Source organism: Drosophila kikkawai, chromosome 3R, assembly GCF_030179895.1.
Source record: "Drosophila kikkawai strain 14028-0561.14 chromosome 3R, DkikHiC1v2, whole genome shotgun sequence".
Taxonomy (NCBI): domain Eukaryota; kingdom Metazoa; phylum Arthropoda; class Insecta; order Diptera; family Drosophilidae; genus Drosophila; species Drosophila kikkawai.
The window spans coordinates 18284481-18528273 of record NC_091731.1 but is presented as its reverse complement, the minus strand read 5'-3'; the positions used below and the strand labels follow the sequence as shown (position 1 = coordinate 18528273).

General features: G+C 42.7%; 37 protein-coding genes, 2 long non-coding RNA genes and 2 other non-coding genes across 86 annotated transcripts; 21 read left to right on the top strand and 20 right to left on the bottom strand.

The window, feature by feature from the left end:
• Positions 1-1359: 1359 nt before the first annotated feature.
• On the bottom strand, positions 1360-2966 carry Sec13 (secretory 13). The gene is made up of 2 exons (XM_017176347.2): positions 2577-2966; positions 1360-2234 (listed from the first exon to the last, which is right to left on the bottom strand). Exons 1-2 carry the CDS (start codon positions 2861-2863, stop codon positions 1448-1450), a joined length of 1074 nt encoding a protein of 357 aa, XP_017031836.1. The 5' UTR covers positions 2864-2966; the 3' UTR covers positions 1360-1447.
• Positions 2967-3732: 766 nt separating this feature from the next.
• Positions 3733-25306, bottom strand: sim (single-minded). 4 transcript variants are annotated; one of them, XM_017176334.3, is made up of 8 exons: positions 25065-25306; positions 9129-9323; positions 7887-8056; positions 7387-7488; positions 7039-7230; positions 6568-6767; positions 5675-5781; positions 3733-5603 (listed from the first exon to the last, which is right to left on the bottom strand). In XM_017176334.3, the coding sequence occupies exons 2-8, from the start codon at positions 9301-9303 to the stop codon at positions 4306-4308; spliced, it is 2244 nt and encodes a 747-aa protein (XP_017031823.1). In that variant the 5' UTR covers positions 9304-9323; positions 25065-25306; the 3' UTR covers positions 3733-4305. The 4 variants fall into 4 exon arrangements, with proteins under 4 accessions (XP_017031823.1, XP_070143167.1, XP_070143168.1 ...); XM_070287066.1 differs by lacking the exon at positions 25065-25306 and adding an exon at positions 20427-20638; XM_070287067.1 differs by lacking the exon at positions 25065-25306 and adding an exon at positions 8164-8481 and having other exon boundaries at positions 9129-9262.
• Positions 25307-26575: 1269 nt separating this feature from the next.
• pic (DNA damage-binding protein pic) lies at positions 26576-30834 on the bottom strand. Its single transcript, XM_017176282.2, has 6 exons — positions 30656-30834; positions 30114-30525; positions 28767-30046; positions 27503-28697; positions 27046-27442; positions 26576-26974 (listed from the first exon to the last, which is right to left on the bottom strand). The coding sequence occupies exons 1-6, from the start codon at positions 30714-30716 to the stop codon at positions 26894-26896; spliced, it is 3426 nt and encodes a 1141-aa protein (XP_017031771.1). The 5' UTR covers positions 30717-30834; the 3' UTR covers positions 26576-26893.
• Positions 30835-31336: 502 nt separating this feature from the next.
• On the top strand, positions 31337-34576 carry LOC108081217 (gametogenetin-binding protein 2-like). Its single transcript, XM_017176295.2, has 4 exons — positions 31337-31694; positions 32092-32658; positions 32844-34073; positions 34202-34576. The coding sequence occupies exons 1-4, from the start codon at positions 31599-31601 to the stop codon at positions 34460-34462; spliced, it is 2154 nt and encodes a 717-aa protein (XP_017031784.1). The 5' UTR covers positions 31337-31598; the 3' UTR covers positions 34463-34576.
• On the bottom strand, positions 34519-35697 carry MED27 (mediator complex subunit 27). Its single transcript, XM_017176306.2, has 3 exons — positions 35453-35697; positions 35126-35392; positions 34519-35061 (listed from the first exon to the last, which is right to left on the bottom strand). Exons 1-3 carry the CDS (start codon positions 35620-35622, stop codon positions 34617-34619), a joined length of 882 nt encoding a protein of 293 aa, XP_017031795.1. The 5' UTR covers positions 35623-35697; the 3' UTR covers positions 34519-34616.
• Positions 35698-36086: 389 nt separating this feature from the next.
• elm (calcineurin like EF-hand protein 1 elm) lies at positions 36087-38015 on the top strand. Its single transcript, XM_017176269.2, has 2 exons — positions 36087-36240; positions 37073-38015. Exons 1-2 carry the CDS (start codon positions 36174-36176, stop codon positions 37573-37575), a joined length of 570 nt encoding a protein of 189 aa, XP_017031758.1. The 5' UTR covers positions 36087-36173; the 3' UTR covers positions 37576-38015.
• Sec23 (transport protein Sec23) lies at positions 38007-41578 on the bottom strand. 2 transcript variants are annotated; one of them, XM_017176248.3, is made up of 7 exons: positions 41419-41578; positions 40991-41292; positions 39685-40934; positions 39467-39620; positions 38856-39404; positions 38652-38672; positions 38007-38236 (listed from the first exon to the last, which is right to left on the bottom strand). In XM_017176248.3, the coding sequence occupies exons 2-7, from the start codon at positions 41267-41269 to the stop codon at positions 38147-38149; spliced, it is 2343 nt and encodes a 780-aa protein (XP_017031737.1). In that variant the 5' UTR covers positions 41270-41292; positions 41419-41578; the 3' UTR covers positions 38007-38146. The 2 variants fall into 2 exon arrangements, with proteins under 2 accessions (XP_017031737.1, XP_070142710.1); XM_070286609.1 differs by lacking the exon at positions 38652-38672 and having other exon boundaries at positions 41419-41577.
• A 380-nt stretch (positions 41579-41958) lies between these two features.
• Positions 41959-50899, top strand: MTA1-like (metastasis associated 1-like). Of its 4 annotated transcripts, none has more exons than XM_017176206.3 (13): positions 41959-42169; positions 43331-43492; positions 45331-45438; positions 46034-46326; positions 46525-46845; positions 46904-47092; positions 47158-47436; positions 47495-47760; positions 47830-48080; positions 48162-48518; positions 48701-48828; positions 48896-49011; positions 49076-50899. In XM_017176206.3, the coding sequence occupies exons 1-13, from the start codon at positions 42142-42144 to the stop codon at positions 49209-49211; spliced, it is 2634 nt and encodes an 877-aa protein (XP_017031695.1). In that variant the 5' UTR covers positions 41959-42141; the 3' UTR covers positions 49212-50899. The 4 variants fall into 4 exon arrangements, with proteins under 4 accessions (XP_017031695.1, XP_017031713.1, XP_017031686.1 ...); XM_017176197.3 differs by lacking the exon at positions 41959-42169 and adding an exon at positions 42276-42369; XM_017176224.3 differs by lacking the exon at positions 45331-45438 and having other exon boundaries at positions 41960-42169.
• Positions 50900-50901: 2 nt separating this feature from the next.
• On the bottom strand, positions 50902-56974 carry LOC108081176 (3-oxoacyl-[acyl-carrier-protein] synthase, mitochondrial). Its single transcript, XM_070286611.1, has 2 exons — positions 56910-56974; positions 50902-52377 (listed from the first exon to the last, which is right to left on the bottom strand). Exon 2 carries the CDS (start codon positions 52292-52294, stop codon positions 50966-50968), a length of 1329 nt encoding a protein of 442 aa, XP_070142712.1. The 5' UTR covers positions 52295-52377; positions 56910-56974; the 3' UTR covers positions 50902-50965.
• Positions 52889-56169, top strand: LOC108080754 (probable cytochrome P450 6d5). Of its 2 annotated transcripts, XM_070286610.1 has the most exons (7): positions 52889-52989; positions 53051-53067; positions 54199-54845; positions 54950-55102; positions 55162-55589; positions 55642-55890; positions 55951-56169. In XM_070286610.1, the coding sequence occupies exons 3-7, from the start codon at positions 54316-54318 to the stop codon at positions 56112-56114; spliced, it is 1524 nt and encodes a 507-aa protein (XP_070142711.1). In that variant the 5' UTR covers positions 52889-52989; positions 53051-53067; positions 54199-54315; the 3' UTR covers positions 56115-56169. The 2 variants fall into 2 exon arrangements, with proteins under 2 accessions (XP_070142711.1, XP_017031097.1); XM_017175608.3 differs by having other exon boundaries at positions 52899-53067.
• Positions 56829-59949, top strand: LOC108080802 (methanethiol oxidase). The gene is made up of 6 exons (XM_017175693.3): positions 56829-56960; positions 57050-57213; positions 57713-58182; positions 58238-58730; positions 58786-58911; positions 58972-59949. Exons 1-6 carry the CDS (start codon positions 56948-56950, stop codon positions 59164-59166), a joined length of 1461 nt encoding a protein of 486 aa, XP_017031182.1. The 5' UTR covers positions 56829-56947; the 3' UTR covers positions 59167-59949.
• On the bottom strand, positions 59196-61421 carry Hsc70-2 (Heat shock protein 70 cognate 2). The gene is made up of 2 exons (XM_017175692.2): positions 61096-61421; positions 59196-61023 (listed from the first exon to the last, which is right to left on the bottom strand). The coding sequence occupies exons 1-2, from the start codon at positions 61267-61269 to the stop codon at positions 59290-59292; spliced, it is 1908 nt and encodes a 635-aa protein (XP_017031181.1). The 5' UTR covers positions 61270-61421; the 3' UTR covers positions 59196-59289.
• Positions 61422-61578: 157 nt separating this feature from the next.
• Positions 61579-62006, bottom strand: LOC108080807 (small lysine-rich protein 1). The gene is made up of 2 exons (XM_017175700.3): positions 61809-62006; positions 61579-61747 (listed from the first exon to the last, which is right to left on the bottom strand). Exons 1-2 carry the CDS (start codon positions 62004-62006, stop codon positions 61679-61681), a joined length of 267 nt encoding a protein of 88 aa, XP_017031189.1. The 3' UTR covers positions 61579-61678.
• A 496-nt stretch (positions 62007-62502) lies between these two features.
• Positions 62503-64774, top strand: LOC108080804 (clotting factor G beta subunit). Of its 4 annotated transcripts, XM_041774545.2 has the most exons (7): positions 62506-62823; positions 62911-63223; positions 63440-63549; positions 63855-64272; positions 64335-64464; positions 64521-64567; positions 64715-64774. In XM_041774545.2, exons 1-7 carry the CDS (start codon positions 62684-62686, stop codon positions 64757-64759), a joined length of 1203 nt encoding a protein of 400 aa, XP_041630479.1. In that variant the 5' UTR covers positions 62506-62683; the 3' UTR covers positions 64760-64774. The 4 variants fall into 4 exon arrangements, with proteins under 4 accessions (XP_017031186.1, XP_041630479.1, XP_017031187.1 ...); XM_017175697.3 differs by having other exon boundaries at positions 62503-63223; XM_041774546.2 differs by lacking the exon at positions 64715-64774 and having other exon boundaries at positions 62546-62823; positions 64521-64675.
• Positions 64775-65256: 482 nt separating this feature from the next.
• On the top strand, positions 65257-67027 carry snk (snake). 4 transcript variants are annotated; one of them, XM_070286636.1, is made up of 4 exons: positions 65257-65575; positions 65673-66027; positions 66082-66346; positions 66402-67027. In XM_070286636.1, the coding sequence occupies exons 2-4, from the start codon at positions 65703-65705 to the stop codon at positions 66985-66987; spliced, it is 1176 nt and encodes a 391-aa protein (XP_070142737.1). In that variant the 5' UTR covers positions 65257-65575; positions 65673-65702; the 3' UTR covers positions 66988-67027. The 4 variants fall into 4 exon arrangements, with proteins under 4 accessions (XP_070142737.1, XP_017031184.1, XP_017031183.1 ...); XM_017175695.2 differs by having other exon boundaries at positions 65641-66027; positions 66082-66307; XM_017175694.3 differs by having other exon boundaries at positions 65259-65575; positions 65641-66027.
• LOC108080806 (trypsin) lies at positions 67021-69154 on the bottom strand. Its single transcript, XM_017175699.3, has 6 exons — positions 68812-69154; positions 68575-68750; positions 68362-68504; positions 68062-68297; positions 67732-67889; positions 67021-67437 (listed from the first exon to the last, which is right to left on the bottom strand). Exons 1-6 carry the CDS (start codon positions 69152-69154, stop codon positions 67261-67263), a joined length of 1233 nt encoding a protein of 410 aa, XP_017031188.1. The 3' UTR covers positions 67021-67260.
• Positions 68403-69319, top strand: LOC138928784 (uncharacterized). The gene is made up of 2 exons (XR_011445140.1): positions 68403-68530; positions 68599-69319. It is a non-coding gene; the product is annotated as an uncharacterized lncRNA (long non-coding RNA).
• An 83-nt stretch (positions 69320-69402) lies between these two features.
• On the bottom strand, positions 69403-75046 carry ry (xanthine dehydrogenase rosy). Its single transcript, XM_017175691.3, has 5 exons — positions 74802-75046; positions 71036-73636; positions 69834-70979; positions 69594-69761; positions 69403-69533 (listed from the first exon to the last, which is right to left on the bottom strand). The coding sequence occupies exons 1-5, from the start codon at positions 74853-74855 to the stop codon at positions 69483-69485; spliced, it is 4020 nt and encodes a 1339-aa protein (XP_017031180.1). The 5' UTR covers positions 74856-75046; the 3' UTR covers positions 69403-69482.
• A 430-nt stretch (positions 75047-75476) lies between these two features.
• l(3)87Df (lethal (3) 87Df) lies at positions 75477-76190 on the bottom strand. Its single transcript, XM_017175615.3, has 3 exons — positions 76063-76190; positions 75792-75979; positions 75477-75733 (listed from the first exon to the last, which is right to left on the bottom strand). The coding sequence occupies exons 1-3, from the start codon at positions 76090-76092 to the stop codon at positions 75619-75621; spliced, it is 333 nt and encodes a 110-aa protein (XP_017031104.1). The 5' UTR covers positions 76093-76190; the 3' UTR covers positions 75477-75618.
• Positions 76191-76595: 405 nt separating this feature from the next.
• On the top strand, positions 76596-80987 carry LOC108080790 (traB domain-containing protein). Of its 2 annotated transcripts, none has more exons than XM_017175664.3 (5): positions 76596-76798; positions 77045-77341; positions 78338-79050; positions 79116-79235; positions 79301-80987. In XM_017175664.3, exons 2-5 carry the CDS (start codon positions 77200-77202, stop codon positions 79964-79966), a joined length of 1641 nt encoding a protein of 546 aa, XP_017031153.1. In that variant the 5' UTR covers positions 76596-76798; positions 77045-77199; the 3' UTR covers positions 79967-80987. The 2 variants fall into 2 exon arrangements, with proteins under 2 accessions (XP_017031153.1, XP_017031154.1); XM_017175665.3 differs by lacking the exon at positions 76596-76798 and adding an exon at positions 76866-77002 and having other exon boundaries at positions 77070-77341.
• LOC138928778 (uncharacterized) lies at positions 77354-78288 on the top strand. The gene has a single exon (XM_070286581.1). It carries the CDS (start codon positions 77438-77440, stop codon positions 78212-78214), a length of 777 nt encoding a protein of 258 aa, XP_070142682.1. The 5' UTR covers positions 77354-77437; the 3' UTR covers positions 78215-78288.
• Positions 80988-81829: 842 nt separating the features above from the next.
• Positions 81830-95934, bottom strand: CtBP (C-terminal binding protein). Of its 10 annotated transcripts, none has more exons than XM_017175666.3 (8): positions 95798-95934; positions 88093-88564; positions 87719-88024; positions 87393-87653; positions 87080-87220; positions 86756-86978; positions 82976-83307; positions 81830-82702 (listed from the first exon to the last, which is right to left on the bottom strand). In XM_017175666.3, exons 2-8 carry the CDS (start codon positions 88285-88287, stop codon positions 82613-82615), a joined length of 1548 nt encoding a protein of 515 aa, XP_017031155.1. In that variant the 5' UTR covers positions 88288-88564; positions 95798-95934; the 3' UTR covers positions 81830-82612. The 10 variants fall into 10 exon arrangements, with proteins under 10 accessions (XP_017031155.1, XP_017031159.1, XP_017031160.1 ...); XM_017175670.3 differs by having other exon boundaries at positions 82991-83307; XM_017175671.3 differs by having other exon boundaries at positions 82976-83283.
• A 282-nt stretch (positions 95935-96216) lies between these two features.
• Positions 96217-98980, top strand: LOC108080793 (protein MEMO1). Its single transcript, XM_017175679.3, has 6 exons — positions 96217-96417; positions 97760-97841; positions 97905-97973; positions 98037-98149; positions 98212-98323; positions 98396-98980. Exons 1-6 carry the CDS (start codon positions 96369-96371, stop codon positions 98856-98858), a joined length of 888 nt encoding a protein of 295 aa, XP_017031168.1. The 5' UTR covers positions 96217-96368; the 3' UTR covers positions 98859-98980.
• On the bottom strand, positions 96451-97618 carry LOC108080792 (uncharacterized). Its single transcript, XM_017175678.3, has 2 exons — positions 97418-97618; positions 96451-97365 (listed from the first exon to the last, which is right to left on the bottom strand). The coding sequence occupies exons 1-2, from the start codon at positions 97498-97500 to the stop codon at positions 96549-96551; spliced, it is 900 nt and encodes a 299-aa protein (XP_017031167.1). The 5' UTR covers positions 97501-97618; the 3' UTR covers positions 96451-96548.
• Positions 98981-99242: 262 nt separating the features above from the next.
• LOC108080789 (uncharacterized) lies at positions 99243-110811 on the bottom strand. Of its 2 annotated transcripts, none has more exons than XM_017175661.3 (15): positions 109811-110811; positions 108956-109039; positions 108703-108893; positions 108432-108593; positions 108228-108373; positions 107404-107986; positions 106518-107327; positions 106423-106449; positions 105710-105790; positions 105501-105643; positions 102983-105442; positions 102126-102926; positions 101057-101985; positions 99864-100062; positions 99243-99805 (listed from the first exon to the last, which is right to left on the bottom strand). In XM_017175661.3, exons 1-15 carry the CDS (start codon positions 110399-110401, stop codon positions 99438-99440), a joined length of 7575 nt encoding a protein of 2524 aa, XP_017031150.1. In that variant the 5' UTR covers positions 110402-110811; the 3' UTR covers positions 99243-99437. The 2 variants fall into 2 exon arrangements, with proteins under 2 accessions (XP_017031150.1, XP_017031151.1); XM_017175662.3 differs by having other exon boundaries at positions 108703-108881.
• A 1230-nt stretch (positions 110812-112041) lies between these two features.
• Positions 112042-114268, top strand: LOC108080811 (L-dopachrome tautomerase yellow-f2-like). Its single transcript, XM_017175713.3, has 4 exons — positions 112042-112307; positions 112787-113182; positions 113242-113897; positions 113999-114268. Exons 1-4 carry the CDS (start codon positions 112130-112132, stop codon positions 114137-114139), a joined length of 1371 nt encoding a protein of 456 aa, XP_017031202.1. The 5' UTR covers positions 112042-112129; the 3' UTR covers positions 114140-114268.
• LOC108080810 (uncharacterized) lies at positions 114137-120031 on the bottom strand. The gene is made up of 8 exons (XM_017175712.3): positions 119572-120031; positions 119293-119513; positions 118654-119216; positions 118542-118593; positions 115606-117048; positions 115404-115545; positions 115175-115333; positions 114137-115118 (listed from the first exon to the last, which is right to left on the bottom strand). The coding sequence occupies exons 1-8, from the start codon at positions 119746-119748 to the stop codon at positions 114903-114905; spliced, it is 2973 nt and encodes a 990-aa protein (XP_017031201.1). The 5' UTR covers positions 119749-120031; the 3' UTR covers positions 114137-114902.
• Positions 117435-118646, top strand: LOC138929036 (uncharacterized). The gene has a single exon (XM_070287571.1). It carries the CDS (start codon positions 117536-117538, stop codon positions 118550-118552), a length of 1017 nt encoding a protein of 338 aa, XP_070143672.1. The 5' UTR covers positions 117435-117535; the 3' UTR covers positions 118553-118646.
• Positions 120032-120194: 163 nt separating the features above from the next.
• On the top strand, positions 120195-121411 carry Vps24 (vacuolar protein sorting 24). Its single transcript, XM_017175732.3, has 3 exons — positions 120195-120353; positions 120475-120715; positions 120770-121411. The coding sequence occupies exons 1-3, from the start codon at positions 120309-120311 to the stop codon at positions 121168-121170; spliced, it is 687 nt and encodes a 228-aa protein (XP_017031221.1). The 5' UTR covers positions 120195-120308; the 3' UTR covers positions 121171-121411.
• On the bottom strand, positions 121290-123048 carry MP1 (Melanization Protease 1). Its single transcript, XM_017175731.3, has 4 exons — positions 122879-123048; positions 122527-122690; positions 122252-122450; positions 121290-122183 (listed from the first exon to the last, which is right to left on the bottom strand). The coding sequence occupies exons 1-4, from the start codon at positions 122946-122948 to the stop codon at positions 121459-121461; spliced, it is 1158 nt and encodes a 385-aa protein (XP_017031220.1). The 5' UTR covers positions 122949-123048; the 3' UTR covers positions 121290-121458.
• A 5033-nt stretch (positions 123049-128081) lies between these two features.
• Positions 128082-153744, bottom strand: cpx (synaptic transmission protein complexin). 15 transcript variants are annotated; one of them, XM_070286513.1, is made up of 8 exons: positions 153516-153618; positions 150714-150898; positions 148761-148938; positions 144860-144871; positions 136050-136216; positions 135652-135784; positions 132320-133564; positions 128082-128099 (listed from the first exon to the last, which is right to left on the bottom strand). In XM_070286513.1, the coding sequence occupies exons 3-7, from the start codon at positions 148813-148815 to the stop codon at positions 133491-133493; spliced, it is 441 nt and encodes a 146-aa protein (XP_070142614.1). In that variant the 5' UTR covers positions 148816-148938; positions 150714-150898; positions 153516-153618; the 3' UTR covers positions 128082-128099; positions 132320-133490. The 15 variants fall into 15 exon arrangements, with proteins under 15 accessions (XP_070142614.1, XP_070142607.1, XP_070142605.1 ...); XM_070286506.1 differs by lacking the exons at positions 128082-128099; positions 153516-153618 and adding exons at positions 129135-130913; positions 153653-153744; XM_070286504.1 differs by lacking the exon at positions 128082-128099 and adding an exon at positions 129135-130913.
• On the top strand, positions 136525-138878 carry Nepl11 (Neprilysin-like 11). The gene is made up of 2 exons (XM_017175652.3): positions 136525-137645; positions 137727-138878. The coding sequence occupies exons 1-2, from the start codon at positions 136748-136750 to the stop codon at positions 138620-138622; spliced, it is 1794 nt and encodes a 597-aa protein (XP_017031141.1). The 5' UTR covers positions 136525-136747; the 3' UTR covers positions 138623-138878.
• A 4206-nt stretch (positions 153745-157950) lies between the features above and the next one.
• Positions 157951-159269, top strand: LOC108080786 (uncharacterized). The gene is made up of 4 exons (XM_017175653.3): positions 157951-158092; positions 158188-158240; positions 158511-158699; positions 158762-159269. The coding sequence occupies exons 1-4, from the start codon at positions 158050-158052 to the stop codon at positions 159230-159232; spliced, it is 756 nt and encodes a 251-aa protein (XP_017031142.1). The 5' UTR covers positions 157951-158049; the 3' UTR covers positions 159233-159269.
• Positions 158382-158453, top strand: TRNAG-UCC (transfer RNA glycine (anticodon UCC)). The gene has a single exon. It is a non-coding gene; the product is annotated as a tRNA-Gly (tRNA).
• A 575-nt stretch (positions 159270-159844) lies between the features above and the next one.
• On the top strand, positions 159845-217004 carry cno (adherens junction formation factor afadin). 7 transcript variants are annotated; one of them, XM_017175649.2, is made up of 20 exons: positions 159845-160271; positions 175585-175820; positions 175888-175996; positions 176055-176248; positions 176312-176830; positions 177230-177311; positions 201572-201924; positions 203740-203861; positions 204806-204860; positions 204924-205177; positions 205471-205677; positions 206571-207036; positions 207112-207636; positions 207694-207944; positions 208007-208125; positions 211776-212030; positions 212190-212433; positions 213213-215286; positions 215346-215470; positions 215534-217004. In XM_017175649.2, the coding sequence occupies exons 2-20, from the start codon at positions 175716-175718 to the stop codon at positions 215724-215726; spliced, it is 6252 nt and encodes a 2083-aa protein (XP_017031138.1). In that variant the 5' UTR covers positions 159845-160271; positions 175585-175715; the 3' UTR covers positions 215727-217004. The 7 variants fall into 7 exon arrangements, with proteins under 7 accessions (XP_017031138.1, XP_070142311.1, XP_070142312.1 ...); XM_070286209.1 differs by lacking the exon at positions 159845-160271 and adding an exon at positions 161010-161025; XM_070286210.1 differs by lacking the exons at positions 204806-204860; positions 204924-205177.
• LOC121501947 (U4atac minor spliceosomal RNA) lies at positions 185486-185609 on the top strand. The gene has a single exon (XR_005990751.1). It is a non-coding gene; the product is annotated as a U4atac minor spliceosomal RNA (small nuclear RNA).
• LOC108080784 (nardilysin-like) lies at positions 190529-193902 on the top strand. The gene is made up of 2 exons (XM_017175651.3): positions 190529-190696; positions 190760-193902. Exon 2 carries the CDS (start codon positions 190761-190763, stop codon positions 193878-193880), a length of 3120 nt encoding a protein of 1039 aa, XP_017031140.1. The 5' UTR covers positions 190529-190696; position 190760; the 3' UTR covers positions 193881-193902.
• On the top strand, positions 194010-197340 carry LOC108080744 (nardilysin-like). The gene is made up of 2 exons (XM_017175600.3): positions 194010-194151; positions 194215-197340. The coding sequence occupies exon 2, from the start codon at positions 194216-194218 to the stop codon at positions 197333-197335; it is 3120 nt and encodes a 1039-aa protein (XP_017031089.1). The 5' UTR covers positions 194010-194151; position 194215; the 3' UTR covers positions 197336-197340.
• On the bottom strand, positions 204850-205475 carry LOC138928705 (uncharacterized). The gene is made up of 2 exons (XR_011445072.1): positions 205299-205475; positions 204850-205211 (listed from the first exon to the last, which is right to left on the bottom strand). It is a non-coding gene; the product is annotated as an uncharacterized lncRNA (long non-coding RNA).
• Positions 217005-219798: 2794 nt separating the features above from the next.
• dpr16 (defective proboscis extension response 16) lies at positions 219799-238309 on the bottom strand. The gene is made up of 6 exons (XM_017175739.3): positions 238016-238309; positions 222036-222565; positions 221261-221645; positions 220512-220738; positions 220343-220448; positions 219799-220246 (listed from the first exon to the last, which is right to left on the bottom strand). Exons 1-6 carry the CDS (start codon positions 238179-238181, stop codon positions 220128-220130), a joined length of 1533 nt encoding a protein of 510 aa, XP_017031228.1. The 5' UTR covers positions 238182-238309; the 3' UTR covers positions 219799-220127.
• LOC108080836 (uncharacterized) lies at positions 228751-230318 on the bottom strand. Its single transcript, XM_017175740.2, has one exon. It carries the CDS (start codon positions 230106-230108, stop codon positions 228774-228776), a length of 1335 nt encoding a protein of 444 aa, XP_017031229.1. The 5' UTR covers positions 230109-230318; the 3' UTR covers positions 228751-228773.
• Positions 238310-243793: the final 5484 nt, after the last annotated feature.

The following is a 243793-nucleotide window of genomic DNA, read 5'->3' as shown; positions in this document are numbered from 1 at the left end:
CGTTTTTGTGCTCCTCAAGAGCAGTGAACCTGTCTTGGGAGTCCGGCCCAGACGGCTTGAGTGACATTCCTTAATTGGAATTCAAATTAAAAACTGCCTGAATTTAATCGCGTTTTCACTTGTTGTATTATTAAAATGCAATTTTACCGGACCCGGATTTGCTTGGGCGGCGTTGGGTCCCGCTACGATTTCCCTGCCGGACATGCAAACTTCAATTGTTTGTCATTACGGCAAATCTCGGAGTAAATGCCTGACCTTTCGCCTCACTGCCATAAAGAAGCCATTCGACTTGGGTTTTTAAATTATTGGGTTTTTTTTAAATTATTAATGAGTCAGTTGGGGAAAAAGAAGTCCGTAATTAAAATGATTTACAGGGCCATATCGCAATATTGTGTGTTTGCCAAGGAACCTTACTATTATTTTATAATTAAAATAATAAGAAGTGTATACCCTGCCAGGGTATAGAAACAATGCAAGGCTGTTGTAAATTTCTACCAAAATTTAATACCTGAAAACAAAGACTTGAAAGTTGGTCTTGAATAAAGTAAGTTTAGTATAATCTTATATTATCTAATCGATAAATAATCCTGGCAGCTACATGCACTCCTCGGGCAGGCAGTCAAGTGCTTCGAAATGAAAAACTTCTGAAAACCGTGTGAAGCGAGATAATCCGTTTAAGGAGCTTCAACATGCAGTGCAGTGCCACCTAGTAGTTCCACCTTCCATTTTGGGCATTAGCTCCAGCTAAATGTTTATTTGTTTGTTTCGCGTTTTATCGCGGCACGTGTCCCGAATTTACCCGAAATGGGTAACTTCCGTTCTCATGAATGAAAAATTACTTACCACGTCTAAACACTAGGCACTTCTTTGTGGTTGGACCGATTGCTTTCATGGATTTTCAATTTTCGCACCTCCACTAGGGCTCCGAAGCATGGAACTACGCCTAATCTATGACTAATTATCAGAGCGACTTAAACGTAGACGCAAGTCAATGTACCATAAAAGGAGGTTAATTCTATGCAATTTCGCAAGGAGTCCGTGATTACTTTTCCTTCAAGCAGACGTATTAATTACAAAGCGTAGTACATTAGGGCCCTCGAACTCTCGAACTCTAAGCCTGCGTAATGCTAATTATAAGAAATTAGAGTGAGCCAATCAAATCCTTTCTAGAATTGCAAATCACTGCTGAAAACGCAGCTTAATATTAAACGAAGTTTTATTATAATTATTATAATACTTTCGACATTTACAAATTTTAATTGCTGTTTAAAAAATTATCTTGCCTTTTAATTAACCTTTTAAAAGCTTTCTAAAAAGCATAACGCATCGAAAGCATCATAAAAACATAGTAAAACAAACTATAGGGGAACATTACATTGTATATTTTATAGGTATTTGTAAGATAACATTTGACCACGACTTGCGCTTGAAATACATACACTCTCTCTCAGTTGGAGAGCTGTGAGTTGGAGAGGTTCGAGCTGTGTTCCGAGTCAGAAGAGGGGCCCGGATGGGAAGGCGCCTGCTGCTGATGCGACTGTTGCTGTTGTGTCTGTTGCTGGGAGTGGGAATGGGGATGGTGTGACGACTGCTTAGACTGGATGGCAGTTCCAGACTCGTAGTTGATGCGTATCCATTGGCCCTCGGTGTTCTCTTTCCACAGCGTGACATTGTTATCGCCCCCAGTGACCGCCAGAATGTTTCCGGTAGTAGACCAGGAGACGCTCCACACAGCATCGTCGAATGTGTGCAGCACACTCGAAGTCCACTGTGTCAGATCTGCGTTGCTGCTCCACACGATCACGTGACGATCCTGGGAGGCTGTGGCGATCTGCGACCTATGCAGACCGATCGATGGTGCCCAGGCCACATCGCGCACCCAATCGGAATGGGCCTCCAGGCGCTGCTCCTCCACCCAGCGATCGTTCTCTTCGCGCCAGATCTTCACCAGGTTATCGCATCCACCGCTCACCAGACGCTTGACGGCCGTCGAGCGCGTGGTGACGCGCTGGTCGAATGCCGGATCCGGAGCTTGGGCCGGGCACCAGGAAATGGCATTGACACCAATGGTATGAGCATTTGGAATCTTCTTGGCGTCCCACACACCGTAGTCTGTGTTGCAGGTGAGCACCGAAATGGAGCCATCCGAACTGGCGCAGGCCAGCACCAAGCCGTATTCAGATGGCCCGAAATCCACAGAGTTCACCGAAGAGTCGTGGTTGCTGTATTCGTAGCTGAAATGTGGCAAGCGCAAAGATTAGATGTGTGGCAGCCATTGAATGATAACAGCTAGAATATACATATGTCCGACATCTGTCTGTTTATGCAAGTGTGGGTGAGTGTTTGTCGTACCCTTTGCCAGAGTATGCTTAGCTGATAAACATGGAAAGTTGTGTCAATAAAAGAACTAAATACTGATATAAAAGTTCAGAGTTGGTGAAATCTATCGAAGCAATTTTCTAGATTGGGAAATTTCATGAATACTCTAAGCATCGAAGTAGTGGGTATCCAGCAGTCGTTGCAACCCAGCCCGTCTGTGTGGGCGAGGCTGTTGTTGTGTGCGTGCATTTACTCACAGCTTGGTCCAATCCCGGGGCGTTGTGGACTTCCAGACGATCACCTTGCGGTCGTAGGAGCATGAGGCCAGGATGTTGCCGAACTTGGGATGGGCCCATGCCACCTGCCACACTGGTCCCTGGTGGCCTTTGAGCTCCGCCAGCGCCTTGTTGTTCTTGCGCGAGTGGAAGATCCGGACGCTGCCGTCCGAGGAGCAGGTGGCCAGCAGCAGGCCGTAGAAGTCCAGGGCAGCGTGATGGACCATGTCCTCATGCTCGGTGTCGATTTCCTGCAGCAGGCTCACCATTTTGCTACAAATTCGCTAGTCCAGTCGCCAGATAAATTAAATAAATGCAAGTCGTGTTTTTTTTCCGGCGCTTGACGTGGAACTAGAGCTGGGTTGACACGATAGTATCGATATATCGAATATTTGAGCTATCGAGTATTAGGTCTCAAGGCTGCCAGACTGTTATAAAAGACGAAGACATAGGGTGCCTAGGGTCGAACTGCTTACTTTACACTGGGAAAATAAAACGTAGATTTAAAAAACCAAAAATAAAAATTAGTTTATCTTTTCTTCAAGTTCAGAGAGTCTTATTCTCCAAGTTTGAGCAAATCTGTGAAGAGAAAATACTTGAAATTTTTGAAAAATTAGTTCAATTGATTTAATTTGGCTTACTCTCTTGGTTTTCTGCTACAATCAGAGCAATTATCCTTTGTTGCAAGTTTAGGAACAACAAAATATTTAAGATATTTAAGATATAATATTAATTTTTAATATTTACATTTAGTTTGACTTAATTTTTAGAATGCATAATTAATTAATTTATTAAACGACTTATCAGTACGACTTTTTTCACAAACTAATAATTAAAAAACTAATTGTAGGCAGTAAGTTTTAGTTTAAAACTAGAGCAAAGAAATATAATATTTTAAACTGATGTATTATTAATCCCCTATAAACTAACAACGAATACAAAATAATTGTTTTCATTGCTTAGATGTGATCGGAGTGGAAACACTCCGATCGAATGATCTAATTGCAAAATTCAAGGTATATGGTAAAGCCTTCGGCTTCCCGAAGTTTAAAAAATTATATTACCATTAGCCAGCCCAAGGCGCCTCGAATAAAATTAGACTCTATTGATTATTGTTCACCCACATAATAATTTATTTATTCAAATTAGAAAAATTTGCGATAATAGTTAATGTTACATTTACAATTATTTACTTGACTTATGAAGATCATATTCTGCATAGTGGAGCTTCACTATTTACAAATCATTTGCATTTTTTGTATATACATAGACATAGTTATAGATCGTATATGCATTCACGATCTGGGGATCATGTGTATAATTATGTATAGGCTTTAAATATAAGTATGTGCAATTGAATTAAAGTTAGTTTTTTATGAACATTTTACAGTTAATTCTTAGGGCTAAGATCTATCATAGAATTTGTATTTGCTCGCTGCGTTTTGTTAACAAGGATATTTCCGTTTTTCGATCAATTTTCTGCCGGTATCGTAAGCAGAGAGGGAAAACTTTTTAATAAATAAGAAAAACCGCGAAACAGAAAGATAGAGCTGCAGATTTGTTGGCTCAGCCACATATTACATTTGGAACTCGCCGACTCGAGGGGTGTCCGGCGGAAGGGCGGGGCGGGGCAGTCGACGCGTTTGCTGGCTTGCTCGATTGTTTTAGAAACAACAACAACAACAGTAACAACAACAAAAGCAGGCTGCTGCTAATGTACAAAATCGTTGGGTATGTAGTGCTGCGGCTCCACAATTACGCTGGTGTAATGGGGCGTGGCCACCACCGCCGCCGCCGCAGCAGCGGCATTAACACTCTTAAAGCTCTCTGCAAAATCACTGACCACCCTCTGCTGCTGCTGCTGCTGTTGCTGATGCGGCATGGCATACTGTTGCTGCTGGTATTGCTGCTGATGCGTCTGCAATCGCTGCTGTTGGTGCAGATGCTGTTGCTCCATCAGATGCTGCTGCTGTTGTTGCTGCTGCTGCTGCTGTTGCTGCTGCTGCTGCTGATGCTGCTGCGAACTATTGTCCGAAAAGTAGCTCAGCTCGAATGTGTGGCTCAGATCGCTGTAGGTCGTCTGCGACGGCGAGGTGCCATTCACAATCGAGGCATTTCCGGTGGACAGCTGCCGCTCGCTCTCCGAGCTGCTGGAGCAACTATTCGAGTTGGCCGAGAAGGGGCGTATCATCGAGGTAGCAACATCCACTGTGGCATCGTAGTCGTAGTAATAGTGATTATTATTGTTGTAGTACAGGTTGCCCGTGGTGGTGTCCGGATATTGCATTTCCGTGGAGTAGACACCCGAGGACGAGGCCGAGGCGCTGGAGCCGCCGCCTGCACTGGAGGCAGTGCCGCCGCCCACACTGCTGGTCGAGCTGACCACAAGGTCATTGAGCGGCGGATAGAGCTGGGTGTAGCTCAGGCTGTCGTGATCCATGCTGGCGGATTGCTGCTGTAGCTGGTGGTGGTGCCAGGCGCCATTGTTATTATTATTACTGCTATTGTTGGTCGCCGAGGGCACGGGAGTGACGGCATTGGGCGGCTGTAACGGCAGCTCTGGCTCAAAGTAGGGATCCAGTTTGGGACTGGCACTTAGGGCCAGGCTAACGGGCGTTCCCGGACCCACTCCCTGGCCGCCAGTGCCCACCGCGCACTGTGACTGCTGCTGCTGCCCCACAACCACCACAACTGCTGGCTGCTGCTGGGGAACCGCCTGTGCCGCCGCCGCCGCTGCCGCTTGGGCCGCCTGGGCCTGTGCCGCCGCAGCTGCCGCCGCTTGGGCCGCCGGCGAAATGGGCTCCCGCTTGACCACTCCGGTCTGAATCTCGTTCAGCACCAAGTCTTTCACCTCTCGTTCGCTCAGCACATAGTTGACGCTCACGATGAACACCTCACGGGAGGACCGCGAGTTGTGCACCAAGGTGGCATACGACTGCACCCACACCCAGCCTCCGCCCTTGGTCAGGAAGCGATAGTATTTGGTGGTAACTTGTCCTTTGTACAGCACTGAAGAGGAAATGGAAAAAGGAGCAGGTTAGACTCGAAGTGTTAAGTTTTAATTGGTAAAATGTTCTTACGGATTTGATGGGAGCAGCGCATGGCCATGATGTCCGCGGCGTGGATGTACTGATACAGTGTCTTCTCGATGAGGTCCTGTGGCTCATATCCGGTTAGCTGCGATACACTGTAAGCAAATAAACAATCGGCATGAGTGAGATGAGTAAGGACACCAGTTTTTTGCTATGCAAACAGTGAGTGGTCATTGGTGTTGCCCTCGCTATTGGTTTTGGTTTGTTTTATTTTATTTGGCCGGGTTCACTTTTGTCAACGCCAATTCAATTATGCAGAAACAACAAAAAACGGCGCAATGGGGCTGCTTTCCCTAATACTTTTGGGGTTGTTCGGCGCGAAGGGCGCCAGAGTGGGACGGCTATAGGCTATAGCATCATAAGGGTAATTGAGTGACAATAATGTCAGACAAAGTGGGCTGGTTTTTTGGTCCGTACCGAGTCCTTTTCCCTTCGACACCCTCGCACACACACACACACACACAAAGCACAGACAAAAGAAAATCAAGCTCAAGAGGGAAATGATTTGTTTTCCTTTTAGTCATGTCGCACCGTCTTGCTTACATTTCCTTTTTTCATATTCTTTTCTTCATTCTCTTTTTTGTTTTAAGTACTTTGAAAGCATTATCTTTTTGGGGGCGGTTGCTGGTGTTTTTTTTTATCGTGGTGTAAAAAAGGAATTCGGCGGCCCTTTTAAATATTTGCCTAGTGTCGGATGTACGACAAATAGGAAGGGGATTCTTGGAGGGTATTTCTGATACAAGTTAGAAAAACTCTGGTTCCCTTATTGTAACATTTTTGTAAGCTTCAACAATCCTTCCTTTCTGCTTTCCTTTAAACTTTTTAAGATGGTCATCTATTTTCATAAATATTTAAAATGAATTTCGTAAAACTCCACTTACCGTGCATCAAAAAATATGAGCTTCATGTCCAGCTTGGCCCGGAACATGAACATATTCTGGTGCAGCTTGATTTCTGTGATGGCAGATGAAGGCAGCGAGTGTCCGACGGCGACCAGGCCAAGATTCTGAATAAGGCTGCCCTGACCGTCCCCACAATCGGGATAGATTCGAGCCTTCAGATAGCCGGAGCAGTGTATCACCTAAAAAAAAAAGAGTTATTAGTACTTAAAATAAATACTATATATAATAAATAACTTCTACTAATACTAAGGGCTATGAAAATAGTTTGAATGTTTTAAAACTAAAACTTAATTGCAAAAAACTTCTCTAAATAAATGAAAATGCTAGTTTAAAATCAAACAAGAGCCTTTTAAAGTCATAGGATTATAGTTAGTCTAGATCACTTAGCAAAGATACCCAAATTGGTAATTTCGATATTAGTTATCCTATTTTTAAATGTAGGTGTCTTACCTTAAAACCGGATGTCGTGAGGCCGGCATTCCTTTTGGCCAGCACGCACTTCATGCGCAGGAAGAAGGTCTTCTCGATTTCTATGGTGTGCGAGCCACGATCGTGGCCGTAAGCGGATGGATGCTGAACGCCATTTGGACTGCCTATGGGCGTGTGCGTCTGGGCGAGCTGTAGGGAGTTGAGAAAGGCAGCCTGTGGCGTGAGTAGTGTGACACAGTGTGTGGGAAAGAGACCAGAGTCCAGCGACAAAGAGAGAGAGAGCGAGAGCAAGAGGAAAAGGGCCAACATTTAAAATGTGCCACAGTTTTTCTTTTTGTTTTATTTTGTCTTATAATAGTCTATACTCACTGGATGCTGGTTGATGTGTGGATGCAGCGACAAAATGGCATTCATCTCGTCCTGATCGTAGTTGTGTATATACTCGAATATCGAGTTGCCCGTCAGCTCGACCTAGTAAAACAATTATGATATGGTTAGATAATAAAGACAAAATATAGCTATATCCTTTAAATAAGCCTCAATAGCCAAGTCCATCTAGCCTTAAAATGGAAAATTTTTAAGAGAAAGTCTTTTAATATTTATTATTTTTCTACAAAAAGATACTATTTTCATGAGTAAATTAATTATAAAAAGAAGCAGACATTTTCTTTTGTTGATAACGAGTGCCAATTAGTTGGCAAATGTAAATGAATCGCCTTATTGAGGCTTCTTGAACACTTGGAGTCTTGCAACCGCACCATTGACTTGCAAATGCAAGTGGCGGTGATACAAAAAGGCAACGTGGCAGGTGGCAGTAGGAAATTTATGCGCATAAATCAGGACACAAGAACCGACGACGACGCACTCACCTGACTAAGGCCCAAATGCACGGAGGCCGTTTCCGAGATGTACATGATTTTGCCATCCGGAGCCACCACGAAGATGAAGCCGTCCAGGGTTTGCAGCAGGTGTGAGCCCAGCTCCTTGATTGTAGCGCCGCGTTGCATGGCGGGCGATGAGCCCCAGGCTTCTCCAAGACCTGCAAGAAATGAATTCATTATTTCAATATAAAATTTCAGCAAGCTTTGCATTGTCAGTAAATCAAATTGGAATTTAATAATACAATTTCACCACAAATTAACCCACAATAGTGATTTGACTTGGCTTCGACTTTGAGTCGGATCCGCATCCTTAATTCGCAAAATTCCCACCAGCAGCAAACACACGACCGTCCGCCCGCCCTACTTGTCACTGCTGACGTCTAAATATTATTCCCAATTAAAGTCATCGAGCGCCTTAGGTGGCCCATTCACAGCCCACTAGCAGTAACCACCCACTTCCACTTCCACTTCCACTGCCTCTGCTACAGCCTCCCTCTTCCACTTCCTTTTCCTTTTCCTCTGCCAAGTATTGTCCATGTATTGTCATGAGTATATAGCCAGCACTTCCTTCGTTGTTTGTTGCCTATTATTAAAATAATTATTTCAATAAAGGGGGAAAAAGAAAAGCACAAAACGGCCCGCAACAATGGGAAGCGACAGCCACACCACCCATCCCAACCCACTCGAGCAAACCCTCTTCGTCAGCAGAAAATCTCAGCGGCGCACACTCACGTGGGGAAAGCGGCCACGAGAGAGAAGGGAGAGAGACTTCCAGCCGGCTCTCTCGTCGCTCGTTGCTTTTTGAGTGGAACAACAGCCGCCATTATGTTTTAGCCACCTCCTACCCCACCGCCCACTCTCCGGCCCACTGTGTATATCCTTCTGTTTATTGCCTACCCATTGTTGAGTGGTTTTCCCCGGGATGTCCTCGCAAACGTATGCTTTAGCCAAACACTGCCGTTTAAACTTGAAAGCTTCAACAGAAATAGGAGTTAAAAAAAAAAACAACAAAAGGGACATGTCCTGCTGCGAGGATACGTCGAGGTTGGATTATAATGAGCGTGGCGGTCGCGTGGCTGTCAAACATTCCGCATCATTTGCCATAGCCGCAAGGCGTAATTCACACGACAGAGATGAAAAGCCAAGACCGGCGACAAATTGAGCGGCAATCAAGTGAGTTTTCCGGCCAGCATCCGGGAAATTCCGAACGGAATTGCAGTGCGAACTTACCGTCGGGAAAGACCTGGCGCATTTTCAAATACGATGTGGTCAGCCGGATGACGGAGGCCTTGTCCAGTTGCGAAGTAATCGCCGCTGGCAGCGGCAGTAATTTGGCCAATTCACAGAACTCGGTGTTTTCCTTTTCACGTCGCGTGCGTGCCGCATTTTTGCTTTTCTCCTTCATGGCACACGTTTTGGCTATATCTGTAAAAGATCAAAAACATATATAGTTAGTACTAGGGCCAGGACTATGTCATTAAAAAATATCTAGGAACCGACCATGCAATCTACTCTCGTAACAATCCTTGCGCACTCGGCGATGGTTGGTCATGTTTTCAGTTTATATTTTTATGTGTTTCGTTTCTAAAATCCTAGTTCAACAGTCGTCCTGTGAGCTGTAGGTCATATCCCTGCAATCACCTGTTTGCAACTGAGATTATTCCTTCCCAGCCAAGCAGTTTTAACAGTTTCCGAGCGCAGATCCTGCAAAGGATCCCGCTGTTCCTACCTGATCTAAGGAAAACATGCTATTGGCTGAGCCGAGCTCTACCTGTCAAGGCAATTGACCTTTCGCAATGCCACTAATTCGGCCAGATCCTCCAGAGAGAATGGCAAACGTTGCTGCCATCTCACTCGACCTGACTTTTGCATTCAACAGGTTGACTCTGGCCCACCACAGGAGTTGACTTTTATCTACACAGTATATATTATTCGTTTATGTGTCTCTGTATAAGCACATAAAACACAAATGATGTCCCACACAGACACGCACACACACAGAAGGAGAGGCTAGGAGGTTAGGACTCTCTTTATATACCATACATTTCGGATGACCCACAGTCAGCATCTTGCCATTGATAGTTTTCGAACGTGATTTTGGCGCATTTTGCCAAAATCCGAATCATGCGAGCTCCTGCTGCTCCTCGCTTCCCATTGAGTCGCTTTCCCTAGCCAGTTTAAAGAACTTTGTTGCACTACAAGGAATTTGCACGTAATTACAGGCTTATTGACATAGGTCACGTAGTTTAAATTTAGCTTATAATGTATATATCTTCCTTTTAAATTGGCCACATTGAAGGTTGGTGTTTCCCAGGACAAAGCGTTTCCAGGAAAGAAATTTATCCTTTAGATGCTCAACTTCCGGAATTCAGTAAATCTTTGTGGTTAATTAAAATAAATACTTGAAATACTATCAAACTATTCACTAAGAAATATGCTATTTTTTATTGGTAAGCATAAAGTCCGATCAGCTTAGACCTGATTTCATAAATCTTTATTTTTTTCTGCCGCATCCCAAAATGAAACATTTGTCAAAAGGCAGAGATTGAGGGAATCGCCGGCATCCGCTACACTTTCGCAGGAGCAACAGATTTGCTCAACGATCATAATCCTAAAGAATATGCCGCGCTAAGCCGCAACGCAAATGTGGCAACATGCGCGTCTGAAGTGAGGTCGTCCCCTTTTCTATAGGAAGAACAAGACCAGGAAAAATAGGGAAAAACGGATAGGCGTTTCCATTTAGGCCGCGATTATTATAAATGACTCGGACAGGAGTTAACCGGTGGGGGTTGAGGCTGAGCATGTGGTGGAAAATATTCTGTAATAGGATAGTTTATGGACACTAAGTGGGTCAAAATCATTCAAGATATTTGCTTTTTCCGGAATGAACATTTCAAAGTTTCTTATAGACATGAATCTAGGAGAATTTAATGATAAATCACTCATTTTCATTATGGAAATTATCATAAAAAAAAATAATAAAGGTTATTATTATAATTAAACTATTAATATAAAATAATAAATTATAAATAAAATAAAGAGCAGTGAAAGTAGTTTGAACTAAATGCCAGACTTACATATTTCAGAAAATATAGATTGTTGAAAATGAATCATTTCGCAAATTGCCACTGGATAAGGGGAACTTAGCATACCAGAGCTGGAGAGTGAAACACGAGCAACTCATGGCTCTCTTCCCGGAAAGTGAATAAAACTCAAACTCATGCTTCGAATAGCAAATCAATGAACCGGATCTCAGACCAAATCCCTACCTCCGCCCGCCAACTTGACCTTAATCTTGTAGCAGGCAAACACAACGGCAAAATATAAAGACAAATGGGTAAAAGTTTAAAAATAAAGTCAACACAAATCTTCACACTGAACTTGAACTACAGCGATGAGCGCAGGGAGTGACCCGGAGGAAGGCACTGCGTAGGGACAGCAGGTTGGAAGTTTCCCACGCTGCGGACAGCAGTGGGAACTGAAGAGTCCATAAAGCCATTAACAAGAGACTGGACGCTGGGCCGATGCTAATGTGGGTGTTGCGGGTCCGGCGCTGTGCTTCCTTCTACCGATCCCAGGTCGGATCCTCTCATGCGGCGAGTGCTGCCGCTACATATTTTCCCATAAGGACCACGACGAGCCACAGGTATGCTAAAACTGTATATACTCGATTTCCGGCTCGGTTCTCACGCTAGAGCCCAAGGATCCGGGAATTTCCAATCGGCCAATTGATAACCAGACGGGGAAAAACGGCAAAAAAGCAGCACATGTCCTGGAAGTGTGAGAAACTTCCTGATAGTCAGGTATATGTACGTACATGGCACCGCACAGAGATTCCCAGGCCACCTTCGGAGGTGGCCTATCAGGTGGGAAGCCGTGGAAAGCGGAAAACTCGCCATACGCTTTAAATGTGCGTAACATATGCCAGGGCCAAAACGATAAGAGTTCTCTCTGCGTTGGCTTCAGCCAAAAATAATCAACCACGCGAAGAAAAATAGTTAACATAAAATAGATTAAATTGGCAAAAAAAATACAGACAAATTTAGGAATTAGCCTGTTTTATTTTTTATGATTTTCTAGTGAGCCTAATTACTTTTCATTATTAATCTGATATATAGACAATATATAACTTCATATTCAGTCAGAAATGTATTTGACCATTAATTAAAATTTGTTTCAATACGTTTTTTAATTTAAAAACATTATCCCTGTCGAATCCCTACATTTTCCTTGATCCTTTTTTCGCTTAGTGCACTTTATGTACCCAACTCCCCACACTCGTGGTCCTTTTCCTCGCTTCCCGTGTGTTTTTCCAACGCACATGAAGTTTTTATCTTGAAACAACAGTCGACGTCGCGACACTGAAGGGGCAGCCTCCCTCGAAATGGGTCGCAAATTTTAATGCTCAGCTCGCGCTTAATTTTCGGATTATAACCCGTAAAGCAAACAGCGGCTAAGGACACCACCAGGACCAACCGTATCCGCATCCGGATCCGGACTCTTGCCTCCGTACATTAACCCAATTTCAATATGCTTTTTGATTTGTTTGCGCGGCACTTTAACATTATCAAACAAAAGTTTGTACAATTCGGGGGGTGTGTTCCCTGTGTGTGTGTGGTGTGTGTTGGGTGTGCGAGGGTGTTGGGCGTACGTTTTTAATTGCCTGCAATAACAAGTAACGACGGCCATAACAACAACACCACCAGAAGCAGCACCAGCTCTGCAATCTCAGAAACGAGAGAACCCAGCTTTGCCTTTGTTTTTGGTTGCCCAAATCCGCTAATTGCGCACAGTTGTCGTTGTTTTTGCTGCCGTTAAGACTACGCTTTTGGCCCTTTTACGGCCCCTTAAATTATGCAAAGAACTGCCTATTGATTAGCATAATGGTTTATGAGCAAAGAATTAAGCAAGGATTGCTTTTAGGGAGCCAAGAGATTGGAGGGAAATCGCAATGGCTTCCTGGAAATTAAATTGGCTGCTAAAGCAACAATCGTTGTCTAGCTAACAATTATGATTTAATTGTAACAAATTAGGTTTACAAATCATTTTTAAAGATTTTCCGATTAAATTTAGTCGGATTTTTATAACAATTTAAGACTATTAAATAAAATATTCCCCTGTTTTAAAATCTTGTATGACTTTTTCTATAATATCTTGGTTTTTAGGATATAGAGGCGTTTTTAATTAATTTTTTATTTAATTATTGAAAATTTGGGAAAAGGTATTTTGCTAATTTAGTATTTATTCAAATACCCCCAAGCGTTTTAATATTATAATTTAATTTTGCTTTGCAACTTCTGACTGACATTTATACTATCCTGCAAGGCAAAACTCCAAGCTTCGTATCCCTTAATTCAATTTGAATGCTTACATAAGCTTACATATGAAAATATAACCACATAAACTAATAATTATTAATCAAATAATGGTGCATTTTGCCACTACAAACAGTAAAAAAACGATTTGTAAATTTAATCCTGAATTCCACCGCAATGGAAGATGAGAATTCACTGCATTTATTTAATATTAATCCCCCCAATTATTTAGCGGGCAGTTTTTATGAAACAAAAGTAAAACACCCGCCTGTGCAGAACTCAGGACTCGTGGCTATGTGGGAGCAACTAAGTGAATGCAAACAACATAAAACACATTCGATCCGTCTGACCAAACCCATAATCGTAATAATAATCAACCAACACATCATAATCACAGTATTCATTACACTATATTTTCAAAAATAATTATGCATGTATTTTATTTGTATTTGTTCAACAAACATAGCCAGAGCTCCCCGTTCACAGCTTCCAGCTCGGCATTAAATGGGGGAAAACTGGGAGCATGAGGGGCCGGTGGTGGCAGCAAACAGCCAGAGCAAATACGCAAAGCGATGAGGCGTTCAAAATGCGAAAGTAAACTTTCAAATGAAAAAAAAAAGAAGAACAAAACAATAATACCAACAAATGCAAGGGGAACAACAAATACGGCAATACGGCAGCAGCGAAATGTGTACCAGGAGCAACAACAATACAATGGCAGAAGGCAGCCAAGCTATAAATACGGAAAATCTCGGAAATATCACGTAAAATCGATCAACAATACAAACTTGCAGCCAAATGGTCCCCGGCCTCCATAGGCCATAGAACAATATAATGCCAATACCCGTTCCAGGCCGCTTTCACGTACCCTTGCCTCTCCTCCTGTGGAAAACCATCCGCCGCTTCCAAGGGCCTCGGCCACAGCCAAATCGATAATCATATTTCGATAGCCAGCCAACCGACCAGCAGCAGCAACAGCAACAACAACCCTTCCCCCTGCCAATGCACACACATATCCGACCTCACCTACGCGTAAATACCCAAACACCTCCATTATCACTTACAGCTCGGCGAGGTGCCAGGACTTGACCGAGCCGCGTTCCATTGTTGTCATTGTTGGCCCGTTGTCGGTACGTGATGTTCGCCATAAATTTGAATTTGATTTCTAAAACAGCAGCGGACTGTTGGACTTGGGAACTCCAACAGCTACCAGCCACCAGCAGTCAGCGGCTACCAGTGCTGATGGTGGACACTGATCAAATATTCACGTGGCACCTAGCAAATAGACCAACCTAGGACTGTCATGTAAACATGTTACACATGCCTGATTCTGCTCCACAAAATACAGAAAAGAGTATGGAAGTTTAGTAGTTTGGTAACTAGGTATTTATGGGCTTTTTTTAATTTATAATTTGTGTCCTTTAATTGTTTTATATTACGCAAGGCTGTGTAGTATTATAGAATCAGTGCAAATACTCTTATAACAATAACAGAAATAATTATACATTGGATTAGTAGAAAAAATAACTCATTTTGAGGAAAAATTCATAAATTTCAAAAATTATAAATGTATTCAATACTGATAATCATAAAATATCAGAAAATATGTTATAAATTGCTTAATTTATGTCTTAAATAAGACACGACTAAGAAAAATCCTAATCTAAAAGCAAAGTAAAGTTTTGCACCTAAAATTTCCAACTACAAATTCAATGACAAACATGACAAACAACCAAGCAAACTTTTGAGGTTTAATCAGCCATCAAAAACAGTGCTAATGAGGATTTTTGGCCAAAAACATATAACATGTGTATACTAAAAACCCGATGTTTATCTTTGGACAGGATCTTTGTGTGTGAAGATTTGATTTATTTGGATCAGAATTAATATAAATATGAATTTCCAATGTTTAAATATATCTCGTTCAAAGTCAGTTATTACTTTTGAATTTAAACTTAAAAAAAAACCAAGTCCAATTACCAATTCAAGTTATTGATAAATACAATATAAATTGCATATTGAAATTACTGAGAAGCCAATCGTTTCGTATTCCCATAACAGTTGACGATACCATTTTCTCAATGCAATAAAACTGCAAAAAGACGAACGGAAGAAACAACAAACACAGGGGCAACTACAACAACGAACACGGTGGCTCAGTCTTACGCTTTGGTGTAAAATGAAACAAAAGTACGAGAACGGTTGGAGAAAAATCAATACAAAGTCACGTTTTAGGGAAAATCACGTTTCATTAGATACCTATGGGTGTGCACATACATACATACAAAGGCGACGGCAGCAGATATGTACATACATATATAGAAATGTATATTTATGGACAAGGTATTAACATTCCATTGCAGCTATAATTCCGTTGTAAGTAAGCAAAAACTAGAATTTAAATTTACGAAATATAACAACCTTCCGAAAGTCAAATGTGTATGCTAAGCAATGGCGGACATTTTGAATGTCTCTGTTCGGAAAAATACATAAACATAAAGAGAACGAAGATGGAAGTGTGGATGTAACAGCCACAGACTCACCTTGAAATTTACGGCTCTTTTCACTTTCCCATAAAGCCTGACACTTCTGTCCAAAAATAGTCCAACACCCCATTTTTGGGGGATGATCATACGTGAAGGCTATGAAGTTTCCTCCCCCAAATGGAATCCCACAAGAAGAGCAGCCCTAAAGACTTTCTAATTCTGGGATAATTAGTTGGTTTCCCCAAAATGGTGTTAAAACCTCGTGGATTTTCAAATTTCAGTGAGGACTTAAGTCACATTATGGAAGGATTCACTTGGGAATGATTTGTAGCCATGAGAAAATGGTGTTGAATAAAATAAAATTTATAATAAAGGAAAATTGTGAAGTTGAAATGGTAAAAGGTAAAATGGAATGAAACCACTTGGTTTATATGTATTTCGAGTTTACTTTAAACTATAAATTTACTTTTGTATTTCAATTTTGTCCGAAGTTTACAACGCAGCGAATGAATAATTTCCTAACCAATAAAGAATTCTTGAAGAACATCATCAGCTTAATAAATTAATAACTAATAAAAAAAACATGTTCATAATGGCTGGATTTCCAAATCAACCGATCGAATCGACATAATTGCAAACTGGAATATTGCGTTAACTTAGGATTTCCTATGTTTAGGTTCCATTCTTAATTTGTATTTTAAAAAGGAAATAAGTGATTCCAATAGAAGCTGTAAATTGAATTGATTCTGAAATTTAATCATTAAATTTTTGTAGCACAAATCATTATGCAGTCCATTAGGGACATTTCAAGGTAAGTCATATGCAGTTGGAAAAAACAAGAAATTCCACATTAGCTTTGCCCCAAAATGGCTACACTATCAAAGTTGACGTGTTCGTTTGAACAGCGCAGCAAAATTACAGCATTAAGCGGATTTCCTCACTAGAAGTCAAACACGCACACACATACACATCACCGACATGTTATAGCATCCATGCGAACACCCAAGATAAACACTCACCGATGCTGGAGGAGAAAGAGGAACCAGAACAAACACCCCCAAAGACAAACCCTGCCTGCAATCCGTCGTTTACATACATACATATGTTATGTATGTACATAAGTGCATTCATAAAAAAACCTTTACGAGACAAAAGAATTCAGAAAGCATCAAATCCTAGACGAGACCAGAAAAACGGGAAACGAGCACAGGAAGCAATTCATAGCACACGGCACTCACACAAGCAAACAGACGCACTTGGGAAACAACAATAAGAGCTCGAAGAAAATGGTGTCTCGGGGCCCATTCCCATTTTTCAGGTAACTGTTGAAAGACATTAGGACCGAGGCACAGTGGTGCATTTGTTTTGGAATACTAGACCAAAATAGACAAGGCAAAGGTCGCTGACACTTAAGTGGAAGGAAAGCGGGACAGAGAAGTCGATATTATGATTGGAAGAAACTGTTTTTCTAAAGGGGCTTGCAAAGCATATCATTAATAAATAAAGGAACCCATTTATATACCAAAATAGATTTCCCGGAACAAAATAACGATATAGCAAAGAAAGAAAGTCCCAACAGCAGATTACAGCATCCCTAAATCATTGCATACTTTTGAGACATTCGTCTCTTGTCTAAAAAAAACGATTCTATTTAACTCCCGAAAAAGCTTGTCAGAGATTGAATTTGTATTTCTAAGACCCTTTTTTTAAACAACTAATTAAGTAAATTAACATCAATGCTATGCACACTTAGCCATAAGCGTGATATTAAATAACATCATAAAAAGGAATCATAGGGAATATATAGTATATCATAAATCATAGGAAATATCTATGTTTTAAAAAACCTCTGGAAGCTAAACAATATTTGGTTACAATTTTTAAAATATGGCTGTCATTATTCCTTATTTTATACTCCTTCCCGTCAATCATTTTAAGCAGACGTTTTTAACTCATCATAGAATAAATTTCCGTGGATTGTTTTTTTCTAATTTTAAATCATTTAAAAAGTGTAAATTGTTGAATTATTTTGTAAATATTATTAAATTTATGAGGACAAAATAAGTCGTTCATAATAGATTTACATAAACCTGAACTCTGAACCTTTTTATTTTAAGGTTTTCAATAGAACGAACAATGTAAAAAATCACCTCATTTTTGGCACTGAAAGAGTTAAACATAAAATGGAGATATTGCAGATAAAGATATCTATAAATCAGTTTATAAATTATTATAAATATTTAGATTCTCGAGGTATATCCATATAAAAATATTGTAAAGAGGTTCAATATTTTTACGTGTCAAAAACATTGATGACGATACTATGATATTGCTGTTTAAAGTGCTACAAATGAGTTTAACTAGTTATTTGTTTATTTTAGAAACACATATTGTCACCGAATCCTACTCCGAACCTCAAGATCCGTGCTAAACGTTGAAGTTTAGAGGTTTGCTCTAGCAAGTCAAGAGCTTCTAATGGAATAAAAACATTAAAATGTTAAAATAGACAACAGTATCTCCTATAAAAATAACTCCAGGGATAAAAAATCTGTGAAATTTGGACAAAAAGCCACTGTGCCTGGTTCATTCACCGACCGTTGCATTACGGCTGCGCTGCTTTTGTGGCTGTTTCTGTTTCGGTTGCTCAGTGTAACAGCACCGCCCGAGGAGGTGGGGGTAAAAACTGGTTTTCCGACTCGCACACTCGCACAATCACTCACACAGAACAGCCACCCTCTCCGGCAAACAACAACAGTGCGCAACGAGAGCGGAAGAGCGGCGTTATACAAATACACACACACAAAGGCGCGCAGGCAACAACATTTTCCCATTGGCTGACAGGCGGCCCTGGAAACTGGAACTGGCATCGGTGTGTGTGTGTGCTGGGTTGTTTACGTTTGTGTTAGTATTTCAGTTTGAGTTTGTATCGCGCCACCGCTCCGCCCACACACACAGTGTCACATAATTGTTGTGTGCTTGTCTGGCAACGCCTTAATAATTGTTATTTGAGTTTCATTTTGTTTTCGATGCTGTTTGTGTGTGTGTGCGTCAGTGGGAGAGACTGTCTGTGTGTGGGCTGTTACACTCCATTAGCGAAAATCTCAGGCATTCGAGCTTTCTTTTTTTGTATCCCTTTTTTTTAACAGGCAATCGTTTTGAGTTCTTTTCACATTTCTTTTTTTTTTTGCGGCTTTCCAACGCATACGCTCTCGGCTACATACAGATACACATACATAGGTATTGTCTCTTCCGCTTGTCAAAATTCAATGTCAGTTGTGTCACTTCCGTTTGTATTGGTGCCTTAAATATAACTGTATGTGATGGATAAAGCCGCCATATTTGTTTCATTTTGTCTTCAATGACCCGTAAAATGGTATTTCCCCTTTTGGTTAATGTGTAAAATTTTAATGCCTTCCATAAATGCGTAAATTTTATGTACTTTACACATTTAAAATGTCCAACAGGAAATAAAGGCGGCCATAAATTTGTACTCAAAAAAGTGAATTAAGCCCAGCAAACAAATAAAAATCATGGATAACTTCTTATATAATAACAACGACTTGTGTAAATCCCAGGATCGTAAAGAGAATTCTTAGGTCGAATTAATTATAATTAATATTAAACCAGTTTTGTAACTATTTTTGAAAATGTAGTTTCTTCTTTCTTACAAAAGCCCCAAGTACAAATTTTAAATATTTGGGAAAAATATATTTATAAAAATTAAATCAAGTTTTTTAAAAAATTAGTTTGCTACTGAAAATAATGACACAAATATTTATTCAAGTATTTCGTCTAAGACTTTTAAAATGTTCGGATTTAGATTATTTTAAAATATATATTAAAGAAATATTTTCAAGACATACAAATATTTGTTAAGACTTTAATTCAAAAACGATTTTATTTTAAAGTTTATTTTTATGAATAAATTAAATTTAAAAGGACACTAACTTTTCTGAACGCAAATTTTTAAAAATCGGAATTCAAACAAAAAAACTAAAATAAAGAAATTTCTTTATATATATTTAAAGCATCTTCTTTTTAAGCCTTTAAGTTTTGATTATTTCAGATTTTTTTATTTCCACTCATTTTACTGAGTAATTTTGATTTATCGTTTGCCTTCTCTAAAGACAAAATGGGACAACTTTTGACACGCTTTACAACTGAAATTGTAATTTAATATTTCACAAACACCATTGCCAATGCACTTTTCAACATAGCGGAGGAGAAGCAAAGGGACACCACCTCCAGCCCGCTCCACCGAGTGGCCTGCCGACCGGGCAGACAAAACAAATCATTTTCGGTGGCTACCATTTGCAAACAAAAAAAAAATACAAGGAAAACAGCAGAGGAAAAAAAACAAGAGTTCCGAGACTGTAAAAACAAACACTTGGCAGCTGCAACACACGGAAAGAAAAAGATCCTGGGAGATTCAAATATAAGTTAATCAAATGTTAAAGTTTTTTTGGTTTTTGGGAAAACGATAGTCTCCTATATAAGGATCTCTTATGTGAAAAATATATTGAATTATATATATAAAATGCTACTTTTTTCTTTTTGGATGTATTTTGATTACTTGTGTCTGAACAAACAAGAAAGAAAACCTGGTCATTAAGGCGTTTTTTAATGTTCAATCCTTCTTAATGTCACTTTTCAAAAGAACCAATCACAATTAATACAAATTTCTTCATGTGCAGCACTGGTTATCCCCGATGGTTGTTGATTATTACTTTTTGGATCCATCTCATAAGCGGGCGGCTGCCGGGAGTGCAGGCTGCATCGCTGGCTGGAGTCGCGGGCCAAGATGGAAACGCGGCGAGACGTCCACGAGATCGTAAATAAGCCACATAAAACGCGCTCAACGACGGGGCAACCGAAGCAACGACAACCACCAATTGGTCACTGGGTGCACTGCGACTTGATTCCACACTAAGCTGACCGCAACTAAAACGCTCTAACCGCCAGCGACGTCGCCGCTGCTCCGCTCCGCTCAGCTTTTCTCGGCCCGACTCAGTACTGCTGGCACTCCGGGTTCTCCGATCCGACGAAGTTCACTTTCGTTTGGATTTGGTGGAACAGTATTGAGAGCATCAGCTCTTCTGCTGAGCTGGGTCGAGCCGAGCCGGGCCTGGCTTGGGCCGAGCTGGGCTGGGGTTCCAATGTCGCCTTCGCCGCGGACAATGTCACAAGCTGGTGAAAATAAACAAACAGAAGCTGCGGCGACCCTGACTTGTGCGGCGTTGGCAAAAAGTGTTGCATTTCACCCGAATCGCAGCGACTTTACTTTCTTCGCGACTTTTGCTGAGTTCAGTCAAAAAATCGGAGGGCGACGCCAGTTATAATAAAAGTTATACAAGCCCAAGAATTGGCCCCTTATGTGCATGAAGAGAGCTTTGATCAGCACTTGACCCATTCACGACCAGTTGGAATAAATACCTTGACAATAAAAATGATTGCGAGTAGAGTTAGTAGATTAAAAGGTTCTGAAAGACCTCAAGTGAAAGTGGGTTTATCTATAATATTCAAATTATAGAAGATTTTTACTTTACTCTTTCAATATGATTTTAATTTATCAGAAAATGTCATGTTGCCTTTATTCTAAAGAGTTCTACAATACCCTGAAAGGCTTAATATAGAATTTGTCATATTCCGTTGTCATCGTATCGTATTTTGGACTTTACGCGATTCATTCATTGATCGATCACGAATAGTGAGCGAGTATCTTTTGGCACTTGTCAGCCGGCTACTTGGCACGTGTTGCCGATTTGTTGTCGCCGCTGCCGATAATGCCTTTTCCAGCTGCCACTGGTTTTTTGTGTCTTACAATATTTCGGCTTCTGTCTTGGCTTTGTTTTTTGTTTGTTTTGCTGCTGGCTGGCGTCGTCGATGAGCTAATCGCATATGACGTTCATAATTTCTTGCACGCGCAGCACAATTTGCTCCCTCAGCTGCAGAGCTGCAGCGCAGTGTTGTTGCTAGTGCCTGGGCTGCAACTGCAACATCTTTCATTATCTTCGCACAACGTGCAAAAATTTTAAATATTCTTCTTATTTGTAGTCCCTCTTGGAGAAGATTGTGTGCAGTTGTGATTCACTTGCCAGTGGCGCCGCACGAATGCCAGCGAACTAGAGAAAAGCCAAGTGATCGGGAACCTTTTATTGGAAAAGGTTTCACGTGATATAAATTGTATTAAATATAAATTTCATATAGCCTTCCTCAGGACTTCTTTCTTTACAATTCCCTCTGAACATATTTGTAAATAGTCCCTTAGTCTAGGGACAGCCCTCAACTTTGCCATGCTTGCATGTCAGTCAAACCCACAGGTCTAGATGCATATCTTAAGACGTTCGATGATGGCATAATATTCACATGCATGTGCCCATCGGACACTGAGATTCCCATATTTTCGGCACAAAAATCTCAAACCCTTTTTTCATAAAGAAGAAAAAACGACTGAGGTTTCGAAGCGCCAAGGATGCACGGACACATGAGGACGAAAACGAACCGTGCATGCGGGCCTGTTATCCGATAGCGGCCTGGCAAGACGATGCAGAAAGGACAACAGTACATCCAGGATCTCAGCTATTGCTGCTGCTCACTTGGAAACAAAGTTGCTTCTGAGATCGAACCAATTCGATATCAACACGGGAACGTGAGCCGAACAATGAGCGCAGGACATGTGGCGAGGACTATCCCAAAAACCCCGAGACTGTTTGTCCCTCTCAGAATGTATGCCACGTTGAAGGAATTCGTGTTGACGCATAAATTAAGACATAAACAATTGGTGGTAAAAATTATAAAAATATTTTAACAGTGTACATAAATATAATAGTTTATAGTTGTCGTTTTCGTTTTCGTTTTCGTTTTTGGGTGTGAAAATGTACTAACTGTTGCTCCAGCTGCCAGCCACGCTTGACTGCCATTTTACTTATACGGAAGCTGGGGGGGAACCGACCGGAAAAACGTTTATCCGATCCCGGATTCATGGCCGGGCAATGTCAACCAATTGGATTTTGTGGCGGCAGACGAAGTGGCGGCAGTTGGACCAACCTTAGGCACTTGAGTGCTCTAAGGACTCGGGACTAGGACAGGGACGGCTGTGCGGCTCAATTACATTGGCGATTGAGCGTGAAATTGTAATGCCTGATTTGATTTCACGTGACAAGGGAACCGAGCCTAGACAAGCACATGGTGATGGGGTTACACATAGAAAAATGTATATCCAGAAGGTAATCTTTGCATCATATTTAGTTTGTTTCATATAAAGTAATAGCTTGATTGATATTTGCAAGTCTTTAAATTCGTTATTTAAATAAACTTCTTCCCATGAACGATTTTTCTGCTAGTGCTGACATGTGTGCCTGAATTTTAGGACATCCTCCCGCCGAAGAAGCAGACTGCGAGGCTCGTTTTCAAATTGGACACACACGCTAATTTGCTTGGCGCGCGACACCTTTCGGTGTTGCAGCTGGGAGGCAGGCGGGGAACTTAGGAGCCGAAGACCCGGGGAGCTGGAGGTGGCAACCCGTCATGGTCACTTCTCGGGGCCAGCGACCAGTGTCCAAAACCGAGCCGAATGCTGTTTTGTTTACACGCCGTGCTTTACGCCTTTCGGTCGGCACTCTCTTTCTGCCTTCCTGGAAGTATTATAGTAAATTTTCTCGCACATATCTCGTGTGTCATTGTCGCCTGGTCTCCGTATCCGTATCGGTCCATCTCCGTATTCATTTCCATAGCCATCTGCAGCTCGGCTTTGCCCTTACATCCCTCCCTCCTCCCTCTGCCAGATTATTAGTTATTATTTTTGCCATAAATGCAAATTAGCTACGCGCAATTTGCATATTCTACATTAAACCTGAAACGCATACTGTCTCGACAAATCCAGTTGGGACAGAGAGCGGAGGATGGAGGAAGACTCGGGGACTTTACTCCGACTTGGGTGTATTTTACGACTCGGCCTGACAGAGTTGTTCACTTCGTTTTCTTCATTGTTTAAGCACATTTTCGGGATGAAACTTTCCTTTTCTAAGCATGTTTAAAAATTTTGGAAAGGGAATACTTAATAATAATGGTACAACAAAAAATTTTATGTGTTAAAGAAGACAAATGATCCTACAATACAAATAGGAACAATAGAAATATCTAATTGAAGAAATAATTAGAAATATTCCGAATTAAAAGTTTAGCAAATGTCAATAGAAAGAGGTTTGAACAACAGTTTTATGTTAAAAAAAAAAAACTGATATTCAAAATAATATTCAAAATGTATCTTTAAATATAAAAATAAAAAAAAGAAAATGTTTGGGAGTCAATTTCATAAAAAAATACCCCTTAAAACAGTATCTTAAAATGTTTAGTTCTGTCTGGAAAACATTATGTGTTATTACCTTAACTTTATGAATATTACGTTTAGGGCTATTTCTATTGAAAAAAGTAGTTATGCCCGTTATTCATGAATATCTCCTTATGTTTATTTAAATTGAAAATAAAAAAGTGTTTAAAACCGTGATCATCTCTCTTTGTAAACAAAACAATACTCCACCGAGATGGAAATTGTGTAAACGAGCTAACTAAGAAAGAGTTCCTCCACTCTGCATATTATCCTTATAAGTAAAAACTTTACAAATACTGAGTAAATCGAAAAATCCAAAGAATTTCAGTCTAAAAAGCTTCCCAAAATACTTGAAGAGAGACCCAAATTACAAGAATCGAAAGCTGTTAATTTTCCCCGGTCCTAAGAGAAGGCCATAAACAAAAACCAAAAAGATTCGTTGACTTTGGCTTAATGGGGACTGGCAGCGGATTCTGCAGAAAGCCGAGGCTGATGACCATAGCGTCTGGGATTGGGATCCCGGGATCCCGGACTCAGAGAGGGGACACTTTTAGTGCAATTCGATTTGCTGATTTTCCTTTTCATAATTATAAAAAGTCTTTCGGTTGGGCCGCGGAATATTTGTTTTCGGCAGTGGTGCGTTTATGGTTTATGGTTTCCCTCTTTTTTTTTTTTTGGTTTTATTATTTTCGTTTAATTGTTATTGTTGCTAAACAATCAGTTCTCTGATTCTTTGCCAGGGACGACGACGCGACGGCGCAAAAAGTAACCTCCGCCGACGGCATTGTCGGAGTTGTGGGCGTCGTATTACAGAGACTCGGTGACATGCCCTCGATGGCACTGACGGCGATGGGTTCTTTGTTTCCCTTACATATGTTTTTCAAATGCCTTTGCCCCCACAACAATTCGCATTGAATTTCACTTGTTTGCTGGTTGTTATTTATTCTTATTTTTGTTTATGCAGAAGGAAGGTTCCTTCGAAGGATTCCAAGGGTTGAGCGCGTCATCCATTTGGGAATCTCGCCACCTCACTCACCTCGGGCAGCTATCCGTTTTGCCGCTGGTAATGTAGCACTTGGCGAACGTCGATGTAATCCCAATTGGCAGGGCTCCGACTCCGAGCAAATAAAATATAAAGGCGCTTCTTAACCGAGGAATGCTGCCATCGATTTTAAAATAAATAAATTTAAATGTGCTGCGGCCGAGCGAGTTTTATGTTTGACGGAATATAGGTTTTTTTTTTTACGAGCCCGTTTACTGGGATTATTGACGAGCTTCGCTATTTGTTAGCAATTGTTTTTTGCTCTTTTCGTTTAAACTTTTTGTTTGTATTTTTATTTTTCATTTGTTTCTTATTTTTTGTGTAACTTTTAGGCACGACAAGCTAAATATCCAGGATCTCGAACGGACGACGTGGACGCGCAGCTGAACCAGCGAGCAGGCGGCGAACGAATGACTACCAAATGGACCGAGCTCAGCCTGCAGTAACTGGGGGCAGCAGCAGCGGCGGCGGCGGCGGCAAGTGATGTGGAGGCGCGACGAGTGCGCAGGCACACTCACACGGATACACATACATCTCGCACACAGATACACCCCATCGCACACACACACACCGAGTCGTTTGAGGCACACACACTCTGACCCTCTCAATCCCTTCACTGGAAAGTTGCTGGTGTCGCTACGGTGGTGGCTGAACATGCAACATTCCAGCCGCCTTCCCGTTAGGCTGCTCGTCGGTGTGTGCGTGTATTAATGAATGAATCGCCAATGCCGCCGCACCACCCCTGCATCACGCTCACCTCCCACTCCTCCTCCTGGCAGATCGAGACGAGATGGACGTGCCCGGTGGCCGGTAAACGGACGAACTATGCTGCGCATGCGTGCGGGTTGCCAGAAGGTATTAGTCGAGGGATTTTCTTTCTGGGAATAACTCAATTTATTATGTTTCTTTTAGTTACTTTTTTTTTTATGTTTAGCTAATTTTAAATTTGGCTTCTTATTTTAATAGTTCTCGGTTTATATAAATACTAAACATTTTATGTTTAAATTTATTTGAGATTTAGGGCTGATGATTTTGAACACGTTATCTCCTTAATTAACAAGTAGGGGTGTGATTTGATACACCTTTCCCTAATTGGTAACGCCTCGTACGCAGATATTAGAAGTCATGAAGCCACTATTTTAATATTTCTGAAGACTTTTTAATTTATTTTGAATTAGGTAACAAACATGCAAGTGTTAAAGTTTATATCGCTTAGAAGGACTAGTTTTGAGAAGGTTTCTTGGTCAAATACGGAAATATATTAATAAATTAATATTAAACCTGCTGGTTGTTTTCGAAATTTCTGTTTTGGGTTAATAAATACGTTTTCAAACGGCATACTTTTGACTCAAATTTAAAAATCTTGCAAGGGTATACACATTATGATAATATAGTAACTGGATTAAATAGCATTTGCTGTTTGAGCTACAAAAACCTTTAAAGATAAAATGTTTCATTGTTTTGTCCATAAATGTCATGTCGTTAAATTCCCATTAAAAGCCATATTGTCCCATTTAAAAAATGTATATTTTTTATTAAATTATTTAGTGACTGTGGCGCAACTTTGAAAGAGCGCGTGCCGCGCACTTTGAAAACAATTTATTTTCTTTGCTACATTTTTGTCAATATTTGTAAGGGGCAAACACGAACGAAGAACTCGAGAAATGCCGAGCGGAACGACAGACGCAGCTGTTAGAACGAATAGTTGTGAGAGAACCATTTGAGGTGTTGAAAGGGATACATGGTACCAAGGCTTCATGTAAGTTTGAATTATTCGCGTGTGGTGACGGCTCTTTATCCAATACTTATTTACAAAGAGAACTTCAATGCATGCGCGTTAGGTCCTCGACTATCTTAATGACATCCTCCACTTCCGCTCCCTTTCGTTCGCCATTCAGTGTTAGCTGCAAAGGGAAAAGGAACAACATTTAGACCTACTCTCCCGATATTTAACACAAGTTTAGTGGTGCTCTACCTCCAGTCCCTGGACGGCGTCGCGCATATTTTCGCGATTTAAATCCAAGAAGCTCTCAATCAGATCTCCGTCAATAAATCCCTCGCTGGGCTCCACTTTGGTGTTGATTTGGAAGTTACGGTAGTAGGTGTGCTCGATTTTTCCTACCGACTTGATGATCTTCTTCAGCCGCTCCTCGAGGCCGTGCAGGAAATCGTAAAAGTCCTGCGGGATTTGGGTGACAATGCCAATAGCCCCGTTGCAGGTTCCATACAGCACACAGCCACTGATCGGCGTGGTCCGTTCGCCGACGTTCTGCATCACCAGAGATCCGTGGCGAAAAACGTTGACAGTATCTCCCAGATGAAACCGAGCCAGCTCCGGCAGCAGCTGGCGCTCCTCGTCCGTGGTGGCAGCACTAAAATGTTGGAGTTAAGATTATTAAAAATACATATTCGATGTCAGTTTTTACACCCACCTATCCTTCTGGCACACGAACAAATTACCATTCGTCTCAGAGCCCAGGAAGGTGTCATCGTCCAGGATTTCAACGGCCCGCATCCACTTGGGCTCACAGTCTCGGGCGATCTCCACAAATATGCCCTCCATCTGCTTGTGCTGCAGCAAAGTGATGGACCGCATCAGGTCCCCAACTAGGATGAAGTCGCCCTTGGCCTTCAGATACAGGGCGGCAATCATGTTTTGGATATTACACTCCATGCGCAGCTCCTTTTCGTTGGTCCACTCGTAGAGGCGCACGAAGCTGCCGATTCCGGCCAGCACTTTTCCATTGAACTCAACCAGGGCGTAGCAGGTGCCGTCCACCTTCGTCTCTGCCACTTGGGTGAGCTTGTTGTCGTGGTAATGGAAAATGATGATCCTGCCCACCTTGGGCTCCGGCTCGTCGGGTATGACCAGCGATGTGGCCACCACATAGTACGTATTGGGATCATCGCCCAACTTGGCGGACATTAGCGACGATATGGTCTCAGGCGCCACAAACTGGTGGGCGTGCAGCACTTCGAACGTGTTCTGGTCTATTACCAGCAGGTTGTGCACGTCGATCTCCTGGCCCACCTCCGCGTTGGCAGCCGTGGAGTTGCCACCGCCCGGCTTGGGCAATATGTTCGAGCTACAGGTAATATTCTGCGCTTGCGTCGAGGCACTGTTTCGCAATGGCTTGGCCCCGCCTCTTCCGTGAACATCAATGCGAAGCGTAGACACTGCAAAGGTCTGAGATGCCTCCTGATAGGCAATCCTACGGGGACCCTCGCCCAGCGGCACCGTTCGAATATGCAGCTTCTGGATCTCATCGATGGTACCCAAGATTACGGAGTTCTTGGTGGCCAGCGCCAAGCTGTCAGGATAGGCCTGGGCATTCAAGGAGCACATGTGATTGACCTCCTTCAAGTTGACGTTGGAGAATACCAGCTTGTGATTGGATGAGTAAATCACAGTGGGGCGATCGGAGCAGGCAAACACATTCGTCGTGGCAAAGGAGCGGAAGGTACGCAGTGTTGTGGGCTGCGTGCCAAGAGTCACCTTCTTTTTATCCGTTAACTGCCCGGTGGTTTGATCCATAATGAAGTAATACATGGAGCCATCGCCCAAAGCGCACAGCAAATAGTGTATTCCCTCGAAGGTGGTCATCAGAATAGAGCGCGGAATAATCTCTGCAATAGAAATGGAAATGCAAGCATTGCTTCTCGTCTCTTTAGCCCAATGGAGTGTCTATCGCTCACCTCCGCTTAGTTTCTCGGTATAGATGGTCTCCAAATCGGGCAGTGACAGGATCACAGCCGATATATCCGTCCACAAGCCCACGGCCACCAAATCTGAACTATTTTGCGTCTCATCCAGTGGTGTAATGTCCAGACAAGCCACCTCGTAGGCCAAAGTCTTGCGAGATTTTTCCACCAGTTTTCCATCCTCAATGACGATATAGAAGATGTCGCGTGCGGAGGCCACCACAATCTGTGTGGTGTTGCATGAGACAACGCCAATCGAACGATCGCCGTCGGGCCGCCATTCGGCCACCAAAGCCTTGGTTCCGCTCTTCACCAAGCGCACACTATCCGAGGTGACTTGAATCAGCTGATCATAGTCCACATTGGCACAGAGGAACGTTTGCAGGTCGCTGGCAAATCCGGAAATCTCCGTCTCCTCTACCTCCTCGCCAGACAGCGTCAGAATCCTCGTGTGTCCCACAAAGGCCAGCACCAGGGTGTTCTCATACGGACTGTCGTCGATGCCCACTTTCAGTGACCACATGCCCTTAATGCCGGGCAAGTCAATGCACGCGTGCTCCTGGATCCCAATCCCTATGCGAATAATGCGCAGCGATCCGTCTTTGAAGCTACCCGAGCACGTGATGATCTGCCCTTGTCCCTGGCGATCCAGGTCCACGACAGCAATGTCCAGAATGGGCGCCAGGTTCGTAAAGTTCTCCACTGGTATGACGTAGGAGCCGTCAATAGATTCCGAACTGAGGCGCACCAGCTGAGAGTCGCCGTGGCGGGCGCCGATGTAGAGGAACCCATTATCCAGGTAAGTAATGCACTCAGGAATAGAGATCTCCCCCAGTTGTTCCACCTTGATATCCTTCACGGTTATGCCTTTGCCCGGGGTTTCAGAGGTGCCTAGGAACAGCATGTACAACTGGCCGTTCATGTTGCCCAGCAGATAGCGCAATCCCTTGCTATCCACCCGAGCGTAGCAATTTATGGTGCTCTGCCGGAATGTGAGGGGCGCGACCGCATGGTAGTTACTGCCGTCGTGATAAACGATCGATTCCCTGCCAATTACGATCACCCCGCCGATGGGCGATGGCACCGGAATTAGCATTGTTGCCTCCGTTTCCACATTATCCTGCTTCCAGGCTATCTTCATGAACTCCTTTTCGCGCAAGTTAATCTCGTGTGACTTCACATGCCTCCCATCGTTGTCCTTGTGGATGACAATGACGGTAGGATTAAGGCAGCCGTGCAGAAAATCCACGTCGTAAACATTCAACTCGTCCATGCTGCAAGTTGGGGAAATGATCATGGTATTACAATTGTCCTAAGATGCCAAAAATCGAAGTACGTTACCGCAAATTGGTGGCCTTTAGCTCGCTGGCCTCCTTGTCCATCGGTATAATGGTGAATAGTCCTTGGTAAAGGCACATTCCTATGACCCGGGCCTTCGGATCGATGGCGGCAATCACGCCACCCTCTGATGGAATACCCACCGGGTCGGACACATTGCCATTGGCCTTGGTGACGACGGTGATAACGTCGTTGACCATTCGAGCCTCTAGGATCATGACATTGTAGCGGCGCGTCAGAATAAAGAGCAGATCCTTGTTGCCGTCCGGCGGACGGAAGTGGCGCATTACCGCAACGGTGCCATTTATGTTGATCTCCTTGAGCGGACGCAGGCCCTCCGGTGTGACGAGATCGATTTCCACCTGATTGTTTCGCGCAATTATCAGATTGAGGTCCGTGGGCGAAGTAAAGTTTCCTGCCGGGATAAGGCATTTTAAACATACAGTGAAATCGCTCCTTGTGTAATCTGGCTGCCGGCAAACACGCTTGTTTTCTGTTCGCCGACCAAACCACAGGCATTCCCTCCTGCAGCGCTCTTCCCTTACCGGTCAAGCAAGCAACAACAGCCGTCGGCTTCTGCGCCGTCACCACGTAGTGATGCGACATCTTCCTGTGACCCTTAATTCGAGATATTTAGCGTAATTCCACGTAGTTTGATGGATTTTCACAGTTCTGGCTGTCAACGCGCTAAAAAAAATTCATTGAACAGACGCCGCCAGTGTGACCGCGGAATTGTCGATAAATCATACCGTCCGGCCATTCAAGAATATACTTTTTATACCAACGCCTATTTGGGAGGATTACAAAAATATACCAATAAATAAATGTATATATATTTAAATCTAAATTTCTGTTTTTATTACATATGTACATATTATATTTAAATATGTTTTTTTATATCCTTATTATTGACAAATTAATCTTTCAAAAGTAAAATAATAAAAAGAAAAAATGCCTGTTGGTGTATACAGAACGACCCAGAATACACATTTTGTATCTTATATACATTTTTTAAGCTAACGAACCTTTAATTTAGCAGTACAAAGCCGATAATTTTAACGGCCTTGGACTTCCAGTACGACTGAAAATATCGTATAAGCAGTTTTGTAAGACTTTAAATATTTGCAACAGCTGTAGTGGAAACAATATGTATCTCATACGCTAAACGAGAAAATACTGACTAGTGGAAATACGCTGGTCGGTATATTTTATCGCTAGCAACCCTGCTCTCTTTAATGGCGACCGGACCGACCGACTACTACGTGTTTGAAATAAAAAGAAATACTTCTACCGATCTCGAGAGACCGAACGCACTGAAATTGAGTTGGAGATAATTGTCAATACTATTTGTTGATCCGTGTGCTGCTGTCGCATACCCGTTGATCCCCCCATTTCCTTCCTTCAACCGCCCCGGAGCTCTGGAGAAAAGTGTCTGTGTCTGAGTAAAGTGCCTGCTCCATTGCCTTGCCTTGCCGTTGCCTTGCAATCATGGCGAGACTTACAAAAGTCTACAACACGGACGACGATGACTCCGGTTACGTTGGCCGCAGGAATTTGCCACTGGTGGCTGGCGATAAACTAATGGTAAGCATAATTACTTGCCACCCGCACCAATATCTCTCTATATGTAAGGCTAAGGCCATCCAAAAACCCACACAAGCACGCCTACATATGTGGGTGTGTGCGTGTGCACTTGGTCCAAAAACTTTCATAACATGATGGGTTATATGTACATAAGTGATGATGGCTTGTTGTTTTTGTATTGAGGGGGGAACTTGAGCTATGATTCTTGCCACCCACAACTCTCCCTCTCGCCTACCGCCGCCGTCGCCATGTTGTTCTTCGAAAAGTGTGCAATAACAACAACGAGGCGCAGCCGGAAGAACCTGTTTGTGTGCAGTCCGTCCGTCACTCTCTCGCTCTCCCTGCTAATTCTCCTTTTTGTTTCTAACTCTCTCTATTTTTTCCGATGTCTTTTCAGATGCTAATGGACCTGAACAGCAAAGGACTGGTGATCGACAGTCCGATGATCCGCGGTCGGGATCTAGAGGAGTTCTCGCGCAAATTCAAACTGCTCACAGAGGCCGAACGGCGACAATCGCTGGAGATCGACTGCGCCAGCTTTATGGCCATTCTTAATCAGTGCGTGCAGTGTGTCGGCTGTCGACGCCGTGTGGAGCGCCTGTTCCACCAGCTGACGGAGTCGGGACATCGCACGCTAGATCCCCTGGAATTGCGACCCACCAACACGCTAGGCATCGTTGAGGAGAAGCTGAAGACGCCGCAGGCCCTGGGCACGCTGCTCTATCGGCATCACGAGGTGCTTAACAACCTGCTGGATAATAAACTGCGCAACAAGACGCGATGCGTTCTGCACTCGCTCGATGCCTTCCGCGCAAAACCCTTTTCGGAGACGTGGCGCGAGGTGTGGTCCGCCATGAAGAGCAACTGCCGCAATGAGCTCACCATCATTGAAACAAAGGAGTTGCACGACGTGCTCGAGAACTACCTGAAGAAGCACAAGTTCTGCTCCGGCTGCCGGACGAAGGTGAGTTGAAAGATAACAGCGTTTTATGCTTCCCAGGATGTATCTTGTATATTGTATCTATGCATATGTATCTAGAACAGGCGGGTCTTCACATTCAGAACCATATATTTACCTATTTTCAAAATCATTTTTACTGCGCGTCACTTTTCTAAAACTTGATCATTTCCTTTCTGATCTTCTGGTAGATTGAGCGCGCCTATAAAATACTCATTGGCGAAATTTCGGCTAAGGAGAAGGGCTACGCGGTTCAGTTGTACGCCCACATCCGCAAATGTGTGCCCGACCAGCATATCCACGTGAACACCAACAAGATCGAGTTCCTGGACGCGCTGATTAAGCGCGCCGAGCCGGAGGTGAACGGCAGCTACTCGAAGCTGCGCGAACGCCACGCCAAGACGCTAGAGATTGCCCAGGAGGAAGTGCTGACCTGCGTCGGAATGATCATGTACGAACGGCTGCGTCGAATTTACGTGAATCTGCGTGAGGAGGAGCGGGCATGCCAAGTGCTGGCCGCTGTGGGCGTCCACGCCCTCTGCCGCAGCTTTGACACGTTCGTGGAGCAAAAGCAGGGCATCAGCAACCTGGAGCTACTCTACCAGGAGATTAGTCGTGCGGAGCGGGCCAAGCAGCTTAAGCGCGAGCAGAAGAAGCTCAAGAAGAAGAAGAAGAAGGACGAGAAGAAGAACTTGCACCGGCAGTGTGAAGACGCCGAGGCCAACGAGTCCGACGAGGAGGCGGATGAGCAGGAGGAGGAGGAGTCGATAGAGCTGGAGATAGTGGAGCTCGAACAAGAGGAGGAAATGGATGCGGATGAGGAGAAAGTCGGGCAAAGCGATCCTGGGGCGGACGATGGCATTGTTTTGGAGTCTTCTCACCAGGAACCAGAAACAACGCAACTAACGTCTAAACCAACGAAATCGAAACCGAAGAAGCAATCGAAGAAAAAGAAGCAGAAGCAGTCAGCGGGATTGAAAAAGGCAGAAGGACGGAAGCAGGAACATCATCCGTTGGCTAGCAACACCCAGCAGCCCTTGGACGACGATCACGATCACCTGGACGTGGCCAGCTGCATCTCGTCGAGCGTCGTAGCCAAGTTGAATGGCGAGGACAAGTGCGAGGACTGTCTGGCCCCCATTCCCAACTGTCCCTGCGAGCAGGATGTTCGAGACTCTGGCTACGGCAGCGATCCCACCTCGCACGCCGACTCGCGAACATCTAGCGTGGTCTCGTCGCCGGAGGGCTCGGAGGTATCCTGTTCGGATGGGCTGTGCAACCACGACGGACCCCACGATGAGGATCAGCATCAGCACGGCATGTACGGATTGGCGTCGGCTCGCAATAGCTACGTCTCCGACTTGCTGCTCTACGGCAATCAGTCGCGATTTGAGCACAAGTTTTCGTTGCTGCAGATGTGGGTGAGTCAAGCGAACGATGTTTTTATAACCTCCCAGAAAGCCATTCAGTGTTTAAAACCCAATATTCATATATATTTACGATCAATGTAAATTTTGAGACTAATTTTCAACATTACTTTCGATTGTAGGACGACTTCGACGATTACGACGACAACGAGGAGGACGAGGATGAGGATGAGACCTATTACATTCCGCAGGATGTGGTGCTGGCCTTCAAGTGCCACAGCGCGCAGGTGCAGCGTCAGCGGGAACAGCTACGCGCCACATTGCGCGCAAACTTCGAGAGCCTGTGCCTGAAACGCGGCGTGCAGATGCCGTTGAAAGCGAAGACTTCAAAGATGCCTGCTCCTGCCGCAGTCCCTGCTGGCCATATAAATAAAACGCATTAAACCGTTGTAGTTATTCAGTCGAGCGACAGCGATTTCTAAAAATCAACACGCGCGCGTGCATTCAAATAAATATATAATTTTTTGTTTTTTGAAATAAATGAAGTATACAAGTTACATCTATCAGTTAGTATTACATTTTGGATATACGGATCCTTCAGCAGTTACGGCACTCCTCGTGGAACGGCTCCAGGGTGCGCAAGTCCCTCCAAGTCGGTGGTAACCCATTGGCCACGAATTTACCACATCGCTTACAGGGCTCCAGAAATAGTTTGATGTGGCTGTTCAGCCAGGTCACATAGCTCTTCACCGCCAAGTCGGGCAATGTGGGTGAGAAGAAGTGCAGCATGGCGGAGTGGGCGTGCTCCTGCACCTTGCGGAACACTTCGTAGCGCGACTCTGCCCACAGATCGTCGTGTTCCAGGGGCTCATCGAAACCCTTTACGGTCACCCATTCGATCAGTACACCCTTGAAGACAATGGCCGCCTTCATCACGTTACTAATGGTAACAATGGCCACGGCATTGGTACCAAATGGGCGGAATATTCGGTACGAGGTGTGGGGCGCCGTGTTGATCTCGCTTAGCAGCTTGTCTATGTGGCTGAGGGGGAAAAAACAGTTAAAATTTAAATATCTGTGATCACATTGTTGTATTTAGGTCTTACTCTGGATCATTGTTAAACGAGGAAAAAGGCAGGCGCTGGCGTTTCTGGGAGCAGTAATTGTAGGAACGCCTTAGCGTATTCTGGTTGAGATTGTTAAAAGCCAGGAAGCTGTGGTCGTGCACCTTATCTATCCACTTGTAGCTGTTGACCAGTTGCGGGTACAGCGCCTGCCGGTCCTGAGACGTTTCCTGAGCAAGGTAAGCCGTATTTCCCAGTGAATACGCTGTGGGCGGGACTTGCAATCCATTTATTAGTTGCTCCACTTCCCTGTAGGGAAATAGCTTAAATGGTACTCGATTCGAAACAAATTTTCATAGATTAACCCACCGCAACTGCGAGTTGATGGCTCCGAATCTCTCCTGGAAGTCGTGCACAAACTTATTCCGACTCTCCTCTCCACCCTCCCCATCGGTTCCATCGGCCAAATGCTCGAAGCACTGCTTCACATTTGATCGCAGGTTCTTGACCGCCGTTAGGGTGGAATTTAACTTGTCCATAATTCCAAAGCGGTTTCAATCCGCCGAATAAACGTTTGCTATTTTCTTTGTCAACAACAAAAGATGAGCCGGGTGCTGAAGGTGAAACCGATACATCGATAACTTTAGTATTTGCGGTATTTTCCGATGTTTTTAACATCAGCCGTAAAAAATTAATTTAATTATTTATATATTTTATAAATAAGCTTCGTTGATTGCTATATCATAAATTATTTTCAGGAAAAAATAAAAAGTTAAGGGTTAAAACCAGTCTTAAAAATTTCTGAACACATAAAAAAAACATTTTTCTTTAAAGAGTTTTTATTCGAAAGAAAGTAAATAAAATCTTATTTTATTAAAAAAAAAAATTTAATAAATTTTATTTATTGTCTGTGGTATGTATTTGTTCCATCACTAATTTTACTTTTTAGTATTTTTTGCAATCAATTCTTCGATATTTTCCCGCTATTTCGGCTGCAGGCAGTCTGAAAACAACTGGGAATATCAATGCCAATCGCGAGTCTTGTGGGAAAACTTTAAAGAACTAAAAAGCGCACAAAAACAACGTCATCATGGGCAATAAATCGTCGCTGTTTCTGCGGAACGAGGAGATCGCCCAGATTCAGGAGGAAACTGGCTGTGAGTACGAATTCAGATAGTGGGGCCGACCCCTATAGATTTAGCCCGCCGCCAGGAGTTCCACAACAAATACGCATTTAGATATAAATAAATATTTCAAGAGCAAACAATAACATCGCACTGGAGTGCTAAAAGCTTATGGTCTTAAACAAATACCAGTGTGATTTCAACGGTTTCGCAAGCCATTAAAGAAACCGATTCCATAAGGTCATTTTAAAGTTCCTAAGAACATTATTCAGAACTGCGTCTGAGCAATCTGCTAGTTTAAAATATGATTCTGAACCCCTGAATATGCACAGACATATTCTTCGAAAAGCTAATTTGCATTGCTGTTGCACCTGCACTTCCAGCGTGACGCAATCGCCAATAATAGTATAACCGATTTATGAGTGGACGGGGGCAAAAGTCAAGTCCTATCAATGAAATTGGCTTTGCTGGCAATTATCTAGTGTCCGAGACCGTGTAATTTCAATATTCTGGCCGCGATAAGCCAACAATTGAAACTGGCCCCGCATTTGGAACTTGTATCCAATGTTCGACCAGCTAAATTATCAGTTAAATTGATAAGAGGCCCCCGGCCTTATCAGCCCGAATTTATAACGAACTAAATGGAAACTTGCGTGGTCTTCAAAGAGTCAGTACACAGAGAGAAACATTTTTGCTCAGGTTTACATGCGGAGTGCAATTTCGACCTACAAAAAAAAGTGAAAATTAAATCTATAACATAGATTATAGCGTTTGTATACTTGTTTACGTTTCAACTTCTATTCAGGAAATATATCTAGTTTCAAGATCTGAATTTTTCATTTTGTTATTTTCCTTCTGTGCTCAGTCACTCCCAATCAAATTGAACGGCTCTACTCGCGCTTCACGTCGCTGGACCGCAACGATTGCGGAACGCTCTCTCGGGAGGATCTCATGCGTATACCCGAACTGGCCATTAATCCGCTGTGCGAACGAATTGTGCACTCCTTTTTTGCCGAGAGCAACGATGACCGAGTTAACTTCAGGCAGTTCATGAACGTGCTGGCCCACTTCCGGCCGCTCAGGGACAATAAGCAGAGCAAGCTGAATAGCCGGGAGGAGAAGCTGAAGTTTGCCTTTAAAATGTACGACCTGGATGACGATGGTGTGATCAGCCGGGATGAGCTGCTGTCCATCCTGCACATGATGGTGGGGGCGAACATTAGCCAGGATCAGCTGGTAAGCATTGCGGAGCGGACGATCCTGGAAGCGGACTTGTGCTGCCAAGGAAAAATCTCTTTTGAGGACTTCTGCAAGGCGCTGGACCGCACCGATGTGGATCAGAAGATGTCTATTCGGTTTCTCAACTGAGTTGGGTTTCCGGAGTCACGGGTAAAGAGCGAGTTTCTTAGTCAGTGTGTACCAAATAGTTTAGGTCGAGAGTCAGTAGTGAGGCATTCCGGTGTGTAACTGAAACCTCTATTTTGTCTTGGAGCACTCTAGGTCTCTAGGTGCTCAGAAAGCGTAATAATTGATAAGTGAATTTTGAAAGTCTAGAATTAAAAACACAAAAACTTAAAGCGTCACAAAGTGTAAAAATAAATGAATAACATGTTTTATAGCTCTTTAATTTAGAATCTTTTTGGTTGCATGAACACGCCGGATCAACATGTATTTTTAGTTGTTATGGAAAACCGACCTACTTTTCCATTTGTTACCTTGTTTTTGCCTACGGAAAGCTCATTCCGCTCAACGTGTAGATCATAATGACATTTTGTGTTTAAATAAAGGCCGAGATGAACTTAAGCGAACATATATTGAATAGTTTATTGTTTTCAGACGATCAAGTGGAATAAGAGGGGTATATGTTGTATCTGTAATTGCATTGCCGAGAATTCCAGGAGTTCGCGGACGGTCGCCCAGATCCTGTCCTGTATCATATTTATGTTGTAGTGGAAACGGCCAGCTTCTTGAGGTGCTCCATGAACAGCTGCAGCGACACGTCATCCGTGAGAACGGGAGCACCACCATCCTGTCGAAACAAAGCCAAACACATTAATCAAACGATGGATGGGGGGGGTAAGGTTCGTGAACTTAGAGGGAAATGAGCGAGCGGAACCAACACCAAGAAAAGTCCAGCACCATGGAAATACAACTATTTGCGAGTACCTCAAAATAATTTTTGTAGGGAAACTAAAGGCTTAAGATAGAGGTATCTATCTACAGTAGATTTATGTAAACAAGTAGATAAGATTAATGATTCCAAGACTTACAAGAAAAAAAAAAAAACATATAAATGATCCTAGTTATATAGCTTACAAAATATGTAATCTCTTTAAATCTTCCTTAGACCTTAGAGTTCTTAGCTTTATTAGCAACACAAGTGTATAAATGATTTGTTAACCCATCCCAACATAAATGGAGAACGTTGAACAAAAGTTTACTACCGTGACATGACCAACGGACGGCTGCGCATGATAGGGGGAGCGGTGGACGGGTACGGAGATTACACAATGAGGAAAACAAAATCAAACATAAAACGAAATTGAGATCAAGATTTCAGTAGATAATTCGATGGCACTTATGAGCGCTCTGCAAAGATCAATTAAATATGGCCAGCCGACGGCGGCGACTGTTGCCATGAAACTCACCTGCCCGTAGGCGTACATGTTGTTGTGCGTTTGCGAGGGATTGACCTTGGACAGCAAGAAGCGCGCCTGGGATCCACCGTGCTCGGTGTCGATGTATCGGGGCATGGGGAAGCGCGTCTGCAAAATCTCTTGGGCATCGTCGACCGGCGCTTGCAGCAGCTGCTTAAAGTTCTCATACTCTGGCATGTCCTGGTATTTGAGTGCACGCCATTGGGCGATGGTCTCGCCGTGATAAATCAGGATCTGGAAAAATGTATCCATCAAAAGGATGCGATCAGCCTGGATCGAGGCTGTGTCGAGAAGCACGGGCTCTGGTGGGCCGTTGAACGAGTAGCTGTAGAGTATCGGCTGGATCATAATAAGCGACTGGGTGAGGTCCTCGCGCATCAGCATGTGTCGGTAGAATGTGGTCTCGTCGGGCGAGTTGTTGAAGACCTGCAGGAACTGCGAACGGCGCAAATGGTACATGAACTGCGGGAACAGGCTGAAGTTCTGCGACAGGCGGAAGCTGTTGGGATCATCCTTCGAGTACTCGCCGAACTTTTGGCACTGCAAGTAATAAGAAAGCGTTAAAGGTATAGCTTAGTTAATGCTGTCAGCTGTGCACTTACCAAGCGGATGAGCTGACGATCAACCCAGCGCAGAATATCAGGCCCCTCGTCCGTCTCCGCACGATAGACAACCATGCGGGCCATCAGTACAGCGGCAGCCTCCTGGTCAAACCCGGCGCTGATATGGTGGACATTGGACGTGGCATCCGCCCAACTGAGGAACAAACAGATGCATAACTTTAGTTAAAAAGCTCTGAGTACTTTCTAATATCACTTACTTTCTGGCCAGGGTGGTGACTCTGATGCGCCGCTGGCCGCTCGGATGCTGATACTGCGTTATGAACTGTATACAGCCGCGCCCGCCCTGCGGAATGGGCGCTGCATGCTGGTTAACCACCTCAAAGAAGTAGGCCACCGTGGAGCTGGGGTTCAGGGTGCACAGCTTCCACTGGACCGTATTGCCCATGCCGATCTCCACATCCGACACCGACGGGCTTTTCACATTCAGCGACACACACGAGCCGATCCCACCGGAGATCTTCAGCTCGCGCGAGCACTTCACCTCTAGCGTGGCATTAAAGGCCATCTTTAGATCGTTGCGACCATCGCGCGCAAACACACGCTGGAATGTTTGCTTAAAGAGCGACGAGTTAAACGAATCGCCCATGACCATGTGTCCTCCAGTGGAGTTGCACAACTGCTTCATCTCCAATAGGCCTGTTTGATCCAGGGCACAAGAGTATATATCAACGCTGTGCCCATTGGTGGCGGCCCTCAAAGCTAAGGCATCGAAATGCTTGATTGCCTTCTTCATGAAACGGACGTTGTCCTTATGGATGTCGTGGTGCGATCGAATCGGGTGCTTAAGCTCATCGTCGACCACCTGACCGGGGCCCTGGGAGCAAGGTCCACCCACAAAGGTCATGATGCGTCCTCCCGTATTCGGGTAGGTGCACTCTAGCAGACCCACTGCAATGGACAAAGCGGCGCCAGTGGAGCGCAGGTAGCGTTTGCCCTGGGGCACCGGCCAGGGATCGCGTTGCAGCTCGCTGAGCAAATCGCCCAATGCAGCGTCGCACTGGCCGATTGGCTGCAGAAAGCGGTGCGCGGGCGGCACTGGGGCCGCAGCTCCAGCCGGCTGGCCAGGTATCTGCTGCTGCTGTTGCGGCCCCGGAGCCGCTCCACGTCCAATACCGAGCATATCCTGCACCTGCTTCGCGGTCAGATCCTTGGTCCCGCGAAACACATAGCTTTTGGAGCATCCCTCGGCGCCTAGCTCGTGCACCTGGATCATCTTGCCGAAGGTAATCAAACCAACCAGGGCGTTCGGCGGCAGTAGACTCAGGGACATTTGCAACGAGTCTTTCAGTGCGTCCAATTCTTCCTCATCCATGCAGGTGTCTACCAGGAAAACAAACACGGGCGGCATGGTGGGAGCCCGAGTAATGGTGTACTCGATGGTACTGAAGCCAGGAATCAACTCTGCGGGCTGGTGCTGCTCGGAAATGGCTGCATATTGAGGGGGGAACTGAAAAAACACAGGGGTTAAAGTTTACCAGAGAGAGTGCTCACTTGATTACTCACCGGATTCCGCTGGAAACAGAAGTTGCAAACCCACAACTTTGCCCGATAGTCCACCTGGCACAGTGGATTGAGGATCGCCCTGCAATTGCTCCGGGTGCACAGCACAGGCTCATATTGGATGGGAGGCAGGTCAGGGCGCTCCTTCAATGGCTGATAGAGACAGGCGAGGGGCACCACCAAGCGACTCGCGTCGATGCGGCTCGAGGGCCACACATTCCACGTCAGCCGCACCCCGTCGCGGTCCTCGTTCTGCTGGATGAACTCCTCGTAGGTGGTCATCGCCTCAACAGCTCTTAAATATACTATTTAGACGGGATAATCAAATTTAACTCCGCTGCCAATTGGGAAAAATCGGTCGGCAGGCCACGTCACGAATCTGACAGCTGGTCGTGACTCTGTTTCGTGTTCGCGACGGTAAATGTACTCACGCAAAACAACACAAAAACTAGTAAATTATCCACAAGTTTATCAAAGAAAAATTGCACACTTTAATTTATATAAATCTATAAAGAAAGGTCAAAATCAAGACGAACGTATAAATGAATTTTGATTGTAAACGTTGCAGGTCAGTGAAGATAGTTTTTAGGCGATACTATCGATTGGTGAAACGGTTATTAGAAACTAAAATTAAAACTTGGTAATAAATTTGTTTAATTACAATTTGAAGAAAATATTATACAGTGACAAAAAATTCAGAAGTTTCTATTAATTAATATAATATAACTTGAGTTATAAGAAATTCTGACAACATTTTAACTATATTTTTAAAGACCTTAATTAGTAGTTAAGGCAAAGCAAATGCATGTGTGATGCGCTTTATCTTAAACTTACCGTGTTTACGTTTAAGATCTATTTTTTATTTTAAATTTTTTAGTTAATTCGATATTTCGATAATCTGCAACTATCGCCCGGCAGAATGCAGCCCTGGGGCAGCTGTTTACTTGGCGTTGTGTGTGTGTGTATTTTTTAGAGTTGGTTGTTTCTAAGATGGCGACGAAAAAAACGCGTCTTATGTGAAAAATGCAATCATAACAACTCGTCTTTTTTGCTAATAAATGTGCGCTAATTTGAAGCAGAACTAGTGAAAAACAGAGCTTAGCGTGTGCCGAGTGTTTTACATGTGAAAGTTTTGGTGCGGAAGCGTAGTGAAAATGGCCACAAATATGTATCGAGTCGGAGGTGAGAAAAAATTTTCCCCTACTCGCTTTTCTATCATCTTTCGTTATCGGCGCCGCCGTCCCACGGTGTGCGTGGCCTGCGTGTGTGTGTGTGTGTTGTGTCTGCGGAGGCTTTGAAAATAATGGAAGTGCATTTAAAATTGCCGAAATCCCCAAGCTCGCCAGTGTGTGTTATCACATTGGAGCCAAATTCTGGCAAGAGTAATAATATTTTTTTGTTCGTGGGGCAGGGGATTCTGATCGGTGACGCTACTGCAGCAAGTGTTTCCAAAGAAATCCTCAAACCGATAAGCATTAGTTTTGTATGTGTGCCTGTGTATTCTAGGGCTGGGAAATGGAATTGCATTTGCCGAATTGTGATCTCCAAACGTGTGCTTGTTTGTGTGTGTGTTTGTGCTTATAAAAGTGTATCCAATGTTTGAGAGTGCCACCCACTTTATTGTGTTTTCTTATGCTAATGAGCTTCTTTCTGAGCATCTTCCCTTTCCCCCTCCGTTAAAGTACCCCTCCCCATTCTTCCAAACTCCGGTTATAGCATACTCCATCCCGTTCGCTCTTATGTGATGACGTTATTCTGTTTCTTCACCTGCTTTTCATGGGTGCCTGTGTGCATTTGTGTGTGTGAGCTATTTCGAAATGCAAATAAGCCTCAAAACGCCAACGTTTAATTAAAAGAATCAAAATAAATAACAAGGTGCATGTGCGAGTTATTTAGACTGTGTGCTTTTGTGAAATTGCCCATTCCTATGACTGGAAATTAATCAGTGCTTTTTGTTTGCCATTTTTAATAGCACACACATATATACATATCTTTAACTGTGCTTTCTCGCTACCTCCACACTTTCTTTTTCATCTCGTATCTATATTTTGATGTTGATTTCTGCATCTTAAAAATTGACAGATGCACTCGTTATTACGATGTTTTTCTTTTAAATTTCTTTTGCTGTTGCATTTTAATTTTTTTAATGGTCAACTCAAGTTGAAAACGCTTCTGTGTTTAATTGCGCCTTTCTTGGTATAAGTGGCCAGTCGTAATTAAGTGCTTTGTGCGTGTGCGTTTACCTGTGACGTATGAATGGGGTTTCTACTCTTCCTCCATTTCCCTCTTTCGCCCCGCCCCCCTTTTTTATGCCGTACAATTTTTTCAATGCTCGTTTTGCAGACTACGTCTACGTTGAGACAACGCTGAATAGTCCCTACTTAATACGGCGAATCGAGGAGCTGAATAAAAACCAAACCGGCAATGTGGAGGCAAAGGTCATGTGCTTCTACCGGCGCCGGGATCTGCCCAATCCTCTCGTACAACTGGCCGACAAACACCAACGTAAGTACTGCCCACATCCTCCGGCAATATTTGTATCTATAAGTACATATACTTTTTTGTGACTAAGTGAGGTTATGTATCGCAGCAGAGTCGTTGTCGTGGCCTTCAAACTAGTTAAAAGATTAAACAACATGTCCACCACAGGGCAGACCCCAAAAACATAAAATGCGGCATTGTGTGTAATGTGTCATTCACCCACCACTCCTCCTATAATAGAACCACACAAATCCCCTTCGCTAAACAAGAGCCCCATAACAGAGGTGAAGCATCCCCGACGACAAGAAACGCAATTACAACAAATGTAAAATATTTGAAAAAAAAAGGTATTTCGTGCAGCTTCCATTATGAGCTTCTACAAATTCAGGCACTGCAGGTTCAAAACTCGGCAAAAATTACCCAAATACAAAAGAACAAATATTGCAATCTAGTAAGCTTTTATATTAATATTATTTTTAAGATTTCGTAGTACAATTTATTACCTAGGAGGAGAGTCGAATGAAAATAAGCAAAAACTTGATTGGAGAAAGGTGTATCTTAGCATATAAGGTTATGCCGGTATTCAGACTGTTTTAGGTTTTTTTTTATAATACCCAATGGGTCGTCTTTTTTACATATTATTGAATATATGTACGTATTTTTAATATTGTTTTTAATTATTTACATCTGAATATTAAATGCTTAAAGTTCTTACATCTACTTAAGCCTCTCATAAACTCATTATTTTTATTTAATTTGAAGAGTCAGTCATGTCAATGTAATCTATACGGAAACCTGCTCAGGTTTTTTTTTTTTTAAGATAATGAGCTGAGCTGCACTGTACCCTTGATGTTGTGGTTGCCGGAGTTTTTGCTGTTTTCGGGTGGCTGCTAGGCGGCGCCGGCGTCAATGTGAATGTGATACTCTCGGCGCTCGGCTGAAGGTAGACTTGCTGTCTACATCTGAAAACCTGGGCCAAACATATATATCCGTACCCACGGATACTGTGTGCTGTGTGTGTGCACGAAAATTTGCAACCAAGAGGTAGGGGTTGGGGATCTGGAGGGGATTGCCGGGGAGTGGATTGTAGAGGAGTGTGGATGGAGCTATAGCAATGTGGCACACGCAGCGAGGCGCGCTTTGCATTTGTGTATACATACACACAACGCCTTCACCCCTCACCACCTTTTGGCGTCAACCGACGACTTCCAGCCCATTTCGACGCCTCTCAAAAAAGAAATACAACTGGGTTGAGTTTTTGGCTTTAACCACCCACTCAAATTTGATACGTGACCCAACGGAAAATGCGTTTTCCATGAAGCTGGCGGCCTCCACCCCATGACATGCGCCAACAATGCCCATTAACACAACCCCTTTTGGCCCTAAATTCATCGAATCCATGCCTCCTTGCTCATTATTATATGTTATATTTTTTTTTTTTGTCTGCGAGTTTTGAAGGCGTGAGTCGTGTGTTTACTGGCCACTTGCTAATTAGTCATTGACAATTAGCGGCACAAGTGTACCCGTAAATAAAACGCAAATTCTTAAGCTATGATGACACTGTACCTAAAATAGAATAAGTGATAAGAAAGGATGGATTAAAATCAATTAGTTAAATGTTTTTTAATTATTTAATTAAGGGTTAATACCCTTTACTGCTTGACATATTAAACAAAAAATCAATTGGTAATCCACAATTCCTTTGATTACTTATTGTCAACGACATTGACTCTTTTTGCTACATTTTTATTATTTAACAATTATTATTAATATTTTGTTGTAAACCATGAACCTTGTAAATAAACATATTTCACCAAAATTGAAATTCTTCAAAACCAACCAAAAATATCGCAACAAATCAGTGGCCACAGCTGAGGACTCACCGCTGGCGACCAAGTTGAAGAAGACCTGGCTCCGCACACCCGTGGGCGAGGAGCAGGCGGCGCAGGCTGTGCTTGATCCCTCAATAGGTACCTCCTTCAACTAAAGAAATCATATTAGCTTTTGAATGCACATCTGTTTATGTAGATCATACTTGTACTTTTCTTTAATCTATTCCTTCACTTTAAACTTTATATCAAGCTTAATAGTTTCTGTAGTGTTGTTAAGTAGTCTAAGCAGATATTTAATATGTTAATTAATTTAAAAGTAGTTATTGAAATAATTATCTGATTTTCTGTGGTATTGCTTGCTCCTATTTTCTTCCGATATTAGTGTATAATTATTATTTATCTACATTGCATTGTGCTGCAAATTAATGGTTTAAGAGGAATCAAGCTATTGATTTGCAAAACAGTTTCGTGGAATTTCTAGAAAGAAAAATTCGTCTATTGGTGCACGAAATAAGCCATCGGCTACTGTAGTTGTATCTTTTATTTTTTTTTTATATTATATTTTTGTGTCTTACCTCTTAATACCACTTATTTCTTACTGAATTTCCTAATGACTATTTCAATACTTTTAGCTTGTTATTTATAAAAACATAAATTATTAAGTAAAAAAAAAAAAAAAACATAAACGAAAGATGGTTTTTATTTACTCATTGCTGACTTTCTTTTCTTGCAGCTGCCCTGGATGAGGAGCGCACCAGTCCGACGCAATCGTCGGGCGCTGCTGGCTCAGTGACCGCCAATTCTGGCACCAACAACAGCACTGCCAGCGGCGGCGCTGGAGGAGCAGGTGGCGGGGTAGCGGAGAAGGGTGAGGCCCTAACCAGCAAGCAACGCTACCAGATCAAGCATCGCGAGCTGTTCCTCTCACGCCAAGTTGAGTCGATACCCGCCACACAAATCCGAGGAAAGTGCTCGGTGACGCTGCTAAACGAGACGGAATCCCTTCAGAGCTATCTCAATAAAGACGTGAGTTGGTAGTAGTTTCCCCGGTCAGGAAAAAACCTTAATGTTATATATGCACAACAGGATGCAAATCGGGGTTTAAAATAAATAAATATTATTATTTCGTTGAATTTAAAAGTAGTGAGCATCCTTTGCATATTAATTTCTTTAAATGAAATGGCAATTACAAATTATACCTCTTTTTTTTCTTGACTTCTATAGGACACATTCTTCTACTGTCTGGTGTTCGATCCAAATCAAAAGACTCTGCTCGCCGACAAGGGTGAGATCCGAGTCGGCAGTCGCTATCAGTGTGATATACCCGCAAAGCTCAAGGACACCGCCCTGGATGAGCGCAAACTGGAGGAGCTGGAGTCGCTAGTGTGGACGCCCGAGCACAGTTTGACCGATCGCAAAATCGACCAGTTTCTTGTGGTCTCGCGTTCCATTGGCACCTTTGCCCGTGCCCTCGACTGTAGCAGTTCGGTGAAACAGCCCTCGCTACACATGTCCGCCGCAGCAGCTAGCAGGGACATTACACTGGTAGGTGGAAGGAGCTATTCCTTACTTATTCCGGGTATTAATCTTAGTCTCCTTCCAGTTTCACGCAATGAACATTCTGCACAAGCATGAGTACTCGATCGAGGAGGCCATGTCCTCACTAGTTCCTTCCACTGGGCCTGTGCTCTGTCGCGATGAAATCGAAGACTGGAGCGCCTCGGAGGCGAATCTCTTTGAGGAGGCTCTGGACAAATATGGAAAAGACTTCAATGACATTCGACAAGATTTCGTAAGTAAATTTTTTATTATTATTATTAAATATTTGCATTTTATCATAATTTATCTCCACCAAAGCTGCCTTGGAAGACGCTGAAACAAATCATCGAGTATTACTACATGTGGAAAACCACCGATCGCTATGTGCAGCAGAAGCGCGTAAAGGCCGTGGAGGCGGAACTGAAGCTCAAGCAGGTCTACATACCGCAATACAACAACAATGGCAGCAAGGGCAACGGATCCTCGGTTAAGGCGGCGGGCGGCGGTGTATACAACGGCACCACCACCAACGGAAGCACCGATCTCTCCAACAATGGCAAACCCTGCGAATCGTGCGGAGCAACTAAATCATCACAGGTACAAATAAATTAATTTATATATATTCTTATATTTATTTGCAATCTACCCGCCATAGTGGAACTCGATCAGCACCGGTCACAGTACGTGTCGCCTGTGCCAGAGCTGCTGGGAATATTGGCGCAAGTATGGTAGTATGAAGTCTGCGACCAAGGGCGATGGCGGCGGCGACAGCAGCGATGCCAAAAAGAAGGCATCGACGGCTCTAACGACGCCATCAGCGACGTCAGCAATATCAGGTGCAGCAGGTGCAACCCCCACTGCAGTGGTCGACCTAAATGATGACGACAAAATCAGTGATCTATCCAATCGTCAGTTGCACAGGTAAAAAAGAGCATTAAAATAACATTTTTTCAATTTAGTTATGCTCTAATGCGGTGCCTTTTGCCTTAGATGTTCCATTGTCAATTGTGGCAAGGAGTTTAAGCTGAAGACCCACCTGGCACGCCACTATGCGCAAGCGCATGGCATCGCCATCAGCTCTGGATCGCCGCGGCCCATCATGAAGACGCGCACTGCCTTTTACTTGCACACCAATCCCATGACCCGAGTAGCGCGCGCAATCTGCCGCAGCATCGTCAAGCCTAAAAAGGCAGCGCGGCAGAGTGCGTATGCCATCAACGCACTGCTGGTTAAGCAAGAATGTGAGTCTTTTATAGCTTAGAGATAACATTTACGAAGCAAGGCAAATCTAATCCATCCCGGTTTTTCTTTTCGTCTCTCAGTTACGAATCGTATTAGTGGAAAGTCGCAAGCTGAGATCAAAAAACTACTCTTGCTGAAGCCCAAGGATCGGGGAAGTGTAACCAAGATTGCCAATCGTCTTGGGGCACCGGGCAGTGGTCCGCACGAGTGGCTTATATTAACACCCAAGGACAAGATGCCGCTTCCACTCTTTGTCTCATTCCCCAAACCTCCGAAAGCTGCCGACGGCAGTTTAGTGTACGAACGAGTGCCCAACAAGTCGCCCGACATAGTCGCCGTCTCGGCCGACAAGGAGCTTACCATAATTCCAACGCAAGCCACTTCGACGATACGGAAGCGCGCCCACGACGACCAGCAGCAGCTGAATGGCACTGAGGGTAAGTGGCGTCACATCTTTAAGATATTAGATAATTAAGTAAAATAAATAATTATAAAACGGAAATTAATTTTAGTTAAAACGATAATTAAATATTTTTTTCAATCGGTAATTCTTTTAATTCAAGAACTAAAAAAAGATGATGCTAAAATTATATATTCTACTTTTTATACTATATTACAGTTACTATAGTTCCCAGCGGACCGCCGGCCAAGCGCCCCAATAAGGATCCCATGCCCTCCCATTGCCCCAGCCCAGAACAGTTTGCGGCAATGATGGCGGCATCTGGACAGCCGCTCTCCCGGCATCATGTGAGTAACTATCAGGCCTTTATTTAATTAAATATTGACTAGTTTATGTACTTTGGTTGGTATCTAGCTCAATGGCAAGCAGAAGATTGCACAAATGGCCCGTGGGGGCAATGGACGCAAACAGGTCATCAGTTGGATGGATGCACCGGACGATGTTTACTTTAGGGCCAACGATAACCACAAGTGAGTAATGAGGAATAACGAACAAGCCCATAAATATTTATTTCCTGTTTGTGTTGTGCTGCAGAAAAACGAGAAAAATACTCTCTGCCGTGGACTTGCGTCGTGCGGCGCGCAAGCCGTGGCGCATACTGCCTATAAAGCCTGCGGTGCCGGAGCCGAGTAGCAGGCCCATTGAATCACAAATTGTCATATTGGACTGACCGTCGACGGCAAGCAAAATGGCAAAATCTGGTGCATCAGGGGCATCGGCATCGGCAACCAAGTTGTTGTTATCGTCTTCAGCAAACAGATACGACCAGCAGCAACACCCTCCATTTCCATATACCATGGATGCACTGCTTAACTAGCGCATTCTCTGGTCAAAACGGGCTTGCCATGTACATACCCCCGGAGCATAAACACTCCCACATCTCCCACAGCACGGACAGACAGACCGACAGAACAGGCATTAACTTAGGATCAGTGTAGTTACAGCCTCACTGTGAGACGACATGTAGGAAAAACAAGCAACACAAATCCACTTTAATAGCGCTTAAATAGGTATCTTTTTTAAACAAAGCAAAAATAGTAAGATAGAAAGTGTTAGGCATGCGAGCGAGAACCACAAAATATTTATAAATAATTTATATAATTTTTTAAATTACAACTTAACACACAACACACACGCAACACACTGACAACACTTTTACTTACAAAATGTGGGCTTCTGCATTGGTCTATTTTAAAATATATGCATGTTAGTCTCAATATACATGTGTTTTTCCGTCGCTTTAAAGTTCTTCTCCGTTTAATTTCCTAAGCCTAATTCTAGCTAAGAACCAGATACGTAATTATGAAATTAAAAGGCCTCTCCCGTACGTTTTATTTAAATGTTTGGCAGTCCAGAATTGAATTGAATGCACATAGCAGATATTGGGAATTATTTTTGAATGCTTTGAGAAGATTTGAAAAGATAAGGGATTTAAAATTGTTAATAAATGTGTGACACGTGCAAAGTTTTAGAAAAGTTGTTTACAAATTTTACGCTGTAACTACTTACTAATGGGAAACCACACACTAAAACAAAAATTGTACAGTAAAGAAGTAAAACGTTAAAAATTCGAATAAAATGTATTTTCATAATTTATGTAAACACAGACAAACGAATGTTCAGTAATCTAAAGAGCTATCATCATACTCATCCCACACACAACCAACCGCATCTAGCATATATTATTGACGCATATAAATTTAATAAGAATCTAAGCCGCAATTACATTTAAAAATGTATCAATAATAAATGTATCAATAAGGATCGTAAAAAGTAATGACTAGGGGTAGAGCAGGGCAGGTTGGCAAACGCCAGAAGAGCATCGAGGAGGATACCCACTAAAATTAAATGATTATGACGAAGATTCGATTGTAAGCCAACAACATACTTTTAACTTACGACCTAAGCAATTTTTGTAAAATAATAAATCACTTCAAATTAAAAATTGTTAGTTAAGTGACGAGAGAAACGAACGAGCGAGCCGAAAGCTGCTGCCACTAATGTCAACAACACGTCGCGAGCATGTGTCAGGATTATCCAGCAAATAGACTTATTAACTGGTTTTCATTTACTTCCCAAAACACAAACATCCAATATCTAAGCATCTTGAAGACGAGCAAGCACAACAGAGACAAGCAACAGAAGCAAATCAAACAGAGCTGTATACATAATTATATACCTATATATATATATTATATACAGATATACAAATATAACAGTAACAGTGGATAAATACAGTATGCATAACAATTTTTACAGAGCAAGAAACAAACGAAATGACGCAGCGATGGCGGCCACCACAGTGAAGAAAACGTTTTCCAAATAAAGTTTTAAAACTAAACACTTTTCCTAAGAACATCTCAGCTTTTGAACATTTTATTTTCTATGGCGTTTGGTTAAAACTAGTTAACAATTTGTGGAAACCTATTCGGAAAAGCTGGCAATGCACAGCGAGGCATTGGTTCCTCCGAATCCAAAAGAGTTCTTGAGAGCAACACGACGTCCCTGGTTCGGCGTCCATTCGTCTGCTGCCCTGACCACGTCCACTTTCACGTCCACATCCAGCTCCTCTATGTTGATGGAAGGTGGCAGCTTGCTGTCTGCACAAGCGTGCACCACGAATAGGGCCTCTAGATTGCCCGAGGAGCCGAGCAGATGGCCGTGGGCTCCTTTCGTGGAAGAAACCCTCACCTGACAGGTGTGCTCGCCAAAGACTCGTCCAATGGCGTGCGATTCAATGCGGTCACCGGTCGGCGTGGATGTGGCATGGGCATTCACATACGTAATCTCCTCCGGCTTAATCCCGGCATCCTGTATGGCTCTTTTCATAGCCAGAGTAGCTCCCTCCCCATTCTCACTGGGGGAGGTTATGTGAAACGCATCGCCGGACAGGCCGTAACCCAATAACTCGGCCAGGATCGGGGCTCCTCGCGAGCGGGCATGTTCCAGTTCCTCAAGCAAAAGAACGGCTGCCCCCTCCCCCATCACAAAGCCGTCACGAGATTTGTCAAAGGGTCGGGAAGCCACCGCTGGGTTATCATTGAAAGCGGTACTAAGGGCACGCAATCTGCAGAAGCCGGCAATGGAAAGAGGATCTATGCAGGATTCACCGCTTCCAGCCAGCATCACATCCGCATCTCCATTGCGAATAAAGCGCATGGCATCGCCCAGGGCATGGGCACCAGTGGCGCAGGCTGTGGACACCGAGTGGTTGGGTCCTCTGAGGCCATGCCGCATGCTTATGTGACCACAGGCCATGCTGGGCAGCAGCCGTGGCACAAAGAAGGGGCTCACGCGGTTATAGCCTCGCTGGAGTTGCTGCCAGGCGCCGTAGACCTCCGTAAGATCGAACATGCCCATGCCCACGCAGACTCCGAATCGCTCACGTTGCTCCTCGCTCATATCCTTGGGGTTCAGCCTCCCAGCTTGTAGAGCCTCCTCCGCCGCCAAGACAGCCAGTTGGGTAGCCGGACTCATAAGCTTCATGTCCGCCTTGCTTAGGGGCTTCTCCAATTGGAGCTTCTCCCTGTCTATCCGGGCAGCCACCTGACACGGTAAGCCCTTGAACTCAGGTCCCAGTTGGGAAATGGCTGATTCCCCGGCCAAGATGCGCCGCCATGAATCCCCTGCGTTGTTGGCCAATGGAGTTACGGCGCCACTTCCTGTTATCACCACCCGCCGGCGTCCGGAGTGTGTGGAGGAGTTACGCGTTGGGAGAAGGGTCAATAGATTGGAACTTCTTAAAAACCGCATTTTGGTGTTTACATGATCAGGTGAGCGTGACCGTGTTTTGACCGTTAAAATATCTAAGAAATACTTGAACCAGTGTTGTCAAACTGTTCGTCAGATATTCGGAACATTGAATATGAAACATGGAATATGGAAAATGGAATATGTTTAATTTTAATAATAAATTAAAAACAACAAATTAACAGAGTGGTTAAATTATTACAAAATAATGATGGCATCAATACTTAAAACCCAATGTGGCTACAGAATTTGTATATTTTAATAAGGGGGATTGAAATGAAAAGATGCAAAAGCTTAAAATACTTAATAATTATTTGAGAAGAATATAAAGAGTATATCCTTGGATTGCACTGTTTTTTTTTTAATAACTATAATTAACCAGGCAATTTTCCATTAATTTTGTGTAGGTATAAAGTGCCTACGATAATCTATCCTATACCGTCATCAGAGCATTCCCATCGCTATCGATAAACGGAGCTTGTTGTCAGTTAAATTTGAAAAATAATGCCGGAATAGGAATAGGATTTTTGGATTCGCTGCCAACACAAACGTAGATGTTGCCATGTTTTTTTTTTTTAATTTCTAGGGGCGGAATTGTAAATTATTTAAATTTTAAAACAAAAAACCTGCGTGCAATAGATATGAATGTTGTCAAACAATATTAAGGAGAATGATTTCCCAGGCACAGTGTTGCCTAGGTAACGAATAGAAAACGTTATCTCCTCCGATTATAATGCTTCGTCGGCATTTTCTCAACAGAGAAACCCCAAATCGCTGTGTCATACCACTAACCATACAACATATAGACTGGTCATTTCATACAACGAAAATGGACACAAAAATTTCCTAACATGCGGTCCCATGTTAACTGTTTGCTGTTAGCGACAGACCGTCTGTTAGATTTTAGCTGTTAGCGTCCCGTCCCATGTTAGCTGTCAGCTGTTAGCGTCAGGCCTTTACATGTATGCGTGTTCATGCATTCACGTACACGGGTGCATGTGTGCGATCGTTTCATTTCGGGCCAGCAAGAATATTTGGTCTTTTGCTACTTTTCGCGCTAGGTACCCTAACAATATGGGCATATTCGCTATTGGGTTAATGATAAAAATAAGAATGTTATATGTTATAATACATTTCTTAATGTTTCAGCATACATTTCATATTTGTTTACAATTCAAATTAGTGGCAGCAGTGAAATGTGTTGCATATATGTACATACATATGTATTCGAATGAATAACAATCCATCTACTGAGATAGGAACAGGGCATATTGCAGTCGGTGCTCGCGATCGCTTGCACATTCTGTGTGCTGCAACGCGTCGAGACGCTGGGGGTTGTTGTTGTTGTTTTTTTTTTTTTTGGCCGAGCTGCTACCCAAACCGTTAGATCTCGTGCCCGTCTCTGTTTTAAGTGACACCGACTGCAATATGCCCTGTTCCTATCTCAGTAGATGAAATTTTATTCATTCGAATATATATGTACATATATGCAACACACTTCACTGCTGCCACTAATTTGAATTGTAAACAAATATGAAATGTATGCTGAAACATTAAGAAATGTATTATAACATATAACATTCTTATTTTTATCATTAACCCAATAGCGAATATGCCCATATTGTTAGGGTACCTAGCGCGAAAAGTAGCAAAAGACCAAATATTCTTGCTGGCCCGAAATGAAACGATCGCACACATGCACCCGTGTACGTGAATGCATGAACACGCATACATGTAAAGGCCTGACGCTAACAGCTGACAGCTAACATGGGACGGGACGCTAACAGCTAAAATCTAACAGACGGTCTGTCGCTAACAGCAAACAGTTAACATGGGACCGCATGTTAGGAAATTTTTGTGTCCATTTTCGTTGTATGAAATGACCAGTCTATATGTTGTATGGTTAGTGGTCATACTGAGAAGACACCATTTTTTGGGGAACTCCTAGGCGAGTATATAAACACAGTCCGAGTCCGGCCGTTTAGTCTCGATTTGACTTGCAAAAAAAGCTGACAATACGAATCATGATCGGAATAGTGCTGCTGATCACGGCTGCCACCCTGCTGTATGTGTACCTTAAGTGGACATTCAGCTATTGGGACCGTAAGGGCTTTCCCTCGGCGGGTGTTAACATTCCCTTCGGTGTTCTTGACTCCGTACGGCGGAAAAAACATTCCCCTGGCATGGCCATCTGCGACCTGTACAACTCCACAAAGGGACCGGTTGTTGGCACTTATCTCTCCGTGAGACCCGCTCTGATGGTCCGTGATGCACAGCTGGCCCACGATATGCTCGTCAAGGACTTTGCCAGCTTCCACGATCGCGGAGTCTACGTGGACGAGAAGAATGATCCCATGTCGGCGGGATTATTCCATATGGAGGGAGCCGGGTGGAAGAGCCTGCGGGCCAAGCTGACGCCCTCATTTACCTCTGGCAAACTAAAGGCCATGTTTGAGACCTCCAATGCTGTGGGAGACAAGTTACTAGCGTACTTGAGGAAAGAATGTGAGCAGTCCGGGGGCAAGGAATTGGACATGAAGAGCGTCATGACAACGTGAGTTGGCGGAAAACCTTGATTCTCTCAGTGCACCCTGGAAATTTGTTTATCTCTGGAACGTAAATTTCAATTATATTTGGTTTTTATTCGTTCCTCCCTAGTTACGCGATTGATATAGTTGCCTCGACTATTTTTGGCCTGGAGGTAGACAGTTTTGCAGATCCCCAAAACGAATTTATTGAAATTAGCAGAAAGCTAAATCGGAACACCTTGTCGGATATTGTTCGCATCAACGCCCTATTACTTTTTCCTGCGTAAGATATTATTTGAAATTCTTAACAATCAGCCGTATTTGATCACAAATCCACTACAGAATAGAGAAGTTCTTCGTGCGAAGCGGATGGAAACAAGAGGGCATTGAAATGATGCGACAACTAACCCACAGGGTCGTGGATCTCAGGGAAAAGAACAACATTGTTCGCAAAGACTTACTGCAACTTTTGCTCCAGTTGCGAAATCAGGGAAAAATCAACACGGATGATTCCGTTTGGTCATCGGAGAGCTCCAAAGATGGTTTTAAATCGATGTCCAAAGACCTGATTGCTGGCCAGATGTTCGTCTTCTACGGCGCTGGTCACGAAACCACTGCCTACAGCATTTCCTTTACACTCTACGAGCTCACACAAAACCCGGAGGTGTTGGCCAAGGCACAGGAGGATGTGCTCCAGGCCATTGAGCAGCACGGTGGTCTGAACTACGATGCCCTTTCAGCAATGAAGTACTTGGATGCCTGTGTGATGGGTAAGTTTTTGAACAAAACCAAGTCAAGCTATACATATATTTTGTCTTGCAGAATCCACCCGGAAATATCCCGCTCTGGCCGTCATGAACCGAGTCTGCACCCAGGACTTTCCAGTTCCGGATAGCAATCTGGTTATCAAGAAGGGCACACCAATACTGATACCCCTTATGGGATTGCATCGGGATGCCAAGCATTTCCCCGATCCTCTCAGTTATCAGCCGGAACGCTTTTTGGAGGGCAACAAGAACTTCAATCCGGCTGCGTATATGGGATTTGGCGACGGACCCCGCCATTGCATAGGTAAGGAATATTTAAGATACCTTTCTTCCTTGTCGTTACTATTTTTTTTTAATTTTATAGGAGCCCGCATGGGAAAGCTGAATGCGAAGTTAGCGTTAGCCAAGGTTCTTTCCAATTTCGACCTGGAAGTCAGAAAGGAGAAGCAGGAGATTGAGTATGGAGTGCACGGAATGATCCCGCAGCCCAAAGGGGGAGTGCCCGTGCGCCTTTCGCCCAAGAATTAGCCTTAAAACTGTACTTATATATTACCAAATAAAGAGCATTACAAAAATACAAAAACCCATACAAGAATGAAGAATGTACAAGTCACGCAACGTCGAATAACTGCTTCTTGGCCTAGGTCAACTCCATATGAAGCGCCTACCAAGGCATAATCTTTATCAATCCAGTTCGGCTAGTGATAAGCTAGCTAATCTCGCTCATTAAAACAAAATACATTAGACTTCAAGTTTAATAACCGATCTGAACTCCGAGTACTGATGTGCCAATTAATTTTGTAAGACGATTATCTACAGTATTTAAAGTAAAAAAGTTCCCAAATTGATTTATTTTTTCATTGAAAATTTCGTTTTTTTCTCTCACCCAAGGTATAATTATGTAGTGGTTATTATTCAATTTAGGTATTATTCTCCAACTTTGATTCACTTATTTAAAAATGTTAACTTAAAACCCTAAATGTGTTTAATTTGGTTAAATATAATATGAACTTATTTTGCTAACCAGTGTTGGTTTGATCAGCTCGAAGTGAGAGCTAGATCTTTGTGCCAGGCCGTATCAACTATCGGCAGCAGTCAATAGGTCCAAAACAAAAAGAGAGTTACATTTATTCTATATAAAAAATGTACGCTTGTGTATGTATAAAGGCAATATATTATATGTTTGTACTCGCGTAGCCGGCCAAACTACTTAGTATTCCTGATAAGAGCACCGGGTGACCGGTTCTCTCTGTTTTTTTATTATTTAAAGACGGCAAGAGAGCGGCAGTATAAAGCTCATTCTGAACATCGGATGATACTCACTTCGCTGTTGTTCTCCGCTCCACAACGACCGCCAAGCTATGTCGAAGAAATGTAAATAAATACGCAGACACACCTCTAGGAATAGTTGAAATAGTGTTAAGAGAACCAAGCTAAATTGATAATTAAATGCTTTTCCCTAGCCTGCTGCCATGGTCCGGGTTACGCAACTCCTCTGGATGCCATGAAGAATGGGCCCCGGGAGAAGCTTCTCTATACGGTGACCGTTCAGCCCAACTTGGACGAGCCCCATGGCGACTATCTATCCACAGTGGATGTGGATCCCGAAAGCCCCACCTACTGTCAGGTAAGTACGCTATCTCAAACAGAAACTGTACGTAGATTTTTAATCAGCTCAATAGAAAGGTATTATTATATTTAATTACTTTTATAAGCACTTGCAATTTGAGGTATTAGTAAATTTTGGTAAAAAAAATGGGACTTCTTTAAAATTTCTAAATAAAAATTCCACCCCCTATAAGAATTCGTGGCTACGCCCTTGACTTAGAGATAACAAAAGCTGTGGCAAGATTTTCGAAATGGACCCCTGTGAACCCCACGTATCTTAAGATTATTTTCAGGGACAGAAAAACAAACTTTACAACAACGTTTCTAAAAATTAAAAGTAGTTTTTATTAAAATTTTCGACTTCTTTGAAGATAAACTATTTTTCAAGTTCAGGTTTCAGGTTCTCAGACTCAGACAAACAATTTATATTTCCTATAAAAAAATCAGACTCTTAAACCATACAAAAATACTTTAAACTCTATACTTATATAATTAATGATTTTCTTTTTTGTTTTTAGATAGTTCACCGTAACTTCACCAATCGAAAAGGAGACGAGCTGCATCACTCTGGCTGGAACGCCTGCTCCAGTTGCTACTATGTCGACGAGAAGGCTGAGACAGTGCCAAAAAGGAATAGACTGGTGCTGCCGGCTCTAAACTCGGACTTTATCTATATACTTGATGTGGCCACGGATCCCCGGAAGCCAGAAATAATTAAGACTATTGATGGCGATGTTTTGAAGAGTCACAATGTGACTGGTCCACACACCACTCACTGCCTGGCCAATGGAAATATCATGATATCCGTGATGGGCGATGCCGGAGGATATGCTAAGGGGGACTTTATCCTCTTTGATTCAGATTTTAATTGCATTGGAACCTGGACGAAGGGTGACAAGAAGGCATTGTGCGGCTATGATTTCTGGTATCAACCGTATTTCGATGTTATGGTGTCCTCCGAGTGGGGAGCCCCAAATAAATGGCGACGGTACGTAGAAAATATTATAAAATGTATATAAACAAACTCAACATACCTTCTTTAGTGGCTGGAGGCCCAGTGATCTCGAGGATATGACCCAGTACGGCTGCCGTCTTAACTTCTACAAATGGTCTACGCAGACCTTGTATCAGACCATCGATCTGGGTGCGGATGGCATTACACCGCTGGAGATTCGCTTCCTGCACGATCCAAAACGGGCGGAGGGATTTGTTGGCTGCGCTTTGAATGCCAAGGTGTTCCACTTTAAGAAGAAGCCGGATTCCGATGAGTTCGAGGCCAAAAAAGTGATTGACATTCCAGGCAAGCTGGTTGATACTGGCAGTGGAGAGGCTGAGGATATGGGCGGCATGATTTCGGACATTATTATATCCCTGGATGACAGGTTCCTGTATGTCAACTGCTGGCGGCACGGAGATGTCAGGCAATACGATATCACCGACTGCGAGAATCCAAAACTTACAGGGCAGCTCTTCCTGGGAGGTGCCATATGCAGCGACTTGCCCAATGTGATCGTAAAGGAGGATAAGGAACTAAAGGTGCGTGCAAGAAAAAGGTTAACTCAGGTGGATTAAACAAGAACCTCTTTCTTAGGAGAGGCCTCCAGCTCGATATGTGAAGGGTCGCCGATTGGAGGGTGGACCGCAAATGATGCAGCTCTCCCTGGACGGCAAGCGGTTGTATGTCTCATCCTCCCTATACTCACCCTGGGATAAGCAGGTGAGTGACCTAGAAATACACGTAAATGTTCACAGTTTTAAGACACTTTATCTCTTATAGTTTTACCCCGAAATGGTCTCAAAAGGTGGTCACATTGTCCAGATCGATGTGGATACGGTGAATGGGGGAATCTCCTTGAATGAGGACTTTTTGGTGGACTTTAAGGATGAGCCCTATGGTCCTGGTCTGCCCCATGAAATGCGCTACCCTGGCGGCGATTGCACATCTGATATATGGCTGGCCGATCAAGAGTAGGTGGATTTACCATTAAAATAACACCTTAATCAAGCAGTAAAACCACAAAAATGATTTCATTTATTACCGAAAATTCATACTAAAATACATAGTTTCAAAGACTAAAAAAATGGTCACAGGTCACTACTTCACCTTATTCGCGGTGGGACGTGATTTGGTGGCACTACCAGATTTCTTGGGTTTCTGTCCGGCTCCGCCATGGATTTTTAACATTACGGGACTGCACACGCGCTGGCACTCCTGCAGATGCTGATCATAGAGCTCCTTCTTGGCCAGAGAGTTCTTATCCAGCCACGATGATTCGGTGGCACATTTCTCGCGCACTTTGGAGCATTCGGCCTCGGTCAGGACTCCGGCTGGTGCCTCATCCACGGCCTGGCGACAGGCGTAAATATATCCTTCGAGGTTGTTCCTGGCCTGAACTCTTTCCCGCTGGCGATTGTCCTCCACCTTGTACTTCTCGGCATCGGAGAGCATGCGATCTATTTCCGACTTGGACAGCCTTCCCTTGTCATTGGTGATTGTGATCTTCTCGGACTTCCCGGTGCTATTATCCTTTGCAGTCACATGCAGGATGCCATCGGTGTTCAGATCGAAAGTGACTTCGATCTGGGGCACACCCCGGGGTGAAGGGGGAATCCCAGTAAGATTAAACGTGCCCAGCAGATTGTTATCATTCGTCATTGCTCGCTCGCCCTCGTAGACCTGAATGGTCACCGCATTTTGGTTGTCACTGTAGGTGGTGAAGATCTGCTGATGCTTACAGGGAATCCTAGCGTTGCGGGCCACCAAATTAGTCATCACTCCGCCGGCGGTTTCAATTCCCAGCGACAAGGGAGTCACATCCACCAGAAGCAGGTCCTGGATCTTAGAGCTGCCCACGCCAGAGAGAATAGCAGACTGAACTGCCGCTCCGTAGGCCACCGCTTCATCAGGATTGATGGAGAGATTCAAAGTTTTGCCATTAAAGAAATCCTGCAAAAGTTTTTGTATCTTTGGGATTCGCGTGGAGCCGCCCACCAGAACCACGTCGTTGATGTCCTTCTTGTCCATTTTGGCATCGCTCAAGGCTCGCTCCACCGGCTGCATAGTGGACCGGAAGAGGTCCATGTTCAGCTCCTCGAAGCGGGCACGCGATATCTTCGAATAGAAATCAACGCCCTCGTGCAGAGCATCAATCTCCAGGGAAGCCTCTGTGCTGGATGACAAGGTCCTCTTGGCCCTTTCACAAGCTGTCCGCAGACGCCTCAAAGCCCTGGCATTGCCCTTGATATCGGCGTTATGCTTGCGCTTAAACTCCGTCGCAAAATGGTTCACCATTCGGTTATCAAAGTCCTCGCCACCCAAGTGGGTGTCTCCAGCCGTGGCCTTCACCTCAAACAGGGAGCCTTCATCGATGGTCAGAATGGAGACATCGAAAGTGCCGCCACCCAGGTCGAAGATGAGTACATTGCGCTCTCCCTTGAGGTTCTTATCGAGTCCGTAGGCCAAGGCAGCAGCCGTGGGTTCATTGATGATTCTCAGCACATTAAGCCCTGCAATGGAGCCCGCATCCTTGGTGGCCTGCCTCTGGCTGTCGTTGAAATAAGCCGGCACCGTGATCACGGCGTCCTTCACCTTTCCGCCCAAATACAGTTCGGCGATCTCGCGCATCTTAGTCAGCACCATCGAACTGATCTCCTCCGGAGCGAAGCGTTTGCGTTCCCGCTTGAATTCCACCTCGATTTTGGGCTTGCCCTTGTCGTTTATCACCTTAAAGGGCCAGTGCTTCAGGTCCTCCTGGATCTTAGGGTCGTCGAACTTGCGGCCAATCAAACGTTTGGCATCAAACACCGTGTTCTTGGCATTCATGGCCACCTGTGAATTTTATATTATTTACTTATTTAGTAAACTTAATTAAAGATTTCGATAGCAAGAGAAGTCACTCACTTGATTCTTGGCCGCATCTCCTATAAGGCGCTCCGTGTCATTGAATGCCACATAGGAGGGCGTGGTCCGGTTGCCCTGGTCATTGGCAATGATCTCCACCTTGTTGTTCTGCCACACGCCCACGCAGGAATAGGTGGTCCCCAAATCGATGCCAATAGCCGGTACCTTGACCATTTTGGCACTGAGCCTCTGAGCTTCTGTAATTTTATATCTTGTTTGGGGAGGTTTGAATTATACCTGGTAATTTTGTGATATTCCCTAACGAGAAATTGATTTTTGGACATAAAATTTAAAGTGTGGATATTAAGACAATACTGTTTACTCTTAACTCTGAGCACTCTTTGTTTTTGTGGAATCCATAGTTTATTTTGTTTCAGAATGGCTTGTTTCAATTCATGACGAACAAGACATTGGCATAAAGTCGTGTTTTGATTTATTTGTTTGCTTTGGGTTTTTTTTTTTTCGTTTCATAAAGTTGTTTCTCGGAACTTAGACTCCGTCAAAAATATGCTGGTACATTAAAAATATATTCTTATCAATCATATGTTGTTGCTGATTGTAGTTCTCTTTTTTAGGTTCTAAATCAACGTTTTCCTTTCTTTTTCTTCTTTTGTCCATCTGGCCAGGCGAATCCTCTTGATTTAAGAACATCCTTAAATATAGTTTTCAAGGAAATGTGAATATTTTATATATAAAATTAATTAGCATCTCACCTGGACATTGTGGCACACATAGTAAGCGTTTTCCATGGCAGCGTCATTGAAGATGTCACAGCCTATGGATTTTCCCATGCCTCCTTTCTTCTTGCCACCACCGCCCTCCTTCTTTTTTTTCTCCTCGCCCTCGCCACTACCAGCATTGCTGGATGTAGAGTCTTTGCTATTGCGTTTCTTTTTGCTTTTTCCAACCATATTGAAAATTTTAAAATAAATCCAATCTTAGTTTATTGATTAAATACTGTATTTCTCTTGTTGCTGGCGCCTAGCAACCACAAAACAAGAGCATTGTCATGACAACCTTCTTTGCATTTATAATCGATGGACATTTTACAAGCATTCATAAAGAAATTTCTTTGAAAAGGCATCCCTGATCCTGTAAAGCAAGGCTGACCCATTGACCCTCGGATTTTCTCACGACGCTTGTCGAAGTGGGCCTAAGCCATAGCAAACTAGGCAAAAAAGGATTCACACCTTAAGCTATGATATCAAAACCCAAATACAAATTTTCATTAGTTTATGTTGCTTATTTATACTTTTTAATAGTTTAAATTGCAAACAAACAACCTTCTCCCACCAAGCTTTCCTTTGTATTGACATTTCTAAATTGTTTTCCTTTGAAAACAAATGGAATTTGGTAATTTATTTAAATGACTTAAATGATACAACAATTTTCGGGCCGCCTCTGTGTCCAACCCTCGACTCTCACTGGCTATTTTTTGTTTAATGTATTTTTATTAATTAATGCGGGTGCTCAATTATAAATTCGTCTGAATTTCAATAAAACTGTTTGCCTGCTCTACGCCGCATTTCGAAGAAACATCCCAGTCGATTGAAATCGGTCAAACGAGAAAGACCTCCTCTACCTACAGATGGCAGATTTGAAGAGTGTTTGTGTCTTGGTCGCGGTTTGTTTGCTCTCGTGCGAGGTTCCAGCGAAGGGACAGCGACCGAACGGTAACGGGAACGGGGGCCAGTGGGTATTCCCCAATCCCGAGCCGGAGCCAAGCAGGTGGGACTACAGCAACTACAACAACTTTAACAACGGATACGAAAGTCAATGGCCGCCGGGTTATTTTAACAACTACGGCTATTATAGACCCCCGCCGCCACGGCCTCCGCCGCCGTGCGGTCAACCTCCTCCCGGACCCCCGCCGCCGGGCCCACCGCCACCCGGTCCTCCGCCCGGTTGTCCAGGAGGTCCACCCCCGCCTCCGGGACGACATCATGGTCACCGCCAATGGAACCCACGACGTCCGCCGCCCGGTTATCATAGGAACTTCCAAAACATATTCCTGAGTACGGAGCAAAAGGTGGACACGGAAAACTACAATAAAACGGCGGAGGCGGCGGATTTGCATGACGATTTCAATGGACGATCGATCGTGGCGCCCGGACAGTATCCGCATATGGTTTGTAGACGGAGATGCACTCCAAACAAATTAAAAAAAAAACTGAAAGTAAATAAATAAACACAAAAAATCACACAAAACCGGAATCGGGGAAACGCCAAAACACGCTTAAAGCCGACTGGCAAATCAAAGCCCTGCCATCTGATAACAGTTTTGGAGCCGATCTCAGGCATCTCTCAAGCTCACGCATTACTCTCTTACCCCTCTGTCTCTTAGGCTGCTCTGGGATTCCGTAATGAGAACCACGAGATCGACTACAAGTGCGGCGGTAGCCTAATCAGTGAGTATTTCGTGCTCACGGCCGCTCACTGTCTCACCACACACGGGTAAGCTTCCACTTTCACTCAGTGTCCAGGGATTGAAAATAATATTTTAAAATTTAAAATTTGTATATAAATTAATTTATGTGTGTTGCTCAACATGTCCCTAGCAACACTTCGTTTATTTGGACATGGCGCAAAATTTTTTTTAGCAACATACTTGACTAAACCATATCGACTTCATTTTGTCTCATGAAAAAGTGTTCAAGGGTGTATGAAAAAGTTTAATATATATAGGTTCTTGACTAGTATCATACCAAACGAATTGATGTCTAATAAAATGTATAAACTACCTCCCTTACATGACCCAGCACGGCCCCCGATGTGGTGAAAATTGGGGATATCAAGCTCAAAGAATGGGAAAACGATGTTGCCCCACAAAGGCGTCGTGTGGCGCAGATTTATCTGTATCCACTGTACAATGCTACCTTGAACTACCATGACATTGGACTGATCCAGCTAAACCGACCCGTGGAATACACCTGGTTTGTGAAGCCGGTCCGACTGTGGCCAAGGGACGAAATTCCGTATGGCAAGCTCCACACCATGGGCTACGGCTCAACAGGGTTTGCCCAGCCCCAGACCAACATTCTCACGGAACTGGATCTATCGGTGGTGCCAACAGATCAGTGCAATAGCAGTCTTCCCGCAGACGAGAGCTCTCCTCAAGGGATTCTTTCAAGCCAGATTTGTGCTCACGACTACGAAAAAAATCGTGATACCTGCCAGGTATAACTTATATACTATAAATAAATTATGTAAATAACTATAACTTAAAATATCCAATTTAGGGCGATTCTGGGGGACCTCTTCAGCTGAACCTGGAGCGTAGAAATCGCCGGCACCGCAGCCGAAGACGTTATCGCTATTACCTGGTGGGCATCACTTCCTACGGTGCCTATTGTCGCAGTGAATTTCCAGGTTGGGCCTCCTGTTAAATATTACGAATTTTAAATGATTGTCTGTGAGTCTTTTAGGTGTTTATACACGCGTGTCGTCCTACATCGACTGGATTGCTTCTATAGTATGGCCGAATTACTTCAGCGAGTTTGATAATCAGTAAATAGTAATAAATAAATGTTTTATTCGGTATAGTCGGATTTATGCATAAAAATATGTTATGATAATTTAATTTAAAGCATTTTTTCTTTTTTTTCTTGTATATCTTAAGACAATTTCAAGGCCGGGAAAAAAGCATCATATTGCTAAATGTTGATGAAATGGTTATATTATTTGAAATTATGCTGTGTTTAATATGTAAATTAAAATACTCGCTAGGTAGTCTTTAGAAAGCATAAAATAAACAGTATTAAAGTTCAAAAGCTTAGTCTTAATATGAAAAGAGCTCTCTCAGCGGAACACAGCATTTTTATATACCCTTTTTGTACCCTGGCTGAGTATTATAATTTTGACAAAGAGTTGGTAACGCAGTAAAGGAGTTTTTTCATTGTTAATCAGCATAAACATACTTAAAATAACATGTTTTTATTAGTTCTATAAATTATGTTCAATAATGACAATTTAAATAGGGTTTTGGCTCTTATTCGAACGATTTATCACGCTTTAAACTATAAATATTCCTAAAATTATTGCTATTACAACCGTAAGGGTATATAGGCTTCGGTTTTTTTTTTAAATAAGGATTTGAAAGTAAGATATTATCCCAAAGCTAAAAAGCTGCCCTTGCCAAACTCCACCATCTGCAAACGCCGTTGTTTTTGGAAGCGAAGTAAATGTAAATAAATGTTCTCCCCTTGTTTTATGATTTAAAGCTTTAAAGTTGAGTCTACTATTTGATCTTAGTTCATCCATGCTAGTTATTCCTGGCAAGAAAGGAAAGTTTTTTTACCACTGTATAAGTTGTAAACATCTATATTATTTCACATTGCATTGCACTGGAATTAATATCATTAAAATGTGTGCAAGAAAGCCATGTGTCAGCCACCAAAAGCTCGGATTATGACGAGAGTAATGTACATTAGGTTTCAATTGATCTGCCTGCACTTGCTTCTAGGGGCTCAACGTCTTGAGGGTAAGTGGAAAATAATACCAGGTCTCCAAGAGATCAGTTTATAAATTCATCACCCATCAATGCAGCTCTTAATGCCTTCGAAATAACCAACTACCAGACCACCAAGTACTCAATCCCCGAGTTGTGGATGGAGCCGGAGCAGACACCTAGCGACGGCGAGGATGTGCAAGATCACGACCTGGAATTGGCGGAAAGCTCTTTAAAGTTCGACGATGAGTCGACCGAGGAGCGAACGCCTGCCTCTGCGGAATACCGGGAAGGTGCCTTCTGCCGGCGGAGCTTCGATGGACGGAGTGGCTACTGCATTCTAGCCTATCAGTGCCTCCACGTGATCCGGGAGTATCGAGTGCATGGCACCCGCATCGACATCTGCACGCATCGGAACAACGTGCCCGTTGTGTGCTGCCCCTTGGCTGACAAGCATGTCCTGGCCCAGCGCATCAGTGCCACCAGTAAGTGTCCCCACCACACCTGAAAATATTAATGTGAATTGTTTACTGTCCCAGAATGCCAGGAGTACAATGCAGCCACCAGACGCCTTCAACTGGCTGACACCGGACGTACTTTCTCCGGCAAGCAGTGTGTGCCCAGTGTGCCGCTGATCGTCGGTGGAGTTCCAACCCGACACGGACTTTTTCCGCACATGGCCGCCCTGGGTTGGACCCAAGGTATTGGCCAGGCCAAGGACACCGATATCAAGTGGGGCTGCGGCGGAACCTTGATCAGCGAACTGTACGTGCTCACTGCCGCCCACTGCGCCACCTCGGGTAGGTAAGTGCGTATATCGAAGGGGACACAACTATAGACATCCCTGTGATCCCAGCAGCAAGCCGCCGGATATGGTTCGCCTGGGGGCCCGGCAGTTGAACGAGACTAGCGCTGCCCAGCAGGACATTAAAATCCTGATCATCATCCTGCACCCCAAGTACCGCTCCTCAGCCTACTACCATGACATAGCGCTGCTAAAGCTCACCAGGAGAGCCAAACTTTCGGATCAAGTGCGTCCCGCTTGCCTGTGGCAAGTGCCGGAGCTACAGATTCCGAGCGTTGTGGCCGCCGGCTGGGGACGGACAGAGTTCCTGGGCACCAAGTCAAACACCCTGAGGCAGGTGCAACTCGACGTTATCCCCCAGCTGCGCTGCAAGCAGATCTACCAAAAGGAGCGACGCCTGCCGCGCGGAATTATCGATGGCCAGTTCTGTGCAGGTTACCTACTCGGTGGCAGGGACACCTGCCAGGGTGACTCTGGCGGTCCCATCCATGCCATTCTGCCGGAGTACAACTGTGTGGCCTTTGTGGTGGGCATCACCTCGTTTGGCAAATTTTGTGCAGCTCCAAATGCTCCGGGTGTTTATACCAAGATATACAGCTACCTGGATTGGATAGAGAAGATAGCCTTCAAGCAGCATTAACCCCTTAAGATCAAGATATATTTATGTTTGAAGCTTAATTAAAAATATGTATTTAATTGGTATTTAAAAGAAGTAATTTAATTTAGAAAAAAACTTTTTCTTTAAGCCCTTATAAATGAAATTATTCCTCTAAGGTTATATATTAATACTTTAAACTTGTAAAACATTTTATTTTGTTAAAGAATAATGTACTGAAATATGCTAAAACATTAATGAAATCGCAAATGCTTAATATTAATAACTATTTTAATACATATATTTCTAAGTACTGGTTTATGACCACACCTGTTCTTCTATCCACTGAAGGTAGTGCTCGATCCGCACATAAACTCCGGGCTGTCCAGTGGCGCATGCTCCTCCGAAGGAAGTTATACCCACCACATAAGGTATCCGAATGTGATGGTTGTGACGCAAATGTTGATGATATAGCAAGGGTCCCCCAGAATCGCCCTAAAACAATATGTAATAGGAAGAACTAAGTATACAAATGAAAACAAAAACGAATATTTTAGAGATAAAAAAATGAAACGATTAAAAACTCATGTCAAAGTATCTCAAGCAAAACTCTCTTTATTATCTATTAAGTAGGATATTTTTTTAAGCTTGCAGGTTTTATAACTTTAGTCTAAAGCTTGCAAAGTAGTAAATGAGCCATTTCCGATTCCATAAACCATATATATTGTTGATCAGCATTCAAAGTGAGTTTCCTTTCTTGTTTCGTATTCCTATTTTATATTTACTCACCTGACAAGTGTCCATGTTGCCCGAGTAATCTCCTGCACAGAGATGACCAGGTCCTAGTCCATTCTTAAGCTTGTCATCGTATTGCATATATCTTTGGCATTGCTGGATGTCCAAGGGATAAAGCATCACTTGCAATAGCTCATTGGAATGTGGACCAGCTGGTGAATAAAATATGATAGGATATATTAATGAAACCCCTACACCCTAGTTTTGAAAACCTTTCTGGAAAAACTAGTCGATCAAACATTTTCTTAGGATTCTACCCCTGATTTTTCAAATACAACGATATATTCTACGTATTTTTGTATAGTTATAAATGTATAGACTCACCAAACTTGGTTTGTCCATACCCCAGGGCAGTCAACGGGCTTTCTGGCACAGAATCATGGTTCCATAGACAGGCCACATTCGAGTGGGACCTCCTCGCCAGCTTGACCACGGCCAGGTCGTTGGCTAGGCTCTCCTCGTCGAAGTGCGGGTGCTTGGTTATGTGTCTGATTTCTATAAGCTGGCCCCGAGAGCTGTTCAAGTCAACGCCTCCAATCAACGCCACTGAAGGGGCTTCCCTGTTAATTAGCATTAGCATTTCGGGTATTGAGAGACTGTGGAACTACTGTTGTTGTTGCTTACCCGCCGACGTTGGCACAGTGGGCGGCCGTTAGAGCGAACCGTGCCGAAATCATGACGCAGCCACAGTTGAAGGTGTACCTGCGGCGAGCGAATTTCGGCCCTTGAATCCATCTATCGGTGCGAGACGGCCAGCCCAGGGCACACTGCAGATGATGTACATTTTCAATGGGTAAAGTTCAGTAGTTTTTTTTTTGTTAATTCAAAATTGCTCACCATATACGGATACTCATTTGCCAGGGTGAGTCTACCACCGACCAAGAGGTTTTCGCTTTGATTGCGTCGCTGGATAGTTGGCTCAACTACCTCCAATTGGTCTTGATTAGAATTATTAGTCTGGCGGCGACGACGACGACGCTTATGGTGTCCCCTTGGATAAGCGTTCAAGCAGGCTGCCAAAATATGAGTCGAGATCTCTTAATTTTCGGATCACACAAGCCTGACCATACGCACCTTCCTCGCTTTTACGAAGTCTGGGCGTCTGCATCACATAGCCTCCGTGTGGGCAGCATACCAGTTGCTCGGGCCACGGCGAAGGGCAGAATAGAGGCGTCACCTGAGGAACAGACCGTAGGGCACTGATGCAGTCTCCATACCTGACACATCGTCCAGCCAAGGGGCGATCGTATGCCTGGCAATTACCATAGCCGTCAATCGAAACCTGGGCAGGATGTGATGCTGACCCAGTCCAAGGTGGTACATATCCATTATACAAATAGTTTTGCGATTTCCCCGAATTAATAATCGATGTTAAAATTATTGAAAACTCGAGAAGCCAGCAGTAGACCGAGCTCATTTTGCACGTCTTTCCTCGCTAACGTATGATTGCGAATGAGAGATGCTCGCCGAAAACCTGTGTTTTAATCTCTAGCTTTGTGTACCCGTTCATCTTCAAGGGGTACACTGAAGTCAGCAGTAGCTGTTTTGGTTTTTATATAAAATTTTGAAATATTTATAGATAGGTTTAATTTTTTTTTTTAATTTTTTAGCTAAGTATGTTGTCACACTTTGGCACATTTACTTTCTTAAAAAAGGGTACAAATATTTCTTTTTTTAACAGTAGCATTTTCTTTCAGATTATATTTAGCATCATTTAACAATAGTCAAAAACAGAAAAACTTGTTCTAGGGCACAATGTTCCAGGGAGTAAACGTTCCTGCCTCAGGGACTTCAAGCTGCATAAACAAAATAAATATTTAGTACTTCCTTGTATATTCTTGCATTTAAGGACATACCAAATTGGTGAATTTATCCTGGCAAGCCATGCGAATGCGGGCCGAGGTAGAGGGAGCTTCCAAGTAGAAGTCACCAGTCAAACCCTGATCCTTGCGAGCGGCTGCAATGGCCTCCTTAATGGCAAAGAAGACAGAGGACCCTATGAAGAGGGGTGGTTCGCCCACGGCCTGTTGTTAATAAGAATAATATTTAAATTAAACTTGAATTTTATCCACTTTTCAACTAAAGAAATGCCTCACCTTGGAGGAATAAACCGCTCTGGGATTGGGTGCTCCGGTCAGCAGGCTAACATTGAACTCGCCGGGTATGTCAGCAAATCCGGGCAGCTTGTACATGCCCGGGCCTCTGGAGTAAAGCATGCCCTGCGGCGAGTACATGAGCTCCTCCAGCGTAAAAAGTCCATAGCCCTGCATGAATGCTCCCTCGATCTGTCCAATGTCTATGGCCGGATTTAAACTCGACCCGATGTCCATTACAATGTCCGTGCTGAGCACCTGATGGTCCCCGGTCAGACAATCGATCTCCACCACACTGACGCCCACGCCGTTCGTGTAGTAGCTATAGGTGCGGGCATTGGGATTCGTTTCGGGATGGTAACCAATTCCTGGCATGGCATAGAACCCGGTGGCCGAGAGACTAACCCGGTCGAAATACGCCTTATTGATCCACTCCTTCCAGGTGCCTCCAGGCAGTGCCTCTTTGATGGGAGCTAGCCGCTTGTTCAACTTCTCGCAGGCATCCAGCACAGCCATACCATTGATATCCGATCCCACACTTGCCGCCGTGGGCGAGGTATTCGGTACTTTATCGGTGGCCGTCTCCGCTATGTGAATCAGTTCCACGGGGATTCCAAGGGCCCGGGCAGCGCACTGAATCATCTTCGTGTTTAGGCCTTGGCCAATTTCAACCCCGCCGTGCGAAAGCAGCACGGACCCATCGCCATAGATGTTGATCAGGGAACCGCCTTGGTTCAAGTGCATAACCCCAAAGGCAATGCCGTACTTGGTGGGCACCACGGCTATTCCGCGTTTGCGCCACCGATTCTTCGCATTAAAGTTGGCTATTTCCTTACACCGCTCGGTGTACCGCGACTGCTGGAGGCAATCCTCCAGACAACGTTCGATGGGGAAGTGCTCCAGCTGCTGGTTGTAATGCGTGTAGTCACCCGTCTTGTAGAAATTTAAACGCATCACATCCAGCACATCGCGACCAACGATCCGAGCCACATCCCGGATGATGTGCTCGCCGGCGTACATTCCCTGCGGACCGCCGAAGCCTCGGAAAGCCGTATTAGATGGAAGGTTCGTCTTGCACACCCAGCCACCCACTCGGACATTGGGAATTCGGTAACAGTTCTCGAAGTGGTACATGGCGCGTTCCAGGACCTGAAGAATATCAGACATAAGAGAAGGAAAAACCCGGAATACGTAAGAGCACTCACCGAAAAGGACAAATCCATGGACCAGCCAGCGTTGTTATAGCACTCAATGTCGCAGGCCGTAATCAGACCCTCCTTGGTGAAGCCCACCCTATATTTAAACAGGAACGGATGTCGGGTACCTGTTATCAGCATGTCCTCATCCCGATCCAGCATACAGCGTACGGGACGGCCTGTCCTGTAGGCGGCCAAAGCCACTGGAAGTGCTACCGAAATGCCCCGGGACTCCTTGCCACCGAAACCTCCTCCCAATCGCTTGGCTCGGCACACAATCCGGTTGGCTGAAAGCGACGTTACGTGAGCCACCAACTTTTGCACTTCCGAAGGATGCTGAGTGGAGCAGAAGAGTTCCAGTTCGTCACTGTCCCGAGGAATAGCCACAGCAGCGTGGGTTTCTAGGTAAAAATGCTCCTGTCCGCCCATGCGACAGCTGCCTTCAAAGGTGTGTTCCGCCTGGGCCAACGCCTCCTCCACGTTACCCTTGGTGACGAACCGCGGATAATCCGGAAAGTAGGATCCATGCTCGATAGCCTGCTCGATGGTCACGATCACTGGCGTCAGTTCCTCGTACTCTACTTTTACCATTCGAGCAGCTCGTTGGGCCAGCGCCTTGTTATCCGCCGCAATGGCGCCTATAATCTGGCCATAGCAGTGGACTTCGCCAGCGGCAAAGACATGCTCGTCGTGGAACACGGGGCCCACTTCGTTCTCGTGCTCCGTTAGATCTTTATGGGAGAAGAACTGGTGGACTCCTTCCAAGGCTAGGGCTTCGCTGGCGTCGAGCTTGGTTATCTTAGCTCTCGCTTTAGTGCTCAGGACAAATGCCAGATACAACTCACCCTCCATGCGGGGTATGTCGTCCGTGTAGATGGCCTCTCCAGTGGCCTGTTTCAGAGCGGCAGCATGGATCTTGGGTCTGCCAATGGGATCGCAGACGGGCTGGTCACTGCAAACCCGTTCAAAGAGCTGGGCACTCTTGAGGACGGGAGTGTGGAAAAGATCGGCACCGCTCTGCTCCTCCGACGACAAGGCTGACGAGGAAATGACCCCAGCATCAATCAACTTCCGACTAATGGCCAGGAAGGCCTTGAAAAACAAGCTCACTACCAATGCCCGACGATAGGCAATCATGCCGCCAGGAGCAGAAGCAGCCAGGGGCAGCTCCGTGCACAGACTCTCAGCCACTCGCTCCACTAACTGGTGGTTCCACTCTTGTCCAGCCATCAACTGAGAGGTCTTGGGGGCTAGCACCGTGGTAGGCGCCATGCCACCAAAGGCCATTGATATCTCCGCCACCACATTGGACTTCTCCTCGAAACGGACATTTACAGCAGCATTCACTATGGCTATGTCGTCGTCCCTTCGCCTGGCCTGCTTGAAGGCCACCATATGCTGATCGGGCGTAGTCTTTTGGAAGTGAATGCCCAGGAGAACCTCTTGGGGTTCTATCACATTCCGTCGATATCCTGTGAAGAAACCCTCTCCCATGTGAACTATTCTCTTTCGTAGCTTGCCATCCACAAAGCTTGCAACCTCAAGTCGGGCCCCCGCCGCTGAAAGCACAGGATTCATGTCGGAAATGGGACTGCCGGTCATTATGTTGCCACCCAGGCAGGCTACATTACGGATCTGCTTGCCGGCGAAGTAGTGGAGCATGTCGACGGTGCACTGGAAGAGACGCGTGCTTGTCTCTGGCAACTGCTGGATCTTCTCTCTGAGGAGAGCATCGATCTCCATCAGACTGACAGCGGCACCGAAGTAGATACCGTCCTGAGACTCTCGCACCTCAAGCAATTCCTTCACCTGAGTGGGATTGATCAGATATGGATAGAGGAAGTGCTTGAACTTGACCTCCACGCCCACCTCAGTGTTTCCCACTACCACTTTAGCCGAAGGATGCTGAGCCTTAAGCTGGAGAAGCTCTTTCAGAGTGGTTGGGCGAAACCAGGTCACCCTCTGTGATCTGAAGACTAAGCTCTCAGAGTCGTAGGCCTCACTCAGCTGAAGTTCCGGTGGGAAGATCGGTTCCTGACTGGGATCTAATGGCTGAAACTCGCTGCGCTCAAACAACTTGTCATCCGTAGTCGAATCGGATCCACATCCCTTGCCATTAACCTTGCAGCACTTGTCGCCCATCCCGCAGGCAAACTCCTTGGTGAAGGTCTTGTAGCCCTCCAGGATCGGCCGGTAGCCAGTGCAGCGGCACAAGTTGCCCTGGAACGCCACCTCCAGATCCCGCATGGACGGTTGCTCCGCATTGCGCAGGAGCGCGTACATGGACATCACGATTCCTGGAGTGCAGAAACCACATTGCGAACCATGTGCCTTGGCCAGGCGCTCTTGGACCGGATGCAGGCGTGTCTTGGTGCTTCCAATGCCCTCCACCGTCGTCACTGAACAGCCGTGCATGGCACACACGGGCGTGAGGCAGGCGTTAACCGCCAGGTGACGGATCTTGTTGTCAGAACGCTCCAGGCGTGACACCATTACGGTACAGGCACCGCATCCGCCCTCTGCACATCCTAGCTTGGTGCCACACAACCGCAGTTTGTCACGAAGGTAGGTAAGTAGAGTACATTCCGGATCCGGATTAGGTTCAATCACCTGGACCAAAGGAAAATAGATTAAAATTTTAATTTTAATTGGTAATTATCAATTAAGTGCGTTAAGTGAAAGAAAGTTATATTGATTGAAGTTATGGATACTCATTATCAAGTACTGTATATAAATCTTTATAAACCCAAACGATACTTAATTTAAATATCTAAAAGTGTCATATAAAGGCAGTTTCTGAAAACATAAAGATCTAAGGTTCGGTTCCGTTTCAAGAGGAGGACGTATATACGTCTGCTTATGTATATATCTTAAGTATATTTATAACTTTCCCACTCGTTACGTTGTCATGCAATAAGAATAGAATACTAATTTCATACGACCAACGCTAGAATTTTAATAAACAATATTTATTTGACTATAATATCAAAATGTTGACAATTTCATATGGAGTATCTATACAAGCCGTACTATTAGAATATAAGTATTTGGGAATACTTATGAAACAGAATTCTGAAAGTAAAATCTAGTTGTAATTCATACTATTTATTTTTTTTATTAAAAAAAAAAGTCATACTATCAGCTTTCGTTTTAAGTGCGCTATGTAGTTGTGCAGTCGACTAACTACATGTTTCTCTTCCAGCTCTGTTCCAATAAAGTGCTCTATTTATCACTATCAAAATATCCCCTTAGCAAACAGCAGGTTATTTATTATGACTCCACTTATGAAGCGTTAAATTAAGAACTTTAATTGCTGCCGTGCGCTAATACCAGTTGTCACATGTGTCTGGTATTATCTAGATAATATTGCCAACTATAACTTTATGTGCGTCGCAATGTAAACATTGTAAAGTCTGATAGTATTTTTGGAATGTGCCTGGTTATCATCTGGCAGAAATACGCAAAAGCCCCGTGAGCTCCCTGTGAAACTGCTCCCAATGCATTGCAAAATGGCTTGATGTGTTGATAAGATGATAAGGGGGCCACAAGCGAACAACGCTCCTCCACTTCTGTGGGGTCAATTGTTATCAGCGCTCCTCAATAAATAAAAATAAAGTGGCCTACGAAATCGACACACATTCGATTGAGCAAAAAAATAAAGGCGGTCTCCTTCAATTGTTCAATTAAAACCATAAAACTTTATAAAATCGATAGGGGTTATTACTTAACAGAAACTCTTAAGATACACACAACGTATCTAAGTATCTTTAAGTACCTTTTTTCCATTCACAAAAAACACCAACACCGAACTCGCTTGATTGCTAGACATTGTCGTAATCGCGTCGGTTTCAATGACTATAAAAATGTACGGGCCTGCAATTACGGGTCGCTAACATGTATATGTAGGCCTGGGGAGTGTCTTATAAATGTAACACAAAAACAAGTTTTCAAATTTGTCCCGAGACGACAGTCAGCCCGCCGAAATACACAACCGCTTCGAGCCGTTAACGAATACGAAATGAGCGTGCTAGCGACGGAGCAATGGACTCGGGCACTTACTTTGAGATAAGACCCCTCACTGGCAGCTCCGCTGAACGGACAGCAGGATCTCCTTCTCTGGGTTTTCTGGGACGGTATTCTTTCCAAAATCTTGAACCCATGTGTCAATAGAATCTTCAGTTACCTTTGGCTTTCCAGCCTTCATTCTTATCTCGTTTCCATATGTACTTATATGATGTATTTATTTTGAAAAATATGGTATCGAGCGGTGTTTTTCCAGAAAGTATAGATGCATTTTTTATGGGTTAAGGTATTTTTAACTAGATTTAAATGGTGTAGGAAAATAAGCACCTGTGAAAATGTCATTGGCTCAGCTTAGAAAATAAGTGCATAACCTTTCCTTATACAATTCCCTTATAAAGGCAAAATAAAATACGTCAAAGGAGAACGATTAACTTCAAGGTAAGATTTCACTTACAATCTATTATAAAGCTGTTTGGTAACAAAGTGGTTTTTACAATTGTGGATTGAATACCTTAATCCTCGGGTACATACATAGAAATCAATTAGCATTCATTTGTCAGGATCTTATGCTACGCAGACTTAAGATCTAAATCCCGTTCGACCTCTGTGCCCTCGTATTGTGCTTGACGGCGCATAGCCTCCCTTAACTGCGTCTGCTCAAACCTCCTCGCCGACCATTGATACCTGTGAGATAAAGACAATTAACACGGATCGGGGGTGGGTCAAGTCCTAATCCACCTACCTGCAGGCCATCCAGTAAACTACGGTGCCGCAGAAGAAGGACCCAAAGCCTACATGCGTAGACAGGTGGGTGCGTGAGGTGCCCAGGAAGGTCAGCACGCCGATGCCAATTCCCCCGCTGATTCCATAGAGAAAACTGTTACGAAAGCACGGAATTTGCGACACATCGCGGCCAAAGATAAAGAAGCTCTGTAAAGATCAAGTAAGCAAGTGATATTTCCTTAAACTGCACATGCTAGGGACATTCGCCCTTGGGTCTAAGTTATGCGTACCTTGCTAGGTTCCTCAGGATCATCGGCCATGCCTGATTTTGCTGTTTAAAATCCGGAAGAAAACCAAAACAAAATAACTAGAGGTGGCCGATTGTGGAAATCGATAGATCGATATTCCCTAATGTTTTCTTAAAAAAAAATACTTTGTATCGTTGATGATGCAGAGTTTCCACTATTTTATTTTTTAATTTTTAATTTATAGAAGTTGTGTGTCTACAAAAACAAAATAAGTATGTTAGATTGATGGAGAAACGGAAGCTTAAAATATATATCTGCCAATTTTGTTATATTCCGTAATTATTACTCAATGTATTCAAGAAGTACATATTCTCAATTCTTACTAAATAATACATATTCAGTGATATTGATTTGCTATTTGGCTTACGAAATGTGTGTTTTATAAAAAAAAAAACTCTTTGAAACTGTTTTTATTACTATCGCCATTGTAAGCAACAATCGATTGTGATTGACACAACACTTCTGGTGTATCGATATTGCCATCGATGCTTCGATTTCTACAGCTATAGTTGAAAGAACAAGAAAACGACAATTTGCCACAGCCACAGTTTAATTTCTTTAGTTTTTTGGGTTTTTATTACAATTAAAGGCACACGCACAAGAGCTCCAAGCGACTATCCGTCGTAGCCAGGCCCATCCTTCAAGCAGCGAATCTGTGTCAATTATTTTCCGCTGATGTGCACCTAAGAACACAACAAAATTAAATACACTTTTTCAGGTAAGAAACTATGACTTGGAGCTTTAAATCACTAAATAGGCTTTAAAACACAAACTGACCCGGCCAGGAGTTCTATCTCAGTTGAGAAACCCCCAAATTCACCAGGCAATGAACATACGACACGTACGCAAAAAATAAATACAAAATTGCAGTAAGAGTAAAGCAACGTTCTCTGGACAGAGTGTCAGCCTTATTATCTACTCGGTATGTCTCTGATAATCTCTGTTTAACTTTTGCACCTCCCAGTTCTTCATCACGCACACGCACACAGACGCCGTAGCAGGCAGCAACAGATGTACATACGTGGTGGCAGCCGTATCCGACTACATTATCACCCGAAACCGAATTTCCACACGTAACCAATTCTTCCTACTGGCAACTGTTCAAACAGAGACACCGCCATGGACATATCCGCCTCCTCGTCGTTCGCGTCCAACAACGGCACACCGGAGGGAAAGACGAACTCCTACATGGGCGATAGCACACTCTACGACAGTGCTCTGGATCACCAGCTGTCCAATCTGGCCTACCGGACATGTAATGGTAAGTTGGCCAAGCGGCATTACTTTCTCACCCCAAACAGCAGGCACGAGTCGGCTCTCCCAGATTCCTATCGGAGAAGCATCTGGACATTTACAGATGAAAATGAAGTACCAGCTAACCCCAAGCGGATCTTCATCTGTGCAGCCCTCCTCCAGCCTTGATATCGAACTGGAGGAACTTCAGGAGGAGGAACTGCAGGATGAGGAATGTATGCAGAAGGAGAAATTCAGCGATGAAGATTTTTCCAATAATTCGGAAGATCTCTATGCTTATAAACATCTTTTGGAGGAGCGTGCACTCCTCGAGCGCGAGGTAAATGCTCTCAAGCTGAAGGTGCTTGCCCTACAAATCCAAACGAATCACCACGAGAAACAGCTGAACAAGCTATGCCACGAGAATCAACAAAAGGCCACATTCAGCCGTAGCATCAAGCGAAATCTCATGCTTGCAACACGCCAGTCCCTGCAGTCCCAAACTCCAGAGACTTTTCCAAACCAGCTTTTATCGCAAATATTTGAGGGCTTCTCTAGCGATGATAAGATATTCAAAAATCATTTCAAGAAATTGGACAATGAGCTGGCCCAAATAGTGCAGACTGCATGCGTTCTCGCCTACAAACGCCGCAAACCTTCATTACAAATTAACGTCGCTGAGAAGCTTAAGGGTCTCAAGCAAAAGCTAATCCTTAAATACGAGACACAGCTGGCCGAACAGGACAAGAGCCGGCCGATAAATAATGGTGCCATAAAGCAACAGTGCTTTCAAATGTTTAAGCAATTCTTAAGGAGCAGCTGTCGGGATACAAGTTTCTCCAGAGAATATCTAAAGCAGCTGGAAATGTTCTATGAAGAGGAGATCTCCAAACTTGAGTAAAGATATAAAGGGAAACAAGGAACATTTGTATTTAAAATCAGACGAAAAAGATATATTTTTTAAGAGAACCTTTAGCTATAAATTCCCATTATTTTTAAACACCCTTTCCATATATTTTTCCAGAGAGCCTTTTGGGTGAACTCAGCCAAACCCCTCTGCAACCACCCAATTCCTCAAGCAAGGTAGGCAGTACTGAAATTGGAAACGAATCGACACCGAATGCCAACAAGGCCTTCGGTTCATCTTCGGCGGCAGCTTTTAACAGTCCGACGCCAGCTCTAAATGCCAGCATGCTGCTGATCCAATCCGAGAGTCTGGACACGAACTCACAGGAGGAAGTCGATCCCAAATCACAGCTGGCCAACAAGACAATATTCAAGACGGATAATCCTAACCTGTCAATTATAGAAATTAACGACAACTCCATTAAAAAAGAGGACCTGGAGAACGAGGTGGTGCTGGTCGAAGGTGGCAGTGACGTGAAGAACCTTTTAAAGAAATCGCCCAGCAAAGCAGTTGTGCCGGACTCTGCCTCAATCACAGATAAGCGTCGCCGCAAAACGGAGTCACTACTTCAGACCAGCAAACAAAAGCTGGACATATCCATTGCAGAGGCTTCGGCTGTGGCCGATGGCGATGGCGCGAAGCGGGATCTAGTGCCGGCCGCGCTCGACCAGCCGCAAACTAAGCGGGATATCAAAATTTACGATACTATCGAGGAGTTTGAAGAGAATCTGCCCTCGACAGTGACGCTTCTGAACACGCCATTTGGCAGCAAGGTCTATCTGGTGGGTACGGCACACTTCAGTGAGGAGTCGCAGGATGACGTCTCATATGTGAGTAACTTTAACTTTAGTAATTTTATTAAATTAACTTAAATTAAACAAATATCATTCTACAGGTCATACGGAATGTCCGTCCAGATGTGGTCATGGTTGAGCTGTGCCCATCCCGTATTCACATACTGAAACTCGACGAGAAAACTCTGCTGGAAGAGGCCAAGAGCATCAATATACCCAAGGTAATTGCTGGAAACGGGAAAACATTCCTACAAAACATTGCAAATGTTTTTTTTCTCCTATTCAGATTCGAGGAATCCTGCAGACACATGGCTACATCAACGGCATTTTCTTTATTCTGCTGCTGCAGATGAGCGCCCAGATCGCCAAGGATCTGGGAATGGCGCCGGGCGGTGAGTTTCGACGTGCCTTCGAGGAGATCCACAAGCTACCCGGCTGCATTCTGCACTTGGGTGACCGGCCCATCCGTATAACCCTGTACCGTGCCCTCCGTGCTCTGTCCGCGTGGCAAACCATGAAGCTGGTGTGGCGCCTGACCTTCACCGACAGCATTAGCATTGAGGAGGTGGAGGAATGCAAGCAGAGCGATTTGCTAGAGAAGCTGATGCAGGAGATGGCCGGCGAGTTTCCGGCCTTCTCTGATGTTTTCGTACGCGAGCGGGACATCTTCCTGTGTCACTCGCTGCAGCTAGCGGCGCTACCCCAAGCTGCGCCGGGTGCCCAGCAGATCCGTCCAGTGCGTGTTGTCGGTGTCGTGGGCATCGGGCATGCCAATGGGATTGCCAAAATGTGGGGTACCGTCGATCCCAAGAAAATTCCAGCTATACTCGAAATTCCACCGGCCAGCCTTGGCCAGCGCATCTGCACATATACGCTGAAGTACGGCCTCATTGGCCTGGGCTGCTATGGAGCCTTTCGTTTCCTGCGACCCCGGCTCACGCGTTTCTTTTAGATAAACGATGGGCGATGGGACTGGACGGGGGGGACCAAGTGTGTGAGGCGACTGCAGTACCCATCAAGCCTGCTGCAATGTTTAATTTTTATTTCTGACGTTTAATCACATGACCTGCACACGCAGATGAAGCGAATTTGTTCTGTTGTATTTTATTGTACAATGATGATGTTTTGATAGACGCGTTTATATACGTAAAAATATAACTGGATGTACATATATACATATATATATCCACAAACCAAACACGAAAAGACCGTTTCAGATAAAGGTAGTTTTTAATTTTCAGAATACTTGTATACAATTGGACTATAACATCACAATTTATGTAATATTCTTTCTTTGGAATATATCATCTTAGTGTATCAGTTATAGTTTTAATCAAAGACTAATTAACCCAAGTCCCTAAAACAAAAGAACATTTCCATTTTAAATGTAAAGGAGAAAAACAAATACTACAAAGAAAAGAACTAGATTTACAAGAAACTAGGTTTTGTATAATTAAGGTATTGAGCTGTTGTTTGTTTTAAGCTCGACAAATCAATCAAAATGCCCCAATGCATATACAATATTTCATTCACTCGAAGTCGTACATAGCTGTTGTTCATTCCGTAGCAGAAATCTAAACAAAAACAAAAAAGTTATTACTGTTCATATATTTAAGGGACTACTAACGTGATGGGAACCCTTCAGTGTTTGATAAATTTATTAGAGCTAATACATATTAGTAGTAACGATGGGGGGAATTTTACAAAACGAAAGCCGAAACATACAAAACCATACATATGTACATGTACTTTATTACCTATATATACTACATCTGAGCGTTGTAAACGTAAAACATGCTTTTAAAGTGCATACAAAAAAAAACAAAAACAGCAACTATAAGCAGTATGTATTCCGTAAATAGTGTTGTGTAGCATTTAGAATATATATGTAACTTACCACCAGAAGCCGACAAACAAGCCTTTGTTCGTAACTGACTCAAATAAATGTACTAAATGTATTACTGTCGATCAGAGCCCATCAACAATCATTTAATTTTTTGGAAAAGGAATGCCACATACAGTTATGCAGATTGTGATTACTTTTAACCATTATATTATAACAAGATGCATAACGCCCATAAATGAAATGTCATATGCAAACTATTTTTTCTTTTCCAAAATTTTTGAGCGCTCCCTCTGATTTTTGAAGCGAATTTCAAGGGATCATTAAGCCAACTCTGATAATTTGAGTGCAACAAAATCGTATGGCGTTACGCATCTTATTATTATAAAAAACACTCTGTTTTCGCCCTTTATCACATTAGATAACATTTCTTTTTGATGCCCTGTTCATGAGTGATTGTTCACTAAGCTCAGCGATGAATATGTTCCTCTCTAATTATTCTTATAATTCAGTTTTTCAATGTTGTTCATTTTTTTTCATATGGTTTAATTTGCTCAACTTTTTATTTATAGGTAAATACTTAAATTCAATTCAATAAGTAGTTTTATTAACCTTCTAAAAACGAATCCAGAACAGCTTCCCGAATTGAATTGAAATATGGATTTTGTAAGTTTTGTTAATTTCGAAAAATTTTATAAAATTAATGGAAAATATTTATCTTTTTTTACTCACAATTAAAAATGCCGTTAAAATTCTATACTCAGAGATATCTTCATGACTAGGGAACAACTGAGTAATAGCTAGTGAACAAGTAATTGTTGAATTAAATCTTTTGAACAAATTAGGAAGTGAACATGTTCATCCCAGTGAACCGTATTTACCCAAAACTAGACTAGATAATCTGCAAACTGCAAAGCTCTTCTGTCGAAGATCTCTCTCCGTGTCGTCGATATTTCCACTAAAAAGCAAGTGTTGTCGCTGTTTCTTTTATTATTGTTTTTTTTTTCTTTTTAATTATATATACTTTAAACATAGCTTAGCTCTATACGACTCCTCTCTTGTGTGTGTTGCATTTGTTTTGTTTCTAGTAGAGTTCACTTGAATTTGTTTGTATGCCAACGTAATCTTGCTTCGGTTTCTTTCTTGAAATTTAAAACGTTTTGTGTTTTTGCGCTTATATGTAGGTAACATATTTTTTTTTTCTTTTTTACTTACACTTTTGCTGCAATACAAATAAAAAATCTTAAATTGTAACCGTAAAGTTCTAGATAGTTACAAATTAAAGTCTAAGGATGTAATTAATTCTTGAGGAGCTTAGTTTTGTGTGTGTGGGATTATCTCCGCCATCCACCCCAATTCTTTACTCGTCCTTGTTTTCCTGCGTTGTTTTCGTTTTTGTTTTGTTTTGGGGGAGGTCTGGTAATGCAAGTATGTATCGTATTTTAAATATTAAAAACACATAGAAACTTTTGGAAAAATTTAAATCAAGCGCTGGCGCAAGCGGCGCAAGGAATCCTTCATTAGAACAGAAGAAGAACCACACGCCACGGTCTTGGGGACTTCACACTCCACACACATTTGACATTTGATAGATGACGACTACTCCTGGGATTTAATGTTACTCTCGCTTCCATTCGTTCGTTCCCTCCAGTTGGTTGTGCTGGACTCCGTTGCGCCACTCCCCGTTGTCATCATCACTCTACTCCCCAGCTCTGGGCTCCAGCTTCGTGGGTCAGCAGCTGCAGCTTGTGATGCCTACGGCGCCTCCGCCGCCGACTCTGCCTTCACCTCCGCTTTAATGCTCGACGATGACAGGTGATTATTAGGGTCGGGCGCACTCAGGGGCTAAAAAGCAAGAGGAGGGCAAGGATAAGGATTAGCAAGGCATGTCCAACTCGGTCTCAGTAAGCAAGCCCTAGCCTATAGCCAACACTCAACTACGACTAACCAACCAGTGACTAACGATAACAGCAACGAACACGGACTAACTGGGGAGCCACACACAACACAACAACACACACAACACACGTTTACCACAGAGAGTATATGCCGCTCGTGGCGTCAGGTTGGCAAACGCACACACAAACACAAGACAACAGAGCTTTATGGGCTACCTACCGATTGGCTACTCACAATTCCAAGAGGCATTCCACCACCCACCTGGTGGTGGGGCGACAAATGCGGCCCCGCGGGCACAGCGTTGTTCGGCGATGGTAGGAGGCCAGCGGCGGCTGCAGCAGCGGCGGCAACGGCGGCCGCAGCAGCGGCCACGGAGGAGTTGGGCGGCGGCGGCGGAGCCAGTGCAGCGGCAACAGCGGCGGCTGCCGCAGCGGCTGACGGACCGCCGACGGCTGTGCTGCCCAAGTTGGTTGTGCTGTGGGGACCATCGTGCGGCGTGGTGCTGTGTGCCCGATGATGCAGTGCGCCTGTATAATAGCCGCCATTTAATCCTGGATTGTATTTCGATTTGGTTCATATTTTGGTAGTTGAAAGTTAGGTAAAAAGTTATGAAATGTTGCTGTTTTTGTTGGTTTTGGTATTATGTGGGAGAATTGTTGGTTTCGATTTGCTGTAATAGTTGGCAGAGTCTGTGTGTAATCTGGGAGGTGGCGACTGACTATATATGAGAGAAATCTTGGGTTTAACAGTGATGCAATGATGCTGTGTTGGGGGGAATATCCGCCTTCGTCGCCCCTAAAAATCCAAATTTTCCAAAACCAGAGCTCGAAAATAGGAATTGTCAGAAAAAAAGCAGAAATAAACCCTTCGGTTTAGTATGTTCAAGAGACCAAGAGGATTTTTGCAACCGTTCTTTGTTGAGTTTTATCAATTTGTTTGTGAATATAAATATAAATATTTAATGATAAATATTAATCTGTTTTCTTTGGGTTCGTTTGGAAACAATTTAAAATCATTAACTACATATGCATACTCTCAATGTGCGACCGTTCAACCGCATCGCTCTCCATAGTTTTTGGTTCTGAAAAAACGTTGCAAGGACCAAAACGAAGGGGCCAAACAGAGCGCAAAGGATCTGTTTTCCGCCAGGTTATATTTGTAGAGAAGAAAATGATCAATTGTTATTAACGAGCTCTGGGTTTTTCAGAGTCACGCCATGATACCAGTACTCAGGAAAATATTGTCTCCCCTGAAATTCAAGTCATGGAACGGATCTTTTTCTGGTTTTTTTCTACAGCTAAAGATACAAATGAGCTATGGCTAAAGATTCCGCCTGCCGTTGGGCCATTCATTGCTGACTTTCGCCGAAATTACTCCTTATACTTAATGGTGTGCTCTGCGCTGCTTGCTCTCAATGAATCAATTAATCCATCATCATCCCAAGATAACAATAAATTGGTCGAAGGCACAGTCTTTCATCAAACATGTTTATCAAAAGTGGACACAATTTGACAGCTTCCGATTTGGCAAAGTTAAAACAATTGTGTTCATGAAAGATTTTGTTTTATTTGTTTTTATCTTCTTGTTTTTTGTTTGTTTGTATTTTTTTATGAAAATGTTTTTCTTGGTTTTCAAATAAACGTCTCATTGATTTTTTGTTGTTTTGTTTCGTTTCGTTTTTGTGCTTCATCGTCAATTGTTACGCTTGTAATTTTATTTAGCTTTCACAGTTATTAAAAATATCCTTTTTATACATTACAAAATAACAGTATTTTATTCCTTTGTCTCATTACGTTTACTTTTAGACTTATGCTTATTTATGTTTTACTTTGCTCATTTGTTGTTGCAGCTTGCTATATAGGATGTGTGTGTGTGTGTGTGTGCGTTTGATGTGTGAGTGTATACAGCTTCTGTATTTTGTGTCTGTTTTCTTTTTCTTTTTTAGTGTGCTTTATATGCGTGTATGTTTTGTGCTTGTAAATGTTTTAAATAATACACAATTTTTGGAACTTATAAAAAACAACCAAATACAAAAAAATAAAATAAAATAGAATAAAGCTTGAAAAGGAATTTAAGACTTGGGCAATCTATTCACCCGATGAATTGGGAAGAGAGGTGTGTTCTTGAACATTATCGGATAAGATTATGAATATTTAAGAAAATTAGAGAAGTAAGAATGCAACCAGACATTGGAGACGATTCCGCTTGAAGCTTTTAGTAATTAAACTTAAATTGCAAAATTGTACAAAATTATAGTCTTATAATTTTTGTCGCTCGTCTGTGTTTCTATGTGTATGTAAATATATATATATTTTCGGTAAATAAAATTACAATTTACACGCTAACAATGTTTAATGTACCACTCGCTGATGATGATGATCATATATGCTCGCTATATCATCATCGTCGTCGCCCAGCTGCCTTTATCGTTAAGGTCTAAATCTAAGTTCATTAATATTACATGTATTATCATTTCTTTTTTTTCTGTTCTTTTCTTTTCTTTTCGGTTTTGTTTATTTTTTCGATTTGTTTAGCTGGTTTTTGCTTTAATATAATTTCATTTATATATTTTAAAATGTACATAGACTATGCGTTAATTTAACTGTAGTTTTCTGCTTGTTTCTGTTTCTGGATAGATGGTAGTTGAATCCGACGCGCCGTGTGTGTTATCATATCTATACTTTGCACATAAAGTCATTGTTCACTTCTCTGCCGCTTGATTTAGCCAATCGAAAATACAAGAATTACATACGTAAGGCGAAAATAAACGTGGATGATGAGATCATTTTGTAATACAGAGCAGAGCGTTGAGCAGCCAAATAATAATTTCTCTGGGGCTTCTTATATGTTCTCTTATTCGAATCATTTTACAATCGTTAGTCAGCAATAAATGGCGCAACATAATATAAAGAATTTTCTTAAGCTCAAAAAGTATGTTTCGACGATTCGGGAGTTACCCATTTTGGAATTATTGGTATGGTTGGTTTCACGTTTATAATAATAATAATGATAATCATTTTTAAATACACAATGAATACGTGGCTAAATATGAGGACTACACTGAACATAATTACTTTACATACTTTCCGCCGATTGTTTCTTCTAGTTTCTGTTTCAAGGCGGATACATGTGCGGGGCATGGAAGAAGAGGTGCCAAATAGGGGAGTTTCGCGAAACATTAACAACAATAATCCATCATATTGTTTACTTTCACCTTGTTTTTGATTTGTAAATAATCTTTAAACTTATTTATTTATATGTATGTATATAATGTCACTCTATTTATGCGTTCGCGCTTATTTTTTTTTTCTTTCTTTTTAAATCAAGGAATTTAAATGCTTATCGTGATATCTTAAATTGATTTTCACAAAGTGGCAGGCCGAAATGGGAATTTCAAATAGTACGCATGGGACAAATAAATGTATTTTCGAAAGTGTTTTGCCAAAACAATGCATATACATACATACACACATACGTAACTCTTTTACCGTAACGCCGGCTGTGCTGTAATCCTCCTCTCATCGACGTCAAACATTTCATATATATATACATATGTATATATCTATACATATATATATATATGGATCTGTGTGTAGCTTAAACTTATATATCAACTCTTATAGCGTGTGTGCTCTTGAATCTTGCTTTAAATGTTATACTTTCTTCTCTGAAGCGCATCTCTGCGCCCGCCTATATATATATATATACTTTTGAATAAGTCTGAGAAAGAATAGAAGTATGTTTGTGTGCGTGTGTAGGTATGGTATGGTGTATGTGTGAGTGTGTAGTTTATAAAGTAATGTGTGTGTGGTTTAAACGATTTCTGGTATTGTATTAAATGGTTTTTGCTCGGTTTTGTTGGTTGATTTCTTTTGTTTTTTAATTGTTTTGTTTTGTTTCTATTTTGTTTTTCTTGTTATAACGCTCCCTTCTTGCTCGCCTGTCTCTCTGTTTCTCTCTCTGTCTACTTTTCTTGATTTGATATCATTTGTAGTTTACCTTCGGGATAAACAGCCGCCGCCACGCCACCGGCGGCAGCGGTCGGCGGCGTGCGCATGAAGTACTCCTTGTTGACGCAGTTCCTCAGGACGTCTGGAATATTGCCGACGATCGCTCGACGGATCTCGGTGGCCGCCATTTCGCGCAGCTCCGTGGCGGACGCATCGCTGAAGAAAGCGGCATGCGGTGTACAGATCAGATTGGGGGCATCCTTCAGTGCGCCCTGCAAATCAATAAGAAATTGGTTAGTCCAGAACACATCCGTCGTGGGTGCGGCGCCAACTCAGATTGCGTAAAATGTCTCGTTTTACAACAATCTCTTACTTGAAATACATTGTAAGGTTCGTTTTCGTGCACATCCAATGCGGCTGCCCTTATCCGTCCTTGTTTCAGCGCCAACGCCAGAGTCTCGTCATCGACCAGACCGCCCCGGGCGGTGTTCACCAGAAATGCACCAGGTCGCATCTAACAATACAAAATAGAATGATTAAAATTTGTGCACAAAGAGTATCCGTACGTTTCGGCTTTCGATTCAAATATCAATACAGTATCGATGTCCCTATATATTCCAACATATTTATGTCTATTTAAAATGACCGATATCTTTAAATCTTAATGCTTCTCCATATCAACTCACCTGTTTAATTGTGAACTCATTGATTAAATGATGGTTGTGCTCGTTTAGCGTACAATGCAGAGAAACGCAGTCTGACTGGAAAAGCAGATCCTGTAGCGTGTAGACGCGTGTGAGGCCAAGCGACTTGTCGATGCCATCGGGCAGGTAGGGATCATAAAAGATGACATTAAAGCCGAATGCCTTGGCGCGCAGGGCGACGGCGCTGCCGATGCGACCAAGTCCCACCAAGCCCAATGTGTCACCGCGGATGCGTGCGCAGCCCTGTAAAGGGAAATCGATTTAACTTAATTTGTGCTTCTAAATAATTTAATTTATTTGCAACTTACATGCGCTGCCTCCCGCACTTGCTCGGGTCCGGTGAACTTTTTGCCTTCGCGCACCATATTCGCCAACCAGTATGTCCGTCTGTAGAGGTTGAGGATCAAGCACATCGTCGTGTCCGCCACCTCTTCAACTCCATAACCGGGAACGTTGCAAACGGCAATGCCCAGTTCACCCGCCGCCTTCACATCGATGTTGTCTGTGCCGCTGCCGATGCGCACGATGATGCGTAAAGCTTTAAACTTCTCCAGATCCTCCTTTGTCAAGATAATGGTGTGCCACATTAGTGCTCCCACTGCCTCGTTGAGTACCTATATAAAAACAAATAAAAAAAAAAAACAATTAGAAGGCCGATAACGAAGTGAATTTAGTCACTAACCTTTTCGTGTATTTCGGAGGTGCTCTGTGCATCGCAAAAGGCCACCGTGGCCACATCCTTAAGGATGGGCATTTCGATGGAGCAATCGCGTCCATCGAGGAGGGCCACCAATGGCCGGGCCTGAAGCGGGCCGTTGGCAAAGCTTCCCTTCACATCGATGCGCGAACGCTTCGGCATCATTAGATTTTTGTCCATCTCGCGCTGTCACTGTTCCTGATGTCTGATGTGTCCCCTACTCTTCGGTCGTCGAGGTGTATCTTTATTAAACTCCCGTACTTTTGGCTCCTCTTAATTCTTTGTCAGTGGTTTACCGTGAGCAAAGCGCAGGCTTGTGAGGAATAGAGCCCTTTCACTGCTCTTACTGATGGCTGGTCGACCGTTTTAAGTTAAATCAATGAAAAAAAACCGTTTGAAGATTATACTATGCAAACGCTGCAATCATTTTTGGCGCTTCATATTGACATCGAGAATCCTGCAATGAAAGCAACAATGACGAGAAACATATAAATTAAATGGAAAACATGAAATGTGATGTTGTCGTTAAGAGAGCACAAAAAAAAAAAAGAAAGAAAAAAAAATAACAATGTCAGCAAAAATTTGCCGATGAAGTTTTTGTTTGCATTTCGCCGACATCAGCGATAAAGCTACGTTATTGCCGCACTCACATATCCCCCGCCCCTTTTTCATATTCCCTCCCTATCATTGAGTGGTTGGGGAGTGGACATGGCGGTGGGTGGGTGTTGGAAGGTGTCGTTGCAGAAACATAGAAATTTAACGCCGTTCACAAGTGACAAACAAATTCTCTGGCCTGTGCCCGACGCTTCCCCTCGTACTCGCGCCAAAAAGGGCGTGGCTTAAAGGCCATGTGAACTCGAACCCCCCATCTAGACAAACGAAAAATCTATAACCCCCGCAACTAGTAGAACAATTTAGAAGCTTGAACAAAATCAGTTACTCAGTAGCACAAGGTACTGTACCCTCCATAGGTCTCTATATATATGATCGACTTGGATTACGTGTAGTAGTAGTCGCCCACCGTATCTTATCAACGGGCACTTCTTGGTTATCTGACGAGGAATGGCATGGGCCGACGGATGGCAGGAAAGTTTAGCTCGGCGTGATGACAATGTGACCGATACATGCTTGTACATATGTATTTGGGATTGACTTAAGTGTGACCTGGAACGCCTTAGCAACTTTGATCGCTTTAAAATATATTATTATTTATAGGATTTCAATGGAAAATGCTATAAAGCTTAGATTGGCGCCCAGTGAATCTTTCAACATCCAGAGCTCATTCTATTATATTTGCTTTTCTTATAAAAACAATAAATACTGAAATAACCTAATAAAACTATCTTCAAAATATATATAAACCAGTTCCTTGAATGAAATGAAATAATCCGGCAACAAATAACACATACGTATCCCATTAATTGCGAGCTGACATTTGAGTAGTTTTTGTTATATTTAAACAGAGGAGATTTACTCTACATCGCTGATAAGCGTAGCAAAAATCGGTACAAAGTGTATGCAATGAGCCATATATATGTACATACACGAGCACACACAAAATATATTTATATAATATAAGATAAGCTCGGAATGACTGTCTCTATGGCTATAAGCTATGTTTATACAAACATCTACCCCGCGTCGCAACCATCAGTCACTTCCCACATCAGCCATGTGTCACGTATTGAGCCAAAGTATGAAAGACCGACGAGACAACAATAATAATAAAAGCTGAAAGAGCAACAATACATAAAGTTTTTTATTTATTTTTGCACAACGTCAAAACTGTTTTCCCTGTACTTTAAAATAGACTCGATTAGTATTAGAGAATAATACCGATTAATAAAGAGAAAAATATAAAATGCATGTAAACACAATTATGCATTGGAGCAAGGGAAAAACAAATTTTCCAGTTCCATCACCACACAACTGCGATTTGGTATATTTATCAAGTGAATAGCGAGTCAAGTGGATGCAAAGTTTCTTTTTTTTTTTTAATTAAAAACAATTTCATCATGCACAAAATGTGTGCCTCTCTGACCGCAATCTTTTCTTTATAAAAACACCCTGCTTGGAATTTCCGATTATTTAATGGAATTTCGCTTTCAAATGAGACATATTTATTGCCAAAATAAATATTCAATTTTCATTCTGCCTATCTTGTTTTTACCTCCTATTTATTGTATTTTATTAATGTTTGCTTTATATTGATTTCGTTAAATACTAAGAAGGTTTTAGCATTTGGACGATAAACAGGAACAGTACAGGAATCGAATAGAAACAAATACAAAACAAAAAACAATTCTTTCCGAGTTATTCATTTAGATTCATTTCTTTGAAGGCTTGCTCTCTTATGATACAAAAAATCGCACAAATTCAGCTTACTAGCTTCCATCAACAGTCGAAATGGAAAATGTCAGAGTTTTTCAAACCGCGCCAGCCAGAAACCAGTTTTGCTTCAGGTTTTGCTTCTTTTTTTTTTTTTTTTTTTTTTGTATTGAATGGTGCCACAGGATGTGCTAACCGCAATGTGCGAGCGCCCACGCCGTAAGACATGGGAATCCATCGAAACGACAGAGAAAACCTGTTGATGCCGCGGGGTAATAAGGAATAATAGGTATAAACATGAATTAAAATCATATAACACTACAAATCATATCCAACAAATAATAACCATTATAAATCCAACAAGCGTCGGTGTGCGCAATGGCCTGTATCTAACAGATACATTCGAAGTACGACGCGTTGCTACCTGAACTCGATGTGTCTGCTTCCTATAACCGATTCCGATTCCGATGCTGAGGTGAGCTGCCTAACAAATCGACTTCAGTAATGCCAGTTTAGCTGCTTTTATTGATGAATTGCCAATTTCGATCGGAAAATACATTTATTAAGTATTGTAGCCAATATTTATTGGTTAAATAACACATATTTTTTTGCAAACTTTTTATACAGGACTATTAATTGTAATATTTACATCGATTTGAATGATATATAACGATTGGAGTTTTATAAACCAAAATCTCATTCGACTGTTGGTGCTACTGGAACTTTAAAGTTATTATATATGGATAGAAATAAATGATTAAAATCAAGGGAATCACCGAAGAGTTTCTAATGAATAATGCGCCTCTAAAGATCTACATAAATTGTACAGAAAGTTTCCTAATCAAAGCCTATGAGAAATAAGTCAAATCATGCTCACGCATTCCTCAATTGCTTGGATTTGCAAAATTAACGATTATTCGCTATCGGATTTCTGGCACCACTAGTGAGTGAGTGGCACCACGAGTAACTCCGACCGCGATGACGATGGCCGCGTACATACTATATCTTTTTATGGCCTGGGGACAGCAGGCGGCACAGCAACAAACCAAACCAAACTGAAAACCGGTTTATCAACATGAAACGAGGCAGACGGACGCGACGCACGATAAAAGAGAGGCCGTAAAGGAACAGAAAGTAGCCGAGGGGAAGAGTGTGTAGTGGAAAAGTCAGCAAAAGAGCAACTCAATGGTTATGTTCTTTTTTCTTTCATCCGATTTTGTTTTCATTTCTTTGTTGGCAATTTTTTTCCTTTGGCCACAATTTCAGGCAGGAAAAACTGTGTTCGCTTAAATTGTTTGTTGGCTTAATGCCTTTGCGCGATATATACATACATACATACATACGTATGTACATACATATGTGCTTGAACACGTTTTAATAAGTCATGCGCATCAGGAGCAAAGAGTTTTTAAAGCGTTCGAGTGCCAGGAAAACTTTAGGAATTTCCAGGGGGAGGATATTGGGGGAAGCTGCTGCTGCATCGGAAAATTGAAAACGCTACTGCTCATGCGTCATTACTGCGACGGCTTTGGCGAATTTAGTACTTTAAGTTTACTCGAGAAACTTGTTTTTTTGCCTGACTCAACGGGTGCTCTGCTGTGCTGCGCTGCTTCTGCTTCTTTCAGCTTCGTGACGTTGCGTTCCCGCGTTTTTACGGCCCCCGCAGTCTTCACCACCTTCTCCTCCCGTTGCTTTTTTCTCGTTTCTCGTTTGGTTTCAATTTCTGCCTTCCATTTCATGCATTTGCTTTAAAGCCGGCTGTTAAGATGACGCGAAAAGCCTCGTTATTGCAAAAGAAAAAATAAAACAAAGTTACTATCTCGACAATAAGATACCGTTTATAAATACTGGAAAAGCTTTTTATAGAAAATTAATCACAGTGCGGTTCATATATCAAAAAAGTGTTTGTTTCAATATTGTACGATGTATAAGCAAACTGACTTTTTGAAAAGACAACACACTTTTTTTCGCATTTAAAATGCAAGATGAACCGTTCAAAATTAAACGATTTGACAAATACTTTTCCTAATCTGATCAGCGAGTAACCTGACTTTTGCCTACTCTTAATAAAACGGAACACTTTCGAGCGAAATCTGTACACAGTTTACTGCAACACTCTCGCTGATGTCGCTTATAAATGCCAGCACAGAGTATGATAACTGTATTAAAGGCCTATGATTTAAAAACAAAGCTTCCAGCAGAATGTCTAGAATGAACCGTAGGCGTTTAACAAAATACACATTTTATCAAGTAATATTTTAAGATCTTAAACATTTCTCCGGAAAACCACTTTAACTGTAGGGCTGCGTGACATTGACCAATGTTTTTATTGGTCTGCATTTGTCATTCTGCATTTCTTGTTTATTATTGCTTTTCCTCTCGTTTTCCCCTTTCATTTTATTTTAATATTGATTGGTGCTCGGTCTGCGAATGACGCACATTGAAAACTGCAAGCCAGCATAGCGCGAGTAGCAAGTGACCAGAAGTCGGGAAACAAAAAGAAAAAACAAAATAAATAAAATTTAACTTATCTATTGCCCCCTCTCGCACGTTTACAAATTGCTGGGGTTTCTATTATTGGTATATCTGTATCTCTTGTCTTAGACGGATTTTGGCCTGAGCCATCAGAAATTGTATATATGTTGTTATTTGTACTTATACAGAAGAAGAGCACACATATCGATCAAGCGAGAAGAAAGTGATAAAACGACCAAATACCTTAGGTTTCCATACCGACTTTAAAATTTGATTAGCAGCGTAAAAACCAACTACTATTTCACTTATGAAAACATAGCTGTCAGAATTTAAATTATATTAAGAACAATGTGAGTTATCGACTAACAAAATTATGTTCGTTATTACCTGACTAGATCAGATCGACTATTGATGCTAACAAAGCAATTTATTATATTCCATTTTTACTACCTGCAACAAACTATTTCAAGAACACAATATACCTTTTTAAAATACGGGTGCCTACGGTATAGACATATTGCTGCCATTGTATTTTTGCCCGAATTTTAGTTTCCGACTTGTATTTAAATTTAAATCTTATGTGCTATTTCAGATGCTGCTTTCGCTTGGGTTCCTCTCTCCCATCCCCTTTTCTCTGCCATCCTCGCCTCAAAGTGTGAAATTCTTTGGGCAGGTGTGCATTTTTTCACGCGTGCAGCAGTCGGCAACAAAAAAAGAGAAAAGGAAAATACCCGCATAAAAATAGAGAACAATGTTTTGGTATGTGAGGAAGGAAGTGCATAGTAAATAAATAAACGACATGGTGGTGGGGCGATTGTGGATTTAAATCCAATCAAATTTATAAATTCCCCGTAAAAAAGGACACTGTTGTTGTACCAAAAACAAAACAACATCATAAAAGGGAGCTCATCTGCGATATGGCAAAGTTTTTAAATCATTTTAAAGTAGAATTTTGATCAAGAAACCTACTTGAAGTCAAGTAATAAGTTTTCTATTTAATGCAATCTTATCTGTTTTCGGAAAAAAAGGTAAATTTATACAGAGACCCATGATATTGCATAAAAATAGAATAAAAAAAAAAAAGAAAAACCTGCTCAAAACAAAAAATTAATCAAGGTTAATTTTGAAAAAGGATTATACATTTGTACGACCTTACAATGTTAAATAAATTTGTGTTGTGTAAAAATAGGATTGGAAATCCTCGCTGGAGTTTTAACAACTGCAGCAGGCGGCAGGAGCAACAACGACAACAATTCCGCCGCAAGTGCGAGTGGGAGGACGGGTACCGGCGGGGGGAGGTGCTCCGGCCAGAGTTGCTCGCCTGTGTGTCTGTGTACGTGTGACTGTGTCTCCGAATGACTGCATGTGTTTGTGAGTGTGATGGGTACAGGCACGTCGGGCAGTGAAAGGGCGGCGAAACAAAACGAGCGAAGAAGCAACGACAAAAACACGACAAGCGCAAAAATTGTAATAAAACTAGAAACAAGCGGCAATACGAATTGAAATGGGAAGCAGAAAAAAATGGGTAGCAATATATATGTATTTATGCGCCACTTTATCAAACTCGTTGAGTGTCGTATGCGTGTGTGTGGATTTAAATCCGAATAAACAAAACATAAAATATAATTCTGACGGGAAGAGATGTCTCAGAGTGTATGGGTAGCTGCCAATGTGAGTAATTTTCGGTCAATATGCGAGCAGAAACTATTTATACATATCCCGGCCTTAAATGAGCAAACTTTAAAGCTCTGATACGCTGGGGAAAACGCTTCAATGATAAACAGCGAGAAAACGCCAGACACTTTCACCCTTTAAAGGATTTTAATCCTCTCGCTTGAAATGTGTCAACATGAGGCTTTAGTTAGTTTTCAAACTCGTTGGTTTTCGTCTCCACTCCACTCTGTTCCGTTTCCTCCCCCCTCTCTTTCGGCGGCAAAACAACGATGAGACAGCATGTTGCAATGGAGTGGGGACGAACGGGAGTGGGCGTTGCGCAGTGAACCTTGCGTGTATATTGTCGCTAGGCGGGCGCAAAAAAATATAGAAACATATAGACGAAATAGACACAAACGAAGGAGAGTGTGTGCTTGTGTGTGTATTCGCCGCCCCTGTGTGTGTGGGAAAATAATTGCACAATTTTATTTATGTTTTGCATAGAATATGGCAGCAGGCGTTGCTCACTCACTCGCACACACTCACTCAAGCGCATTAAACCGCAACAATACTTGGTCAAGTGTGCGTGCACCCACACAGAGCCACACATACTCATATGTAAAAAAAGTAGTTCCGCTTTAAAATTCATCAGAATTCTGCACGTTTAAATTTTTCTTGTACACGTTCATCGCACCCTCACACATACAAGCGCACACTCGTTGCAAACAGAAAGGCAAAATGAAATGGTAATCCGGTGGAAAAATAGAATTTTAGTATTATTAAATCGCTGAAACGATTCAGCGGCGCACAATTATATTTTTCGGCCTTTTCTCTCTCGCTTATTCGTTTTTCTTTGTACGGCGGCGACAGCGGCGTCTTTTTCTTTCTCTTTTTTTTTTTTGCGAGTTTACGACTGCACAAAATTCACGTGCCAAAAGCATAGGCCACACACAATTTTCGAATGCACAATCCTGGCGGCGCGTTCACACACCGTCGGCGAGCATTTTTCACAAGTTTTGTGCACTTTTCGGCCAGTTTTCCAAAAATTTCTTTACCAGCAACGCGTCCAAATTCCACTCGCAGCTTTCAAAATGGCGGACTACGAACACGGCGGATTTTAGGTTTTAGTACAGCAGAAATGACGCTATGCCGCGATGCTCGGCTGTCGATGACGCGTTGCCGCGCAATACGTGCGCCCCCACAATTGCGAGCGGCGGACGGATTTAACACACACCTGGGCTATACGCTGCCGTCAAATTTGCCACGAAACGTGTCTCGAATTGCACAAAATTTATTGCGGAAATTCTATAATTCAGCGCCACCACTTGCACACATAAATTACCAGTGTGACCGCGTCCAGGCCGATAAAATATACCAATCTGCCACTATCGAGTATATACAAACTAGAGCTGTCAAAACATCGATAGCATATGGTATCTGCCGATGTCCGGCTTTATCGCGATAGAATAAAATCTTTCGAACGTGCATGGAACATTTTTCGGTTGTTTATTTTGGGAGATGAATATTTCAAATTCTTCTATTCTTCTATAATTTAAATATGACCATTTAGAAAATGAAAACTTGAAGATGGACGGTGCCAGTGTGAACACGAACTTAACTTTTCTTCTTTTAAAAAAAAATCGACTATCGGTAGTTGGCAACTCTTGCTCATGCTCATCCCTAAATCCAATTTTTGAGATCAGAAATTTGACTACTAAAAATATATTTAAAAGGCATTTTGTAGACCATTAGTGGACAAAGATACCAAATATATTAATTTTAATTAATTAGGACTGTCTACTAAGATGCCGGCCAGAAGAGCAACCCACGCAGGGAGCTGGTACACAGACTCCGGTGAGTAATAGACAAAGAAGATAACGCAATCAATTGCATATGCATTCATATATACTCATGTATTTCACCTGTGCGCTAGTGTGAATGAACTTTTTCGATTAACAATTACTAAAATCTTTGAAGTATCCTCTTCAAATGTCCTTTTCCGGATCGGAGCCCATGGCATTGCGTATTTCGTCCATACGATCGTAAGCAATCTCGGTGGCCCAGCACAGACGCTTTTCCAGTTCGCTGTTACGCCGACGTTGCTGACGCAGTGCATCCAGGCCGCGCTCCAGCTGCGTGCATGCCTTGAAGAACGTACTCAGCTCTGGGATATCCCCAAACTCTCCTGGATGTCGGCTGAACCCCTGCGTGGCATCAGAGGTCAACTTGTCCAGGCGGTTTTGCTGGAAACGCGTATCAAACATAGTCTTTAGTTCGTGGGTCGTCACCTTGCCCAACTCGTTGTTGTTATCGTTCAGGTGCAAGTCCCTGATGCGAGTCTTTAAGCCAGAAAAATTCACCGACTCGAACTTCTCGCCGATTCCCTGAAAGAGTTCGTAGCTCTGTTTCAGCTCCACCTGCATCTTTTGTAGGTCATCGTCGATGCTTTTGGCTGCCTGGCTTTCTAAGAACTCGGCACGAAGTTTGGGATCCTTGGGCGGACCTTCATACTGGCCCGATGTTTCCGATCTTGGCAAGGAACTGGTAGATGTGGAATTTACATCTGGTTCCACTTGCTTGGCACCCTTCTTTGCTGGAAGATCCTTTTCGCTGCTGTTGGTGGAGGAGTCCTTGCCGCTGCTTGCCAAGGAGTTCTTTCCGCTGCCTGAGGAGGACAGGCTTTTTATGGCGCTTGAAGGGTTTTTAGCCTTCTTATTCTCCTTGGAGAAACCAAAAATTGGCAACGGATTGGGACTCAAAAGTAGTTCATTTGTCTTCTCCCTTTCCGAGTTACTTGTGGCCCTATTACAAAGTATATTAGTTTCTTCTTTCCTTTTTTATTATGGTGACTTACTCCTGAGACAGTATGGCCGTCAGTTCATTGCGTATACGATTCATTAGCTCATCGGTTTCCTGCGTCTTTTTATCAGCAGCCATGATTAACTCAAACTTGAATTTAAATATATAAAAATTATATTTGCTGTTGTGCTATGCAGGCAGATTCGGAAAAAGTGCTATGCGATATGAATAGCTATTTGTTAGTTAGTTGCTAAGCAACTCTAGGCCTGCTTTGTTGAATTAATACTATTGCTCTGTATGTATTACTTGCCCAAACCCAAGCACTAACAAATGCCATTTAAAGATTTTATTTAAACAACTTAACAAAGAATTCACGTTTGGTTTTTACATTTTCCAGGCCCTGAACTCTCCAGGCAGTTGGATGGTTGGCTGCACGCTGCCGAGCTCTCTCACGGACCTGCCCGCGCCATCATTGCCCCGTAAGTTGGAGTCAGAAGTGACTAGAGGGGAGCAGATAATTCATTACCAAATTTTATTCCTAGGCATGCCGGCTATACGTACTGTGGAGCTTGCGCTGCATTCGCCTATCGTCAAGTTAGCCCCGTTGTCGTGTAAGGACTTGAAATTACCTACCTCTACCTACCTCAATTGTAATTGGTATTTTTCGGTTGCAGCAAACGAATCTTTATATTGGGCCCCTCCCACCATGTGCGCCTTCGGGGCTGTGCCTTGTCCGTGTCTAAGAAGTATAAGACTCCACTCTATGATCTCGAGATTGATACTCAAAGTAAGACAAGTAGATAGGGCTTAAATTTTGATTATTATTTAATTGATCATTGCTTATGTCAGTCAATGCTGAGCTGGAAAAGACCGGCCAGTTCACCTGGATGGATATGAAAACAGATGAGGATGAGCACTCCATTGAGATGCATTTGCCTTACATAGCCAAAGTCATGGAAGAGTAAGTTAATAATGGTTCTCAGACTCTTGTAAGATATGTTAATAAGTGTTTTCCGTCTGTTCCCCCTCCCAGCTACAAAGACCAGTTCACCATTGTGCCTATTTTGGTGGGCTCGCTGAATCCCGAGCAGGAGGCACAGTATGGTGCCCTCTTGTCCCCGTACTTGATGGATCCCACCAATCTGTTTGTAATATCCTCCGACTTTTGCCATTGGGGCCAGCGCTTTAATTACACGTACTATGATCGCTCCTGCGGCGCCATTCACAAGTCCATCGAGAGGCTGGACAAACAGGGAATGGACATCATCGAGACGCTCAGTCCGCAGGCATTCACTGAGTACTTGCGCAAGTACAACAACACTATATGCGGACGCCATCCCATCGGCGTCATGCTGGGCGCCTGCAGGGCCCTGCAGGATCAGGGCTACGACAAGATGAACTTTAAGTTTCTTAAGTACGCTCAGAGCAGTCAGTGCGAAGATATGGAGGATTCCAGCGTCAGCTACGCCTCCGGCTCCCTTGTCTTTGAGATTTGAGAGAGATGCTTTATTAGGGCATCCAGCAGCTCGACAGCATTAATATTGTGGAATTTAAGCCTAAAGTTTTTTATAATTATTACTAGCCTCAAATTGAAGAAATAAATCCATTTATCAACTTATTTTCAACTTGACTTTGTAATTCTAACATTATTCTGGGATTTTTTAGTATCATTCTTTGAAAAATTCCGAAAAAAAAATCATTGAAAATTGGCATATCTCTTATGGTAGTCCTATTAGGCATATTGTAGCAAGGAGGCTACCCTTTGCAAAGGTATGAAAACAGAGCTGTCACTTTTATAAGTTATTTTGAGTTACACTTACATTTTAAATAAATCCAAAGCAATCACACATTTTATTCCATTTAAGTTTATTTTTCTTTATTTTTTTCGTTTTTTTTGTTTTTTGTTGAAACATCGAAATTGACTCCTAAGCCATTTTGAATGATTTCTTGGATGCATTTTCTGTTTTTTGTAGTTTTATGTTTCGTTTTTATTTATCGTTTTCTGCGTATGTGAGAGAGAGAGAGATGTGTATGGAGTCCACTTGTCCGACCCGCAACCCTTTGTCATGTCGTCCTCACCACCAGGCAGAAGCAGCCCTGGCCGCCCCTCCGGCAGTGGCATCCGCCACAGGGCCATCCTCGGCTCCTGATCCGTTCAGTCGTGAACACTGTTCGGCATCGCTCGCAATCTGCAGGGCATTCATGTTTTGGACGAATGTCTCCAAAGCTGCCGCATTCTCGTCCGGTGTATACGGCGAGGTTCGCTGGCTGAGCGGGCTGCGACGCAGGAATTCGTTCAGGTCGCTGGCCACACTGGCGGCCTTGGATCCTCCTCCGCCTGCCACCACCGAGGGATCAAAGTCGTAGCCAAAGGGATCTGGTGGCGCTGGAGTCTGCGGCTGCATTCGTGTCAGCAGGCTATTCTGCACAAATAGGTGGGAATCTGTAAACAGAGAGAAATTATGACACTTGGATGCTTCTCAATCAGCTAATCAACTTACCGTTGCCGTAGTCGCCAACCACATTGTCGCAGTAGTTGGCGCCTGGAACGCTGCCGCCAGCCTGTTGTGGCTGCTGGGGATCATAGGCGTTCGAAGGACGCACCCGGCTGCTAAACACGCTAGTTATTTCCACGTGATGCGGCGACGACGATGCATTGTTGCGCGAGAAGTTAGACTCCGATATATTGTGTATCGACACCTGGGAATGCAACAAAAAAGTGGGTTTTAGAGTCTTGAAGAGATTATAAGGAGGACTCTAGCTACTGTCCGCAGAGGAATTGAAGGAAATGTGGTTGGTAATTGAGAACTGGGTGATTAACTGCAGGATTACATGATGTAAATGATATTTTAGGTAAACATGTGGTTAGGCTTTTATGGGTTACGACACTTGTAGATTTTCATTTGTTTACATTTTCTAAAAGGTTCTTTAAATTGGTAAAATGGTAAAGTAACTATTTGAAAGGGAACGTAAGCATTTAGAAACTAATATAGAATAGATGTAACTATAAATTATAACAAAAGCCCAAAAGGATAAAAGTCTTAGCACGCCTCACAAATAAGAGCCCTAGATTTAATGTTTGTATCAAAAATTGAATTAACAATTTTAAAAAATTTCTTAAACCAAGGAATTTACTAGACTTGAGCATATTTTTAAATATTTTCCATTCCAAGTGATTGAAAATTTGTTAAAATATTAAAATATTGTGTAAAAAGCTTTTGATGTAAGTACAACTGGGTGTTACCTTATAATCTACATAATATACAGCGTTGCACAGATATTTTTAAGGTGACCTTTAAAATATTATTGAAATAATAATGAATCCCATACCTTAGAATCTACACATTATATGGGCTTGACTTGAATTGAGAGGTTATAACCAGTTATTTTTTTAAATAAGTTTCAACTAAATCCTTTCCCTTAAGTTTAAATCATAATTACTGCATATGAATCCCATTAAAATCTTTTAAAGATTTCCACTAAAACCCCTAATTTGTATATTCAATAGTAAATAAACTTAGCCCCACGCCCACCAGTTTATTTTTCGTGAATGTTAGCTCAAAATCAAAAGTTGTACCAATGATCAGTGTGTTAAATATGAAAGAAATGAGCACTTTAGATGATTCAGAATGCACTCCGGACAGTATGGATACAACGGCTGGCCCAATGGCCAGCAACCATAGATGTCACGCACCTCATTGTTGAGATGCTGGCCCGGTATAAGATTCTTGAGAAAGGCGGCGTCGTCGTAGCGAATGACTCCGGTGTTGGGTATGCCCTCCAGGTAGGAATTGAAACCGGTGATGGTTGGCGGCGGAGAGTCGTCGCCACAGCTGTGATGCATGTGGCATTCGCTCGATCCGCCGCCGCCGACGCTAGATGATACCTGCGACGGGCCACCGGGCGATGCAGCCGAAAAGACCTCGAAGCCATTGTAGTAACTTGACTGCTGGTACTTTTCTTGCAGTGGAACGCTTCCGCCTCCTCCAGACGCTGGGTGGTAGTCTGCCGACGACGACTGCTGCTGCTGTTGTTGTTGTTGCTGCTGCTGCTGTTGTGGGGCAAAGCATGGCCATTTGCTGTCTTTGGTCTTTTGCTTCAGCTCGCTACCGATGGCAGACAGACACTTTTGTTGCGAGTGCTTTGGCCGGGCAATCACCGCCGCCTCGCCGACCAATCTTCCAGGACTGTTGCCGCTGTTTGGTGGAACGTTTGTACAGCTAATACTGATATTGTTGTGCGTCCCGCCGCCGCTGCCGCCAGCGCCGCTGTTGCTGCTCCCGCTGCTGTTCACACTGGACGATCCACTCGAGAAGTAGGAGAAGGTGGAGCTGCCGTTGTTGTTGCTAGCCTGGCTGTTGGCAGCTGATACCTGCGCCTGTTGCTGTTGCTTGTGCTGTGCGGCTCGAGCCGCCTCCGCCACAGCCTCTTGTGGAGTGTAGTAGTTGACATTACTGCCAAACTGCCGGTAGCCGCCCATCGCAAGGCCATTGGTCACTGCCTGGTGCAGTGCCGGGTTGCGTATGGTGAACATACCGTTATCGTTCTTGATTATGGCAGCCGGCTGATCCATGGCCATTGGTGGGGCAGCAATGGGTAGACCAGCACCAGCAAAGTTACGCACTGCAAAATATGTTTTTTTTTTTTTTTTGAATATAATTTAAATGGAAAAATCTCTATGGGTATCCGAGATCTTATCTTTTCAATTTATAATCGATATTTTTCCTTGTATATTGTCATATATGTACTTATTGTCTACTCACCCGCCGGAATTGGATTGGGATTGGGTGGCAATATACCGCCACTGGCCGCTCCTCCATTATTGCCCTGGTGGAACATGGGATTGCGCAGTGTGATTATATTGCCGCCAGCACTGGTTTCAATTGAAGCTGTGGGCACACCAATTCCCGACCCTCCGTCGACTTCACCACCGGATCGTTGCTTGTTAGCAGCTCCAGAACTTGCACTGGCTATGCCACTTCCAGCTCCGGACTTTCCGCGATTGCGACGGCGACGCCTCGACGATTTACCGCTGGCACTAGCAGCAGAAGCTGCAGCTGCTACGTTTGCCGGAGCATTCGGAATCTGGCTATTGCGAATGGGTCGAGGATTGGCCTCTACCATGATCACACCATTGGGATCCATGCCAGCTTCTCCCGCTGCTCCATAGTAGCCCGCCAACGAATGCGTTGGCTGCTGGAAGTGATGCTGCTGCTGCAGCTGCTGCTCGGCCAGGGGCTTGGATAGTAGCCGGATGGATTCGCTCTTCTGACGCAACTGCTCGCTTTTGGCTGGATCCACCTTGGTGAGCGTGATGCCTGGCGGCAGCGAAAGGTGTTCCACCTGCACACCCCGGTTCAGCTGATCCATGATGCTACAGTTTGGAGACTTGGCCTGCTGCTGCTGCTGCTTGGAGGTGGAGCCGGAGCCAGTTGACTGACCGATGCGCAGATGCTGCATCTGCTGGGTCAAGGTGCTGGCATAGCTTCCCGCTTGGGAGGGGGGTATGGCAACTTCGTTGGGATTGAAATAGCCCATGTTGTGTGGAATGCCGGAGAGATCCTCTGGAAATGAAATGTTCGAAGTTTCCTTCAAGATGGAAGGCACTTTCTTGACTTACCCTGCTTCTGGCGCTGCCCGCGTTTGCCGCGCTGCGTTCGCTTTGATGGGGCACTGCTTTCGATGGAGTGTGGGACTGGCTGCTGTTGCACACCGGATGAAGATGACTTTGTCCGCCCATTGTTGCCTCGTCCACTCCGCAACTGCTGCTGCTGCTGGGTCTGATAGACTTGCTGAGTATGAGCGCTGCTGCGATTCGATTCGAGTTGTTGCCCGGCAGCCTGTTGCTTCTGCTTCCTCGTGGATTCTGCTGGGCGCTGAGACTGGGCCTTGCCAGGGGCCATCTTTTCCTGTGGATGCTGCTGCTGCGACTGAGAATTTTGTTTTCCACCTGCAGCAGGCACCGGCGTGGCCTTGCCTTTGGCCTGATTTGAAGCCTTGGCTGACTGCGTTGCCTGCTGCTGTTTGGGCACCACCTCTTGCTGCTTGGCCGTCTTTGCTGGCGCGGAATTAGCACTTGACGCTGGCTTCTGCTTGGTGCTGATCACTGGTGGAGCAGCCACCGGCTTCGGTGTCTGAACAGTAGGCTTCGGCGGTGTTACTGGCCTTTTCACGCTCACCTCCGATGACTCGCTGCCCGTTTCCCACTCGCCCTCTGATGAGTCCTGCATGTGGAGCGACTTGAAAGGATTGTTATCAAGCTGGCCGGGATCCAGACGCGACTTGACTCGCTTCTGCCTCTTCGGTGGCTCCTGTGGCACAGGCTTTGGCGCCGCTGGTGGTGGTGGCTTGGTATTTGTAAGCTTCTTGGGTGCAGTCTTTGGCTTCTTCACACTGCACACGGAGCTCTCGCGCGTGCTCTGCGGCGTCTGCGACTTTGAGGAGGCGCTGCATGTTGTAGAGCTGGAGGCGGTGGTGGTCACAGCCGGTCCAGCGGAATTCTTTGTCTGCTTTTTGCTATTGTTGTTGGCTTTGGCTTCCTGCTCCGCCGCCGCCGACGCTGCTGCTGCTGCCGCTGCAGCTCGTTTAGCCTCTTTCTTTCTGGCCTTGGCGCTCTTCTCGGGTATAGCAGGAGCTGGAGCAGGAGCTGAAACTGGAGCTGGGGCAGCGATCGGATGGGAAGCAGGCACCTCCGATTGAACGGGACCCGAAGATGCCACCATATGGCCATTAACGAAGGTGTACAGTAGCTTGTCTTCATGCGGAGCGCTGCCCTTGGCCACCACAGTGACCTGCTGCTCGGCTCCTGGATGGGGCAGCTGCACCCGTCGTATTGTCACTATACGCTTGGAGGGATCGGCAGTGATGGAGTTGGCGGCCATGGCGGCAATCACATCTCGAGAAAGCTGCTGCGGTTTTTGCGGATGCTGGGGGGGAGCATAGCACACTGGGGTCGTGTAAAAAGAGCTGGGACTGAACTCTGGGCATGGCATCTGGACTTCGGCGGGTTCGGGAGCAGCCGGCGTCGCCACTGTCGCGTTTCCTCCGCCGTTTAGGATGTCCTCTAGCTGGGCCATCTTGGCCAGTTGCTGCTCTTTGGTGGGCAGGTAAGAAAATTTAAATTCATTGTTCGTCTGCTTCACAGTGGCAATGAGCTCCAGAATGACAGTCTCCACCTTGGCCTTGGCCCGCTGCAGATTCTTGATGTTTGCCTCCAGCTCGCCGATACGCTTCTTCTCCCTCTTTCGGCCGCCAGCAGCCGTCAGAGCCTTCATCTCGTACTTGTCGATGAACTCCTTGAAGTAAATGTCGAGGAACTGGCCCCGCATGTCCTCCAGCTCCTTGATGCGTTTCTCCTCCTCTTTGCGCATCTTCTGTTTGGCCTTCTTTGCAGCCTTTTTCGGATTTGAGGTCTGCGGCTGCTGGGACTTGCCCTCGATGAAGTTAAGGGTCTCGTTGATCCAGCGCTGCTGGTCCTGCTCCCGGGTATAGGTGCCCAGGAACTCGGCAAAGTCCTGCATCATGTCCTCCTTGCTGTAGTCCGCCGAGAAGGTGCTTCCGGCCACAGCCGCCGCGGCTGCTGCCGCATTTGCCGCCGCCGCAGTGGCGTCTGTTTGCATCTGGATGCTCTTGCAGAGGCTGTCCAGGCACAGCAAACTGTTATCACTTGCTGCCTGCTGTTGCTGATTCTGCTCGACCTGCTGCTGCTGCTTACTCACCTCGGGCAGCTTGGCTGGCTTGCTGGAGGACTGCTGCTCAAGCTGTGCTGTGGCAAACACTTTTAGGCTGGGAGGTTGGCTTGGCGGCGGGGCGGCTTCTTGGGCCTTGGGCGGTCGCTTTGGTGGGCTGGCGGCTGCCGGCGGTGGCTGAACAGCTACTGATTCGGCAGCGGGCTTGACTTTGGCCGGGGCGGTGGCTTCCTCAACGGACTTGCTCTTCCGGTCGTTCACAATCTGCGAGAGCTTCTTGCGCAGACGATCTCGTGTCTCGTTGAAGCGGGCATGATTGCACTCCTTCTTCACGCGCTTCTTCGAGTGATTCTCCTTGCATGGCTCTCCAATGTCCGCGTAGTCGGCGCAACCTAACGAAAGAAAAAAAAAACTTAGAAGTCTCTGCTGAAAGTCCGCCTCGACACTTACATTTACGCATCTTCTCCTTGCTCTTCTTATTGGCACTCGTGTCGCCGCTGCTCCTATTACCAGACTGCGACATGTTGGGATGATCGCCCGCCTTGGACTTGCCGCTAGATATACCCGTAGTGCTATCCGGCTTAGTCCGTTTGCTGCAAAGATAAATATTAATTATTTGTGTGCCTCCGGCAGGTACTTTTTGTTCTTATTCCACTCACATTATCTGAGAGTCGTGCAACATCATCAGCTGATCCACGCCGAATTGCATCTTCTCTATGTTGGCATCGCCAAGCGTAAAACTGCAAAACGGAAACCCAAAAAGTTAGTATAAATTGGGAAATTGCAAGTCAACGTGACGATTTTCAGCCCAGAACTACGGCGATTTTGACAGCTGACAGATATGCTAATTTGGCATTAGACACAAGGACATATACATATATGCTAAAACTTAAGTTTTTTTTTCCTTTCGCTACTTTTAGAGACAGGATTTCACCTTTTTTCGTTGAGTTTTAAACAGAAATTCCTGACTAGAAGGACCTTACTCGCGTGACGCCAAAGTTTTGATTACTCCACAATCGATTGTCCTTTCGATACATTACACCATGATAAAATAACGATTAGTATGACTGTATCATGCATTACACCTGTGCTGCATGCTGCAACTATTTAAGGTGGTCTCACTGCAAAAACTGTTTTCTTTTTGGGAACAGTATTGCCCGTTATAGCTTTTTTTTTATTTTGGTCAAAGATGAAATCTTAGTTTTAAATAAGGAAAGGAAAAATCCGATAAGTTGCATTTGTCGAAACTTGTGATATCAACAACTTAATTTATCGATATTATCGAAAAATATCGGAACGATATTACAAATGTATATCGGTTTTTAAATTCAATATCAATATTTCTACCATCCCTACGAATGAGATTACTTACTCATCTGTGATTTTGAAAGGCGAATATCTGCAAGAAACATAAATTAACCCAATTAGTTATTACATTCTGTGATTATTGTTAAGCATCTAACTCACCCAATAACTTGAGCCAGAAACTGTTCGAAGCGACCGTCATCCTTGTCTCCAACCACGCTGTTCAGCCGGAGCCGCAGATCTCCCTTTTGCAGCTCCAAGTGGCCAAAGTCCGTGCTGTTCGAGTTGAACTTGACAAAGAAGTTGGCATAGATGGACAGGACGAAGGTCCAGTACGTTTTATACACATAGTGCTGGTTACGCAGCTCCTGCAGCTCGGCGGGACTTGGGGCCAGCTTGCGATTGAAGAACATCAAGGAGGGCAGCGTGGAGCGCAGCTCCTCCCGCGTGAACGACAAGGGCTGGAAGCAGCGCAGCAGATACTTGGTAAGAGGCGGCGACAGCTGGTTGGCCAAGATCTTTCTGGCCAGTTGGCAGGCGGAGACCCGGCAATTTTCCCCGCAGAAGAACTGCGCCTCGATTAGGTCGTGGCGATAACGCTTTCTGGTGGTCAAGTGCTGGAACACCGCCCAGGCAATGTGATATGTAGTGCGCAGGGTGTCCGTTGCCGTCTCCGTCTGCCGCCGGAACACCGATGATCCACTGCTGTGGCCGCCGCCAGTACCGGACGCTGGCTCATCCTCCGGCAAATCACTGGACCGACGCTGCAAATGCTGCTGGGCAGCGGAGCTTGTGCTCGCTGTCGCCGCATTGTGCTTAGCTTCGTCGCTGGTGCAAGTGCTAAGAATCTTTGATTTCATCAGCTTGGGATCCTTCTCGACAATGCCGAGCGTTGTGCATTTGGCGCAATGACCCGCTTGTCGCGGTCTCATGGGAGTGCCTGCGATGGAGCAAGTTATGCATTTGCAGTTCCTGTCAAAAGATTAAAGTTAAATGATTTTTAAGGACTTATTCCACGCTCCTTGGTCCCAAAACTCCTACTACTTACTCGTTATGGTGTTCGAGCAATGAATTGCACTTCTTGCAGAGATCTTCGTGTAGCAAGTTATTCGGCGGATCGTAGAAGCCATCGGGCCACTTAAGCTTCGTGAATGCCATGATGTTCTTCCACGCCAGCTGACGGTCCACGATGCGCTGGAAGTCAATGAACTCGTCGTCGCTGATGTCCGGCAGCGAAAATGAGGTGGCATCCAGAACGACCTTGTCGAATATGTTGTACACATCCAGCAGGCCACTCCGACGTTCATTTTCCGATGGCGACAAGTTGAACTTGTTCAGCTCAATCCAAATGTCCGTCCACCGCCGTTCAATGGAGTGCATGTGCTCGTCGAAGAGCATATAACGCTTTATCAACGCCGTTGTCTGGGAGGATGGAATCGCCTCCTTGAGCGCAAGAATGCAGGCCAGCATGGTATCGCCCAGCGGAGTGAACACATGTTGCTGGAAAAGGCGTTGGCACAGTAGCACCCAGGAGAGCTTGAACTTGCGCAGGAAATCATTTTCGAACGCAAAGAGGCTCAGGGAAATCTTTTGCGAGATGCAGTTCAGATCGGAGTAGCCATCAAGTATGTCTTAAATGGGTTTTTAGAAATGAAAAAATTAATTATATAATAATCAATTATGTTATAATGGCTATAAATTTATATTACACCCACAATTTACAATTTAGCAACACATAATTATGAATTATTATGCTCAGCACTTTTCAAATTTAAAGCTTAATTGAACTTTAAGATTTCAATTCTTTGTTTACAAATACATAATCCCAGATATTACAATTAGACTTAGCTATCCACTCTTCCTTCATCTTACATGTCAGCATCCTTTCCGCCGGAGTTTTCTCGTTCTCCTGGATATTCTGGGCGATTTCAATCATGCCCTCCGAGAATGCCTTGACAATGCATTCCACGTTGTAGGCGAGTATTTGTAGCAGCAGCATAGGATTGTTCGCCATCAAGCTGTAAGACAGGTAAAATATATTTACTAAATAGAGTCAATTAATGGTCAGTTACTTACATTGCGCTGAATAGCACTAATATCATATTATCGGAGATCGCTGTGTCATCAATAAAATCAAGATATTCGGCATTCTTGTCGTAGAGGTAGCCACTTGTAATCCAATAGATTTCCTTGTTGCACTCAAGCAGCTTCTCAAACTTATTGTAGGCAGCATCGTTTCTATTTTGAAGATGAATCAAATTTATTATTATTAGTGATATTTTTTGTCCTTGAGTCTATAAAGCAAAATTTGATATTAAATATCTGTTTTGCCTATATTGGTCCTTACTTCAACATGGGACTATAAGCCTTGATCAATACGTCCAGCAGCATGACCACCATGTGAGCAGCCTTAAATTGGTCCATCATAATAGCCATAATGGTTTCGCGGTATTCGAGACATTCCTTGCAGGAACAAAATGTAAAGAACTCTTCCTTCGGGTGTTTCACAAATATGAAGGCAAGATTCTGGAAATAAAGCTACAATGGATTAGGAGGTACGTCCAATTATAAAGCTCGTCCATGTTTTCAGGCAAACCCACCGTAATTGCACGCAACTGTCCATCGGCATCGCGAAGCGGATTCTTTGGATCCTCCGAGAACAGGCGCATGTTCTCAATGGCCATCTGAAAAGTCGATATTTAAAGTATAAGTATCTATATATGTTACATTTTAGATTTAACAAGAAAGGAAGATAACTTTGGGAGGTCCAAAATACGTTTAAGTAGTCAGTGGACTATATGCAAAGTTGCATTTAGATAGCTTCAAAACTGAGGGACCAGTTTGCGTAGAAACAGACAGACGGACCTGGCTAGATCGACTCGACTGTTGATGCTGGTCAAGAATATATATACTTTATAGGGTCGGAAATGTCTCCTTGCATACTACTGACAAAAATTATAATACCCTCCAAGGGCATAATAATGGAAGAAGTTGTTTTCGCTCTTCTGTGGCTATCAACCACTAATACCAGGACTTGATTGGGTTGGATTTGTATTGGAATAAGCCCAAATATTCTCAAGGAGTTTGTTTTTTCTGTATTTTCATTCTGAATAGGCGCCAGCTAGCCCACAAATATAGATGGACTGGATGTCGCGGTTAGGTTTACAAATATAAACTCTGTATATCACAGGGGCCACGCTTAGGTTTAAAAAAGCAAATCCGACGCCAATGCGGCTGGATTTTGTTATCTATAGCGCTTATAGGTGTTTTTTATCGGGCTTTGAGCTTGACAGTCGTACCTGACCTGGCTTAACATATATTCGCAAAAGATCTTCTTAGAGATTCTGTCAGAATTTACACGGCCTTGCAAATAAACTGCAAAAACTCCTAATTTAAGATACTAGGATACTTGGACAATCTCTATATATGACACCATTATCTAGTCTAAAACCCACCAGATACGATCGCGTCTCGTCGTTGGGATCGCCGCCGCCTTTGTGCTCACACTCGTGCAATAGCTTGTCGCTCAGCTGCAGCTCGATCGCGTTGTCTTCGCGCAAGCTCCATTCCATCAGTGAGACCACCTCCTTGTAGACCGTCTCCGATTTCGGGGCCGGAGCATAGGGATCGAAGGGCGGCAAAGCCAGGATCGTATGCAGTGTGTTGATGATGTTGCCCTCGGGGAAGTTGAGACGCTCCAGCAGTTGGCAAGGCGGCGTGCTGCTCCGTGCCGGCATCGCCTGTGCGGGCGGTGGCGACGGAGGCAGCTGGGAAGCAGCAGCGTCAACGGGTGCGGTGGAGGAGGAGGAGGAGGAGGCGGTGGCGTCGACGAAACTGGTGGCGTCGCATTTCAGCGGCACACAGGCATCGTCGCACAGTCGCGGCGTGGCCGCATCGATGGACATCTTCATGCTAACATGGCAGCAGGGCGCCTCCGGATCCAATTCGCCATTCAGCATTGGATCGTCGCAAGCGGACGCGGAGGCGGCGGTTTCCAGCTCATCCGTTTCTTTGGTGTGCGGCACCAGCACCACCTGCTCGGCCATTGCGGGGGAGGTTAGTTAGTTAGTTACCCTAACCAACGTACACAGTCGTCGGATCACTTGTTAGTCTTTGGTGGTTCCGAAATTCGCGTATGCGCGACGCATTATTATACGAATCACAGATGTAGATGCACTTTCACTCGGTTCACTGTATGCGCGCGCGTGTGTGTGTGTGCGGGATTTGTTGGGAATGGATTGGAAAGAACGCAACGCGTTTTTCCCACAACGCGCCAAGTGCGCCTCTGGTCGCGTCTCACTGGATGGCTGCTACTGCCCTGCCATCCGATCTTTGTGGACTGTCCGTTGCCTGGCCGTTTCCGATTCGTTTTCACTCGTTTATTGTAATTTTACGCGTTTTGTGTCGCTCGTTGTCCAATTGCAATTGCAATTTTCGCAATTTTCTGCTGCAAAAACATCGATGTTACTATCGAAACTATCGATGTTTCAAAAAAAGGCAATACATCGATATACCTTTTTAGATGTTTTCACTTTATGGCCTAATGGTGGGTTTACACAGGCGCGCATTAAATCCGGAGGGTTGCATTATCTACTTTCTCTTTCGCAAGAATTTTTTTGTTTGTTATGTTCATAAAAATTTATTATTTTAAACATATTTGTGCAAATTTATATATGTACTAGCCCTTTTTGGTTTCGTTTTTTTGGTTATAGAACACAGACAAATGTAAAACCGAATTGCCGTAAAGCCAAGTTGTTCTATTCATTTGCTAAAAGGTTGCCTAGGCATGCTCTTCACATGCCATTATAAAGCACTTAAAATAGTTAAATGTCGGTATTGTAAAAGTTGCCCTATATGGTGTGAACAGACGCATCACATTGGTTCCATGTGAACATTTAAAAATGGCGCTAAACAACTCAAAACTCGACACTCCATGTATTAAATGTATCTACATGTATGTATATAAAATTGTAAAATGTATTGGCACGTAGATAATATGAAAAAACATGTAAAAAATATTGCTTTAAAAAAGGACTCGTTTAAAAAAAAGGGTGTTTGCAAAACTTAGTCTCAACTGGTTTAATAAAGTTTCCCTGCAATACAAAATATACAACATTTATATAAAAGAATTAATTAAATTGCTTAACTTAATTAATTAATAAAATACAAAGATATAGCAGAATACTAAAAGCCAAGTCAGTCTTCGATGCCCATTTCAATTCTCCTTGGCGCTGACGAAAACGTAATTAATAATTAATAATTAAATAATCATTAAAAAAGAAATTAAATTCAGAATCTAAAAGCTACAAAGACCCTTGTTAATCTAAACAAAACGCTCCTAAAACACAACATTCAGACTCTAAAAAAATATCTTCAAAAGTATACATTTTCCACACAAAATCTTTTTAGAATATACAATATTTTAAAAAATTAATTTTTCAAACTAAAACTTTTTTAAATTATATTTTAAAATGTTTTCTTAATCTAAGAAATTATGTTGTTTTTTTTAAGCCTTTATCTGGGCTTGCCTTTTCATTTCGCCGATCTGTTGTATTAGACTATCAGGGCGTAAAACCGGTTAGAGAGTTAGGAGAGAATCACACTTCTCTTATCAATTTTCATACTGAACTTAAAGTCCGCAGAGCATGTAGAATTTAGCTTAAAATCGAACAAAACACTGAATACTCAGTCGCTATTGAAACCTCAGCCTGGCAAGGCTAACCAGCTGAGCTTTATTCAGATCCCGGGATTTCAACGCTATAATCACAACGAAAATGTTATCACCGAAAAATGCCCTCCTAGGCGTAATCTCAGGGCTATTACTACTGTTATGCTTTGCAAAAGGCGATCCCCTCATAGAAGTGTTTAGATGGAAGCAGATGGACTTTTATAATCGTGGGGATGGTCACTTCAGCTTGGGCGGCAGTAGACCAGACAGACCCAGCGTATCGGGTAAGTAATAAAATGCAATTACATCATACTTGGGTATATGCTTAATAAGCATTGCTTATTATATATGTACTTATATTAAATGAGAAAACGTGAGAACAAAAACGATATAATTTTTGATTGGTTTTCTCACAGGCATGTGAAAGTATTATACCCTAACAAGGGGGATTGTTGTGACACTATTACTTTTTAGAAAGCAGTGACCCGTAAATCTAAATTATGAATCTTATTCAAGCATCTATTCAATCAATGGATTATCTGAATAAAGCGGTTATCATGATCAAAACGAGCACAAAATCGTATAATTTAAGCTTACCTTAAATAGACTAAATGGTGTCTCAAAATATGTCTATAATTTACGAGTACACTAATTGTTTTAACAATATTGGCTGAAATACTTTATACAATTTATTAATTGTATAATTAATTATAATACTTAATAATTTAACACTCTTGGTAATAGTAATAATTTTATTGACCAGCTCCGGTTGTCTTTCCTGGAAGATATTCTCGTTCAAAGCGTGAAAGCCTGACCTCTCGTGATTCTCCAGTGGGCATTCATTCCCGAGTCAACACCGGCAATGATAATGCTAATGCCCCCTACATTCCGTACAATAATGTGCCCATGGGTGTTACCCATTTTCGGGGTCGCCTCTTCGTCACCATGCCCCGGCGAAGAGTTGGCATTCCGTCCACCTTAAACTACATTGATCTGTCCAGGGAAAGTCGCGATCGCAGTCCCAAGCTGATGGCCTATCCCAATTTTGCGCTGAATCAGTTCAACGAGAGCGCGGAAAATCTGGTTTCCGTCTATCGAACCACAGTGGATGCCTGCCAGCGTCTATGGTTCATCGACACTGGAATGCTTGAATATCCGAGTAAGTTTTACCTTTCATTTTGAGTACCTTTCATTTTGAAAAAAAATATATTCCCTTAGATAACCGCCAACAGATTCGGCGCCCCAGCATCTGGATCGTCGATCTGGCCACCGACCGGGTGGTCAAGCGCTTCGATATACCCGAAAGCATTGCGGAGACTGGTCGCGGCCTGGCCAGCATTACCATTGATGTACAGCCGGGAGAGTGCGGCAATGCTTATGCTTATATTCCGGACCTGGTTTATCGCCGACTCTATGTCTATCACCTGCGGGACGATCAAATCTGGGCTTTCGAGCATAATTACTTTAACTTTGACCCGCTGGCTGGTGATTTGAACATTGGCGGGCAGACCTTCCGCTGGGATGATGGCATCTTCTCAACCACTTTGGGACCCCAACAACCGGATGGCAGTCGGAGTGTCTACTTTCATCCAATGGCCAGCACAAATGAGTTTGTGGTCTCTAATACGGTTCTCAAGGAGCGGTCGAATGCGGCTCGCTCCGATCACGGCAACGATTTCCGTGTCCTTGGCAGCCGCGGTCCATCCACTCAGTCCACCATGCACGAGTACGATCCAAAGACAGGTGTGATCTTCTTTGCCGAAATTCAGAAGAACGGCGTTGGCTGCTGGAACACGCACAAACCGTTCTCGGCGGAAAGCCATGGAACAGTAGATTCCAATGCCAGGGACATGATTTATCCCAGCGACTTGTCGGTGAGCAAAAAACTATCAATATCTATCCGCAATATTATTAAGAAATAGTCTTGAAATAATGCCTACAAATTAATGGTGCCAACTGTTTATTTTCTTTTTAGATCGACGAAGATGGCACCATTTGGGTCATGTCGAACTCGATGCCCATCTTCATTTACTCCACACTGGACACGGATGTGTACAATTTCCGGATCTGGAAGCAGAGGGCATCGAGGGCCAAGAGGGGAACAGTTTGCGAGTGATTTTTTGTGTGTTTGGAATTGCTTTAATGAATGTTTCTTTCACAAGGTTGTTAAATAAGTAATAATATATATGCATTTTGTATATTCGAATTTACCAACTGAAACTTAAATATATACATATAGAAAATATACCAGCATTTACAAAATGTACCGTTAAAAATTGCCTAAATTACTCATTTCTATCACATCTTAAATGTTACAATATAGATGTTTTTGTTTTGTCCTTTTTCTTTACACGAAAAACAATTGAAAATATACTAAAGAAAACAAAACATTCATGAAACAAAATTAGAGGCACTCCAATATTGCATAAGGATACTAAGTTGCACATGTGTGTGTGTGAGTTGATGTGTGTAATTTAAAACTAAAATACAAATTTTGCATTATCTTTTCGCATCCAAATTCAGAGTTTCAGATTAGTGACGTTCCAAAGTGTCAGCTATTCAACTATGGTGTATATATATCTATATTCAATTTGTATATATATGAATATGAGTTTATATAAAAGTTTGCAAAAATATATATTTTTATATATGTATAGGTTGATTTTGTATATGCTTCTCCTCAACTACACCTACGTTACATCCATTAAGTAGTTTCGATGATCCTAGTAAGTGGTGTGTGTGTGTGTGTATATATAGTTGACTATCATTGACGTACATATATACGGGAATGGAATGATTACTGGCCCAGAGCTATACGAGCATATTACAGTTACGAGTTATTGGTTGAGATTATTGCGATAATTCGATCTGGAAAGTTGCTACTGCACCAAGTAGTCCTTGTAGCCGCGCAGCGACTTTAGCTGCTTCTTCAGCTTGGCTATCAAATCTGAAGGCTGCACCAGTATGGATATATCCCTGCCCACTGAGTTCAATCGATCCCGTATCTCCAGGTCCTTGAAGAAGAGATTCAAAGGACGGCCATTGATCTCGGTGAGGATCCAGAAGGTTAGAGAACTGCCGTCGCAGGACTGCGCCTGAAATCGATATATATTAGTATTAAATGAGTGGAAAAACTAAACAGATAACCCACCTTGGGCGGCAGGCCGTGGCGTGCGGCCAAGCTGTTGGGTACCACATCCACAATGGTTGAAGTATTTCCATCTCTAATCAGGCCCAAGCATTGGCCCTCTCGATCACGTCGGATGGCATAGGCCCGACCAAATGGAATGCGACGCAGCAGCACCTCAACCTATGGAATATATTATATAAATATATTAATAAATATATAAATAAAGAGTATAAATTTATCGGCAGCTTACAAAGAGCGTGTTGGAGTTCCTGATTATCTTATTGGCCTCCACCGCACTGCTGATGCTAACGCCTGCTATGGACAGCAGCTGATCGCCAATGTGCAAGGCATTGTACAGCACCGGATGCTCCTTCTGCTTCCAGCCAGCAATCCTGTAAAGCATAAACTCAAGATCAGACTAAATACCTTTCAAGATTACTTGCAAGACTTACCAAACGCCTCCGAAGGCATCCACCCAAGCAATAGAGCCGACGCAATCCTTACGCCTCAGGTTCAAGCGCACACCGCCCGGATGTATGATTTCCCGACGCAACTGCATTACCTGCTGCTCTCTCAGCGTAAATCGCTTATTAGGCGACTGCTGCTGCGCCTGGGTGGAGCTTGGATTGGATGATGGTGTGCCCTGTGGCGGTGGCTGCATGCGAAAGACGCCTCCGTTTCGGGAGGGAGTAAACTCATTGTTATTCGCATTTCGCTGAGTTCCTTGCGCTTGTGGCATCCGCTGCAGAGGTCCCTGTGCATCCGATGTGGACGAGCTGCGCCGGCGCTGCTTGAAGTCCTCGTTCATTGTGGTGCAGAGGCTTCTTACCTGCGGGGATTGAGTGGAGCTCGAGGGCGTGGACTGATTCTGTGGCTGCTGCTCAATGTTGTTGTTCGTGGCGCTTGTAGATTTATGAGTCGATATTTTGCTTGTTCTTAAAGGAGTGTTGAGCTGTTTCAAATAGTGTAAATCCCTTCGGCTGGGCCGCGAGCTTATCACCAGTTCGGTAAGACCTCGGGTCAACCGCGGGGTTGGCCTGACAGGTGTCATTTGCTGAGCAGGTGCCGCGGGTGTAGCAGCCAACTGGCGACGCGCCAATGCCGGGCTCCGGCTTCCATTAGCCACAAGCTGTATGGAATCACTGCTTATCCCTCTAACGGGGCTGCTGCTACTAATGGGTATGCTGGAGGAGAGGAATACCTTCTCATAGTGCACGTTGCCACTGATGACGGAGTCACTGCTCTGCTCGCTATTCACGCTGATATTCGTAATGCCTGAGGTGTCGGCGCTGAGTATTATCTTTTTACCTATTTTTGGGCCCTGCGATGTGGCAGAGATCACAGCGGAGGAAGAGGAGCAGGCAGCAGCACTGGGCGGCGGATAGCAGGTGCCGTACACCGCCACTGTGGTGCCTTCACCCAACTCTCCAGTCAGCACCTTCACCTTGGTGGTGGTGCTGGAAATCTGCGAACTTGAATCGTTTGCGCCGGCATTATTGCTGCTGCTGCTGGGTATCTGCTGGCCCAAGACTTGTATGGTACTGCTACTGGCATTGGACGGAATGATTTGTACATTGCTTTTGTATTCCTGTGGCTGTGATGGCTGCTGTTGCTTGGTGTTTCCCTTAGACCTGGATCCCCCCTTCGCTTCGGGAAAGCTAAACACGTCGGCTGAAGAGGCATTCTTGGGCGGAAGTTCGGGCGGCTGTTCCAGGCCACTACTGCTGGGGTTTGACACCTGAATGATCGTTATGTTGTTGTCCTGAGGCTCCTCTGAGCTGTTCGCAGCGGCGACGGCAGCCGCACTCGATGATTGGAAGCACAGTGGCTTGTGTGGTTGTGGTCTCTTTGATTTGTCAGCCGCACCTGCGGACATGGATCGAGATGTTTGGGGCCTGAAAAGAAATGGAGAGACATGTATAGAAAATATAGGGGCTAGGGTTTGATATCGAGAGTAATTTCACAAAAATGTTTATAATTAATTTATAATTTTAAAAGGTTTTCAAAATATTTTCATTTTAAAGTTTAAAATAAACGTTTTTTCGGTGGTGTACATACGTTTTATTTTTCCTAAAAAAATCCTAAAGGCATCGTCTTTTGATGAATAAATATATATATCTCTATATATATCGAAGATCAAACGCTGTTTTTGAAGTGGAGGAGAAGTACTTTTTAATAACGTAACGTAATCATTTCGAAAAAGCACCTCAAAAGTGCCCAAAATCAGTATTTTTTCAACTTCTAAGAAGAATATTTCAAACATTTTGTATCGACATTTCAAAACGTTAAAATATCAAATATATATTGGTCTTTTACGTCAAATATAGGTACAGTATTTTATACTACCAGAATTCTTAACATTTGTCATGATATTCATGAGACATGGCCAAAAGTTTCTCATTGTCCGAGGAGAAGTTGGACGAGCTATTCGTTCAGGAGGTGACCAGCGTAGTCAAGCTAGTGTCTAGGCTGCCCACCAAAGACCAGGTCATGCCTATATGCGTTACTTGGCTAAAGATATTTCAGCGGTCAAAAGCCAAAGAGCTTTTTGCGCGGAACTCCATGCTGCTGCTTCTGCACAAGCAACTGAATGATCGAAGCACACTGGGTTACCCATTCACAGACCCTGAGAGTATGCAAATGGATTTGCGTACTCTCCATCAGATAAGCTTGGGTATGGAAAAGAGCGCAAACTTGGAGGAGAAAGTAGTAGAAGACTTTAGCTTGTCTTCCGAGTTGAATTCGCACAGTCCCTGCGACAGAAACTTAAAGGAATTGATTGATTCAAACAAGGCTTTGAATCGAAAGTTGCACGCGCTTCAGCTTCAGAGCGAGAAACTACAGGCCCAACTTGAGCATTTGGAGAAGGCAAAGCAATTACAAATCGAGCAAATTGTCATGCTGGACAGGGAGCACTGCTACCTGAAGCGCAAGTTCGCCTGCTCTTCAATTAAAGCCCTGAAGCTCCTATGCACCGGACACGATCCAGCCGAGTTATTCATTACATTTTACAATGTGCTTTGTTATGACGAATCAGACGTTGAGCAGACGAAGCTCTTGGGTGGACAATTCAAGGACCTGTTTCAAGCCCACGTCGATTACTACCAGCGAGAGCAGCGCGCTTCACTGCTGGAGCTGGCCAACCAAAAGTATGATAAGCTTAGGGCGAAGGCTAGCAAAAGGTACAAGAATGTGGTCGATATGAAGCTGGACGCGGAGGAAAGGGAGATAATTCTTAATGCTATGCGGAATCTGATGGTGCTGAGAAAAGTTTTTATAGCCACATTCAAGGGCAAGGCCAGCACAAAGCAGGCAGCCCTCGAGTTCCTGCAGCTGAGTAACGAGGAAATGGCCGAGATGTTGCCGCAAAAGAAAGATGCTGACTTACCTGGGAATTAGTCGTTCGCATTGCAGCATGTGCTCCAGATTGAGGATTTGATCTGAAATGTATAATTTATATTTTATTTATGTGTAATGAACCGTAAAACTCTGATGCTTACCAGCAGAAGCACGCTGTGCTGTGGCGGCCGACACATCCACGCGGACTCCGTTCTCCGTGAGCACACAAGCCTTGCGCAACAGGGGCGATAGAAACTCATCGTCGGACAGGTTCAGATCCGTATCACTGGTAGTAGGGGCTGCCTCCCCAGTAGTCGCTTCTCCTCCTGCAGCCGCATCTTCCTCTGCCGCGGCTGAGGACTCGCTTATCTGCTCGCTGTAGGTGCTAATGGGATCGGAGAGCATATTGAGCAGGTGCTGGGTAAGGGTGTTGGACATGGCAGTTGGAGCAGGGGCAGTGGGTAGAACAATAGCAGGACTGGAGGGCGGATCCGGCAGAGTCTGTTGCGGCTGGTGATGACTGGCGGCCACCACACGCTCAATTCCGGGAACGAGAGCCGCCGGTACTGGCGGCGGGGGCGGCAGCGGCGATGTGGGATCCCGTGTGGGAAGCAGCGGGGCACGCACTTCAGGTAACTTGGTGTAGAGGTTTTCGCGCGGCGACAGAATCTTCATTTCGCGCAACTTGGAGCGCAGCGTTTCCACCCATTCTTGCATAATCTCCCTGGAACAACAAAAAGCAAAAGTGAATTGACGCCTCGGCTTGTGCAACCTCCTAATTGGCGTGGCGAGCTGCTTACCAAGAGACGGCGTGGAATCGTAACACCTCGTTGCTGAGCGTGACCACAAACTCGAACTCGTGCGAATTGGGGATGAGGGCGTGCGATATGTGTAGCGCCTCCCGCAGCGACACCGACCATTCGGGCAGGTGTCCAGCTGCCTGACGGGGTTCGGCGTAGCCCTCCAGCAAAGCATCGGTGTCGTCGTGAACGCAGAACACCACCCAGGTGCACTCTGATTTCTGCAAGAGTCGCGGTTTTAGTATTTAAAATCATCTAAATATTGGAAAGTAGCCTTACCTTGGGGCCCACAGTCAAACGCTTGCCATCCGCCGTAAGCCTCTTCAGCCATGTATTCTTGTGTATTTCCCGGAACTGGGCACCACCAGCCGCCCCCCCTCCTGGGTTAGCTGCAGGTGCTGCAGGTGCAGAACTCCCGTTGGAAGTGGCAGGTGCAGTCGCCGCCGCTGCAGCCATGGCTCCGTCGGTGCAGCAAGTCGGTGTCAATTCCTGCGTCCGCGGTGTTTACTTCTCATGCCTTGCGTCTCGGTTTTATTAATCTCACATTTCACACGATTTCTATATTTTGAGGTAAGATTTGCTGCATTTTCTCTCCAGGGGCAACAACAAAAAATCAGCGAATGGACGACGCCATTTTTGGTATCGGTATTTGGGTATCGATAAGTGGGCAGGTCTGGCAGCACAGGTTAGCGAGTGTGAATTTTCCCTGTTGAGGTTTTTCATAGGGTTTTCCCAACGATTTCCCACAAAATTCGAGTTTTTTCGCATTCCTATAATTTCCTAGGGTTTTAATATGGAAATTAGGGAAACGCGTGAGGCGGGCATTGAGGTTTTAAAATCATTTCGGTGTGACCGGCTGCCGGATTTACCTAGTATGTCCTAGTATTTTTTCAAATGACTTATCGGCCTATCGATATCGATGACTCACTTGGACAAAATAATAATAAACAAAGTAAAGTAAAAAATAAAAATACAATAAGTAAAGCGGCTCTCGACTCGCTCCCGAACAGTGTGCAATGGGCTTATTCGGTAAAACCCCCAGCAAAGATCCCAAGGAACAGGTAAAACGGCACACCACAGCAATGACCTCGCTTAGATTCTCCAGGAATGATGTCATGTTCCAGTTTCTCGTTTTCACTTTAATTCTGACTGTTTTCTGCGATTTCTGGTGGGTTCGTTTAGGTGCAAGAGTGGACGCACAAGATCCGAAAGGAGGGCAACCAGCTGGACCGCCAGATTCGGAGCATACAACGCGAGGAGGACAAGGTGAAGCGCTCCCTTAAGCAGGCGGCACAGAAAAATGACCGTGATACCTGCATCATCCTGGCCAAGGAGATCGTGAACGCGCGAAAGGCCATTAATCGCATTTACACGTCGAAGGCCCACCTCAACTCCGTGCAGATGCAGATGAAGAATCAGCTGGGTTAGTAAAAAATCCAGGGAATGATTCTTTTCACCTAACAATCACTCTTTGCAGCTACCTTGCGTGTTGCTGGATCCCTGCAAAAGTCCACTGAGGTAATGCAGGCCATGCAGAGCCTGGTTCGGTATCCCGAGCTGGCGGGCATAATGCGCGACATGTCCAAGGAGATGATGAAGGCGGGCATCATCGAGGAGATGCTGGACGAGACCATGGACTCGCTAGAGGAGTCCGAGGAGCTAGAGGAGGAGGCGGCCAAGGAGGTGGACAAGGTTCTGTGGGAGATAACGGATGGCAAGTTGGGCGAGGCTCCCCTACCCCCAGAGGCTACTCCCGCTACACCCGCCGACAAGGCGGCCGCGCCTGCTCGGGTTGAGGTCCCGGTGGCGGAGGACGACGACGACGATGGCGAGGAGCTGCAAGAGATGCAGAGCCGACTGGCCTCCCTGCGCTCTTAGGCAAAATGTTATAAAGGCTGCATTTGGATTCGATATAGGAAGCTAGTGGCCGGCCCTTTCCAAAATTCAAAGATTTGAATTGCAGAAACCAAAATCACCTTAAAGAAGTAACATTTAAATTTACCTTTTAAGTGTACAGTTGCTCGGTTCAAATTGTGATGAGCTGCACGCTTTTAGTCTACACAATTTAAATTTATTTATTGTATAATTTAACTTGTATTTTAAAAACGATATAATCCAAGTGCCGCGTCGTCTCTTTCTTGGATGCGATACCAGGAAATCTGCAGCTTAGGCCCGAACATTGCTCTCTATGAAATCGAGGTAGGCCGCTACTCGTGTGTACACGCCCGGCCAGCCCTTGAGGCCGCAGGGTGTCGGTCCGTATGAGACCACACCGGCAATGTAGTAGTTTGCATAGCCCTCATGGTAGTCCTCCAGCAGCAGTGGGCCTCCGGAGTCGCCGCGGCAAGAGTCGACGCCCTCAACGCCGCCAGCGCACATTTGGTTGGAGGTAACAGTGCGCCTTTGGCTGGAGTACCTCTCGTTGCAGTCCCTCAACGGAACAGGATCCAGTTCGGCTTTAAGCTTTATGTTGGCCGTGAAGCTGTTTTCAGTGCGACCCCATCCGGCCACCACTACTTTGCGGCCCAGGAAAATATCGTCGCGTTGGGATGCCAGGCTGGGCAGGCATACTGGCGAAATGAAGTCACTGAACTTGACCTCATCACGCAGCCGCAGCAAAGCAATGTCGTTTAGCTGGTCCCTGGCATTGCCCGGGTATTGAGGGTGTGGTATCCGCTCCACCACTGGGTTGTCTACGTAGGGATCGTTGCAGTCCTGCTGGCCGTTCTTTTCCGTCGTACAGTCCGGGTTGGTGGTGGTGTCCCAATCGCCCAGACGCACGCCTGTCAGCTGCCAGTCACTGGGTATGGCGGAGACGCAGTGGGCCGCCGTTAGCACGTACCGATTGTTGATCAGCGATCCGCCGCAGTGGTGTCCCTTGACATTGCCAGCTGAAGATGGCGGAGAAGAGAAGGGTTCCTGAAGTATAAGATCGTCAGACCAAATCAGAGCGACTTACGCTTCGTGTATTCGATCAGTGCCATCCAGGGGAACTCCCGCTTGCCCGTTTCCACGCCGCCAACCACGCGATTTCCGAAATTATCCCCGCAATTGGGTGCTTGGGGAAGCAGTCCGGAACGTCTTGGCGGAGTAGTTGCAACGGTGGGCTTTGGACGTGGCGACGGCTGGGGTCTCAGACGATTGTTTGCACAGCAAATCTACAATATGGTAAATAAAAATTTATTTAAAAACCATTCTTGTTTAGTAGTTAAACTTAATCCTAGTCTTACTTACGAGCACATTCCCGTTGCGGTAACCACACTGACTGTTTGCCAGGAAGTCACGGTTTTCCCTTGAAACCGAGCCGCGTTGCACAATTTGGTAAAGATATCCGCATTCCGGGAGTTTGATGCAGGTCCCACTGTTATTATCGGGCGTTGTGCAATACCCATAGATTTCTGTTGAATATAACATAGATAAACCCAATAGAAATGACAAGATGTGTTCACCAACGGGAACGGGAATGCCCCCCGCTGAGCCACAGCTCGACTTGACTCGGGGTCAAGTTCAGCCCTGATAGGCGGCTATTACTTCTGTGGCTTTTGTTCCTTCATTTGGACGTAAACAAACCCAGTCAACGACTTGCCTTGTGCGTATGTGTGGCTTGCCCCAACCAAGAGCATCATCAGAATGCCCCAAAGAATATGTGGATCCATGGCGATAACTATCCTATGAGAAAATGAAACCGTCCGAATCTGAATGAACCGACTGTCCGAGCGCCTATCTTCGCCAGCTGGAAACACACTGACTAGCTGGCTGAGAGCTGGTGAGCGGAATAGCCACCGAGCGATTCTGATTCTAATTCTGGTTCCGAGGTTGAGCTTATCAGCGTAGCTCTCTCGGCGAGCTGTGATTGCCCAAGTCCGGTCTGGGCCGGCCCCAGTCTGAGTGTATCTCAGGGTCTGGTTTTGGGTCAGGTTCTGGCTTAAGCCCGCATCGAGGTAATCGAGCTCTGCTTGTGAGAAGTTTCTCCTTTGCTGCGCTGCCTCTCTGGCGACTGCCTCATCATCAGGCAGCCGCCACTTGAAAGTGCGATGATTTTATTCCTCTGTTGCACTTCAGGATGACTGGTCTTGGCTCGTTTTAATAACTAAATATGTAGGTACCTACATATGTACATATGTATATATTTAAAGAGCGTCTGCCTGTTGATGCTGCAGCCGACAAGTCGGTTGAGAGAGTGCGTCACATGTACTTTATGGTAAATACCCGTTGCCATACAACTAACTTGCCGGAGAACCAGATTATAAACAAAAGCGTTTGTTTTGTTTTTAAGACGTTACAATTAATACGTAATAAGCATTAAATATTTAGTACAAAGAGACACATTTAAAGAAGTTTGTTAATATTTGGGATACTATAAAATATTATACCTTTTTAATATTCTTTTAAATTGCATAAGAGTTGTATTATGTTTTACAAAAGTTTAGAAAATTAACACAAATTAAATTAAAAAATGATTTATCCATGACATCACCAGGTTATCTTATAGCTTTTAACAGCTTAAAAACTTTAAAAATTGTAGAAAAAAAACTGAATTGTTCAAAAATAAGGTATCAAACTGTATACAATAGTAACTACTTGCTTAGTAATAACCAAGTATATATTTAATATTTCAATAAAAACTCCACAAATTCCTCGACTTAATCATTTATTTGTAAAAGATTAACTTAAACACTTACTGCGTTGGACTGGTAGCTCGGGAAACCCTTCGAAATGAGCCTCTTAAAGTGTGTGAGGTGAATTGAAAATTGCTGTGCCATGGAGTGTGTGTGCGTGGATATGGCAAGGGTGCAAATGAATGCAAAAAGATAGATGATTTCAATTTGTTACAAGTGCTTTTAAGTTCAGATCGAGAGAGCAGAGTGCGAATGGGCGGGCAAGCCTGCCTTCCAAGTGGAGAGGCAGCTACTTCCTGTGGGCAGGGGATGGGTGCGTGTGCTTCTGTTTGTTTAGTGGCAGTTAGTTTGCTGATTTAATGTCAATGCCCACTTCAGGAAAAAGTGGACGTCGTCAATTTTACCATTTCATTTGACAATGCATTTCATTAGGTTTACCTCCGACTTATCTGGGGAAAGCCTGGCCTCCGGATGGCCATCCTGGCAACTCCTCTTAAATTAAATTGGAAATTGTGGGAAGCAGCAGGCTGTGAGGCTGTGAGTGGGCCGTACTCCTGGTGAGATGCTGCTTTGTTTTGGGCTAATAAACACGGTACTTCACACTTGGCTGGCCGCAAAGTGCTCGGCCGTTGCGTTGTGGGGTCCCAAGGTCCGAGTCCGTCCGATGGGTTTGTATAATTAAAACCCTTTGCTGCATTATTTATAAGTTTCTTCGGCTGATTTAATGCTGCCCGCCTGAGAAACGCTCGACCTTTTAGGTCATATGGGGCTATAATCACTGGTCCGTGTGATCATGTTAATTCCTAGGCAGAGAGCATTTAGTGAGATGGATGCGATAGAATGTCAACGATGTTCAGTTTGGAATCAATTGTTCCGAAACAGCGGGGAACTTTTTTAATTAAGCGAGATATGTCCGACGGGAATCGCAGGCGAGCACACTCTCCCGTATTGATTTGCCAAGAAAGTTTTCTCGTCTCCCAACCCACCAACACCAACGCTAACAGCATCCCCATTACCATTCCCATTCCCATCTTTGGGTTCTATTGATATGATGACTGCCGGCGCCTACACTGGCGGTCCTTGTGAACTGAATGGCAGCAGGACCTGGCATAGTCATCAGGGGCCAGAGAAGTCTCTGAATTCCAAACACTTTGGAATTTTATGTCTAAACAATGCGGGCTCGCAACACGACAGCGGCGTAAAATGTTGAGGAAGAGTTTTACCAAATTCCAATAGAGGCGTCATACAATGGAGTACACCGGAAGAAAAATAGAAAAATTGTGATGCCTAAATACTTTAACGAGAAGCTTGTTTTATTTTGAAAAACAAAATAAATTAATAATAATTTTAAAGTAAAAAAATATATTTGTTTTAAAGGGTTCTGTATGTGTTTGATTCTTATATAAATATTGAATTAAAAAATAAACTTTAAAGTTTTAGAGAGAAATGTCAGGTTTTTAGAGGCACTAAAAAAATCTGAACATTGTCGAGTATAGTTTCCGCTCGCTAAGTATAATATAAATATAATATATGATCCTATTTTCGTCGGAAATAGTAACCAAAATTACAAAATTAAAAAGATCTAACATACTCACATGAATAACACATAAAATACTCATACTCGATGTGATTTTGTTCTTCTGATATTGTGACTTAGGCCTTGCCCTAGCTTTTGCTTTATAAAATATACACTAGAACCCTATTTTTGTAGTGTATTTGTGCATAGAATGATTTGCGTGGGTGCAAAGGCGGTGGCTATGTTAAGAATTCAGTTGAAATGCGTGAGGCCATCATCCAAGCAATAAAGAAATAAAAGGGCTCACTCTGAGCTGTTTTCATAATGCATTTAAAAACTCTTTATTGGAAATTAACTCTTTCTATATTAAAATACAATCCAACAGTAAATACAATACAACATATTACAATGCAATACAATACAATTCGATTCGGTATAGAAGTCGTACAATACTCTGGTAATCGCTACGGCAATTCTATACTCGCACTTGCACTGGCCTCGGCGAATATCCTTTTATTCATGTACAAGAACTTTGGTATATTTGTAAGTTATATATTCGCTCGAAAGTAACAGAGGCATTCGTTAGGTTACTTTCCCGAAATATGTACGTAGCTTTCGAAATGCGAGAATGCTAAATTGAACTCCGATAAATTTCTAGATTGGTAACTATTATTTATTCGCTTTCGGCTTACGTAAGGGTGTTTAATGATTTCGATTTGGTGACAACTCATACTCTAGCTTGGCGCAAGGGTTCCATATACTGTATAGCTTTTGGTTGAAAATAGTCTTGTTGATTTTGATTTTCACACTTGTAGCCGAATCGGATCGGAATCGGATCGGATGGGACCAGGATTAGGACCAGGCGAGAGCAGTTGTCAATGATATAGACGTGTAAATATTGTGACGATGCTTAGTACATATGTCAAAACTATTGTATCGAATTCGCATTTACTTGTATATGATCCTAGATAACTAACTTGACTTTGCGGCATCTTTAAAATTTGATTTCATCCTCTATATTTTTATTTTTTATAGTTAGGTTCGCATGTATATACTGGATCGCAAATTTATGATTGATTAGGGGTATAGAAACTTTAATATATTATCATGAATTTCTTGTATATATATTTCTTTATTTATTATTTTACTTGATCATATCAATATATGTATATATGCAAGTATAGTTCATAAAACTTTTAACAATAATTTCAGTCGGTCATGTTGGTATGTAAATTATATATACTTAGGCTAAAATTACTTTTGTTTTCGTTTTTTATCTCTTTGTTTTTTTTTTGTTTTTGCTTTTGCCTTTCTTTTTCGAAGTATCATCTTAATTTTATCCTCAGTTGTAATTGTAAAATCATGTAATATTTAAAATTAAGACACGAAATCCTTTAGGTTTAGATATGATTGTTATACTTTAAATGATTGACGTAAAAACGTGTTCTATCTTTTCCAAGCTTCCAATCTTTGAAAGAAATGCAAGTTGTCGTTCAATGAGGCTTGGGACCTACAATTAGTTTAAATTGCTTCGAGCAAGCAGCATTGGAAAAGATATTATCGCATCGGCAGGCCGATAAACCTAGAGTTTACTCTTCCGGAAATATCTGTATGTAGGGTAGGGTAGTAGGTAGTAGTTATTCTCAAGAAAACGCGAAATATATGGAGGAAACATGCAGATGTCACTATTGTTGTAAGTATATCAGAAGTCGTCTGCACTCAGCAATGCGTGATATATGTAATCTGAAGAATCTTAACCTAATACTTCCAGCAGGGTCAGTGGAATTTCTCAGGTACTTTGAAAATCTTACGAATTATTTTGGCAAACAACAAAAACATTTTGAGCCATCATCTACTACGTTTACGCGTCCGTAAATATTCTGAAAGAGTACGAGTACCCTCCGAGGGGCACACCGTTGAAAGACATATTGGTATGCGGCGAATTTGCTATTCTAATTCGATTTAAACTAGTGTCGTTGTTGATTCATTTCTGATTTCACATTTGGTTTCAATAATGATTCCTTCTAGTCGTCAGCAAACGCTATCCTGCTATCTTCTAATGCAAACTAAGAGGGTCCTTCCGCCTTTCGTTTCGCGTACAAAGGAACTAACTGCTTCACTGCATCGGCATCTCGGCATTGGCATCCGTGTGCGTTGCTTAGGGCTCAACTTAAATGTCTAAGGTGTCGTCTACCTTCACTACTCAAATATCCAACATTTTGCAAACGTGCTAAATACTAAAATGCGGCTGCTCGTCGCTTCTTGGGCTCGTCTACGACTTTCTCAAAGAGGGGGACCCGGTAAAATCGTCGTACAGTTGGGTTGTTACAATATAATATATGTATAGGCAATAGGGCTAATCATTGGGTATAATGTGTAAGTGCGTGTGTCCTGTCTGGATCTAGGAATCGTTTGATGCAAACCTAGTTTGCACACTAGTTAGTATAGCTATAGCCGCCAAGGGTATGTCTTGGTTGGAGCAGGAGCTGGCAGGCAATAATGCACGTTGAAGACCGAAAACAAGTCGGTATTTATTTTGTGTTATCTGAAACCGAAACCGAATCGCCGCTTGGACTCTTATCTTTGAGAGAGAACTAACAGTTCTGTGGCTCAGAACAAGTTTCTCAATGGGCAATTTTTAAAAGCATCACTAAGACGTTTTTTCAATTTGGCTGAAAATACAAACAAGACGAAATCAGTTAATTTGCACGAAAACCAAGTGTAAGTAAGGCTTGAATAATAACTTAGAAAAACTGCCTACGAAATGGACTGTTAAACTGCATAAAAAGGAAGAACAGAAGGGTAGAAAAAATATATAGAAATGAAAGGTTGTTTTTTATTTTGAGTTTGATTTGTTTTTTTTTTCCCTCTGAGTGATTAAGCAAAGAATACAATATATATTCCCTAATGGAATCCTTTTTTTTGCTTCAATTCGCCTTGGTCTTAAACTTGGTCGTCTTTTGGGATGTAGAACTGGTGGTGGATGTGCGTGCATATCGATGTGGTTTCTGGATGTGGATGTGGCGGTGGTGTGTGGGCACGAAATAGACAAGCAACGCTATTACCTACCTTTTGGGATGATGCAGTACTCAAAGGAAAAGGTTAGCCTGGGAAAAATCTAAGTTTGACTTAATAAGAATGCAAGTACTTACACTCCTTTGATGCCTAACCCGTAGAAGTTTCCGATTTTACTTGGGAAACTCACCTTCGCCTTACTCGAAGCTGTCGGAATCTGTTATTTTTTACTGGGTCTTTACAAATGTAGATAGATCTTGCAGAAGAGACAACAATAGACAGCATCACCTCGACCCTTTGATATACACTTAGTACTGAGTAGGTATGCAGTTTTGGCATTTAGAAACTCATGGATGTACATGTAGTCTGGGTGGATGGATTGTTCTGGCTCATGGAGGGGCAGAGGTAGACACATACATAGTAGGTGGACAGACAGAGAGATACATGTATAGACGGAAAGAGAGGTACGTACACATAGAATAAAAACATAGTCTAACAGTCATGCCAAATCAAGTTCGCTATATCAGATAAATCAGGCAGGTAGAGGACAGAGAGAGAGAGAGAGTCGAGTGTATATCTGGGGCGATGTATATATATTCGGGGTGTGTGGTGGGGTAACAAGTAATGCTAACGCCTGGAGATGAGGGCCTGGCCATGGGCATGGCCATGGCTGGGAAGTAAAACCAAATGTATTGTTGTGTTTTCTCATATATATTTATACATATATATATTTCATTTTATTACACCTTCATTTGTTTGTTTTTAATTAAATGTTCAAAGTAACAATATAATTAATCAACTATTAACGCTTGTCTTAAGTTTTTTGTTTTTGTTTTTGTTTGGTTTTTTTTTTTTTTTTTGGTTTATTCTTCTGGTGTGTATAGAACGTCTTTCACATCTAATAATGACTTGAATGGTATTCTTTTCAACATTATTCATTATAAATTTTGTCTGTTGTTTCTCTTTAAATTCATTTCCCTATTAAGTTACACATATACATATACATATAGATAATATTGTGTAATTATCTGTGGTTTCTTGTGAACTTTCTGATATACATATAATTACATTATCATAACTATAATATTAACGATAACACAATATTAACAGATTTCAAATAAAAATAACATCGGCTGAACCATTTAACATTTTGAACATTTATGATTACGTTAAAAACTCGGTTATGATTGAAGAATATATTTCAAGTTTTTTGTTGTTGTTTTTGGTTGGTTTCCTTTGTTTTTTTGTTTGTTTGTTAATGTTTATTGAATATATTATAAACAATCAAAGTCACCTTTAACATCATATAAGTATCTGAGAGAAAAACGCAATATAGATATAGTAGTAGAATCTAGGTAAACATTCTCTATAAGTATTTAGAAAGCCATTACTGTAAAGATCTGATAGTTTGGGATTCGAGTTTGGAAAATACCATAGCTCTAGCTATAGGAGATATTCGGATTCCGATTCTGGAATAGGAGTGCGATAGTAGAGGAAACAAAGCTAGTAGAGCTAGGGATTGTAAGTTCCATTCCCTATGGTAGTAGGATCACCATCATTTATCATCATATCATCATATAATTTGCTCACGCATTGGACTGACTGGTCGAGTCGGCGTCGGCGTCGTCGTCGTATGGTCTGAGCCACGTTAAGGCATTCTTCATTTCATTCATTTAGTTCAATCGTTCCTAACTTCCTATGGAGCGAGGGGGCACTAGAGGATTGCTTTATTAGATTGACAGAGAGAGGCGTTGAGCCGTACAACTTTATTGCTGTCTTGCCGATATGCATAAGAAGGAGTTAAAAACTGAGACAGCAAAATGTCTGAGAAGATTATGAGACAGCGAAGAGCTTCAACTTGAACTGACCGTTTGATGCGAGTTGGTGTGGTTTTTAAAAATTTTGAATGTATATGATGCTGGCTTGAATCTTAGATACAGATCATTCTGTATACGGATATATCTGGCAACTTATTGACTTCTGATGTATTCTTTGGTATTTATTTGGTTCTGTACACATATATTGTATTTTAAAGCATTTACAACACCATATATTTAGCTATTTAAATGCATGTGACTCTATATGTTGGTGTAAGTATATTTATGGGTTAATGGGTTCACAACTTTCAGAAATATGGTAGAGAGCTTTGCGATGGATGCTGTTTCTTGCATGTAGTTTGTTGTTGTTTTTATTTTTACTTGGATTGTTGTTGTTGTTGTTCATCTCGTATAATACATATTTTTAGATACTTCTGTTGTAGATGTTGTTGTTGAGTTGTTGTTGTTGTTCTTGTACTGTAGGCTGTAGGCGTTTCTTGTGCTTTTGTTCTGGTTCTGGATGATATTATATCAGTTATAAAAACACCGAGAGTACATGTCTGAGAGAGGGATCATCAAGTCGTTGTTGTTGTTGTGAAGAATTTGTAGAGTTGTTGTTGGAGTTGTTATAATAGTTGGTTGTTGTTTCGTGTTCTTGCAAATGTTGTTCAAGTTGTTGTTGTTGTTGTTTTTCAGATATAGAATTTGAGGCAGAGTAGAGAGGTGGCGCAGATTAAAGATTTTAAAAAGAGAGAGAGTGTTGTAAATCAAAAGAAGAGAAAGAGAAAGAGAGAGACACCAGAGAAAGAAAGAGAGAGATATATATATATATATAGAATGCAGTGTAATTAAAACATTTATTCTTATATATGTATAGTTAGATTGGTTTACTTGTATGATTAATATATAGTGATTTTCTATCGCTCTATATCCGGCCTTGGCCGGAGCCCAAATGTCCTTTCCCACTGTTCATTCAGATGATGATAGCCCCGTTCCGTTTCAAAGGATAACAACAAAGGCAAATAAGATGCAAAACGCCTTGTTTGTATGTCTCTAATATGCTAATTGGCGGATTGCCGCCATAAGGTAGACCAGAACGATCACAAACAGGGAGAGGGCATTATATGTGGCACAGTAATTACTTGTTGTGCACATTCGAGTGATTATATATACGAGTATATATGTATGTATGTGTGTTTATATTGATAACACACACAAGCGAGCCGTTCACGTCGCAAATCGAATCGAAACAGAAGTCCATTGCTGGAACATTGAGATAGAGATCGCTCTTCATCGAAACCTAGTAGGTAATAGCTAATGCCTTGCAGTCAGTCGTTCGTAGAGGAAAGGCAAGGGAAATGGGGTGGTTCGATTAATAGAAACGGGGACGGCTCGCTCCGATGTACGAACAACCATGCATACGATATTGCTTGAAGTGTGTCCTGGCAGCGGGCTCTGTATATGTATGTATGTACAATTTTGGTGGCACGGCTCTTTATGGCGAAAATGTGAGTATGTATGGTAATGGTCGGGATGTAGACAGGAGTACCTACCCTTCACAAGCGGACACTTCGAACGGATTCAGATGCAGATACAGGACCAGTGGTCGTCCTGGCATTGTAAAGGGTATTTGATGGACAGTACTTATATACACTTGTGTTGTATGCATTTGTTTTGCCTTGATTTTAGTTTTCCGAATTGCATGCATGTTTAAGTTCTGTTCTGTTCCAGCTTCTCTGAGGTCTGGATTGTGGGTACTGGGTTACTGGGTCCCGGGACTTGCCCAGTGTGTGCGCTTATTGGTGAAAAATGTATGCTAAAATGTATCACAGCATTATGCTCTAGAACTGCCTAGCGTCTCTTCTTATAAGCTATTTCCTTCGACTACTGTTAGTTATATATTTATTTTTAAAATATTGTTGTACCATGTACCCTACGGAATAGCCGTAACTTAACCAAAAACTCAATGTCTCAAATAAATGGGAAATGAAACTGAAGCCCACATATAGTAGTATACATATATAGTTTCGTAAAGTTAAATAGTTGGCTTGTTTACTTACATTTCAGAAGCATCAATCAGAGAGATCAGTTACTATCTCAAAGAGTTTGAAATTCTCAATTGTAGTGTGGGTATGTTGTTGTTATTGTTGTTTTTTGTATAGGAAAGAAACAAAATGTAACAGCTGTTAAAGATGTTTTGTCTTGAATCTTGAATTATTTTTCAAAAGCAAACTCTGACTGAAGCGTTATTCCTTTTCATTTAGTGGTAAATCAGCAATAATTTCAATGTATCTGCAGTCAATTGGTTTGCAAGTGTATTCTCATATTTACGTAATGTACATATGTACACAGGGTGTATATATATACAAATAAATATATATATATATATTCGGAATGATAATTTCAACATATTCGCCGATTGAATTCATAATCTCTCTATACTCGTAATGATATATAATTAGATGGATTTAAGGTCCAAGGGATTTCAGCAACATACTTCGATGGTTCGACATGAATCAGCAACCTCCTCTGTCGCACCATACGCTTAATTTTTTTTTTTTGGTTTTTTGTTTGGTTTTTCTTTGCTTTCGTGTTAGTTATTCGTACTATAATTATTTGTTTTCTATTTGGGTTCGCACCTCATCGATAGATTCGCTTTTCTTTGTTATTTTTGTTGATTTATTATTAGCTTTTTTATGGCATGTTATCAACTAAAGAACGTTTGTGTATAGCATATTGGAATTGAGTATATTACATTATCGTCGAAGCAAAGTTATTTGAATATTATTAAAGGCGTTTACTATAGTTGATTTCTCTTGTTGTTAGATAATGCGTGTTTTTGCTTTAGCTACTCTAAAAGTCATTAGGAGTTCACGTTCACCGTCCTGTTCGCATTTATGTAGATTAAGCAAATCTGCCTTTTATTATTATCGGGTCATTATACTCGGGATTTATCAGTTTTATAGGCTTCACGAAATTTTATGTAGAACCGACAGGTGTTTTTTCCGAATTATTACTGCGGGGTTACAGTAAGTTAGTTTGTTATCCGCTTTTTTATGGTTTGTTCCAATGATATAACTTAACAGATCGCTTATTAACAGATATTCAATTTTAAGACGAGTTAAATATTTGCTTTCATTGGTTATTTTGTATTATTATTTATTGTTTTGTTTTGTTTTTGTATTATGTGTTTTTTTCGTTATCATTTTTCATTTTACGATGACTGACATATCACTGCATGACACATTTTCCCTCTATTTGAGTTTTTAGCTCATTTACTTGCGTTTCTATTTGATTTTTCAGTTCTGTAAAAGAAATTGAGTATGGAAACAGCAATAAATAAGCATATTTTGTAGAGTAGACTACAAATGTTAGGCATGTAAACTGGTATGTATATGTATTTTATGGACGCTCAAGTACTGTAGTTTGTCTACTATAGCTGTAACTGTAGCTGTTACTGTAGCTTTTACTGTAACTGTAACTGTAACTGTAAATGTAACTGTTAATGTAACTATAATGTTAAATATGCAAACTCAATAGTCACGGTCCTAAAAATGGCATTCGTATCATGAAAATCATACTTTAACAAGTACTATAAGCTTCTAGCGTAGTAAAAGTCAGTTTAACAGTCGGTAAAACTAAACGTCACTGTCAAAGTCAGCCTTAGAGATAAAGTTAAGAGTTAGTAGTAGATCATGAGTAGAGAGTGAAGGGATAGCAAGATGGCAAAGATGTAGAGTTCGGTGCTGAAGAAATACACATACATATGCAGTACATGTGCAATATATATATTTTACATACGTCGTTCAGTATTGTGTGTAAAATACATATAGTACACACATGGAAAGGAAAGAGTAAACGAGAGGGAAAAAGTTCTGTAATTGTTCTTCGTCCATTTACGCATATTTTATACTTAGTTTGGTTGTAGTTTAGTTAGGAGTTCACAGATATATATACTTTATTATATGAGTGATTAGTTTCAGTTGAGCACACAAGCACAGTTTTATGTTCTAGTGTTTATTTTATCATGTGGTTAATCATAGGCGCTAGTTTTAAATAAAGGTGCAGTGGGTGAGTTTGATGTGAGTTTGTAATTAAAAAATACATACATATATGGAAAATCATTCAGAAACGTAATCCTAGAAACCCCCCTTCTGATATCTGTTCTAACCTAATTCATTTTTCTCCTTTGGAACTATCTTTTTCACCATAACTACTATGTCTTTGATCTTGTGTGAGAGCCGTACAGCTGCTGGTGTTGGAAGGTCTCTTGTAGTACCGACTATTTTACAGATTTTACAGACTTTACATTTACAGGTACAAGAGGGTTTTTTTTTTGAGAAAAGAAGAGAGCGAGAGTTATCGAAAATGGTTGTTGTTTTGTTTTTGGTGGTGGAGAGAAGGTAGAGAGTAGTTCATGAATACAAATTTATTACAAGATTACCACACAAAAGGAAAACGAATACGATTTTACGAATAGTCGCACTTACCTTAGTCTAATTAATTGAATGACAATGAACCTAAGTACACAAGTAGTTCGTCTGCTAACACCAATTTATAATCATTGAGGAGTTGTTACCCAAAACAGTCGTAAATAAAAATGGAAGGAAACGGAAAATACTGGCAAACAATTAATGAAATTAAATGGAAACCCTCAACAGCGCCCTGAGGCACTGGCTTATTCCCAACTTAGGTTTAATCAAAGGAAATGAGCGAATGAAGTGCACGCTTGTTATAAATGTAGTTGAGTATTCGACAGAGTTAATATATTCATCGTTGCATTACAGTTGAAGTTTAGATCTTGGACAGATATCAGATAGTAGTTAGGAATTAGTAGATAGTAGATAGCAGGGTTGCAGTTAGAGTTAGCATTTGTGTTAGAGTTGGCTGTAAAGTTAAAGTTAGTCTAGGTGTTGGCATATAGAGGTTAGTTCACATTGCACGCACAGGAAACAGGGCATGGGCATAGAAATAGATATAGATACAGATACAGACAGATAGCGTAGATAGATAGATGGTTAGCTGCTGAGAAAGTTAGATTGCATAGACTGGATAGAGCTGGTTGGCACGTAGACACGAGGAATACACAGATGCACAAACATAAACACAGTTACTACTTTTTCGGGCGCCGTTGATTATTTAGTTGCAGTTTATTCGGTTTTCTTTGGGTTTCTTGGTTTTAGTTGTTAGTCAAAAATATATGTTTAGTAAGTACTGCCTGCATTAAGGGGGGCAGTAAGTAGTAGTAGGAAACGAAAAGGAAACCAACTGAAAATCTGGTACAGTTACACTCTAAATGGCGCCCAATCGTTGGGTCGATTAGCAGTAGATAGATGCCAGTAGCTGAGCGCTAAAGTTAGGAGCAATCACATCAATGACAGCGATAACTTACTTGTAAAATCGTCGAGCTCCTCCTGCTCCGCTTCGGCGGCGAGTTCCTCCGGCGTCTTCTTTTTCCTCATTAGAGGATTGGGCTCTTCCTGTGGGGCCGCCTCGACGATTTCCTCCTTCTTCTTGATGTTGTACTAATGGGAGATCGGGTAGATTATGTGATTAGAAGGATTAGGAAATGATCTGGCTAATGCTTATCGCCTAACACTCTCTGGAATCTCACTGTTGTCTCTCTCCTTGGTAATTCAATCTGACTCCGTTAGGGAGTCGCTCGTACAAAGGACTCCCTACTAGAGTCAATTTGAACTCCGACAGGAACATGGCGTTGCTCGGGTCACTCTCGATTTGGGCACTCACTTGGCGAATATACATATGTACCTGCAGGTCACCGCCACTCACCTTATCGCGAATGTCCTGTCTCATCTTCTCGCGCTCCTCCTCCATTTTCCTGTGCTTCTCCTTGCGCCGTTCTTCGGCCTCACGAATGGCCTCCTGGCGCTCCCTCTCCTCTTCCTCTGCCTTTTCCTTGTCGTCGCCATCGTCGCCACCATCACCTCCTACAGCGCCTGCGTAAGGAATAGGGTAATGGAATAGGTTAGCTAGAGGTCTGTCTCTCTGAAATCCAAGTCTAAACTTATTTCACAGCATTCGCATCGCATCATGTCAATATTTAATTAGAAACGCCACGGCCATGACCGATTTCGGTCCTCGCATCCAAAGCCTGACATTTTGACACATTTGATTACCAGCCCGCCCCGCGGGTCGACTCTTTATCGCCCATCGAACGGGGCTATCACTATCAGCCCCATGTCGTTTTCATTTCAGTGCCACTGCCAGTGACAGAGGAAACTAATGGGAACGCGATTAGTTGGGATTGTGCCTCGCCGGTTCAGTGTCTTGGGGCCTCCGTCTGGAAGCGGACGCAGTAGCAGAAAGTAGGTGGTGCAGCTTGCCGGAAGTGGACCAGCGTATTAAAATAGCAGAGTGACCTTTGCCGAACCACCGACCTCCCAAGTGCAAGTTGAGTAGGTCTCAAGCTAGAAAAAAATTAAAATCATTTCGACGCTAGACGCCCGAGAAACAATACGTTTCCCGAAATGCTGACGAGGATATTGGTGCTCCTCCTGTTGGTGACAAGTCATGCCTGGGGTCAGGACAGTCTGGCCAGGATGGAAAACGACCTGTTGCACTTCTCCTACAAACTGGAGCAGTATCTGGACCCCAGCAAGCAACCGTGTGAGGATTTCTACGGCTACGTGTGCTCGCGAAGCGCCAATCTCTCCCAGACGGGAGTGCAGCGCTTTCAGAGCTTCCTCAAAGAGGCGGACGACGGGCAGCTAATGGACATGGAGCTGCAGATGGTCAACTTCTTCAAGTCCTGCGAAAGCAGTCGCGGCATTGACGCCCTCAAAAGTTCTCAGCTCTTCCGGCTAAGTGGCGGCTGGCCGGCCTTGGAGGCAGTCAGGGTGAATGCCAGTCAGCGGAACAACCAGACCCTAAACTGGCTGGGGCTCCTTGGCCACTTCCATGAAATGGGGGCCCCCTATTTCTTCGAGACAGTGGTTGGCATGCAGTCCAACAAGCGACAGTTCATTCTCCAGCCTGACCTGACGCGGCGCCATACTCTGCGGAAGTTTGAGCAGCGCGTGGGCGAGGTCTTCAAGCTTTTCGGGATCGAGCAGAGCCGAGCCCATGTGGCTGCCCTCGAAGTTCTCAGCCTAGAGCGCAGTCGGCGCGACATTGTCAAGGCGGAGCACATCGAGGACCAGGTGCAGTTTACCTATGGTAACTTCAAGCGCAGCGCCTTTGGACACGCCTCTCTGGGCGGACTGAACTGGGACGGTTACTTCAGGAAGCTGCTGGGCGGCAAGGCGCCGCAGGCCAGTGACACGATCGTGGTCAAGCAGTTGCCCCGAATGGTGGACTACTTTCTGCTGCTCCAAAACACCAGCATGCACCGGCTGCTCAACTGGATGTGGACGGACTATCTGATGGGTGAGTAGGAAGAGTAGAGAAAATGTATCCTTTACCATACTTCTTTTTCAAAATTGATCTAAATCGATTTCCCTATTGCAGATATCGTGGACACGGACTGCCATCAGCTGGCGGAGACCTATGCCGGCGACGTCTACGCCCACATCGTTCAGCGCCTCACTGCGGATCGAGTGGAACTAACCAAGATGTACTCAGCGCTGGGCAAGGCCTACACGGAGCAGCTTGCCGGCAGCGTCTGGATCGACGAGATCTCGCAGCAAAGCTCGAAACAGTTCCTGGGCCACGTCATGCACCTGACCCTCAACGGAGATGAACGGTTGGACGCCGCTTACCACGATATAGTGCTGGGACGGCGCAGCTTCTATCGCAACCTGGAGAAGCTGCGCCGCTTCCAGAACCGGCGCCAACCGCCTTCCCAGTCCGCCCAGCAGCTGCGCCAGTATGCTCAGGTCTTCTCCATCATCAACGCCCTGCTGGGCAGGCAGAACCTGAGCACGCCGCTCAACTACCTGCTCCTGGGCGAGTACTTCTCGAGGAGCCTGGTGGCCGCCGGAAGCAGCACGCGGACACCAGGAGCCTGGCGCAGTCTGGACTCGGAGCGACAATTCAGCGTGTTCCAGGAGTGCGCCGGCAGCCAGGTGAATGCCAACGATTTGCTCCTCGGCCTGTTGGCCCAGCAGCAGGCGCTCAGTTGCTACAAACAGTGGCTGGCCAACCCGACGCGAGTTGCTCTGCAGCAGAGGATCGACGGACTGCTGGCCGTTGGACGGGCCAAGATGTCCCTGCAGAGGCTCTACTTCGTGGGCAGCCTGATTGTGGACTGCCGCACCCACTTGGGCAGCCTGCAGCAGGAACGCAAGCGGCAACTAACCCATGCCCTACTCCGGAATTCGCGCGACTTTGCCGAGGCGTTCCAGTGCCGACCAGGCGACGCCCTCCTCCTGCAACAGCAGCAACCGCCCTGCAATCCGCTCTAGATTTGGCCAAGCACGAGGCTGTTTCGGACCTTGAATTTTCCCTTCTGCTGCTGCTACCGCTGCTGTTGGTTAAAAATCGATAAGCGCGGCCTGCAACCCCACTTCGATTGATTTTTCTCGGCCCAGTTGCTGCTGCTGCCGCTGCAAAGTGCAGTGGCAGTTGCAGTGGGCCAGCATATGCTTACGGATAGGTTACGTATACGCACGAGCGCGTGTCAGGTAAAGAAATAAATAGAAATTCGCTTGCAAAGACTTACATGGGACAGAGAAGATTCGGTAAGAGTGTCAGAGTTGAGGAAGAGTTGTTGAGTTGAGTTGTAGTTGTAGTTGTGGCAGTGTTTTTGGTTCAGATAGAGGTGGCGGAAATCAATGGATCCGCAACCGGAAATAGAAAATCGAGAAAGAGCGTTGCGGTTCGGGGCCAAGAAGACTGGAAGACTCTTGCAAGGCTTCTTCAGCTCTCTGCGAAAGCGTACCAATGAAATTCATGATTTCGGGGCGCCCTCGGCCGCTGCTATCTGTCCGTTGTCGAGCCTTCTTCTGGTCTCCGCGCCGAGCGAGTGGATGCAACCGTTGCCGGAGCCGATGCTGTCACTACTGGCCGCAGCTGCTGCTGCTGTTGCTGCTTCTGTTGCTGCTGCTACTGCGCCGCCAGCGACGACGGCCAGGAGCTGCACCTCTGACACACTGCCGAGGAGATGTTGGTGGTGGTGGTGGTGGTGCTTGCGCCACTGCTGGTGCTGTCATGGTTGCCATGGCTATCCCAATCGATTCGAAGCGACTGCCCCGAAGTGCAGTGCGAACGCGACCACGAGCGTGCACGAACTGAGCGCAGGAGGTAGCCAGTTCGAGAGTTCGCCAACTTGAGAGATGCAGTGGGTCCCACGGGCGGAATAAACGAGCGAGCGAGCGGAGCGAACTGGAGGCGCAGGAGTGCAAACTCGGAGTAGGAGTGCTGCCAGCACTGGCCTGGCCTTTTATGTCCTGCCACAATCGCAGTCGCGGTCGCGGTCGCAGCTGGCGTCGCTGGACCGCGTCGAGATTTTCAGCATCCCTGCAAATAGCGGACAGCTCAGCGCCTGCGCAGGGTCCCAGAGGATTTTTGAGTCGCGATTCCGGTGGCTCTGATTCCGATTCCGCTTCTGGCAAGCGCCATCCTGCTCTTCCAACTGGCATCCCTTTGGCGTCGCACTCGGCGGCAGCAGCAGAAGCAGCGCCAGAATCAGCTCCAGCTTCAGCGCAAACGCACGAAATCCACGAAGAGCTGCTCCTCGCTGCTCTTGAGCGCATCCTTGGGGGATGACCACACTTTGCTCTCTCTCTCTCTCTCAGTCGCTCAAGCCATCCTTCTCTTCGGGTGTGCGAAAAGGCAACGCACATTAAATTGAATTTATAGTCATCAATTTGCTGAATAGCTTTGTGAATGAACTTTTTAGGGTGACTGTGACTTGATTTGCAGACGCATTTATTGTTTTCATAAATTAGTCAAAGTATTTTATAATATAAATTGATTTCGGGGAAATGGTGTCAAATGGATGGCCAGGGCCTTACCTCGAGCGGAAGTAACAGCAGGAGCTGGGAGGAGAGTCAGAGGAGATTCACTTTTATGGGGCTTTCGTAATTTGCTTTATGAACTCTACGAACTTGCCCCCATCGTTCAGCCCCCTTCTTCCTGTGGGGAGTACACACACAAAGCTACGACTGCGAATGGCCAGAAGTTAAGGAAGCGAAAACCTCTTTAAAAGTCCGGTTGCAGATTCTCACAGGATTGACTCCCTGAATAAGTGCACAATTCAATTAAAAACTAATCAAGCCTATTGTAATGCAATTATCATGCCAACATAATTAACACCGCTGGAGCAGGGCAAGGCACACTTCTTCGGCTTGGCATTCTTTGGACTCCGCTCTCCATCTTTCTTGGCCATTCATTTTCTATTGCCATTCCCACTAATGGAAACGGACAACCCGTTAGCGCTGGGGCCCCATTGATGGCCCTTTAAGGCTGCGAAGGCTTTCAATTTGCATGAGAAATGTTCCTGACAGCCCACAAAAAAAAATCCAGCCAGTCCAGTCCAGTCCGTCCTGACCGTACAAATTGGTTGTTGGTTCTTGGGGCTTCCCTCCTTCATTCATTTTATTCATTTCGCTCCCCTTTTTTTTTTTCTTTGCCGTTAAAAGCTTTACTTTTCACTGCGTGTCGTGGGCGAAATGAGGGTACTTAATACCTATCTGCCAGGAGTGACTGGGGTTACTCTGGGGATGAGAGATGGATGAGGCGGCGGCAGGCGCTCTGCGTGCCTTCATCCACAATACATCCATCCCAAATTGTTTGGCAGAAGTCATAAGTCTGATATACGAGCTGGCGCTCTCCGGCTGCCCTAAGCCGTAGAGTGCGCTTTATTGCTTCGACTGCTATTTTGAATACCAACACGTTAGCGAATCCCAATGATGAGCAGATGAGCATGTGGATGTGAACGTGGCGCACCCAAGTCGAAGGAGAAACTACGAAGCCAGCGTAATTGTCTTATCCACAGCTATAAGTGCGGAGTTAAGCCCCGACCAAATGCGGATGCGGATGCTGGCCGGGGTGACATTTATTCGACTTAATACACGCTTGCCAAGGAATACTACATTAGAGTTCCATTTACATTTTTATTGTGCCCGAGCCGAGCCGCACACACTCGCCTGCCCCCCCTTTGAGACGGGAAATGGAGAGGAAGCTCCGCTCATTTGTGTCAAGTGTTCAGCGACGACCGCCTCCTTTTGTGCCTTCGTATCCAGGCAGCGTAATTTTTTTTATTTTATTTTTTTTTTTTGCCAGGAGTAGGTGAAAAGGCACGAACGGCAAATTATTTTCTTGCTTAATCCGGTTCAGGCTCGCTGAGCTCCGTTGGACCCTTGAAACCGCCACCACGCATCCTGCACGCATCTGGGTCAAAGGGACGACATCCCAGCTAGCAAGACCGGCTAAAAAGAGGAAGTGCTTCTCCGTCCTCGCTCGGTCATGTGTGTGACGAGTACGTGAGTCTTCTATGGGTAGGCTGGTTTAGTGCCCTCCCCCTGCCAATATTTTCATTGTCATAGTCGCTAATAGCAACCCAGCCCACTACCCCATATATTCAGTCATTTACATTTTGAAAGCCTCAAAAGCCTGGTATTTACTTATGACTCGAGTCCTTTGTACCATTTTACTCTTAAAGGAGAAGCTCAATATTGAATTGATCGGTATTTGATTGCTCATCATTTTGGTTTTAGATGTTAGTTCGAGTCCCAAAGGGAGCTAATTTATGCCCCAAAGCAAGTTGACTTTTTGTCTACTTTATTATCGGTAAGTACTTAAGCGAAGTTATTATTTTCCCATTCATTTTCTCTGCCTATAATAGTAGGGATTTAATATTCAAATATTCCCAGAAATTTCCAAGTACTTATTCAGCGACAAAGTGTTGAGCCAGTCAGCAAAATAGTTACTGATGGTACTTAAGAGCCTACTTCTCATCCTTTTATTTTTTCGCTTAAAAGACCCTTCTTAATTAAAGTAGATAAGGTCAGCAGACTTAACCTCGAGGTCAGCAAGAAGTTGATTTGATTACGAGTCTGGGAAAACTCTTTTCATAATAAATTAGGGTCGGCTTACGAACGAACATCATCATATCAGAAGAAGCACTTTTCTTTCCGTGTGGGACGTTCGGATGGGTTAACGTAAGTAAGGAGAAGAAGGCGTGTGCAAGTGTTGAAATTATGTCCTTGCTGCGCCTTTGACTGTCCTGACTAACTTGGCTGAAGACGACTGACTGCTTACGGCTCTTCACAAAGAACGGAAGCAAGGATAGCGCAAGGATATCCCGTTGACATTTCACCGGCTGCACACGACTCTTTCGTATGTATGTATGTAGCATAAGTATGAATGTGTAGGGCCAGCAATTAGTTTTAAGCGTTGTCCACAACCCAAAAACAACCCCCTTGCAGGACCCTTTGGCCTGGCACGTCAGGAATGCGACGTGATGCCAGCAAAACGGGAAAATTTGTCAAAAATGCACAACCGAGCATCGGCTGAAAGTCGGGCAACTGCATGGAAATATTTCAGCATTGTACTCTGGCTGTCGAGAATATTTAAGGAATTTTTAATATACATAATTTATGCCAAGTTCAACCGGCATATCTCCCGCATTGACAATGCGTGAATTAACGCTTCCTGGGGCGGTGTAGGCCCTCTCCTGGAATATCTACATTTCAGAGCCAAAGATGGCATACATAACACGATTATCACCTGTTGTTGTTCAGCACCCAAGACCCAAGGTGGCACACGTGCGGGACAGACAATTGAAAAACAGCAAACTTTAGCTATATTTGCCTGATTTACCAGAGAGCTGCGTGGGTAACTGCTGCTCCTGCTGGTCCTGCTGCTTGTCTTCTGTCTTCGCAGTCGTCAAATGTGTCAAAATGTCTGCTTATCGATACGGATACACACATGCCCGGGTGTGTGTGGCATGGTGTATGGTGTTCGGGGACATTCTTTTCTTTTTATCAGGGACTCAAGACGTAGCGGCGCTTGTGTTGTTGACAGACATAACTGGGGTGTATCGGGAGATTACATATATGTGTACGTGTATATTAAGAAATAGATTTCGAGTTGGCGATTGGTATTCTCCTGCTTCTTGTTTCATGTTGTTTTTGTTGCAATTGTTGTTGTCGAAGTATACACTGTGCTGTTACTTTTAGTATAGATACTTTAATACGTATACTTTACCTCATTGTAAATTCGTAGTATATAGGTTGTAGTTGAGTTGTAGTTAGAGTAGTTATAGTAGAATAGTAGAAGATGTAAGTAGTTTTGTAGTTAGTATGGTTCCATATTTGTTTAAGTAGTACATAGGCAGTAGTAGAAGTAGTTCGATAGTAGAGTAGTAGTAGAAGAAGTAGAAGTAGATAAATAAGCATTTTAAAGAAACAAGTTTGGCAGAAATCAAAGAGTTCAAATGTAACGTTTCAAAAAGTATTTATTGTTTTGAACTAAAAGAAAAAGGTTTGTCATTGTGGCTAACGTTTTAGTGTCAAAATGAAATCATATAACAGAGTTCTAGAACTTTTGTTGTACTGTATACTAAATGTTAAATGATTTTAGAAAATGAACTCAACATATGCGGTAACTATTCGAAAAAGTCTCGTGTCAAAATAATATTGCCAATCTACTAAACAGCGCATTAAGCCCGTGATTACTTCAGGTTTCCTTGATAAAAGTTTTATCTAAACTTGTGTGCCATCACCATATAATGTAATCATCTTTTTGTATTAATTTCTCTTGTAAAATAAATATTTTATAAACTAAATATTTGAGTTTCCGATTAAAAAGTCTCTGATAAATAAATAAGGTCTGAAAAGGTACAGCAGTTAGAACATTGCTGTTAATCGATTTAAAATCGATTTTTGCTTAGAAAAACATTAAAATTTGGGTTATTTCCAGCTCTTTCTGAAGCCTTGTGATAATATTTTTATTCTCAAGAAAATGATTTTAGTTTTATTTTGCTAAAAGAACAGTGCAAGTTAGAAATTCCAAAATTTCAAAATAACTCTGGATAATGCGTCGATATATATGTATGTATATATCTATATTTAATACAATCAAATTATATATCCTTCATTTAGATTGAATTAATAGGTGATGGAATACAAGTTTCAGCCGCGGATTGTCTTCGAAAGTCTAATATTATCTCAATATACTCTCAAAGTAGTACTATACTTTTGTTTCGAAATTCGAAATACAAAGTCTTCCTCATGCTGAATAGTTCTTAAAAACTTTGGCTTAGATGCATATTAAAATGAAAAGCTTTGCATTGTTGCGAATTTTTTTAGTTTCTGTACGTTTAACTCTTTTTTCAAAAGCGTGCTTTTGCGAACTATATATTATATATGGAGGACTCAGCGTGGTGGTGTGCCAAACTATGGAATATTTTAAACTTATAAAGAGGCTGAGCTGGCAGCCTCTTCTATTCATGATTTTGGAAGCTGATGCTGAATCTGAATTTGAATTTGATGGAGATTCAAATTTGGAATTTCGTCTACGGATATCGAATACAGAAATACTGAAGAAATGCCATCAATTTGATACTGTTTCTAGTGGGAAATGGATGTCCAATGTGAATATTGCTACGGCATCAGCATCAACGTTAGTCAAACGAGTTATAGGGTATGGAACTATGTATTAAGTGTATTAAAAAGTACGATAAGTTGAGAAATTACCGCCTGCGGCATCTGTCGAGCGTGTTATCAGGGGGAGTAGAGGAAAAGTTCCATTAATATTACACTATCTGTTTGGTTTAAGCATTTTGCGGCGACGCTTCATGAATTGCGATTCGGAGTTGCAAGTTGCAAGAGTTGTGTATGAGTAATAAGTATGGCATTGGTATCATAGGTATCATAGGTATATCATAAGTATCATAATCAAAAAAGAAGTGGAATAAGTAGAAAAGGTAGCTGATGGGCCAGTTGAGCGATTGCTGGGGATGGGACGCCTGAGCATTCTCGGAGGAGCTGCAGGCCAGGCCAGATAGCCAGGGTTATTTAAGGTTTTGAATTTCCAATTTACGAAGCTGGTAGAGGGCACGGATTCGGGGTCATGAGTGCACGAGGATCGGGCTGGGACGTGGGCGTGGCATTCTCGAGAGTATACGTATGTATGTAAGTATGAGTGGTAAATAAAAAGCGGAAAGACAGACGCGGCTGGGTTGGTAGTCAGGAAGAAATTGTAATAGAAGAAATTGAATTGTGTTGCTTGTGTATGCTTTTTATCGGTGCAATGGCAGCTGCTGTGTTCATTGTTTGGCCTTTATTGTTGTTGTTGTTGTTGGCTGTTCGTGGTGTTTTTGTACTCGTGTTCATGTATTTTCTGCTGCTGGCTTGGCAGTGTCTGTCTTTGGCAAGGGTGCTAAAGTGAGCTGGGACGGTCAGGATGGGCTCTGGGAAATTGGAGCGGAGGAACAGAGGAGCAAGTGTGGGGAAGCCGAGGTGTTCCACAGATTACTGTGCACTTGGGAGTCGTTTGTGTGTTGTGTTCGGTGTGTGTGTGTGGTGTGTGTTTGTCAAGCTTTTGTGTGTTCGTGTGTTTTACAATGAGGTAAAGTTCGGCTGTGAAGGCATTGGACAAATGAGCAAATATATTTATTATTTTTTTTTTTTACTTCCAGCGGGTGTCTAGGAAGGGACTTTCTTTTGGAGGGATTAATGTCGTATGATTCGTGTGTACTTATATTACGAAATATATATTAAGATAACTGTATAGATATAACTAGTTATTGGGTGTTTGATTTAGGGACTCTGGATTTGAAAGGTTAAATAAAATCATACATTTTTGCTTTCAAAAACTTTAACTTTTAAATAACTTTAATTTGACTTTTTGAAATAAATAAAGAATTTGTTTGTGGTTTCAAAATTGAGTTTTAATTTAAATTTTCAGCAAGGTAGAGCTGTCAAGGAAAAGAATTTTTCGATTTCATTCAGTTTGAAAAGTGATTTTTACGATTTTTCAGCTCTACCTAGTTTTGGGAAACTCTTTTAAATATTTTATTTTATTTATTTGGTTATCAAATTAATTTGATATCTTTGCAGTTTCATGTGGAATGTGTAGGAAATATTTCCAGGCTCAAAAATATCGAAGCCTAATTGGTGTAATTAAATATATATTGAGTGTGCAAGGCTAAGCGGAAGTCAAGATATTTAAAAAAAATATATTTTATATTAACCTTTGTAAAAGCTTCAATTTTGAACGGGTCTATGGAGCTAACTATTTAAAAATTTAAATGAACTTTTCATGCTGTTTGCCAATCAACAAGTCCTGGCTCACCATTCAAAACCGAAACTAAAGCAGTGAACTTTAAACTAAACAGGAAGTGCCATAAGAACAATGCTTCGCTCTATAAAATATTACATTCTTGTAGAACTTGATTAAATATTAGGTATCTATGTTAAGATGTATGTGAAAGAGTGGTTGTGGGATGATATCGACTTACGCACTTTATTAATTAAAAGGCATTCAGGAGGTATTTTTCACGAACGCTTACCTGTAAGAAAAGGAAAGTGTAAATATTAATAGTTTCAGTTTAATGTATTGTAAATACTAGCATATGGCCAGATTGACTCGACTGATGATTATATTTGTTCTAAAGGGTGGGTCTCGCCCTATGAGGTACACAAAAAACAATAACTTAGGCAAGGCTCGGACAATACGTTATCTGTAAGCTCCTAACCCTTTTCCTGCCTCGAACATTTCGCACAAGCAAATACAAGAAATCCATAACTTATACTTAAGTAAGACAGGCAATAGTAATAACGGCTAATGCAAGCTTAAATAAATTGTCTGATTGCGAGCGCATGGTTGACACTGGAAACGCATTTACTGCCACCCACTAAACCAGTAGTCAAGCCAACCATCTGACTCTGAAGGCAGCACAACCGCAGGCGAGGAGAGCCACAAAATATATATTTTCAATGGAATGCTCTACAATTGGCATGTGAAGCTGCAGAAAAAATAAAGGAAACTTAGCACAGAACTCAGAAATGGCTGAGCAATTGCTGTGTGTGACGTTAGCATCCCCGACAATAGCTTTTATGGGGATATTTTATTTCTCCACCATCACTCAGGCGAATTTTTATGGTGGACTTTAAGTGGCTGGCTTGCTGCATCATTGAGCGCCGAAAGTAGCCGCCAGGGGTCCGACAATTGTTCCATAAGGATACAAAAAACAAGAAGGACCATAGAATACATTGCTGCTAATAATATTCATCATGCACTTAGCACTAAAATATATATTTGTAGGAGAGGAAAGGAAGTGCTTTTCGACTTTAAGAAGTACATAGATTGTTGTTCTTGACATTATTTCATTTTATGTTTATAGCTTATTAGAATCGAATTATATTTCCAAAAAGGTTGAAAGGAACTACGTGTAAATACAGCCACAGTCTTTCTGTAACAAGTAAAGTTTAGTCTGGTCAGTTCTATCTTTTCGAAAATAAAATGTATGTGTACATACTAAATCCTATGTTACACATATCTCCCACATATCCCCAGTTAGCGTTATTCTTTCGTCTGTTGATTTAACGTGAGCAACTACGTATTAGGAGAGCGTGCTAAAAGTATCTGAGCCTTGGCATCTTGGTCCCGGCCACAAATTGGTGTGTGTATAAGGACACACGCAACTACATCTGTGTGATTTGATTCGGTTTTTCGAATTTTATGCCCATGCTAATAGCGTTTTCATGTTCCACGAACGTGGCAAGCCCACGTCACTGCCAGACTTGACAGCCTAATGGCCATGGCCGACCATACCAACCGCAATCTCGAATTGAACCGCAGCTGGCAGCAGTCTGACAAACAGGGCGCATATGGCGGCAGGCTGCGGAATGATTGAGTTGCCCACTCCTCTCGGCACCGACTCCACTGCCTCGCTGGATCCTGCCGGAGTCGGGTATCTGGAGTCTGTGGAAAATTCAACATCAATCTGCACAATTAAGTGTATCAAATTGCTGGAGCCACTTCCCTGCGCATTCGTGCAGAATCTTTGCGTTCGATAAGAGAACTTGGTAATGGTGTCGAACTTGGCTTAGCCCGGCTGCACCGAGCTTGCAAATTGAACGGGGTTGAGCTCCTTCCTTCGGTAAATAGTGGCACATAGGATATAGCAGCGAGGGCTGCTGCTCCCTATGTAAATGCTCTTCCGCACAGGACGGCTTCGCATGTTGGCCGCTGATAAGCATTCCAACTTAAATATTCTCGCCCCCGCCTATTCTCTCCTTTATAAAAGCATTCAATGATTTTCCGAGCCATTGCACAGCCGCTGATTAAACAGCAGCAACAGCAACAACAAAGGGCAACCAGTGACATTACCTAATGCGTTGGGAAGAAGGGGTGGACTTGGCACAACAGGGACAGGCACTGGCTCTGGCTGTGCCTCTGGGTCTGGACCTGGGTCGGGGTGTGTATCTATGGGCCACTTCATGTGTGGTAATTTTTTGTCGCTGCGCAGCATCTTGAATTATGTATACCCATCGTCGTATATACTATGTTCGTACATATCAAAGTGTATTGATCGAGAGGCAAAAATAAAATGCTCTCGGGGGCGAAGGTGAAGCTCGGTGTGCGACTTACCTTTAACGGCACTTAATTGGTTTCCAACCATTTGCTTGGCTATGAAGGCCGCCATCTTTGGGCTAGCGCTTTAGGGGCGAGGCTCCTGCTAGATGTCGGATGTGGGATGTGTGTCCTCCGCTGGAGGCTTGTGGCAATGCACTCGCGGTCCGCGCTGCTGGCCTTTACGTCCGAAAAGCTGTAAGCGACAAAGCAAAGAGAATAGAGCAAATTAAATTGTTGTGTGACACAGGACACGGGAAAGGAGCAAAGGAGCCACCAGGCTGCCCTGTCACCTGGGCCGTCTCCCTGATACTTTAAGCCGCTTAGCTTAAATGCCTTTGGCCGCACTCCCGCGACTACACCGACTGGCCAACTTCTCCGTGAGCTGACATTTCTTTTGAAACATTCGCGGGATTTAGAGGCAATTCCAGTGGCTACCGTCCTTGCTCTGGCGCTGAGCTTCGGATTCCTTTCCACTTCATGATGCCGTCGGAGGAGTCTCAGTTACAGCGACATCTTCATCAATGACAGCTGTGGCTGTGTATCCTCCTGCCGCTCTGCCACTCTGGTGGCGTACTTAATTCGGGGAAATCTAATATTTCTGGCTTGGTCCTCTTGCACAATAATGCCGTAATGAATGTGGGCGCCCTATGCCTCCCAGCACCGAAAATTTTCAATTTTATTAACGCCGCTGGCTGGGAAGCAGCATCAGCAGCAGCAGGACTACGACTACATCAGCGCCAGCATCAAAGTATCGTCTTGCTCCTGGCTGTGTCTGTTTCTTTGTAACCATGTATTAATATTTGCCCAAATTGGGCTAACGAACTTAAGCTGAGGCGGAAACTGGGTTTCTGGCTAGCTGCGCAAATTAAAACAACACCAGGCAAACGAGCAACGAAATTAGTTTGACATAAAAAGCATTTGCCGAGCGGACAGGACAGGGCGGAACGGCAAAACGGAAAAGGAGGAGCAAAGGACAACGGATGGAGCTCTCCAAATTCGTATTTTGCTGCTGGCTTCGCCTCGACTTAATTTCCCGTCCGAGCTAATGAATTAAGCTGATGCTGCAGACAATTTTCAGTCCTTGCTGGGCATCCTGGAGCTGGCAGGCTGACTGACTGACTGGCTGACTGACAGCTAGACAGCCAGAAAACAGTTGAATCTGAATTGGTTATTGGCCAGAGAGCGTTTACAGTTTTGGGGAAATTAACTTTAATACCCAGCTTGGCAGGGGGAAGAATCAGCTCAGCTTTTGGGAAGGGACAAGGATGTCTCCTTCTCCCTGACTTAATATATGTAAATAGAAGCGAAAATTTATGGCATTCGTGCTTAGAATTTTATGGCCAGGTGGTGGCCCAAGGTGTGGCACTAACAAAAACAAGTCCCGCTTCCTATTCCTTCTACAAATAAACAACCTGAGTTGGCCTCCAGACCGCTCGCCTGCTATCCAATTACGTTTGAAGTTTTTCTAATACGGAAACAAGTATGAAAGCCAAAGCCAATAAACACGCAAATAAGCTGCCTTCGACTCGAGTTGAATTTCTCTTTCTCTCTCTTTTTGAATAGGGCAAAAAAAGGGTCAACGCGTATCAAGTATACGCCGTGTTATCCTGGCTAAGCAAAATATCAAGTATACGCCGCGTTGGCATTAACCACCTATCGTGCCCCGACTGGCTTGCTTGGGAAAGTGGCCAGGTGCGTCCTCATGGAATTGAATAAACTCCACGCAAAAGAATAAAATCTCGGATTTTTCCAAAGAAAACTCAAAGATTGCATAATGAGCTTGCAGCTTTTTTGATTGCCTTCGAGTAATCTACGCGTGAAAGTGTACGAAAAAATGCGAAAAAGTTGGCACAAACATTTAACATAAAATGCGTAAAAGTTTGGAGCATACTTGGCGCATACTTGGGACGGGACCCGTTTCGACTAGGCAAGGGGATAGAATGGGGATAGGTTGGTGGGGCCACTCACCTGGGCTTAGTTCAGCAAATATTCCGACAGATTGCCGCTGGAGATTCTTGTGTGACAGTGTGCTTGTTGTTGTTCTTGTAGTTGTTGTTGAAGGAGTAAAGTTGTAAAATGGTTTTTGGCGTTGAAGTGTTTGTTGTTTTTAAAGAAATCCGCAGAGAAGAGCGAGCATTAGACGGACTTGGTTTCTGAAAGCAGAGGCAAGCAGAGAGACACAAAAAATGAAGGTTTGTATCGACCGAATTTCGTAGTTTTCTTAGTTTCCTGTTTCCCTGCCGATTCTAGGATATTTGGCTAGCCAGACCGACCGACAATCTAATTTAAAAATAGAGGACAAACACACACGCACACACACACAGACACACAGGCTGGCCCTAGGGGCGCGTTGTTCCTCTTATTTGTTGTTGTTGTTGTCGCCGCTGTTATTGTGTTCTGTTGTCGCAGCGCTGACTTTGTTGCTTTTATCGATATTTCTTTATTAGGGTTTCTTTTATGCGAGCGTGCACGTAAGTGCCCATTATGCCTGTGGATAGGCTGTGGCGGAGGCAGTGACGGAGGCAGTGGCGGTGGCAATGGCAGTGGAACGCGGGTGGCTGGGGTCGCGGGTGGCAAACAAACAACATTTTTACGTAACACGGGCAGCAAACAATTCCGATTGAATTTTTGAGTGTGCTGCAGCGTCTTGTATTCCATATTTCGTTTTTTTCGTTTCTTCTTTTTTGGCCTTTTTTCACCGATTACATAAAGCGGCGCTAAGCGCACACACTGGGGCAACTGGCCGTGTAATTCAATTAGATCGATATAACGAATTGTTCGGTAATCAAATTAAACATTAACTTGTTTAGCCCGAGGGCCGATCTGCTGCCATATTTATTTATTCTGTTGTTTTTTGTCTTATTCCTGGACTTTAAGGGGGCCTACGTATACGTGATATGTGCCTAAAGCCCTTTATATACACACTGTAGTTAGTGACTCTGCTCTGCTCGACACTCGCCTGCTTCGCTGTGCTATGATGTGTACAATGTGTGCGTGCGTGGTCTCTGTGTGTGTGTGTGTGTGTGCTTAGTACTTTTGGTTTTCACTTTGCACCTAGGCCGCCGTCGCTATGTTTTATTCGGCGCTTCTTACTTCATGCTATGTTCGCACTCTTCTGCATGCCACTGCCGAGTTCCCTACATGGAAAACTCGGCCCGCGCTGCTCGGCGCCTCGGCCAGAGCGGCGGTGCCGTCAGCAGAGGCAGCGGCAGAGGCTTTGGCGTCAACTGCAAAGCGGTCCCCGATTTCCCTCCACGCCCTCGGAAATCCAATAAAGAACCCACAAAACCACTCAGTTCGGCCCCAGCGAGAGTTCCGCTGGCTTCGGGCTTGAGTGCTTTTCAGGCCGAATAGCGAGTGGAAACGATTGGCAGCGAGTGCAAACGAGTTGAGGCGAGTGGGAACGAGCGAGATGAAGGGCACTTGCCGCACTGCTCTCACACACAATGGGCACAATGTAGTTAAAAAGGCGAAGAAAAGCGCTCAAGGCGCCAAAGGCGGCTGGCGTTACAGCTGCAAGCTGTAGGGATTTCGTGGCTCTGTCTTTATGTAACGGCAGTTGGCTTGCTGCCTTCCGCTCCGACTAATCATATATTTATCTGCTGCTACTTTTTGTCTATTACATAATTTAGTTCCCCTCGCTGCTGCCTCAGTTGCTCTCTTTCTCTCTCGCTCTCTCTGTGTATCTCCTCCTTTTGACCCTCTCTTTCTCCCTCTCTTGACTTTTTGACTTTGAAATCAGCAACCCAAAACGTTGCCTACATTTGTGCGCCGGCGCCTGCGCCCGAGTGCGATACGGAGATACGATATCGATTCGCATTCCTGTCCGCACTCGTGCGTCTCTGTGATTTGGCCAAAAGAGCTGCCAGCGCTACTGATAAGGCTGCTCCGGTCTGTTAACGAGTTGTGGAAGAGCGTCATCATCGGTGCCACTATCGCAGGCTTCTTCTTCATGTTCTTCTTCTGCCTTTTGTTTGCTTGTCACTTTCATTTCAGTGTGTTAGCATATGTAGAGAGCGGGCAGAGTGGGCGGGAGGCAGGCAGCCAGCATCGGAAGTACACAGCTTGAAAGGAGGAAATTGCAAAGTTCTGGCCACGTCCGCTTATCCGCTCATCCGACTCATCCGTCTGCCCGGCGGTCCGCGGTCAGCACTTTGGCCAGGACACAAGTGCATCGATGGCGAGGGCTGGCGTCCTGCCTCTTGCGTCACAAAAGATAAGTCCTGAGTCCTCTAATTAGTAAGACACAAATCCGAGCGTTTCCATGCCAGCGGCAATGCCTAGCTAGCCCAGGCTTTATTATCCTCCGCCACAGCAGCACAATTCCCCTCTCAGTCAATTATAGTTCATTCGAGGTTCGCTAGACTTGGTCGGGGTGGCCATGTCGCCTTCCTTTTCCCATCCGGAGCTGTCCGCGCTCTGCCTCTTATATACCAATCAATTATGTTCCCAGCCAGCCAGCAGCAGCAGCAGAAGCATCAGCTCTCGCTGCGCGATTTAACTTTTTCGCCACAAATTGCTTATTACTTCTGGCTCCGTGGAGCTGGTGGCGGACGCGACGCTGCCTGCTTATGGATGGACGTCACGTTCCGGCCACCAGGGCATTGCTGTCGCTGGGGTAATAGTCCGCCTTTCTAGTGGGCGGAATGGAATGGCATAAAGCCTGAGAGCCTGATCTGGAAACTACACGGACGCGGCACGGAACCCGGAGTGTCTTTGATGGCACAAAGGAAGTGTGATTAGGCGATTTCATCCACTGTCCATGCCTACCTACAACCGTCGAAGGCACCGTAAAACTACAAATAATTTTCTGGGTTTTTCTTATCCCCACTTATGGCAATGCGCGTGGCACGACAGCAGCACAGGCAGTCACACTGACTGAAGAGTCCAACGGGACGTATACATACCGAAAAAGTTGGCTCGGCCTTTTGCAGCGACAACGACAACGACTGCGGCGATGGCTGTAGCTGTGGCGTTGCTCCTCCTAGCCGAAAACTACATAAACTGCCGAAAAACGTACCGCGAAAATGCCAAACTGTTAGCCAGTGTAAAATTTGTGGCCATAACAGGGCACGACCAGCGACGAGAGGCAGAGAGAGGAGCCGCACCGAGAGAGAGAGAGAGAGAGAGCCCGCGCGAACGAGAGTTTGTCAGTTTTAACAGTCCCCAAACTAGAGGAAAAGCTTCCTCCTGCCGCTGGCCAGAAAGCTCCCAGTCAAATGTGGCTAGGTAATAACAACGTTCCCTTTCTGCCGAGTCCCTCCATCTGTCCTGACTGCCAACACACATATGCTTAAATAGGCCTCACAGCCTCGCGTCCGATAAACAAATTGCTTTATGCGTGCGTATAGACCTTGGTACGGGCACGGATCCGGAACCGGCGGCAGGTTAGCGTTTGCTAATTTCGAGCCAGGTGTGTGTGCGTGCCCGTCTCCTTGATGGCGCTATTCCGCTTGTAAACTTTCTTTATGCACCAGCCGGAAGATGCCAAGTGTAAACGGGGCTCTGATAACGCAGCCTGTCCTGTGTCGCCTGGTTTTACGCCTCCTGATGGCATCCAGGGGGAGCTCGAGCTCGAGCTCCATGGGTTTCAGCTGAGGGTGTGTGCGTGCACACGGGGATTATGAACAATCTATATAAATTATTTAATTAAGCCATACACGTCATCGTGCGGTGCCGGAGCCCATTACTTTGATTAAAATCAAACCCATTTCGCTTTATGCCACCTGTTTGGTTGTTCCGCAGCCACGGAGTCCCAGCTTCCCTGCCCGAATTCCCAGCATCATTCCTGTCAGCCAGCCGCTGAGACGTCGTCATCGTCTATTGGCTTTGGCATGATTATTTTTGGCACTGCCTCACGCCATTCACTGCCGGTTTCAACAACACAGTTTCAACAGGCGATGGCACGCAAATTGGGCACATTTGGCGCATGGCAGCCGTTTTCAGCTTATTTGGACTCTAATGACTGCTGGGAGACCTGTTCGCCTGGAGATTTTCCGCAGCGCTATAAGCAGGAGTGTGTCCTTATTTTGTGGCAGAAAAAAATGGAGATGCCCTTGGGGGCCAATTGGACGGAAATTGATAGAATGTTACAATCCAGTGACTATGAACAATGTCCATAATCTTTACCTGAATGATGAGAGCTTACGTTTTTGCTGTCCCGAGCTGTTCTTATGGAAACGAAGATTCCATAGACTTAGCAACGGGTTTTCAAAGTTTAGTTTATATTTCTATAAATACGATAAGGTAAACCAAAAAGATGCCTTCTCAAGGGATGAAGATGAAGAACTTTCTGATAGTTATCACATTGAGAAAGGCGAATAAAATTATGAATGAGAATATACTCACCTAACAAATTATATAGAAAATACAGAAGCTGATTAACTAAAAGCAACGCTGTGGTTGCGCTATTTAAAGTTGAACCTTTGGTTTATAAACAGAGAATATTGTTCAAAAGTTAATTTAAACAGAAAGTTAAGCAGTTTGGCATTTGGAAATCAATTAAGCCCCTCGTCCTTGCCTACACACTGTGCTTTTTAAAGCTGAGAGCATCAAATTGAAGTGATTCCAATTTTAAAGAGCAAGCCACAAAATGAAGTTAATAAGCCCCCTGTCACAAAATAATGATTTTGAATTCATTCCCGCCGTCCAATGCAGCCTTCATTGGAGCCAGAGCCGGAGCCGGAGCCTGCCCACTCCAATGAGCTCTTGCGGTCGTTTTCAATCAATGAGGATTCAACAGCAGCCGCCGCAAAGATGACAACTGAACTTCTCTTCACTTCAGCCACAGACAATGTCATTTTGGGGCCCGGCAAAAGCACAAGCCCGCACAAGCTGCAGGCGGGGTTAGAGCGAGTGTAAGCCGAGAATATTGGGTGGTGTGGGCGTGGGCGTGGGGCTGTATGACTGGCAGAGTGGCTTAATTTAAAACGGTTTCATGTTGTGATTTTGACAAATGATAATTTTTTGCATGTGTCTGTGTCAGTCTTTGTGTTTGACATGTTAGTCGGGACACTCGTATCTCTGGCGCCCGTTTCCCGGGCCTCTTTGGCGGTCAATGATTTGGCACAATGTGCCGGGCAGATAAATGCCGGAGCTCACCCCGAAATTTCACAGAATCATCACCACCGCCGCACTGAGCCCAACTGTGTTAAGGGTTCGTTAAGTAAGCTGCCTCCCACGCACACACTACTCTTACTCCCACTCCCGCCCATCGCAGCCCGCACCCACATAGTCACGGTTTCAGTTTCGGTACATTAAAAACTATGTAAATTGTACCAAAATAATAGCCAGTGGGTAATATCAGCTCATCTTAGCCGAACAAAACGGAGCTGTCTGCCTGGGACAGCAATCATGGATCAGCTGCCCACAGCGACATTGTCTTGTCAACGTGGTCCCCCCAAATGGCAGTTTAACTAAAAGTACAACTTACAAATTTTAAAGAATTTTTTGGGATATGTAAGATATTCCGGCGAATTTCAGTTGAATTTTTAAATACTGAGTTATGTTAATTAATTGGCACTGATTAATGGATCTTATTTATCTTATTTCCTCTAAAGTTTTCAATTGAATCATTAAATATCTAATAAATAAAACAGATAACACGAAGTTTGCATAATTTGTCAGATTGCAATTGTATTGGAAACCAATCGAAATATTTTCATTTTTTTTAATCGTTCCTATGGCAGCTTTATAATAAAATCAATAAATTAAGAACGGAATTCTAAAGTCATAAAATCATGCTGTATGTCAGAGTTCGTAAAAATATGTTGTAAAATGACAAAGCTATAATTGGTTATATATTAATTTACCGATTTTCCCTAGGGCAGCTGTTAGTATTCTCCAAACTACCTTCGTCTAACTTATATAATACTTAAAACAGAAAGATAACTATCACATTTTCAAAGGCGGTCTAATAAGTTATTAAGTTAGGGGAGAAAATAATAATGTTTAACAGTACATAAATTTAATTGTCAATTTAAAAGTTGCGGGCTTTATGGCTAATCAGATGGCTTATCGATGTATCGAATTTTGTACAAATATCGGTTGTATCGATAGAGTCATCGATGTACGCCCTCCTTAAGAACAGCTGTTTTATCGATAGTGACATCTCTATGGCTTATATTATTTTGTTAAGCAAAAATGTTAAAAATATAAAAGTCTGGCTTATATAGTACGAATAATTCTTGCTTTTGTTAACCAAAAAAACATACACAAGCTGTAACAAAGTTTTCCGACTTCGACCATCTTACCAAATCAGTTTCTGCCACAAAATGAAGCGAAGTTCCGAAAAAGTACCCGCCAAACCTATACCTCCGCTTTACCGGGTCAATAAAAGTTCGCACAGGAGAGCCAATACGGATGAGATCAACGTTTTAATGATAAAATGGACTTGGTTATCCTAAACCAAAAGAAATTTCTTCGTGTTCTGCGGTAGGAATTAAAAAACCTCTATCTTACATCTATTAAAACTGAGGGAACTGTCCTTGCAGCCCACCTAATTGATATTTTGGATCCTCAAGGTTCTAAAACTGACGATTCGGATCTGTGGACGCCGCAAAGATTTCAATTGACCGAGTTGAAGAAAATGGAATTGGAAGAGGAGGATATGAATATGTACGTAATTGCATCGTTAACCTTTACCCAATTTCTATAATTTATTTGATTATATTATTCTCATTCTCTCAACACCACTAGATACCTCCGACGAAATTTCCCAATTTTAGCAGAGCTTTAAACGGTACCATAATATGATACTTTGAAAACACTTACATGAATCTCAAATTTCAGAAGTCTTTAATCGAGGTGACCATGGTCGATTATAGTTCTGAAATCAGGACGACTTTCCGGGCTTATAAGAACAGAAATAACAAGAGAGTGTCCGGTGGTCAGAAGGAAAATAAAGGAAGCTAGGCCCAAATAACACCTGAGTTAGCTTTAAAAAAATATCATATATGCTCTGGAACTAGAGAATTTATTAAATTAGTTACTTTTGTAACAATATATTAAGTGCTTGTTTGCGCTACAAGTTTTTTGTTAATAATTAAGTACAAAACAATGCTTCTGGGCTTTTTTCTCAGACTAGTTTTCATGTTTCAAGACCCAATAAAGCGCCTGTAAAACTCGCGTGCGACAGCGATTAGATAAGGTGTTCCATCTATGTGTTCGGTCTCGAAAGCTTCGACTAGGTACATATGTTGCCTAGTCGTAAACCTGTATCGCTCAGTAGTAAACCGGCACTCGACGCCGCTTCTCCTTCTGTGTGTATTTCTGGCTAGCTAAGCTGACCGATAAGAATTCCATAATGCGAGCAGAAAACGGAAGACTCTGGGGGACTTTAAACGACGGTGGGCAATACTGGAATCAAAAAAGATTTCCATAAGAATATGCTGATGGAATCATGCAATTCTTATAATTCATATAAAATAATCTCACCTTTCAGGCAAATTCGAGGTGCGCAGTGTCACCGCGTCGGATCTGGAGGAGGCGCTGGATGTAAGTTAGTTAAACCAGAACACAAGCTTAAATAAAGCACCAAGGTCAATGCAAATCTTGTGGCAAATTAACTTGTGCAATTTTTTAAGTCCGAGCTTGCTGCGCAGCAGAAAACTATTGTGGTGCCCCGGGCCTCATGTGGCGTCGGTGGTGTAATGGTTAGCATAGTTGCCTTCCAAGCAGTTGACCCGGGTTCGATTCCCGGCCGACGCAGTTCGCTTTTTGCCTTTTATTTTTCTAAAATCTAATGATTTTCATTCATTTTTTTAGGTTCTTGATAATTCCTTCTTTTTGAACGAATCGGTGTGCAATGCCTGCGAAATTAATTTGCCTGAAAATGATCAGGCCCGCCGAGAACTGCGTGAATTGTGCAAAATAACCGCTCTGGATGGGGTGTCTTTGTTGGTGAAAGAAGTGGAGAGCGGTCGTGTGGTAGCTGTGGCCTTTAACAAACTTCAGGTGGGTAAAACTAATTATTTTCAAAATAAAAGTATCTCAAAAAAAGACTGCTTTTACTTTAGTTTTCTCCGCCGCCTGGCGAGGATCACTTCTTCTTGAAGTTTCTCAAGGAAAGCGTTAAAAGCCCCCAGGCCCAGTGTCTGATGAATTTTATGATCGAAATGGATGAAAAGATCGATGTTTGTGACATGTACAAGATGGATTGCTTCTTGGAGCTGATGTTTTTGGCCACTCTGCCGAGTCACGAGCGATTGGGACTGGGGCGCTCCTTGTCTGAGTTCAGTATACAGTTCACAAGGGAACTCGGTGAGGGCAAGGGTCTAGAGGATATCAACGAAGGGCTGCGTTCCAAAAGGCCCGTGGCTGTCACCGCACTCTGGACTTCCAGCTTCTCCCAGAAACTGGGAAAAGCCATCGGTTTTAAGGTGCTTAACTCGGTTTCCTATTCGGAGTTTTCGTTCAATGGAAAGCGGTTTGACGAGCGCATTAACCCTTTGCATAAGTTCTGCGAGCATGTTATTTATAAACTTTGAGCATATGTATAAAAAAAAAAAAATAAAATAAATTTAAAAAAAATTGCCCCAGCTGGGTGTGAACAGTGGTCTGCAATACGATTGTAAGTGCGCTCCGCACTAACGCACTGCACCAACGATACAGAGCGCGTTTTGGCAAAAATTTGCATATTTAATAGTCGGCCTTGACTCAAAAACTAAACGTCAGATGGCGGTTGTCTGAAAACCGACAGGCTCCTTCTAACAATGAACCGTAGATGGCGCCATTTATAGCACTGGATGTGGTTCGAATATCAGGAGTGGTTCGGGTATAAGGTGTCGTTCGAGTATAAGGTTTGGTTCGGATATCAAAAAATATCGAAATTCGGGATTTTTCGATATTTTAAGGCGAAATTTTAATTATTTGGGATTTTTTCAAATCTAAAGTTTTTTGACAGCACTGGGCACAATACAAGAAAACTGGAAACTGTCGCAGTTAGGCTGGAAAATCATCGATATTTACCTACATCGATGTTTCGATGTTTTTCAGAAAAAAACATCGATGTATCGATACATCGCCGATGTATTTTTAATTTTTGGGATTTTTCAAGGGAAAGTATCTCACAGCTCTGGGCACACTACAAATCTGGAAAATGTCGAAGGCGCGCGTCGCTCGCGTTTCATGAGCTCTGCGATCAAGTTTCCCAGGGAAAATTGCAACAAGTGCGATCCGCGAGTGCGGTTTTCGGTGGTTCGCCCAACAACGCAGTCAGTGATACAAAGTGAGCTTTTGTTTTTATTTCGCAATCTGCGTACTTCGCACTTGGCGAATTTCGTGTTTCGCGATCCGCTCTCTTCGACGCCGACTGCGCGACCGCGACTCGAAATGTGCAACAAAAACAAGTGAAACAACGGCAAAAATACCATACGACAAAGTTAACAAATATTTAATTGCTGGCTTAATTTAATTAGCAAGCTAGAGAGTGTAGTGCAAGAAAAAAAAACGCGAAAAAGGGCGATTGCTCTCCCCCATTGCCTTCCGGGCTTAAATTGGATTAAATCAGGCGGCTAACAAAAAAAGGTATAGAAAATTAAGTCGCCTAGCTTTAATTGTTTCAAATTGACTGCATTCCCATGCACTTACCACCCTCTCAGAGAGAACAAAACCAGCACCAATTGCCATGTCCGGCTTAGCAACAACAACAAAAAGCCAACTAATAACAAGCAACGGCATTCCAGCGGCGTCTGCTTTGTTTTTACACTCACACAGGAGTAAAGAATATACAGTGCATATTCGGAAAAGTGGACAAAAAGTGAACTTTCCTTCGAGCTACTGTTGTTGCATAAATAGCGTGTGCTCGTTTTCCCCCCATATAAATCGTACGGTAATGAAGTCAAAAAAGTGCAATCCCCGTCTTCTGTATCGGGCCTGCACTGTGCCACCCGCTCCTCTTTTAAGCTCTGTTTGTCTCCCTCGCTCCCCCGCGGGGAAAAGACGCTGAAGCGGGATGTGGTTTCTGCTCCGTCTTCTTCTTCGCAAGAAAGAAAAGGGTGCGTCGACATTTCCATTGTGTAGTTGTTTTTGTTGTTGTGTGCCTTTTCTTTTTTGATATTTTATTGTGTATTTTTTATTTGGTTGCTCACCTTCATACGTTATCAGAGTTTACATTTTGATCATTTGTTTCGTTGGCGAGAAGAAGTCTCCAATGTTATACCTGTTTGCCAAGAGAAACGGAGAGAGGCGCACGCTGGAAACCTGTGGATAAAACGAGAGAGGCCGCGAGAGCAAGCCAACTGGAAGATCGGAATTTTTAGTGCTCTGCTCTGACTAACAGGTTTTTAGTAGTAGTAGCCTTACATGCTTATTTTTCTACTACGCTTTTTGTTTTTGCTACGGCTTACAATATTCTGTTTCTTGGCTCCCTGCCCCTCGGCTTCTCTTACTTTATCTTCTTTTTGCATGGCAAACTTTCGGTCATTGTACTGTTGTCTTGCCTACCAACAAAGAACAACAAAAATAGGAGAAACTACTGATAGGTAGTACAGTGGAGCATCGAACTCATATTATATACAAATATATCCACCGAAATATTGGTAAAGAAAAATTATTTGCATTTATACAAGTAATTAGTATTCAGTATTGCATTTATTTAAAAACATAATATGTTTAATTGAAATTTAAATGTAACTAGTTATACATACATAGATTTTTGGTGTAAAAATTCGAATATTTTGATTAAAACTGAAGTTTTTTTTACATAATTATGTGATTTAAATGCTGCAAAAAATGGCTTTGAACAGTGGGTAACGTGATTATTTATCTAGTCCCCATGGTGTCTCAACAGCCTGCATGCTCCCTGTATCTCCCATGTTCTCCTAGCTCCATTTTGGCGCTCTCCTTTTGTCGCCATTCGCTTTTTCGCACACCTCATTGCATGCGACTGCAATTTTTGTGCAGCTGAACTTTGTACTTTATGTATTTTTGCATGACTCATGGGTTTGCTTTATTTTGGTTTTTATATTTATTTTGCTCCCTTTTTTCGAAGTAAACATAGTGGAGGAAATTGGGGTGTTTGTCGTGTGTTACTTGCACTGTTATCAGCGGGTACGCTCCACATTCCAATGACGTTATCAGGTGCGCAGGTCTGCATGTTTTCCTAAAAAGGCCGAAAAAGGCAGATAAACCAAAATTATATTGCCCCACAAACAATGACACAATGCAATTGCATTGACAACCGGTTGATAACAGAAAATCAAAAGAAGTAAATACAAATACAGCCTTTTCCGAAAGTGCGCAAAGTACAGGAAAAGACAAATAAAGACGGTAAATAAATACGAAAATCGAAAACAAGTGCGCGGTAAAATTAAATGTAGGACGGCGATCTACAAACGCCCATGCAGAGAGGTAAAGAAAGAGAAACTGGCACACGGGCAGGCACACGTGTACCTTGGCATCAGTGTGCGGCTATACAGGTGCGCGATAATCTAATTACGCCATCGCATATAGAGTCTCCATCCAAACAGCGGTCTATGGTAAATTAAATATTGGACCGCTGATAAAACTGTTTGAGAAATTGACATAGATTGGAGAGTAAAGAATGCGGAATGCTTTGTAAAAACTAGGAAAATAATAAAAAAAAATAAATAAATTCATGTAATATTCCCATTGCAGTCACTTTAAAAATAAGTTATTGAATAATTTCAATTTTAATCGTTTAAATAAAAACTACTATGAAGTGACTAATTAAAACATAAAAAATACTGTGGAGTTAAATTCTTTTCAAGTTTTGTTTCTTTTTAAACTTTTTAAATCTGTATAAGAGTGGTTATAATGTTTGTGTAAGCAGCCTAAATTTAGAGCAAACTTGATAAGTTGTATCAGGTTTTAGCTTGGCTACATAAAGTTGACCTATCAATAGTAAATAAAACGTAATCAGAGGCTACGTAATAGTTAAGTTGATAAGCTGTTAGGAAATAAGTTGATCAATCTATCCGCTGTCGCTTATGATTTATTTTCTTGAACTGTTGCAATTTCAGCCAGTCAGGCAAATAGCAAACGAATTGAAAATAAATATACAAACTTAATTTAAATCATCAAAGCTAACTTCTTAAGAGGTAACTTCTCTTGAGTTACAAAAAGATTATTATCTCTTAGGCCGCGCGCACACTACGAGCTGAAAGCGGAGCTGACGGCTGACGGCTTATCAGCTCTCTGAAACAAACACACTACTTGTATGAGAGCGCGCACACTGAAAGCGGAGCTGAGCTTAGAAATTTGCACTGAAATTATCAGCTCGCTTATCTCAGCTCCGCTTTCAGCTCGTAGTGTGCGCGCGGCCTTAAGCTTGCTGTAAATATTGTGGTTTTCCCTACGTATACGAAGTGGCCAATCCATGTCCGTATTATCCAGGTTGCTGTCTTTCCTAGGCTGCAGTCACATTCGCAGCTTTGTGGCACAGCTGCAATTTAACGCCACAGCAGCCCCACAAATCCCCTCGTGAAATCTCACAATTTGCGCCTATTTGGCAATTCCTTATTCGCCGCCGCTTGGCGCGTAATTGGAGTCTTTTGCGTTTCTTGGTTCTCAAATGCAAAATGTTTATTTTTGGCTTTGGGCTTTGGCTTTGTGTTTGCCTGTTTGGTTGTCTGACTCTCCTCCGCCTTTTGTTTACTTTTGCTTTCAGCGCTCCAGCGATACTTTTGTTGTTCTGCCCGCCGCCGATCTTGTTTTGCGCAAAATTATAGTTTATTATACTCGAATTCGAATGCAGCACATTTTGGGGGGAGTTTTAGCTGGAAATCCGAGCTTTTGTCCGTGCAGCTGTTTTTGTGTTATTTCTGTTTTATAGGTGGATGCTATATATATGAAGAAACAAAGTGGCTATAATAATTCATAGGAAACCATAAATATCATATTTGGGATTAAAAAACCAAAAGAATTTATGTTCTGTTGCAATGTGGCCCTGAAAATGTTTCTTTTATATGTATAAAAGTAAAATAATATATCCTTTTAAACTCTTTAACTTTAAACTTAAACGTTAGATTAAGAAATTAATTTCGATATTAAAGAATCCAATGTTTGGTTCCTTGTTTATTTTTTACAAAAGTCAAGGCAGACAATTAAAAATCTTAGGATTAGTTGGATTTGTTGCGGTGATCGGTCAGTGCCACGCCCATTGTTGGGCCACTTGCCGCCCCTCTAAAGTTGAAGCTTACGAAAACCCGTTTCGCAAATCGGCGGCTCACTCTCTATAGTGAACTATGGCTATAGCTCACTCGCTTGATCGACCGAAAAACTCGTTTTCTGCCGCCTGACCGTGATTTTATTTTTGTTTTGTTTTATGTGCTTTTTGCTGCCGTTTCTGTATGCTCTTTTTTTTATGGATTTGTTTGTATTTATTTTTTTGCGAGTGAGTTATTGTCGTATAGCGATCAAACGTGTGTGTGCCTACGTGAATATTGCTCCACTTTGTTTGAATTTCATGTGCGCGGTCTCATGCAATGAGTTTGGGTGAGAAAGTTTATAGATCCGCTGGGAGTTTGTGTTCCATTGACCACCGCCCTGGACAATTGGAACTTATGTGGTAGCTGCGGGTACTGAACCTCTTCCCGCACATTCCACACGCGTTTCGAATTACACAAGACATTCAACTTCAGTTAACCAACCAGCAAAAATCATGCAGAAACTTTACTCCACTTTAGAAGTTGGTGCAGGGGGGAAAGGTTTTTTTCCCATTCAGACGTATCAGAAGTGGGATTGTGTATGAAAATCACTGCCTATGCAACTGAATGAAAAAAAAAAAATGAGTACTGCAAATTTAAATATACTAAAAATTCAATTAAAATCTAAAATAGATTATTTAAAACTAAGTATAGTCCCAATAAAATCTAAAATAATCTAATAATAATCAAGATACCTACTCAATTTGTATGGTATGCCTATCACTCATCGAACACCAATAAAAGACGCAATGACGCTGTCACACTCCCATCTAATCGCGATCATTGAAATAGTTTCATCATCCGGCGATCCTCCATAAAGATTCCTTCACCTCAGACATTCCCCTATTCCATGTCAACTGACAGTCGGACTAATGGAAACGTCTACACCAGAATAATCTGCATTTTCTGGCTCGATCGCGAGGGCGATCGTCCAACAGAGAGGATTTCTTGCTGAAGTCAAGAACCAAGGCAAACATTCCGATCACATAATAGCCCGACATGAGAACATGAGCGGAAAACAAAAGAGACACATTTTGCCTACATGCATCCCAGAACTCGTTGACTTTTCATCTCTGTTCCAGGGAGTTGCAGTCCGCTGCCCCTTTTTTCCTTACACCGCTGATTGACAAGCGGCCCTTGCAATTGATGGACAGAAGTGTGACAAAAAAAAAAAGTAGCCCTGTATAAAGGTGCAACAATGGGAGAGTCCTCCAGGAGAGGACTGTACTTTTCTACCTTTACGCCGTTGCTTGAATGAACTCCGAACCCCCGAGTATGCCCTGGAATTGTCAATTGGTATAATTCATAAGAGAAAAACTGTTTTTCCAACCACGTTCTGCGCCAGTGCACCACTCTCTCCCCTGACGCATACACAGGGAACAATTTTGTGTAGGGCATACCTTCTGTTTAGGGTTAGAAATACACTAATAATTTTAATAAAATCTAGAGTGTAAAGAATTTTTCTCTGTGCACATTTGCGATCCTTTTTTTTTTGGGCTAGCCATTTCGAACGTGTGCGTGCGGTGTTACCTTCGGCTAGCTACCTGCTTTGCATGATCTTGATTTTGGTTCGGTCGGTTACCTGGTTCCTCGGAGTCCGGACTTTTGGCCCGCCTTTTGTCTCTATGGGAATGCTCTCGAAACCCCCGTGCGATGTATGTAGAGTGTTGTTGCAATACATTTCCACCCCTAACGTAAATACACGATATACCATCAAAATGCGCCTGGCAACAAGTTCGGTGTGCTTGGTTTGGCTTAGAGATACTTTTCCGTAGGGATACTTGGGAGGGTATGCAATATTTGAGAGGATTAAACGGGGATATTCGAATTAGGACACTTTTTAGATCTAAGCTGGGTTCTATAATCTTGCCTTTGGATGAAATTCCAAACTCATTTCATTTAGTAGGTCTTAATGTTTTCTCAGTTGTAGTCTTTATTTCGTAATTCAAATCTTGTAAAAGCATCTAACAGTTGCTTATAATGCCTCAAATAAAAATAAAATATTTTCATCTGCAGAATCCTTATAGATAGGCTTATGTATATATTTTTGAGGTATTCTCCTGTCGAGCTCATTAACATTTTGTATACATTTTTTTAGAGCTAGATTATGCGGAATTTTTCGATGTTTCACTTTTGTCAGCGCCTTTTGTTTGTCGGATTGCCGAATTCCTTTGAGTATTTGGGCAGGATAGACGTCTGCGGCACTCAAGTCTTCTGCGACTGTCTCATTGCGCACACAAATGAATGCATAATGGAGTCTTAATGTCTTTGCGGCTGTCTGTCCTTAGGTCTGCCTGTCTGGATATCTTAGGGCTTATCCAAGTGTTTGCCTGAAAATGCATCATTCTCGATGGTATTTCTTTTTTTTGTCGGTTCAAGTACCCGCCTCATTGAAACTAATTATTTTGTCTGTCTCAGAGTTTCTGAGTCGCGACAGCTGATTACCTCGCAGCTATTTGTTTTGGTTTTTGCACCTAGCGGCAATCTTTTGGCCTTGTCTCTGCCCTGTTTTAACAGCTGCAAATTTAACGCCTTGCTACCTCGGTTACTGCTTTTCCAGTTTCGGTTGTCGTAATTACAAAGATGTTAGATCTTGTCGGAGGATTTTTATGGGATGCCATCAGCAGATGTTCAATTTATGCACAGTCTAGTTGTTTCACCCGACCCACCAGTCTGACTTGCATCATTTCATGTAATAGTCGAAAGTTTACATGAATTTTGGTGTTTATTCCGGTGGAACATCGCAGTAATTGAAGAAGTATCTCGAGAAGGTGGTATTTTCGGTGGTATCTATTAGTGCAAAGTGTTGTTAATATGCTGGATTTCAGAGTTGTTTTTTTAATTGCCAATAGAGGTTAATTTAATAATTTATTAAAATATAAAAGATGAATCAATAAATAAAAATATACGTTATTAGCTGATATAACTGAAATACCAATTTTCTTATAAAATGTTGATTTTGTTTTTTCCTAAACATATTATCTCTTTCAAAATTGAGTCATAAAATACATAATGAAAATGAAACAACCTTAGTTTATGGTTAAATGCGTTTATTGATCCATTGTCCAATAGCGAAAGTTTATAAATCTTTAATAGGGATCAGTCGAGAGTGAGAGGGTACGAAAGTAATGCAATCACAAAATGCTAAAAAGCCTTGATTCGGGCAATCATAAAATTGAATGTTAATTGCTTTGCCACATGTGATTACCATTAACAAATTGAATGTCAAAGGTTGCCAGCAGTAAAAAATAACTACCAAAGGGGCGTGTCTGGAGAAAGAGAAACCTGCAGTGGGCCTTACATTAATTACCCAAACTCAGATAAGTTAATTGCAATTGAAGTCTCTGGCAGTTGACAGCTGCGCCTGCGCAATCGAAAACTCACCACGAATAATGGAAAAACACGCCAATCGGGCGAATCCATGCAGCATTCCTCACATATAACCGGTTGTGATTAGGAATATATCTTCCACAGACTCCGATATCCCCCGATATCCTCTATATAGCGTATTGCAGTTATGAGTGACATGACGGCGGGTTGGTGATTTGCCAAGCGAACGGCAAACAAATTGCTTATGGCATTTCATTAAGATTCCCAAACATCTTGCCACTATCGTTTGGTTGGGAAATTCAGTATCGGTATGCGCCTGGACTTTATCATTCATAACTGAACTGCACCGATGAAAATTATTTAGGTACTAATGAAATTTGATAGAGAACCAGATTAATATGTGGAATTTGGACGGTATTGAATGAGTCTTAATAGCTGAAAGTATTGAAATTCCATACGTTTGTAAACGAAAAGAAAACTGATAAAGCCCGGTTTGAATATTATGATTGGAGTTAAGTTACGCGCATTCAAATTGCATGTATTAAATAGTCAAGAAATTGTTTATAAGCTCTTAAGTATATGGGAATTCCTTACGAAATAAAATATCTTAATAATAAATTACATTAAAAACCCAGGCAATATAAAAAACGGAAAATCATTTAACAACACCAGATTGTTCCTTTGCTCTTCTTTTGGAGTAGTTTCACTTGCTTTTCACATTTATACATTTTATTTCCCTTTCATGACATTTGACGTTTTCCACGTTAATTGAATTTTTATTGCCAATTGTCAATTGTCGCCGATGTCAGCGTCTTTATCGTTTTGTCCCCTTTTAATGCCTCGACTTTTGTAGTTGGTGTTTGTCTCCCCAGTTTGTGTTTATTTTTTATGTGCGTTGTTTGGCCGAGTGAAAGTTTCGCATTTCCAAGAAGTACGCCCTGAAATATGGCGCTGTATCTTTCAGATACAGTTTCTACCCATTAGAAGTAAGTACACGGCCATTTAGCAACAGCAATTGCTGCTCCTTCAGCTCAGCCTCAGTAGCTGGCAATCAACAACTTCAAAGTGAGCAACAAGTTCCGCCCCGCCATAATTTTCCCACATTAAATATGCACCTAAAGCTGACTTAGTTCATGTCAGGGAAAGACTGTAGACAGTGCGTTACAAAAAAATAGGAACGTTCCTAGGGGATTGTTTCTTTCGAGTATGCTTAGAAATAAATATATAGGCCTAGGCTTAGGGAGTTAGTATCGTAAAGAATTTTCTAAGATTTGACTTATTAAAAATAATAGTCAGCTAACGCTATTCGTTCAAATTTTATGTTTTATTTGTAATTCGTATTAATAAGCTTATTTGTGTCACCCTTTTGGTGCTGATGCTGACTTTTGGCCAGCACTATGGCTACATCAGATGCATTAAACAAAGCGCAGGCAGTCCCGCCTATTAACCGGTTAATTGCTTCCTGGCCTAATTAGGCAGCAGTCACAACAGTGCCCCAGCAGCATGCAAAATGGCAACATCAACCAGCATCAGATAGAGCGGCTCTCGGGCGGGTTAGCAGCTCCGGTGCGTCGTCGTCTTAACTGTTTCTGCTGGTTGCTGCAATTATATTTGGTTTTCTTATGGCCATTACATGAGCGTTCACTTACAGTGACCAATACAGGCCCAACCGGATGGTTTCAGACCACACCAGACCAAACGGCGTGGCGGAAAAACTTTTCTCCCATTCAGCCACATTTCACACTTTTTAATTACGCGCCGAAGAGAAGAGATTTCTCTTTTTTCTGTTTTGTTTGTTTTCATTTGGCCAAACAATTTTGAATAATCGTAAAATCTATATTACTGCACATTTCTGCTGAAGGTTGCGTAAGCAGTTTATGCAGAGAAAGCTTTTAATTCCATTGCGGTCGAGTAAGGTTTTATTATGTCATAAAAGTATGGGAATTCATAAAAAATATTTGGGTTAATCTGGAGAACAAAACAACTCAAAGTTGAGAAGATGTAGAGTTATGATTTTTACTAGAAGGGGAACAACTCAATAAATTTAAATTATATAAAGATTACACATTAATTAGGCTGGATGTTCAATGTGTTTATTTGTTAATTTCTCTTATATGGCGGCAGCACGACTTTAGTTATATGTTCACAAAGTTAAACAAACTACTCACGAATTTTCAAGTTAATACAAATAAATTAACACCATTCAAATATTCAATAAAAACATTGTAATTATATTTTATTAGAATAGAGAGTTCCCACAACGCTTCGTTGGATAAATTTAGATTTCTGATACGATCTACTCTTCAACTGTATTCATCGAATAAACCGAATCATAATTATGCATCCGTAGTCTGGGATGCCGCACCGCACCCCACACGATGATCCATGCATACTTAATTAGTTAATTTCCCATAAATTTCTAAACAGGAGGGTGGGTGTGCCCGATTCGTCTGTGAGAATATGCAATAGGCAACGGGTAGGTACTTCAAACTGAAGTGCCTCGACTGAATCTTACCTGCCATTTATAATTTATGCCAGGGAAAATAAAAGTATTTAAAAGTCTTTATCCAAAAATTTGGATAGTTATTTTCTTAGGGATTAAAGAAATATAGTTTCTAAAGGACAGTATACTTTAATTTTAGTACTACAAATGTCGATACATATGTTTTTCTTCAATAAAGCATTTGTAATGTATTTTTCTTATCCATGACCTACATTTTCCCGAACCACATATACTTCCGTTGGCCGTTTGCGCAAGGGGTATTTGTGAATGCGAATGCAGCCGCAAATAATCATAAATATTAAACAATAAATAACTTAATTATGCGCGCATGCAAAAATGCACGAATATGGAGGAGAACCCTCGCCCCTTTTGCCACTCCATTAATTTTATATCTGCAGGCATTACTCATACGTTTTTCTTTCGAGTTTGGGTTGCGTGCCGGTTGTGCTAATTACGAGAAATAAATATTTTTGCGATATGTTTAGAGACACACAAAATGTGAGACAAGAAAGAAACTGAAAAATAGTGGAAAAGAAAACGCTTCACCATAAACGGAAACTATTAATCAACTTTCACTTGTTGTGGTTTATTTGCCGCTTCATTTTTTTTTTCTCAATCGATGCCGTTGTTATCGTTGTTGTTGCTGCAGCTATTAGCCATGATATTGGTCTGGTTGCTTATATATAGTAGTATCTGTACCTATGTGTGTATATATTCCATAGTGTTCAGCGTGATTTGAGGCCTTCGCGCTCTGTGTGTCTGCGTTAATTAATGAAGTTTGCCCATATTGGGCCAAATATTTGTTTTGCTTTGTCCCACGTTTTTCTTCTTTCCAACGGTTTCGTTTATCGGCCAACAGGTTGTTGACTGATTATACATATTTATGGCTTTATCTTGATCTACCTTATCTTTGTGTTTATCTTGATTGCTTCGGTGTTTCACTAAAGCTGATTGAAGCTATTTGTGCTCAAATAAGACGTTTTAAAATGTTTACAAAGCGAAGAAGAACCAAATGTTATTAGTGAAAGATACAAAGAAAAAAAGAATTGACTGCATTGTTTTAAAAATCTTAATCAATTCGAAAGAAGTACCTTTTTTTTTTTTAAAGATCACTGACAACCTAATAATAATCTTAATAATATATCTAAAGTTGAAACTCTTTTTATTTAGTTCTTGGTTGTAATTTCGTTCTCATTATTTTGAATTTTGCCTTGGCTCTTAAATTACGTTGATTAAATTAAATGGACGGATATAATACACCTTTTTTGCTTCAGTTCAACCAAATACATTCCACAATTTAATTTCACAACTCCCATGAATTAGTCATGCCATCTGTAATTCCGCTTGGAAGTTCCTCCAGTTCTTGGATATGCTTTCAGATCCATTTCTGTACTGTCTCTACACCTACGCTGAGTCAGAGGCTCGAACCTATCCCCTCAATACCGCTCACCTGTCGTCTAGCAACAATTCAGGGCTCATTAAAAATTGCGCTCAACCCAATTCCGTCAACCAATTAAGCGTGGCCCAGCAGCAAAAAATAAGAATACAAACAATAAAAAAAGAGCAAGCTTGACTCAGTTACAGTGACTATATGTTTGGATCTTTATGTTTCATACATATTGTGTGTGTATATTCCGACTTCTTGGGGCTCATCACTCGCTTCCTGCTCAGTTCGGCGGTCAACAAGCCCAAAGGCAAACGCAAAAAAGCGTTAAACAAATAACAATAACAAAAAAGAAAACAAAAAATACAAAAAAGAGTCAACAACCACGTTGGTATGCCTTTTGAAGCCGTTTGCCGGTTTATTGTTTTCCTCTCTTCGCTCCCAGGGAAAATTGTTTTCATATTTATTTTCGTGCCGCTGCAAAATCTTTGCCAAAAGGTAAACAACAAAGTGCCAACAACAGTTACATGACTAAACAGCAAAAATTATAAAAAATATCAAAGCACTTTTCACCAGAAGCTGAAATGTCGTCAGACAGAAATAATTGTCCCACAAGGAATGAAGACGGTAAAATTGGATTATAAAAAAATCACTGGGAGAAGTAGAAATTGGAAAGGGTATAACTTTTGAGTAGTTTATTCAATATACTGTGAAATTTGATCAATACAAGTGAACACAGTTTTTGAAAAATAAAAGTAATTTTATTAATAAATTTTTAATATTATTATTATACGAAAAGTTGGTTTTAATATAAAATCTAACATTATACTTTTCAGCTTGATATAAATTTGAGGGCTTCGAACTCAATATTTTTAAATATTTTTAAATATTATAAATTTAAAAGTCACTCTTAGCAAAAACTTTAAGGAGGCATGTTAAATTATTTATTTTTGTATTTTCCCGACTTTTGCCTGGTAAAAGTATCACAGGCTTAAAAAACACAAGCCTAAGTCAAATACAAAAACATCAGAGAAGCCACAGAAAAGCAGATCAAAGAAAACCCGGCAAAAAGCTAACAAGGCAATCGACTAAAAGAACAAATAAGAAAACTATAAAAGTGCTTAAAGTTCTTTTCATGGATATTTTTTTTGTTTTCTAATATATTTCTTATTTATACTTTTATTTGTTTGTCATTTATATACCTATACCTCTCATCTGCTAATTTACTTAGGCAAGTTTATCGAAGGTTTCGCATTTGTAGAACTTGACTTATTGACTGTGTTATTGACTTTCAATTAGCCTACAAAACAGTGAAAAAATACACAATAAACTTTTCTTAGAATTAACATTTTTCCTTAATTTTTCGTGTACGAAATTCGATTTTTTTAAATTTATATTTTTACGTAAATATATTTTTGTACTGTGGAAGAATAAATTGGGCTTAAGACATTCACCATTATAAACTAATTATTCCAGGGGTCCATTTATAGATCTTTTATTGCTTATTGTATATTTTTTTTCATCATGCACCGGTTCAGGTGCTTCCTCTAGAGGAACTTCAGATTAGTTATTTCCCCCCCATGGTCTGTATTTATTTTTTCCAGCCTCTGGCCGTTTCCGTTTGTTTTACAAACCCACTGACCCCGAAATGAATTGAAATAAAGCACACACACTCCGAAAAAACTGCAACCGGTAACTAGTTTTGCAAACATGAACTACAGGCAGAGAGAGGTAAAGAGGTGATGCGAGGCGAGGTGAGGTGAGTCTATTGCTGCAGGTGCCAAAGCAACAGCTGCACAAAAAACAGCGATGAGAGGAGGGGGTAAAACACCTTTTAGTTATGCCTAGGCCAGCAACAATTTTACATGTCCCAGACCCACTTCGTGAGGTTTGGTGCTTCTCAGAAACTGTGGTTGCTCTTTTGTAAATGTATCTGTAGATGCACAGGTGTGGCTAAAATAGTAACTTTACAGGTGCTTTACGACTCAGAGTAATTTTGAACTAATCTACTAAAATAGTACTGCATATATTTTATTGTGTAATATATTACTTGGTTTTATTTGGTTCTGGAATCAAATACAAACCCGAAAGGCAACTTCATAGCTTGTCTAATAAATTGACCAATATAATATAGTCAATTAATTTTCTGTACTTTCTGCAAGTATGACTTTTGGTGAAGTTTTATCTAAATAGATCCAGAATTGAGATACAAGTTTGCATAGACGGAGGAGGCTAGATCGATTCGGTCATTGATATTAATGTGTATTTTATAGAAACAAATGGAAGAATAAATAATTAACATTTTTTTTATACATAGAATACTTAAGTATTTAACATATCAAACATTTAGCTATTTTTATGACCTCATCTGTGTTTGTATCTGAATCTGCAAATGTAAATGTATCTGTATCTGTGTTTCGTATTTTGTTGTCTTCGTACATTCACCTCTTTTTCCTCAATGGGCTTTGTTTTTTTGCTTATGTGCCTTTTATTGCGGTACTTCTCGTTTGGCCTTCTCTATGTTTTCGTGTCTCTTCCCCGCGCTACTAGTCACCAAGCGACACTTTTCTTTTGTTGCGGTTTTCCGGCTCGTTTTTAATTCGTTTTATTATCTCGCCTCTCGCGATCTTTTCGGGCGCATTTTTCAGCTCAAATCAGCAGCAGTAATTACGACACCACTTTATTGGTGTAAATGTCACCTTTATGTCTTTTTAATAATGTTGTACAACAATTACAGAGTCTGTCTCTGTTCGCTTACCTGGAAATCCATTCTGTCCGTCTCCCTTTTGGAAGAAGCAATTTAAATATTTTTCTTTGCCCAACAGTTGGAACGGATTGTTTGTTCCGTGTGTCCCAGCATTTTGTATAATTTGTTAAGAATTTTGACATTCTTTCGCCATGGGAAAATCGTAGTGGTGACCAAATAATAAATTTAATTTTTAATCACTTACCGATGGGTGGCTTTTGATAAGAGATTTAATGTGGGAAAATCCATGTGATTTTTGTGGTGGAAATCACAAAAACGAATACTATAGAGTTTGTTTTGGAAGAATATGTTAAGAAATATCTATAAAGTCTGTGGTCAATTATTAAAATATTTCCATGGCATTCCCCTCTTTATCTTTGAATTCCGATATTAACGCATCCCTTTCCATTAATGCCCGATCAACCCTGAAAACAAATATCTTCCTTGGCAACCATTGAAATGCAAATTGGGAAACCAAAAACGAAAAATACCCAAACACTTAAACAAACCCTTTGTCACTGGTTACGCCTGAATGCAGACAGGACTCCTCTACTGCCACACCTCTGGTTAGTTATTTGAAGCAAAAAAACTCCAGCTGCTCGAGGACAGAAAAAATTTCAAAATGCAATTCTTACTGACAACGCACGCCCTCGCGGAAATTGTGGAAATAGCTTTACTTAAACGGTTACCCATTCCCATTCCAATCTTCCACCGCGAACCCTCCTTGTAGAGAGCGACTGCTCTGCACATCGACAAGTTTCAGTGCACAGACGACGGGTTCCCCCAAGCGGAACCGTTGACGGTTATTAAACTACCTTTACAAGACGGAACAAAAACCGAACCCGGGAAAACAGAATACCAACACAGATAGCAGCGCAAAAGTTTAAAGAACTCGAAAGAGAAAAGAGGGTTGGAACGGAATAGTTTAGTTCAGGCATAGTTCCGCTGCTTGACATCACTTCTTCTCTTGGAAATAGCTTTACTGAACTTTGAACGTTACCTACTCCTACCCACGCCCCGGGTAGCATACAACATCTTGAGGTTATTTGTACAAATGCACTGAAATTTTCTGCTTTGATGAAGTTATTTGTTTAGGGTCGCTGAGCGCCGAAAGTTGAAGGGGGAAATTCTGGTTAGATATGATCTTGTAATGGAACTTTTAATTGGCTCGTAGGAAGGGCGGTCGATTGTCATATACTTATGTGGTAGATGACATGTGCTGGAGAAACCCCTAGTTTCCGTATCTCTGGAAATGTAAACTCAAACGATCATAAATCAAGACAGAGCTCGTTTTTTTGTTACCCCTGGAAGATGGGTGAATGACTATTTACTTTTAAATGCGCACTTTTAATTTATGTTACTTTTTAAAAAATTTTAACTTCGGAATTGTTTTGCCCTGCCCCTGGGAATTAATACAAAGAATATTTCATAAAATTCATTCATTCATTTATTAAAAAAACTTTGTTTGGATTTCCTCATCATAGTTTGTAGGTGAACAGACGTGTATTTACAATGTCTTCCTTTATATTTTCTGCCCCTCAACATAATTCGTCGGTGTTTACATTTGGCAACGGAAATTTAATGTTTGCCACATCTGCGCCAACTTTTTACTCTTCGCTTCTGATTCCGCCTCTCTATTTACGATGCTTTCATGGAAGTTGTAAACCCAGAATCTAATTTTATCAAATTTTCCTTCTGCCTCTTTACAGATAGTCAAAGCCTCCTCCTCCGTACACAAAACGAAGACAAAAACGACGTCACACTGGAGTCACAACACGGTAAACGGTCCCAGAACTAAAAAGCGACGACCCTTCCCTTTCCCCAATACAACCTGTACAGTATGTCACATGATAAGAAGATGTTGGATCGCGAGGCAGTTCGTTCAGTGATACAGCAATGGAATGCCAATCGATTGGATCTCTTTGCGCTCTCCGAGCCAGACGAGGTGAGTTCGTATACAAGAAGTACTTAGGAAATACATCAAATTATAATAACTATAATATTTCCCACAGAACCTGCTCTTCCATGGCGTTATGCGCTTCTACTTCCAAGATGCTGGCCAGAAAGTGGCCACAAAATGTATTAGAGTGGCTTCCGATGCCACTGTCACAGATGTCATAGGTAAGTGATTTAAAAGTTACATGCAAAATCTGTTCCTTAATCCTGTTCTTATTTCCAGACACGTTAATTGAGAAATTCCGTCCCGATATGCGGATGTTATCCGTGCCGAACTATGCCCTGTATGAGGTGCATGCCAATGGCGAGGAGCGTCGTCTGAATGCCGATGAAAAACCCCTCCTGGTGCAGCTCAACTGGCACATTGATGATCGCGAGGGCCGATTCCTGCTCAAGAACATTGATCAGAAGACCACCGTGAGTTTGTATTGCATCTCGACAGTAAAAGAATTCCTTATAACAAATCTATTTTGTCCTTAGCCCATCGAGCAAACAGATCTAAACTTCAAACGCAAGCTCTCCAAGCGCGAAAAGAAAGAGCAGAAGAAAAAGGAGAAGATGGCCAAACTAAGCTCAGATCCGCCCACCTCCAATGGCAGCCAGTTGGGTCTGGGCAATGGCCTAAGTGGATCCGCAGGGTCCGCCCACATGAACGGCAATGTCGGCGGTGGTGGAGGCGATGGCAGCGATGCTGTGGCTGGCAAACTGTACACGGAACTGCCGGAAACCTCGTTCACACGATCGATCTCAAATCCGGAAGCCGTGATGCGGCGGCGTCGGCAACAGAAGCTGGAAAAGAAGCTGCAGCAGTTCCGTTCCAGAGATGGCGGTCCTGACACGGGCGGTACACTGAAGATCTATGGCGAGAGTCTTTGTCAGGATGTGCCTTATAAGACACTGCTGCTCTCCATCCGAGACTGCGCCCAGGCTGTTGTGCGGGAAATGCTCACCAAATACGGACTGGAGAAGGCTGATCCCCTGCATTATTGCCTGGTTCAGGTGGGGGATAGGTTAATTTATAATATGGTTTGATACAGAGTGGTTCAGAGAAAGGGAACACGATGCATTTTCTATTGTCTTAGTATCATTTACTGTTACCCTGCCATGGTATAATTTAGATCACCATTGAAATTGATAACATAGCAATTTAAAGGGTTTTAATAATAGCATTCTAAAACTAATCAAAATTAAACTAATAATCACAGAACTATATAATTATTAAATCAATTTGTAGATTAATATTAATCCAAGAAAAGCGATATAATTGGTATCGCAATTGATATTAATTAAAGAATTTCGATATAATTAGTTTCCCAATAGCTCGTTTCTCTAAAGTACTCTCTGAATCAATGCCCTTTCAAGTATCAAAGTCTAATTATTACTTTTCCCCCTTTGCAGGTCAACAGTGATGGAACGGAATACATACTCGATGATGACGAGTGCCCGCTATCGATACTCATGAATCACCCAACGTCGCGGGGTAAGTGTTTTCCTCCTTTTGCCTGATTTCCAACCATTTAAAATCAATTTTCTTTTGTGGGGGTATTTGCCACTTCATTCATAAACATGGAATATCCTTGGCATGGAAATTAGTCTTGTTTTATCAATAATTATGCTCCCTCGCTCAATAACTGAGTGACTGACTGACGGTAACTTCCTATCAACAGCAACAACAAGCACCAAACAAGTTGTGCGGTGTTGCTATTTTCTTATTTCATACTTTGGCTGTAGAAAAATTTTATCAATCAGTTGCGAGCTGGCATTTCTTAGCGTTGCTTCGGAATTTGTTTTCTAGTGCTGGTGCTTTATAAAAGCTATTAAAATATAACAACTAAAATGTAAAAACCCAATTTAAAAATATAAATTAACGATTTTAAAAGGCATTCGGGACACTTTATCTACTCAAAGAAAAATAAAATTGCTTATTTTTGAGCAACTAAATAGTTCTGAATTAAAAAGTGTAATATAAAACTGAAACATAACTATACAGTTAAAAACTTAACATGAAAGATGATTTTTGTGAGAAGATACGTAAGTGGCCCGCAGAAGACAATGAATGTCTGTCGAAATAATTGTTTTGTACGCAATGTTTCATTAATAATTCTTTTTGTTCAGAACGAGAAAGGATATATTAATTGATTATAAATTGGGGTCTTATTGCAAATACGTTTTTATTGTACTGAAAATATTAAAATTTTATTAAATTTTTAGTTGTTTTATTTCCTAAAACAATCTTTTCAAAATTAATTTTTGGGTTTGAAAACTAGAAAAAATAAGGGGCTTAGCATGTTCAATAACCTTTTTAGCCAGGACAACATCCTAAGGACATATGCTATGAAAAGGATTGCACTTTTTGAAATATTTTTTATTTAAATAGCAAAACGGTACTTATGTACTAAAAAGAACAAAAGAATTCAACCTTTTAATTAAAAAAAAAATCTTTTTTTGTTTTTAATAAAATTCCTTTTTAATTTCACGCTTTTTATTACACAAAAAATAACAATGAAATGTATATGAAAAATTTGCAATTGTAGAATTTGTAATTTTAATTGTAATTTGTTTAATTGTAGAATAATTTTTTTAAATTTTCTACCAGCTTTTATAAAACAGTATTTTAAATATAATGTGACCCAAGCGCAAGCGCAGCAATGGAAGGGCGCAGAATAATTGAGGGCATTAACAAACCTATACGTATAGCAATGGGAGAGAAAGCACAAAGACTTCTGGCCCAAAAAAGGCACAAATAAACTAATGCACAGACACATAAAACCAGCACTGACACATCCAAAGGAAATTTGGCAAAATGTTATACTCTACACACAAAAAGTTTATATAAAAAGGAATAACAATCCCTTGCACCTTAAAACAACTATTAAAAAAAATGAAAATCAGAGAAAAAGTCAAGGGGAAATATTTATTTTTAATAATCTTAGAATGACGTTGTTCGTTCTAATATTTTATTAAAAATTAAAGCTTTTTATTAATATATTATACTACTTTTTCGGTTTAATATTTTAATAATATTATCTGAAAAAAAAAGGTTTTCATATTTTCCGTCTATAATATTTAAAATGTTCTTTGTCGGCTTAGCCCAACGCCTTGATATAACGTCAATACCCTTTCACTCATTCAGACACCGCCACAGCAATAAACTTAAGCGACGATCATGAATAACATTTAAGAAAGGCAGCCGGCCCACAAGGAAAATAACATACAAAAGTGCAAATGTGTATTTGGGCATATGTAAATACAACGTGGTGCGGAAATGTTTGACGCAATCTTCTTAACAGAACACACACGAGCCGCCAAAAAGGAAGCCCCACTGAGTTGCCACTGAGTTGTACACTTAAAAAATGATCACCTACCTATGGCATTAAAGAAATTGTAGACTCTTGAAATCCAATTCTTTACAATTATATCTTCATTTCATCAAAAACATTGATTAGAAAAAAATACTTAGAATGGTTTAATGGCATTTGTGAATGTGTTATAGTAGCAATGTTGTAGATATTTAAAAAAAAAAAACGAAAACTATACATTTTCTCTCTGTGTACTGGCGGACCCACAATTCGACCCGACCCGAAGTGCTCGTAATAATGACATTGGCTGTGTTTCCTTTTTTGGGTGTCCTGTCCCTGTTGCTTGGGATGTGAAATTCACGACCACTTGGCAGCCGCCACATGTTGCCTCTCTCCGTCTCGTTCTCTGTCTGCCAGTGCGCTCTTTCGCTCTGCTTATATCTACCTGTCTCTCTGTGAAGGTTCCCTGGGGCATTTTGAAGGTGTAAAATGTAAATTGCGACCGCACTTTGCTCGTGGTCTTTGTTGTTGTCGACGTCTCCATCGCCTCGGGCGTTGCTAATTGTTCGTCCCTTTTTTGTTGCCTACTTTTATGTTATGAAATGTTTACTTAGAAAAGCTTGAAATTTTCACCGCTGCTGTGGCTTGTTGTTTTTATTTAGACATTTTTTGAGGGGTACAATCAATTTGGGTCACCATTTCCTGAGGCGACAAAAAAAGAATGTGGGTCATATCTGTGGCACTCTTATCTCTAGATTGAGTAATCTCTTTTGGGTTGTATGATGTTTTAGGAGGTGAACCATTTATTTCTTCAACTCTACGTTATGATAGTTTATATTATTCTACTTTTTTTGTGATATATGTAAAATGATATAGACAAATGATAAGCTTTTTATTTGATTACCACTAATGTACTTTTTAGTTATTTTTTTATTTATTTTATTTTTTTCTATGGCAGTTTTTAGACATTATTATTTATTTCAGACCTCTAGTTGCCACCTAAAATGCTCTGTATTCTTACTGCAGATAAATCAAACACAAAAACACCTGCGGCTGATTGCTTAAGGCACAAACTATGTACTTCAATCTCTTTCTATCTTTGTCTGCCTGCCAAATGTTTGCTCTTACCTGAAATTGTTTATTCTGGCTTTTATTATCAGCTACGTTTTATTGTGTCTGCTGATGCTGCAGGCTTTTCTCTTTCTCCAAAAGTCGAGCATTAGGATTTCTCTTAATATATATTTTCAATATTTATCACCGCGACAGAGAGAAACGAGCTTTTCGATTTTCTCTCTTCTCGGCTCTCTTTTCTAGGTTTTATATTGTCCTTTTGCTCGTGCTCATCCTTTGTGTTTCGGTTACGTCGTTTCGGGCTTCGCTTTTGGTTTAATTTCCCTTTTATTTGTTTTGGGTCTCAATGGCACAGTGGATAAAACGTATTAATTCTGGCAACAATTGAAGTTTTTATCCTAAATCCTTACAAGATTCCAGTCATATGAAATATCATCCTGAATATAAATACTATCGTCTGCATTATATTTAAAAGTATATAGTTAAATTTCATATATAATAAAAACGAGTGCTTACTTGATAAAAAATTCATTCAACTGACACCCAGACCCCTTCTCTAGTAAGCCTTTTTGAGAGGCTCTTCCTCATAAAAGGTTATTTGTGTTTAGCAAATTTTTATTGCCTTCTTTGAGGCTGCCGGACATAAACTCCAAACTGTTCAATGGCGTGTCTACAGAGAGTTGCCCCGCCGTGTGACTTAACCCATTCCAAGCCATTCATTCGATTTGTTTGGGTGTCTTTGGCCTGCGTCAATTTCTCTTCCCTGCCAAGGGTAATGGCCTTTGCGGCCGCATCGTCGGCACCACCAGGCCGCAACCACCTGGTCAGGTGGCACGGGCAGCAACAGGAATGACGACCCAAGCACCTGGACTTCCTCCACATTTGGTCACTTGAACATCCACCAATAAGGAAAGCGAATGTGCTTTCGTTATAAATTTGTTGTCGTACAGTCAAGCTTCATGATTAAGAATGTGAGGGGGAATTGCTATCACTTTAATTAAATTATGACTTTAATTATTCCAAATGGTGTCTGCTTGGGGTATATTGTTTCTACATACTACATTGAAAGTTTTCTATTCCTAGAATGAAATATCTCAATGTTGATTACTAGTATTTTAAATTTTAATTTCTTTAAATTTTAATTTATATATATATTTTAATACAAATCCTGGAAAATACTTGCATTAGCTGAAGGCTATAAATGGTACACTGCATTTTTTCCGTTGTTCTTAGTTGCAGCTCACTTCTATTGTTGATTCATGTTATTATTGTTCTTCCGACCGTTGTCAGCGTCCTTAGCAATGTCGATCTACTGCCGGCTCAAGTGATAAAGGTGGCGAGGGGAGGGTGTGTGCAGTTCGATTGGGCCAAGGGAAACCCCTCCAGCACACACGCACACACATCCCATTGTCCTTTATCTATACCGTGCACTTCGTTGCCGTCACAGTCATACTTCGCCATAGAGCTCACACAGAGAAACATGCACTGTGAAAAAAGATATCAAGCACTAAAATATCACACTTAATTATATCTCTATTAAATGAAGCATTTTGAAATTAAGCAAAATGTTATGAATTTAATCTGAGTTTTCAAAAGGTTTTGCTGCTCAGTAATAATTATCCTAAGTTCTACAATGATTACTAAATGGGAATTTCAAATCAAAGGTTTATATTTACATTCTTTTCATTTTATAAACACCACTTAAACACATTTTCCTCTGAAATTTCTCTATCTGCACACACCAATATTGTGTGCGGTGCCGATGGCCGACAGAGTTTCCCGACGAAAAGCCGAATTCCGTATTTTCCGCATTGTGTTTGGGCACTAGGTTCACGTTCATGTTCAGCGTCAGGTTCAGGCTCAGTCATGAAGTAATGCTGCTCGGGAAAGCACGACGCGGAGCTTTCGGAAAACCCGCGATAAATCGCAGTTGTGTCTGAGGCAGGCGAATAAGAATTCACCGGCAAAAGGCGACGGCGGCGGCGGCGGCAACAGTTTTCCTGAAGATAAAAGGACGAAAGGATGGTGGATGGATGATGGCTGGGCGCCCCATCGTCGGGAGCAGTCACGCCTCCAGCTCCTCGTCTGCCCTCCCCATGCATACAGAAAATTGTCGAAATTAGAAGCCGTTCAATTGAATTTGCTGCTGCGTCGCGTCTTAGTAAAGTGATTTTGTCGTAGAAATAAGTAAGAAACAAGTTGCCGAGGAGGACAAGTGGGAGGAGGATTCCATGTGGTCCACGTCGTAGTAGAATTATCACCAGCAAAGAAGAGCGCCAAAGAACGACTCCAAAATGATGGATTGGGGCATAAGACGTAAGTCACTTTGCAGGGGATGCCTATTTATTTATTTATACTCACCTACATGTTTGTATTGGTTCCCTTTGCCTTGCTGCTAATGAGCGGTAAGCCAGTCAAGTGCCCTGAAAAGTATGCTATGGCATCCATCACCGAAAGTTTTTCACCCAACTTTTATTTTGGCTGCATTTTGCAAATACTTTCTCTCACAACTTTTTCAATTTTCGTGTTTGATGGGCACTGTGCGTTATTAAGCGGTTGCGGTCTCTAGATTTCCTTGCGTAAATTGAGCTGGCAATTTGCAGGCTCTCAGGAAGCATTCAACTTGATTGTTGTATTGATTGTGTTAGGCATTAAAAGCTTAAGTGTGACAACACTGATGTTTTTAATGGGTTGAGTGGCGAGCAAAGTGTTTTATGGGCACTTGAGAAGTTAAAGGAGGATGGACTTGTTGTGTGGTAGTGAATTTAGAGAATCAATTTCTTAAATTTATATTTTAAGCATAAGATTTAAATGACATAGAAAAAAAAGGGGTTTACTAAATAGTGTGTTCCCTTATCCTAATCCATTAGCTTGGTAAAATAATAATTGGTTGACCTTTCAGTGTCTCTATCGCTATTGTGTGGCAAATAATCCACGTTTAATCTAATTAAGGCTTCATTAAATAAACCTTGTATTTCGGGATATTTACAGGACAATGAAATAAACAAACACACATCATGACCTTTGATTTTATCTGTACATCAGGTCACATTTCTCTATACGCAACTTTAATTGGACGTTATTACACCGCCAATCAAATGTTGACCAGGTCAAACTAATTATTGTACCTCCAATCTAAACCCTAAAAAGCTAAATTACGCATGTCGAACATCTGTTAGCCGTCTAAAACAATTCCCTTGACGCACAAAATCAAGTGATGTGCTACCATAATGACACGTTCGAGATACCCGCCAACCGATTATTAATTTGGAGAATATCAAATGGGGCTCGCTTACGGCTAAATGGGTCGAAATTTCCGTGCGAATTCATATAATATTCATGGCAACGCGGCCAGGACATTGACCAGGCTCTTGTCCCGATGACATTTTCTTAACGCTACATTGGTTATACCAATAAAAATAAAACATGGCAAAAACAAAGAGAAGGAAAAGTGCCGACAGTGGCAATAATCATTTAGCAAAAAGGACGCAGTTAAGCAATCTGGGCTAGCGAAAAGGTCAAACCTAATGAAGCTCAAAGGTTTCTTCGTAGACTTTGCTCCGTGGCAGCTCATAAATAATTGTGTTCTTCCCCCCACCCGTTACGCTCTTCTAGTATATTTTGCCTCCCTCTCCTTTCACCGCCCCGCCTTAGTAGTAGCTGCCTCGTAAACTTTTGCAAAATGCAGCGCATAATTTGCTGCCTGAATCTTTCTGGGAACTTGGGAGCTGTCGACTTTATGCCATGCCACACTCGCTTTGGTTCGAGGAGTGCAGTTTATTTTTGAAATACTGTGAGCCTGAAGGTCATCCTTGGTCCTGGATGTTGGTCTCTGCCCTCTGGCCTCTGCCATATGTCCTCCCCACTAAAAATGCGCTCAGACTTTGGGGAAACGTCACTTGAAATTGGGTTAAAAATTTGTTCGCTTTTTGTTTTATTGCTGTCCCGACTTTTTTCAGACTATTTCAGAGTGGAAACTCAATTTCATGAGGGAATTCAGTTATGGTTGAAAAGGAGGTTATAAAATGCGAAGATTCCTAGGGTAATAATTTGGTACTCTGCCAAAAACGTTATATTAAATCTAATATACTATAAATTTGGTATTAAAACTTATTTGATTTGCATATTTAACCTTTTCAAATAATGATTTATTATTATAAAAATAGCTATAAATATATTTGTTGTCTGTTTAGACATACAAACCATATAAACCGTTCACCATTTTATTCGTATTGTTTTGCATCTGGATGTAAATATTTTCCTGTTAATTTATTTAATTGTTTTAAAAAAAAAGAACGAAATGCATTTTAAACATTGCAGAATATTGAACATTTATTGTAGACAAGGCTTATATTTAATTAGTAGAATTAAAACCATTTTAATTCTGTATATTTGATGTCCAATAATTCCGGTCATTTGACATTTTCCCTATCAGTCCTACAATAAATGCCAACCGAGCTGAATCAATCACCAACAGGCATCGACCGAAACCATCATCATTTACATGATGTTGCCTCTCAATTGCCTCGCCAGGCTTTTCACTACTTTTCCCCGCCCAACTGCCGGCTGTCTCACAAGTTGGCAGTTAGTCAGGCTGTCAGTTCCAAGGATGACTACACAAAATTGTCACAACCGAAAATGCTAGAGCGAGATACCGGGATTTAAAGGACATTTTCAAATGCCAAAGACAAAGGCGGCAGTCTAGAGCAGAGGCGACACATGTCACGGCACTTGAAGGCGAAAGAACACTGGCTCCTTGCCAGGATAAATATGTATTCCGTATTCCACTCCCAAATTGAATTATTCAGTCTCGTGATTTTACTTTAGGACCCTCCTCGGCGCGCCCCTTGAGGTTTCGCACTAAAAGGAAATTGCCTATTTATTTATGAGTCGAAGCGGATTAGGATCCCAAAACGATACCAGAACGGAAATTAATGATATTAATTTAAGTGTGCCCGGCCACGTTTCGTGATAGTCCGTCGCTATGCATCATAACTGGGAACAAGGAGTGTGGGAATTCCCTAACTAATCGCAGTCATAAATCTCCCGGCGATAAGGGTTGCTGCAGCACCCCGTTTAAAAGCACCACACCCCTGTAGGATCTCGGTGAAAAAAACAGGAAAAGCTAAAGAAAAACCTGTTATTATTCGCACAAAAACCCTACCAATTCGCGATCACGAACGTTAGATCTCAGAATTGCAATTTCTGCCTCTCTTGGTGCACATATAATTCCCAACTGGTACTGGCAGCTTTCGCATGAGGTACCCTCAGATTCCGTCACTCGGCCTTCCTTGTCTTGGGGAGCAGAAATGTTCAATGAACGTATAGTGAGGACATTGCTGCTGACACCAATGATATTACCCCCGTCCGCCGATCGCTAGCGATTGGAGTTCGGAATTTTTGGACCAGGCTCCCTTACTTTATAGGGGGCCGTCTGCTAAATACATATGAAAATTAGATATACCCAATTGATGAGTCGGTATAAAAGTTAAATTATTACTTGCCACAATAAAGCTAACTATTTACGATCACAATAACGAATCGAATCGAAAGAAATTTAATAGTTTTCAGTGACAGTATCTTTTGATATGTTTTCAGATTTAGATTAACAATGAATTTCATAATATATTCTTATAATATTTTACAGTAAACATTCATAATAAAATGCTTACTGTTAGTCTGACTTATAATTATTTATATTATAAAAACTAAGTATTGCAGAAAAGTTTATTAGTTTCACTTTTAGCTTAAAATGTCTTTAATAAGAATTCATTTATACTTTAAGAATCCTTTTATTTTAAATCCTTTTTCTCATTAAGCTATTTAATTATGTCGACTTTTCGCTTCTTATAGAAGTAAAAGTACAAAGGATAATAAACTAAAAATGTAAAGAGTCTAGATGGTTGAATATCATCTCCCTGGCTGCTAGCTTAAAGTTGCCCTTTGGTTTTACAGCCCAAGTAGTGGAGTTTTTCAGACAAGTATCCATTCGGGCCAGAATCCTACCCAAAAGGAACTCAAACCCAAAGTAAGTAAGGGCAAGAAATCGCAACTTGGGCAACAATAAAGACGTTGACTGTGAGATGCTCGTTAGCCGGAAAGTAGCTTCAAGTATATCTCATGTTTTTATGTGCACACTGGCACACATATATCCTTTGTCTTATCCTTGTGTACCGCTTTTTTTTTCTACTCGGTAAGAGTCTAAGAGTCGTTCGGGCATATTGATTGCCTCAATAAGAGAAGCGCCGGCGGAGAGAGAGAGAGATGATGAGGCGCCCCCAGATTGATGGAGTGGATTTGTGTGGTAATGCGTATGGAAATAAGAGTGGAAATGGTAGCGAAATGATTGACAAGCGTTTGTGGTTTACTCGCTAAAAGCTCATTACATTCTGTTTTGCTTTCGTAATTCGATAGGTGTTTTGTGTTGAGAATACGGTTGATTAGTGGTTGATGTTAAACATTTAGTAACGCTTATGGGTTGTCAACATATTGCCTTTCTGAGGAGGTTTTTTAATTTAAAATTTATGTATTTATATCAAGAAGTGTTCACTTGAACCTCACTTGAACCTCATAATAGTCCAAGGGCAATTAGCATTCGGCTATTAATAAAAATAAAGAGCAGTGCCAGCACATTTCCTGACAAAAGACCTTATATATAATGCCCATTGCCTGTGGTTCGCTGATTCCCTTTAAATTGTAATTAAATTAAAATACATTTTCGATGACTCACTGCAACCGAATGTAAATCCCAGGAAAGCTCCTGAGCTCCTCCATTCAAATCAGCTTATCGCACCCAACTGAATCAGACCGCGAACCGTGACCTCGTCCGTGTTTTCAATTCCGTCCGGGCTTCCCGAACTGTCCGGTTTTTTCCAGCGCATTCACTTGGTTGTATCCTATCTCTCTGCAGGATGCGAGTCCTGCGGATGTGGATGCGAGTGCGAATGCGAGTGTGTATAAAGGATGTGTGTGGGGGGAGTCAGTGCTTCCTCATTCTATATCCTGAGTGGATAAGTTGCTACTGCCAAGCCTGCTGTGTGTGAGTGCCTGGCACTGGTGTCATGCAAAGGGCCAAAAGTAAACGCACTTAAGCACACACCAACACCAGCAGCCAGGCTCAAACTCGAGCACACCCACTCACACACACAGCGAGAGGGCTCACCCGTTGAAAACATTGTAAACTAAATGTTGTTTTATACACCACTCACTCACCCACACAGTCATAATTTACTCTGCTTGCTTTATGGGTGCTTTTGGGTGTGTGTTTGTAGTGGTACCCCTTAGTGAAAAGGATATGATAATTTTAAATATAATTCAAAGCGAAGAAAGACACGAAAACAAAAAAATTTCGGATAAAATTGTATTTCTTAATAATTATTTTATTAGTATAATTTATTGTTTTTTGCAATAAAGTAATTTGTATATTGTGAATATATAACTTTCAAAATATACCCATATTCAAGGATCTGTTTTAGACACCCTAGTGATTTGTACCACCCTAGATGGCCTTTCCTTCAAAAAATAAGTATCCATTCGGTCGATCAACTTAACCTTTGCGTTCTGGCTGGATTTTTTCGTGTCTTATTCATTCATTCACGCACTCAGTCCGACAGTGAGCTAGTCAGCGAAGGACTTTGGCTTTGCCGCTGCCGCTGCCATTGCCGCATTGCTCATACGCTCAGTGTGCTCTCAGTTATCCTTGCGCGCTGTCAACGCATTGTTGTGGGCGCCTGGCGCCTGGCAGCTACTGCCCGAAGCCCTATCGCCCGCGTGGCCATACGGTTAGTTGGTTAAAAAAAATATTACTGTGAAAAATTAATTTAATCTTCGCCTTTTTCGGGCGATTTTCTAACGCGCGTCGTGTCCTGCGGTTGGTCCAAAGTGTCGCGTTGTGTGTGCGCGTGAGTGAGTTCTTTATTTAATTTCGTTTTTTTATTCTGCCGTATTTTGATTTCGATTTATACTTTGTCGCTGCATTCCTCTGCGCGTAAATTGAATTTTCACACGTTTTTGTCCTGGCGTGTTCTTTTTTTCGCCTTGAAAAGGGAGAGTGAGGGGGTGAGGATCCCAGGCAGGCCATTAATTCACCAAAGTCATATAAAAAGTTTAATTTTTTAGGGAACCCTCGACACAAATATAAATGTATACATTGGTAAAGGAAAGGAGCCTGTCCCACTGGCGGTTGCTCGGTTCCTGAGCTGAGAGCCCGGCCAAAACAAACAGACAAAAATCGATAAATTTCAGGAGTTATTTACAAAAGCTAAACGCTTTTTTCCCTCGTGGTGTATGTGGCCATTGTATGTGTGTGTGTGTGTGTGTGTGTTTGCATGTGCCGGCCATTGTGGCATTTCATTTCAATGGTCAGCCCAAGGACGCGACTCACAGGACATGGGCTCCTGTCTGTCGTCATCAATGCTGCACACGACAGCCAACAAATCGAAGCGCATAAACCCGACAAAAATGGTAGTTTTTGTCCACCCAAAGCCGATTTTTAAATTCACTGAAAACCAAAGGGGTTGACAATCAATTAAATCAGATTTTAGTTATTCCTTTATTGGGGTTTTTATATTCCTTTGCATTTTAAAATATATACATTTAAATGAATGCCGATAGTTATAGGTATAGGTTTTTCTTTATGAAATCCAAATCTATTAACATATATTCAAAACAACTAAGAATCTCTTAAATCAGATTATGATTTTTATTTTCTCATACTCTTTGCAATCTTATTGGAATTCCCCTTTCCAATGAATAGCATTTACTCAAAGTTAGGGACAGAACCCACTCGCAGTCACGAGTAGCCTGCAAAATCCAATCAAGCTATCAGCCCCTCTTACTTTCGATCTCCACCTTCGTTTCCATTTCCACCTCTAGAGCTCCGCAATCCCCTTTCCTCCTTTTCCTCTAGATGTGATTTTATTCTTGTACGCTTCCCCCCTAGTATTTTATTTTTCCGCTATCTTGGAGCCCCAAAAAGGAAGGAGCCGCGCTCCTATCTTTAGCTTGAGTGTGGCAATTATATTTTTATTGTTTCTGTTGCCAAATTGTCTAGCAAAAATGGTGATAGCCGCCTTGGGCAGCACTTGACTTGAATGGCGGCTGCCGTCCAGCGTCTGAGGACATTGGATGAGCTAAAATCCCGGGAAGGAGAAGTTAAATGTGCGCAACGAGAAGCACAAAGATAATTAGGTTTCAAGAATCGATTACGATTTATTTTTCTCATGGAGGGTAGGAGTCATTTAATAGATACCTTTTTAATTGCTGAAATAATAAGAAGGAATATTACTAAAAAATAGTAAGTATTATTAATTTAGAATGAATAAAACTGTGTTCTAATTTTCCCTGTTTAATAAAACAAGTACAAAATATATCTTTAAAAGGCTTATCCAGGCAGAATTTAATCGTCAAGCTTGTGCATGGTTTTAAGTGTCGTGTAAAGTACTCAATTTTCAATTAAGCAAAGTATTAAATAAAAGTTCCCTCGAAATTCCAATTGCATCCTTCGGTTGATGTTTTAATTGAGCCATCAGAGAAACATTCTCTATTAGCTTCTCGCACAGTTGCAACATTTTCCAATAGTATTTATCGCAAAGTTTATATAATGCTTGTTGAGGCTTACACAAGGATTCAACTTTTGCTTCGTGCCTCCTGTCCATTTCAGGACCCGGACCTGACCAGCCTCTGTTCCTGGTCAAAGGAGGAAAACTTCTTGTATGAGAGGGAAACTTGGCTCATTAAATTTTCATTGTTTTAATTTGCGCCACGTGAAAAGCTCCCATCTGGGGGATGACGGGACGGGCATGGGTACTCCGTGGTCTAGAGTGCGGTCCGGTGGCCTGAGTTTTCTATGTCGACGTGACTGGGCAGAGGAGATGTGGGCGACATTGGTTTCTTTGGTTTCCAGAGTCAAAGTCGCCACGTTTTACGACTAATTTGGCTAATTTGAGAGCACAGCCTGCTGCTGGTAAAATCAATCTCAGTCAATTATGCCAAACAAAAGGGCGTTCTTCCCTTTACAACTCCTAACATTAGTTCAACAGAGCATTGTAAAGTTGGTTTAATTCAGAACGAAAAAAAAAATTCCTTTTTTGTTTATACAAATTACACTTTTTAATTAAATTCGTTGGCTCGTCCTGCTGCCAAGTTTCAGGCGAAAGTTGGGTGGACTAATTAAAAACAGCGTAATAACCGTCTGTTGTCCGGGTTGTACATTAAATGTTCAACGAAAGATTTTTAAATCTTTAAACACAAGGAAATTCGTTTGATCTTACTATGAATTTCTTTATTAACTTTCATTGCTGTGTTTGTATAAGGTAAAGGTTGATAACTATAAATACCTAATACACATTTGCTTTCAATGTTATGTACACATCTTGAAAAATATTAATTTGTTCCCAGTTAGTCAAAATTGATACGAATATTTCGTTATTTAAGAGTCTTTTTTTAATGAAAAATGTCCCAGGATTTTGAGGTATCCCTCGTGGCAGTGAGAAATGTAAGAAATAGTTTAATATTTTATTTGTATTAATTCTTTTGATTTCCCTAAAATCACATAAAGAATGTGCCTGAAGCCGTTCGCCAGACTGGGATTAATTACCAAACAATTGCAAAAATGGTTATTTCGTCAGAATGCTGCCATGAGTACGGTGGAGCAATACTATGATCCACCTGATAAATCGGAGGGCGATAAGAAACTGTATCGTGCTTTGAGTCTAACAAATGGACTCCGGGCCATGTTGATATCAGATCCCAAGACTGAGGAGCTTAACCAGAAAGGCAGTGATGCTAGTTTGAACTCTTCATTGGAGCAGCTTCAGGGTAAACAAGCGGCCTGCGCCGTGCTTGTGACCGTGGGATCCTTTAGTGAACCAAGGCAGTGCCAGGGCCTGGCACATTTCCTCGAGCACATGATCTTCATGGGATCTGAAAAGTATCCAGCTGAGAACGCCTTTGACGCATTCGTATCCAAGTGCGGGGGCTCCAGCAACGCTCATACTGAGAACGAGTGTACGTGTTTTTATTTCGAAGTGGAGGAGGCCCATCTCGATAAGTGTATGGACCTTTTTATGAACTTGATAAAGGCCCCATTGATGCGTCTCAATGCCATGGAGCGCGAACGGTCGGCCCTGCAGTCGGAGTTCGAACAGGTCCACATGAACGACGGAGCCCGTAAGGAGCAGGTCTTTGGCAGCTTGGCCAGTGAGGATTTTCCGCATGGCACCTTTGGCTGGGGTAACTTGAAGTCTCTTAAGGAAGTGGATGATGCCACATTGCACAAGGAGCTGCATACGTTCTTCCGGAAGCATTACGGCTCTAACCGCATGATAGTGTCGATTCAATCGGAGCAGCCATTAGACAAACTAGAAGAGCTGCTCCTACGCCACTGTGGAGATATTAGCAGATGTCAAGAGAACACTCTTGACTTGTCCATGTATGGCTACCAAGCCGCCTTTCAGGAGAAGTTCTTTACAAATGTACTCCTCGTGCAGCCCGTTGAAGATGTCTGTAAGCTTGAACTCACCTGGGTTTTGCCGCCAATGAAGAAGTTTTATCGCAGCAAACCGGACACTTTTCTTGAACAGCTCATTGGCTACGAGGGAGTGGGCAGCTTGTGCTCCTACCTACGCCGACGCCTTTGGTGCATGAGCGTCAGCGCGGGAGTGGGCGGAGGGACCAACTCCATCTACTCTCTCTTCACCATATCCATATATCTGACAGACGATGGTTTTGAGCACATAGACGAGGTGCTAGGCGCAACTTTTGCCTGGATCAAGCTGCTGAATAATAGCTCAGAGCTCCCGGCTCACTACGAAGAGCTCCAGCAAATTGCCAAGAATAGTTTTCGATTCCCAGTTGAACTCCCCTCCATAGACAATGTTCAAAATATTGTCGAAGACTTCAGTTACCTGCCATCAAAAGATGTCCTCACGGGATCTAGCCTATACTTTCAGTACAATGAAGCGGATTTGCAGATTGTCAAACAGCATATGACCGCATTTAATTTTAATATAATGATTTCATCACACATTCCATATGAGAACCACGAGTACGATCAAGAAGAGCAATGGTTTGGGACCCAGTACACGACCATTCCTATGCCATCAAAGTGGGAGACTCTGTGGCAAAAGCCGCCGGTACTTAAGGAACTAGCGTTACCCAAGCCCAATCCCTTTATAACAACGGACTTTACGCTGCACTGGAAGCAAGCCGGACAGCCGCATATTTCGCGAAGTCCCAAATCTTTAATGAAAAATGATTTAGGGGAGCTGTGGTTCCGGCAAGACAACATCTTTCAGCTGCCCGAGGGGTATATTAATCTTTACTTTATCACGCCTCTAGTCCAGCAAAGTGTGGAAAATTATATGCTCGGTGTGCTCTTTACCTATTTAGTGGAATTTTCAATAGCTGAACAATTATATCCAGCCTTGGAAGCCGGCCTAACATATGGCCTTTACAGCGGCGAAAAGGGTTTGATTCTGCGCGTCAGTGGGTTCAATCAAAAGCTCCCGCTATTGGTGGAAATTATACTTAAAGTGATGCAAACTATCAATTTGGATCCGGCCCAAGTTGAGTCCTTTAAAGAGCTTAAAAAGCGTCAAATATTCAATACTCTTATCAACGGGAACGCATTGAACCATGACTTGTTCTACAGCATCTTGGAAAATAAGCACTTTAGCCTGATACAGAAGTACGAGGCTATTGATGGAATTACCGTAGACAATTTGAAGCAATTTATGGATAATTTTCCCAAGAAAATGTATGTGCAAGGCCTTATACAGGGAAACTTCACAGCTGACCAGGCCAAAGAATTAATGGAGAGTGTTATTTCCATGTACAAAAGTGAAAAGATTGAGAGTCTGTCTTCCTTGGACAATAGCTTACTGCAAGTCCCTTTGGGGTCACATTTTCTGCGCGCCCGCGCCCTCAACGAGAACGACACCAATACGATCGTTAGCAACTACTACCAGGTGGGTCCTTGTGATACGAAACTGGATTGTCTGATGGGTCTGGTTATGATGATAACCGGGGAGCCGTTCTTTAACCAGCTGAGGACACAGGAACAATTGGGTTATAGTTTAGGAATTTTTCCATGGCTAGGCTACGGGATCATGGCATTTGTGATCACCATTAATACCCAGGAGAACAAGCATACAGCTGATTTCGTGGAAAAGCGCATCGAACAATTCCGAGCTGGAATGTCGGAACTTGTTTCTAAACTAAGTAACGATGAGTTTGCGGCAGTTCGAGAATCACTTGTGGGTAATAAACGGCTTCGAGACCACAGCCTGGACGAAGAGGTTGGCCGAAATTGGATTGAAATAGTAACCAGAGAGTATTTCTTTAATCGAGTGGAAATGCAAATACAAATGATTAACAGCTTGTCAAAGGAGCATCTCCTGGACTTCCTCCGCGACTACGAAAAGAATAACTTTCGGAAACTTTCAGTGCAGGTTGTGGGAAGAGGTAATCGAGTTGGTGACAGCCAGGCATCATCCTTGTCGGGCATGTTGGATGTGGGTCATCACAGTCTTTCTGAAGTAATCTCTGGAAAAATAAATATTAAGTTCTTAGGCACAGATGATGACCCCTCAAATATAAAAGACATTTCGGCCTTTAAACAAAATCTTTATGTTTATCCTTTGATCTTTACTAACCCAATGTTGTCAGAAAAAACATAGGAAATAAAAATTAAATAATTAACATCTGTTTTACTTGTTGTCGTCTGAGTTTTATTTTCAAATTTGACGTGTTTGTCATGGCAAAAGTTAAATATTTATTTATAAAAATCTATAATGTGCACATTTGCTTTTAATGTTATGTACACATCTTGAAAAATATTAATTTGTTACCAGTTTATCAAAATTGATACCAATATTTCGTTATTTAAGAATTTTTTATTAATGAATTATATCCCAGGATATTGAGGTATCCCTCGTGGCAGTGAGAAATGTAAGAAATAGTTTAGTATTTTATTTGTATTAATACCTATGATTTCCCTAAAATCACATAAAGAATGTGCCTGAAGCCGTTCGCCAGACTGGGATTAATTACCAAACAATTGCAAAAATGGTTATTTCGCCAGAATGCCATGAGTACGGTGGAGCAATATTATGATCCACCTGATAAATCGGAGGGCGATGAGAAACTGTATCGTGCTTTGAGTCTAACAAATGGACTCCGTGCCATGTTGATATCAGATCCCAAGACTGAGGAGCTCCAGCAGAAAGGCAGTGATGCTAGTTTGAACTCTTCATTGGAGCCGCTTCAGAGTAAACCAGCGGCCTGCGCCGTGCTTGTGACTGCGGGAGCCTATAGTGAACCAAGGACGTGCCAGGGACTGGCACATTTCCTCGAGCACATGATCTTGATGGGATCTGAAAAGTATCCAGCTGAGTACGGCTTTAACACACTCGTATCCAAGTGCGGGGGCTCCTGGAATGCTTATTCTGAGGACGAGTGTACGTGTTTTTATTTCGAAGTGGATGAGGCTCATCTCGATAAGTGTATGGACTTTTTAATGAACACATTAAAGGCCCCATTATTGCGTTCCAATGCCATGGAACGCGAACGGTTGTCCGTGCAGTCGGAGTTCGAACTGGTCCACATGAACGACGATGTCCGTAGATACTATGTCTTTACAAGCTTGTCCAGTGAGGAGTATCCGCATTGCAACTTCGGCTGGGGTAACTTGAAGTCTCTTACGGAAGTGGATGATGCCACATTGCACAAGGAGCTGCATACGTTCTTCCGGAAGCATTACGGCTCTAACCGCATGATAGTTGCGATTCAATCGGAGCAGCCATTAGACAAACTAGAACAGCTGCTTCTACGCCACTGTGGAGATATTAGCAGATGTCAAGAGAACACTCTTGACTTGTCCATGTATGGCTACCAAGCCGCCTTTCAGGAGAAGTTTTTTAAAAATGTGCTCCTCGTCCAGCCCATTGCGGATGTCTGTAAGATTGAACTCACATGGGTTTTGCCGTCAATGAAGAAATTTTATCGTAGCAAACCGGACAGTTTCTTTGCACATTTCATTCGCTACGAGGGAGTAGGCAGCTTGTGCTCCTATCTACGCCTACGCCTTTGGTGCACGGGTTTCGACGTGCGAGTGCGGACCAACTCCATCTTCTCTCTCTTCACCATATCCATACATCTGACAGACGTTGGTTTTGAGCACATAGACGAGGTGCTGGGCGCAACTTTTGCCTGGATCAAGCTGCTTATTAATAGCTCAAAGATCCCGGCTCTTTACGAAGAACTCCAACAAAGTTCCCAGAATAATTCCTCAAGTCAACTCCGCTCCAGAGATAATGTTGAAATTATTGTCGCAGACTTCAGAAACCTGCCTTCGAAAGATGTCCTCAGGGGAACTAGTGTATTCTTTCAGTACAATGAATCGGATTTCCAGCTTTTTAAACAGCATATGAACGCATTTAATTTTAATATAATGATTTTATCACGTATTCCATATGAGAACCACGAGTACGATCAGGAAGAGCAATGGTTTGGGACCCAGTACACGACCATTCCTATGCCATCAAAGTGGGAGACTCTGTGGCAAAAGCCGCCGGTACTTAAGAAACTAGCGTTACCCAAGCCCAATCCCTTTATAACAACGGACTTTACGCTGCACTGGATAGAAGCCGGACAGCCGCATATTTCCCGAAGTCCCGAGTCTTTAATGAAAAATGATTTAGGGGAGCTGTGGTTCCGGCAAGACAACATCTTTCAAAACCCCGAGGGGTATATTAATCTTTACTTTATCACGCCTCTAGTCCAGCAAAGTGTGGAAAATTATATGCTCGGTGTGATCTTTACCCATTCAGTGGGATTTTCCATAGCTGAACAATTATATCCAGCCGTGTTAGCCGGCCTATCATATAGCTTTAACAGCGAAGATAAGGGTTTTTCACTGCGCGTCGGTGGTTGCAATCAAAAGCTCCCGCTTTTGGTGGAAATTATACTTAAAGTGATGCGAACTATCAATTTGGATCCGGCCCAACTAGAGTCCTTTAAAGAGCTTAAAAAGCGTCAAATATTCAATACTCTGATCGACGGGAGCGCATTGAACCAAGACTTGTGGTTCAGCATCTTGGAAAATAAGCACTTTAGCCTGATAGAGAAGTACGAGGCTATTGATGGAATTACCGTAGACAATTTGAAGCAATTTATGAAGAATTTTCCCAAGAAAATGTATGTGCAAGCCCTTATACAGGGAAACTTCACAGCTGACCAGGCCAAAAAATTAATGGGGAAAGTTATTTCCATGTTCAAGAGTAAAAAGATTGAGAGTCTGTCTTCCTTGGACAATAGCTTACTGCAAGTGCCTTTGGGGTCACATTTTCTGCGCGCCCGCGCCCTCAACGAGAACGACACCAATACGATCGTTAGCAACTACTACCAGGTGGGTCCTTGTGATACGAAACTGGATTGTCTGATGCAGCTGGTTCAGATGATAACCAGGGAGCCGTTCTTTAACCAGCTGAGGACTCAGGAGCAATTGGCTTATGGTTTGGGAATTTTTTCATGGATAGGCTACGGGATCACGTCATTTGTGATTATCATGTATACCGAGGAGAACAAGCATACAGCTGATTTCGTGGACAAGCGCATCGAACAATTCCGAGCTGGAATGTCGGAACTTGTTTCTAAACTAAGTAATGATGAGTTTACGGCAGTTCGAGAATCACTTGTGGCTAATAAACGGCTTCGAGACCGCAGCCTGTCCGAAGAGGTTGACCGAAATTGGACTGAAATAGTAACCGGGGAGTATTTCTTTAATCGAGTGGAAATGCAAATACAAATGATTAACAGCTTGTCAAAGGAGCATCTCCTGGACTTCCTCCGCGACTACGAAAAGAATAACTTTCGGAAACTTTCAGTGCAGGTTGTGGGAAGAGGTAATCGAGTTGGTGACAGCCAGGCATCATCCTTGTCGGGCATGTTGGATGTGGGTCATCACAGTCTTTCTGAAGTAGTCTCTAATAAAATAAATATTAAGTTCCTAGGCACAGATGATGACCCCTCAAATATAAAAGACATTTCGGCCTTTAAACAAAATCTTTATGTTTATCCTTTGGTCTTTATTAACCCAATGTTGTCAGAAAAAAACATAGAAAATAAAGATTAAATAATTAAAAAATGTTTTTCTGCTTTTGCCTTCTGAGTTTTCGTTACAAATTTGAAAAGTGTTATTTTGTATTGTGTATTGTGATTTTTTTGTCATGGAAATACTGAAATATTTATTTATAAAAATGTATAATGTAAGTTTTCTGCTGAAATTCTTTAATGAAAATATTCAAAAACCCTCTCACGATCAGACATTCTTTAAAAAACGTATCTTCAGGCATAGAGGCAATCAAATTCTTTACCTTGAAATCTGTGTAATTTTCATTAGACTTTTTTCTTTGTGAGAGTATAAGCTGGAGCTCGAGAGGACTGAACTGCCTTCTGATTTATGCCTGGAGCTGCCGCCTTTCTAACAAAGTCGACCTGGGGCTTGCGCTCCCTTCTTCTAATCGCATTGGCCATTAGGGCAAGCTGCGCTAATAAAAATTAATGTGCCCAACGCTTGGTGGCCCGTTTTTCCACTTTCCCCCGACGCATTGCACACACCATGATGGTCAGTTGGTTGGTCTATGGATGAGGGTATGAGGTTGGTGGCATTGGCCACATTCGTGCGGCGTTGGGCTACCTATCCTGGCGTGGACTCTGTCCCAGTCACTCAACTCGTTATGCAATTTCCCAGCATTGTTTTTTTTCCCCCATTTTCTCCCTCTTTTGTAGTGCTGTAAAATGCCCCCTCTTTTGTTCTCTCTGTTGCCAATTTATTCGCACTTATGCACGTGCATACGGCCACACACAAGGACAGTTGGAGGCATCGCCGCACATGATCCTGGCACGTTGTTGGCCGAATCAATTTCATGGCTCGGTCGTCTACGCCCCGAAACCCACCCACTCGCCATGCCCTTCTCCCTTTGATGCCTTTTGCAATTTACTCGTTTCCTTGTGTCCACAATGCTGCTGGTGAAGGATCGAGTGGGCGCTGGCTCTACCTTTTGCTCCAACCAAGCTTCTGACCAAGTTGGAACAATTAAAATGATTTTTCCGACCTCCGCTTGGCACTGCACTTTATCAATGCCCTCGACGTTGCTGCCTTTCCAAATGTCAACTGCCAAGGACGCAATGTTGTTTGTTTTCGCTTGCCTGCTGGAATTTAAGACGCAAGTTCAGAGAAAAAGACTAATAAATATGATATATTTAAATATTATAAAATTATATAGATATTATACAGCTCTAAAAACGTATAATTTTTCTAGCTAAAAATACTTTTAAAAAACCTAGACAATTTTATTTCATTCCTTTTGTTTTTCTTCAGTGTCAATTGAAGCGAAAGCGAAATACAAGAACCTCGTGTCCTTTTTTCTATATGCATGACGAGTGATGAAATGAGGGGCACCACTTCATTTGCCAGTCGAACAACCTGTCCGCTGGTGTCGAACTTGTCCATTTACTGATTGATTTACAATTGTATGTCGTGCATGGTTTAGCCATAAATTAGCTGGTCTGCTGGACTCGATTATTGGGAGCTGTCAGTGGCAGTTAGAAAAGAAAGTTGCTTTCGGTATTGGAGTTTGGGTAATTTAGTTTATATTGATTAAATGGGGAAAACTGTCTGGAAGAAAACGTATTGAGCTTCAAAAAGAAATTAAATAGGAACTGATGGCTAATTGTAATGAACCAACATAGGTACTACTACTTTTACTACATTTATTATTAGCAATAACCCGTTATTATATGAGAGAGTAAATATTAAGCTAACTCTATACTTACAGACTTATAAAAAAAAATCCATAAACCAAATTTTGTTTTCAACCGAAGACAGTTACTTCATAATCTCTTATCAACTTTATTGCTTCCATCTAAGCCACAGGACGAACCCAACTATCCTCGGCTCAACTCTGAACAAGTTGCAATCCAAAACATGGAGATTATTCAGTCATCCCATTCAAGACTCACTCGACATCAAGTATACGCAGCGTGTTCGTGTTTTCTGGCTTCCCTTGCTTAAGCTTTGACTGCCTTTTTGTTTTTGTGTGTTCTGTTTGACACCATCCCCCCCCCCCACATTTTTGAGTTGATTATTCTGAGCGCGCCCAGAAAAGTTCTCGCAAAAGTTTTCCACAACGCAACAGCAAAAACAAAGCCTGGCCCCTTTAAGCCATGTGTGGTGTATGTAAGCCATATATTAATAATAAGTCCGTCCAAAGAACGCCAACCAAAAGGAATACACAGAAATACTGATGTGGTACTTTTGGTTTCGCAAAAAAGGTATTATACAATAGAAATACAATTCATTTGGTTTATGTGTTGTGTTGTGTTCTTTCGTTTTGTTGATCTTTTGCCAATTGTTGTTCTTGTAGTTGTTTGCTCGAATTTCTTTCTGTTGAAGTTTTCAAAATTGAAAGCATGGTTAGATTTCCCTAGAGCTCCATCCCCCACATTTCCTCTATAGCAGCCCCTCACACAACCTCTAATAAGTTGCACATGCCACGCCCCTGTCATGCCTTATTTAGCTTGCATTGCCCAAAAGCATTTGGCACATGCCAAGTTTGGTGTTGCATCTTGCCATCAACTGCTGCAATTTGCCCCAAAGGCAGGGGAGGAAATGTGGAGCAGGTCGGGGGTTTTGGAGAATGGCGTTACATGGTAGGGGGTTAGAGGGTGTTTGCTGCTGTTGCTGTAACTGCCATCACATTTTGCATGCTTCGTTAAGCATTCTGTACAAAACACAACAGCAGCAGCAGCAGCATCAACCCAGAAGAGGCGGCGAGGGTGTAAAAAAGTCACCTCTGGCAAACTACAGTTTGCCTCGGCACAAGAAGGTACTCAAAAAATGGATCACAAGTACAGTATCTAAAACTAAAGATATAATATTTGACAATTGGTCAACAATTTGGGAAAAATTTAAACTTTATATAAATTTATATCACGTAGTTCTGTTACTATATTTATAAAGGCTTAGCCTGACTTAAACTCATCTTTTGTATTTGGACAGTGCACACTGTATTCCACAAATCTAGTTGACTATACATGTTGGTAATTTATTCCAGACTTCAGATTGCTTGTGTGAGTGTTTGTCTGCTGATTTGTTGTTGCAGCTGTCGTCCCTGTGCAAAGTTTCGAAGTGTTGTATATAAATTTTCATATCAAAGAACTAGCAAGCAGAAACTTGCCACTGAACTGTCCGTCACTCAGTCAGTCAGTCGCTCAGTCAGTCAGTCGTTCAGTCAGTCGCTCAGTCAGTCAGCCGGTTCAGTCCGACCTCGCACAGAGTCTCTGGATATATATCCCCCGATTCGGCCCCTACTCCAGCATTGTTGATTGTTTTTCGCTGGCTCGCAAAATGAACATCTAATATCGAGACTGAAATTGATGATGCAGCCCGAATTAGATTTCTGTTTCGGAATTTCTATTCCGCTTTTGTCTCTTCCGACGCGAACTGATGCGATGCGATGAGATGAGATTGAGGGAGATTGCAGAGAGCGTTTCAGAGGTTCAAACACTAGTGGCTAACTTTATAGTGAACGATGTGATAATGTCTTGTTATATTTCTATTGTAAAAATATATTCTGAAATAAAGTTAAACTTAAAGGTACAAAATTAGTGCCATAAACTAAAAGATCAGGATGTAATATAAAAAAAACTAGTTTATAATTTACAATGCAGTTTAAATTCATAAGCGAGTCGATTTAGCTGTGCCTTTCTGCACATTGATATGTTCCTTTCTAGTCTTCCATTTTTAGAGCTATAAAGATGAAATCTTCCACAAAGTTTTAAAAGAATAATCTTTTGATCCACTAAGAGTATATTACTATTTTATAAAATTTGAAAACCTACAGCATATATCTGGTTAAGAAACAGCCTGAAAATAAATAGACTATTCATAGACAAATCGGCATAACGTTGTTTAACTTCAATGTGCTTAAACAAATTATTTAAAATTTAAAGAGCTACAACTAATATCCACAAAATGCTAGAGTACACAATCTCGGGTTTCCCGAAGTAAGTTTTTATTTCTCCCTGTTCAATATTTTTTGCCCCTACTGTAAGGCTAATCATCATCCATTTTCAATGAAGAGATTTAAAATTTTGCTTCACTCAGCCCAAACTGCACTTCCCAGTGAGTCGCAAAAGACAAGAGGCGTCTAAAAAAGCTGCGGCTGCTATTCTTTGTTGTTTATTTGCAAATCCCTTGAATTTTTTCATTACAAGTATTTAACCATGAACATAGCAAGTAAATATATTTTTTAAATTGTAACCATGACTCATATTAATATATATATTTTATTGTTATATTTTTTAGGCTCCATCATGTTCCATGTGCGACGCCGGCCGGCGGACTCACAGCCGCGAAGACGCAAGAAAAAACCGCTGGGAGCGGCGAATGGGGCCAACCACATGTCCGGCGATCGCGAGGGTCCCGTCCTGGTGGAGGTGACGCACAGCGGCGATGGCGGTCGGCGGATCAAGCTGGGCAGCGACCCCGTGGAAGTGGGTTCGGCGAACACCAATTGCCTGCAGCTGTTTGGACCCTCGATACAGCCGAGGCACTGTCTCATCTCGCTGCTGGAGGGCGTCTGCACCGTAACCCCGCTGCACACTGATGCCCTGACCTTTGTCAATGGCCACCATATCAGCCAGCCGACGATTTTGCATGTAAGTAGAAAATCTACATAAATTGGATTATTTTCAATCCTTATTTTACCCAAAATATGATATGAAATCCGAGTTTCTCATAGTGAGTCTCGAGTAATGTGTACTTCTAAGGGTGCTCTTTCCAGCTAGATCCCTTCCATTAACTAATTGCGAGTAATTCGGCTTAATTAGTTGAATTTTCTTGCGCGTCACCCGAGGCAGGCGTATGTTTGCCTAATTTGACAGCAGCAGGCAATGCTGTTAAGGGAAAAGTTTTTTGGCAACGACCTTGACCCGCTTGAAGTTTAAACTGCTTAAAGCCTGGCTAAAGTTCCACTCGGCTGTCGCTTGTCCTTTGCCTTAAAATTCGTGGGATTTTCGTGGCTCGGCTGTCTGAGAAGGTCCAATCCAATAATCGTCCTGGCTTAGTCAAGCGTTTATGGGGCCAACTTTTCGATGGAATCAGCTGTAAGATAAATGAGCATTGGAATTGATTTACACTTTGGGGTTAAGCCAAGTCACAAGTAATTCATTTAACTCGGGCAACTTTCTGAAGCCAAACTAAATTAATTTAAAGGGATATAAATCTTTAGGGAGAAGCCTTTGGGTTCTACCTATAAATGAATTAATTGTAAAAATGTCTGTGGAATGTGGGAATGTATCGGGAGCCCTACTACAATGTAAAACCATTGATAAAATTCCTAAGCACATATTTACAACGAACTTGAGCCGCATTGAGTTGGAATTTTCAATTCCCATTCATTTGCACTTCAAGTTCATTATCGGCTACGAGTTTAAGTTTGGAAAAAGGGCAATAAAACCAGCGGCTTGTGTGTGCGGTATAGAATATACGTCCCACTGGCTTTGAGTTGCCGCTGATTTATCTTTTGTTTTGACAACTTTTCGGCACACAACGGAAACACAAACAAAACGTTAAGAGACATCGGGGGAAATGAATCAAATTGGCTTTCGGCATTCTCACGCATTAGCGGAAAAGTCTGAGGGAAAGCCACGAAAAACACAACAGAGAATTCGCCAGTGCGTTGTGTAAGCTTTTTCCTCTGTTGTTTTTGACTTTCCGCTTGATAAATTTGAAACCAAATAAACAGGAAAAAACTTCGGCTTTTCCCCTATCTCTGGAATAAAACTGAAGCGCCGCGCAGCTCGGCAATAACCTCAAACTGTCTTTAGGGATTATATCTTGGAATAAGGAAGGGAAATACTTCTTTTCGTGCATTTTCTGTTCGGAATTTTCAGTCTTTGACATTTTTGTTGGCTTCAATCGCTTCTGTTTGTCCATGGAATTAATTCAGTTTGATTTATTTGTTTTCAATTGGCAAATTGGGGTTTGCTGCGGTTCGATGAACCTGAACAAAAAATAATGCAAATGAAAATCTCTCTGTTGTGGGCTGTGTTTGTGTCAAAGATGCCTTCACTGAGCTAATCAGCATTAGGGGGAAACGCAAACAAAACGCACACACACACTCAGAACAGAGATAGAGCCGGTAACGAAAACATAAAAAAATTAACACAAATCTCGATTCGATTCGAACTGCTGAATCTCCCCCCAGAGAGGGGCGTCTCTGTGCGGCAGTTTTGATTTCCAAACGCCCCATAATGTTCCCAATCGCTGCCACAGTGCCCCAGAATCTGTCAGACGGTTCACTTCACTCTGCCCTCTGTTGGCTGTGTAAATATCTGAATAATTGCCGCACTTAATTAAAATTATTAAATCACTTAAATCGGTTTTTAACGCACTTTTAACCCTCGTCACATGCCTGCATATGCAAAGAAGTAATTAATTCATATGTGTATACCGTTTTCTGCCATTTACAGAACGGTTCGGTGGTAATGTTTGGACGCGTGGCCTCGTACCGCTTCCTCGATTCGCCCACGGACGGACGCTATAACCTGGCCCTGTCGCAGTCCCAACTGGACTCGGCCTGCCTCTACGAAAGGTGAGTAAGCTGTGGTTTATGGTTTGGAGGAGTATGTCTAGTTTTTTTTTTGTGAAAATATATATGCTACGCCTGCGTGAAAAGCTTTGTCAGCAATTGTGTTGTTTCATTAATTTAATTTTTATGTTCATTCTCCATTTTATATTGATGAAGTTTGATGTAGCTTGTTTATTTTATGAATTTAAAATCAATAAAAAAGAAGACTTTAAAAGGACTTTTTAAGGTCGTTTTATAAATTATTTAGCTAATTAATTATTTATTACTTTTTTAATATGGCTTCAAGTAATACATTCATTTAAATTTTATCACGAACTTTTTACTGTAACGTAAACACTAAAGTTAGTCTCAGTCTTAATTAACTTCAGAAGGAATGCATTTCACTTTATGTTTCATGGAAGCAATTTTAAAGTAAAGTACGTTCTCCTTTTTCTAAGAATCTTACCAAAGAGAATAATTTCTCCTATTCTGACTGGTGAAAACCCACCCACCTCACAGACTCACATATTAATTTTGTGAATAGCTAAGAAGAGGCAATCTACGACCTTAGAATTTCCATATTACGCTGCTTGGCAGATGTAAATGTAAAACAATTTAATTCACCTTAGGTGAGAGATATTTAGGAATTTTCGCCAATATTTTTTTGAGGATGCTATTATTTTTTGTATGCTCTGCGCATTTATTCATATTTATGTATGTATATTTGTTTTGTTTTATTTACACGCCTTTTGTGCTGTTCGTTTCTGTTTCGTTACGTGTTGTTTGTTTTTATTGTTTGTGTAAAAACATTAATCTCATGCACTCACCAACAAACCGACAATAAAAATTTACCAACAAATATGCAAAATAATTTGCGCACAACCCAAACACACACATACACACACTCCACTCAACTGAACACCACGACCAACACAACGATGAAAACAACAACTGGGAAAACTCGGCAGTCGCTCACCCACATCCCCGGGTTCCTGGAATGACGAGGATGGAGCCTTGAGTTCGGTGGGTATTTCAAGAAAATTTCCATATATATAATTTCTACATTTGAAGCCTACTAATTCCTAGACCCACAAGAGTGACTACGACCATCATCATCAGCAGTCGAACCAATCAACGAGTGCCTACCACAACAATAACAACAACAACTCCAGTGACCATCCACTGAGCAGCACCCTAAGGGACGTGGTGGACAGCAAGGTTGGACAGGATCAGGCTATCAATTCGGGCAACTACGATGGACAGAGCCTGGAGGGCAATCTGGAGAACGAAACCAAGTCCATTTCCAGCTTGAAGTCAGGTGGTTCCAACAGTCAAGATCGGTAAGCTGCGATTCTCGCTCTCCGTCAACCTAATCTGTGAATATTATTGAATATATATTCTTTCTCCGAATGAAAACAGGAAAGCCAACACAAAAGTTCTACACATTCCAAACATATTCACCGTCTGTTTGAATTTTTAGTTTCGTTTAATATTTTTTGTGTGCGCTTTAAACTTTAGCAGTTTGATTTGTTTCACCCTGCAATGGTCCTAACTGCTTTAATTTTCTGTTGTTTCCGTTTTTGTGTGTGCGCTCTACTAATATCGATTAACCTTTTTTTTGTGATGAACACAGGTCCCCCAAAATGCCTGGCTCTGGCCTGATGGCGGGAGGTGGCAGCGGTTCCGGCGATGCCCAAGGACAGGAACCCATTCTACCAGCCGTCCTCGAGTTTCCCGAAACGCATCAGGAACTCTTTCTGCGTCACATTATCAGTGAGCTAGATGTGAATGTTCCGCACTTTAAGCTGGCACCCGTCTACTCGCTTTACCTGTGTGCCAGGTGGGTAATATTCGGTGGTTTTTGGGGGGTTTAAGGGGATAGCATGTCATATTAAGAGTAAAGAAACGCTTGCTCGGCTTTAGATGTTGTTTAAATGTTTTGGAATGAGCTCTTTAAATGTTTCTAATATTAAAAGTGTACGTGAAGAGGAGAAAATATGTGTTTTGAATTAAATTTATAATAAAGCTAAAGGAAGCTATAATAAATTAATTAGAATCCATAATTACTTAGAGTGTAATCAGTTCTTAAACAGATTATTGATTACACTTGATTGCAAAACAGCTTATTCAATAATTAATTTAATGTCGTCAGATTTAATTTATCCACAAATACTTATACATACATCTTGCGACAAGGTAAATTGATGGGATAGCTTGACTCGACTTGACTCTCAACCCCATTGGTTATCTTAGGCAATTTGTCCTTCGATGAATCCATTTACATTTCAATTCCAAAATCAGAGCTTCATTTAACAAGCCCTCACGGACATGGACAAAGACACAGTTACAGGCGGATGGGGATGAGGATGAGGAGAGCAGCTAACGCCAGCTGACAAATGTCCGGACACCGGACACAAAGTGGATCGACATGTTCCAGAGGGCACTTGTTCATTCCCCACTCCTGGCAGCAGCCAGTATCAACAATTCATTATCAATTATGATGATTTATCTTGGCTGCTGACCCAATTTGTGAGCTATTAATATTAATGTGTTCTGACAGCGGGATGCGGGGCGGCAAATGAGAAACAGGAAAGTGGTCAGGCGGGGGCACGAGGGAGCAGGAGGGAACTTTGACATTTGACAGGCGTGAAAATCAATAGATACGAATGGGGTGACAAGGCTGGAATGGAATGACGTGTATAACTTACACCAATATACCTTTAATCCTGACAGATATCGAGCCTCCACCCACTACCGCCCTGAGCTGCAGCCCACGGAGCGTGCCCACAAACTGACCATGTTCCTGCACCATGTGGCCAATCTGGTGTACAGCGTCGTTCAGGATCAGTACACGGATCCGCGAATTCTGGCCTTTTGGATGGCCAACAGCTCAGAGTTCCTGCACTTCCTCAAGTCGGATCGCCACATCAGCGCGTTCAGTGTCCAGGCGCAGGAGGTTTTGGCCGAGGCCGTGCAGACGGCGTTCCGCAATCTGGTCAACTGCTTCCGGCTGGAGCTCTCGCAGACCCTCAATCAGTTTCTCTCCGAGAACATTGACCACGACTCGGCGGCGGGTCTGGTGCTGACCGTCTTGGGCTCTGCCATGGCATTGCTAAGACGCTGCCGCGTGAATGCAGCTCTAACGATCCAGTTGTTCTCGCAACTGTTCCACTACATCAATGTCATATGTTTCAATACGGTGAGCGGCCTTCAAATGGCCTTGACCTTCCTTTTAAGTTTATTTTATTGTAATCTTTGACTTAATCCTTTTCAGATTGTGGCCAACTCTCACATGTGCACGGGGGACTGGGGCAAGGTTATGACGGAGCGTTTGCAGTTGCTTGAGCTGTGGGCGGAGCGCCAGGGTCTGGAACTGGCCGCTGACTGCCATCTGGCCAAGATCAATCAGTGCGCCCAGTTTCTGCAGGCACCAAAATCCTCGGTGGAGGAAATCCAACAACTGGCTTGCTCCTGCTTCCGCTTGAACTCCCTGCAAATGGCCGCCTTGCTGCAGCAAGAGAAGCTCCCACGAAACCTGGTGGACACGGCCATCCGAATGGCTGAATCCGTGGCGGATGAGCTAACCCGCGCCGATGGGCGTGAGGTAAGATTGGAGGAGTCGCCGGAGCTACACTTGGCGCTGTTGCTGCCCGACGATGGATTCAGCTGCGATGTGGTGCGCGGCATACCCACGGGCCTCGTCGACTTTCTCAATCCGCTTCAGCAGCAGGGCATGTGCCGACTGGCGGCGCAACCCACCTCGATTGGTCTCTGGACGGTCTATATGCATCAGTTCAATGTGGGTTCTGGGTTCACTGAGTCCCGACGCGTTATAAACTAAATCCCTTTCTTACAGGCCCGCAGCTCCAGTGCAATGTCCAACTCCAAGCTACCGCAGCCAGAGCTGCAGCTCATCAAGCTGCACAAGAACAGCAACGGCATGGGTCTGTCCATAGTGGCGGCCAAGGGTGCCGGTCAGGAGAAGCTGGGAATTTACATCAAAAGCGTAGTGCCAGGAGGAGCGGCGGATGCCGATGGTCGTTTGCAAGCCGGCGATCAATTGCTGCGCGTGGATGGCCAGAGTCTTATAGGCATCACCCAGGAGAGGTAGGAATATCAATCAGAGAATACCCTAAAGGTCAGGACTTCATTCCGTTTCTCTCTTTTAGGGCTGCCGACTACCTGGTGCGAACGGGTCCTGTGGTCAGCCTGGAAGTGGCCAAGCAGGGTGCCATTTACCATGGATTGGCCACGCTGCTGCAGCAGCCCAGCCCCGTCATCCAGCGTGGTGAGTAGCTCCCTCCACTAGGAGAGACCACACATACATATCTATACAAAAGCCACACATACATTAGAGCGAACTCCAGGTGCTGGGTAGGACGCTAAGAACACTCAACTCACTCACTCACTCATCCAAGATACTCACTCACTACTCCACTCTAACTTACGTTGCGTAAGCTAACCAAGTAACCAAGTAACCCATCCCCCATGCTGCTCCGTCCGCTAGAGGCTAGCAATTTTCTCCAGCATCTGAGTCCGGGCCACCAGCAGCGTCGTCACTCCTCGTTCCAGCAGCAGGCCCGTTACTATAGCAACTCCATCTCGGACGATAGCCTCAATAGGAGTCGTCGTGAGTCCTTTGCCTGCATGCGGGCCTCCTCGCCACCCGTTAGGCGGCTGAGTGCCTCTTGCCTGCAGGAGGAGCTGTGCGCCTTGGGCCATCAGTTGCACATCGATCCTAGGTACAGGGATACAAGACCCATTGCAAGATCGGCCAGCAGCTTGTATCTGGCGAATGAACATCAGTCGGGGGGTTATTACCATCAGGCGCCTCCCTCGATGGCTCCCTCTGTTACCCACTTTAGTCCCATGCGACCGCTGAGGAGAACGCCGCCGCCTTCTATTTATATTGAGGAGTACCAGGACGAGCCGGCCGCCAAAGATTCGCAGGAGTCGTTTGGCAATTTTGCAGCTGCCTACAGCGATGCCCATCAGCCACTGAATGAGGAAGGTATTGCTTCCATGGCTCACTCGGACGAGATACCTTTTATAGATGACGAGGAGGAGGAGAAGGAGAAGCAGCAGCAGCAGCAGCAGCAGCAAAGACCTTGCATGACCAGCTCCACTTGCTCCTCCTCCACAGTGAAAAGAAATCCCGCTGCGAGCTATCGAAAAACTGTCAGCTTTGATCTGGACCAGACAGAGGAAGATGATGCCGCCGAGTCGGTGGCAGGAGCCTCAGGAATCGATAGGAAATATCATACCCACGACGCTATAAGCCATTTGGCAGCCGGAGCCTCGTCAACTGAATCCCTAATGACCGAGCAGCAGGCAGAGAGGATGCCCCTGATTCAAAAGATACGCCGGGAGCTGAATAGTAAGCGAGCCACCAACTGCTCTGCGGATGGTTTCAGTTCCGGCGGATCCGGCTCCAACAGCCAGCGTTCATCCAGCGAGTCCATCGAGCGGATGCCGCTGCTCCGGCACAATCCGAATCAGTCGCCTGGTCAGCAGCACCGGCAGCTCAACACCCAGCGGTCGCACAAAAGGTCAGCGGGAGTGGGGGTGGTCAACCCAGCTGCCCCAATTGTCAGCATCCAAGTTCCTATTGTGTGTGAAATCGAAAGTTCCTGCACCACCCGTCCACGTCCTCCTTCTACTGTAAATACAAGCAATCGATATTGTGCCAGCACCTCCACAAAAACCAAAACAATTCCAACCAGCACCAGCTCTTTGGCGGCTAACAGCCGAAGAAGAGCCAGCAGCCACACGAATCTCAGTCCCCGCTTTTTGAAGGTACCCTTGGGGCAGGGAAAGGTCCGCGAGATGGCCGCCTACTTTAATGACAACAAGGACTTCCATCCGCCTATGAACATGAATAAGTCGCGATCCACCTCGGCGCTGGATGATCCCAAGCCATGTGACAAACTCTCGCAGGCCGAGCAGGGACACATCCTCAAGCAGCTGAAGGAGTGGAGCCTGTACGGCAGTGCAGGAAAGGATTACGATAAACCGGACAAGTCCGGCGGCAAGACAAGCTGCGATTGTCCCTGCTGTGGTCATTGTCGCGGCAAGGCAATGTTGGAGCCAGCGGAACGGGAGCCACGCCAAGCAGTTGCCACCTTCAAGTGCTACGACAGTTGCCAGGACGATGAGGCAGATTCGGAGGAGGCCAGGCAAAAGCCGGAACTGTCCCGTTATGCCGCTTGCCGCCGGAGTGTCATGTGCAACAATCGCCAGGCTCACAGTGTGCGTCAACTGAAGCGAAACAAACAGCAGAAACAGCACAAGGCTAAGCCAGGCGCCGCCCATCCTCGACATCATCAGCATCATCATCATCATCATTGTCATTGTCATCAGCAGCAGTCACGCCCCCAGGCGCCCACCTCACCACCCTCCACAGCCAAATTGCTCCTGTCCCTGGCTAGCTCCAGCAGCAGGACCAAACCCAGCTTCAGCAGCAATAAGCGGAATTCAAAGAGCTGTCCAAATTGCGGGGATGCCACCGATGATTGCTGCTCAGGCAGCTGCAGCGAAGCTGAATCGTGCTCCTCGCCTGGTGCTGCTGAGTCCTCCTCAACAAGCTGCTGTGCGGCGGCTTATTGCGATACTCTTGAAATTCATGGCAATCTCAGGGGTGGCGATAATGGCGATGATGATGAGGATGTGGATGAAGATGATGCGGATGCAGATGCGGATGATGTGGGCGGCAAAGAGCCCTGTGTCAAAATGCCAACAACAAGACCATCGTGTCCGACACACAGATGATGACAACCCAACCAAGCTGCACCGAGGTTCATGTTGTTCCCCTCGTTGTCGTACTTATTAGCCTTTGGTTTTTGCCTGCTCTTAGAAATAGATTTTTATCTGGCTTTTATCCATTTAGCTTCCCCTTGAGTTGTAGGTTGGCTTATATTTTCTTGAAACTATTAGAATTATTATTTACTCAAGTTGAAACGTAAGGAGTTGAACCGAATAAAAGAGCATTACTCTTTGATTATCATAAAAAACAACCCTCTTTGATTCAATTGTTGCTATAGAAATCAAATATTAATGGAATTTTTCCGTTGCTTAATTTGCTAAATTTTTAATCATCGTTTCCTCTGATTTTCATATATAGCTTTATTAATTTTCAGTGGTTTTTACACTCACTTATATGTGCTTCATATTTAATTGGATTTCATTGTCGCTTTGTTGACCTTTTTCCCCATTTTTTTATAACCGGCGCCCAGAGGGTGTCAAGGCATTATAATTTAATGTACGAGCGGGCTCAAGGCCTGATTAGGGTGATCCAAAAATCCCTTGCAGTTGATAGCAAAACTATTAATTCGTTGTTTATTAATATATTTCCATCTACTCTGAGATATACCCACTGAGTTTGTATATAAACATTTTATATACTACCTCCAGATATTATTTTACTTTTATATTTTATAAATTTATAAATTGTTTAAATATTTTCCTAGTATTTCTTGTTGGGTTTATTTTTCAGAAGTTGATAGTTGGGAAGGTAATCTTTCTTTTAATTTAATGTTTATAGCTTTGAGTGCCGGGTATTTCATAGTCGAGCACTTTCGACTTTAACCTTTTTTCCACTTTTAAATAAGAATGAAATTAATAGCATAAAATATATACAAAACTGGCTTTTGTTTATCTGTGTATTTATGTTTGTAAATAGAAATATGTACAATGGCTTTGTAGCTTTGCCCTTTTCGTAGTATTTTAATTACATTTTATATGCATTTATTATTAATACTAATTCATTTGTGATTTTTGCACTGAATATGAAATTTACTAAAATGTCAAACTGTCTATCTGTCTCTATCCCCAATCCATGCGCACCAACCAACCTCAAATTCCACTACAAACTCGCAAATCCCCCGAAAATGCACTCGACACTCGCTGACGATGATGGTAAATGTTGCTGGGATATCGCAGGTAATCGACGTATGTCCGAACGCGATTTGACCCGCATGGGCGGCGCCGAGTCGACCAAGTCTTTGGGTCCACTAATGGCCACCGGCCATCATCCGAATCACAGTCTCAGTCTTAGCCAACATCTGAACAACAGCCACAACAGCAACACTCTCGGCAACAACAATAGTAGTAGCATCATCAATCCGTTAGCTGCACACCTGCCCAACAGTAAGTCGGTGCCGGCATTGCATCACCACACGGGATCGGGTACCATATGTAAGTGAACGATGCACCGCCCCCCTATAACCATCCCCTCCTTATCCCTGGTAATCGGAGCACAATCCAATCCGGGCTTACAGTCGGCCAGATACTAATTCATTTTCTTCTCTTCCTCCCCTCTTTTCCCTGGAACTCGTCTTCCATATCTGGATCTAGCCCTGGCCAATTCCAAGTCACGCAGCACGCACAGTTTGCATAACAATACATCGAGCATCATGGGCGGCGGCGGCGGCGGAGGAGGAGGAGTGGCGGGAGGAGCTGGAGGAATGCTGCTGGGTCAGCCACCAAATGGCAGCCACAACAATGCGAATGGAAATGGCAATGCCAATGAGCAGGGATTCTATCAGAATCTCAGCGTTTACCGGGCGCAAAATCAAAGCCAGCCGATTCTGAACGAGAGGTAATTCATTCATGACATACTATATATACATACATACATAGATATGCGGGCTCTAGGGACCGTTCTAGTAGAACATCCTGATAGTAATATACCATTGAGATTCTATAATTGTAAAACACTTAGTTTACAGCTTTGTGGGTTTCTTCCTCTTTATTTATGTAGTTTACCAATGTTTAGCTTAGAAAGTGGACTCGAAACAGAGAAAACCTAAAGCTAATGCGGTTTTCTATAGTAACTCTTTAGATGCAAGAGACCCACACCAAAAACCAAAACTCAAAAGCAATTAAATCCCACACTTACAAACGAAGGACAAGCCACCGATTTCTATTAATAATTTACAAGAATTTCAAGTGTGTTTTGGGGGCCTTCTTGTGTGTCTGTCATGTGGGGTGCGGTCGTCACCAAGCCTAAGTAATGTGTTGCTAACTCTCATGTGTGTAATTTTAGGGTGGTGACAGTGCGTTTAAAGAAATTACTTTATGGCTTCATACCCATTAAGAAAGAATATCTACTAGTAGAAATGTTCCAAGTACGTGAGTAATTAGTCGCTGTCGTTCCTCCTCCTAAATGTTGCTGCGCTGTACAGAGGCACGCACCGTTGCAATAAACACCAGTCCCCTCCCTGTTTTGGCGGAGGGGAGGAAGTAAAATAAGTTAGTTCAGCAAAGCACTCTCGACACGTTTTTTTTTTTTGAGTTAATTAGCAACCACTTGAGCGAGCACCTTGTCTGCTTTATTGCCTTTAATAAGACCATCTCTCAATGGCTTCTCTTTCGCAGATCGCCAATGCCCGCACATGTCGCCATGAGCAGCGCCTACAATGGCAATTCCCCGCTTGCAGTGCAGCAGCAACCACAGCAGCAACCTTCGCCCTACCTGCAGGCCAACGCTAACCTGCCACCCACTCGACCTGTTTCGGCCTATTATCACAGTCAGCAATCCGCGCAGCAGCAACTTCAGCAACAGCAACTCCAGCAGCAGCAGCAGCAACAACAACATTCCCTGCAGCAGCAACAGTTTGCCCACAGCAGCAGCAACCTCAATGGCCAACAGCAGCAGCAGCACCAGCTCACCCTTAACAATCGCACCAAGAGCCAGCAGAATTTCCAGCATACCCTGCGCATGCAGCAGATGATGGCGCCATCAATGCCCAACATCAGCAACATGTACCAGCAACAGCAGCAACAACACCAACAGCAGCAGCAACTCCCCCTGCACCAGCAACAGCAGCAGCAGCAACCACCTGTTATGAGCAGCAGCCAGAGCATGCAGAACGTCAACGATTTCACGGGTGGCAGCTATCAGAATGGAGGCTTGGAGTACCGACGCAGCCAGCTCCATGACCCAGCAGCGCTTTACGAACTCCAGCAGCAGCAGCAACTATTGCAACAGCAGCAACAGCTCCAACAACAGCAGCAGCAGCAACCGTCACCCAACTTTATAGCACTGCCTCCCAAGCCCTTGGGCAGCCTTTTGCAGTCGCCCAATAAACCAAATGCGCCGCCAAGTACAGCGCCCAAGCCGCAGCAGCAACAGCAGCGTTACCTTGGACAATCCCAGCTTGCAGAGGATAAGCCACCGCTGCCGCCCACCGCCACTCATCCGCTGTTCAAGGCCACACAACAGATAGCCCCAGGAATGAATTACGTTGCCAGCACTCTGGATCCACCGAAGGGAAGCTATGTGCCGCCAGCTAGCCAGGCCAACAGCCGTCCCCAGCTTCACAGCGGCAGCAATCCCTGGGAAAGAGAGGAACGCGAGAAGGATCTGGAGATGAGGCGGGAGCACATACGTCAGTGGCGGGAGCAGCAGATATCCGAGCTCTCCCAGATCATTTCAAGGTCGCCCATGCAAGAGGAGCAGCTAAAGACCCTGATCCTGGAGAGGGACTTTGAGCGAAGAGCACAGGAGCTGCAACAGCAAGAGGAGCAGGACCAGGAGCAGCAGTATGACAAGGAGAACGTGGTGCAGGAGCTGTTCCGGTTAACTGGCAACGGTGGCGGTCAGGTCAGTGCCATACAAACGCCCATCACCAGCTACAGGCAGACGGAGATCAAGATGGCGGAGATAACGGACAGCAGCAGCAGTCCGGTGGAATCAGTTCCAGCGCCAGCAGCGCCTGTACAGCAAGCGGCCAGTAGTGGCAGCCAGCAGCAGCCGAAGAGCATACTCAAGCACAACCGGTACTCGGAGGGCGGAGTGGGAGGCGTGGGTGGTGCACCATCGTCGCCCTCCAAGTCCCAGAAGTCTGCCAGCTTTGCGGACGAGCGTCATTTGCAAACGGAGCACCCGATATCCAACCTGGCCAAGGAGCTTAACCAGCTAACTATGCTCGACAAGGATAACAACAATGAGGCCCAAGACGCGGCTGCAGTTCCTCCACCACCGCCGCCAGAGAGGAACAGCTCCTACCTGATTATGTCCCAGCAGAAGCTGCGAGGAAGCACCGGAAACCCAAGCTCCACGTCGTCCATGGGTCTGCTTAAAACGGCCACCAGTAATCAGCAGGCAGCTTCTGTTGGTGAGATCAAGAAGGCCTCCCTGCTCCTCAACACCCAGACCAGCAACAACAACAACAATCTGAGTGGCAGCCTTAATAACAACACCATGCAGCAGGCATCGCCTCTGAGCGCCATGGAACTGAATGCTGCCTACGTTTCGGCCACAGGAACGGGGATGATGATGGGCGGTTTGGGTGCGCCGCCAGCTTCCTTGTTGCAGCAGCAAAGGGACAACAAGCGGGTGAGCTTCAACGACGAGGAGAACAATGCGGTGAGCGTGCAGCAGCAATACATCATGGACCAGTACCTTGAGCATCATCCGGAGTTTGATAAAATTGAAGAAGATGAGAGTGTAAGTGTTTTTATATCACATGAAATACCTTTGCTATAAAGATATATTTTGTTTCATAGTATCTGCAGCACAATAACCTGGATGCCTCCATGCTGCCCTCGATGCCAGCCACGCCAGATGCCGCTCTTTGGAACACTTCAGTGCAATCAACGCCCGGCGTTATTGGAGCGCAAGAGGTGTACAGGTGAGTTGTTCTCTCTAAGTTACTCCCAGCTCAAATTTAACAAAACAAATTTATACAAAACAGAGATCCGCGCCAGCGTCGCCTGGCAGAGAAGCAGCAGCAGCAGCAACAGCAGCGAGCTGGCGATGCAGTGCCCGAGAAGCTGTCCTTCAAGGAGAAGATGAAGATGTTTGCTCTGGAGTCGGGGGAGGATAACACACCCAAGGATAAGCTGAAGATTTCGCGAGCCCAGCGAGATATAGATGCGGTGCACTGAAAATAGAACCAGAGAGAGGGAGATCGTTGCTATATGCTATATGTACATACACAAAAGCTTAAACTTCAATATATTGGGGCCAAGTTGTTACCTTCGTAGCTCTACAAAACACATTATATATTTACCACACAATGGTAGAAACAAACACAAACCTAACGAATTTGCTAAGCAAGGCAATAACCACAATCCATAGTTATCGCGTTCCGGAGTTAATTACCACACACAAAAATGTTAACTGAATTCAATTAGTGAGAATTATCGGTGTTTATTATCATTAGAGTCTATATAGAGCGATGTTTATATTTATACAAAAACCATATATCGAGCCTACACAATGGCAACGAAAGCGGGGCGAGACGAGCCGCATTTGTAAAGCGTTTTAAACATTAACATTAAACACTAATCCTACGGATAAACAATTTGTTACGTCATATTATTGAATACAGAATTAATGGTTAGACAGGCAGTGTAAATGAGCAGAGTTAGTTTAGATATACACACATATATTTACCTGGGAACTATGCGGAACAAGGAACGTGTATGTACTCATATGCTGTATCCATTAGAGAACTTGTAAGCCACAAACAAACAATGTTAAAACCAATGGTCCAATTATTCAATTATTAAAGCTAGACATACATATATATTTACAAAACCCACGAACGAACGAAAAACTAAATATTTAAAAAGTCTTACATATATATTTTTTTTAATTGATGCAAACCCTTTTTGAACATATTTTGAATGCAAGCAGGAACAACTTAAATTTGTTAAATTATTAAGATGCGTAGCAAAAGGCACCAATTTTGAACAGAATTGGCTTATGGCTTTAAAGTAACAAATGGAACACAGACACGCTTATCCATTTATTGGATGCTGTGTACTTGTAAAAACTCTTTGTTATAGCATACAATTTATTCGAAAAACCGACCACAAATTAGCAGAAAATTATTTTTGTGCATTCCAAGTATTTCAAATATAGAACCAAGCTAAAAATATAATTATATATACATATATGTATATATATCAAATCGGAACTAAATTGTATTTATATAAGACGCGATTTATTTTTAATAAACGAAACTATTTTTTAAATAAATATTGAAAGCTAAACAAAAAATAAAATAAACACAAATCTGCAATCTATGTACGAATTAACTTCTGTAAAAAGAAACGCGAAAGTTGTCGTTTAGTTTCACTTTAAGCGCGCCTAGGTTTAAATATTACAATTATATATATTAAACGCAAACAAATTCCGAAAATATTGTGCATATTTATGCAAAATAAAAAGTTCATTAGAAAAAAAATGTAATGTTTGAAATATTTATATTTGTTTGGGCAAAATATTTTGTGCAAAATGAGAAATTTTGTGCTAAACATTTTGGACAAAACTACAAATTTAGGACAAAATTGGGAATTTTCTTACAATAGTTTTGATTTCTGTTTCAATTCGAATGCTTTTATATTTATATGTTTTTAATTTGTTTTTTTTTTTTTTGATCTATTCTTTCCAGAAGTGTAATTTTGCCAAAATTAATAATATAATTTTACTATTATTAAATTTCTTTTTAGAATCAGCTTCTGGTCAAGAACACTTCGAATATCGCGCCCAGCAGCCATTTGAAATGCCTGGGAACAGTCATGCGCAGTGCCCACATGCGGTGGATACTGTTCCCAGGCATCAACAGGTTCAGGAATTGACCTACCTAAATACATTTTTCATGAGGCTGGCAAAATGCAAGTCAAGCGGCTGACAACTTATTATTATTGGCCGCTGCCAGTGCCACTTGCAGGGCGGGCGGCCTTAAAAAATTTAAATCAAAGTTAACGCAGTGCAAATAATTGCGTACAAAGTTAAAGAATGCCTTCAGTGATTTATGCTCGCATTGAAACAAAACGAGCTGGGCTCTGGCGGAACTTTCGCTTTGAATGCTCAAATATTTGGGCCAATTATATGCCAATTTTGTCGGCACCCCAGGAGAACTTGCTACATTACTTCAAATGCCGCTTTGACAGGAATATCCCAACAATTGCCAACTCAGCCACATGCTCAGCAGCCAGCCACTTAAAACGTTGCCTTAGCACCAAGTTTGTCCTGCTTTCCGGTTCCTGCACTTTAATAAAAACGTTTTTCTTGAGTTCTAAGACGTTTTTGTAATGTCAGTCTTGTATAAAATATGATAATTCTTTAAAAAATATGATAACTATTCTTAGAAATATAGAAACACCCATAATTTTATTATAAAGTCTTTACCATTAAGCCCATCAAGTCCTTGAAATACTGAAGATGTAATTATAAGTAACATAAAAAACTAGGTAATTTCGTATCACTTTGTTTGCTAAAGCTTTTGCTGAGTTTAAAAACTTTCAGATTTCTACACAGAATAATTTATTGTCTTTTAAACGATAATTATTCTTGACGGCTGCCAATTATTGCAAGTGTAGCTCCAGTGGCCCGATTTTGGGTCCCCAGGTTTTTGGGGCAACTTCTCACGCATTTTCCTTTTGGCTGCTGCTGCCGAGGCCGGAAAGTTGCAGGCCAAGTTTCATTGCCGCCCAAGCATAGGACGCCCACAACGTAATTTAAAAGTCAACAGGCAAACTTTAACCACTTGCTGCAAACGGGAACCAGGAGTCAGGAGCGGGGCACTCGGGACTGGGCCGGGATTGGGACCTCTTTGCCTGCCGGCAAGGTGAATTGCCAATATAAAGGCGCGGGCGTTTTTAAAGCGCCTCCGAGTGAAATGTATTTCGGCGTCGCGTGCGCGGACCAAATGTATTTTTCAGCAGTTTGCCATGTGAATTATTAAAATGCGCCAATCTCTTTGATATAGCCACAACCGCCGCGGGGATTTGGCCATAATCAGTTCTGGCTGGGCGGCCTGAACTTTAAGAAATTGTTGACAGTTGCTGGCAGGCCTTCGGTTTGCCTGCCGCGGAATTTTTCAATATTCGCCGGGGCTAATCCCCCTCTGCAGATTCCCGATTCCCGTTGCTGTCAATATCCTGCAGCTGGCGGGGATGGAGACCAAGCCGCAGAAGCAACAGGGAAAACTGCAGGAAATATGCGGGAAAACCGCAGAACGAAAAGAAAAATATGAACTGTGGGCAAAAGTTTCAGGATGCGGCTGCTTTGGCAAATAAATCAAAAAGTGATTAGCCCACTCTCCCTAACCGCTCCTCCTTTCTCTGAATCGCAGGACCTCAGACTCGCTCCTTCTCACGCCATCTGTCCAGCTGTAAATTGTCTGTTGAGTGGCCACCGCCCGAGGAGGAGGAGGAGGCTAGGCAGGAGCAGGAGGCGAATACGGTGGCAAGGTGTGCGAGGCCAACTTCTGGCAAAGGGAAATTCAAACTTGGCCATAAAACTTTCGCCACATCTTGGCCACGGTGGCTAAGACTCTTCGCTCTGGTCAGTGGCTGCTTGATAAATGAGCAGCGTAAAGTGCGCGGGCAATCAGAAAAATCGCACAGAATTATAGTTGGCCAGGCCATAAAACAATGGCCAAGGCGAAACAATGGCCAAGACAAAGGCGTCAGCAATTGTAGTTTTTGCATTTCCCTTTCTTGGTTCGGTTTGCCGGCTTAGTGGCCGCCACATCCACCCACTCTGGCTACCGTTTCTCCAGAGTTATGGCAGGTTTTTTTATTTGCATTTTAAAATATACAGATAATTTGGCCGGCAAGAAATGACGAGACGAGTGGGATGGACGAGGGCTGGATTCCATTTAAATGAGCGAGGATTGGGGTTAAAAGCAAAACTTGGTCAAAAGAAGGGGTAAGAGCATTAGGCTGAACTAAGAGCTATCGCAGCTGTAGATGGGCATTAGGAGGGCCATAATGAATGCAAATAGAAATGCGAGCCCCGAACATAAATGCTAATGATGCTGTTATTGATGCAAGGTGTTAGTAATTTGAAGAATATTCAAGAGAATTACAGGACTTTCTCACAAGTAGTATCTATAAATTCAATTAAAATGTATTGAAAATTAAGATTCTAATATATAAATGTAGAAGGGAATTCGAAGCTGCTTACCATACCATCCGATAAAAACAACTCTTACAAACAGGACTTACTTAAGACGCCTTAGGCTTTATTATACGCAAATAACAAATAAATGTTCGTTACTCGGAATTAGATGCTTAGTATAATGCTTAGTGAACTAGACCTAATTGCTAGAGCAAAAGAAAACCATATCAAGTCCTAGAATTTGTATAAAAATTTCTCGTTTATATTCGGAAAGTTGAGCTTAGACTTTAAAAAGTGTCAGCGGAGTAAACAATATCGTCGTGTGAGAGTGAGTGCAATTTACCTAGAAATTAAACTATGTCTTAGACAAAAACACACCGCTCGGATGATGATTTCAGTGCTCTCCATTAAAGGATCTACAGCAGGGCCACTCATGTCTTGTTCAGGGCCACCAGCAGGAAGATTAGCCACTGGTGGAGGCTGCTGTAGCCGTGGCCCAGCCTGTGGAGACCCACAGCTGTTGATTTGATGGCCGAGGCGGAGTATTCTCCTGAAAAGAGACACGAAATGAGATGATTCATAAATTAAAATATTCTTTTTTTATTTCTTTATCAAGCTGAATCTCAAAAAAATTGAATTTACTTACCGCTCAGGACGTGCAATTGCATGGAAACTGCCGCACTGTTTTCCGGCTCGCACGTATAGTTGCCGGAGTGAATCTTGCGCACCAGCGGAATGACCAGCGAACCAATCTGCAAATCGATATTCATGTGAAATCCTCTGATGAATTACAGTCCTAATCCCAAATCACTCACCGTGTTCCGATTGTGCTCGGTGCTACCGAAGATATTCCGGTCGATTTGCGTGTACCATCCGCTTTGGGCACCGCTGGCCTCGTTCTCGGCCGTCACCTGTTGGTCGCCGCGGTACCAAAATATGTACTGGGGAGCCTCTAGTGTGCCGCGCACGATGCAATGCAGCTCCACCTTGCTTCCGGCCTTCACAAAGCGCTGCCGATCGCCGATTAGCTCGGTTCGGGGTGCTGTTGGTGAAATAAAAGGTTAAGGAAATTGTAACAATTATTAAGAGGGAAGTGCCACAGGTTTTGAGGATTACCTAGTACCCAGAAGAAAAGAGCTGATTTTTATTTAAATTTATTGAAATTTGATTGGCTTGAGACTGCTTTTAATATCATTTCATTTGAAAATCCCTCAGGTAAAATTAAAGTCTTAATAAGAAGTAGAAAATATCTTTCAAACTGACAATTTATCATGCAGAATAGTTGTGCCCCTTAAACATTCTCATGAGAAACAGAGCTCCCAGATACCTCGGTAACTAATGGCTTAAATAGCAAGGCTTAGTCAAATTCTTGTTCCGGCCCTTGAAACCCCAAACTAAATACCGTTCGTGACATTTGATTGAAACGCTCGCTAACTATTCGTAAGCTGGCAGGACTCGAGCTGTCCTTATGTAGGAAACTCAACCTCAATGGCCCTTCAAAGTCATAGATACCGGGGCCCCTGACTAAGGCAATTTGTCGGTCGTTTTAGTCGGCTTCACTTACTTATCACAAACAGCTGCACCTTGGCGCTCATTTTGGGCTCCGTTGCCAGTTGGCACTCGTACCAGCCTGCGTCCTCCAGCTTCACGTATTTGATTTGCAGTGTCCAGCTGAGGCTGGTCCCGTTGCCCCTCTCCTGACCTTCGTGGGTGGTGGTATTTCCCGAGGCATCCGAGATAGCCACAGTGGTTGGGAGTGCGGCCCCTGCCCCTGCTCCAGTGCCTCCTCCTACTCCTGCCTTGGCTCCTGATGCAATTGTCGTCGCTGCAGATGACTGAAGCAGCGAGGCGAAGCGGGCATCGTTGATGAAGGTTGTGTGATCCACCGCAATGATATGTTCATCTCGCAAACGCACCCAGGAGAGCGGTTTACCCGAGTGCTGGTTGAGCTAAAGGACGAGAGAGTCGAGATGGGAAGCTTCAGTTAGACGCACAGAGAAAATGAAAGGGAAACTGAATACTCAAAGAAGGGATTTTGTAAGATTTTAAAGAATAAAGTAGTTACTATTATTATTAATATAAATACTAAGAATTATTTTTAAATATTTTAAAAAAGTACTAAGATCTAGTTAACCTTGAGTTCTGTTTTAAAGTTTCAAAATTTAGTAATTCTGACTTCTAAACCTCCCACCCGTTTTTCCTCAATGTAGCCAGTTCACTGGAAGCTTTCAATTACGCCACTCAGCTGGATGGCTCCCCATTGTCCTGGTTTCGCCCTATCTACCTCCCTATGCCTTTGTCATCTTCATACCCATTTCCCTCCCCATCCCACCAATCACCTTGCAGGGCAGATAGGCGTGCTGGCCAGCTTGGACGGTGGCGTTCAGCGGGGGCAGGCTAAGCAGGCGGCGTGGGAGGAGCTCACGCTCCTTGGCCAGCTCCTTCTCGCGCCGCAGTTGCTGGGCCTTTTGCTCGCTGTCGTAGGCGTGAAGGCGAGACTGCTCGCTAGATGGCATCGCCGGGCTGCCGGATCGGGAGATATCCGGATTAGCGGGGGGACTGGGCTCCCGCCCACTGGTATTCCTCCGCAGGTGTGGCAGGTCAGCGGGTATAAAGTCCGGAAACGGTGGCAAATACGTGGGAATCGAGAAGCCCTTTGTCAGCGTCGCAGTGTCCGGCCTGTCGCTCCAAGTGTCCCCCGCCGTGGTCTCCTCGTCCTCCTGCTGTTCCCGCCGGGCCTGGGCCTCGCTCAGCATCAGGACATGAGATCCGGTTGGGCCTGTGGCCACCGTCAATGTGGTTGTCCCCGACGTCGGCGGCGTAATTAGCGAGGCGTTCTCACCCACCGGCGTTGCCGCGGATGCCAGAGCTGCAAAATAGGTCAAGAACGATGAGGAGGACATCAGATAGACGGCTTATGGAAGTGTTTCTGGGCAAATAATAAAGTCCGGCTGTTGACGCATTGACAAGCATATGAAACTGGGCTGTCAGTTGAGAGTTTGGATATAGTTAGTGAGGGGAATACCCTTTTCGATTGGATTATTAATTTTTGAGAGGCACTTGAGTGAAACTTCTTCTTGATTTATTGTTTTTGTTCAGAAAGACAAATGTGTTTATGATATATAGATTCATTACTTTTAATTTGATTTCTAAAATAAAAATATTATTGTAATTCTTACTTTTTGTATTATTTTAGTAACATTCACATTACGTAATCAATTTATCAAAAAATATTTCATTACTAATTTGCCTAGACTTTTGGTTTTTTCACCGTGCTTCTTCCTAATTAGTTTAGGTTTTGTAGATTAGCATGTGGCCCATATCAAAATAAAGGGTAAATTATTTCGCATTTTAAGCAACGAAAAAGCGTTCGTTTATCTCTTGCCATAAAATTGAGAGAATTAGCCAAAGCTTTTTGGTTATTAATTGACAAATTGTGAATTATTTTAGAAAATGTATTTATTCTGCAGCAGCAAATTGCAATTTATGATGGAAATGCAAATTTATTTGCTTAGGGCATTTTGTTCGATTGCATTTCGGGTCAAGTTTTGGCGGAGGGGTTCCTCCTATTGGATTTCCTTGTTTCCGGGACGCAAAACAATATCGCAACTGATGGGGATAATTCCGTGTGAATTTATATTTTGTCACACCAGCTGCTATGGTTTTGACATCAGGGGAATGTCGCAAGAGTGGTAATTACCAAAGAGGGAATTATGAAAAAGTGAATTCAATTTATATATTGGTTTTGTGCTGATATTTAGAGAAATAGAAACGGCTGTCGCTGGCACAGTTATGTTTAAAGTATTCACTCAATAATGTTACGGTAATTTAGAATACATTTATATTTTGAAGTAAGAATAATTTTTCCTGTGTACTTGAGTCCCTTTTCTGACTTCCCATAACTCGAATTTTTAATATTTTAAATGGAGGAGCGAGTTGGAGTTAAGACCATTGTCTTTTAGTTTTATACCAAATTATGTTTTGGCCTAAGATACATTATTAAATGAACATTTTCCCGCCTGAGACTATCCCAGGAAAGACAGCTGTGCCCGGAAAAAGAGCCACTTTGGATGCCTCTTAAAGGAGTAGTCTTTTCAAGATGTGCCACAGACTCGGAACAGACCGGAACGATTACTCAGAGTGGCACTGGCCGTTTGTTATCACTGCCACAGCTGACAGCCCGGTACGCCGGGAGAAATCACTTTGCCTGCGAGTGGAGTTTGTGGCTTTGAACAGCCATAGCTACATATCTCGGGAGCAGCTAAGACGGTGACCTGCAGTCGGGTATCTGCCAGGAATCTGGGTGAGGAGGTTACCTGCCTTCATGGCAGCGGTAGAGCTGCTGTCTTACCATAGCTTAGGCACTCTCTCTATGGCAGTAACAACTTTGTGTATATTTTCCAGGCCCCTCCGGCAGCTGTTTACTAATTTCGCGGTCAGCCTGCTGGTCGGCCTAGGTAAGTTTGTAGTCTGAAAATTCTATTACCTAAAATAAACAACATAATAATTATTCATTTGCTTACTTATGCAGTAGTTATGAAATATTCTTCCCTCCTCAGTTTCAGCTTTATAAAAGACATCTAGTGTTTTAAAATATCTCGTTTCTTGGGGATACAATACTCCTTTATGTGGAAAGGAAATAACTTCGATGATTAAGATCTATGAAACAGACTATTTCTATTCAATATTTCTTAACATATCTGCTTTTTTAGTAATTTCAAGATTGTAGAAAAATCTACTGAAGCTCTAAATCGATAAGTTCAAAATCGCTACTGCTTATTATTCCACTCTTTGGGTGCCTCACTGTAGCCACTTGACTTCTATAGGCGAGTTATAATGAAACTGTGCGAGTGCTGGGGGCTGGTCATTGTGCCCCATTCCTTGCCTGATCCAATCAAGCTCTGAGCTCGCGGCCACATTGCAATTTTATTAGAGCATAAAATCCCGCAGATGGGCCTGAAATTACAGAGTCATGCCGCCCACATTATACATTCAGAGGGGGGCTAAGGACACACACCCGGCTCCTTGTTTCTAAGCCACCCAGTGCCTGTCCCCATCCATCCTCCACCCACAGCCACCTCCCACCATCAGTTGCCTACTTTCGGGCGTCGCCTGGCTGTTCTGCTGTCTCGCCTCGGGCGGCAAATTTACGCGCAGCACAACAAATAACAACTAAGTATTTATTATGTAAATAATATTATGCCAAATGCTCGCACAGAGCGAGCATAGAGTGAGGGAGACAAGGGGCCACACTGTACAACACAGTGGAGTTTCCGCTTAAGTTTCCATTTTTATTAAATTCGCTAAAATAGTTTTCCACTTTCCACTTGCCCCGGCTGCTGCTACAGCTGCAGGCCGTTGCCTCGGCTAAGTAGCTGATGTTGTGGGCCTTAAATAACTTAAACCTGAACTTAAACTTTGCAGCAAACTTCCGTGTAGCATGGACCACTGCATTAATGAGATTCGAGGCAAGTTGTGACTACATTTTTGGACAGAGATGGCAGGGTAAACAAGTAGGAAGGAATAATTGAACCAAAAACTAACACTTGTCAGCAAGAGATTAATTAATTTCATTCTTAAAAATTTTTAAAGATTTTTTCCAGTGTGTTAGATATACTTTTTTTTATACCCTTGCAGGGTATTATAATTTCAGTCAGAAGTTTGCAACGCAGTGAAGGAGACGTTTCCGACCCTATAAAGTATATATATTCTTGATCAGCATCAACAGCCGAGTCGATCTAGCCATGTCCGTCTGTCCGTCCGTCTGTCCGTCTGTCCGTCTGTCCGTCTGTCCGTTTCTACGCAAACTAGTCCCTCAGTTTTAACGCTATCTGAATGAAACTTTGCATATAGTCTTCTATATACTCTCACTGCTATATATGTCGGAACGGGCCGGATCGGACGACTATATCATATAGCTGCCATACAAATGTTCGATATATTTTTAGAAAAAAAATTATAACTTTGTTGTTTTTCAACATTTTGGCACCATTTTTTAGATATGACCATTTTATATTAGTTTTGAATTTTGGTTAAAATTTTATGAAAATCGGACGACTATATCATATAGCTGCCATAGGAACGATCGGGAAATTAATAGAAAAAAATGATATATTCGTTGTTTTTCAACGTATTTTCATCTACTCCGGGATATAAGCTTATTTTATTATTCTAGAATTTTGGTATAAATTTCATAAAAATCGGACAACTATATCATATAGCTGCCATATAAACCGATCGGTAGATGTATACAAAATGTAAAGCTGGGAATGCAAAACTGTAACTGTCAAACTGTAAACATAATAAGTATAGGTAAAATGTAATGAAATAATATCTGCAAGGGTATACAAACTTCGGCGTGCCGAAGTTAGCTTCCTTTCTTGTTTTATTTTAATATCGAATTTGGCGAATATGAGCTGGACAATTACATTATAGGACATATCATTTACCTATATTTTCTAATAACGTTGTATTATGTAGGTATTGTTTGGGGACAACAGGTACATATTTTTGTGTCTTGTAACTTTTCCACACTGAATAAAGGTGCACAGGAAGGGATATCCCATGGAGTTGCATGCCAAAACGTTGACCGCAATGCATTTATGTACAAAGTTCCTACTGTGTTAATGCCTGTTAAATACTGTTCTTAATTCCCCAGTGGTTCCATTGTTCGGTTATTAGCACCAGATTTTAATGGGCTCAAAGTATCAGAGTCCCCGAATGGCCACAGGCTTAGAGTTCCTCAGAAATGAGGTTGCCTCCTAATGAAGAGCTAGGAAATGCTCAGTCAAGTGAAACGGACTATTAGTAAAATAGTATTTAAATGAAGCATAAACATATATTATAGAGAAATTATGTAGTATATGGAATGCACTATTGACAATAATAATAATCAGCCATAATCCCCTACAGGGTATCGAACACTTCAGATCGGGCCTACAGTAATTGGACTCCAACAGCTTTAAACTTTATTTGCTCGTTAAATTTTCAATTGTTTTCCATGCTGCCAGGCCAGCCAGCCACCATATCTATGTAATTAAAAACTATTTGCACACAAAAGTTTATAAAAACACAAACCAACAACAACTACAAGTGCGGCAAATGAGAGACCCACAGCAAAGTTGTTGTGCGGTAATTAGTGTAACTGTTCAGTTAACCACATAAACTGATTTCGGTTTCGGGGATTTTTGCCATGGCCTCGGTCGTCACACATTTTGGCCAAATACCATAATTGAAAACATTTAAAGGGCCTTGAATTATTACTTTGTTAATGTTATTGTTTGCTGTCGCATTGCCAGAGCAATAAATTTAAAATTTCTACTCAAACGGTTGAGCAATGATTGGTGCAAACTTTCTGGGCTGGGGATACGGAATATAGAGCGTGCACGGAACATGGAAGGTCCTCCCTCGCCTCGCCCTTTGAAGCGGCAGCAGCTATAACATAATAATTCAAAGGGGGTGGGATTTTTGGGTATGGGTGTGAGGCTGCTCCTGCCTGGTGCCTGCTGCCTGCTGCTGGAAACTTTATCTTTGTCGTGGGTTCTGTCAGGGAATTTCGCGTGAATTTCGTATTCATTCGAGTGCAAAGTTGAAAAAGGCCAAACCCAGTTCAGTCCGAGGGGGTTCGTGTCTAATCGGACTGCCGCCATGAGATGATGCATGGATTATATCGTTTGGAAACAGAACAACCATTGCGACACTGCAGGAATTAAAACCAAATGTTGCGGGGCTTAACGTTTCGGGGATTATGTTTGAACGTTTAATACCAGTTTGCAGTAATTTCATTAGAAATATGGCCAGGCGCCTAAATCTAATGCTTGTTTCAAGGATCAAATAGTGCAAATAATTAAAATAAATTTAATTAACATATTTCATTTGAAAGTCAAGGTAATTATAAAATAACACATATAAAACCTACTTCTTTCAGGCCTTCCAGAATCATTATAAACCTTTTTTTCCAGCTTGACTTTGCAATCTCTATAACTATTTTATCGCCAACTAATTTGACAGAATGTTTCCATAGCATCTGGGAGAGGAAAAAGTAATATTCTCAGGTATTAACTAAACGAATGCCACACGCCATCCTTCCACCGTTAATACAATTTACGATCTTTGCTTTGCGCCATCACTTGTCCCACCTTTCCACCCAATCGTCCACCTCCCTTCCAGGTAACACCCAATTACAACTGGTTAGCATTGCTTTTGGGATTGGTTAACCCGATTAGCTGGAGCACTGCTGCCCTGGATCCCATTAAGTTGGCTCGAACATATAAAGTTTGGGGGAAAACGGCAGGGCCGTGGGGAGAAAATCTGAGCCACGTGCGGGGGTGGAGAGCTGGCCTAATTAAGCGCCGTTCTGGACAGGCCAACAGGCAAGTTAAATACACACACACACAGAACCATTTAATTTGTTTGCGCGATTTCTTTTATTATTAATTACATGCGGTACACATAAATTTCACTTCACTCCTCGTTTTTGGCAACTTTTTCGTTATTTATGTGGTCTCTGATAAACAAAAAAAGTCAGCCAACTGGAAAAATGGCGATCCCAAAGCAAATATGGTGCTTACATGCCGAAAGCTTTTCGAGGTTAGATTTGGTACGATGTACACTCGAGTTCCGGACGGGATAACCGCCCCCACAAAGTGAAGTGAGAGCATCTGTAGAGAAGGTACATATTTTACATGGGATTCGTATTCATTATTTTTGTGCGTATGCAAAAATGTTGTATTTTACGGTTGCTGAAACTTGAGTGTTTTCCAAGACTTCACTTGCGAGATTCATTTACAAACAAGAGTGCAGATTGAAAGCATGTACATAATACCTCAACATTTAATTAGAGTCTTAAAAGTCTTAAAAGCGAACACTGAATAAAGAAAATGGAAACTTTTACACATTTTCTTGGTTTTTAAAAATCAATGTAGATTGTGCTAGCTGAGATAAATTGTTGTTTAAGCACATAATATAAGTATTAACTAATACAAAACACAAAAAAAACAATTCATTTGGTACAAACATAATATCCAAACTGTTGCGATTTTAGTAAAGCTGTCATTTATTTCATTTCTTTAGTAATACTAATATAACTCCTTGAGCAGATCTGCAGCAACCGGAATACTTTCCACTGGCAGCTGGACATTGGGTAGATGGTCAATCGGGCGGCCAAACTCCATGGTGATCGTACCCGGTGGCTGCTTCCAAGTCTCTGACTGCGGCGGTTCCACTTCTCTCACTTGGATCCAAGGCTTCGAGGCCGCCAGCTCCTCCTTTTCCAACTTGGTGTACTCCGATCGCAGTCGCGTGGACTGGCTGAATTGGAAGTGAAGAGGTTTCGGCCCGAGTCGCCGCATACTGAGTCCTATTAGCTTCCGTATGAGTGGGCCAGTCCACTGAACCTGGCACTCGAACAGCTCCAGGTGCCTTAACATTTGCTGGGTGGCCAGGAAACCGTAAACCTTGTTCAGGGTGCATCTTCGGAAGCTGAGTTTTTGACAGATGAGGGGAAGAGGACAGCCGACTCCGTCGTCTACCTTGCAGTTGCTCAGCCTTAGTTCCCTTAGAGCCGTGCACTGGGTCAGTTCCAGCTTGGAGACGATCAGAGGACCCACGAGCCAAGTCCCGTCGAAGGTGAGACGTTCCAGAGCAAACCGCTTGGCCTTGATGATGGCAAGGACCGTGGGCAGCCAGGCCGATTCCGCCCAGAGCCTTTTGGATTCCAGTGAGAGATGCCTAAGGTTCGCCAGATGTCCGATGGCCAGTGGAGTCTTAACTTGGAATGGCAGTAGGAGATCCTTTATTAGCTTGCAGAGTCTGATATTTTCCATGTCGTACACACTTTTGAAATCGCTTGTGTGGCATATCATAAAGTGCTCCAGCTGGGGGCACTTCTGGAGCAGGCCATCCAGCGTCGCCTGTGAGGCATTAACCAGGGAAAGGATGCGTACTTTTTTCAGGACTGGGATGTAACCTTGGATGGAGCAGAAGACGTGCAATATCTCCAGATTGGGCAGCACCTCGCCCAGCAGCTCGATGTCCTCTGCTGCTGCATTCCTACCATCCTCTTCGCCCAAAAGCACACAGTACCGGGTGCTGACCAAGTGGGAAACGTCCATCTGCTGGCAAATGGCATGAAGCTTGGGTATGGAGCTCACTGGGAGACGCAGACCCTTTAGCTTCTGGCTTAGCATCGGGATCACTCGGCGCAGCTCCGCCTCTGCCATGCGGTCCAGCATGGGGATGAAGTGAAACCTCTCCAGGCAGCTGATAAGGTGATTGAAGACGTCGTTGCCATCCGGTGCAAATCTCAGGCAAAGCTGAAGTGTGTGATAGAACTGATCCAGGGAGCTGTTGGTGCTAACTACTATTTTGGCGGTTTCTGGCCTTTGTTGATGGATTTGGTAAGTAGCTAACATGATGACCAATAAGTATTCCTACAAGATCGCAACGTAAATTGTACTGTACTGTACTTGTTCCTTAGCGTGATGAGCTTCTGAAGCTTCTCCAACCCTGCAGGGCTACCGAGCTAGCATTGAGGTTAAGTTCCGTCCAGAGCTTGTTTTATGGCATATGCCATTTTCTTTAGTTAAGTTCTTAGAAGAGACTTATTTCATGTTTTCCAGATCTTAAATTATTCTTTTATAAGAATGTTTAGTTATATTATCTACCATATAATCTCCGATGATTTTTAAAAAGAATATATGTAGGTTAACTTGAACTAGTTCCAATTCAAAGCCGATAACCGAACCAACGCGCATTTTTCGGATTTTATGTCCGGTGATAAGAAATATGGGTAATATCCCTTTAAAATATTCAAATATTTCCTGTCTATTTTAAGGTTACTTTGATATTATTTGGTGAAGGAGTCATTTCCGACCCTATAAAGCACATATATTCTTGATCAGCATGAACAGGCGCTTTATTCTGGTCATGTTGGAGACAAATAAAAAAAATTCCAAAATTTTTTCAAAAATTTGATAAGGGGTTACATCGTTAAAATCACCGAAAATCGGCAAAAATTTTGATATCTTAAAAAATTAAATTTAGTATGCAGATTTAATAACCTATTAAAAACTAACATAGAACATCTTTCCGATTTAAAATTAATGCATTTTTGTCTTAGTTATGATAGATTCCTATTGCAAGAGTATATAAATTTCGGCTTACCGCAGTAAGTTCTCTTCTAATTTTATTTTCGTTGCTACATAAATAAGAGGTATATAATTAAGTAATTAATTTAGAAAGGAAGACATACTAAGCGAGCAGTCGATCTTCAGCAAACCACAAGTGATTTGTTGTAAAGTTTTAAGGATCGCTGAGCGACCGTCTGGGACGTCTTGCTAGTGGCTCCCAAAATATCACAACGGGAAGAGTAGCGGGAGTATAAAGAAGCCACTATCTCCAGTTTCAGTTTTCTTAGTTGACCAAGTCGTTTCTTGGAGACATGAACTCCAGATGTCCACAGATTCCTCAAAACCAAGCATCTTGCCGGGCAGCAACTGAATACTTAATTTCGCGTTACATTAGAAATAAATATGGGGGATATGGTACCAAAGAGACTTGTCAATTTTTCGCGAATGAAATTGTATTATTTTTCTGTCAACTGTCAACGAACTGTGTTTTTTTTTTTTTTGACCTGTGATGCTTTCGACACTTTTGTTAGCTCGAGAAAGTGGAACTTAGCGATGACGCTGAGGGCGTACCTGATGGACGGTCTGAAAGTGGCGGCCATAATGGCACTGAGCGACACCACGGCCCAGCTGACCGTAGAGAAGGTACCACTTCATAAGTGGAATACCGCCCGAACGCTAAGGTTTGGAGCTCTGGGCCTCGTGTTCGCAGCACCGGTGTTGCGGAGCTGGTACTTTTTCCTGGACAGCAAGGTGCCCAAGGAGCTGCCGATGGTGCAGCGAGCCATTCGCAAGACGCTGCTGGACCAGGTCGTCTTTGCGCCGCCCTATGCCTTGGTCATGTCCTGCCTAGTGCCGATGGTCAACGGCGAGTCTGTGGAGGATATCAAACGGCGCCTCAGGGACAGCTACTTCACCATTCTCGGGCTCAGTTGCATGATCTGGCCGTTTGCCCAGTTTTATAATTTCACCCATGTCCCGATCGCCTACCAAGCCATCTATGTTCAGGCAGTGGCGCTTCTCTGGAATTGCTACGTATCCGTGGTGCTCAACAAGAAACCGCGATAGCAGCTTGAACAAGCGATAAGTTGGTCCCTTTCGTCTGTAATTAAAAATGTCAATTCCAGTTCGATTGAAATTGTCAAAGTATTCCGACTTGTTTTGTGTCCAATCTTTTCCATATGCCTGTGTAATGCCGGTGGATCGCCAGTTTATAGTAATGGTTGTTTCCTTACGTGTCGCTTAGCAGTATACGTACGTCATTTGTTCAGATTCTAATCGGTGTTGATTTATTATTAAGTTTTAAGGTTTCTGCTGTCGGCTGCCCTGGAGCCAGTGTCCGTTAAAGATAAAATGCCATTTCTCTGCCCGATTTCTTTCATTAAATTTTGGAAAAAAAAGCAAAAAAGGGAGGAGGAAGAAGCTCTGGCTTTTTACGCTCGCCTGACCTAATGTCATTTTAATTTCCATGTATGTATTCACGCCCGAGGCGCCTCCCACCCAGATAACCCCTTCTTTCAGTAGGGAGCCAGAGTCAAAAGTGTCACTGGCTTTTGTGGGTAGTCTGACAGTTGAAAAATGAAACGCCGGCCCGACCATGATGTGGCCACAAAAACTGGCTCCATGTGAGATTCCTGCCCTTCATCCGCTTTCGGTTTCCTTGGCGCCTCGGGGGCCGTGGATCCGCCCGTATTTATGTGACGAAATTAAGCCGAAGAGAGGGTGTTTTCGGTGGTACAGAAGGGACGATGGCCAAAAGCATTCGGCCAGAAGCCGCACATGCTTGTCGCATGTTTAAGCGCATTAATTAGAGGGCATAACTTGTCATTTATTGGTTCATAGCATTCAGCAAATATTAGCAATTCCCCCGTTCCAAGCTGAACACATGCATAATCGAACAGTTCAAATTGTTGTCACACACACTCGGGGGATAAAAGGAAACGGGTGCACAGCGAGAAAGGGCCATGGAAAAGATATAGAAGCTACTGAATTGATTAGGAAAACAAATGGAATATTGGAAATTAATTTTTTGTATAACGTTTTTATGTATTTATATACATTATTTCTTTTAAACTATTAAAAGTGATTTTTTTTTTGTATTCTAGTCTATAGAAATGAGCTCAAACTAAATCCAAAGGACTCTTTTTACAAACATTTAAAACAAAAAATCTAAATTTTAATATATCTGACTGGTTATCATTATGAAACTGAAGAATAACACCCTTGCTTTTCATGATTTTTATCTGTGTAGGGCCTGCTGTGGCAGGGGGAAAAACACGGCAAGCTTAGGCCAATGACGCCGGCCGGGGGTTCCCGACTACGGTGAGGCATTTCCCATTGTTGCGAGAGAAATTCACAAGCCGCAACCATTTGCATTCCCTTTCCCAGGTCCCCCTGCCTGCTCGCATTTTTATTCCGCAAAGGAACTCCTCACATGGCCGGAGGCTGTTTGGCAAAACGAGAAGAAAAGTAAAAATGGAATCATAAATTCCAGCTCCTGCATTCCCCTCGTGGGCCTCCCTGCCCCCGCATCCAGCTTCCGACCTACATCAGCAGCCGTCGCACATTTTATCAATGGTTGCACGTTTGCGTGTGGTTACCCTTTAGCTCCGAGTGGTCACATTGATTCCACCATGGTCTTGGTACTCAATGGTAACCCGATAGCAACTGATTTCTGACAAGGGTTCATGATGGATTGATGACAGCATACTGATTAGGCAGTGGGGCGGTAAATCTAACATTTCAAAGCGAGTGGATCAATAAGTAATATATTTTAAAGGATTTAGGATTTTAAAGAAATTATTTTTACATAATAAATACATTTAATTTTGGTTTTACTAGTTTCAGAGCTTATATTAATAAAAACTTGTATTTGAAAATGTTTTGAAGTTCCTTTACCCTACGGAATAGCAAGTGTTTTTGGCTTAATATACTTCAGAAATTTGTTACTAATTAAAACAGTTTCTAATTGTTATTTGCAAGCTTTAAAGGGAATTGATTTGAATAGAATTTCTGGCAAAGTTTTGACAAAAATCAAATACCTGATGTTCCCCCTTTATTTATAATTAAAGTAAGTTTTTCGAACATGGAATGCCTGAAGTTCTAAATAGTTTACTAATTTGGTACAAGTCTTGTTAGCAATCAATCCAGCACTGCACAGACAATGCTATTATAGCCTTAAACACCTTGCTTGCAATAGTTTTTTAATTTATCAAATTTCTTGAAATAAATTCGAATGCCTTTTGCATAAGTAAACCTCATTAAAATCGATGGAAGAAAACTTAATGAACTCCCCTGCGCTCCACTCCTCAGGGCATTCAATTGTCGCATATCGATCTATTTTGCTTGTTACAACCGAGCCTTATTCCTTGTTTTATTTTCCTTTTTTTTTTTGTTGTTGTTGTTTGAGGCAAATGGCGACGCGCCGTGTCGCTCACTTAAGCGTTCAACGTTCGACGACAGTGGGACGACTTGGACTTTTTGTGGCATTCTGCTCGCGCACACAACAATTACAGGGCTTAAGTGCGGAGGGCGATGGGTGGGCGTGGCGCAGGGACGAGCCCATTTAGCACTCGACTGGCTTCGATTGCTTTAAAGCCGTTTTCTCCCACCCGCAGGACTTTGATGGTCTTTTGCCTGCGTGTCTCCTGATTGACGATTGTTGTCTTTCTGCCGTTGTTATTGCTCATAATTTACACACATGAATAAACAAATACATAACAATATCCAGGCGAGGTTAGGCCCAATATCGATGGCGGTTGCTCATTACGCACTTGATGCGAAAACGTGGCCCAAACGTCCGCATGTGGGTTCATTAAGGAGCGAATATATGTACTCGTCCAGGGCTCTATTCAGTGTTTGAGTGAATTTAGCATTTATTTTGACTAATTGAAGAGTGTGAAAACGGATATTCTTATCGAAACCAGTGTCATTCATTTCTGGGAACTGCAATTGTCACAGGGTACCTTAAAGCTATCGATTTTCAGAGTGGTTTTTGCTATTAATTGAAATTCATTGAATTCATTATGAATTTAGTTTAAATACAGAAGACTTCAGTCCTTTTTGGCCATGAAATCTATATCCCTTTCCTTGGCACAGGTTACTCAAAGCAATAGATTTTCAGAGTAGTTTTAGCAATTAATTGAAATTCATTGGAAATTATTTGAATTTAGTTTAAATACAGAGGACTTCAGTTCTGTTTTGCCATGAAATCTATATCCTTTTCCATGAAGTTCCTTCAATTTACACAATTTATAGTTTACCATATATAGTTTTATTTAAGTGTGATATATTAATAAGGAAAGCCTTCCACTTGACTTTGTTTTTAGATTTTAAAAGATTTTACTTTACAAAAAAGGAAAAGAGTGATATTGAGGGAATCCATCTTTTTTTTTTTTGCTTTTTAAGACACTTTTCGGTTAATTATAGACTCATTTTTTCTGTCTAGACATATTATGTATCTAGTATACATAATTATTCATATACCAATTTTTTGCGGTATTCTGAAAAAGGGTCTCTGTTATCCAAACATATTGGTTGCCTGGGAAAACTTATGCTTGGCCATTTCGACAATCCAGAGTGAATTAATTACGTCCCCTAGCTATTTATTAGTCTGGAGTACCGCCTCGCCTCCAAATTGAGAAAGTATACTTGGAATTTATTAAAGCGAGTACAGGGTTCGGGTATTATTTTGTGATTCCTGAGCTAGAGCGTGAAATTTATGGTCTCTCAACGAATTCGGCTAATGGCTGTATTAGCGACGCCAACTCTTTGGCTCCACTTAGCGCAGTTATTTAATTAAAGCCCTGCCTCGAACCTCTGGACCCCGCCCACCGCCCTAGCCCTGCTTTGGCCGGGCTTTTGCCACTCCGACATTTATATGTTTTGGCCATAAATAAATTAAACGTGACATTTGACCGCCATTTGTCTTGGGAGCCGTTCTATGGTAAATACTTGTATCTCTTATATAAAACATAGTTGTGTCGCTGGATCTTCTGCTGTTTTGTATGCGGTCCATTGTCCTGGCATAATTAACAGAGATGGACATGGGCGTGTCCCTTCCTTTTGACCTTGGCCAGTGCGCTGATTGATGGCTTAAGTGTTATTTGAGTGTCTACTTATTTCTGTTCTCGCTCTGTCCCATTGTTTTTCACCGAATTTTCCCCCATGTTCCGCCCCTTTGCTTTGCTGCTGTGTCTGTGGTCCTGCGCGTTTTTGCTGGTGCCCAATTTAATTATATCACATATGAGTGCGGAAATCTGGTTGGGGGTCATGTGTTGTTAATGATATTGCCTGGGAACTACTGTTCAACTGAGATTGATTAGATCTGGCAGCAGCAGCAGTAGCAGCTGAGAGATTAGCACAAAAACGAGATGATAAATATTAGATAGCAATTATTCAGCCGCAGTACTCCGAGGTGAGCTTTAAGCGGCTTTAAAGGCGAAAGTGAAGTCAAAGAGAAAGTTGAGTCCGCAAATATTTGTCCCAAATACAGTGCCTAAATAAATAAGAGGTCTTGGAATTTTTGGGGATTACCATAAAAGTTAAATCAATTTAACGCAAAGTGTTCACTGATGCCGAAATGGAAATCCCTCTTATAATTTATTCAATCTTCGCTCGGGGCTCAGAAATGAAGGGAAAAGTGTGCAATTATACCGAACCATCAATTAGGCAATTTGATGATAGCAATATGCAGAAGTACAGCTCGGACTGATTGTAATTTCACAGAGGGGAGATCTCCCACATCACGCATACGACCTGTTGAACAGCCAGGGACGTCGACTCACCCCACTCGCACGCACAAAATTTAATCAACTCGAGATTCAGAAACAGAGGCGGTTGCCAGGGCGCCGCTCCAATTAGGCCAGGCTAGAAAGTATGCCAGGTATTTTCATAAACTAGTCGAAAAACGAAGGGAAATATCAAGCCGAGACGGAGTCAGAGTTTGAGTTGGAGCTGGAGCATTCACACGCTGCGTATGCGTAATGAGTTTCTGGCAGCCCAACATGGGAGATTTCCTCTGATTTCGGGTGACAGGTGAGCGACATTCACATGCTGTGTAGGTGCGCGTGTGTGCTCTCGACTAAATGAAAATTTGCACTGCACGATTAAATTAACTCGACAAGCTTATAAAAATCGTGCCAACGAGTTGCCAACGACAATGCAGCCAAGCAAATCTCATCATGTAAATTAAATTTGGCAAACGCTTCACTCGACACTTGCACAAAAATGTGCGAAATTGAATTAACTATGCATGCAAAAACAAAAGCTTAGCAGGGCACATGGAAGAAACACGGAACACGAGACCGGGTCCCCGGCACCGCACAGCACGGAAGAGCCCCGAACACGTAGCCAAAAGTTGGACAGTGGGGCAGGGATTTGGATTCGGGCTCTCATGGTAAACACAAGGTCTCTGGGGCGTTCCTGGAAGCGATTTTCCGGCGGACTCGAATGCCAAGGGGATCAAGAGATTGCCGGGTAGTTGGTTACGCGATTGCTCGGCTTATGGTGGGTAGTCCACAGCGGGTAGCTCTCCGATAGGGATTTCTAGAAGGGTTAACCTGGCTCATGCAGTTGTGATTAATATGCAAACTCAAGTGATATATACTTAAGTTTGAATATTTTGGGAAAAAAAGGCCAAGTATTAAGGTTGTGATTAATAACACGGAAGTGTGGTTAACAATATCTGAGGAATATATTTTGAATGCCTTTACAATACACATCATAGATTCTACTCTCTTCTTATTACAAAATTAAATAGAATAAATATAAATGCAACAGAGAAATGCCACGCTTTAAGAAATAAAACAAATCTTTAAAGAATATTTCTTGTTTAAATCTTCAAAGAATTTTGGTTTATTATTTATTTCTTTATTGCAAGAATAGCAAGTATCTGCTATCATAACCGATATTAGTTCTTGTAATAAAATTCTGTTTAATATTCAAGAACTTTAAACTCTTTTACGTTTTTATATGTTTCATTTTCTAACTTAGTTTTCCAAGTTTCACATTTTAAGTTTACTCACAAAATAATGAATAAAAGTGTTTTTAATTCGATTAGGAATATGCAATGACACACTTTTATTCCCCAATTTATTCGCCAGCGAATTTGGCGAATTTGTGGTGAAATTGTTGGGGAGAAATGTGCGAGGGATACTCTCGTTTCAGCCAAAGTAAAAGAAGTTTACACTTACGCGCTCGCATGCCACGAAAGCTGACAGCTGCCAGAAATGCCAACAGTATGCTGGCAGTTCCCGGATTCCTTCCAGCCAGCAGTCCTGTCCCCCGTCCTGCTCCTTCGCTGCCGCCTGCTCCTCCTCGTTCTCTTTCCCGCCAGGACATCTTGCTGGGCGAGGGCATCTGTCGGTTGTCGCACCTTGGCGGGAACTTGGATTGGTTCTGGGATTTCCTTTCGGCTTTCGTATTTATTTATTTCGCAGCTAGTTAATCCAAGTTTCGCCAGCTCGAGTAGCATGTCATTTTGCTGTTTGTTCTCGCTGCGTTATTTAATTATTTGCACTGCTTTTATGAAGTCTTCTCGGTTGAATTTGCATACCGCACTGGCCCCTAGAGGGGATTCTATGTAGTTGCACGAACGTGACTTTTAGTCTGCAGTTTTGTTTTTATTTCGCCGAGTCGGGCCAGACCGCAGAGAACATATAGTATGCTTTAACTTATTTCTTGCTTTATTTGGCAAAGCCAACCGCAGCAGGCAGCCAGGCTGGAGAGGCGAAAATACAAGTTTGGTCCGAGGAAAACGGAAAACCACCAAGGATTCGCTGCTGTTAGCATTCTATTTATGTGATAAATGGATATTTATCCGGCTCTGCCTTCGGGCATAAGTTTTGGCTGGCTTGATTATAAGTCAATAAATTAATGAATTGCATAGCCCCATTGCTCCTCCGATTCCACTCTCCATTAGTTTCACTTCCTCCGCTTCTGCTGAGCTCGGCAACTTTTTAATGGCTTTCTCGTTATTTTTTGTGGGCCAGAAACTCGTCCTCCTCCGGCTCATAGCTGGCAAATCGAAGTCCCCAAATGGCAAAATAAAAATCTAAAAATCTGAAATCCAAATGCATTATTGCACTCTCTAATCTGGCCCGATTAGCAAGAGTTTGCTTGGCCAGCGTGTAATTAGGGGAGCCAAGCAACAAATTGATATTTATTTTGGAAGGGAGAAGTCCGGTCCATTAGCTCGAAAGGCTTTTCTAATTTACTCACAGACAGCCGGAGTTGACTGCCAAAGAAGAGTAATTATGTGCCTAAATAGAGTGTCTAATCTTGTCCTGGGCTAACTTGAGGGGCAAGTTTACCCATATTTGTGGCCATTTGGTCAGTAAAGCTACTTGCTCTACTTTAATATTTCTGTATGACAACTGAGCTTTTGGTTGGTTAATAAACATACAAGAGATTTTAGAAATTGATGAGTAATATTAAAATTTAATCTTAAATAAATAGATCTGTTTAGTTTAAAGACATGCCCACGCCTAAGCCTAAGTGATTTATGGAGCAAACAAATCATAACGATTTTATTATCCAGCAGACAACCGAGTCTCTATTTCAGTTTTGGCTTCTTTAATCTCTCTGCTACACTTTTTGGTGACAGTCTGAACAAATTCGTGTGAAATGCTCAGTCTGCCATTTAATGTGGACTAAAACCGTTCTCATCTCCTATTGTCCTCGGCATCCTCTTTTTTTTTTTGCTTGACACTCAAGTATAACTGAATTCCCCGAGCAGCACTTGACAGCGGTTGATACTTCATTTCTGTCGAATTCTCCTCATTTATTCAACGATTTTGCACTGTCGGGATATATGATATTTTTGCAGAATTACTTGGCGTTGCCAAGCGCAAAATCCTTTGGCCCGTTCTTTTTTAGAACTGCTATCCGATATCTTGGCCAAGTCTGGCACCTGTTTCAACACCTTTATTGATTTGCCAGTATCATTGTCAGCTTTTTCCCTTTTCCCAGCTTTCCACGGCCTGTTCTTCGCCTAATGACACCAAAGACTTGGGAGGATTGCCGTCTTTGCACATTAATGAGTTTTAAAATCTATGGCAGAGCACGATTTGCAAATCGTGCTTACGGGAAGGTGTCCCGGATAGGTCGCGAAAGCCGGCTGCCTCTAATCAGATTATATTTCCATATATTACATCATATGCTCATCAATATAATCGAATTGAAATACATGGGGGCCAAACAATAGCACGTGCCACCTGCGGGAAAAGGGAGGACATGATTGCAGGAATGGGGGTTGGAGTGGGGGTGGAGGTGGAGGTGGAGGGCTGGGCTAGGTCACATCGCATCTTTCACTCCATTCACATCAGTCAAATCCTTCACGTTCTTTTTCGCTTTTTTTCCGTGGATAGACGACGACGCAATCAACGTTTGACGGCGTTTGACTTTCGATCCTTGCCAGCCTGGCTGCCTCCTTTCGGAGCCCTGCCTTTGTATCTGTATCCGTTCTAATGCGCAGCAATTTAAAATGTGATTTTCCTTGATTTATAAAAGACACATTGCACTCACTCGCACAATCACATCCCGACCGAGAAGGGGGGCTACAAATGGGGTTTCTTACACTTCACTCCACTTTAGACTTTACTTATTCGGGCGGCGGACACGCCCACATCCGGTTTGGCACACATTCGCGTAAACAAAGGCCGGTCGCCAGATGATGAACCAGGATCTCTCAGTCTGGTTCGGAGCCCAAAACTGAGTTTGAGTCTGAGTCCGAGTCTGGGTCCTTCAAGAGCATTTAACACTAGTAATCCATGTGAGCCCGCGAAACGTTTCAAACTCAAGCCTCGTTTTTGGCTTTTCCTCGAAATGTCGACCAATTTTTCCCGCTCGACGTCCGCCGCTGAACCATGCAAATTTCTAACTGAATCGCTTCGTCCGGAGTTCGGAGCATTTCCCATTTCGCAATTCGCAGGTTCCGATTCTGATGTTTAACTTCTGCCACTTGTACCCCTTCTTTTTCCCGAGGTTTCATCTCCATTTCATTCGCAGCAGCATCCCTTTGCGTTCTGATCCTGATTCCTTGGACCACTTCCCCTGTATTTTGTTTCCAAAACAGTCCGTCTGCCGAAGGGAAACGAACATATGAAACACAGGGGTGGCTTGGTGTTCCGCAACATGTTCGTTCCGCTGAACGGAAGTCATCCCTTCGGGTGTTTCATTGCGTTTCCATGCCTTTCTATAGAGGGGAAGTAGACTCGGAAAAACTGTGGAAACGAAACGAGGGCGACGACAAGCTGTTCTCAGTGGAATGTTATATGATTCTGTTAACCGATTCGGATCAACAGGCAGTTAAAACCAGTATTTAGTGTCCTTTGCAGCAAATATTTCTCAATAAGGAAAGAATGCAATGAATACTTTGGGAAAGAAACACATTAACGTAATTAGACAATGAAAAATATTATGAAAAAAACACAATGGAATATTAAATGGAATGGAATATTAAAAACAATAATTAATGAATTCGTTTGAATATAAAGAGAACCTGGCTTTGATTTAAGTGTAATTGCTCTTACTTTCTATTAGAAAAGTATTAAAGTAATTCCTAAAATGAGCCTTTGGCTGACTCTCTTTTAAATAAATATTTCACTGAATAAGTTGATCCGAAAATTTAACCATAAATTAAGAATCTCCGTTTCAATACAATTTTAAAATATATTTTTATCTTTGCCTTAAAATATATTCTTGTAAGGATATCTCCCACTTAAATGCTGTCACTTCTGTCAATTCTGTCAATTCTCGCATTACTCGCTTTGCAATCGTTTCGCGGTGCAATCTTCACCCGATATCCTTTGAGCAATCTTTTGCATATTAAATTCGCATTTACTTCCGCCATTCCGCAAGCCAAATTGTATCGCCGGTCCAAGGGAACAAAGCCTTGTCCTTCAGTTATAATACACTATAGTCGTGGTGTCGGTAGGCAAAAGGTAATAAGAAAAAAGTAACGACCAAATAATTGAGTGCACACTGCACAAAGGATCCTCGCGTTGCGATGGCAGTGACGTTTTTGTGATACGGTTCCCCCGCAGCCGGTCTCCGGTCTCCGTTCACTCGAGAATTCTCCACCATTCGCTATTGTTTGCCAACGGTTGAGCTGAAAGTAAAATGCATGTTTTATTGGCAACGCAAAAAAACAAAAATAAAAAAGTACTGAAACAGCAGACGAAGAAACTTAAGCCAACAAAGAGATTTTCCATACTCTCCTGAAGGGTTCCTCATATCAAGTGAAAGTAAACAGGACCAAGGCCAAAGGAAAAGTAATGCTTTATTGGCAAGATCCTTGCCCTAAAAGTGAATATTTAATAATTCACTAGACATTGTTTATTGCATTTTAAATATTGTAATTGTAAATCCTGGGGTTCTTTCGATATAAAGTGAATCAAAAGCCAGATTAGTAAACAAAGTGAAGGTCCTGAAAATGAAAGGGCATCGTAAGCAAGAACAAGAGCAACAATCAAGTAGTTTTGCCAAAGCGGTTTTCATATTACAAGGTAGATACAATGACTCAATGGCTGCTCGAAACCAAGGCCCGTGCAGGAGCCATTAAAAAATAAAGCACTCGAAAGCGGCTGCAAATTGAAAGGAGCAGCCTCAGCCTCAGCTCCGGTTGCGTCGCCCCCGACCCAGCAGACATATGCACCATATGTCTGGATCAGGTTCTGTTTGATTGTCGGCTGCTTATTTACCCAGTCAGAGACTCAATTCTCAACGAGCTGCGCCGTCATTAAAAACAGTTTAAATAGGACGCGTTGCACTATGAGCCGCTGCCTTTTATGACAGTCATATGAGCAACTTCATCCTTTCGCCCCTCGTCCTTGCAGCTCGTCGTCGCACCTGGGTAAGCCGGCCAAATGGCAGTGCATTCGCATTTAATTTGAACAATTGGAGCCGTGCAATTGCCATAACTTTTGATGAGGATGCTGCTGCTGAAATTGTGTATGCAAATTTAATTAAAACTCTTGGCTCTGCTCGTAGTTTATCATATGCACTATTTGCGGCAGGGCCAAAAAGCTTCCAGGATTTTGCGTGCACTGCATATTTACTTGAAAGTGCATATCACTGATTGCTTGACACAACAAAGGATGTGCATTCCGACTGCTGCTGTTCTTGACCCCAAAGGATATCCTGGCCAAGCAAATATCCCAAAATTGATTTCGATTCAGAGAAAGCCGAAACTCTTTCAAAAAATATATATCACCTGGGGTAAGTGTATAAATTGCCTTAATTCAAGTTTCGAATTTCTTTAATCAATAAGAGTTTCTAGCTGTTACTTTTATTCTATTTTAAATTATTTCCATTTGAATTTTTCTCAGAACTCGGCAGTTGATAAAAAGTTTCTGGTATAACGCCTTTGTTGGCTTGCTTGTTGCCATCCTTGTTTTTATATGCATTTTTCTTTATTTGATTTACTGGCAAGGCACGAGCTCTGATTGAACTTTGTTTTTGGCCAGACATGCGTCGATATATCTGTGCATACATATATGTATGTACATATATGAAAGACAGAGTGTGTCAAAACATTAGGAAAGCTCTTTTCTAGAGAATAAAGGAGGTTGTTAAACAATTTGCTTGGTTAAAGCCTAGATACAGTTTTTATGCAATTTAAATTTAACGCCTAAAATTACGAAATTAGTTTTCAGATTATTCTTGATTTGAACTATTTTTGTTACTCCTTTTTTAAAACTCATCTTTAGTATTTCTAAAACCTTGTCTTCCTTAAATATAAACCATACTTAGAATATAGTACCCAGTTTTTCTGTTGTTTTTTACTTATATTAAATTGGCAATGCCGTAAACCCAGTTTTGTAACATGCCTTGTGCCAGGCGGACGACGTTAAACGTTTGCCCCGAGCACCGCCTTTGCATTTCAAATTTTCGTGGCTTGGATATATTTTGTTTTATTCGGAGTTTGTTGGCTGCATCGCGACGCGTCTCTCGCCGAAATGTTGTGCAAA

Bases quoted from the DNA above. Each gene is read 5' to 3' on its own strand.
- LOC108080802 (XM_017175693.3), top strand. The intron at 58,731-58,785 runs GTGCGTGCAAGA...CCTCTTTCTTAG, and splicing joins AGGAGGATAAGGAACTAAAG to GAGAGGCCTCCAGCTCGATA. The intron at 58,912-58,971 runs GTGAGTGACCTA...TATCTCTTATAG, and splicing joins ACTCACCCTGGGATAAGCAG to TTTTACCCCGAAATGGTCTC.
- LOC108080806 (XM_017175699.3), bottom strand. From the start codon at position 69,154: ATGAGCTCGGTCTACTGCTGGCTTCTCGAGTTTTCAATAATTTTAACA. The intron at 68,751-68,811 runs GTGCGTATGGTC...ATATTTTGGCAG, and splicing joins ACTTCGTAAAAGCGAGGAAG to CCTGCTTGAACGCTTATCCA. The intron at 68,298-68,361 runs GTAAGCAACAAC...GCTAATTAACAG, and splicing joins CACTGTGCCAACGTCGGCGG to GGAAGCCCCTTCAGTGGCGT.
- LOC138929036 (XM_070287571.1), top strand. From the start codon at position 117,536: ATGGCCAAAAGTTTCTCATTGTCCGAGGAGAAGTTGGACGAGCTATTC.
- snk (XM_017175694.3), top strand. From the start codon at position 65,476: ATGTGTCAGCCACCAAAAGCTCGGATTATGACGAGAGTAATGTACATT. The intron at 65,576-65,640 runs GTAAGTGGAAAA...CCATCAATGCAG, and splicing joins AGGGGCTCAACGTCTTGAGG to CTCTTAATGCCTTCGAAATA. The intron at 66,347-66,401 runs GTAAGTGCGTAT...TGATCCCAGCAG, and splicing joins CACTGCGCCACCTCGGGTAG to CAAGCCGCCGGATATGGTTC.
- Nepl11 (XM_017175652.3), top strand. From the start codon at position 136,748: ATGCTGACGAGGATATTGGTGCTCCTCCTGTTGGTGACAAGTCATGCC. The intron at 137,646-137,726 runs GTGAGTAGGAAG...TCCCTATTGCAG, and splicing joins GTGGACGGACTATCTGATGG to ATATCGTGGACACGGACTGC.
- MED27 (XM_017176306.2), bottom strand. From the start codon at position 35,622: ATGGACAAGTTAAATTCCACCCTAACGGCGGTCAAGAACCTGCGATCA. The intron at 35,393-35,452 runs GTGGGTTAATCT...ATTTCCCTACAG, and splicing joins GCCATCAACTCGCAGTTGCG to GGAAGTGGAGCAACTAATAA. The intron at 35,062-35,125 runs GTAAGACCTAAA...TTTCCCCCTCAG, and splicing joins TCGTTTAACAATGATCCAGA to CCACATAGACAAGCTGCTAA.
- cpx (XM_070286506.1), bottom strand. From the start codon at position 148,815: ATGGCGGCCTTCATAGCCAAGCAAATGGTTGGAAACCAATTAAGTGCC. The intron at 135,785-136,049 runs GTGAGTGGCGGT...ATCTCCCATTAG, and splicing joins GACAGGACATTCGCGATAAG to TACAACATCAAGAAGAAGGA. The intron at 133,565-135,651 runs GTAAGTTATCGC...TTTCTTTTACAG, and splicing joins GGAGCTCGACGATTTTACAA to AACTGAAAAATCAAATAGAA.
- LOC108080790 (XM_017175664.3), top strand. From the start codon at position 77,200: ATGGACATATCCGCCTCCTCGTCGTTCGCGTCCAACAACGGCACACCG. The intron at 79,051-79,115 runs GTGAGTAACTTT...ATCATTCTACAG, and splicing joins CGCAGGATGACGTCTCATAT to GTCATACGGAATGTCCGTCC. The intron at 79,236-79,300 runs GTAATTGCTGGA...TCTCCTATTCAG, and splicing joins AGAGCATCAATATACCCAAG to ATTCGAGGAATCCTGCAGAC.
- cno (XM_017175649.2), top strand. From the start codon at position 175,716: ATGTCACATGATAAGAAGATGTTGGATCGCGAGGCAGTTCGTTCAGTG. The intron at 176,831-177,229 runs GTGGGGGATAGG...CCCCCTTTGCAG, and splicing joins TGCATTATTGCCTGGTTCAG to GTCAACAGTGATGGAACGGA. The intron at 207,037-207,111 runs GTGAGCGGCCTT...AATCCTTTTCAG, and splicing joins ATGTCATATGTTTCAATACG to ATTGTGGCCAACTCTCACAT.
- LOC108080807 (XM_017175700.3), bottom strand. From the start codon at position 62,006: ATGGTTGGAAAAAGCAAAAAGAAACGCAATAGCAAAGACTCTACATCC. The intron at 61,748-61,808 runs GTGAGATGCTAA...ACTATATTTAAG, and splicing joins ATGTGTGCCACAATGTCCAG to GATGTTCTTAAATCAAGAGG.
- MTA1-like (XM_017176197.3), top strand. From the start codon at position 42,291: ATGGAAGTGCATTTAAAATTGCCGAAATCCCCAAGCTCGCCAGTGTGT. The intron at 45,439-46,033 runs GTACCTCCTTCA...CTTTTCTTGCAG, and splicing joins TGTGCTTGATCCCTCAATAG to CTGCCCTGGATGAGGAGCGC. The intron at 47,761-47,829 runs GTAAAAAAGAGC...CTTTTGCCTTAG, and splicing joins TCCAATCGTCAGTTGCACAG to ATGTTCCATTGTCAATTGTG.
- CtBP (XM_017175666.3), bottom strand. From the start codon at position 88,287: ATGGACAAAAATCTAATGATGCCGAAGCGTTCGCGCATCGATGTGAAG. The intron at 87,654-87,718 runs GTAAGTTGCAAA...TTCCCTTTACAG, and splicing joins AAGTGCGGGAGGCAGCGCAT to GGCTGCGCACGCATCCGCGG. The intron at 87,221-87,392 runs GTGAGTTGATAT...TTGTATTGTTAG, and splicing joins ATGAGTTCACAATTAAACAG to ATGCGACCTGGTGCATTTCT.
- LOC108080784 (XM_017175651.3), top strand. From the start codon at position 190,761: ATGTGCCTGAAGCCGTTCGCCAGACTGGGATTAATTACCAAACAATTG.
- LOC108080786 (XM_017175653.3), top strand. From the start codon at position 158,050: ATGCGAGCAGAAAACGGAAGACTCTGGGGGACTTTAAACGACG. The intron at 158,093-158,187 runs GTGGGCAATACT...CTCACCTTTCAG, and splicing joins CTGGGGGACTTTAAACGACG to GCAAATTCGAGGTGCGCAGT. The intron at 158,700-158,761 runs GTGGGTAAAACT...CTTTTACTTTAG, and splicing joins TGGCCTTTAACAAACTTCAG to TTTTCTCCGCCGCCTGGCGA.
- Hsc70-2 (XM_017175692.2), bottom strand. From the start codon at position 61,269: ATGGTCAAGGTACCGGCTATTGGCATCGATTTGGGGACCACCTATTCC. The intron at 61,024-61,095 runs GTGAGTGACTTC...TAAAATTCACAG, and splicing joins GAGATGCGGCCAAGAATCAA to GTGGCCATGAATGCCAAGAA.
- LOC108080811 (XM_017175713.3), top strand. From the start codon at position 112,130: ATGTTATCACCGAAAAATGCCCTCCTAGGCGTAATCTCAGGGCTATTA. The intron at 113,183-113,241 runs GTAAGTTTTACC...ATATTCCCTTAG, and splicing joins TGGAATGCTTGAATATCCGA to ATAACCGCCAACAGATTCGG. The intron at 113,898-113,998 runs GTGAGCAAAAAA...TTTTCTTTTTAG, and splicing joins TTTATCCCAGCGACTTGTCG to ATCGACGAAGATGGCACCAT.
- pic (XM_017176282.2), bottom strand. From the start codon at position 30,716: ATGTCGCATCACTACGTGGTGACGGCGCAGAAGCCGACGGCTGTTGTT. The intron at 30,526-30,655 runs GTAAGGGAAGAG...TTATCCCGGCAG, and splicing joins TGTTGTTGCTTGCTTGACCG to GAAACTTTACTTCGCCCACG. The intron at 26,975-27,045 runs GTAGAGCACCAC...TTCCCTTTGCAG, and splicing joins ACGCCGTCCAGGGACTGGAG to CTAACACTGAATGGCGAACG.
- MP1 (XM_017175731.3), bottom strand. From the start codon at position 122,948: ATGGATCCACATATTCTTTGGGGCATTCTGATGATGCTCTTGGTTGGG. The intron at 122,451-122,526 runs GTAAGTAAGACT...ACCATATTGTAG, and splicing joins ACCGCAACGGGAATGTGCTC to ATTTGCTGTGCAAACAATCG. The intron at 122,184-122,251 runs GTAAGTCGCTCT...CGCCATCTTCAG, and splicing joins ACTGATCGAATACACGAAGC to CTGGCAATGTCAAGGGACAC.
- dpr16 (XM_017175739.3), bottom strand. From the start codon at position 238,181: ATGCCCTCGCCCAGCAAGATGTCCTGGCGGGAAAGAGAACGAGGAGGA. The intron at 222,566-238,015 runs GTAAGTGTAAAC...CCTATTTTGCAG, and splicing joins CTTTCGTGGCATGCGAGCGC to CTCTGGCATCCGCGGCAACG. The intron at 221,646-222,035 runs GTGATTGGTGGG...CTCGTCCTTTAG, and splicing joins ACGCCTATCTGCCCTGCAAG to CTCAACCAGCACTCGGGTAA.
- LOC108081217 (XM_017176295.2), top strand. From the start codon at position 31,599: ATGGCGAGACTTACAAAAGTCTACAACACGGACGACGATGACTCCGGT. The intron at 32,659-32,843 runs GTGAGTTGAAAG...ATCTTCTGGTAG, and splicing joins GCTCCGGCTGCCGGACGAAG to ATTGAGCGCGCCTATAAAAT. The intron at 34,074-34,201 runs GTGAGTCAAGCG...TTTCGATTGTAG, and splicing joins TTTCGTTGCTGCAGATGTGG to GACGACTTCGACGATTACGA.
- LOC108080793 (XM_017175679.3), top strand. From the start codon at position 96,369: ATGCCGGCCAGAAGAGCAACCCACGCAGGGAGCTGGTACACAGACTCC. The intron at 97,842-97,904 runs GTAAGTTGGAGT...TTTTATTCCTAG, and splicing joins GCCCGCGCCATCATTGCCCC to GCATGCCGGCTATACGTACT. The intron at 98,324-98,395 runs GTAAGTTAATAA...TCCCCCTCCCAG, and splicing joins ATAGCCAAAGTCATGGAAGA to CTACAAAGACCAGTTCACCA.
- Sec23 (XM_017176248.3), bottom strand. From the start codon at position 41,269: ATGACCACCTACGAGGAGTTCATCCAGCAGAACGAGGACCGCGACGGG. The intron at 40,935-40,990 runs GTGAGTAATCAA...GTGTTTTTTCAG, and splicing joins TCTGTTTCCAGCGGAATCCG to TTCCCCCCTCAATATGCAGC. The intron at 39,405-39,466 runs GTAAGTGCACAG...TATTACTTGCAG, and splicing joins ATCGTCAGCTCATCCGCTTG to TGCCAAAAGTTCGGCGAGTA.
- Vps24 (XM_017175732.3), top strand. From the start codon at position 120,309: ATGGGCTTATTCGGTAAAACCCCCAGCAAAGATCCCAAGGAACAG. The intron at 120,354-120,474 runs GTAAAACGGCAC...GGGTTCGTTTAG, and splicing joins GCAAAGATCCCAAGGAACAG to GTGCAAGAGTGGACGCACAA. The intron at 120,716-120,769 runs GTTAGTAAAAAA...CACTCTTTGCAG, and splicing joins GCAGATGAAGAATCAGCTGG to CTACCTTGCGTGTTGCTGGA.
- LOC108080810 (XM_017175712.3), bottom strand. From the start codon at position 119,748: ATGGCTGCAGCGGCGGCGACTGCACCTGCCACTTCCAACGGGAGTTCT. The intron at 119,514-119,571 runs GTAAGGCTACTT...CGACTCTTGCAG, and splicing joins GTTTGACTGTGGGCCCCAAG to AAATCAGAGTGCACCTGGGT. The intron at 119,217-119,292 runs GTAAGCAGCTCG...TTGTTGTTCCAG, and splicing joins CGATTCCACGCCGTCTCTTG to GGAGATTATGCAAGAATGGG.
- elm (XM_017176269.2), top strand. From the start codon at position 36,174: ATGGGCAATAAATCGTCGCTGTTTCTGCGGAACGAGGAGATCGCCCAG. The intron at 36,241-37,072 runs GTGAGTACGAAT...TTCTGTGCTCAG, and splicing joins GATTCAGGAGGAAACTGGCT to TCACTCCCAATCAAATTGAA.
- LOC108080789 (XM_017175661.3), bottom strand. From the start codon at position 110,401: ATGGCCGAGCAGGTGGTGCTGGTGCCGCACACCAAAGAAACGGATGAG. The intron at 106,450-106,517 runs GTGAGTTAGATG...TGTTTCTTGCAG, and splicing joins TTTCTGGCTCAAGTTATTGG to ATATTCGCCTTTCAAAATCA. The intron at 101,986-102,125 runs GTGAGTAGACAA...CATATTTTGCAG, and splicing joins TCCCAATCCAATTCCGGCGG to TGCGTAACTTTGCTGGTGCT.
- LOC108080804 (XM_017175697.3), top strand. From the start codon at position 62,684: ATGGCAGATTTGAAGAGTGTTTGTGTCTTGGTCGCGGTTTGTTTGCTC. The intron at 63,224-63,439 runs GTTTGTAGACGG...TCTGTCTCTTAG, and splicing joins CCGGACAGTATCCGCATATG to GCTGCTCTGGGATTCCGTAA. The intron at 64,568-64,714 runs GTATGGCCGAAT...GTATATCTTAAG, and splicing joins TCGACTGGATTGCTTCTATA to ACAATTTCAAGGCCGGGAAA.
- LOC108080754 (XM_070286610.1), top strand. From the start codon at position 54,316: ATGATCGGAATAGTGCTGCTGATCACGGCTGCCACCCTGCTGTATGTG. The intron at 54,846-54,949 runs GTGAGTTGGCGG...GTTCCTCCCTAG, and splicing joins ATGAAGAGCGTCATGACAAC to TTACGCGATTGATATAGTTG. The intron at 55,891-55,950 runs GTAAGGAATATT...TTAATTTTATAG, and splicing joins CGGACCCCGCCATTGCATAG to GAGCCCGCATGGGAAAGCTG.
- sim (XM_017176326.3), bottom strand. From the start codon at position 9,450: ATGACCAACCATCGCCGAGTGCGCAAGGATTGTTACGAGAGTAGATTG. The intron at 7,207-7,386 runs GTGAGTATAGAC...AACTCCCTACAG, and splicing joins CACACATCAACCAGCATCCA to CTCGCCCAGACGCACACGCC. The intron at 5,604-5,674 runs GTAAGAACATTT...TTTCCTCTTCAG, and splicing joins GCGCTGCTCCCATCAAATCC to TGCTGTACAAAGGACAAGTT.
- LOC108080836 (XM_017175740.2), bottom strand. From the start codon at position 230,108: ATGTTAGCTACTTACCAAATCCATCAACAAAGGCCAGAAACCGCCAAA.
- Sec13 (XM_017176347.2), bottom strand. From the start codon at position 2,863: ATGGTGAGCCTGCTGCAGGAAATCGACACCGAGCATGAGGACATGGTC. The intron at 2,235-2,576 runs GTGAGTAAATGC...GCCACATTTCAG, and splicing joins CCCCGGGATTGGACCAAGCT to CTACGAATACAGCAACCACG.
- LOC108080792 (XM_017175678.3), bottom strand. From the start codon at position 97,500: ATGGCTGCTGATAAAAAGACGCAGGAAACCGATGAGCTAATGAATCGT. The intron at 97,366-97,417 runs GTAAGTCACCAT...ACTTTGTAATAG, and splicing joins ACGGCCATACTGTCTCAGGA to GGCCACAAGTAACTCGGAAA.
- LOC108080744 (XM_017175600.3), top strand. From the start codon at position 194,216: ATGTGCCTGAAGCCGTTCGCCAGACTGGGATTAATTACCAAACAATTG.
- LOC108081176 (XM_070286611.1), bottom strand. From the start codon at position 52,294: ATGCGGTTTTTAAGAAGTTCCAATCTATTGACCCTTCTCCCAACGCGT.
- LOC138928778 (XM_070286581.1), top strand. From the start codon at position 77,438: ATGAAAATGAAGTACCAGCTAACCCCAAGCGGATCTTCATCTGTGCAG.
- ry (XM_017175691.3), bottom strand. From the start codon at position 74,855: ATGTCTAGCAATCAAGCGAGTTCGGTGTTGGTGTTTTTTGTGAATGGA. The intron at 70,980-71,035 runs GTGAGTGCTCTT...GATATTCTTCAG, and splicing joins CCATGGATTTGTCCTTTTCG to GTCCTGGAACGCGCCATGTA. The intron at 69,534-69,593 runs GTATGTCCTTAA...TTGTTTATGCAG, and splicing joins AGGATAAATTCACCAATTTG to CTTGAAGTCCCTGAGGCAGG.